Here is a 268,222-nt window from a genome sequence, read left to right as displayed (position 1 = left end):
AACAGAAGGGTCGCTTCTACCCCCCAGAAATGAAAATGAATAAGACTTTCATCATATGGTTATGGCCACCATCTTGCCTTTTTTTTTTTTTTGGACTCCCCCAGCAGATGCTCCTACCTGCGCTCACCTTCATGAAAAGCCTTTAGCAGTGGTGGTCCTAAACTTATAAGGCAGTAAAAGGTATGCTTTGGTAGCAGGATCAACACTAATTTTAGCGTAAGATATCCTGCCTTGTTAATGGTTTATTGCTCAGGAACTGTCTTCTCTTGAGGAAGCACTTTAGATATATATCTTAAGTATTTTAAAATAATTCTATTCAGTTTATATCAATCAACGTAATTTCTTACTTTGAACATATTCTCATATTAGTGAATTTCAAACTGTGTCTTGAGCCATTTTTTCCCAAGTGGTATCTATCTGCAGTTGGCTTCCAATATTGGGGGATGTAACCCAGTAAGGAGACCAAGCCAGGAAAAGTATTTTTGAAATTGCCCCATATGGCTTTTTTACCTTAGTGGCAAAACATGGAGATACGGAGGAATAAAGAGCAAAAAATAAGAATAAAGCAAAGTTTCTAGGACTGATTTTCTGGCTGTGAATATTTTCCCCTCTTCAAAGTGTATTTTAAATGTAATAGAAGGACTGCTTTATAACTGCTGAATACCAGCCTTGATGGTTTCCTTCTGCCACCTGCTGGGTATGAGCTATAATTTCAATCAAAATCTCAGTTTCTATCTAGATTCTCAGTCATCCTGGTCCTGGTTGTCCCAAAGCTGCTTTTTCATAAGGCAACTGAATCAGAACCAGGACGGAGCTGGAAGGGACCTTGGAGGTCTTCTAGTCCAACCCCCCTGCTCAAGTAAACGGGACTTTCTTTTTTCTTTTTGAAGACGTTTCGCTTCTCATCCAAGAAGCTTCAGCTGAAGAAGCTTCTTGGATGAGAAACAAAATGTCTTCCGAGAGAAAAAAGGAAGTCCAGTTGCCTCATGAAAAAGCATCTTTCTATAAACTATATATTTCCATCGTACTAGAGTAATTGTTGGTGGGTTTGGAGCACTATGCCTAGTGTAAGAAGTAGAAAGCAAAAAAAAATAAATTTAAAGACAGAAGATAAAAGAAAAAGAAATCTAACTAAATCAACTTTACACCAATACCTGTTAATACTACTATCCATATCTTTCTCCCCTTGCAAACCAGCCTTGCTTTCACTGTGTGTATACTCTGATTTATAGATTGCTCTTTCACTTTTAGAAGTTCACACCTGTCATGTTTTAGGATCTTATCAATTCCATCAGGCTATGACTCTTTTGGTCTTCCTCTTCCTCTTGACTCATTCATTTTTTTCTTTGTAGTGAATATTTGTTTTATGATTTGATCCTCATTCATTTTCTCTGTATGATCAAACAACCTCAACATACTTTTCATATTGGTCATTCACTTTTATATTCAGTCCATATTCATTCAACATCCACTCACCGTTTACTCTATTGCTTCTTAGTTTATCACCCACATTTCTCCAATAATCTCTTTCCAGTACATTCCTCTTATTTTTCTGTTTCTTCTATTATACCCAAAGTGGGCACAGCCATTTTTTTTCAACGAACATTCATTCCTTACAAGAGACCACATATTATCCATTATCTATCCACCAGCATTCATACTTCTTAAAATCTCTCCATCCATTATTCTTTACTTATTCTATTAAGACATAAATCCATAAACCTGCTCTGATTTTTCTTTATGTATGTATAATTTGCAGTCATTCACTTCATTTTTACTTTCAAACACAAGTGCCCTGGCCTTTGGTGCAGTAATTTTCAGAGCTGTACTTGTAATTGCATAAAATCTATCTAACATTAATTTTGTTCCCAGCTAGCAATATAACATACAAAACTGCAAACATGTTCTTGTCCTCAACTATCACTTCAAGCATTCTTTACAAAGTTGTCTCTCTGGCTGTTTATTGTATGCATGGATATCACACATCTTTGGCTGATTCCCTGCTCCTTGTGAACAATTTAAAATTCCATTTGTTCACACGTATGCTTTACTTCCATAATAAACCACTTAGTACATTCAGCAGTCAACTTTCAACTTCCTATTCCAGCAAAAAATAAAAATAAAAAAAAATCCATAATTCAAGCCTCTTCATTTTATCCAGTATTAACTGGGTTTCCTGGAACAAACCTAAACTCCAATCCTGTTTATTGGAAAACAGAGAGTTATCTGACTACATCAAGGAATGGAATTTAATGTGCTCACCCTCAAATTATGCCTCACCTGTTCTGAGATGAAAACTAGACCTAGCATTTGGCTTCTCATGATCTGCAACAATTTCATTGTTGTCATGGTAACCATGAACTCACAAGTTGCCTCTGGATCTTCCCCCAAAGACGACAAGTTGTAGTTCCCAACAATATAAGCAGAGTAGGGAGGGGATTCAGTGGCAAGCTTGGGCTGGGATGCAACTATGCAGCTGGGCAGTGTATTCTGTAACAGCAACCGTCCCATCTTTTCCATAGCCAATCTCATGAACAGGACTTCCCATCTGGTTATTCGCAGAACAATGCCTCTGCAAATAACCAGATGGGAGCATCAGCTACCACTTTCTTCCCCTGCCATGGGAATGTGAGCAATGCCAGAATTGAAATCAGAATGGACTTATTTCCAGGAAAGAACTATGACATATTTTTATTATCTATCAACTGATGAATTTTGAAGAAGCTTTAAGTTGTATCAGAAACCATGGGCTTTTAGGAAAGATTATGAAGAAATCATCATTTTGAAGTTGAGAAGATCCAGGGTGAAGGCGTTTTTTCAATGTTTAAGAGGGAGCAGTGACCCTTCTAAGAACACCGATTTTTGACTGCACTGTTTTGCTTGCACATGTATAAACAGAGAAAATAGAATAAAAACATCATAAATCTCCAGTGCACTTTCATCTAAAGGAAGCCAATCCCATATGGTTCTACTAGTCCGGGAATTTCCTGCTGTTTGAGAAATGGGATGAGAAAAAGCATTCTGTCTATAGAATAGGAGAAATAGCTAAATGTTTTGCACCACTTATATATCTATGCCGTTATGTATCATATCTGAAATATAAATAACATGAAATTCATATGGATAGGAGGGACTTACAATAGAACATAGCAGATACTCTCTGTTCAGATGTATATGCATATATACTGTATGCACCTGCCCTTACTCCTCAAGAGGCACCCTGTTCTCTAATTTTTTTATAGTTATAGTATGTCTAACTTTCAGGAGACCATGGTCAGCCAGCTATAAGGATAATAAACCGGTCATCGGTTTAGTAAAAGGAGTAAGGCGAGAATGACTATGTTAACATAGAAATCAAGTAGAGAAATGCTTCAAAATTCATATAGGATATTTTTTCCCACCCAGTAACGTTGCTTTTTCTATGTGTATGAACTTACTGATAAATTTAGAAATGATCATAAAGGAGTATGTTGAACCAAGTTTGATTGTAACTGTCTTGATGTTAGCAATGCATTCAGGAGTTGGAATATTTCACTTACAGGCTCCAGCTTATTCCACAATTGCCAGCTCTGAGCTGAAATCCGGAGAAATGTTAACAATTCATTCGGATTGTTGTGTACTGAGGATGTATACGTTATACCCAATATTCAAAATTTATCAGTATCAAGAAGTATGGATATTTTACACATAAAAGACAGCAAGAGAATTGTCATAAACATCGGAAGGATAAATGTACACTTAATTAGCAGCTATACATTGTTGATATGCGTTGGAAGGTTGCACAAAGAATTTCCAAAGGTGCTTTTTTAATATTGATATGGATGAAATGTCTTTTGAAATATCAAGGCAGTCATACCTTCTGGAGGGCTCAGGAGATTGATTCTGAAGGCTTTCCCTAATTGTCTGCACATTGTGCACATTCAGAGATAAAACTTCAAGGCTGAACTTGACATTACAGGGGATACAAAATGTTTGCCAAATTATTGCTGATAACTGATGGAAAAATAAGAGTGACACACTTCCTTATCTTATTTGTGAATGAGGAACAGGGACATGGGCAATGTATGGTGATCGTGTCATATTTCATATCCCAGGTATTTCTGAGTACGGTAGATGCATTCGCCAACTTAGTTTGATATAATGTCTAGTGCATCTTTTTTTTTGGCTGACATTTCTTGTCTGAGGCAAGAAATATACCTGATAAAATATGCAATTTTTGAACATTTCAATTAATGGGCTCTGGTGAGCTTGTAAAATGGACAGAAGAGAATGAAGAATGTACTTTGATGGATAGGTGGTCCGCATGAATGAGCAATGTCCAGCAAAGATCACAATCAACTGGATACTACCAGACGGTTGGAGAAAAAGAGGAAGGCCAAAGAAAACCTGGTGCCAAACATTTCAGGAAGACCTGAAAAACATCAACCTGAAATGGAAGGATGTGAAGGCTGTAGCTGTGGATTGAGAACTGTGAAGTATACTTGTAGTCCAGTATGCTTAGCACAGGATATGAATAATAATAAAATGGCCATACAAGGTCTACTTGGCAAAGTTTACCTAAAAGAGGCAAGGACTTCTATGACAAATGCATAATTTATTTAAGAAAACTTATCTCACATATACAGATTTTTTAAAGGTAATAATATGAAGCTCTTTGAAATTTTTATTTTAAAAGTTGTTTGAATGTTATAGTCCATATATTTAAAAATACACATTTAAATAGCCATAAATGCTTGAAAAGCTCAGATTTCCACATTATTATTGTGTAGCTAGCTAGATTTATCTGGCAGAGAATTGTAACCAGCACCTTAGATTACACCCAAAATCCTAACTGGCGGTGCAGCTCAGAAAGCAATGGGAACATTATGGTAATCCAATGAAGCATTGGACCTTCATTGAGGCAGGAGTAACTGTCTGAAGAGCTAGCTAGCTTGCTCACACGCAAGTTAACATTCTGTCTCTGTTACCTACAAGACACACTTATTTTTCCATTTATTTTAATAAAGAATTATTTGTAAGAACAGGAAGTTAGGAAAAAAGAGAAGTCTTGCCAACAGCAACACCTACTGTTGTAAGAAAGATACAGCAGGCTTTTTATGAGTCTGTTTTGTAACAAATTCTAAACAGCATATCCCAAGCCAAAAAAAAAGTGTGGGGGGGAATATGTAGTGGGCCAGATGTTATCTATACTCAGCTCAATTGGGTTTCAGGATTGCAATAGTGGTGGTTGTCAATCAGTGTTGAGAAAAGGCAAGAGGTTGGGCCTGCAGCCATCACTTGTGGGTGCTACAGGGATCAACTCTCTGTCTCCTTTTGTTTAAAGTCTACATGAAACCATTGAGCCCACCAATAATTTGGCGTGAGGTGTCATCAGTATGCTGATACTATCCAGTTATACATCTTGGCTAACAAAGTTCTGACCTAGAGCCCGGAGATTATGAGGATCTGAATGGGGAGGAACACATTTGGGCTCAGTTCTGACATATATGAGTAACTTTGAGCTTCCTGCTTCTGGGGACATCATAGCTTTAATCTTTAATGGAATTACTTTTCCACATGCAAGACTGGTTGTGTAGTCTGGGGGTCCTTTGGACTTATAGCTCCTACTCAAACAGCTGGTGCCAGCTGTGACCAAGTGGGTCTTTGTACAGATTTATCTGGCATGTCAGTTCCGCCCATTCCCAAGCCAGGAGGGCTTTCTTTCTCTCTCTCTCTCTCTTTCTTTCTTTCTTTCTTTCTTTCTTTCTTTCTTTCTTTCTTTCTTTCTTTCTTTCTTTCTTTCCTTTCTTTCTTTCTCTCTCTCTTTCCTTCTTTTCATTCATTTTATCTCACCTTTATTATTTTACAAATAAGGTAGCAAAAATATCCAACACATTTCTTCTACTATTTTCCCCACAACTGTGTAAGGTGAGTTGGGCTGAGAGAGAGTAACTGGTCCAAAGTCACCTAGCTGGCTTTCATGGCTAAATAAAGACTTGAACTCAGCTCTTCCCACTTTCTAGACTGGTGCCTTAACTGTTAGACCAAACAGCCTCTCTGTTTCCCCTTCATTGGACCACTGCAATGCACTATCCATGTCCCCATTGCTTTGTGGGATGCACCTGCTGCCAACTGGGGTTCTGGGTGCAATCCAAGGTGCTGGTTAATTCTCTGCCAGATCAATCTTATACTAATGTATTATGAGCTGGAAGGGGGTAATTAAATCTCACTGGCAGACCTCTTCTTCCAAGGACTCATACTTTTCTGTTACACCAGTAAAGATATAAAAAAGAAAGAAGAACAATTAATCAGTGGAACAACCTGCCTCCAGAAGCGGTGAATGCTCCAACACTGGAAGTTTTTAAGAAGAGACTGGCCAGCCACTTGTCTGAAATGGTATAGGGTTTCCTGCCTGAGCAGGGGGTTGGACTAGATGACCTCCAAGGTCCCTTCCAACAACTTCTTCTTCTTCTTCTTCTTCTTCTTCTTCTTCTTCTTCTTCTTCTTCTTCTTCTTCTTCTTCTTCTTCTTCTTCTTCTTCTTCTTCTTCTTCTTATTATTATTATTATTATTATTATTATTATTATTATTATTATTATTATTATTATCTGCCATGTGAGGATTCATTGACTCATTCTTTTTGTCTTTTTTATTACGATTTGAGAAGAACAGGCATGGTTGATTATTAAATGAGATAGGGAAAACATGATTTTGTTATTATTGCCTCCTCTCAGGCAATAATGAAAGCCAGGAAATATTAGAAAAAGATGTTTTCCTTGCCTGGGCTGCTGTGGGCATGAGAGTGCACACTATTCCTTGCCTTATATCAGGGTCCCTCAAAGTGGTCAATATTGACACTCAAGGGTCAATGGGAGCACCAAGGGGTAAATAAATGATTCGAGGTCAAAAGGGGGTCAGTAAATGTCTGGGACTCAACAGATGGTTAATAAATGATGAAAGGTCATATGGGCTTAATTAACCTTTTGGGGCCCTCCATAGAGCTCTACGCATGCTAGTCTTGAAGATAAGCTGGCCAGTGGCAAGATAGTGCTACCTGTGATTGGATGGTAAGCCACAAGCAAAAGTGGCTTTGAGTTAATATTCATGGCACTGTTAGTTAAAATAGTATTTATTAAATTATTTTCATATAATAAATGGGGATTAATGAACAATCTGAAACTTCATGAAGAAGTTGAAGAGCTGAAGTGTTTGGGACTCCTGCCTTGCAGGCAGTAAATTGCTTTTGAAGTTCTTCCATCAAAGCTGCACCAGGATCTCTCTTCCAACCTGGAGTCTGTAAATTCCTCCCTGCTTTTGCAATTTACTTCTGGCTGTAGCTTCACAGGTCCTCCCCCCCCCCCAAACATAGCAATTCCTTCTGCAGGGTGAAGATCAGGTCAAATGATCAGAGGTTTCTACAGGAAACTCATTCCCTTCTAGGTGTGATTACTCCTCCTCTGAAAAGCAAACACTTAAAATACAGAGAACAATCAGGCTTTACAGTATAACAGCATTCAGCATACTTTGGCATCTATCTGGTAAAGCTTGTTAGAAAGGATTTTCATACTACCCCTTTCCCCCCAGCTTGTGATCCTGGGAAAGAGGGGTCATAGCCACTCTTTAAAAAGGCTTAGTTTTCACCTACTTGCATATTTTTGGGTGTCAGGGCATGTTCAAAGATTACTGTAAAAGGAATAAAGAGGGAAATGAAGGAGGAGATGCATGTTAATCTATGATAGCAAAAAATAAAAAAAATCGGAGGAGCCTAAATATTAAGGGGGAAAGAATGTGGAAGACAACTTGATTATGCAGACTGCATGTGAGAGAGATTACAAGTACTTACAAAATGACTGTATGTTAAAACCCCATTTTTGTTGAGACCTTCTGAAATTGCCTAAAGCTTTTATGTGAGTTTCCCCCCTTCGACTTCCTTCAGTTTAAATTCTGTATGTTTTCTAGCCAGTTTATGTATCTGTTGAAGTGATCTGCAGCTCACAAAATGCTACAACTTGACTAAGTTTTGCCCAATCAAGCAAATGTTTGTGTTAGAGCCAACAAATCAGAAACTTAGCATCATCATCTAATAGCAGAATACATCCTCCTAAAAACATTTTGCTCATATGATAAAAATGTAACTATTTTTGCCAATTATGCCATTATATAAAAAGAAGTATAAGCTACTAAAAACAGTATGGATTTTGTCTATTTGATTTTCTTAGCATGAGGTCACATTATGTTGTGCTGTAACAAGGAATAGTGCTTTGTTGCAATATTACAATATGGATATACATATATACATACATGTACATACACACACACACACACACATATCCGTTTTTGGGATGCACGACAACTCAAAGGAATATGGCTGGCCTCAACAAACAGACCAGTGTGCAGAGACACCAACAGTATAAATGTATAAATGCGATCTCCCCACCCCAGCGTTTCCATCCTGACAACATTGGCAGTTAGCCAAGGAAAACTTGATCTTTTAACAATAAAAACTCTTTTAGTTTTTCTTATTCCATCCCAGTGTTTGCTTAGTGTTTATATATTCTCTAAAAAGTTGTTAGAAACAGCTCAATGCTCAAAAGAGATCAATCACAAAAGAAAAATAAAGTAACACATATGCAGCTCGATAATTTGTGTCCCCTAGAATACTGTAAAGAAATTAAGGCAACCCAACAACCTTCCCCATAAATTGCAAATATAGCTACATATTTGTGTGAAAATATGGTTTGAGTTCTTGAGCTGCATCTAAAGAATGTAATAAGCTTGTTAGTATAGCAATTTCTTATAGCAACGTATTTCCACAAGATCATATTAAAACTTAGTTTGCATACATTTTGATTTTAGCACAAGGTTGCACTACATTCATAACAAAGAGGCACATAAACGTAGTATGATCAATATATAATATTACTCTGACATATAGGATATTGGGATTTACCCAAGGGTTTCACAGGAATTAAGAATGGTTCAAAAATATCAATGAAAACTTTGCTTTTCATTTTAGTGCAACTGTAATCTTGGAATCTGTTTATCAGTATTTATAAATTCGTGCTTAACTGTTGTCAGAAGAATAATTTGGGGTTCAAACTTGAGCCAGGGCTGCACAAGAATAAATAAAAATGAGATCCAGACAGCTCTGAGGAAGAAATATTTATTCGTAAAAACAAGAGTTTGCCTTTAGGGCAGACATGTCAAACACAAGGCCCGGGGGCCGGATGCGGCCCGCGAAGTGGTTTTATGTGGCCCGCGAAGCCATCCTGGAAACAGTGAGGGAACGGCCCCCACTGCCTTGGTCCTGGCCCAGAGACCCTCAGATCTGTCCCACTCCTTCCCAGGCCCCCATAGGTACCCTTGATGTGAATGATGTAGAGATGGCCATGTCCACCCAGTAGGCCATATGCACTTTAGCCACACCCACCCAGTAGGCCACCCCCACCCGGCCCCCTGAGGGCAACCGCAATGCTGATGCGGCCCTCAATGAAATTGAGTTTGACACCCCTGCTTTAGGGGCAGGCTGTAGAGAAATGGGATAAAGCATACTGTCTCTCTCTCTCTCTGTGTGTGTGTGTGTGTGTCTGTGTTTGTGTGTCTGTGAGTTGGTGGGAACATGCAGTTCCTCTGGGAGACCTTATTTAATTAAATCTGTTTGTGTTTGCAGTCCTTATCCTTTGATATGTGGATTACGTCTGGGTAACTTATTTGGGGATTTGAGGAAATTTGCTAATTCTAATTTGATCAACTTACTTTTAGCCAGACTATCAATTATTCTGTTAATATTTTAACGGAAGATGGAAACAGTATAAAGAATAAAATATGTTTGGATATAAAACTTCTCACAGTGTGCAACAAAGAGTGAACATGCAAATCTGGCAAGTTCTGTGCAATTAATACTTTTTGCCCGCCCAGTCCTTACATTGCATAAAGGGTTTCCTTTCTTCGGCTTAAGGTACCGGGTTTCCCTTTCTCTAATCACAATCCTTAACCTAGTCCTACTCTGCCTATAAGTAGTAGACGTACCTCATGCATCAGGTAAATTAGCAATACTGTATAATACAGAAAGGGGACTGGCTTCACCAGCTGAATTGCTACCTCACAGCTGTTTAGTTCAGCGAATGGCAAAAGCACCGCCAAAACAAACCTAACAAGCGCAGCTAGCCCTATCATCAGGCCAGTCCTTCTATAGCTGCCTTCAGCGCAAAGGCTGCTGGGTAAAAGTACGGGGCAAGCAGGGTGCGAAGCGGCTGCTAGGCCGCGTACTTCCCTTCGCTATGGATGCGGTGCTAGCCGACGCGCTGCTCTCCCAGTGCCCCGATTGGGGCGCGTTGCTGCGGGCGGTGTGCGGCGAAGAGACTGCGCTCAGCCTCGAGCGAGCCGAGGCGCTGCGTTTCCTTTTGGAACGGGCGACACGTGTCGGACCGCGCAAGCAGGGCGAAGGGACGCAACGGGCGGCCTGGGAGCTGGCGCTGCATCGCTGCCTCCCGGCGCTTCTCAGTGGGGGCGGCGTGTCGGCGGGTGGAGGCCCGGAGACGTGGCGGAGATTCAGGGCAGCAGCCGGCGGAACGCTGCGTTCCTGCGTCTTGGTCTGCGGAGCCCGCCTGGCGGAGCGGTTGGCCGACGAAGTGCTGGAAAACTGTGCGGGGATTCAGGGTGTGCAAACGGAGGGCTGCGTCGAGGTTCTCTGCGCGGCGGCGCCTTGGCTGGATGACTCCGAGCTGCTCAGGAGAACCGTGGCGGCCGCGCTGAAGCTGCTGCGAGGAGACGGGGAAGACGAGCAGGAGGAGGAAGAGAAAGCGTTGCTGGCGGGCGGCAGGCTGTTGCCGGCGTTAGGAAGAAACGGCGCCGCCCTGAGTCTCTTGTGGGAAGGCCTGGTGCTGTCGCCCCTCGGCGATGCTCCGCGGGTGAACCGGACTCTGCTGGTCCTGAGCACCCTCTCCGACGTCCTGTTTCCCCGACAGGACGGTGGCACACATGGCATGGCAGCTTCTGTGCTGGATGCCAGGCTTTCTTGCAACTTTTGGGAAGTGGTGCAAAAGGGACTGTCCGAGAGCGATGCTCTGTGCCGGAAAAGAGCCCGGTATTTGTTGAAGAAAGCCGTCGATGTATCTGATAAAGTGGCCTTGGATTGCAGGTGTAACCTGGACGATGGAAATGGTACCTGTCAGCTCTGAATGGCATATGCCAGGGGTAGGCAACCTCGGCTCTTTTATGACTCGTGGACTTCAACTCCCAGAATTCCTGGCTCAGGAATTCTGGGAGTTGAAGTCCACGAGTCATAAAAGAGCCGAGGTTGCCGACCCCTGGCATATGCTAGACCCAGAACCTGGTCTTGCAAGCATTTAGTATGTGGAGTGATTGTGAGAAAAGGCATGTTTGTGCTGGCTTTCCAGTCCAAGGCCAGCTAGTCAGGTTTTGGAATGGCATAGTAAATTGCTTTAAATCTGGAGTACTATTATTTTCAGAAGGTACTTATCATTAGATGACCATACATGAGAAATAAATGATTATCAAACCTTTCTCCTTGGTCATTCTATCCTGAAATGAATCATTCCATAAATTGTGACGGCCTTATACAAATCTGTAAATTTCTGTTCACTCCATTTGAAAAAAAAGGTTTAATTCTGGAAACATTGCAGAAGATAGCAGTCAAAATGCATTCCCTGTGTGAAAAGAATAGTACTTGAAACTCCTTACTTAGCCTGGGAAAAAGCCTTTGGTGGGATATTAGTTGAGATACATAAAATTCTGGATTAAGAGGTACAAATTGCTGGAAATATTGTTAGTCAAATATTGCCTTGGATAATAAAATCAATAGTAGGTATGTTAATAGAATAGATTCAGTCAAAGATGGAACATATCAGTCATAGTAAATATAGATGTAGTTGAGAAAACTATGGCAATACATCTCTATGGATTTTCTAAATTTGCTCAGATAAGAACAAAACAGTGGAACTAAAGATTTATAATATAGATTGTTCAAGAGAAATAATTATTCTTTCCAGACAAAGATCATGTCACAAGACAATGCGCAGAAATGGATTAATAGCTTTTTTAAAGGTTCCCATGATAGAAGATGGATGAAACTATAAAGAGAGTGAGGACTACAGTATTGCTTCATTGTTCATTCAGTTGCTAGTGAAGTTAATACTTCATTAAGAATGAACTTGGATTTGCATTAAAAACAATAAATGGAAATGCTAGCCTAAGCTTCAAATAGAACGAGGTGAGCAAAAATAGGTTGAGAAAAAAAGAAAATTATAGTAGTACATCTTTTCATTGTCATAGCCATTCCATACCCTATCAAACTTCAGTACATTGATCTAGGTCTCCAGGGGTAGGCAACCTTGGCTCTTTTATGACTCGTGTACTTCAACTCCCAGAATTCCTGAGCCAGCCATGCTGGCTCAGGAATTCGGGGAGTTGAAGTCCAAGAGTCATAAAAGCCAAGGTTGCCTACCCCAGGTCTAGGAGAACCTGCTTCATACTAGTTCCTGTAGGATGCAACCTATTTGGGAAATATGTAAGAGTAGTCTTGTGTGATGGATGCTGATAAAAAGTATCTAGTGAATAACAAATGAGGTGCAAGAAAACCTCAGTCTAGATTGTATGTAGTAGCTATTTTATTGGGTTGAGATAGTAACAGTGTTTGAGAAGTCTATAATACTGGAAAAGGGAAGGAGGATGGACTCAGTTGTGTGGGAACAGATCGTCCTGGAAAAAAATCTGATCGTAAGAGTTGACAACAAATTGATGGCATATAATCAATACAGTACCAATGTAGGGCTTTCTAGGAGAGGAAGAGAGAAAATGATTGGGGTCTTTTCCACATATAGAGAAATATAAAGAAAGGAAGAATTATACTCTTAAATGAAAATATTATTTCTGGTTGCCCACTTGGACATTTGCCCTTGTACTGAGAGAGATTTCCTGTTGATAGTGATAGGATTATTTGAAGGGATCAGAGATTGCATTATTATTTTCTATTATTAACATTAATTTAGGCATAGGCATTATTTATATATCTTTGCTTAACAGACAAAACATCTGATTTGCTTATCTTATAGGATCTTGTTTGTTTTGGTGGTGTGCTGAAAAAAAAGATCAATTTACCCAGTTTTGGGAAAATTATATTTTAATAATGGAGACTTTGGAAGGAAATCAGGTAAATATAGTTAATAAAGAGCATTGGTTTTGCTATTATAAACAAAATTTATTTACCTATTTACCAAATTTACATGTGAGGGTTTGATATAGTTATATGATACAAAAATAGATGAAGACAGGAATAGAGATGTCAGAATTATTTTATTGCTGAATTGATACATTAACATTTATAGAAGTTATTGCTTTACCTTCAGAGAGCATGGATAGAAATTGAAAATAGAGGGAATGATTCGATCTTAGTAATTACATATTTTTTAAAAATACATTGAAGGGACTTAAAAGCAGAATAACTTAAAAGGTAAAGTTCATAAAGGAAATCCTATGTGTGAATTACACTGTATATTTATGCTAAAATGTTCATGGTCCCCATCACTTACTGTTATGCAGATCTTAGAGATCAATATCTAGCTCTTATCTATGATTATACTTTTTATTAATAAAACATGTTAATACAGTAATTTCTGTGTTCCAATTTCAGATACATGTTATAAAGCCAGTTTTGCCAAAGTTGAATAGCTTGTATGAACTTGCAGTATCAGAAGAAATAGGTAAGGTTTTTTGGGGGGTAAGGTAAGTCCTGTTAATGTTGTTCAGTATCACCAAGTAAGTTTTTGAATTTATTTTCAGTTTTGCAAAAAAGTGATTGATTATTCACGTACTTTAGAAATATTTTTAGCCTTTGTAGTTGGTAACAAACATAAAATGAAGTTAGTTCATCTTGGTATTCCCCTATCACAGATTACATTGTTGGTTGAGTGAAATGTAAAATCATCATCTTAATTAATTTGATATATGTCCCATCTTTCTATCCACAAGGCAATCATTCTGTGTATAGAATATTTATTTTTATTTTTATTTTTTTAAAATTCCATTTATATCCCGCCCTTCTCCGAAGACTCAGGGCGGCTTACAAGCTTAGCAGTAGCAGTAGCTTAGCAATATATAAAACATTTGGTTCACAATTAAGTGGTCTGGCCCTCAGATCCATGCTATGTTCTGGGATGGCAAAGAAAGAACCATTCTTGTTTTTTCTTTTGCTTACCTATTCTGCAAAATAGCTTTACTGCTCATGAGCACCACCTTAAAGAAATTTAAGCATAGGATTTGGTATTGGGTTAAAGCAAACTAGTGTGGACCTAGAGGCATTAGAGTCTTGGGGCAGGAATTGTCTCAAGGGCTGCTCAGAGATTTTGCTGCTTGGATTTCTGCTTTCTAATTTAGCATTTTTGCCAGTTCACCTAGTCTGATTGCAATTGGACCTTGGACCATCTCAGTACTTTCATATTATTTAGGACTTCAGTATCATTCAGAGACATCACTTATCTGAGACAGTCTTTTTAACCCATTCTCTATTCTTACGTTGATATTGGAGGCCAATCCAGAATCAATAAGAAAAGGATCTGCTCATGATCTTGATCCTTCACTGATCATGATCTCACTCCTTCACTGTCATGGCAACAGCTGTACCCAAACAGAATATTAGTTTCAGAATGTGCCTTGCTGCACATCTGAAGCCAAAAATTCTCAACAGCTTCCAACTAAGCAATCCTTGACCATTTTGCAACTTATAGCAACTTGTGACATCTGCCAATCATCACTGAGTTGAGATAGATGGATAAATAGATAGACAGTCCTCAGTAGTCCTATACTGGTAGAATAACGATTAGATGATCAGATGATGTTATAAGTCACTTTTGCCTCTTTAGTTAAATCCTGCAGAATAAAAATGTTTAGGTTGTCCAATGCCCGCCCCAAGATTTCCTCGGCTACCCTAGGAAAGAGGACAGTTAGCTAGGGAGGTGAGTCTATACTGTCTACCCTAATGTGACTCTTGAACTCTACATTCAATTACATTGCATCCAGAAGTTTTACTTAGTGATAACTGCTACATTACATTGATAGATATTAATCTCTCAGTTGCTTTCTAGACCCAATTAAAGGCATTCATCTTTTATCTTTAAAGTTTTGATTAGTTTAAGTTTTGACTATCCAAGTAACTGCTTGTCTTGTGTAAACCAACTACATTATTACAGTTGACAGAAGAGATCCTTTTCCAGCCATCCCCATTTTTAATATCGTTTTTCTTTGTAGATTGTTTTCATTGTGATGTTTCTTATAATTGCTATAACTATATAAAATAATCAGCTCTTACAAACTAAATTATTTGTGTGGACATGCAAGCAAGGGAAATAGCTTATGCTAAGTGGAAAGATTTTTTTTTCCACAACAGGTTGTTGGACGTTCCATCCTTCGTGGCATATGTGCATTTACAAAAGAATGTTTGAGAGTGAAAACAAGACATTGGCAAAGGAAAGTGTCATTCACTTTCTTGAAATCTGGCAAAGAAAATGTCTTCCGTCATCACAAGGATTTTCAGAGGTAAGGTTTACTGCTCATCCATATAAGATATTTTTATTAATCCTCTAAAGCAGGGATACCCAGCCCTTGGGCCGTGGCCCCGTCCTGGCCTGTGTCCTGTTGGGAACCAGGGTGCCCAAGCAATGGGCGGGCAAGCGCGCGCATGCACATCCACTTCCACAAGCAGTGGGCAAACGTCTGTGCGCAAAGCTCCATTTGTGTGAGTGGGGTGCGCCCATGTGCCTGCTGCTTGCACAAATGAAGCTGTGCACGCATGCTCAGTCATCTCTCATGCAGAGCCATACTTTCTCCCTACTGCTGACGCTCCTGGTCCACAAAGCTGGAAAGGTTGGGGACCGCTGCTGTAAGGAAGGCCTAGCTAGCTGTTGCCACTATCCCCCTGGGAGGAAATGTTTTAAGTCTTTTTAATATAGCCGCTTCATAATTCCTTATTTTTCAACAGTTGAAGCTAGTGTTCCTATATAATCTTACCTGAAGGTTTCAATTGTTCCCTGATTAACTGTGTTATTATGTCTATATCTAAAAAGATATTTACTGTAGAACAAATAAAATGCCATTAATGTCTGTTTTATTTCTTTTAATGAAAATCTAATTTCTTTCGTTTAGTTCATTATTGGCCCTTTAATGGATGCTCTTTCAGAAAGTTCTCTTTATAGCAGGTAAATACATAAGTTTAATGAAAAACTCAGTAAGAGAATTTTTGCAGATGTTGAAAGATAAAGTTTTTTTTTTGTTTCAGCTTTTATTGCACTTTGGGGAAGAACTGTATATTTGTCCCTATCTTTAATAGCAGTTGAACTATAGTCAGAATAGGGAAGAATAGGGAGGAGAAAAAATAAGTTACATTAATATTTGATAGACCTACATTTAAGACAGGGAGAAAAGAAGTAAGAGAAACTCCAGAAAATAGCTCTCTTGGATGCCACTATTGCGAGTTAATTCATTATATAGTGCAGAAATAGCCACATCTATCTTTTCTAAGAAGTCAAGGGCCATACTGGATGCAAATGATGTAAAATGGTTAGGCTTATGCCATGCAGATTGAAAGGGGCTGGATTTCTGTTTTTCTCTCCCTCTCTCTTTGAGGGTCTTCTTTTTAAAACAATGCTATCCTCATTTCCTTCTCAACATATTTAATAATTGTGATCGGAAGGGGCTCCAAGGCTGTCAAAAAAAAAGTGAATCAGGAAGTGAGTTTGTTTATTCATAAAATGGTGGTCTGTTCTTTGAGTATAGCTTGCTTTTGGAATGTTATCTGATCTAAATTGTACTTTTTTGTTGTTGTTTCAGTCAAGAGGGGTATCCAGGTATCATTGGGTGCAAAGAGAACTTTATGAAAGCTACTGTTATTGCCTGTTGTTACCCCGACAGCCTCCTGCACATCCTCTCTTATGGGTGGGGGAATCTTCCTGATTTAGTTAGATGTAATTGAGAGAAACAAGGGACGCGGTGGCTCAGTGGGTTAGGACGCTGAGCTTGTCGATCAGAAGGTCGGCAGTTTGGCGGGTCGAATCCCGAGTGCCGCGTAACAGAGTGAGCGCCTGTTACTCGTCCCAGCTTCTGCCAACCTAGCAGTTCGAAAGCACGTAAAAATGCAAGTAGAAAAATAGGGACCACTACGGTGGGAAGGTAACAGCGTTCCGTGCGCCTTTGGCGTCTAGTCATGCCGGCCACATGACCACAGAGACGTCCTGGCTCTTCGGCTTTGAAACGGAGATGAGCACCAGCCCCTAGAGACGGAAACGACTCGCACGCATGTGCGGGGGAACCTTTACCTTTTACCTTTAATTGAGAGAAAGAAGAGTGTCTCTTCCATAGGCAGCTTTTATGAATGGGAACTCCACTCAGGAAAATTAAATTGTAGCCTTGGCACTGAATTTATTTAAATTATCTTTTTCATTTAACTTTACAGGGTATCAGGCCAGATTATGGGCACTTGTCCACCACTAGGAATAATTCTGCAGAATTTCATGGCAACTTACTTCATAAGCCTTCCAGAAAATGAAAAAAGTACGTGTAGTTAATGGCGTTATTTTGGAATAGCATAAATGTCAGTTCTCTGCTTCTGGATAACTTATTATTACCTGCTGCTTTTACTTTTATTTTTGACACAGGCAGATATCAATTGATGATGATGATGATGAAGACATGGGGATTGGTGTTTGTGCAGGGCTTGTCTAGTGATATCACTAGGTTTCTGAGGTTGGCACAGACTCATAATGCAGAAGATTTTATTGGCATGTACCAAAAATGGCAATAGTGGTGCAGTGGCCTTCTGAAAAAGGGAAATTAACCCCAAATCACTTGCTAAATATCATGAATGTGGTTACTGGGTTAAAGTGTTTCCTTTTTTCCATTATAATGGAGCTCAGAATCGGGGGATGATAGTGAAAGTGCACAAGTGATATTAAACATTCATAAAATTGGAACAAATAAAACAGCATACTGTGTCTAGTCTTGCCCTATCTTATTTTACAACATTCTCATTCTCAGTTATCCTGTAAATTCATCACCCAGGTCAAAAAAAAAATCTGTCTCTTGGGCTAAAATTAGAAGACATTCTATAGATCTGAAGATTATAATCTAAACTGTGATGGAGAGAATATATTTATTCCCATCTATGTTGGAAATTAGCTTTATTTTTTTATTATACGTCATTTTTACAAAGAATGAAATATAAAAAAAATGGAGAGAAAAACAAGAAGGGACATATTGCAAAGGATGAAGGGAAAAGGGAAAAATAAAAAAGCTTTCTACTTTATTTGATACAGTTACAAATATAACATATATTATTAACCTTTTGATCTGAAGTTAATTATTATATAGTACTTCTACAATCATAAACACATCCAACTGTCAAATCCCAAAATTAATACAGCATTTCTTTTCGGTCTCAGAACAAAAACTCCATAAGTGGTTTCCGTGTAGAACCAAAGCTAGACAAACCTCTATTTTCAATATGGGAATAATGCTGTTTTTTTTCTTTCTAAAGGTGGCTTTTTGTTAAAATTTATTCAGAAGATGAGCAGTAGGCACTGGTGCGCCGTTCCTGTTTTGTTTCTCTCCATGGCGTTGGCACATATACCACAGTGTGGAGCACTGGATAGCAAAGGGCTCCTTGCATTAAGGTGATGTGCTGCATTTTGTTTCTGTGAATTTTCCGTATACTCAGTTCATTGTTTGACTTTTCAAAGCACGCATTTGGTCCGTTTACAGAAACGTTCTTCAGTGTACTATGATCACACATCAGATTCTTCTACGAGGAGCTGCGCAGTGCTTTCTTCTTAAAGCAGCTATGCACTTAACAGATACAGTAAGTATTATATTTTTAAACAAATGGTTGCTTTAATATGTTGTTGTTGTTGTTGTTGTTAGCTGCGAAGTCGTGTCCGACCCATCGCGACCCTATGGACAACATTCCTCCAGGCCTTCCTGTCCTCTACCATCTTCTGGAATCCATTTAAGCTCACTCCTACTGCTTCAGTGACTCCATCCAGCCACCTCATTCTCTGTCGTCCCCTTCTTCTATTGCCCTCGATCTTTCCCAGCATGAGGCTCTTCTCCAGTGAGTCCTTCCTTCTCATTAGGTGGCCAAAGTATTTGAGTTTTAGCTTCAGGATCTGGCCTTCTAAAGAGCAGTCAGGATTGATCTCCTCTAGGACTGACCGGTTTGATCGCCTTGCAGTCCAAGGGACTCACAGGAGTCTTCTCCAGCACCATAGTTCAAAGGCCTCAATTCTTTGGTGCTCAGCCTTTCCTATGCTCCAACTTTCACTGCTTTAATATACGGAAGGAAAAAAAGCAAAAATTGTCCAGCATATTACACTGTAATATGTATAAAAATAGTTTAAAAACAGAGTATTAAATGTTGGCTGTATAGAATAATCATCATCGTTTTTTGTAGTAAGTATTCCAATCCTGATAGGGGTTGGTTTTTTGGGTTGGTTTTTTATTTTTTATTTTAGGAAAGGCAGTTTGTCACATACACTTAATTGTTTTCTAGTGCTTCCATAGATAAAGGTTTTTCCTTTCAAAATGCAACAGTCCCAGTTAGTTTGATTTCTTCTTGAAAATCCAAACTGAAATATTTCTCCGATTTAATTTTCAATTTTTTTTAGAAAAAAACAACTCAGCTTTTATGTGTGTATTTATCTTGCATTAAAATGAATAACTGCATCATTACATTATTATGTCTAAGGTATGATATTGGAAGTTACCAAGGAACTCTGCAGTTCAGTTTGCTCTCCCTGGTATAAAATATGTCAGGAATTCAGTTGGTCATTAATTCAAATTTATATACACCATAAATGCATCAGAATTAAATGGTTTTGGGCTCAAGAAAGATAATCTGATTGCTGTTTTATTAATTTTGTTGTTTTTGAAAATAATTGCTATTTGCTCTTCTATTTGATCATGTAATGAAGAATTGTGCTCCAAAATGTACTAGCAGTTTGCATGTTGAAATTTAATAGCAACAGCACTTAGACTTATATACCGCTTCACAGTGCTTTACAGCTCTCTCTAAGTGGTTTACAGAGTCAGCGTATTGCCTCTAATGATAGAAAATATGCTTGTGTGTATTTCCTCTTTGAAAGTGGCCATGGAGATTAAGTTAGTGCTTGAACAATTTTGTCTGAAACTTGTGCATCAAATATAGTTCTAATAGTCTAATATATGCCTGGGTTCCACTTCATTTCATATAAACAAAAGAAATAGCAAATGGACAAGTGAAACAAAACACTTTCTTCAGCAACAAAAGGAGAGAACATTTTAAGAGAGACACAGTGTGTTTATGTTGGTTTTTGCAACAGCAGACGTGTAAACATTTCTGTTAATTTACAAAGAATGATATGATATTATGATGATATGAACATATGATATTGGGTTTTGCAGAAAAATGTGGTACAAGAAGCCACATAAATTATTTATAAATTTAAGTTGGAATGCCTTTTTAAAAAGATAAAAACTAATTTTAATTCATTAAAAGCTCATTACTAAGTAAGGCTTTGCTAAAACATTGTGTTGTCAAACTTGGTTAAAATTTGTATTTTTTGAAGAAAAATATGGAAATGCCGGAATATAAAGAAGGCAATGCTACATAATTAAAAGAAAGGAAATGTGTAATATGGAAGTATTCTATCTTTTAAAATAATACTTGGCACAATATTTATATTCCCGTATTGTAATAAATTCTAATTACATTTGTTTCTTTAGCAAAAAGTATCACTCTCGGATATTTCAAACTTCATTACGTATCTAAAACCAGAGGAATCACTAGGAAGAGGAACTGCTTTGTGGAGAATGGTGAGAAAAATGAAATCCTCAGTTATGTAACTGAGTAATAATTGTTTGCCATGATTATTGCTAATCTCATTATGAAGGATTATATGACATCAGCACTCTGATCAGAAGTCCAGATGCATAGTACGTTTCCCCCCCCCCCATGTTTTTCTTACAACTTGTCCAGGGATGTACCCATGAGGCTAGGTTTATAATGTAAAATTTCAAATTTAAGAGTTGTTGAATTCAGGTTAAACCAGCATTTCTGCCCAAGCCAGCTGTCATGTCTGTGAATTAACATTATTCTTCCCTCTACTTGTTTATAGAAAAATAATATGAGAGATACAAAAGGTGTTTAATTTTGTTTTGCTCAGCTCTGTGATTGGCTGCACATAAATGACAAGTACTTTCAAAAGACTTTAAACTGTGAAGTCCCACAAGATAAAACAGCATTAAGTGTTTATGTGCAACTTCTTGTGGAGGACTACCTGAAAACACCTCTTGGCAGTTGTAAGTATTGTGTAATAATACTGTTAAAGTAGGGACACATTTACAAAACAGTTGATTCCTAGTGTAGAATGCATTCATGTTAGACTTATTATAAATTTTTGAAAAAGCTATTTTATATAAGAGAAAAAGAAACATACGTACATACCTGCTTAGTAAGTAATTAAGAGAACTCAAAAGAGCAACCAATTTCACAGCCAGTGTGCTAAGACATATTCAGTGTCTCATCTTGGGGGAAAAAATCATTAAATTTGAATATTAAATTTCATGTTTACAAAACTAAAATTAAAATAGAAATTTCTTGTACTTTCTCAATATCAATGTATGTAATATTTTTAAAAAAGTATTTCAAACTATATCCAACAGCCTTTATTTGAGCTGAACTGATAATCATTGTCACAAAATTGTACACTTTAAAATATGTTTGTACCTGCAGACCATACTTTTCATATTCAAAATATCATGGTTTTATTTTTCACAGCAGCAGAATATTGTCTTCCGGACTGGTTTGATGCTAAACGGGTGGCTACAATGATTCTTCTAGCTGCAGATGTGGAAGAGATAAGGCACACATATAAGTAAGTATAAGATTATTCCATTAGATACAAAAATGGCTAACAAGGACCAATCTCAAGTCAGAATGAAGGGAAGCTTTCTAACTTATTAATATATTTGTTTTCTTGGGCAGTATTTAAGGATTCTGATAATTGATTGTAACATATTCTTAAAATAATCTGATTTAAATGTTCAGTCTGTCTCTTTTTTCCATTCTTTTTACAAATGATGCCCCTGACTCAGAATTGAAATATGCCAAAACTAGTGTCTTCTATTGTTGATACCTCTCAAGATCACAAAATTTAGATTGTGGTGATTTCTCCTACCTGTTGCTGTTTGGAAGGTGTAGGTGTGATATCAGTGCTATGTGATACCTTCTGTTTTAGAAAGTGGTGCAGCATAAGTCCTTTTATTGTTTATTTTGTATAGAGACAATAGCAGCACCGAACGGATTGGCCTGAAGTCTCTCTTAAATCCTCTGCTGGACGTATTGCTGAAACTTGGCACTAATCCCTACATCTCATCACTGAAAGTTGATAAAAGCCTACAGTTATTACTGAAGATAATGCAGACTTGTTCAATCAAAACTTCTAGACCAGAAGTTGGTTAGTGGTACCTTCAGTATGTTAACTTTATTATTCTTGATCCTCTAATTAGAATAACAACATAAAGTCCATGAAGATTACTTCACCTTATTTGGGTAGATAGGCACACTGAAAATGTTGGTCACGTAACCTGGATTCCATCATGTTAGTAACAAAGATGAAGTCACGCGATCACTTTTTTAGTGATCTGACTAGCCATTTCAAAGACATTCCAGGACCATAAGACGTGTGAGCCTTAACATGCAAAAGTTTTTGAACCTACAATTTTCTGTTCGTACAGAAAGGCAAACTCTTGAGGGCCAAATTTATGACGTTCCAAAGTGCTAGATCATTTAGTCGTCTCTTTCAGGATCAGCCTCTCTCCTCTAAGTAACTCCTCATTCTCACCCATCAGGGCAAACCAATTTTCTCTTTACTTTTCCTCTTCCTTGCTGTTTTTTTTTTACAACATTCATTCATTCATTCATTCATTCATTCATTCATTCATTCTTTGTACACCTCATTCTAGGCTCAAACACTTCCCTCTCATCCTGGGGTTCTGCCATTACCATCCTATCTTCTGGTGTCTCTGGAGATTCTTAGCCATCTAGGTCCCAAAGATGCTTTTCCAAAAGAAGGATGAGAGGGAAGAATCTGAGCCCACTTCTCAGACAAGCATTTCATAAAGCTGTTTTGGCCACTCTGAATTATCACAACTGTTAAACTAAGTAAGAATAAAAAGATGTTTTAAAAATTTATTTAATGATTTAAAGTTCTAGATTCTCTTCTGATTGGGAGGAGCATTATTCTTAGATCTGCTCTGTGTAGAGGGAGGGCAGGTTAGAAGGCTCAGAGAAGGACAAAGGAATTCTCTTTTCTAGTTTTTATTTATTATAAAAATGGCAAAAGAAAAGAACGTTCATTTTAGTTTCTGCTTACCTAATTGTATAATGTGTTTTGCACGTGTTTCAGTGGTAAAATAGTCCAAATCCAATTACTATTTTTGCTTTAGAAGCAAAAATGTACTCAAAATGTTTTAATGTAATCGTTCTTTATATAGATGAAATAATAGTATTTCTGCAGAAGTCAATTATGCTCGCCACTGAAAGTATTTTGGATCTTCTCCTCAGAAAACTCACTGCAAATGAACTAAATATTGTAAGTATTTAGTGCAGAAACCAGTCTGGCAAACACCTGTAGTAATTTATATACTGAAATGAACTTATTTAGAATGCTTAAAAAGTCCCCAATCATTTATAGCAGGTAGCAGTTTTAAAATATTTCTAATCTGTAAGATATTACAGTATTACACATCCCAATACAATAATATATATTGATTTATATAATTTGCTCTGGGTGATTAGTTATTGTATGGAAATATTATTGTTATGTAATAATATGTTCAGATGATAATATAAGGAAATTGTTGGTTACATGCAGACTGTTCAAATATATTTCTTGCTTACATATCTGGACATATATCATGAAAAATGAATGCTCTGTTTGTGTCTCATTGCAACTTAGAAAATCCAATAAAATCCAATAAAATACAGACAGGCTTTTCTGTGCCAAAAAGTGCTAATTGTTATACAAAGTGGCAAAATGTTTTGGAAATAGAAAGGCATTACAATATTACAAGATTGTAGCTGCCAATCAGAGTTAGAGAAAAATCTTGTTCTGCATGCATAAATTACTTATTTGGACAATTGTATCAATATATTGTGTCTTAATGTGCACATTTTTTATTTTATTTTTTGTTATCACAAAGATGAGTAATTTATTTTTTCATTTTAGATGTCACATCTGGAACAGTGCAATTTATATTTGCAAGTTTTGTCAGAACTAGTAAGTTTTTATCCAGCCAGTGGATGGAGAAAAGGACCATTTCTCTGCACTTTTGTCTCAACTTTAATAAATACTTCTCTCTACAATCTACAGGAGATACGTGATGACAAGGTATTGTTGAGCTTACTATGGCCTATAGATTAGAATGAACCAAAGCTTGCATCTGTTGGATTTTTCCCTGTTGATGCTGGAGGAAATGCTACCACATCTGCATTATTTATTGGTTTAGCCCCAATGTCAGAGAATAAACCCTAAACAGTATTTGCCAACTGGGGAAAAGTTTGCCACATATAAAAGGGGGCAGGGATTCAACTTAGTAGGCCCATCTCCCTGCCCTTTGATGCCTCTCACCCTTGCAAACATCACTGGTGGAGTCGCATGCAGCCAGTATATTAACTCTCAGAAAGCCCCAGCAACAGCTATTCTTGAATAACACCGTCAGTCAGAATCAGCTAGTTCTTGTACTTAGTATACGTGGTGAATATATTGTCCAAGTAAGCACAGATATTTTCTCAGAATGAAGCTTTATAAAAACGTTATTTGATTTATATATATACTTTATTCTGTTTACAGCATTAAAATGATGTTGAACATAGTTTGCAAGCTAGAATTTTCTAGACTGTTATCACTTTAATGAGAATAAAATGGCAATAAGTTCCAATTTTTAAATACTCTTGTTAAACAGTTGCAGATCAGTAGATGGTTTGGAAGCTTTAAAATAGTGAAAATAATACTGTACTGTAAAACAAGTGATTCTCCTGTGTTTTCACTTGTTGCTTTTGAATTGGCAGGGGAGCAAATCAATTTTTAACATGGCAGTGTTGTGATCATACAAAAAATAAAAAAAAAACATGTTAGTACTGTGAAATAGATAATATTGGCATGCCTAATAAAGTTGAATGGTTATCATGATTTTCTGGTATTTTAAAACTGTGTACAAATGAGTCCAAGCTTGCTTTCCCCCCCCTTGATTGTACGTAACTTGAATTGTTGGAAGAATTGGGATGGATCAAGAAGTGTATTTAGAACAGACCTTTTCAAATCAACATGACTTAAATTAGTCATAATAATTGTTAAAACTGTATATGTTTGGGAAAGACAGATTAGGTTCTCTTCTCTATTCCACTTGCCAGATTAAGAAAGCTGAGTTTAACTTTTTGTTTATTAGAGAGGGAAATGCCCATAATATGTACAAGGTTACCTATCTTCAAATTAGTACATATTTTACAGGTGTTTTTTTTTTAAAAAAAAAAACCAACCACCACCAGACTATTTTGTTTACACCTTCTAGGACATAAAACTTGAAGAACAGATTCAGAAGGTAGTAAGTATGGCAGCATTAAGGGTTGTTTGTGAAATTATGGATCAGAAGCCAGATCTTCAGCTTGGGTTTCTATCAGCTGTTGACTCCCTTAAAACAGCTGTTTTCAGCACCCAACTTAACCGTGTATTAAAGAAGCCTAACAACATGGAACAAAATAGGTACAACCGTTTTTTTCTACTGAAATATTTTACCATTACATTATTGTAAATACAATTTTTAATTTTTACCTTAACCATCAAAATATTCTATAGATGTCTTTATGACTTTCTAATTATTGGTGTACAGCTATCATTCCTTTTAGGGCTTAATTAAAACTTGAGAAAACTTAACGTAAATGTACATTCTTCTGAATATAGGTTTGGCAGGTCGCTCTAATACAGAAATGGCCATTTCTTTTACTTTTAATATATCTTGTTATATATAATAATATATAATAATTTATATATTACTAAAATTGACTCAGCATTGTAATCTGATATTTTTTTTACAGTTCAGTTGAAGAAGCCGCATCTCATGAAGGATGGGGGAAAATTGCAGCACGTTACATACATGATCAGTGGGTTTGTCTTCATTTTGTTCTCAACAATTATCAAAATCTTTCCAAGGACAAACATTTAGAACAATATTTTCACGATGTTCAGAACTACAAAAGAATGTTAGAGTCTGCACTAGAAGCAGTAACGATTCTTCCTTCTGACCATGTTTTGCCAGTTTTTCACTGCATGAAGATATTTGTTTCCAAGGTAATTCCTACAAAACAATGCAGGGCTTTATTGTGTATTTTAAATTTGGTCTTGTCTCGAACTAAGTATGATTTCTGCTTGCCTTCAGCTTATGGAATCTTCTGAGTCTCTATGCATACAAGCTTTTGAAATGTCATGGAAAATAATATTTGCTCTTAGCAACACACAACTGATTTTTTGGCCCAATTTAAAAGCTTTTATTCAACTTGTGTTTGATCCTGAAATTCTTGTTACCACAGCCAAGTTCAAGAGTGAAGCATACTCAAAGATAAAAGAGGTAAAATATTTAAAATTGCTGCTGTTTTGATATTTTTAATTGCTGTGTTCAGATGATGACACTATGTAGACTAAAACTGAAACACGGAAGCATCTTTTTTACTTGTCTTTTCCTGGACTGTGACTCAGGAAGCCTCTGATTCACCAAGAAATGATAAATACCGGTTTCAGATCAAGCCAAGATACTGAACAACAGATGGAAGCTTCCTCATCCCCATTTTCCCAAACATTGAGTGTAATAATTACATTTATTTAATCATAGAATGTAAAACAAGCTATTTTAATGCAAGCAAGCATTGAAACAATAAAATCCAAACTAAAAATATCCGGATATTCCAACAGTAGGAAACAGCTAAAACTGGTTAACTCCAAACTGTAAGAATTTATGGACAACTCACCTTCACTTGGAATAGAAAAAGTGTCTATGAACTGATTATTTATTAATTTTTAATGCTGCTCATCTTACTCTGAAAAGTGACTTTGGGCAGCCGAATTAAGCTTCTTGATTAAAAATTAGCTACATTCATTCCAGTTATGCTGTCTCGATACAGGTAGTCTTTAACTTATAGACACAATTGAAACTGGATTCTTGGTTGCTGGTTGTTAAGCGAGATGCCCATATGACTGCTTCACTCAGTGGCTGCAATCATAGCATTCCTGGTTGCAGTTGATATGAAATCTCCTGTGTTATTAAGTAGAAAGAGCCAAAAGGCTGCTTGCTGAAGATTTCAGTTCCACAGGAGAGGGGCTGCAAGACTGAGCTGAAATCTTCAAAATGAAAATTTCCCCCTCCCCTACCATCCTGTCTGCTTGCAGCCTTCCTTGCTGGCTTTCCAACTGATTTTCTGGGGAAGCCAACAGAGAAGATTGCAGTTTGTATCACATGGTTGTGAGGTGCTTGGCCAACTAGAGTGCCCTGGCCCAGAGACCCTCCTTCTGCCAGAGACCCTCAGATCTGTCCCACTCCTGCCCAGGCCCCCATAGGCACCCTTGACGCGAACGATGTAGAGCTGGCCATGCCCACCCAGTAGGCCATACGCACTCTAGCCATGCCCACCCAGTAGGCCACGCCCACCCTGGCCACACCCACCCGGCCCCCTGAGGGCAACCGCAATGCTGATGCGGCCCTCAATGAAATGTGAGTTTGACACCCCTGTTCTACAACCAGTATAATACTGCCCTGAAATCTCCATTTGAAGTTGCATCACGTTTACATAAAAATATATACTTTAGGAAATGCGTTTAAATATTGAAACAACTTATCTACTATAGATCTCTAATCATTTACTTTGAAATAATTCCTAGTATATTGCTTCCTCAGTTTATGTTTTATATTCTTTAGTGAAAAGGTACTAATCCAAGTTTGACTGAAGTTTACAGTTAATGATTTATGCTGAGAATCTTTATATTTTCCCTCTTGAAAGAGAGAATTCTTCCATGACATCTAGAGAAATTACTTAACATTCTCAAAAAAATTAAGTGTCAGAAGAAAATATACTTCAAATGGCATCAAGTAAAATTCAATTTCTTAAACTGCTATAATAGAACCCAGTTATTACATAACCATTAAAAGAAAGCTTAACAATTTTAAGAAGATAGTAAAATTGTGCTTTTGTGGAAATCATTCAATGTCAGCCAAGCAGATTTCCATTCAAATAATTGGACTTCTCTTCCTTTTTAATTCGTTTCCAGATGTGCACTAGTGGTCACCCAACATCAGGGAGCTAGTTTAGAGGAGGTTTGGATAACTACAAGAAGGAAGGGAAATCCTTCTGTTTGACTATTTCATATCTACATGAAATACAACTTGCATTTTATTTTATTTTACAGTCAATTACATTTTCCTCTCCTCTCAGATTATGTTTCAAATGATTGAACTTTCATCTACAAAGACTGGAATTTTTAATGTTCTGGTAAGCCATTGCTGTCAGTCTTGGCTATTTCCTCCTTCTGGTGAAATAACTACTGTGGAAAATGCCTTTTCAAATGCTGGCAACTACATTGAACTCCTTATTGAGGCTTGCTTGTTTGGAACTATTTTCAGGCGTGATCAAAGGTAAAAACCAGAACAAAATGGAAACCAGACTATGCATGCCTGTTTCTCAATGCCTATTTTTATGCTGTTACACACTCAGCAGACTCCTGCTGTTCTTGGAAATAAAATAGCCTAAGACGTTATATTTGTTTTACTGTGAATTTATGGTGATTGATAGCGTAATCAATAATAAATTATTAAGTTATAATATTTTAATTTCCTTTTTGTGTTCACCTTTTAAATATAAATTAATTTCAAGACTCGTTCAGGAGGTGTACGCTTTTGTTGAAAATCTTGGAGATCAATGTGCAGCAAATGTTGTTACAGAAAGGTCAGTATCACCTTGTTTTATAATAGTTAACATTAATTATATCTACAATATTTTCATAGAGTGCAATTGATGTCCTCCCTTTCCAAGTATTGTTTTGCTCACTTTTAATTTTAATGTGGGGTTCTAATTTATTAAACTTAAGCCCATATTATGTATTGGTGAAAACTGATGTAGCGCTTTCTGTTACTAAGTCCATTTACTGAAAATTCTAAATTCAGATAACTATGGTATGAAAGTGAAATATACTAGGCTGCTAGGAGCTCACCATGAAAAGTGTGAGGCAGTTGTAATGGCTCTCTAGGTTTTTTGAACACTAACTTCAGTATCAAAAAAGCTGCTCAGTCATTTCTATGAATTCAAAGGATTCCTTACAGAACTAAGACTTCACAGGGAAAAAGTAGTAAAAAATCAAAATAGATATGCTGCATTTCTTTGAATTTAGCTAACATAGATTTGATAGGATCAAGATTTTAGATCTTGATTTTATGATTTGGTTAATCATGGATGGAATGCTGAACTAAGCAGATTTTGTTAGTCTTGACCTGCCTGGAAAATATATGGAGATTTATTCATTGGCATCTTTTGTTTCAATCTTAGTATGGAGACAGTCTGTCTTTTTTGTTTTCATAACAATATATAATTAACTGGTATTGAAAATTGTCAGGGTTTAAAAGACTCATAAATACCAGTTATTAACATAAAATGCTTCAAGCTTTTGATTGTAGTACTATGACTATTATAGAGAAAACTACTCTTGCTACTAAACATTTGAATGGGCAACAGTTAGCATTATTTATTTGTATCCTGCCTTTATTATTTTTACAAATCGCTCAGGATGGCGAATATATCCAACACCATCTTCTTCCTATTTTTCCAACATCAACCTTTTGAGGTGGGATGGGCTGAGAGAGTGAAAGAGAGAGCCACCCAACTGGTTTTCATGGCTAAGGCAGAACTTGAACTCACTCCCTCTTTGTAGCCTGGAGCCTCAACCACTAGACCAAACCAGCTCTCCATAATTACATGAGAATGAAGGGAATGCGTTTTCATGATATCTTAGTAAACCATATGTAAGCGTGTATGTGGTTACTGAATAAATTTAAATGTATAAGACTATTTCAGAAAATATAAAAGTTAATTCCGATATATAATTACCATAATATATTACAGTAAGAACAGAGATGACCATTATGTGCGAGTTTGTGCTATCAAATTTATCTGCTTGCTGGATGAATCAAACGGGCAGCACAAGAAATTTATAGGAGATTTTGTCATGAAACTACTTGATAAAGTAAGAATATGCTTATAGTGCTCTCTATGTAAAAACAGTCATACGAACAGGAATGTTATTGAATTGCCATTTCCCTAAGCATCACCTTTCCTTCTGTTTCTTAAAATAGGGGTGAAGAGTGGGCTTTAGGTGGACTGGGGGGGGGGCACATCTCGCCTTTGGTTGTGATCTTTTATTGATTCCTAGCCATTTTGGACAGTTCCTTCTCTTCAGAAAAAAGAATTTGGCTCTGCATGACTGCAGAACTGGGAGAAGGCAAAACCTCTGTAAGATGAGTAGCACCTTGGTTTGGCAGAGAGACAGTAAGGAAAGGCTGCTTGGTGGGGGAGTTGCTTCTCAAATACTACTAGGAGAAGGTCTATCAAGAAAGATGGCTATGGAAACCAGTACTAGAAAGTCTCCCTGTGATTTTTAGCAGCAGGGGAAATTCAGTCCCAGTCTTCTGTGTTCTCCCACTGCTTTCTTAGCCACCCGATGCTCATCGCCATGTCCTGTCATGGGATCTCCTCCTTTGACTCCAACTTGCCAGCCTCAGACTGCCTTTGTTTCATAGTAGGCCAGTTATTCCTCTTTGTAGCTTTTGGTTTTGTAGTATTTAGAGAAGACTCTCACTGTCCCGCTGGATTGCCTCATCTCAGTGTTTCTGGGAGGGATGAGCAAGGATGAGCAAGATTACCAGCAAGATCACTCAATGCATGAAGGTCACCCCAGTCACCTAGTTAGAGCAGGCAGGTACCTTTACCGAGCAGCGGTGATACAGGAAGATGCCATAGGCAGATGATCACATTAGCCAAGTTCATGATGATCAGTTCATATTGGATGGGAGAAGGCAATAGTAAACCATTCCCTGTTTTTTACCAAGAAAACTATATGGCTAGAAAATATAAAATGATTGACAATATAGCGCTGGATGTTAAGTCTTCAGGTCAGATGGCATTGAAGTCCATACAACAAGTTGCCAGGGTTGGGAAACACTGATCTAGAGAACTGCTTTTTTTATGCAGCTAAAGCAGTAAATTATGTTTAGTTTTGCCAGGAAAATAGGTGAAGATAGGAAGCAGGGTAGTGGATCATTTGCTGTCTCTAAAAGCCTGCTATTTATTTTTTTATTTATTATTTATTTATTATTTGGATGTATATACCGCCCATTTTCCGAAGGACTCAGGGCGGTTTACAGGGCAATGAAAACAATATAATATACAAAGTTAAAATAGAATTAAATTAGATAGCCCCGAAAATTAAAATTAAAACTAAAAACCCAAACCCTCAGTCCACAGTGGGAATCTTTTCCTGTAATTCCCGCTTGTTGATCTCATTGGAAAAGAGAATGGGATTATGAGCCCCTAATCTTGCCTTGCTCTGCCTTTAGAGCCTTCCTTGTTGGCTCTTATGAAGGTGGAAAGAACAACACTGGGGTAGCTCTGAGTTTGCGTGCGTGTACTCATGTGTGTGCATGCACACACACAGCCAGTCAGTTTGTGGGTTATTGCATGGTAATTAGTGGTTTATCTGATATGGTTTTTTTTATCCCAAATAATATTTGGTAAAGCAAAGCTTCAGAAAAAGAAGTCACCTCCCATTACATTCCATAGCACGTTTTATATAGTTTGCATGCTGTTTTAATAACATCATAAAACCAAGGACGATTGAATGTTTGTTATTAGCTACTTCAGTCAATTCTTTTTATACAAGAGTACGTGAGATGTTTTATAGCATTTGTTGTTCGACTGAAATTAGAAGTATTCATATTTATATTCTCTGCAGGGTGAATTAATGTCCAAATCAAAAGTCCGCTATTATGTGAACTCCTTACAACATAGAATTGAAAATCGACTATGGCAGACATTGCTAGTTCTGTTTCCAAAACTTGATGAGGTATGGCTCACTTATAACTTGCAGTTATTAAAACAATCTTACCATTTATTCCATGGATATGTACAAGTATTGTATAAGTACTGTTGTGTGATTTCTTCTGAGGATAAATGCACGTTGTGCCTATTGTTTTGTAAATAATTATGTTGCCATCTGAAATTGAGGTCATGGGGTCTTCTAATCAATTTTCTAATCCTACTTGTGGAATTCCTCCTTTCCTCATATTGTACACCGAGGGTGTTCATAATCTGTAACTGTTTTATTGATTTGCATTTATTTGTTAGATTTATATCCCACCTTTCATCTTAAAGCAGTATATATAGCATTCCCTTCTCCAATTTTTCCCTGCAACAACCCTGCAAGATAAATTGGACTGAGAGAGAATGACTAGCACAAAGTCACCCAGTGAGTTTCCATGGCTGAGGGCAGATTATATTCTCTGCTTTCCTCAGCCCTACTCCAACATATAACTATCCCACTGTTTTGGCTCACCCATTTTATTATAAAATTTACTACAGAGGTCTCCAGCCTTTTGAGCACCAGGGACCGGTTCTGCGGAGAAAGGTTTTTCTGTGGACCGGAGGGGGCGTGGTTTCATGTACTGCCTGCATCCTGCGGATGGGGCTTCGCTTGTTTGTGCAGCCCAGTTTCTGGCATGTAGCAGACTGGTGCCAGTCCACAGACCCGGGGTTGAGGACCCCTGATTTACTAGGCCTTTCTATATTTCATTGTGATTTGTCTTCTGATTATTGGCTGGATTATAATATACAATATAGACCTACCTGTTCTATTCAATTCGAAGTTGGCTTCTCATGTATAACAATTTTGCTTAAATAGAGGGAAGGCCAAATACACCTTGCCCAAACTTCAGAGCCTCTGCAAAAATAGCTGCTGGTTTGTAATTTTCGGTAAGATAGAGCCAGAATGATTAAAGGCATGAAAATTAATTATGGTTGACTTTTTGACTTAGCAGTTTGGAATACTGTCTTTTCAATAGAAACAACAAAAAATGTGTGATCCTCTGCTTAGAATGAGAGTGATCTTCTATGGAAAAGAAACTTACATTTAGATTGTATAATTATAGTGGATATAGTGCAAGGTACTGCTAGAAAAATGTCACTTTTTAAATATTTGTGTCATCTAGGGAGAGAAGAAATATATAGAAAAGCAGCTGTGTATGGGGAAATCCGTATTATATGGTAGTTAAGATACTGAGTAGACATAAAGAGTTCCTGGTTGTAGGCGAGCCAACATAGTTCAACATACTTCACATGGCGGTTGTTATGGGAAAATTAGTAGAGGGCAATGCTTGGGACATAATTTTATCTATTTATTTATTTATTTATTTATCACATTTACACAGCTACCCATCTCACATAGTGACTCTAACACCTGAAAGAAAAGCAGGATATCAATTAAATATGATGAAGTCATCTATAAATTATAACTGATTTGATTCCTGATATTTTATTTAGGATCTTTTATCAAGAATCATTGACAGGATTCTTCAAGCTGGACATAATAATAATCAAGCATCAGTAAAGTATTTAATAGAGTGGAATATCATTCTGATTTTACACAAGTTTCCCCATTATCTTGAAAAATTCTGGAATTGCTTTAATTATGTGAGTAACTATAGTCAAATATGAATGAAGTACAAATAAAGAATGGATTATTTTTATAAAAATTGCACCCAAGATTATTAGAAAATATACTCCACTGAGTTAGTATTATTGAAAATATATGCTGTATTAGAATAACGGTAGTTAAGATTCAGTATTAGGAAGAGAAGAATTATTCTTACTGGGCTCAATATATTTTTCCAAATTGAGAAGTAATTGAGAATAATACAGGACTTATTTTTCAGGATGAAGATCAATTTAAAACTAGCATTTGCACATTTTTAGCAGTCCTGTCACATTTTGACATAATCCTCCAGAATAAATCTGAAAAAGTAAGTGTTTTTGCTTGAAATTTAAAAAAAATATTATAGAAAATAAATCCTGTTATCTGCTCTTGGTACAATCCAGATGAGAGTATTACAGTATGTTTATATGAAGTTTTCCTTGAACATCTCTAAACCCATCAAAGATCTGTTTGGTCTCAATATCTAGACTAGTATCCTGTTTCCTTCAGGGCCAAATAACATGGGAAATCTCCCTGTGTGAGTCAGTATGTTTGATAAACAACAATAAGGAGACAGTATAAGGCCATCATAGATAGCACCGGGACAGCCAAATCCTTTATTAATTTGCTTAATTCCATTTAAACCTCTAATTCATTGCCTCTTAAGACATCTGTTATATCTGTGCTGACGTGAACAAATTATTTCCTTTGGCTAATAGAAAATATGATATATATTCAATATGAACCATTTAACCATTTAACCTATGGAACCGCTTGCCGGTTGAGCTCCGGACGGCCCCCGACCTTCGCTCCTTCCGGCGCGATCTAAAAACGTATCTATTTGAGCAGTCTGACCTGGTCTGATGGGTTAGGGTTGGGGTTTTAATATATCTTAACTATTGTTTTAACCTTGGGCATTTATTTAATTCGCTTTTAACTTTTGTATCCTGTTTTTGTATTTATTGCCCTGTACACCACCCTGAGTCCTTCGGGAGAAGGGCGGTATAAAAATGTAATAAATAAATAAATAAATAAATAAACTTTGTTGTGTGAATTGAACATTTAATGGGTTTTTTCTCGCTCCCCCCAGACATCATCATATATCCCAGTACCATAAATACTTAGGATTTTTAAAGAGAGTATTAATGTATTTAATTTTTATGGGACCAATTCATTTAGAATCATGGCAGTTTATGTGAATTTTATTTTTTATATCTTCCTACTTTGCTGGGTAGAGTCAAAGATTAAAGTATGTTTCTCTTTCTCTAGATATCAGCCTTGAAGAAAGCACTAATTGTTGTCCTACAGTGGTGTTTCCATCACAATTTTAGTATTCGGCTTTATGCTTTAATTGCACTTAAAAAAATTTGGGGAATGTGCAAAGAATCACATGTGAATGATTTTGATACTTTAACTTCAGTTATTGAATGTAGTCTAAATCAAGTGGAACTCATGCATGGCACAGGGTTAGTAGTGCACGTTTTATTTAAAGTATGGTTCTTTTTGTTGTCCTGAAATGGTTGAAAGACTATTTAGTTGATTCCTAGATAAGTTCAAGGACCAAATTGGTATTACTTTAATGGTGATCTCTTGTCTCAAACACATCCAAAGAAATTACAGTGCAATCATAAACATGGTTTAGAATTAAGTCCAATAGAGGTCACTGTATCTCAACTCTGAGGAATTATATTTACCTTATATTTATATCTGCCTTTGGATTTGAATTTTTTAGGATGTTTGCAGCCCTTAAATATGTTATTTTTCAACCAGCCTTGTCATGTGATCACCTTTTGCGAGCTTCTGACAAGCAAAATCAATGGAGAAGCCAGATTCACTTAACAACCATGTTACTAACTGAACAATTGCAACTGTGGCGATAAAGATCATAACTCTGGCAATAAAGGTCATAAAATGGGGCAAAACTCACTTAATAACTGTCTTGCTTAAGCAGTGGAAATTTTGGACACAGTTATCACAAATTGAGGACTACCTGTATCCATAATGGAACGGATATCACAACAGAGAATTGAGCCATAGGGACCCCAATGTGATGATTGATTGTCGTGCATTTGTACCAGAAGTATTTTTACAGCCCTATTCTTTGCTGTATGTACTGGGGACAAACTACATACTGTTCTCTAAATTTTTAAATACTGTAAACCTTTACATACTGTCAATTACATTTTATATCATTGTGGGATTGTAAATAACAACCACAAGTTATTCCACATAATTGATAGTATAAGAAATTTTGCAGAGCTAAACTGCAATCCCACACTCACTTATTTTTGAATAAGTCCATTGAATTCAGTAGTCAGTGACAGGAATGGTCTACGTAGAATGCTTCCTGTTACATCACATCTTAATGCTTTTTTTAAAAAAAATAATCTGCAGGAATGCTAAGAAGAATTGGCAGCGCATCCAGAAACACTTTTTCTTTGAACATTTTCATCCACTTAAGGATTACTGTCTTGAGGTAAGGACAAAATTCAGAATTTTAAAATATTTTTTTTCTGCCTGTCTTTGCATCTGCTTTATCAAGAGGTGGTGTTGTAAAAGTTTTGAATTTATTTCAGGCAGATACAGCTTTAAATAACCCTCATAAAGCACAGGAGATTTGGTAGGATTCCTTGATGCTGTAATGTATTCATTATTTATTGAACACATTTTAATCTAATTCATTAAAATAATATTTTAATTTAATCTAATTTACGGTTTTTCAATTTTGGCAACTTTAAAATGTGTGGATTTCAAATCCAATCACACTGGTTGGGGTATTCTTGAACTCCATATGTTAAACTTGCCAAGTTAGAAAAACACTAAATTGATCTCACAATGTTGCTGTGAGCAAAAATTCTGTTTAAGCCTTTTAAAACTTTCTAGAAGAAAGGATAGGACACAGATAGGATTTAAAAAAATCTAAAAGTAAACAAGTACATTATATGGTATAAAAAAATCTGCAGCAATTATTAATAGAAAAGTAAATATTTACATTATCATATATGCCACATTTTTACTGAATAAGCCACTCTGTGCTGCTTCAAATCAAGCTGATTTGTTATTTTTATAAAAACATCAAAAATTTGTTCCATCTGTGTGCTTATTTTTCAGAATAAGCAAAAGCCACCTAAGCTATCACTATTTAGATATAAGAAATGAGTTCATTTGTATCCATTCTCAAACTAAATGAATATTGTATTAGAAATGTTATAGCTGAAGTCTTGCTTTCCAGATCATGGAAATCCTGAAAGATTCTATCTTGACTTTAGAGCATTAATCAGATATTTTATGTTTTCCAAGTCAACTTCTGCAGCCATAAGAGCTAGAAATTCAATTTAAACAAGGAAAGTTCAATACTGTACTCGTGTGAAATTTATATTATACTGTGTTTGCAATAATGTGAGCTGTGGGAAGTGAAAAGTAATTATTTATTTTAAAATGTTCACCTTAAGGTTAAATATGCCTACCTGCCCTAAAACCAATTGGAAATTGAGCATATTTAATCATCAGTTTAACAGAAGCTGATCTTTCCATAGATATAGAATATACAGCTATTTGGAAGTAAGGCAAGCATCATTGGTTGGCTTTTGCTGAAAATACATTACATTGAAATGGAAGTTGATTCTTCAAAATAATATTTTTTAGACAATATTTTACACGCTACCACGCCTTTCAGAAACTCCTGAAGAGGAATGGATCTCCCTCTCTAAATTTACAGCATTCAGAGATATTCCACTGAGTTCAACATTTCCATCTTGCCATTCTCAAACTACACTTCTTGACCTTAAACCAAATGACTGGACTCAGCAAGATATCGGTAATGATAATAGTGATCATCAGAAGCTAAACAGCATTAGGAAATAATTTGTGCTGGTCGAATAGTTATACATATTTTATAAAGACTCTAAAATAATTTGTCTGTGATATTTAAGAGCATAATTACTGCGCGCACAGACTATATTTGTCCTAAGTACTTAAGTTCTAGAACGCTGAGATTCTTACAAGGCATAATTTCATAGCTAATTACGTAATTTCTCTCAGGACTGAATTTAGCTGAGCCCAATAATGAAAGGCGATGGATGAACGTTCAAAAAAAAATTATCCCTTGCAAAGTCAGTGCTCCTGGTTTGGATCCGGAGCTTATATTCCAAGATCGTGCCACTAAACTTGGAAAATCAAACAGGAAATTGATTGTAGTTGCTTCACTCATTGATAAACCCACCAATTTAGGAGGTAAGCTCTTACTCATTTTAAACCATTTACAAATTTTACTTTTATTTTATGTTGTATGTCTTATATTTACAAATTAACAAACCTACTTTAGCCTAGAAAATAATTTGAGGGTTTAAAAAGAGCAAATAAGATCTTATATTTCAATTCTCAAATTGTTACAGAAAAGAGAAATGTCTTTTGTTTTCTTAATTGCGTTAATACCTATGTTACAGTATTTCAAAGAATAGTTGTTCCATGCAATGTGCATCTTTTGATTTTAAAGTTAGATTTAAAGGTTATTATCTTTATTTTATTTTATTTATTTATTGTGACTTCAAATCAGTTGACTCCTGGGAACTGCCTGGACAAATTTTGCAAATCTTTTGGCAAGATTTGATATTGCCACCTTCTTCGTAGGACTGAGAAAAAGTGACTGGCCCAGGCTCACCCAGACTAAGCAGGACTTGAACTCGTGGCCTCCCAGTTTCTAGCCTGGTGTTTTAAGCACCACACCACACTGATTCTCACCACATACTTATAGCATCAGTTTGAATCTCCATCCATGCTACCTATATGTACCATTCAATTGAGAAAATCAATTTCATATTGAAAGAGCTCTACTTTTGTTTGTAGGCTTGTGTCGTACGTGTGAAATTTTCGGTGTTTCTGCTTTAACTGTTAGCAACCTCCATTATATAAATGACAAGCAGTTCCAGCATCTCAGCGTGTCTGCTGAACAATGGCTTTCTGTTATTGAAGTGAGTAAAAGAAACCTTCCTGGTCTGTCACAGACATGCAAGTCTCCTGGTTTTCAGGTAGTTGCATTCAAGTTGGACACTATAAAATGATCTGCATTAATTTTATGGCATTACATATTAGCTGCAAAATTTAAAGGGATAGTCCAACTTCAGTATTATTATCTCTCTTGATTTCAGTGGGAGAATTACAATCGTGGATTTTTCATATATAGTCAATTCTAGCAGACGAGAGGAGGAAAGAGTGATCTTACTTTGGGGCTTGTGTGGGCAGCTCTTCTGAATCAGATACCAAATTAACATCTTTAGCTTACTGGTGAAATGCTGTGAACGGCACCAAGCTAAGGACTTCTTTGCCATTCTTGAACTAGGGCAGCATTTTGATCAGTCCAATCAAAATGAAAAGGTTTCTGTCTACATAGTATTAGCCAGGATAGATCTATTCGGTCAGAACGTGCTATATTTTGCTCAGTGTACTAATGAAAATTACACACTTCCATACTCTTAATACTAATCTCATTTTTCAAAAATTTACAGGTAAAGCCATTTCAGCTGATTGAATATTTGGAACAGAAGAAAACTGAAGGCTATTCCATAATAGGGGTGGAGCAAACAGCTAAAAGTTGCAATTTAATGAAATATTGCTTTCCAGAGAAATCCCTGTTGTTGTTGGGGTAATGAAAAATCTAATTGTAATAAATTTTTCAAATGTATTTTTGGTAGACAATACTGAAAACCATTCAGAAAAAAAACATTTTTCCCTATGTACTGAAGAGCTTTCCCTTAGACAGCTACGTTACATGTTATCTGTTAGGCAGCCACATACTGGCAGTAGATACCATGTTTTCCCGAAAATAAAACCAACCCCCCAAATAAGGCCCAACTTGATTTTTGGGGATGGGCCTAATATAAGCTGTACCCCCAAAATGAGCCCTAGTTTTGGGGCAAGGCGCACACTTAAAAATCAAGCTAGGGCAGGGGTGGAGCTTATCATTGCAGCCATGATTGACACTTGCCTCGCCCAGCCGGCGATTCAATCCGTAGCTTGGTTCTCGGCTGCAGAGGCCTTCCAGAAAGGCCTCTGATGGTGAAATGCAGGCCTGAGTTCCATTCTCAGCTGCAGAATGAAGCTGCTCCTTTGGCCACAGAAGAAGTGGGTTGGCTGGGCGGGGCTATCAGTGCTGCTACTGCGAGGTGAGTGGAAAAAAACCCCTCCTGAAAATAAGACCTGGTGCCTCTTTTGGAGGCAAAAAAAAAAAGACCAGGTCTTATTTTCAGGAAAACAAGGTAGGTTGAAAAACTGAACAACAACAACAAAAAATCCTATCCCTTCAGTATGAATAAAATGCCTACAAATAAAACTAGGCCACTTTTTCACCACTTTTCAGTGGTGAAAAAAGTAAGGTTCTACATTTAGGCAAGAAAAACCAAACATACAGGTATAGTATAGGTGGCTTCTTGCTCAACAGTAGTAACTGTGAGACAGATCTTGGAGTCCTAGTGGACAATCACTTAAATATGAGCCAGCAGTGTGCTGCAGCTGCCAAAAAAGCCAACACGGTGCTAGGCTTCATTAACAGAGGGATAGAATCAAGATCACGTGAAGTACTAATACCACTTTACAATGCCTTGGTAAGGCCACACTTGGAATACTGCATCCAGTTTTGGTCACCACGATGTAAAAAAGATGTTGAGACTCTAGAAAGAGTACAGAAAAACCCCCCAGCAAAGATGATTAGGGGACTGGAGGCTAAAACATATAAGGAACGGTTGCTGGAATTGGGTATGTCTAGTTTAATGAAGAGAAGGACGAGAGGTGACATGATAGCAGTGTTCCAGTATCTCAGGGGTTGCCACAGAGAAGAGGGAGTCAAGCTATTCTCCAAAGCACCTGAAGGCAGGACAAGAAGCAACGGATGGAAACTAAGCAAAGAGAGAAGTAACCTGGAACTAAGGAGGAATTTCCTCACAGAGAGAACAATTAACCAGTGGAGCAACCTGCCTCCAAAAGCAGTAATGCTCCAAGACTGGACAGCCATTTGTCTGTAATGGTATAGGATTTCCTGCCTGAACAGGGGTTAGACTAGATGACCTGCAAGGTCCCTTCAAACTACTACTACTTTTTCTTATTCTTATTCTTATTCTTATATTATTAAAAAGGTAAAAAAAGGTAAACGTTCCCCCGCACATGCGTGCTAGTCGTTTCCGACTCTAGGGGCCGGTGCTCATCTCTGTTTCAAAGCCGAAGAGCCAGCGCTTGTCCGAGGGTGTGTCTGTGTTCATGTGGCCGGCATGACTAGATGCCAAAGGCGCACGGAACGGTGTTACCTTCCCACCGTAGTGTTCCCTATTTTTCTACTTGCATCTTTACGTGCTTTTGAACTGCTAGGTTGGCAGAAGCTGGGACTGTTGTTATTATTTTGTTGTTTATTAATTTTTTATTATTATTATATTTGGTGAATGCTTGATTGTAACTAGCACAAATTCTTAAAAAGAAGTTTTGAGAGTCCAAATCACATTATTCTCAGTGACAGTTCACAAATCGCTACAATATTTGCAATCCATATTAAAGTGCATAAGACTGCCTGCTTTATTGTTAGTATTTACTGATTTTTATCTCTTTAACATAAAAACATCTATAGTAGAAACTGCAGATTTCAGATTTTGACCGCGGTCTGGACCTCTAGTAAAAAGTCCACTAGTATTTTGGAGTAGGAGGGGGAAAATGGAAATATATAAATCTGGTTATTGATCTTTCTAGCTCAATATTATCAGCAATTCTTTGGTATTCAAGGCAGATATTTTAGAAATACTGGCATTTGAACTTGATTTTTTTCTGCATGTGAAACCTGTGTTCTGCCATTGAGCAGTCTTCCATTTCTGCTAATGTAATCCATTTTTTTCTTTTTTTAAATCAGAAATGAACATGAGGGAATCCCAGCAAATGTAATTCAGCACTTGGACACTTGCGTAGAAATTCCACAGCAAGGAGTTATTCGTTCACTTAATGTCCACGTAAGTGGTGCTCTGCTTATTTGGGAATATACAAGACAGCAGATGATCAAGGAAAAAGAATAAAGATAAAATGTTTAATCTTCATTGAAGCCAATAATTTGATGGTGCTATAAATTCCCTGAAATGATTATAGTTGCCATTTAATTGTTAGATTTTATATGCCTTCATTTTTATAAAAAAGCTGTTAATTTTTTTAATCATGACAGTATTAAAATTGTTTTTAATGCAGTTTTTGGTGCTAGTGATTCTGATTACATTGCTGTAAACACTACCTCTTGATAGTTCTGAAAGTGGTGGCACATAATTATGCATTTGCAGCACAATGGCTGCTTTTGCTTTGTGTAATTTCTGCAACTACAGAGCTGTCAAAAAATTAATAGAGCAAGCTCTGTGTTGTTGCTGGTCCATATAACTAAATTTATTCCATTAACATTTTTCATTATGGAAAAAATCTATGTGGCAACTAACGAATCAAAAATGGACATCATCAAGAATACATTGCACACAGCAATATAGCAACTTGCCATTTGACAATTCTAGTGTCTTTGCAGTTGGTGATGACCAGTTTTCTGGCACAGGTTTTGGGGATATTTTTTTAAACATATACTCAAGTATTTATTGATGTTTTCCTAATAAAGTTGATCAGTTTCACTTTCTAAAAATTGAATATATGTCTACAAATTAAATTTTAATTCAACATATCAAACAAAGTGATGTCCCATATACTTGAATCTACCAAAATGAAATATTTAAGGGTATTACTGATAATTATATTCTTCAAGATGTAATAAAGGACCACTGAAGTATAGTAGACATTCTGTTACATTGGGGGAAACATCTGGAAGAGGGTATTTGCAATGAAAACATGATACAAGTATTTGAATTTATACAGTTCATTTATTTTGATTTTATTGATGGTGTAGTCTTTTAGTGGTGAAAGGTAAGCATATTTTCCTAAGTGCCTCTTCTGTCCAATAAGCACTTCAAATAATGGGAGCTGGAGCTTTCAGGCCAGTATGAGATTTATAAACAAAAACAGGTCTTAAAATTTATGGGACATCGTTGGTGCCAGCATTTATGTTCTGCAATTATGCTGTTTTTCTGCAACTTCCCTTGTGTCCAGTATTGTAAAAGTTCTCTAGTTGCTATGACTTCTCTGTTTTCTCTGAAGGCAGAAATTGTCCTGATTCCATTTGTGCTTTATATTGTAAATAATCTCTTCTTTTGTTAAAGTATTTGACCTGTTTTAAATAAGATCACTTGGTTAGCAATTCAACCAGTTCAGTAAACGTCTAAAGTAATGAAAGTAGAAAAAACACTACACCCATCATGATATTTTAGATTTAATTTAATGCCACTATTATTGATCTGTCTTCAAAACCTAATGTTCAGTAAATTGTATCCACATCAGATTTTTTAAAAAATAATAATACTTCTTTCCCTTGTTACATATAAAGGACTGGGGGGGGGAAACAAAGCCACCTGACTGTGTATGTACATACATACTGAAGTAGCTAGAACACAGGTCAGCAACCCGCGGCTCCAGAGCTGCATGCGGCTCTTTCAGCCGTCTCCTGCGGCTCCCAGTCCTCTGCCACGTGCAGTCCAAAAAAAAAAAAAGTGGGACTAAAAAAGTTCAACCAATTCAAATATGCAGGGTAAGTGCATATCTCACCTTGGCTCCACTCTTCAGTCAAACCCTGTTCTGCGCATGCACGCATGTACACGCACGCACACACATTTTTTGCGGCTCCGTTTTTCCTTTTGTGAGGGATCTGGTTCCGAGTGGCTCTTTCACTGTTTCAGGTTGCTGACCCCTGAGCTAGAAGAAGCTTATGAAGTGAACAGCTCTGTAACCCAGGAAAAGACATTGCTGCTTCAATGTTTCTTTGAATGTTTCAAAGAAAGGTACTTCCTATGGTGCTCCTAGTGTTGTAAAGCAAGGTTTACACAATTCTTGTAACTATAGAAAGTAGTTAGCTTAAGCAATGATTTATTCATTGGCTACAAATTACAGGTGGTTGTATTCCAGATTTCAGGTAGATGGTTTTGAAATAAGATTTTGAATTAATTATAAGCCTTCCCATGGGAAAATGCTTTTAATTCTTTTTTTTAAAAAAGCATGATAGGATGGGAAATTGAAGTCTGCACACTAGGTAAAACTAAAAGGAACTAAAGATTACACACAAAGGAGAAGAACACTTAAATTTGATTTACAAATGCAGGATGAAGCAAAATATTTTAATATTGGCCATACTGAAGGACATTTTTGAATAAAACCCCAAAAGTTACTTTTAGGAGCGTCTGTATCTAAACACAATGTTCAAAAGATGTTAAGGAAGAAGAAAAAATTTCACCTGTCAAGACACAGGCTAATCTGAAAGTGGAGTTAAAAATAATGGTATTGAAAAAGATGCCACACTGAACATACAAAAGAAATTAGCTGATGTCTTAATAATGAAAGGCTGTACAAATAACAAACCAAGAGACTGTTCTGGATAATTTTCATGTATTGGTACAAAAAAGGCTTGTTAATAACCTTGGAACAATTTTGTGAGAAGCAGCCAGTGAAGTGCTAGGTTATTAATTTAAGGGACTAAAGATCAAGCTTGTTAAAAGAAAAAGGAAGGAATAAAAACATGGCTTATTTGACTTAGGTTAAAGAAAGATAGGTTATTTCTGATATTCCTTAATGGATTTTTTTTTGGTGACGTGAAATGACAAAGGCTTTTAAGGATTTGTTTATACATAAGAGATGGGATATGGGAAGAAATCTTTACTATATTATTATTTCATTTTCTATTTTTATTTTCTGCATTACTCTATTTTTAATTTTCACTGCAATTGTAATTTTGAATAATTATTGAAAAACTATATACTTTACTAATGCATAAAAAGCCATCCACCAGGAGCAAAATAAAGAATGTTCCCAAAATCCTATTTAAACATATGCCAACAAACATGATTAAGAGAACCCTTCACTGTATCCGGACTGTGAATATGTGAAACCTCAACTTCAGGATGTCTACACTGCAAATTCTCTTTTTGAGACACTAGGAAAATCTTTTGTTTATGTCCATTACAGAGATGGAAATAGGAGGCAACACTAGTCATATTTTCTGGGCAACACTCAAGCCCAGGAAAAGGATGCAACATCTATAAGAAGCTGCTGATAGGTATAGGGCCATTTCAGATGCAAATTGTGCACATCTCTACTCTTCTAGCATTGTGTTGGTAATGTGATTTTCACTGTGTGCATTACGACAACTACGACTTATATCAGGGGTCTTCAAACTTGGCCCTTTTATGACTTGTGGACTTCAACTCCCAGAATTCCTCAGCCAGGCACGCTGGCTGAGGAATTCTGGACGTTGAAGTCCACAAGTCATAAAAGGGCCAAGTTTGAAGACCCCTGACTTATATAGACAAGAAGAATACATTCTGCCCGCACTTCATCCAATTCAATGTTTATATTCATGTGATAGATTAATCTCCCAATAGATTGAATGGAAAGTAAACGTGAGAAAAGATGTTATATAAGCTTATTACTGATAGAAAAGAAAGCATGGAAAAGGATGTTTAGTGGAATGAAGAACTGAAATATACATATAAAAATGCTGCAAAAGTGAGGACAGAACAAGATATATATACTGAGAAAAAGATAGTTGCAAATAATGTAACCAAAAAGGCTTTGTTTTGAATGATCAAGAATAAACAATGCAAAGAGAAATTGGAGCTATTTGGGGAGTGGATGAAAAGGGCTAAGAAAAAGGAACTTCTAAAAGAGTAAATGGAAAGAATAAAAGTAATGAAGTGATTTCAAATTAAACTAAAGTGAGTGAATGTTAAAATGGGTACTTTTGGAGATTTGTATGTAAATAGCATGTTTAAGAGCAAAACGAATGTATATAAGAATTCAAGAAAAATGGGTGAAAAGATTAATGCTATGAGAATGCTGAAAAAATGGTAAGGCTGGGGAGGGGGAAGTATTGTAGCTGGGGAAATGTTAAAATACATGTTTCCTTATGGAGTTGCTGCACAACACCTGCCTAACAATCAGCACTGCCATTCTATTTCTCTTGCACAAAGGCCAAGAGGTCAAGAATGATTGCAAATGCTCATTTATTAATGTGCCTGGAAAGGTTTCTAACAGAATTCTGGAAAGAATTCAGATAGAGGTGTACAGATGTGGGAGTAAGGATGATTTGCAAGGACAGAAAAGAATGGAGACAGTGAATAGTGGTGGTGTAATTTCAGTTTACTTTGACTTTTTCTGTATCTCTTGATTTCTTTTGTTCCCTATTTCTTATTTCTTTCTTATCTTTTGGATATCCCAAAAGGAATATTGTATTAGGTATGTATGTATAAAAATGAATAAAAATAATTACTTACCCACTGCTGTGGGCATAAATTTTCAAAAGAGCACCTCAAGTTGTCACATTTTGATGTATCTTTCATATTTTCATCTAAGCATTTCCAATAAATATCTCGGGCATCCCAGCAGGCTTTTCTTTCTTTCATGGATGGGGCCGACATTTCTGAAACTCCTAAAAAAGGAATAAAGATGAAATAATTCTTGAAGTTTTTTTTATAATTCTCTGACTTAACATCCTACAAAAACCTTGGAAGACAGTCTTCTTCAGTTCTTCTAGGTGTGGTTATTTCAAATATACACCTGAATTTTGTAAAGGTCTACTGGAAGTCAAGGTGTTCTTGTAGTTTACTTACATCTGAATACCCAAAGGTTTTCAGCCAAAGGTGGAAAAAAGTTTATTATAAAGCTAACCTGATATTAATCACATTTTTATCCCATCTTTTCTTCAAGGAGCAAAAGAGCCTAGCCTTGGTCCATTGTATTTTCTTAACTGTTAAGCACCAGGGAAATCAGGAGATCCAGGCACTTCAAATGGGTATTAAAATTTATTGCAAGCTTAAGCACTCTACAGGAATCTGAACTACTAACTGTCAAAGTAATTTGGCAGTAGGTATGGAATTCAAGGTGGGCTGGACATAGATCTCTTGTGGGCACAAAAGGACTGATGACATGTTTGACCCCTCCTGGTTCAGCCTGGTCATCTACAACACTGCAGTAGTAATTGGTCAGTTTTGAACCTGAGCCTCCTGAGTTTTAATCCCATAATTTTAACCATCATACCACTTTGGTTCTGATTAATTACTAAACATCAAAATCTATAGGTTAATATAAGACTAAAAACAACAGTGACCTTAAAGAAATGATGCATGAATAAGCATATGACATTAGGTCATTTCATACATGGGTAAAAAAAGGACAATACGGCAAATGTACACATTACACCTCATCTTTCCTAATCTGTCTTTTGTAATTCACTGGATCGCTATCACTACACTCCAAATATACATGAAAATAATGAGAATCTTTCATAAGTTTCAATCCTTAAGGCCACCATGTAATTATGACAGTCGTATTGACAGGAACAAAGATGTGTTTCTCCATTTAGAGATTAAACTATGAAAAAGTAAATACATAACAAAAAAGTTGAGGGTGTCACTCATATACTTGTTTAGGAACTGAATTCATTTGGACTTCTGAAGAGATCAATGGGGCAGCATTTAAATTTTATTTGATAAAGAAGGTACGTGTTCACAGATGAATAGGAAAAGTTAATCTAATACCATTATAAGCCTTTCGTTTAAATGGGGCTATTAACAGAATTTTAAAAAAATGATTCAAGTCCATTTGAAAACAGTATGTCTTTTGCACATGCATTTCAACAGAAAAGGGCCCAAAACATCTATGGAGTGCATCTGGGCACTGTGGTCTAAAGTACCTAGATTACCATCTTGTACACCTCTAGCACAGCAATAAAGGAATATTGCCACTTCAAATTCCATCAATCCATCCGAGATATGGGTCACGTGAGGCCTTAAATCATTTTTGATATTTCACACTGTCTCTAGGCGAGTTTCACATTTAACCACAGAGGTTGGGTTCGAGTCTCAAAACTATTCCATTGCCTTATCCCAGGGGTCGGCAACCTCGGCTCTTTTATGACTCGTGGACTTCAACTCCCAGAATTCCTGAGCCAGCATAGCTGGCTCAGGAATTCTGGGAGTTGAAGTCCACGAGTCATAAAAGAGCCGAGGTTGCCGACCCCTGCCTTATCCAGTTCGAGTTAGATCATTGCGACTAGTTTAAAAGACGCTTTGTAGTTATTATTTCTGGAGCCAAACTTGCGTGCAGTGCTTCAATGAACCGATAATAACAGCAGTTAATCACTACGCACACGCACATGCACACACACACACACAAACCCCTCGATTTCGGCAGTCTTCTGTACTCGAAGAGCTGCTTTTCTTGGCTCTCTGCTTCTGTTTTCCTGGGAACGCGATCTATCTGCAACGAAGAGAGGAAGGGGGAAGGACGTCCAGTGAAAGATCTCGAAGCGCCAGCTACTTACCACCTGTGGCTGCACCGGGACGTGGAGCCGGTTACAAACAGCTCCTATCAGCGAAAGCAGCCAAATAGTGGGAATATGCTTTTTTTCCTCCTCTCCTCCACGAAGCCAAAGCTGGCCGTGGGGTGGGAAAAAAAAGGTGCACAGGACTCGAGAGAGAACGACCCGGAGGTTGCCCCAAAAGTAAAGCCTCCTCGAAGTCTTCTCGACTTCGCACTCAAAAAAGAACAAGCGCCAATGCCATTTACGTGCACGTACAAAAGGGTGCTGCAGTCCGCTCGCCTTTTCAACGATCTCCTTCGTAGATCTTCTAGATCACGGGTTTTCAAACTTGGCCCTTTTATGACTTGTAGACTTCAACTCCCAGAGTTCCTCAGCCAGCGTGCCTAGCTGAGGAATTCTGGGAGTTGAAGTCCACAAGTCATAAAACGGCCAAGTTTGAAGACCCCTGTGAATCTAGATACTTACCTGGCGCACTTTCGGAGCAGCTGCATTCCCCCGGATGTTCGTCGCTGACAACCGGAAGTAGATATGTTAGTCGTTCAACCGACATACAAGGAGCCCAAGGAGGAAGAGGAAGGAGCGTGCGGGGTTACATGGTACGCATGCGCATTTTGCCACACCAACCCTCTTTTGTGCAGCGGGGAGGGCAGAAAGTAATATCAAGAGAAGGAAGATGCTGGGAAGTTAGAAATGTTATTTGGTTTGTCAGGGACATTGGAGAACCTGGGAGTGCTTTTTAAATTTTGCTTCTTAAAATTTTGTTGTTGTTAGTTGCGAAGTCGTGTCCGACCCATCGCGACCCTATGGACAGTGTTCCTCCATGCCTTCCTGTCCTCTACCATCTTCTGGAGTCCATTTAAGCTCACGCCTACTGCTTCAGTGACTCCATCCAGCCACCTCATTCTCTGTCGCCCCATTCTTCTATTGCCCTCGATCTTTCCCAGCATTAGGCTCTTCTCCAGTGAGTCCTTCCTTCTCATTAGGTGGCCAAAGTATTTGAGTTTTAGCTTCAGGATCTGGCCTTCTAAAGAGCAGTCAGGGTTGATCTCCTCTAGGACTGACCAGTTTGATCGCCTTGCAGTTCAAGGGACTTGCAGGAGTCTTCTCCAGCACCATATTTCAAAGGCCTCAATTCTTTGGTGCTCAGCCTTTCTTATGGTCCAGCTTTCACTGCCATACATTGCAACTGGGAAGACCATAGCCTTGACTATACGCACTTTTGTTGACAGGGTGATGTCTCTGCTTTTTAGTGTGCTGTCTAGATTTGCCATGGCTTTCCTCCCGAGGAGCAAGCGTCTTTTAATTTCTTGGCTACAGTCCCCATCTGCAGTGATCTTGGAGCCCAGGAAAATAAAAATCTGTCACTACCTCCATTTCTTCCCCATCTATTTGCCAGGAATTGAGATGGCCGGATGCCATGATCTTGGTTTTCTTAATGTTTAGTTTCAACTTAATGTTTAGTTTCATCTTAAAATATGAAGCCTTATTTTTTTTACAAGCTTATTAAAATTTATGTCGTCGCCCAACGTGATTTTGGGCAACGTGATATAAACCAAAAAACAAACATACAGAAGCGAAATAAACAATACCAGCTAAAGATGTAAACAAGAAAAATGTACCTGAGTAGAGATGAATCTATCTGCCTGAAGATATGTTGTCGGTTATTTTGATGACATTATTATTACTACTTTCATTGTGTTGATTGTACTATTGTTGATCTGCCTAATCGTTTTGATACAATTTTCCTTTATTGTATGAGACATGTAGTTATACTGCAAACAGCTTAGTCTTCAAAGCCCTGATTTTTATGCTGAGTTATATGAATTACGATGAGGTGTCATGTGTTGAGCTAAAACATTGAGACCTTTTTTATTCAGCTGACCATATTATTACATTTATACCTTTCCTCTAAACCTTAAGAATCCAGTGTTCAGCATAACAAATCAAATTCCCCATTTTATCTTCATTTAGAACCCAGACATATCTCTGGGTATAGACTGTATGAAAGCAGTATATCACTGGTCCCAAGTCATCCAGTAAACCTCATTGGTAGGTGAGAATTTGAATCGCAGATTCATTGCTTCCACTCTTAGCATTTTGGTCTTTTTTTAAGTACTTCATCTCCCCAGCTTCTAAATCACCTGGACTGAAAAAGTGATTACTGGGTGTAGTGTGAGAAGAAACTGTCCTTCATGTGGGTTTTTTTTGTAAATATTGTTGAATATTTCTGATAATATGGCTCATTTGTGCACATAATAATCCAAAGACATTACTGAATGTTATAGTTCTTCAGCACTCTGGAAACTCTATTGCAGTCTTTTGCAAGTTTCAGCTTTTGTGATCTCAAAGATACTTAGTATTGTATTTTCTCTTTTTGCAAATGGATTGTAGCTAAACAATTGGGTGTAAGCTTTGCATTTAGAGGACCTGTGTTCATTCTGGCATTATCAGCTAAAAGGATTGTGTAGTAATGGATGATGGGAAAGATGTTTGTTTGAGACCATGTATATGGAAAGGAGGGAGATCTGAGGAACATCTGCTCCAGTCAGTAATGTAGCGACTAGCTCTTTTTTATTCAAGATAAAGAAAGTTGGCTGATCTAGAACTAGTATATGAAAATTAGAACTAATATATGAAAATTACAAAAGCTTATTTTGGCTAAAACAGGAGAAATGCCTTTACAAAGAGATCTGTTCTACTGGAAGAAACTGCATTGGACAAGAGCCAATTGTAGATTTTGTTTTATTGAAAATATTTAAGGTACTACCATTTATTAAGCATGCTATTTGTACTCTGCATTGAGAATCCTGTAATAATGGCTTGGACTAGGTCATGGCTTTTCAACCAGTGGTACGGGTACCACCTGTGTTACATTGGCACCTGGCAGGTGGTACGCGACCATCCTAGAAAAGTGGTAGCTGGGGAGGGGAATGAGCTGAACTGGTGGCAGCACCGGCCAAGCCTGAGCAAGAGATGGCTGGAGCTGCAGGGCTGTCAGGGCTCAGTGGAAGCGCCAGAATCAGTGCCAGGCTCCAGCTGGAGCTCGGCGCTGATCCTGGTGCTTCTGCTGAGCCCAGAAGAAGCGTCGATCAGCTGGAATGTTGCAGCATCTCCAGGGTCTTGTGATTTACATTCAGATGCTTGGCAACTGATTCATATTTATGATGGCCACAGTGTCCCAGGACCATGTAAAGTGACCAAAACCTGCTGCAACCACCCATCAGATGGGAATAAAAAACAACCCCCCACCCCACCCCCGCTGCCAATCCTTGACAGAAATGCTCACAACAATGAAAACCTCGGACAGGAGGAAGAGTGCCGCCAGGCGGGCAGGCAGGTGTCTTGCTTGGCTGTGGGTTGGGAGGCACTTTTTCAGTGGCATTGTAACTTCGAACAGTCACTAAGTGTACTGTTGTAAGTCGAGGACTACCTGTACTTCATCACTTTTTTCCTTTTTTTTGTCATCAAGTTTTTGACATCTTGCTAGGCGACTGGTGGTACTCAGATGTTGCCATATCCTAAAAGTGGTACAATGCGTGAAAAGGTTAAAAAGCCCTGGACTAGATGATCTAAGAAATACTTACAGTACCATTATTTGCTATCATTTTACCATAGATGAAGTCAGATCTGTAGATAGGTCATAAAAATATGACCTCATATCTTTAATCATTCTTGTTCCTGGAATATTTGGTTGTACAAAACCTTTTAATGATACTACCACCATTCTGTTCTATTACAATGAGGAAAACCTTTTAAAATATTTATAAATTTAACAAATAGATAAATGTCTAATTTTCTCCCAATAGAATCAATGGGATGTTAAATATTTAATTTTGGCTCAATTGTGCTTGGTATATAAAATCCTTAATATATCCCTGATTCTAAAACCCTAAAATTAAGGACTAAAAATGAAAAAAAAGTTGTAGTGATTTATATGTTGTTATATAAACTACTTGTGAGATTGGTAAAGAATGAATTTCATCAATTCTCCAGAGCAAGTAAAATCTGTACTTGAATTATCCAAATTATATTTCTCTAAAAGTTGATCTTTTAATAGTTATTAATGACTTTCATATACAATAATTATATTTTTACTTTAAAATCACATATCACTTTATTTACTCTCACATTTCTCAATCAGGAACCTTGAATGAAACGTACTCTACATTTTTTTTCTCCTCATCAAATGTGATATTCAAGATTCAGTATGTAAATTGATCTGCATATAGTTACATTCTCCAGGATTTTTCATTTAAAGGAAAAGTTTAATTCCCAATAATTTGCATTTATTTTTTGTCCTTACAGGTGCTGATAAAGGAAACAAATTTTAAGCGTACAGGGATTCCTCATATTCTGATCCAAGCAGGAATAATAAAGTATTTGATGCCTATTAATGGGAAAGTAACAATAAGAAAATTTCAAGCATAGAAACGTTTGAGGTAGATGACACTAAGCTGCAATAGCATCAAATTGCTTTGAGATTTTTGTCAAAATCACTAGACATAGACGTGCTAATCTCCAGTTCTAACACAACTTTTTTTAAAAAAAACCCAAAACTATATTTAAAACGTTGCTTTAAGCAGGATAAGAAGAAAATCACTATAACCCAGAGAAAACCTTTGACAGTCTTGGTACTTGTTTTTCCACTTTTTATTACGCATTTTTATGCAATTTTTTTTTAGCAAAACTAATGTAACTCACTATAAAACAGAAATGCAAGCATAGGCCATTGACTTTATATGAAGTTGTAGTAGTTTTTATTCATTTTGTCAAGCGGATAATTGAATTTGAAACTGATTCAGTAAAAAGTTTAGAAGTGAGTGCCACCTCCATTTGACCCCAAAATGTCAAGGAGACAACAAGCACTATTGGGTTATGGCAACATTTAAAAAATAATGTTTTCCATTTTGAATGCAGCAATGTAAACTTCAAAAAGAGTAAACTATCACCATTGCCTATTTCTTTGCACATACCACATCATCTATCACAGATAGAAATCCAATGGCAAACCAAATTGTACAAGTAAACAGCTTGGTGCTTACAAGTTTTGTAAAAAGTGTTAGGATTGATGTATGTATCTTGATATCCTTAAAAAAATATCAATGAATAAAAGCAAATGCAATTCACTTATATTTTCAAATGTTGTACACGTTATTTTTCCAAACAGCTGCAAGCTTTGTCGTTAGTTTTTAAGCATGGTTCTTAGATATACGGCTTGATTCTCTCCTCACAGAAATGCAGGTCAGGAGCATGTCCAGATCTGTGCAAGTGGGAAGTAAATCTGGCCGCAACAGAAGATATAGTAGTCCTCAAATAGTCTGCAGTCCTAGTAATCAGCAGCTTGAAGTAGGCACTCCTTGATTTCTTTGTGAATTTCAAAAGCACTGTATCTATGGAACACATTCTTCATGTTGAAAAATCAATACAAGCAACTTACAGAGTTTCCTATTTCTATACAGACAATGGACTAGAATTCTGTAGAAGGCACTGTATTTTCCTTTGCATGATATTAAGCACAAACTGCAATCATGCACACTTAAATTTGTTCCCCCTGAGAACTTTCTTTGCACAAGCTCCCCTGAGGCAGACAGTGTATGTGTGCAAAAATAACACACCTGTATCCTGTACTCTTGCACTGTTCCCATTCACGTTAGAGGGTTTTCAAGAGTAATGCCTGGGCGATGGTACTTAAGTACTCTTGATAGTTTCTCCCGTATGCTTTAGTGCAAACCTTAAACATTTTTACTTTCTTTTAATCTGGCACCAAGTGCACTTATCTTCACAAAACATTCTCCCACCCTCCCACCCCTTCTTCCTCCCAAAATAGCTTATTTTGGTTCATTTGCAAATGTTTCATGTGCAGCTCTCATAAAAAATAAGCTTATGACATAAGCATAATACTTGTTTCTCATTATATATGTGTTTGTATTTATATATATTTATATATATGTATGTATATATGTTTGTGTGTGTGCATGCACACACGCATAAATCACAGTGTGCAATGTATTATTCAGTACATAATGTTCAAAATGTATGCCCTCCATCTCGCGGTTTATCAATAAAATCATATATGCAAAGATCATTAGACATTACATTCATTTAAAAAGAGTTTCATGTTTTAGAGAGTTCTCCCAAGTGAAAGGTTGAATGTAAAACAGTGCAAGCAATTTAGTGATGCTGAAACATGGACTCTTATTAGTATCAAAACTGTACATCTGTGTATATTTACTGTATTGAACGTATGTGCTTTGCAAGGAAAAAGCTATGGTTTAAAGTATACAATATTAAGGACTGTTCATAAAATAATATTAATGTGTGAAAGATGACATGGAGGGGCGCGTTCTTCTACTTTTATTCTGCAATCCTGAAACAATGTCTCCATTTCCCTCTGGAATTTCTTCCTTCTTTCGCACTTTGAGGCGGGTAAGGAGTTTTATTAACCACTCATCCCACTCCTCTGGTAGAAGCAGCAGGAGGAAGCCCAAGCCAATTATGACAATGGCAATTACACGGACACTGTTGAAGACAATATCACTCGAGTAGTGATCAACAACTGCATAAAATATTGAACAGATAACATTATAGATAGAATAAAACACATCTAGGTAATACATGTACAATAGCAAAATATTTGGATTTCATTCTCACAAACCAAGAGCCCATAAATGTAGCCAAGTCATATAAAACTGAACACTACTAGTGGAATTGGGCATTTTATCAACTCACTGAGGTTTTTGACTTCACTTCTTTGAATGGTCTATGATAGTTGCCAGGTGAAGTTCTGCATTCCATTTGGGTTAGTTCTGGGCTAGCTTTACCTTGCATCAAAGAGTCTTTATTTTGCAGATAATGGCAAATAATGTTTTGAAGATTGTCAAAAAGATTTTTTTTATTTTTTTATGCTGCCCATTTCCCCTATAAGATGGGCCTGGGCAGCTTACAGATAAGATTTATCATTGCTCTAAGATGGTTGTCCACCAACTCTTCTTCTACATAAAAGAGGGACATTGGTGGGGACTGTTTTTTGTTGTAAGATCTCTGAGTAGGAGCTTGCCATAACTCCCAATCTAATTCATTATCTGGCAGCTTCTGGAAATTGCTAGTGGATGTGACTGGTAATCATGCCATTATTGCAACGGTTACCAACAACGTTTAAGATGGAAAATTGAGTAATCGAGTGATTAGTAGTCTATAGACTGAGCAAATTTTAAAAAACTAACAAGTATGGCTCTTCCTTTATAGTAGCAGCAGGAAATCCATGCTTCAGAAACATGACCTTTCCAAACAAATTGATTTCTATGCAGAGTGCTAATTATTTTTTAGAGTAATGTTCTTTAAAATGCTCTTAAGATTATCAAACACACATTTTGGATGAGATCAAGCACTGTGCAAGATCACACAAAACCATATGGACTTGAATAAAATCTAATTTGTGCTTCCGAAAATTGCCACAATGGAAGTGGTTGTCATGATGTAGGCAGCTTCCTAGGGAGCTAGATGTAACACAACTGTCCAGCAGCACACCTAGATGTCACCAGGGGAAGGATTTTGCAACTAGAATCACCCAATGGGAACTGGCCAGACACACACTAAAGGAAAAGAAGATAAATTCTTTTACTAACATTTGATTCATAAACAAAACATGAATATTTTGACATTATGAAGTAGGAAATTACTACTTCAAATCACCACTCTCCAAACTCCGCATGAGAACAACCCATTAAGGGATTTTCCTGTTGTTTGTCCTCTGAAACAAATGGGTGATGCTCTAAGATTTGATACCGTATCGAGAGAGAAACTGTAAATCTCGAAATAAATATGTTTGACAAATTAAATGTTTAGTGTAATGGTTAGTGCCATGAAAGGCTAATGCTATGAAATTAAAAGGAGTAAGCGTTTGCTAAAATAAACTCTGGTTATTTAAATACAGTGTATTCTACTTTACATATAAAACATGTACATCCTGATTTATATGTCATTTGTTAATGGAAAAGTATACTTACTAGCATTTACAGGTACACTTAGTACAATCCCAAGAGATATCAAGGTAGGATATGTAATAGCAATCCCAAAATTTAATATAATATTGAATGCTGAAATAAGAAATAATATTTTTCATTTTAGAATTATTTTGCTACTAAGTGCTTTTTTTACAAATTTAACCAGTTTATTTTTAGCAGCCACATTTAGATTGATATGAACCTTTGTACATAAAGATGAAAATACAGGAGTTCTGAAACTACTGTGTATCACATGCTGAGGGACATATCTGGACCCAGTGCCAGATATGTACTGCAGGATTGGTCTTATTTTATTCAGACCTGCACATTCTCCCTTCCCAAATTAAATTTACTTCAGAAAGCATTCAAACTGCATGTATTTATAGTGAAAATGGTCTTTAATTGGCTAATTTGTCTATTTTATGATGTACCCATAATGCATACTTACCTTGTTGCTGCACTTATTCTTTTATACAAATAGAAGAATATTGAGGAATTACACAATAGTTTTACATAAGCAGTACTCATAAAGATTAAATAATGGGAGTTTAAATTTTAAAGGCCACTAACATAGATAATTTTAGAAGAGAATTACTTTCATCTTGGTTACCGATACATTATGAGGACCATTCTGTTGTCATTGAAAGTTTCTGTGTAAGTCATTGCACCAGAGCACATGGCTGATGGGAATCAAAATTATCTAATAAGTGATGTTAGAATTAAATATTCCTAGAGTTGAAAGAGGTCTTCCGTGATAACACTAACCCCCTGCTCAATGTAAGAATTCACATTAAAAAATTCTGACAAATATCAGTTTCAGCCTGTCCAGCGGAAGGTAGCCAACAAGGTGTTGTGATTATTTCTTCCACTGTCGAACCATTGTTACTATTAGGATTTTTCCCCCCTAGCATTCAGTAAGAATCTTCTTTCCAGCAATTTGTCCATTCCATCTCCTACTACTACATTCATGTCCAAAGCACATACCAAGGCGCTTTCAGGTTGTATTAGTCAGTGACACCACCATTGCCCAGGGGAAGTCCAAGGGTGCTTCTTTCATGTCTATGTTATTTTCCCACCAAAGTAGTACCTATTTATTTTCTTGCATTCAAATCCTTTCAAACTACTAGGTGAGCAGGAGCTTGTGCAAATTGATGGGAGTTCATTCTATCAAGTGGCTCGCCCTTGGGTTTCAAACTGCTGAGCTGTCGACCTTTTAATGGTCTTTTGACTCAGCATCCACCGTGACCCAGTCCTACATTCTGGGGACAAATGAGGAGAAGTCCTGACTTTCTTCCATGTGACAACCTGTCAGGTGCCTGAAGAGTGCTAATATATTTTCCTTCAATTATATTTTCTCAAGGCTAATTCTATCCAACAATCTATTAAGTGTCAAATAATCTATTAAATGTCAAATAATCTATTAAATGCACACTTAAAAGGATATAATAGTTATTAATACAAGTTATCGTACTCATTATTATATATTTTACTCACCAAATTGCTATCAGTATGAGAGGTTAACCTCTTACTTTTCTTTTAGATAAAACACTTGGCAATAGTTTTTTAAATGTCAGTTCTGAACCATCATGTTAGTCAAATTATGGAGGATAAAATTACAATGATAATGAGATATGATGGCTATATATTACACTAAGGTTTGGAAGCAATATACTTCTCAATAGCTGTTGGGTAAAATGAGAAACCATTGTGAATATCTCAGGAATAGTGGCATCATTTTAAACAAAAAAATAGGTTGCATAGGATTACATTAAATTAGATTGATTAAATAGGCTTTAAGCATGATGTGCAGTCTTTCTTTTTCTTAAACTATCCAACATACTGTAATTGTTTACATGGATGCCGTTATTATAACTAAGCAACATTTACTTACTCAATAATAGGACTGAAAATCCACAAATGCTTCCCCAAGGAATGGCATCAAAAGAACTCCAGTATTCAACTTTGGTAAAGTAAAGGATGACAGGAATACAGGTAACAAAAAGGACATTGAAAATAGCTAACACTGACAAAAATAAGGCAGCTTCTCCATATTTAGCACTGCCCAGGAGAAGCTTAAATAAAACCTGTAACATAGAGAGAAAAACAATCTGAAAAGCAAAATCTAAAGAACTTCTTACCATGTATAAACACTTACGTTAATGTGCATTTCTAATTTAAAACATACTTATGTAATGCAGGTATATTAGGGGGGAAAAGAATGTCTTATTTACACTGTTATTCAGAAACAGCTAGACGTTTCCAGGTAAACAACTTCTATTAAAATCCATTCTGGATCTATTCTGTCATTTCCAACAAAGATGGAAAGCAACTCAAGAGAAGCTATGCAGTACATTGAATGTACTGTCTCCAGAACTTCCTGCAGACTTTTGTAAATTTGGCAAAGCAATTTCATGCTAAACTGTTTGCAAGCACTGAACTTGAAGATTGGCTAGAAATGTTCACCAGAAAAAAAACCTGCAGTTTATATTTTAATTTCATAGTAGTAGACATAAAAAGTGGCTAAAATTGCTAGGTAAATTCCTATAAATGAGTGCAATATTGAACAGAAGTGCATTCCAGCCTTGTAATATTGATTTTTGTACAGTTACTTAGTCAGTAGTAAATATAAAGGTTACTTATTCTATCCCTCAGAAACTAACAACCATTTCATAGCCTTTTTTGTAATACAGCATTTTTAAATAATGTGAACTGATAAACAAGTTAGTTTTAGTTTTGTTCTCAAGCTTTGCTATTTAATACAAGCAGTAAAACCATAACTTTCTCAACAAATTTTATGGTAAGGGTGGGACACATCTATCAGCTACTGTTACAAATATATGTTCTGCAAATTTAATTTTAATTACATGTGAAATCTTAAAAGGTACAAATTTAATAATGTTTTAATGAAGAAATTTATATATCAGCAAGAGTCTCATGAGTTAATGAATTAGGAGCAAATTTACCTCACTGAAAGCAGTGAGAAGAATAAATATATTTCTTCACTTTGATTTCCATGTAACCTCAATGATATAATGTAATTTGGATTTTATTCATGTTTAATAATGAATACTAATTGTGCATTTACTTCTAAAGTAGATGTTTTCCCATATAGCTTTGTAATTATATCTAAAAATCACTTTTTAGATTTATGGAATAACAAACTGCCTTTTAGTTAGAAGATTAATTCCACTTTACTTCCAAAGCAGCTCATTTGACTGAAATAAATCCCACCTCACCTTTTGGACAGATCACCTAATAAATGTCATTGAACAACTTTTACCAATATTTAGCTGTACACCCCATTGCTAGGTGGCAAATATTATTTGGATTTACTGTATGCTACTTCAGTCCATTCATACTCCCATTCAGACGTGCACATATAATATAAAACTTAATGCTTGCACAGTTCTTCCTGAAATGATTCCTATTCTGATGGCATCCTTTGATCACTCCGTTATTTCTGTTTTCTTTCCAGCTCTTATGAATAGTAAGCAAAATGGCTACAAATTGTTATAATGAACAGTAGAGGTTCATTTTTTTTTACTTTGGGTTAGACTGATGTGCTAAAAAAATGCTGTTGCATGGAACTATTTACTGCTTCCATGTACTTCCCAGATGATGTATTTCAGAATATAAAAAAGCTATAACAAGTTTCATTTATAAAATATTAATGTAAAAGCTGATTTCTGTTTTTACATATACACACTTACAAGAACCAGCTTTGTATGGCCAAATAATTTCATACTTTAACCTTACTTTTTAAATCTTTGCTTTATTTTGGTTATCTCACAAGCAAATACCATAAAACAACAGATTTATATGCTGTTCTACATAACATACATATGTTCAAATATATAGCAAATCTGAATGCTGTATTTATATGTTATGCTTCTCATATTGGCCAGCCATGTGCTTGAAGTCTTTATTTTTGAGTCATCTCACCAATACTGTTTCATTTCACCAAACGAAGACAGGCAATGGCAAAGAACAATGAAAAGAAACCATGCCTTTCAATTGAAGAAAAGGATTTCAGAGAACATATTTAGATCACCAGTTGGTGGCAGACATTTCCATTGCAATGTCTGGTAAGAAATTAAATTCTCATTAAACAGTTCTTGGAAGCACAGAAACCTCTATGTTAAATTCTTAAGTCATTTTTTTTTTCATGTAATCTCCTTCAAGCCCATTATGGAAGGAGCTGTGATGCTATTATTTAAATCAGTCTTCTGTAACTTAATCTCTTCAAATATTGTTGGTTTACAAATACTACAATTCTTGTCCAAGTTTCTGGGAAACATGGGAAAGGTTGTTTAAAGATATTTATTTCATTTTTTATTTTTTATTTTTTTTAGATTTATATACCACCCCTCTCCGAAGGGACTCGGGGCGGTGTACAGGGCAATTAAAACTATAAACTATAAGAGCCTTGGTGAAGCAGTGGGCTAATGCCTCCTTAAGTAACACCAGCTGCCTGCAATTAGTGCAGGTTCGAGTCCCACCAGGCTCAAGGTTGACTCAGCCTTCCATCCTTCCGAGGTAGGTAAAATGAGGACCCAGATTGTTGGGGGCAATTAAGCTGACTTTTTAATAATGCCGCTTGGGGTGTGTGTGAAAGCCCTAATAAGCAGGCATATACATAGAATGAAGGCTACTGCTAAGTTTGTAAAGCCGCCCTGCAGTGGCGTAGCGTGGGGGGTGCAGGGGGGGCCGGCCGCACCGGGCGCAACATCTGGGGGGGCGCGCTCGCACTGAGCTGCTCAGGGAGCCCCAAGGGCTGCACAGAGTTGGCTTGGCTCCGCTCTTGAGCTGCTCTTTCTTGCAAAGCGAAATGAGTCCGGCAGGTGAGATGGGCGGCCACATAAACTGAATAAAATAAATAGAAGCAGCCAACTCTCCGCCCAGGCTCAGGCCAACCGCAAGCGCCCCGCAGGCACCCCGGCAGGCTTGGCCGAGCGAAGACGGGCCGGCCGGCCGGCCTAGCTTCGTGCGCATGCGTGGCTTTATTTAGCAGGGCTCACGAACGAGCTTGAATGCAGCGGCTCTTGCAGGTCGGAGCCCCGCCCAGCCGCCCTCAAGAGGGACCCGGAAGCATCCCGCATGCGCGTGACTCTTCTTGGAAAGTCTACGCCGCTGCGGGGCGCGTCTTTTCGGCGGTGCCGTGATGTCACCACCCGCCCGCCCCTCTATTTTTGCTTCCGGTTGCCTTGCCCCGGGTGCTGACAACCCACGCTACGCCACTGCCGCCCTGAGTCTTCGGAGAAGGGCGGGATATAAATGGAATTAAAATAAATAAAAATAAAAATAAAATAAATAACACATAATGTATAAAAATTAAAATAGAATTAAATCGAATAGCCCTAAACAAAAACACATTCTAAAATTTAATTTTTTTTAAAATTTAAAATCTAAAATCCCAGTCCCTCAGTCCAGGCCGGCAAGTTCAAATAGCCAAGTCTTCAGGTCACGGCGAAACGAGCGAAGGTCGGGAGCCATCCAGAGCTCAACTGGAAGCTGATTCCAAAGGGCAGGCGCACCCACAGAGAATGCTCTCCCCCTGGGGGCCGCCAGTCGACATTCCCTGACCGATGGCACCCTGAGGAGGCCCTCTCTGTGGGAGCGCACAGGGCGATGGGAAGTTAATGCCAGCAAAAGGTGCTCCCGTAAATAACCCGGACCCATGGCACCCTGAGGAGGCCCTCTCTGTGGGAGCGCACAGGGCGATGGGAAGTTAACGCCAGCAAAAGGTGCTCCCGTAAATAACCCGGACCCATGGAAGCTTTCACACACACACACACACAAACACACAAACAGAAATGTTGCAGGTTGGCAGTGCACAATTTTTGTTCCTTATGGTAAAGAAACTCATGAAAGCATGACTGCAAAATGTGTCCAAATGACATAGACAATAATCTGCAAAATTTCCAGCTAAGCATTTCTTATGAACATCAATGTCCATGAGTTAATGGTAGAGTTATATACTGAGACTGAAGCCCAAGAAGAGGTGCTGGAATACTCTTGGTATGTTTCTTCTTGTATAAAAGCATAGTTGTGCTACTCACACATGCTTACAAATAATACCAACACTCCATAATTTTGGATTAATTTTGAACTTTTAGCTATAGTGGATGAATGGGGAACAGAAAGTAAATGCCTTTTCCTTATCCATTCCTTATTATCTATTGTCCTTTTCCTACTCCCAAAGTGAAGCATTTCCATTTTGTTGTAAAAATCAGTAAGTAAGACAATCTTCTTTTATATATTCACTTTCCTTTTCCTTCATATTAGCAACAGAAATAGATTTTTCTAATCCTATTATTATGTATTGTGTTATAAACCAGCAGCTTGTAAGCAGATTTCCCTAACCAACTTCTAAGTTCTTTTCTGAGTTTGGAACTGGAAGTGATGAAGAATCTGGTCCCTCAGCAGCTCCAGGATCTCTTCCTTTACACAGTTGCTGCTTTTTTTTTTTTTACATACAGTGTGAACAATTTTTCTTTAAACCGTTTTCATAGATTGAGTAGTGTTGAGCCTGAAGGTTTAGTGACCATGGTATTAAACAACAGATTTCCTGAAGTTTTGCCAACAACTATGGCTGTCATCTTCAAAGGCAAGGTAATCTATATAGCCAGCCAGTCTACATTGCTGGTGAAATATCAAGAAGTCTGTTGTTTAGGACACAGTCAGTACATCCTGAAGCCCAACACTGTCCAACAGATACCGGCTGTGAAAGCCTACACTAGTTTCCATAGGGATAACAACTTGATTCAACTACCTCTGTGTGAAATTTTAATTCTGTAGCAGCTCTGTGAAAACATGACTCTTTAGAGGATGAACTGAACTGAAAACAGAACTTGGACACATTTGGTCACGCAATATTTGGCTGTATACCCAAAATTCAGACCTGTAGACTAATTAAACTTAAGCCTATTACTATACTTACCTTGTAAAGAGCTGATGTTGACGCAGATCCCACAACAAGTGCTATTCCAATAACTGAATGACTGTGGAATCCATCTGCGTAAGTCATCATAACTATCCCTGCAATAGCAAGTATAGCAGCGACAATCTGTTTTGGATACACAGAAGCAAAATGTTAATGGGCTCTAATGTCCCCCTAGCTCCTGGTAACACAGAAGGCACCATTAAACTGTGTTTTTTCCTAAGACTTTAGGCAGCGCCAAGACAATTTTTCCATAAGCTTAACTTAAATTAGTACATCTTATGCACTTTGTAGATTAAACAAAAGGCTACTAAAATGAAAACCAAACTTAGCCAGGGGTTCCATTTTACAGTTATATGCCAACATACCATATTGAGAGATTAGTTTGTGAACAGTTGTGTATATTATCAGATCTATATGTCTGAAGCACTGAACCCTTATATAAGGCACCTGTAGTAGGATTATAGAAAAAGTAATACAGAACAGAACAATACATTGAACATGATGTAACTCTTCATTTCTTCTAAGGTTACAAATGTTTATCTCTTCATCTCATATCTTATCCCTTATCTATAGACAAATTGATAAAGCATCATCTTTTCAATCTGATTGTCAACAGAAAGTCCATAAAGAACTGCCAGAAGTAACAATATATCTTGTTTTAACTTTGATCAAATAAGCCAACTTTATATTCCTTCTTTTTACTTCTGATAGATATAGTCTTCAGTTCATTCAAGTAGTAGTGTAGGATTTGATTTCTTGTCATTTCTTCTTTGTCCAATTATAGAGAATTCTTCAAGGGCTTAAGAAGCCCCTTTTGTAAATCCAATAGGAAAATATTATCCAGGTAACTCGTTTTGTCATTTGTATTTCTGTTTTAAATTTTAAAAATTCAGCTAGTTTCTTTTATAGATTGAGCAAAACATAATCTCTCTTAACCTATCTAATACTATCTCTATCTTTTCAGATAAAATTTATTCTATATTTGTCATTTTGTCTATAAGAGTTTCTGGATATCTATGGAAGCACACATTACTGATTTTGATATTGTTACGAGTTTCTGACTCCATTTTTCAAAAGCCTCCTTCAGTATTTTCATGGTTATAAAGTTTTGCAACATCTTACCATTCTCAAAGTTTTTCTTCTGCCTAAAAACTTTAGATTCCACTAGTGTTCAGTTTTTAAAATCATGAAATTGCTAACAATTGCTTTGTTGTGTCTTGTAAAAATGAAAACAGAATCTATTTCCCATGAGAAGTTGTTTGTTCTTTATAATTAATTCCAAAATCTTACTGTAAAAGTTTCAATATTCCAATTTTGTCCTTTAAAATTTTCTAGGATCAAATTCTTATTTAACTTTTAGCTGTTTATTTCAGATTCTTTAAATTATTTAGCTTATGATTAAAGTTTCTTTTATTCAGGATTAAAGGCATATTTACTCAGCATTTTCAAGCTTGTAATTCTGAAGGCGTTTGATAGCTTAGAAATAGTTAATGAGCAATTTTCAAAAGCCATTAGAAAGTGAGGCTTTGTGAACTTGTATCCTTGAAACGTCTTTGCTGTGTTTGCAAGCAATTGTCTCTCAACTCCCAAACCCGGAGAAAAACCTCTATCTTGCAGTCTCCTTGTGCAGTAGTACCACAAAAAGCTGCAACTTTTTGTAACAATTTGAACCCCCTGACATAAGTAGTACCTAGCAAGAAAATTCCTTATATTTCCTGATCTTACAAATTAAGTAACATTAAGTCAAAAAGATCAAAGTAAATGTGAACTCACTTTGTTCTTTATTACAAAAATATTTGTACAGATTTATTTGTACAGACGTTGGTAAATATTTTAAATAGTTAGTGAGACATTAAGGTCTGAATGTTCTCCTTATCACTTTGCTTGCCTCGTTTGAAGGAGGTTCCTTTCGCTATTGCTGTAACTTAGCAGATAAAGAATTGTAGCTCTCAGAACGGCAATGTACTCTTCAATTGAAAGATTTTTTTTTTACATTCATGTACCCTAGCATAGAAGTCTGTGAGACGACAAAGGAGGTAAATGTGAAAATGTGCAATGCAATACCATAATGTGACTCTGCTGTTATGTACTTGAATGCAACATAGCAAGACAAATATAAAAGGTCATAGCTTAAGTTGTGATGTCACAATGCTTCTGTAATTTTGGCATCATCATAACTAAGAATGAATGTCAATCCAGATTTTTTAAAAATGGAGAAAAAATTGGAAACCAGCCATGAAAATGTATAAAAATTAAAGGAAAAGACAGTTGATGACATTTGGTTAATTAGCTGGAGGCCTCATGATCACAGTCAATGACATTATTATTTTATTATTTTCAACACTGATTGGCTTTTTAATAATAGTAACTTCTTAGGCCAACTCACAGTTTAAGCTTAAACAAGGTGTTAGGAGAAAAAATATGATGTTAACAAATTTCTTGAAAAGAAAACTAATGTACAGTCAAACCGATTTCACAGGCTAACTTAAGACACATGATACAAAAATAGACAGGGTAGAAGGCTAAAAAGTGCCTCTTGGGGGGAGGCCCTCTGATTAGGATCTTGGGATTTTGATATATATTTCTACTTATATTTCTATTTATAAAGAGAAAGGGTCTTTTTGTTACTGTTATTTAAAACTCTGAAGAATTTTAAAGTTCAAAAGCTGTTTGCGTTCATCCAGAAGATAAGAAATCAGCTGAATCAAGGGAACAATAATATTTCAAATTTATATTATTCAGTTTCATTGGGACATTACACATCCTCTTCACGACCTGTTTTCCTTGTTACCTTCTGGGAGGTACATCCAGAACATCCAGATTCAGTCACAGCTTTGTTCCATACAGTATTAACTTTGTGAACTCTATAAAGCTTCCTCTTTCAATTATATATTCCAGATGGACAGTGATTAACATTTATTACTTTTTTTTTTTGAGTGCCAGTGCCGTGGCGGGACGACATTGTTTGGAAGCTCCCGATTGTCGCTTTTCAGCTGCTTGGGGGATCTGTCTGAGTTTCAGACAGATCAGAGCTGTCCTGTAGGGACGGTGAGGAAGGGAGGCATAGTTTTGGCAGCACAGGAGAGCCGACAGAAGCTTCCCGGACCAGCAGCTGTCAGACGGTCATTGTGAGCCATCACAAGCCAGGGTGGCCAATTAAAAAAAAAAATCTTCGTTTTTTGTATATTGTAAATGTTTTTTTTTTATCTTTGTCGGTGTATGGTGTGTTTTTAACACGAAATGTAAATAAAGATTTATTTTAAAAAAAAAACAAACAAGCCAGGGTGGTCACTTGGAAGATCTTGAAAGTAAGTTTGGAGGATTGCCTGGGTGAGAAGATTGAGAATCCTTAAATGCTGGAAACTGGGGGTGGGGGGGAAATAAGAAGAATTTGAAGCCGTGGAGAAGTGGGGGAGGGGTGCGGATTTTTTAAACTGCTCCTCTCCTGGAACTGCAGCAGCGGACAACAATGGAAGGCTGCTGCTGAATTAAGTAGGACAACAATGGAAGGCTGCTGCTGAATTAAGTATCTCGGCTGAGAATACCCTTGAAGTTTAAGAAAAAAAGGGAGAGTAAGTGACCTTGAATGACAGCTGCTGAACTCACTGATAAGACAGAGTCTGGTTTTTTTTCTTTCTTTCTTAGTTTGCGGAATGGTGGATTGTTTCTTGTCTTTATCTCTATTCCTCTCCATCTCCATCTCCATTTCCATCTCTCTCTCTCATCTATCTATCTATCTATCTATCTATCTATCTATCTATCTATCTATCTATCATCTACTTTTATTGACTGCCAATAAAAGTTAAGTTTTAGAAATCTCCTTAATAGAAGAAATATGGAATTGAAATCAATAAATTCAACAACAAAGTCAAGAAAACAGAAACCTTAAATTTTGGTTCTAAGAGATGTCACTCTATGAAAACTGAGAGATTAAAATTATTTAAGAAAAAGATACATGTTTCAAGTCATGAAAAATTAACTAACTTTTAAAGGACGCCAAGGCTAATACAATGGTAATATAGCAATAATTTTAAGAACAACTTTATAACACGAAATCAGCTTTTAATGCATAAAATTAAATGCTTTATACTGCTATAAATGTTTAAACAAAAGATCTGTACTGGTACCAATGCTGGTGAGAGTAGAAAAAAAGAGTTTATTAACCACTTACCCTCACTCCCATGAATCTGTCCCTGAGAACAATCCACGAAAGCAAGAAGACAAAAGCTTTGTTGCAGCAGAACAGCACGGAAACATCCGTAGTATTTATTTTTTTTATTGCATGTAAATACAGGTAGTTTGTGAGTGTCCAAAGAACACCAAAAGGTGCTGCCTTGGTAAAAAATGCCTTCAGTGTCAAGCCGTTGTCTCCAAAAAACCGACAACACTCCCTAAAAGAAAAAAAAGAACAGTAGATCCTGAGGAAGTGCATCAAGAATCTGTAGCATCTTAAAGATTGACCTGTTCTGTATCAGCTGCATTGTCAACCAGCAAATGGATCAGATTTAAAGACTGTGTGAAACCTCTAGCGTGCCCTCAGTCAGGGAAACTTTTCTGGGTGTTTTTACTGTTTTAATTGTTTTGGAATTTTAGAATTGTAAACCACCCAGACTCAACTGGTTGAGTTGGATTGCTATAGAAATTGAATGAATTAATAATAAATAAAAAACGGATTGGCTAACTTTGGAACAATTGCTCTCTCTCAGACCAACCTATTAAACAGGGTGTCTTTGTAGAGTAAAATAGGAGGAGAGAACGCTGCATACATACTCCCTTGAGCTCCTGAATCAGATTATAAATCTAACCCTAATGCAGCTCTATAACTAAAATCTAAGGCCTAAATCGAAACCTAAAAGCAAGTAATAAATCTAATAAATCAGTCAAGTACATAATCAAGTACAAACAACGCCATGCATTTCAAACCTTGTTGTTTTTATTGAGCTATGCAGGGCATTTATTAACTCAAAAGTAAAGGCCAACATTTTTGAGCTTAGAGAAGATTTAAGAAGATCATGAAATTGTCTTATTTTTTAAAAAAAATCTACAAATATAATCAATTTTTTTTAAAAAAAGTATTCATCTGAGTGCTTCATCTGTTTTAGGGTAAAAACACCAAAAGCAATTAAGAAAACTCTAGGGAAGATCATCTTGTCCCATTCAGTAACAAATATATGCCCACAGACACACAATTTGACACAGCAAATTTCATTAAGAAATAATTGAAATAAGATACATAATAGTTTGTGGCAATTATTGCTAAGCACATTTGATTTGTGCTTAGAGTGTAAGCTGCCCTGAGTCTTCGGAGAAGGGCGGGATATAAATGGGATTAAAATAAATAAATAAAAAAAATAAAAAAATAAACAAGCCTTACATTGGCAGATACAAAGTTAGTTCTTATAGTTCTTTAATTCTTTCTATACCCAAAGAGGAGAAAGAATCATACAGTAGGTGTATACTAAAGTGGAAGAGAAAGACAAGGAAAGTACATGAACCTTAAAGCATTTTTCTATCTGTCCATTTTGAGAGTTTGTACTAATAAAAACAAGGAAAGGAAGAAACTGGTCCTAGTTGTAAAGGAATGCTTGTGGATGGATATACAAGATCTGATCTGATTGATTCCCATGACCAGGAAGGCTTTCAAAACCCTCCTCGGTCCACAACCTTTTACACCCTCCTTGCAACTCTTGGGAAGAGCCATTATGCATGCAGAAGCCACCCATTTTATTCCAGAGAATTCCTCTCTTTGCTGTCCCTTGTCAGGAAGGTGTGAGGGAAGTCCTGTTTCCTGCAGTTGCTAAGGCCTGATGGGGGAATCATTTTCTAAAGCAGCCCCCCCAACCTTTGGGGCACCAGACACCGGTTCCATGGACCGGTTCCATGGAGAGAGGTTTTTCCATGGAGCAGAGGGGTTGTAGTTTTGTGTTCTGCCTGGATACTGCAGATGGGGTTTGCTTATTTGCATAGCCCAGTTGCTGGCATGTTGCTGGCATGTTGCTGGTCCATGGATCAGGTGCTGGGGACCCCTGTGCTAAAGTATAGATCGCTTTTCCAGAATAACTAAGGATCTTATATTTCAATTACATACAAGCAATCCTCATGTAGAGACTACCCTCATTTAGTGATTGTTCGCAGTTACAATGGTAATGAAAAATAAAGTTTACAACCAATCCTCACATTTATGACCTTCGCAGCTCTATAAAGCAAAGGAAAGCTGAGTTTCAGTTTCACTTAATGACCACTTCACTTAATGTCCAAGTTGCTGATTCCAACTGTGGTCACTAAAGGAGCGCTTACCTATATAGCAAAATCAGATTCCTACAGAAAAACTGAAGAGAAAAAAGTCAAAAAGAAGAAAGAATGAACAACTGCTTTCTGGAGAAATTATTTCAGTGAGGATCTCACTGAATCTCTTGATCACTGGATCTCACAAGATCTCACTTGCACAAATCTAAGTCCTTAAGATAATGAAGTAACAAAATCTGTACTGCAAGTACCTTCGCTGATCTCAGTTTGCTATCCAGATTCACTAGATTTGGGCTGGGCTTCAACTGTATAACACTTTAACCTTTGTTATGGCTTGATTTGCACCCAGCCTCCTAAAAGGGAGGCCAAAGTCCAAAAGATACAGAGTAGAAAAAAGCTGTCCACTCTTGTAAAGCCCCACCTTTCTTGCTTCAGTTCTTGACATTTCTCTGCCAACTACTGGGATGGTCAGCAAGCACCTTCTCTGTAAGTCAGCTACATCTTTCTAAATATTTCAGTGTGTAAATCTTTTGAAAGGGAACTTCACCACATTTATTACAACAGTAAATTTTCCTTACGGAAGGTGAGAATGCAATTTACAACATGAGTGCCTTCAAATAAAAAGGCCAATTGGCTGGTATTTGTTGCTCTCTTTTTCCATTTTATGATATTAATTATTGAATCAGTCCGGGAAAAATAGAACCACAAATCCCATGTTAGAACACATTAGTAGCGTAATACCCCCCAAAATTAACAAAACATCCAATTAGTTTAACTGCATATTATGCTGCCTTTTTAAAAATATCATCTTAAGTGAATGCAAATGAATAAAGCAAATATTAAAGGCCTGCCAGATGACCATGCTTACAAATAAGAAATTATACCTATATGTAATATTCATTAATATATATAAATGAATCCGTGGTATTCTGGTATTCTTCTGAGAAAGGTATCTTATCCTTTAGCACAAACTCATGTAAGGCTGCCATTTTTTTAAAATAGTAAATGACAGTACACAATTTCTGAAAATATTTAAGTGTATATCAAAGCAGATAAAATATTGAAAGCTACACTATATTCTGGTGGACCTAGGATTTGCAAGCAAGGAAATCCTTTTCCTGATGTTGACAAAATATGCTAACATTTTTAATCATTGCCCATGTTGGACAAGGCAGCTGGAAGCTGAAGATCAGTAACAGTTGAATGACCATAAATTGCTTGGTGCTGTATGTTCAGGCAAAAGTTGAGCTGTATTATATGTACATTTTTGGATTTGAATGCTGTAGGGTATTTTTCCTTGGTGCCATGTAAAAACCCATCCTTTCAGACACATTAATTCAAATTCACATATCTTTTAAACATTTTACTTCATTTTCTTGGGAGCTGTCTCTTCTGTAGTGGCTTGAATCATTAGACAAAAAGCAATTGAATAAGGACAAAAACAGAGATTATGATTTCAAAACTTTCAAAATGTTGATATTTTGAGAGCACTCCTACTTTGCCTGCATAAGTCTGATCAGGTTTAGAAGAAACCTTTGACATCCATCTAAGTTGTTGATAACTTCTGGTTAGCCATGACCCACAATCTGAGAACCCCTACATTAACCCCTAAGTTTGGAATGAAGATTCAGCAAGAAAAGATACAGCAGAACCACTGTTTTTTAGCTTCAATCTCCTGTTTTCTAAAATTTACCCACCTTAATAGGACTCCAATACAAATCCTATAAGAACCAATTCCACAATTCTTTGAATAAAACATTGTCCAGAGCAATATTTCTCAATGGATGTGATGAGAATAAAATATATAAGCAACTTTAAGGGGAGGAATGTTCCTAAATACAAGTGTCCAATGTTTAGATAGAGCCCAGAAACAGGTACTCATCTACTGCTTTTTTCTGATCAACCCAAGATGCTGCGAGCGTTTTAGTGTAGTCATGTTTCATGTGTCTTTAGGATAAGCCTTACCATAGAGGGTTCATATTAATTTGAAAATTGAATCTCGTCATATTGTGGAAGGGATTTCCCCCCCCCATTGTTACCTGTATATTATATGCCATTTAATGGTTAATTCCACCACCACTGCCTTTTTCTTCAAGTTCTGGATTTGACCTTGCTTATTCAATATAAAACATCTGCCAATGGAGGTGAACAGCCTTCCAAGCACCTTGTAAATTATCTAGACAAGTCCCTCATTTGTGGATAGAAATATGTAGTAGGACCAATAAAAACACATTCTTGTCGCCACATTTTCATTTTATAGAGTGTATCAACTTTATAGATGTACTATAAAGGTAAAGGTTCCCCCGCACATGCGTGCTAGTCGTTTCTGACTCTAGGGGCCGGTGCTCATCTCCATTTCAAAGCCGAAGAGCCAGCACTTGTCTGAGGACGTCTCCGTGGTCATGTGGCCGGCATGACTAGATGCCAAAGGCGCACGGAACGCTGTTACCTTCTCACTGTAGTGGTCCCTATTTTTCTACTTGCATTTTTACGTGCTTTCAAACTTCTAGGTTGGCAGAAGCTGGGACGAGTAACAGGTGCTCACTCTGTTACGTGGCACTCAGGATTTGACCCGCCAAACTGCTGACCATTTGATCGACAAGCTCAGCGTCCTAACCCACTGAGCCACCGCGTCCCTTAAAGAGTATCTAAACTGCATATAATCCAGGTTTAGCTTAAACACAAAGGTACGTAAAAAGGGAAAGGTCTTAAAACAGGTCTTCAAGAGGAAAATTATAACAGGACACCCACCATTGTGAATTAAATAACATATTTCTACTAAAATTAAATGACTATCTCTAAATGGGCATTTGGTAAAGTAACTACATGTGACTATTCTGATGTTTATGACAATTAGAGGAAAGATATTTTATCTTATATCTTATCTTTTGCCATAAAGAAAAAGACAGTTAAATTATTTATTATTATTTTAATTAGTTCAGTTATAAATGAACAACAGCAACAAAAAGCATAAGAGAGGATGTAGATGTTCATTTAGAAAGATTTCATTTATTTTTAATAGAAATGTGTAAGATAAATTCTGCCTTCTCTACAATGTCCTTATCTTCCTTCTATTCCCTTCAATATTTGGGCCAATAATTTACAGTCTTTTTTTTTAACCAAATAGCTTAATGAAACATCTAAGAAGAGAATAAATGACAACACAGCAAAATATGACAACTCTCTCTTACCCGTATCTTTGTTGGGGAGATTGTTTTTCAGCTGATTTACAAACATGTCCAATGTAATACAAAGGAAAGAATAAAAAGTTCCAGTTTGTTGCAAACCACGTCAAAGTGAAGGGTGCATCAAATTTCTTAAAGGTCAGTTTTGCTAACTGGGTTGAACCTGACCAGGAAGAGCAGACACCAAGTACCACCACTACGCCCCAGAAGATTTTCTTAAGATGGATCACGGAGCATGTTTGGCAACATGGGCTCCCTCTTCCACCAGCTTCCATCCCAGCTTGTGTCTGAGCTTCTGCTGGTGTTGTGCAATCATGGGAACGCTCATCCCCTGAGAAAAAACAAATGAAAGAGGTTAGAATCAATGATGTATATTCTGCACCCTTTTATTTCCAAAGCAGCAAGCCTGAAACTGCATCACATGTGAATCTCAGCTTTAAATTTATAATTTAAAGGAAAATATTTGAGAATGCTTATGCAATAGAAAAATACCAAGGGACTTTACTGAACTTTATTAACTCAGATTTTGTTTTCTTATGTACAACCAAATATTTATGGGCTCAGGTCTCAAGCCCAATGCCATGCTTCTTAAAAATCTGTTATATTCCAGTCACAAGAATGAGTACACTGCATACAAACACTTTTTAAAAACATTTTACTCTATGTCTACCCTTATGCCAAATGTTAAATTAAGCAATAAAGGTGCTTACAGTGCAGAAATCATGTGACACACAATACCACATGTATCACTATACTATGCAAATGATCTTGCACAGGAGGTATTGAATGTTTTTTTGCTCTTGCATTGGAAAGAATAATAGACAATGCCAGGCAAAGCACACTATGCAGTTTGGGCAAGAAATAGGACTTCAGAATGTGCTTTTTCATTTGCACTTATTTGCATCGAATTATGCACTACAAAACATAGCATAAACATACACTTGTATTACAATTATGGTATGGTGTGGTGTGGTGTGGCCTGGTGTATAGCATTCATATATCACATTTATAAACTACTCATCTCCCTTGTAAAGTGACTCTGGATGGCATACAAGTAGACATAAAAATATAAAAGCTATATATAAATATAATAGAAGTCAGTTAAAACAATAATAAAACAATTAAAATTAAAAAGTTGGGAAAGGGGCTTCAGGGTGCTAACCAGTCCCATGGCTGTGTGCTCCTCTGTGGGCCACAAGAAGTTGGCAGAGCCAGGTCTTTAGGTATTTCTGAAAGGCAGGAAAGAGGGGCAGGCAGAGAAGAAAAAAAATGACATCTTGGAGTAACTCCAAACAATTCAGCTAGGTCATTCAGATTAATTCAGGTTGTCCCAAAAGTGTTTTTTTCAAGAGACAACTGGACTTTCTTGCTTTTCTTTGAAGATGTTTTGCTTCTCATCCATGAAGCTTCTTCAGCTCTGACTGGATGGTGGGGAATGGAAGAATTTATATTTCTTGCAAACAGCTGGTCATTTGCATTCTTTTAGAGAGTTGTTGAGGCCACGTGGAGGTTTATCTGTGTCCACAGAGTCACCTGAGTAGTGCAAATGGGTGCAGAGCCTTCTTGGAATTGCTTAAATGACTGTGTTGTAGACTGGAGATGGATGATGCCAGATCCCTTCCCCTCTTTTGAGAGAGGGCTGTATAATTTTGACATAGATTGCCACTTTGACCTCCTTCAACCCAGTGGTGCTCTCTGTCCAAAATGTGGACTTTGCTGTCTTCAAAAGAGTGGCCTTTGTCTTTTAAATGCAGATGGACTGCTGAATCTTGTCCTGATGCGTTTGTTCTCCCATGTGCCATGTGTTTATGAAGTGGTTGTTTTGTTTCCCCCAGTGAGACATGTGCAGATCTGTACACTGGAGAAACAAAACAACCACTTCATAAAGATGAATAATGTAAGCTTTGTTTACTTACATTGACTCAGAATCGTATGCCCAGGATCTATTGGGCAGTGTATGGTCTAAGCAACAGATTTCATGATGTTTTACCAGTAACTATGAACCTTGGTTGCCTCTCTATCATTGTCTTACCCTATTTCCTTGAACCTGTGCTATGCTGGACTCTGGACCGAACACTGTAGCTTCTGTACTGTGCCTGCCCATCAAGTAAAACCTTGTTCTCCATCTTTCCCAAAACAGATGCGCATCTGCATTGCTGGCTCTCTGCCTGCTTATTTAATTGGCTGAAATACTCCTCCTCAGTTAACAGTTTATAACTAATCCTAATGTGTTTGCTCAGCTTCGAATAGGACATTTTTAACATTAGGTAGTCAAATTCCTCAAATAATTATAAGCAGATGCAATATGATATGTAGTACTGATAATATCACAAACAGTGGCTTAAATATCCCAAATAAAATGCTGCGGGGGACACTAATCTAAAATGAACAGATTTAAGACTAAGAGACTAAGATGGAACACAGTTACAAAAAATGGGTTTGCACAAAATGCATTAGACATCATACACCAAAGTTATTAGATACAATTACTAGAAATAAGCAGGTGCAACCCTAGAAAATAAAGCACAAACTCCAGATAGTGCATCCTAACTTATTGATCCATCTTACTCTTGGATGTTTATTGTGTTTATTGAATACTTCTCATTGATTTCCAATTTTTAATCAGAAGCTTAGAAGCAATTCATCCTAATTCCTTTATCTACATCACTAGCACTAATACTTAGACTTATATACCACCCCATATTGCTTTACATCACTTTCTGGGCGGTTTACAATGTTTTGTATATTGCGGCCAATCTGGACCCTCATTTTACCGACCTCAGAAGGATGGAAGGCTGAGTAAACCTTGAGCTGGTCAGGATCGAATTCCAGGCTGTGGGCAGAGATAGCTTGCAATACTGCACTGTAACCACAGCACCACTGGGGCCTCTTGGTCTTAATTATGAGCTCCCTCTATCTGCTATATTCTTTAGATCAGGGGTGTCAAACTCAATTTCATTGAGGGCCGCATCAGCATTGCGGTTGCCCTCAGGGAGCCCGGTGGGTATGGCCAGGGTGGGTGTGGCCTACTGGGTGGGCGTGGCTAGAGTGCGTGTGGCCTACTGGGTGGGCATGGCCAGCTCTACATCATTCGCATCAAGGGTGCCTATGGGGGCCTGGGCAGGAGTGGGACAGATCTGAGGGTCTCTGGCAGAAGGAGGGTCTCTGGGCCAGGGCCAAGGCAGTGGGGGCCGTTCCCTCACTGTTTCCAGGATGGCTTCGCGGGCCACATGAAACCACTTTGTGGGCCGGATCCGGCCCCCGGGCCTTGTGTTTGACATGTCTGCTTTAGATGAACTAACTTAGCTCTATTTATCATGAATCAAGGTGGTTTATTTTTCCAAAGATCTGGAGAATCCCCTTGTGCTTTTCAGTGTTGGGCTTATCTCTGTTCACTTCTGGAGGTCTCTGGGACCTCAATTCAAGACTTCTCTCCCTTCCATTCTTCCTTTTCCAGCAATCTTGGATCTCCCTCAATCTCTTTCAGAAATAGTAAAGCTGGGAAAACTTTTGATTCTGTTCAAGAAGAGCCTCTATTTCCCCTTTCCTTTCTTGAGACTAGGTTTCCAAAGTGACGTAAGTTTTGTTCTCGCTTGCCAAGAGGGATGTGCTGAGAACCATCCTACAGTATATGTGTTATCAGGCATAATCTACTAAGAAAGCAAAGGCGTTGCTTTCTGAAAGTGTGAGGACAGCTACTTTCGGTTGCCTGTGTGCAAAGGATTGTGGAGTGTAACCATAATGTACTTTTATTTAAATCTCTATTTTTAAAAGTAATTATTTCTTATAGTATTAGAATCTTTAAATTGCTCTAACAAAGAATTTTTTACTTCTGTTCAATCATATCTGATTCTTGGAGACTGCCTGAACAAGTTCCTACAGTTTTCTTGGCAAGGTTTTTAGAAGTGGTTTGTCATTGCCTCCTTCTTACGGCTGAGACAAAGTAAGTCACACCAGCAGGTAACGGTATAACAGAATGGGAAGGGACCTTGAAGGCCCTTCTAATCCAACCCCCTGCTCAAGCAGGAAACCCTATACCCTTTCAGACAAATGGTTGTCCAATCTCTTCTTAAAAACCTCCAGTGTTGGCGCACCCACAACTTCTGGAGGCAAGTCATTCCATTGATTATTCTAACTGTCAGGAAATTTCTCTTTAGTTCTAGGTTGCTTCTTTCCTTGATTAGTTTCCATCCATTACTTCTTGTTTTGTCTTCAGGGTGCTTTGGAGAATAAGTTGACTCCCTCTTCTTTGTGGCAACCCCTTAGATATTGGAACACTGCTATCATGTCCCCTCTTGTCCTTTTCTTCATTAAACTGGATTCCTGTAACCATTCTTCATGTTTTATAGCTTCCAGGGCTCTTCTCCGCACTCTTTCTAAGTGATTGGCCCAGGGTCACCCAGCCGGCTTTGTTCCTAAGGCAGAACTAGAACTCACAGTCACAGGTTTCTAGCTTGATGCCTTAATCACTACACCCAATTGGCTCTCAGCAAAGTATATATCTCAACAAAAATATCCCAATAAAGATATTGCCCTATTATAAATCACAGAGCTTTTCTGAGGGCAAACTCTATAGCATTTTATATATGCAAGCTCGATAAAAACTTCAGAGACACAAATTTTGTTGTTAAGTGGACAGTGAAGCTGATTATTCAAATTACCCATTAATTTGCAAGTGAAAAATGCTTTTCAAAGACCCTAAAGAATAGATAGCCCAAAGAAGAAGTTTGGTAATCAGCTGAATCTACAGGATTAAAAGAAATTATGCTTGACACAGACAATATTTACTTTATACAACACATATTTTCATTTTACTATCATTACAGCAAATGATTAAGTGTACAAGATATTGAAGAACAGGAGTATCGACTCATGTGCCTGAAAAAATTTTTTTTCATTTTCATGTTGTATTAAAAGAACCTGGAATTGTCTGTCTTAAAGCAGGGAGATAAATATATCTATAATTAAATTGCAGCCCTTTCTGTGGAGGGAAGTTATGGTGCTCATCATTCATGCTCTTGTTACTTTGAGGCTGGGTTACTGCAATATGTTAGGGCTCTCTTTGATGTCTATCTGGAAACTTCAGATGGTGCAGAATGTGATAGTCTGCATACTGACAAGTATGGGCTGTTTCAGCAGCTTTGCTCCTGTATATTGCTGGTACTGGACAGGATGCCCCATGAATTTCTGAACTCAATCAAAGTGTTGACTTATAAAGCCCTACGTGGTTTGGGACCATGTTTCCTATGGGCCATATTCTCCAAATCCAGTCAGCCCATCATCCTGTGAGATGAACCTGGAAATGATATTTTAGGCTCTCTCTATTTGGGAATTTAAAGAGGTAAGGTTGGAAGGCCCATCATCCCTATGATATATTCTACTTGTGAGGTCTACTTCTGGAAATTAAAGTGATGAAGACCGTTATTCATGGCTTTACTTGCTTTTTTCCTGTTAAATTTTAACATTTTTAATCTTTTCATAATACCTGTTTTTTGAGTCGAATGTTTTAGGATAGTTATCATTTTTAGGTGAGCTACTTGGAGTCTAAAGAGTCAAGTGCAACTCCGGGGTTGTCACAGTTGGCCAACTTAAAAATTTAAAACATAAACATAAAAGTATAAATATTATGTGTAAAATAAATGAATTATAATGTAAACAAAACAAAGAAAAAAGTATTTCAAATCTTATTAGAAGATAATTGCCAAAATAGAAGATAGATTCATTTTTAATGATTATGGGATCTGGCAATGGATGTTAATAACAAGGCAGAAAAGAATTAAAACAGGCACAGATAATTTTTTGGCTTTCCAGATGTTGTTGGATTTGAAATCTGTGCACGTCTTATGAATTATATGAATTATAGTCCAATTTGGGGGTGGGGGAATGCAGTCAAACCACACCTGATTTACATTTTAGAGAATTATATTACTCGTCTTTAGTCAGTATCTCTATAGCTTTATCCCTCACTACACACTTTTAATTCAGAGTAAAGTCCATTTAATTTAATAGAAAGGCTTATTTCATAAACCTTTTTCAGATTTTTCAATTTCCTTCTGAGGCAGCATAGGGATCCTTAGGAACATCAAGTATTTCTTGAAGAATAGTATGTTGATGCTATTAGTTTTGTTTTATTCTATAACATATAGTCACCTTTAAGTGGGGTGATGTATAACTTTAATAAATAATAATAGTAATATAGCTTTTATAATAACAAAACACACAGAAAATACTGAGAAAAACAACTGTGTTCTATAGAACATATTCATTTATATGCAGTGCAGCAATGTCCTATTTAACTGTATCATAGACAATGCGTACCTGGATGTTCCATTACAGACAAGAGAATTTTAAAAGTGTTTCCAAAAGATAGTGTAAAATGTATTTTGAAGAATCCAAGACAGAGTACATTGGAAACATTATTTATCCTGGATCTGAAGTGAATATTTCATCCTTGGCTAGTTTCATTCTGGCAACAAACACAGGACAAAATAAAAAGAGTTCTAAAAAGCTATATTATGTGGGCCTAATCCTTGCAGGAGCCACAAAAACCATCCAAATATTAACAAAGTCTGCTTTGCCAGGTTTTCCCCAAATAGTCAGGGTACCTAATGGAGATAGAAATTAGATTTGCATAATAATATTTATATACATGAGATGCAGTTATACATTCTAATTCCCAGTGATTATGGAAAACCCCATCTCTAAAAGCAGCAGTTGCATACCAGACTGCAGGAAATTCTTATCTTTTATGAACAAGATTAAAGCATATGAAAAGGTGTCGTAAGGCTCGGATGCATAATGCAAATCAGTGGAAAACATTTGACAGTCCCCATATCGCTAGTGCAAATAAAAATGACTTCATGAAGACAAAGGGAAGAACAACCAGTTGAAGTTGTTAACTTTTTGTCACATCTTCCTGCAAAAGCCATTCCACAATTTATGTTTGGCTTGGGCCAATTAATAAATAAGAAAGCAAGTGACAAGAATGCCTTGTAGTGCTAATCATTCCATACATATATTCAAATTCACCTTCTCACGCGTGGTTCTTCTGTATCCCACCCCCCACCGCAATAAAACACATATACGATCTGAAATGACACAAGACGTGGGGGATGAAGTGGTGGCTATTATACATTCGATAGTATATATTTGCTTGATGAACCTAAATGGTCACCCCTGGAAACAAGTGGAATCCTTCCAGAATAGCATAATTCTGTACAGTTCCATGTAGCAACAGAGATGGTTCAAAGCAGTAGATTCCTTCCCCAACCTAGCGCCCTCCAAATTACTCATGCTGGCTGACATTTGAGAGTTGTCCTGTAAATCTAGAAGGCAGCAGCACAACATATCTCTGAGTAAAATCAGCCCAGGGCGAAGCATCGCTTTTTCTACTTTCAATCCAAAGTCTTTCCTCTTCTGTTTGCCCTCATTTCTAGATGTCCAGCAAACACCACTGCTATTGATTTCCAAACGCATTTATTTTCCCTCCCATTATGCCTTCTTTGTTCAACAACTGGGGTTTTTTTCCCCCTCACCTTGCCTTTTTCATAGCCATCCTATTTCCCCCCCCCCCGCAAGTTGTTTCTACCAACCACAAGTTGCAAAGTTCTTATTCTTTGTAATCCAGCACCACAGCCTTCCTCGTCCCCATCCAACTCTCTCTCTCTCTCTCTCTCTCTCCGGCCTTTTCCTACCGGCTCCTCTTTCTTGCCTCTCCCGCGCCCGCCGGGCTGCCGGCTGCCTTTGGGGCATTCGGGTTCAATCCAGTCGTTCCTCGAGTTCTCCCCCAAAGGCTGCTGCAGCCCAGCTTGATTTCCCGCCACCCTCCTCTAGGGCAGCGTTTCCCAACCTTAGGAACTTGAAGATGCGTGGACTTCAACTCCCAGAATTCCCCAGCCAGCTATGCTGGCTGGGGAATTCTGGGAGTTGAAGTCCACGCATCTTCAAGTTCCTAAGGTTGGGAAACGCTGCTCTAGGGCAAGGGCCGGCGGCGGTTGACCGTCCGAAGCGCCGCGAGTCTGGGCGGCCTCGGGTGGGCGGCCCGCCTCGGGTCCCGTCGACCGGGCAACGACCTCAGCGGGTCTTCCCAGAGCGCGTCGGTCCACCTCCCCTCTTGAAGACGGCAGCCAGAGTTGGCGGGCCCCGAAGTTTTTTTCCAGAAGTCTTCCTCCTCCCCTCCCAAGAGCGAGAGACAGGGCCCACGGGGTGGGGGGTGGGGGGCCCGAGAGAGAAGAGGCATCTCCCTGAGGAATGCAGACTTCTTCCCCGAGAGGCGCTTCCAAGTGGACACCCGCCAAATTACCTCATCCCTCTTCCCCCCCACAGCCCAATGCGGAGACTCTCCCCGTCTTCCAAGCGAGCTGCCCTCCTCCAATGCGCCAGGTTCGCGCCACCCGTCTCCAGCTTGTTTATCCCAGAGAAGCCCGGCCCGCGCTTGAAGAGAAGAACTTACGGCGGCGGGCCGGAGAAGGGCGAAGGGCGGCCGGCTCGCTCACCTCCCTCCAGAGAGAGCGGGGCGAGCCAGACCAACCCCCGGAAAGGTGACTTTCACCTCGCCGGGACAGCCGAAGCCGCATTGGCGAAAGCTTCCCTTAAAGGGAAGCAAGTCAAGCATGCCCTCATTGCCCCCCCCTCCCCACACCTCCTCCTCCTCCTCCTTCGCCAAGAGGAGAAGTGGGGATGGCGGGGGGGGGGGGGAACTGCAGCAGGCAGCCCAGCAGCTCATCCGTCTTCCCCGGGACAGCCTCTCTTTTCTTATACCACGCCCGCCCGGGGAACCAGAGCAGGTGCAGCCGGGTCTTCTCTCTCTCTCTCCCAAAGCGCTCCGAGCTTGCTTTCGCCGCCGCCGCCGCCGCCGCGGCGGGCCGCTCCCTCGCCGCTTGGCGACGGCAGCGGCTTTGCCGCCTCCCCAGAGGCGAAGGCAGAGCTTTCCGTCCCGAAAAACCCTGCCCGCTGGCGCGTTACCTTCCACTTTGGTGAGAGTAAGAACCGGGCTGTTGCAGGCGCTAAGAGGGGCTACCCTGGCCGAGTGTTTCTTCATGGTGAGCCCTTCTGCCAGTAAGAGCCCTTCCGCTGATCGCCTACATCCTGAAGCCGGTGGCGGCTGAGCGCTGGGCTCCCCTTCCCCGTTAAGAGACACCGGCCCGCCTTGCCGGCTGCCAGCCTCCTTCTCTCGCTCGCACGCCCGCCCGCCCGCCTTCCGCTGCCCCTGCAGCTGTTCGCCGCCTCCTCGCCCGCACGCGCTCCCTCTGCTGCAAACAAAACGTCACGAGCCAATCCACGCCCCTTCGCCGGCGGCTGGCATCCTGGGGTCTTCCGTGGGAGCGAGGAAGCCCTCAAAACCCACCCATCCCCACACACACACGCTTTGACGGAGACGCCCGCCAGGGCTGGCAACCCACTTCCCCGCCGGACCAGAAAGAGAAGGCTGGGCTCTAAAAAGCCGTGGGGGGAGAGGGGTGGGGGGAGAGGGGTGCCCCCCCCCCGCGAAGCTGAGATTTCGCCTCATCTGTCAACTCATGAAGCTTTACGTTTCACAAGATCTCTGCAGTATATGAGTCATATTCGCTAAAGGTTATCCCGAAGGCAGGGATTGGCAAACTGCATTTTGAGGGCATATATATATATCTATATCTATATCTATCTATCTATCTATCTATCTATCTATCTATCTATCTATCTATCTATCTATCTATCTATCTATCTATCCATCCATCCATCCATCCATCCATCCATCCATCCATCCATCCATCCATCCATCCATCCATCCATCCATACATACATACATACATACATACATACATACATACATACATACATATATATATATATATATATATATATATATATATATATATATATATCTTCGCTTTGTTCTACTTCTAAAAATCATATAGCTATAGTACTGGAAAGAGCCAAGTGCTGACTCATACTCAATTCATAATCAACTCCTGTTCCCCCTTTTTTTTCTTTGCAATATTGTTATCAAGGCAGGTAACCCCCCCCCCCCCACACACACACACACACAATTTCTGTGGCTCTGGTTCATTTTCCAAGCGAAGACCTTTGTGTTTGTCCCTCTTAAATTTAAGGGTGGTGTTTTCATAGCATTTGTTTAATGTAGGAAGATGTTTCTGGATTTCACAGCTGCCTTCCAGGATATTTGTTCTCTCACTTGTATCTGCAGAAAACCCTGTCTCAAATTCTGTTGAAAACTCAAATCATTAATAAAATGCTGATACATGTAAGACCCAGGACTCAACCATCCAGAACTTACAGAATTCCTTCCTCCAATCTGATGAGGAATCATAGATGAACCCTTGTGTTTTTTTATTCTACCTTTGATTCTACTTAAGTCTCAGCCAATCCAACCCACATTTAACCACTAGCTAATAAGAAGGCCATGGGGAATTGTCAAATGCTTTGCCGAAATTAAAACATATTAGATCCAAAAATGAGACAAGTTTGGCAATCAAGAGGCACTCTGGTGAGAGGGAAGACTAACCATGGACTCCTCCTCAAATCCTCCTACATTAGGCATGAACATGTTCCTGGTAACTGTTTTTGTGTGACGTGGCCTCATAAGTCTACAAATAAGGTGGCTTAAAATCATCCATAGCTGTTCCAGACTTTAAGCAGAGTTTTTGCACTCTTTCCAACTTGCCTCTACGCAATCTGACATGCTTCGCTGACGATAATGGTTAACAATGCGGCCAGGGGCTTGGATCTGCTTGGCTCCAATTGGCCACTTGAGGCTGCTGTAGGGTTGCCTCCCACTCATTCAATCATTGTGCATACCTCCCATAGCTATTTTGCTTTGGGGTGCAGGAGGAATCATGCTTCTGCAAGGTGGCAGCACTCCTTTGAGGTAGCCTTGAGGAAGCTTTGAGAGAGCTCTGATTCTGCTTAAATCAGGAAAGAGAGCTGGATTCTACTAGCTGCGTCTTGCTGTAGGTTCTGTACTAGCAAGCATATTTCAGATTTTCCATTGGTTGCCAACAAACCATTTTTGGGTTACTTACTTTTTATTACGATGGAGAGGACACCCTTTTGCCTCTTCTTGCACAACTTGAGTTGCTGCTGATCACAGCCACTTGCTGCCAATCCCTAGTTTAGCATGAAACTCATTGTCACTCCCTCCTACTTCACCCTATGCTCTGCTTCCATGCCTACAACCCAACAGGTAGGGATATAAAGTAATGTGAAAGAGAACACCTCCAGTGCTCCCCAGAATCCACGCTATAATCTATTAGCTAGTTGGGCTATTTATGAACACCAAACTAGCTCTTTTTTGAAAGGACATTAAATTCACGTAAAAAAAAGTCTAGCTGACAGGGTGATATCTATTACAGGTGAGAGTAGGAGGGAGTTTTATTGATGTACTGAAGGCGCACTACATGGCTTCACCCCATGCAGCCTCCTCTGAGCTATTTCTGAATACGGGAAATAGTTTTCAGAATTAACCCAGCAGACAGTTCACAGGCATGGTGCCCCTCTACACCCGCAAGTTGCTATTTTAGACTACTTGACAAGTGGCCAAACCCATCATTTAAAATACTCTATCACCTATGTTTTTCAAACTATCCCACTACACCTTAAAGAGAACAATTGATGATTGGCTTTCCTGGCAGCAGGCAGGACCAAAAATGAAGCCAGGAGAATGCACTTTCCTTGTCTTGCATTAAAACTGAATACTTGACGGTCTCATTATGGATGCAGAATAGGGACTGGCAATTGGACTAGCAGATTTGCCATGCTTTTCTGTGGCTCCAGAACGGATGGGCTGCATATTTATGCTGATGTCTGGCTACACCCTGTGAATTTTTGCTTCTTATTCTGAAGTTGTCAGGGAAAAAAACCCCTTTCTGCTGTTCTTGGAATTCTTTTTACTAAGTTTTAGAAGTCTCTTAGCTCATTCTGAACTTTATCTTTCCTAAAACCAGCCCTGCAGGTCCATGCTATCTATATCTTCTCACCTCCCATATACAGCTTCTTTTGCTTCTAGATCTTTATCATGCTTCTTAAGCTGTCATGTTGGCTTCTGCTAAAAGCTACATTCCAGCACTGCAGAATTCCTTATATATCTCCTGCTTCTGATCATCATTCTTTTCCAATGGGCTTCCCATTTGTTGGAAAGACATCCTTATTAAAGTTTGTTTACTTCTTCTGCCAGATCCTTTTGTGGCACCTCTTTTATTGCATCTGATAAATCTTCATCTTCCATCCTTAGTTACTCCCTGCATCCTTTGATTTCCCCCCCTTCAAGTTCCATTATAAACTGTAAGTGCTGCAGATATATACTCTATACTGGGTTATTTTTCAAGCAGAAATACAAATATACTACACACATCGAGGGTCGCAACTGAAGAGTCCCACCCACGTATCTTCAGTTCTGTTTCTTAAGACACTATTAATACTACAGAAAGCTACCTGACCTTATATAAACTAGCCCTTAAAACCTGGCTGCTCCCCAGATCTTGGCTAGAGTGGGGGACAGACCACCTACTGGAAGATTAGCCTGTTAGAGTCTGTGTTATTTTTTACAGGCATTTTTTTATTTTGCTTGATATTACTTTGTTTTAAATTGCCTTGCATTCGGAGTTGTGATAGAATTGGATAACCCAAGATCAGTCAATCAACCAATCTGTCAAATATTTTTGTTACCTCTGTTCATGGATTTTCCTAAAAAAAAAAAACCTTAAGAAGAAGCCAACATTTTTTCCCTTCCCAGTACAAGATCTTGATTAATCTCCAATGCTATGGGACTCTCTGAATTTACTCCTTTTTCCTGGGCAGTCCTAGGGGAATTGGCAAAGTTTGAGGGCTTTTAATTGCCCCCCAAACTCCAGGAAATAAACCATAAGGAAACCCTGACTCAACCTATTTTATTTACTAAACAGTAAAAGGCTATCACAGTGATTACTGGAAGGAAGTTAATGAAAAATAATAATTAGGGAAATTAGATTTACAGTTAGATTTACAGTTACTTTGGCTGTAGGGCTTTCACACACACCCCAAGCGGCATTATTACAAAGTCAGCTTAATTGCCCCCAACAATCTGGGTCCTCATTTTACCTACCTCGGAAGGATAGAAGGCTGAGTCAACCTTGAGCCTGGTGGGATGCGAACCTGCACTAATGAAGATAAGCATTCAAAAGCTCACTACAGGCCATAGCTTCATTAAAATCAAATAGTCATCAGGGCTTTCCTAAATGTGATGACAGTTAGGCCAACTTTCTGGGCATTATGTTCCAAAATACAGGGGCTTGGTGTTATTCCCAAAAATGACTGGTCTCAACCAAACCCTTTGGATCTCCAGTGGGGGAGGCCTTCCAAATAGGTTTTCTCTCTGTGACTGATCCTTACTTGACAAGGTGGTCCATGATATATCCCAGTGCTTTACAGGTACTAACCAGCACTTTTATATATTAGCTATACACACTTCAAAATTATCGTCTTTTTCAATTTTATTAAGATCAGGTTTTGAACAGTGAATTTCATAATCTACCATACAGAATCTTATTGACTTGCCTCTCCATCAATATGAAGCCAGTTCAACAGCTGAGAGTTGAGAAATGTCACTAAAATCACCTTTTGGCTCTGGCACACACGCATTCTTCCCCAAAGTGTGTAACCCTAACCTTATTGGCAGTCAGTGTAGCAATTGGACTAGAAGACCTGAAGATTAGACTAGAAGACATCCAAGGTATCTTCCAACCCTAATATTCTATGTTCTTCTGTGCCTTCAAGGCAACGACACGTAGCATGTGATGCAGCAGACCAACCATTTGATAATCATGATGTGAATTACTATTGTGGAAGGCTACTGGTGATGGTTTTCATAATGCCTACACAGCATAGCAAGCTGGCACCAGCTTGGGGAAGACTGACTTAATGTATATCTCCAAAAATAGTATATCTTTTAACCCTTCTTAGATATTTTAGAAAAAAAATACTTTTATCATAATTAATTGTGATTTTCTTGTTCTATTTCCTGATCTATGATTGAATAAAATTGATTGATTGATTGAAGTATACCTCCTCACGAGAAACTTCAAATTAGTATTTTTATTTTTTAGGAAGTACAAATTGTATACAAATTGTCTAGCAGTGTGGCTATGTCAGGTTTTTTGTTTTTGTTTTTGCAAAACACAAAGTTTTTCATTTGCAGGTATCAGGCAAAGTTCAGTAGAAATCTGAACTGCCTCATTATCACACTGTCTTAGAGTAGACTTATTTTAGTGCTATCAAAGTGAGAATGAGCTGTTCAGAGTCTAGTGATTTCCATCCTCCAGGAATGTTAAGAGGACAAATATCTTCTTCCGAAAATTCTTCTGATAATTATTTATTATCATCAGCTTTTGAACAGTGAATTTCATGATCTAGAATATATCTTTTTTTCCCCTGGGAACTATTTTATTGTTAAACTAATCCCAAGATCTATCTGTCTTGAGAATGAACTATTCCCTAAACATTTTATTTTCTTTATTCTGAAGAACATATCAATATTGTCATTCATTTGGTTCTATTTCATTTTGGTTTATGGCATCCTTTTCCCATTTTTCTCTTGTAGTCTCTATTTTACCAAGCTTCACCCAGCCATTTGTTGGCCAACCTAAACATTTTCCTAGCTCCACCTTTCATGTTCATAATATTTGGAAAAAATACAGTATGCCTTTCTTCAATAACTTCTGCAAGTTATCCTTTAGTCATGACATTAGTCAGCAAAATCTCATTTTCAAATGTGCTATCCCCTGGCCATCTCTGGCTAATACTTTCCATTTGTTCTTATATCTAGATAATAAAGGAGTATCTTCTTCCATATAAATATACCTTAATTTACACATTTTACAGAATCTCTGTTGTTTAAATAAAATTAGGTTTGCCACTGTTATAGAAAAGTTATATTTTACGGAATATATTTTATAGTTACAGAAATGAATTTGATTATATAATATTTTCAAGCAGCAAATCTTCTGAAGATCTGTAACTTACAGTCATTCTTCCATGCACAAAGCCATTGCTGAACTCCTTTTTTATATTTTACTTCCAAGTGGCAGTTAAAGGTTCAAGAACTAATTAGTTAGGTCTAGAACAAGGGCCAAAAAGAACCATCAGGAGATAATCTTTGGTCTTTTTTTTGTAAGAGACATGCCAATACTTTCTGGAGCTTAAATGAAGCAATAAAATATTTTATATCTTCCTTTAAAACATTTCTTAAGCTTCTAAAAACAGTAACTCAGTATGGCTTATAGTATAAGCAAACAGCCAAAGTTGTGAAAACTGAAGGAAATTCTAAAGCATATATAGAGCCCACCTTTGCTTAAACAATCATAGCAGAGATATACAGACATTATATTGTGTTATGCCCTCGTATGTGGGGTTTTATGTTGATTTTACCATCAGCACCAACCTTGCAAGGTAGAGAAATTTCCATATTTTTATACTGTGGATATCATGTGTATACAAGTTTACTCCTAACTTAATTTACCCCCAGACTAACTACTTAAAATGTAAACAACCAGGAGGAGTCCAGTAGCACCTTTTTCAACTAACATAAACATCTGTGGTGCATCTGATGAAATGAGCTGCAACTCATGAAAGAATATGTCTCGTAATAAAATCTATTAGAAAATGTGCTGCCAGGTTCCTCCTGATTTTGTTTCTACCACAGACTAACATGGCTTTCCGCCTATTATGTTTACAGAAAATGTATTAATCAATTTTAAAAAGATATCTCATATAAGAGACAGTGATTTATTTGTGTTCCCCAAGTACACAGATTGAGACACGAAATAGTCTACTCCACTGAAGGAGAAAATAAACTACATAAAAATATTTTACAAAAAAGACCCCCTCCCCCAAAAAAAATAATTGGTTCACCATCTTGGAGTTATTTTTATGTTTAAATTATTTGCAAAGTTTACAGGTATTCCCCACAATTGAAGCCCAAATTTCTATTGCTAAGCAAAACTACTGTTAAATGAGTTTTATGCACCATTTTATGACCTTTCTTGCCACAATTGTTAAGTGAATCACTGCAGAAGTTAAGCAAAACTGGTTTTCTTATTGAGTTTGCTTGTGAAAAGGTCACAAAAGGTACTAACATGATCCCGGGACTCGGCAGCTGTCATAAATACATACATGTCTGTGGCCAAGAATTTTGATTACATGACCATGGGTATGCCTCAGTATTTGTAAGTGTGAAAAGTGGTCATAAGTCACTTTTTTCACTGTTGTTGTACTTAGAATGGTCACTAAATGAATGATCTTAAGTCGAAGACTATCTGTATTTGTTTATTGGATTCCAGATATTTTTATTCACATTTTAACTGGTATCCTATAGAGGAAAGACCAATCAGGGTGAGAACAATTCTGAGCCCACGTAACCTGGATGGACTACACTGTCTCACTCTCTGATGTTTCTTAACTTACTAATCCAGCCTTTCAAAGCATTATTTTTCACATAATATGCATGAATTCTATGTAGCTTGTTGCCAAAAAATGGTTCTTATAGCCAGAGCACCACTGGAATCAGTCAGAACAAAGATAAAGTGTATAGTTGGCTGCCTTCCAGTTTAGATACAGTCATATTTTAGCAGATATAATTGCTGAGATAATTGTGATTCCATTAAGTGTTTGGCTTTTCTCTGAGGAAAAATGGTTTGTTATGTTTGAACAACAAAATAGGAAAGTAGCAGGCTACTGTTTTTTTCCTGTGTAAGTAAATGAGGTCTAGAGGCAGTTTTGCATTAAACAAGCTTAATAGTTTCATTTAACTGGCTCTCTCCTTGTTCCCCTGATAGCTAGAGATTTTTTTAACAACAGCTAAAAAAGTTAAAAACAGCAAAAGAATGAAGTGGAGCTTCAGCCAACACATCAGAGAGGTTGGAGTTGGTCAGAAAATAAATTTCCAGGACTTCTCTTTTATGCCTGCAGTAACTGAATGTGTTGCCATTACCAAATCAGTATATGTTCACAATGATGGAAGAAAAACACCATTGTGAATGTATACTGATCATCCCATAAATGTAGATGAAATACACAAATGTCTGGAGGAAAGGATTTAAATCTCCCTTTCCATAAACCCTTCAGGAGAAACTCTGAGATAAACTCTGCAGAGAAATGATATTCCTTGACATGAATTTGGATGACTGCTTTTTTTCCCCAGCTGTGGCACTGAGGTAATAGCAGCAAAATAAATGCTCGTGAGAAAGAAGAGCAGGCTGCAAAGTTGGCTACTCTTTGTGTAGAATAGGTTTACACACACACACACACACACACACACACACACACACACACAAAAGACCTAGGAAACTAAAGATCCGAAGAGGAAACTGCATAAGCTCAAGCATAATACAAACAATAACTTTCCAATAGTCACCAATATATGTCAGCAATTGGGTCCAGAAGCAATGCAGTCCTAAAGCACATGTACATTGCTAAGAGACACCAGTCCCTGCAGTCCTAGTGGCTAGAACTCTGAGGACTGATTTCAATGCCATCATAACTTCAAAGGATTGCTGAACCCATAGTCTTAAGTTGAGGACTGCCTGATTGTTGTTCCTTGTAGGGATTGCTTAGAGCAGAGGTCTTCAAACCTGGCCCTTTTATGACTTGTGGACTTCAACTCCCAGAATTCCTCAGCCAGCATGCCTAGCTGAGGAATTCTGGGAGTTGAAGTCCACAAGCCATAAAAGGGCCAAGTTTGAAGACCCCTGGCTTAAACACATAGACCTGCTTTTCACTGTCTTCCATAAGCAATGTGGCCATTCTTCTGGGTATACACATATACAACGTGGATTTTGTCACCATAACAGTGACTCTTAGAATTCTAGTTTACAGTCTCATCTTTGAAGAACAAACTTAATTTATATAAGCTGAAGTAATCCATGAACCATTGACAGTAGCTCTTACTTCAGACTGTTAACCAATATGGACATACTGCATCACTTGGACATAAAGGACTTGTAAAAACAAAATATTATTTATTTTATGCTAAATAAGACAATGTAACACAGTATTCTAGGTAGCATTTGCCATATGCTTAGTTAAAGGTAAAGGTAAAGGTTCCCCCGCACATGCGTGCTAGTCGTTTCCAACTCTAGGGGCCGGTGCTCATCTCTGTTTCAAAGCCGAAGAGCCAGCGCTTGTCCAAGGACGTCTCCATGGTCATGTGGCCGGCATGACTAGATGCCAAAGGCGCACGGAACGCTGTTACCTTCCCACCGTAGTGGTCCCTATTTTTTCTACTTGCATTTTTATGTGCTTTCGAACTGCTAGGTTGGCAGAAGCTGGGACGAGTAATAGGCGCTCAATCTGTTATGCGGCACTCGGGATTCGACCCGCCAAACTGCTGACCTTCTGATCGACAAGCTCAGCATCCTAACCCACTGAGCCACCGCGTCCCTATGCTTAGTTAGGTTAATACTTTTACTAAGGACAATCTTTCTTTCTGAAAATAAGTATATATTTTATTCCCATTCTCTTGGTTATGAAAAAGAAGTTTTATGCTTTCAAATAGTATTCCTTCAAGTCAACTTAAGTTGCTTCTCAATACAGAGTATTAATTTAGGGGAGAAGGTCCATGGGTGAGCGATAGGACACATGTTTTATCTGCAGATGATGCTCTGGCAGAAGGCAGCGAATGAAAGATTTTGTTAATTCACTCTGAATGAACTATTATTTAATAAAACACTATGCTATAATCTTTGTGTTTTTAATTATATGTATTATGCACACATCTTATATATATAGCAAATTTGCACTGCAAAATCTACTTCACAAAATGTAGGTGTAGATGTAAACAGATGTTCAGAAACAAAAATTTTCTGTTTCTTAACTCAGGTAATATCAGCCACATGTCAGGTAATAGAAGTCAGATGTCCTTTTGAGTTTCGCATAATCAAATCCCATGGTACAATTTGATGTAAATTTCTCATATTTTAGGGAAATATGGTATCGAAATATGAAGTTTTCAGTGGCAGGAAGCTTTTCATAACTTTCAACTGGAATCTGCCTTCCTGTCATATAAATTCATTGTTTTGTACCCTGCAGTCTTGAACAGGCAACTCTTGCAATTCTTTTATGTGACATCTTTTCAGCCAAGATAATTTCTACTCTTCTTCTTTTTTTCAAGCCTAAACATTCCCACATCTTTCAGTGTCACTTCTTAAGATTTAAGGATCACTTTATGACAAGAAAAGTTATAAAACATAATGAATTTTTTGTGTTCTTATTGTATATGCAAATAGCTGGCCACTGGCCCTTTTTAAAGTGACCCATTTTCTCTTGGGATTGGAAGGGCTGCCTCTGAGGAATACCCTAGGCCTGGGCTTTTCAACCTTTTCAGAGATTGTACCACTTTTAGGATATGGCAATATTCAAGTACCACCAGTCGCTTAGCACGTGGGCATGGCCTGCTCGATGCCACTCACTGGACACAGCTGACTAGAGGCAGCTGGGTCAGAACGGAACAAGTCACTAACTCGATGGGGGGACAATTCAGTGCCCCACAAACTCCTTGCCTCCCCAACCTGCTAGCAGTCAAGCGCATGCACACATCCACACATCCACACACACACACACACACACACCGCATTCCAGGTTTGGGGACTTTTATCCACAGAGGAAGGAGAGGGCCTTCTCTGCAAGCCCAGGCATGATTGGCAATTTGCTAGCTCAGATGTGGATACAAGTCTCCAAGCTTGGAATGTTTGTTTGTGTGTGTGTGTGGATTGCACGCTAAAGAGGTGTTCTTTACCCAATCCCAGACATCGTTGGTGTTTCCCTGTCCAACGCCCCCTCCCGGCAAAGCAGAAGGTGGACGACGTTTGCAGGACATTTCCTCCAAGTCCAACTTCTGTCTTGACAGATCTCTGGAGAGCAAGAGGCGGCGGCAGGGGAACAGCGCTCCTGGGACCTGCACAAGGAAGGCTGACCCTTTCCAATCATGCGTGGTAAGGATGCTGGCTTGTTGGGGCAACCTTCCCTCCCACAGCTCCCCTGCCACCCCCTCCTCCTCTCCAGAGATCTGCAGGGGAGACAGAGATCTGGAGGGCAAGGTGCAGCCTACATATTGGCCACTTCTACTTCTCCAACCCCCCCTCAATTAAACATACATTATATATAAATTAAAACACAGCCAAAAAGAAAACATAGTTAAACCACTAATCACAGCTCTTCACATATTTTCTGGAAAAACCACCTTTATTGATGTTAGGAAGGAAGAGCAAACCTTATTGAGGAACTCTTAACAGGAAGGGAGTTGAAGACCCCAAAAGGTCTTGTTCTTTCTAATCTGCCTTCCCTTTGAGCCTTTGGTTCTCAATATCTTATTATTATGTATTTAAGAAGAAAATCAAAGGCCTCCAGAGCTCAGGATACTCACTTTAAAATCAGAACCCAGAAAAATTTAGTTAATCCACAATACCACCCTATGAATAATGAAGATAATCTTTGGGCCCTGAGACCATGCAGGTGTCCAGTCAAAATATTAGTGGCACACCTGTCAGCAACTGGAAGTGCATGAGTCCGTGTACTTCCCTTCCCTGTCTCACAACTCAATCCGTACATCCTTTAATTTTCAGACACACATTTTTCTCATAAGCTCCTTAAAACCCCCCACAATGTATACTAACAAATAGCAAGAAAAATAAATCTAGCATTCCTGAATTCTTTCCCCAAGTGGGAAAGGAAAGTTCACAGCCTGCAGGTTGCTAGAAAAGTTGTCAAAGAACATTATTATTGCTGCTAAAGGCAAGAATAAATAACAAATCGATTTTGCAGCTCTCTCCTGTTACTACATCCTCTTACCTCCAGGATTGCACAAGGGACTAGGCTAAAATCCGGTAGAGTAGCTTGCAGGCAGGTGTTCAGTACAGACCTTGTCAATGTGATTTTAGTAGCCCAGGAAGGGATAGGAAAACCTGAGGAAAACTTTGCAATCAATAAACCATGGTGGACTCCGCTTGTTTTGCCCTATTTTGATTCTCTTCCCCAGTAGCAGCCCATGGATTTTAGAACTGCATGACCACAAAGATAAGAGGCCTTCAGCCTCCCAATCGCTGCTTAAAGAGGGATTTGCATTTCGGCAGGGTCAGGCCATATACCCCCAATCAAAGGAAAAACCTGAATCCAGTGGGCCAGAAGGCAGCCCAGCCACCGTGCCCCTCTGTTTCCTTCTCCTCACCCCTTGGGCATAGACACAGTCGCTGCTCTTTGCCATAGCTGGGGTGGGACTTGCAAGTACCTCCATCCTGCACTGCAGCACGCCCCTGGCTCCAGCTAGCTCTCCCACAGGCCTGTGCTGCATTGCCACCGCTTCAGCTTATCCCCCACGCTACACTTTTACACTTTTTTTACACATTTTTTACAGGTGCTTTTCAACCCATCATAAGTGTACAAACTGCCAAGTGCCGAAGTACCACCAGTGGTACGTGTACCACTGCTTGAAAAGCCCTGCTCTAGGCCTCTGATGGAGAAAAATTGCTCAGATTTTCTCGACTTGAACTCTGATTGAACAGATTTGCTTGATTTGCCTGAGACACAGACTTACTTAGTTATATGTAAAAAGTTGGATCCCAAAGAAGTGAACAAGGTTTTTGAGACCGTTAGCATGGCCATCATGTCCTTCCTGATTGGTGAAGTTCTCCTGAGATATGTCAACCTGGACATAATTGATCAATAAGATTTTGAAAATAAAACACTGTTTTGGATAAGTAAGGCTCTAAGTTGAATCCTTAACCATATTTTTTATGAAAATACTACTTTGGAAAAGCAGAGACTTGAACACTGATATATTCTGAGTGCTGAGCCTTTCACTTTCCTTTCTCCAATATGTTATTCAAATAAAATTATTTTTAAATTTGAAAATAAAATCTCCTTTATCCTGGATCAAAATGAAATCATTCCAAGCAAGTAATCCCACTGCCACCAGAAATTATCAAGATCTTCCTTAGGTTTTGTTCAATAACCCCCCAAAATCCAGATTGCGCAAAACCTTCTGATATCTAACGCCTAGCAATTCTTATGATATATTCTGCTCATTCATAGCTATTGTCCCTCTGATGATTTCATCTGCAGAGTCACCTGATAGAATCTACTAGAGATACCATGTGTTGGTGGGGAGCAAAGTACAATCAGCACCTTTTCTTGGACACTCCAGAGGCTGGTAGACATCTGTCAAGTCTGGGCACCAGCTTCATCTACAGTATGCTACTCAGGTAAGAACTATATTGTCTTCTGAAGACATTTTCTCCACTTGTTCAAGTCAGGCTTTTTCAGTCATTTGACCTCCCTGTGATCACCTTGGCATAAATAAAACTGTGAAAGTTGATGAAGATGTAGGTTTGGTCAGTTAGGCACCTGGTGAGAAGGGATGTTCTGTTTTCATTCTATTGTTTTTAATTGGTTGCTGTGAGACACCTAGCAACACTATGTGAGATAGTAGTCATAAGTATTGTTCAAATAAACAAAGCACGAGTCCCCTGCCCAAGATAAATAGATTGGAAAGCATAGAAATAATGTTAGAAAAACAACAATTGACTATTTTGATTATGATGATCAGTGCAAAAATGAGGTCAATCTCTCTGTTGCTTTACATTATTTATCTTGAAAATTTGAAGACCTTCAGAGAAGTTCATTAGCATCATAGTACATCATCAATCTGTTTAATTTAATCATTGTGTAGTTAATGAGTCCATTATTTATCTAACAATCAAAATTAAAAATGTTATTAACTAAAACTACTGTATAGCACACATTTATAAAACAAAAAACAAAAAACCCAGAACCAAAATTAGTGACATTTGCAAAACATGAGTAATTTTATAATTGTAATTCTATTAATTAATAGAAAGTTCTCTGGATGCAGATAAGAAATTAGCAATTGCCTTTTAAGGAGAACATAAAGCACAATCTTGTTCATTTCAACAGGCCTCCAAAATAAGGTGATCTGATTACAATATGGTTAGTAGAATCGATATCATTATTTTTAGAGTTGCTCATTTCAGGTTTATAAGTTAAATTAGAAAAATCTAGTGTAATCCACATCAAAGCCTCCTCTTCTTTGTTTATGCAGAATCTGTACACTCCTGGCATAATGGATCATTTTGTCTAGTACATGCATGACTCACATGAATACTAAATAATTTACAGTTGATTTGATTAGAATATTATTTTGCTGCTCTATATAAGGGGAGAGAACATCCCAGATTTTTCAGGCTACTTGACTTTCCCTAAAACTTGATGAAGATTTAAATGTGGCTTATTGAGATTTTAGGGAATCCGCATAAAACCCAGCCTTTAAAAATGCCATTAGTTATCTGGATCACTCTTAAGTACAAACTTTCTCATGATAAAAATAGACATCAGCCTTGAGCTGTCTATTTTTCCAGGCCTTTGCTTCATAATTCTTTGCTGATGTTGCAACAGTACACTTATGAACCACCTATCACACAGGTGAAGGGTCCTTGAACTCTTCAGCTTATTGGCTTCATTAAATTTTAGATTGTTCATTAACCCCCTAACATTTATTATATGAAAATAATTTAATAAATACTTTGATAGTATAATGCATCATCATCATCATCATCATCATCATCATTTTCTTATCCCAGTTACTTGTGAAGGACCCAATAGGTGGATAAAAGTGCCAGGTCCAGTCTAAATTATGGCAATCCTTAATAATATTCCCTTTTAGAAGTCCCATCAACCCTTGAGAGTCAATGTTGACCACTTTAGAGAACCCTGATATAGGTGGTAAATTTCTAACAGTGATTAAACCCAGGAATGTTACCAATTCTTCACAAATAACCCTCTCTGACCCACAAATGAGGAAAAGAAGCATCTGTGAATGAGAAATAAAAATGCAAAATAATTATGGTTTCACAAACCTAAAAAATGAACAGCGCTCCAAGGGTTAAAACTTGAATGACATGTTGCAGCTATTTTATTTTTTATATCTGTGTTAGACATTTAAAATACAGTTTCCAGGCAAAAGGTTGTTAGGGCTGTACAGCAGTTTGTAAGAGGGAGCTCATGAAGCATCTCTATTTCCTAATTCTTTCTTAGGGAATCATCCTGAATTTTCATGGAAATTAAATGAAGATAATGCACCTGAGGTAAAATAGAGGTAGGCTGAGTCAGCTGAGGTAACCAAGGTTCTGAGCCCAAATTAAGAACAAAGGAAACCAAGCTATCCAGTCAAAAGAAAAAAAAACAAACACACAACTCATCTACATAATCAGTCAAACTGGTAGTCAGGGCTATATAAAAGAAACAACAGCTCTGTGGCAAACAACATTCTAATTCCTTATCTTTGCTTGTATGAAGCTGTTACGGCATTACCTGGAACCTTCATATTCTCTGGACTCTTGCAAAAAGAACATCTTGTGCTTGTTCACTTTGCAGAAAGTTCTGAGAATGTTCTTGTGGTGCCATCTTGTGTTCAAAATGTAATAGCAACCCTATCCAGCTTTTCAAATGGAGAAACACAGATATACATCATATTAATGATCATGTACATCATCATACTGCTTGGTAATGAATTGCTTAGACTATCTTGGCCATCATTATTTACTAGAAATGCAGAAGATAAATGCAAGAAATTAAATAAGTCGACAAGGCTGCTCCTGCAATTTCTTTTTATCTATTGAAAGAAGCCTGGTTACAGAAAGCATGATCTTATGCATATATTAAATAATAAAAATTCATTTAAAAGTTTTTTCTTGGTTGTTTTTTTTCTTGTTCTTTTGTCAGAATGCAGAGATTGATTACTTAAATACATTTTACCAAATGCTAAGTATACAATTGAAGTTAATTTGAAGGACATTAAGTTTTAAGGACATTAACTGATGTTCAGTCTCAGCACTGCCCCAAACCTGACTGGGCCCAGAAGCTAAGCAGGATCAGAGCTGGTTAATACTCTGAAGGGAGACCATCAGAATATGAGGACCATTGTTAAAATGGGAAGTCAAAAAAATATTCTGGAAGAAGGTAATAACAATCCACTTCTGCAGTGTTGCCAAGAAAACATATACCAGTTACTTTAGATCTACCATTTAATTATGTGTTAGTGATACAGTTTATATCTAAGTCTAGATAATAGTCCTAATTCAATCACTCTCTAGATTTAGCCATTTCACTGCAATTCATTCCCTGCTTTATTTATAAATTCCAGCCAGAATCAGGTACTTCATATGTTCAGATATATTGCTGAATCACAACATTTACTCAGTTATTGCATAACAGGTGCCATCCCAAGTCAAATCCAGCAATAGTTCAGTATTCTGTGCGAAGTAGAATATTTGATTTATTTATATTTCAGCTTTCTACCCTTGTAAAACCTAAGGCAGTTTACAGCATTCAAGTGCAGATTTATAATGTATAAATACAATTAAATCCAATATTTGAAAATGAATTCAATTCAAAATTTAAAGCTTAATGAGTTTTTACCATCTTCCTAAATATTAAAAGAACAGGGGCCAAAGATACCTCTTTGAGTGAGCATTCCTTAATCTGAGAGCCTTTTCCTATTAAAGACAATATAAGACAGTTTTTGGCAGTAGGATTTCATAGGATCCTTTCACTAGGAGCCTTCCCAGGCAGAGAAGCCATCCAGACAATCATGCTTAAAGGTATTTAGGGGTTTAAACATCAACCCCAGCACTTTAACGTGGGACTGCTACACAACTGGTAGCCAGGGCAGATCTTGCACCGTAGCATGACTATCAAATGTTATCTGTATTTTGCACTCAGAGTGGGACTACTTGCCACGGCCAGCTCGCTGCAGGATAACTCACCATGGGACAATTTAACAATTCAATTTAATTATTTAAAATAAATAAAAAAATACTTTAATTTTTGTCATCCACATTTCATTCTGTCCCTCCTTTTGCATCCTTTCTTTAATGATTCTGCTCCACCATTTCTTTGATATTGGTGTAATTCTTGTCCCGCAGCGAGTTGTCCCATGGCGAGTTGGCTGTGGTGAATTGGCCACGGTGAGTTGGCTGTGGCGAATTGTCATAGACCCACTGCCAAATTTTGCACCAACTACAATGTCTGGAGTTGCCAGGATGCAACTCTGGTGTCTACTCAGATGAGTGTTCGAACTGAAGCATTTCCCACATTCCAGACATTTGTAGGGTTTCTCACCCGTATGAATTCGGTGATGGGTGACAAGGGAGCTCTTGACGCTGAAGCTCTTTCCGCACTCCAAACATGTGTAAGGCCTCTCCCCTGTATGAATCCGTTGATGGGTTCTCAGGTGCGCATTCCAATTGAAACATTTCCCACACTCTGAGCATTTATAGGATCTATCCCCTGTGTGACTCTTCTCATGTGTGCCGAGGCTAGCCTTCGTAATGAAGTTCTTCCCACATTCCAGGCATTTGTAAGGTTTCCCCCTTGTGTGATTTTTCACATGGATAATAAGATGGGAACTGCGAAGGAAGCATTTACCACATTCTGGACATTTATACGGTCTCTCCCCCATATGAATCCTTTGATGAGAGACTTACATGGCTAATTCTTGTTAGCTCAGCATTTGCTGCACTAATCATAGTTGACCTCACTGCAAACATCACCTGAAAATCCAGTAAACAATTGAGAATCAAGAAGAACTCTCAAATTATGAACTTGCTATATCTGGAGGAGTGCAACCCCATTCAGAAGTCTTATAATTAAATGATACTTAAAAGAAAGACATCCAGAGGCTCTGAAAAGGATCTGGATTTTTAAAATATATATGAGCATGTGTCCATGATGAAGGGCTATACTTTTCATTAAACTCTAACTCAACCTTTTCCAACTTGGGTACCATCCAGATGCATGGACTTCAACCCCTAGAATTCTCATCAATGGCAATGAGAGTTGGGAAACCTGGGAATCAATGGCCTACATGTCTGGAGAGCAAGCCAGGCTGATATCCAGCTCTTACTAAATTACATTGTATTTTGAATGACTTTGTTGCTTTTCATCATTGCTCTATGTTTTCCATGAATGGATAAGAACACGATTACTTTAAAAATGGAATCTTTTTGTATGTGAAGTTCTCTGCAGCAAAAAGATACTTAATTCACTGTTTTTAAAGAACTGTCCTGATGATGTCACCATCACATCTCCAGCCCACTGCAGAGCCAGTATATATTTGCATTCAGCTCTTCCTGCTTTTGACATAGCACTTTCCTTTCTCTCCTGACAAGGTCTTCTTGCCATATGAATGATCTATGACACCTCAATATTGGTGATGGCATTGGGAATTGTCCAGCTCCTGTTAGACAATTCAGGCTACTCTGAGATTTCTCCAGTTGCTGGGATGCTCTGTCCATGGCCATTCCTCCTTGAAATGGATATCTGGGTTTCACATTTGCTTATATAATACCTGACTGGTGTTTCCTGAAGCATCTGTTGCAAAATGTAGCATATACTGGCATTTAAACAACAGTACTCAAAATTTTTTGATAGAACTCTAGCCCCTGGATGTTTGCATATATGCTCATGCATGGGTGCCTTTGGTACAAGCAGGGCTTTTTTTCTCATTGAACGCTCAGAACGGAGTTCCGGCACCTTTTTTGAATGGAACCTTGTAGGGTAGGCAAGGCGGTTTGTGTAACGTGTGAGTTCCGGCACCTTTTTCTTTTACAAAAAAAGCACTGGTACAAGTATACATTGAGTAAATATCTATAGTTATCCCAAGGGTGCTTTTTCATGAGGCAACTGGACTTTCTTCATAGCTGAAGAAGATTCTTGGATGAGAAGTGAAACGTCTTCAAAGAAAAACAAGTAACATGAAAAATCACCTTTGGGATATATATTGAGTAGAAATGCAGGTAGGAATAAATGAGAAACTACAAGCTGTTGTTTTGTTTCCTTTGCTCCCCAAATTTTGAGGAACTAAGAATAGGAGAGGTATTTCCAAAGGTCGCTTCTATGCATGCTTGCTCAGAATCAAGAAAATAGGGACAGACTTCTTTCCACAAAAGTGCACTTCACTTTCTGAAAATTCACATTCATGCCCACTGCATCATTTGGCTGCTATTGTAGCCATTGTTTGAATCTAGTGGGGGTACATATACGTATAGAAATATTATTAAATAAAATAAAATAAATTTTGCTAGAAAATTAATAAACTCTTCTCCCCACTGCTTTGCACTTTTAGAGCTGCAGATGGGAAAGGTATGAGGGGAATTCATTTAAACTGACATATCCTTCATTCATATTAAAAGAACAACACATTTTCTATACACTTCACACTGAGCTTCTCATCTATCTCTTTCACATTTTTGTATGTTTAATTTAGGTTTTCAAATGAAAATGGAAGGAAGGAAGCTATTGCTACAGAAAAAAAACCCTAACACAAAATAGATCTCATTCAAGAAACTGTGACTACTTCAGGAACTTCTTATGCAATAAACAGTGCAACTTTCTTGAGAATAAACTCCTAGTACAATAATATCACAAATGCAGGAGACTTGTAAAAAAAACCCTGCAGGGCTAGCTCACTAAGGTTAAGGAAACCACTGCTGTGACCTCATTTCCTTTCTAAAATCTAATGAATTACCTTACACACTCTTTGTTCTTATTGTTGCAAGAAATGTGGAACACGCTTTCAGGAAAACTTTTGTATTTTATCATTAGTTCTTATTCTTTCCAATGGAACACTGGACTGAAATTGGGTAGAAAGTATGGGACTTTATCAGCAAAAAAACTATCTAAAGACAGATCACAGTGCGACATAAATTGTTTGTTACTTCCCAATTCTTGAGGGGAAAATCTTTAGTACCAAATTTGTGGAAATTTATAATGTGTAAATAATAAAAACATTTTTGAAAAAATTGGTGGGAGGGGACAGGATGTCTAAAGAAAGGTTCTGTTTGAATATAATCAGATCCAGCTTAGATTTGTGGGGGAAAAACATACCAAAACATGTTTTTGTCAAAGATGCAGATTTGAAAGATGCAGCTGTGCAATGTCTCAAACTCCTGTGTACTCTTCATTCTAAGCTTCATTCATTCATTCATTCATTCATTCATTCATTCATTCATTCATTCAATACTCCTCCTTTCCACTCACCTCAGCCATGTCACATTCCATATACGCATGCATTCATATACACAGATAAACAGAGTTGCAACATGTTACAGGTAGTCCTCAACGTACGACCACAATTGAGCCCAAAATTTCTATTATGTACTGGGCTCTTAAAGAATACCACGTGGGCTGCTGGAGCAGCTAACGGCTCTCCAGCAACCCAGACTACAAGTCTCCTGTGCTGCAATTGGCTATCTCCAATGGTTGATTCAAACCTATTGGCTGCTGCCTAGGGGCTAGACTATATATTGCGGCTAGCTACAGCCTTTTCCCCAGTACAGTTTCTGCATGAAATAAACTATGAGTTACCTTGTACTCAGCTTCGTGTCTTCATTCCTGCACCAAATAACCCGCTGTTTAACAATTTCCATTAAGACAAGTGAGTTTTGCCCCATTTTACAACCTTTCGTGCCACAGTTGTTAAGTGAATTACTGCAGTGATAAGTTAGTAACCCGATTGTTGAGTGAATCTGACTTCCCCATTGACTTTCCATGTCAGAAGGTCACAACAGGCAATGGTCATAAATAAGAACCAGTTGCCAAGCATTCAATGTTTGATCCCGTGACCACGGGGATGCTGCAAAGGTTGTAACTGTGAAAAATGGTCATAAGTCACATTTTTCAGTGAAGTTGTATCTTTGAACGGTCACTAATCAAACAGTTGTAAGTCAAGGACTCCCTGTATTTGTTATAAAGGAAAAATACAGATGTCTTATTCTGCATGCTTTCCCTACCATGTTAATAGTAGTAGTCATCCCTCCCACCCCTGCCTTCTGAAACAGCGTTTACCGTCTGTTTGAAATAAGTTGGGAAAAACTGATAGATCATAAAATTACAAGCAGATTCAGAGATAAAAAAACAACAGCACCTGGCAGTCATAATTTAAATTCTTTGTTTCAATCTGTTTCATTAAGCAGTCTTGCATTCACCCCAAGTCCCCTTTTTTATAGTAAGAGCCTTGGTGGAGCAGTGGGCTAATGCCTCCTTAAGTAACACCAGCTGCCTGCAATTAGTGCAGGTTCGCATCCCACCAGGCTCAAGGTTGACTCAGCCTTCCATCCTTCCGAGGTAGGTAAAATGAGGACCCAGATTGTTGGGGGCAATAAGCTGACTTTGTAATAATGCCGCTTGGGGGGGGGGGGGCAAAAGCCCTAATAAGCAGGCATATACATAGAATGAAGGCTATTGCTAAGCACATTGATTTGTGCTTCTTAGATTGTAAGCCGCCCTGAGTCTTCGGAGAAGGGCGGGATATAAATGGGATTAAAAAAAAAATTGGTCATGGAAGCTGAAAACTAAGGTTTTCTGCCAGTTTGAAGTAGAAAACATGGGCAAACTGTAATGTAAGCCCTTAAAATATTGTTGGTACATCACAGTAGAAAAACACAACCTTCCAAACCTTCACTCCTCCATCCCCAAGATCTTTCAGTTGATTTACCCATTGTGTGGAGCTCAGTTCTTGATGGCCATTTAATGATTGTGCATTGCTGTAATAAGGGAAATGCTGATTTGATGCTTAGGAAGAGAAATAAGCACTAGCTTAAGTCAAATGTCATGTATTTACACTTAAAGCAATCTGGTGAAGCAGGGATGAATGAAATCTCAGTCTAGGACTATACAAAGCTTCTGCCAGCCAGAACAGACATTGTAAGTGCCCGGAGACAGTTTAATTAACTACTACAATGTGAGATATTAAATTCTGCTTTATGCTAATGGACTTATAAGACAGAATTTAATATCTCACAATTCAGTAGTCACACTGTCTCCTCTGGACTCCAGTGGATGAAGATGATAATAATTCTTGACACACATCAAAAGCTTTTACCAGTTCTGTTGATAATAGTCAGAAACGTGTTCAGCAACAGGTTTCCATTTATCATTGGCTAGAGAGCATATTAGAGAGAGAGAGAGAGAGAGCTATATTGGTCTCAAGGTAAAGGCACCAGGCTAGAAACAGGGTGACCTTGAGTTCAATTTCTACCTTAGGCGCAAAGCCAGCTGGATAATCTTGGGCCAGACACTCTCCCTCAGCCTTAAGAAGCAGGCAATGGCAAGCTACTTCTGACATCTTGCCAAGAAAAATGCAGAGACTTGTCCAGACAGTTGTCACAATTCAACAATGATTTGAAGACCACAGGAAGGAAGGAAGGAAGGAAGGAAGGAAGGAAGGAAGGAAGGAAGGAAGGAAGGAAGGAAGGAAGGAAGGAAAGAAGGAATATTAAATTTACAAGTTTGAGTCCCATTTTATAAATTAGGTCTTTCTACTGTTTCACTGTTATATATTAATGGAAACTTAATGAGGCAGACATTTTGGAAAGGTATTCAACTATTTTGTAATCATTTCATAAACCTGAGGAATAGGAAAGTTAATCAGTCGGATATCATGTGAATAGAAAGAAATATTGTTCCTGTCTTGTAGTGTTACAGTTCAAACTGTTTCATTTAAACTAAATACAGGGAGATTTGGGATCAAAGAAAGAAATACTTTTTCTCACAACACCTACTGTAGGTAGATTATTGAATTCCTAATAACAGTTGGGCCAATACTGTGGCAGCTAATTTGGTTGGATTTTAAAGGTGTCGAAATTGGTTCATGGAGGAGCAGATTCTTAATGAGTACTAATAACAAAGATACTTTATTACCTTTCGAATTAAGGCAGAATGTCTTAAATGCTAGTCACTTTAAGGATCAGTTAAAAAAAAAGCCATTGCCCTCCACTCCAGACTCATGGGCTTCCCAAATTCATCTGATTGTCAATATGGAACACAAAATGCTGAGTTAGATGGGTTTACTCTAGAAGAAATAATGAAAAAGAAGTCTTTTGTTGTTATGGCCTCAGTATAATTTGTCTCCTGGTTATGATGAATGCTATTCAAATTAAATAAGCCTGATTGGAGGGTTTGGAGGAGGGGCATCAAGAAGATTTCTGAAATCTGGATTACTTTCCATGTTGTGGACTCAATGACTGATACTGATACAAACAAAAAAAATATCATTTTATATAATGGCATAAAATAAACTGTGATGCCTCAAAAGCAATTAAGTTCAGGCAATTCCCTGCTGTATTTCCCCACCATTTTAGTAGTTACTTTGACTATCCAGATATGTTTTTGTAAGAAAGCTGTTACGCAGAAAACATCATGATTGTGTCAGAAATTCTAGTTCTATTGAAACAATGAATGAATGTTAAATAATAGCAGAGGAAATATTCTTCTTTTTTTTTGGTAAATGAAAGAATGCCCTGAGGAGACCTATCTGTTTAATTGTATTCAAGCTGTTGAGGATTTGAATTGTGGATAATGAGCTTTTCTTTGGGGATGTTTTAATCAATTAGTAATCATCTCCTGTTAACTGTGGAAGAGTAATGGATGATCAGTATTTTTATTTCACAGAGATATATGGTGTGATTGGGCTTTTTGCTGTGATTTCTTTTATTGTATTTTTTTATTGAAAAGTTTTACAATACATTTTTGAATACAAAAAACCCCCTCCTCCCCCTCCCCTCTCCCCAACCCCCCCTAGCCTCCCCTCCCCCCTCCCCGACTTCCCAGAGCTGAATACAGGGTATAATAATACAAACAAGCATAATCTAAAATATGCTAACAACAATAATAAAACATTAAATTCTATCACACTTTAACTCTCCATAGTCAAAATATTAATAAAATAACTACTAACTAATTATACGTCATAAAAATCCACTACTTATTCAAATGCTAAATGATACTTTTTAGTCCCATATTTATTCTGAATATATTCAATCCATCTTCTCCATTCCACAATGTATCTCTGTTGCGATTGATCTTTCAAATATGCTGAAATCTTTTCCATTTCCGCCAAATTAGAAACTTTCAAAGTCCAGTCTTCTATAGTTGGCAGTTCTTCCTTCTTCCAATATTGTGCTACTAAAAGTCTCGCTGCCGTAATTAAATTCAACATCAACTTTATATCTATAACAGTAGTATCTGTAATAATACCCAATAAGAACAATTGCGGAGAAAACGTTATCCTTTTCTTAAATACTGTATCTTTTGCATATTCCACCAAATTTTAATCCAAAAAGCTTTAACCTTTTTACAAGTCCACCATATATGAAAATACGTTGCATCCTCACAGCCACACCTCCAACATTTGGGCTGGCAGTTCAGATACATACTTGCTAATTTTTTAGGGTCTAAGTGCCACCTATAAAACATTTTATAAAAAGTCTCTCTTAAATTTTGGGCCTGTGTAAATTTTACATTTCTAACCCAAATCTTTTCCCAAGTGTCCATTGTTATAACTTCTTGAAAATTCTGGGCCCACTTTATCATACAATCTTTAACAAGTTCCATTTCTGAATCAATTTCTGTCAATGCATTATATATCCTTTTTATATGTGCTTGACCTTGATCTCTAATTTGTTTTACCAAATTTTCATCAATTATCGAGAAACCAACTTTCTGGTCCTCTTTCCATCTTGCCTGTAATTGCCCATACTGGAACCAAGTTTGTACAATCTTTTCTTCTTTTAAAATATTATATGGCTTTAATTGCCATGCATTCCTTTCTAAACTTAAAATTTCCTCATATGTAGTCTCATCATGTTTAAATCCCACATTTATATTTTCTATTGCATGTTTAGGTATTACCCAAATTGGTATCTTATAATTTAACTTATGTCTATACTTTTTCCAAACTCGCAACAGAGCATATCTTAAAATATGTATCTTAAACACATTATCCACCTTCTTATCATACAATAAATATGCATGCCAACCAAATAACAAATCATGACCCTCAAGATTTAATAATCTCCCTTGTGTTAAATTAAACCAGTCACTTATCGATGACAAAGCAGCAGCCTCATAATATAATTTAAAATTAGGCATTTTAAGACCACCTCTTTCACGCGTATCTTGCATTATCTTAAATTTGACTCATGGCTTTTTCCCTGCCCAAACAAATTTATTAATTCCTTTCTGCCATTCCTCCAAATTTAAATCCTTTTTAAGTATAGGTATCATTTGAAATAAAAATAAAATTTTTGGCAAAACATTCATTTTCACTGCTGCAATTCTTCCCAATAAAGATAATTGTAATTTTTCCCAACTATCTAATTCTTTTTGTATTTTTCCCCATAACATTTCATAATTATTTTTATATAACTTCACATTTGAAGCTGACAGATATATCCCCAAATATTTAATCTTTTTAACTATTTCAAATCCCATTAGCTCTTCTAAAACAGCCTTTTATGATACAGTCATATTCTTAGACAATATTTTAGTTTTTTGTATGTTTATCTTAAATCCAGAAACTTTCCCATATAACATTATTATCTCCATCAATTCTACAACTGAATGATTTCTTTTATTGTATTGACTTATACTGATTCAGTTGGCACCAAGATACATTCAAAAATAAGTATTCACACTGAAAGTGTGTTTTCAATTTATATACAAATATCATACGTGAATGTTTACAATTTATACTGTACCATCAAGTTATTATGACCACATCAATCATATTCTCCTGCATAATTTATCCCTAATCTGACCCTTTAGTTCTTGCAACAATGTATCTGTCACCAGGATAATCAACTTCATCCACTTTGCCACTGCTTCTCTTCATTCCACTTTTCCAACATTATAGACTTCTCAAAACAGCTAGCCTTCACATAATGAGTCCAAAATACAGTCATTTGATTTCAGTCATTTGCGTCAGGATTGATTTGTTCTACAATATACAGTATTTGTTTCACTGGCTAGCCATAGTGTTCTCAGAAGTCTTCTCCATGACCAAAGTTCAAAAATGTTAATGTTCTTTCTATCCTATTTGTTCAAAGTCCAACTTTTGCTTCCATAAAGTATCACAGATAAATCTTAGCCTTTACATTTCTGATCTTTGTAGGGATAAACACACTGCAGTTGCTACTCATACCTACGAAGCAAACACTATTCACCACTTCAATATCTTTATTGTCAAATTAGATGGTGTTATAGATGCTATTTGTATAAAATTTTAGAACACCCTTTTTTTCCTCAAAGAAACCTAAAATGGAGACAAGAAGGGGGACTTTTTCGACTACTAATATTTAGAATTTAAATATTACTAATAAAAAGATTTCTCTGAGCAATTTTGTAATGTAGTGGGTCCGACGCAAGGAAGAGACGCCAGCCGGAGTACGTGTTCAGCTCTTTATTGGGGGTGGGTGGGTAGCGTACTGAGGAACGAGGGTTACCTGGCCTCCTTAAATACCTAGCCAGGTAGGTGACCAGCCAATGGGGTTGGCCCTAGGTTTCCCGCCGAAACTAAGGTTCCCGCCAAAACCGTCCAGGTCAATGCCCCCTAGTGGCTGTTGCTATGCAGATGCCTGCACTGGATACATAACAAATTTCATTTTCTTTCTAGGAATGTAGATATTCTAAAGCATAAACAAACACGTAAACAAACCTGTTCCTTTCATTGACACAAAGGAAAGTTTTTCTTGTACATAGACTGATTATATTATGCCATAAATAGCTACATATTTTGTTCATAATAAAGTATTGAAAATTAAATCTGATAGAGGAGAATATTTATAGCTCAGGGTTTAAATGAGACATCCTTAGTGCTCTCTGAATTTGGCTGTTTTCTTGCAGACGCTTCATTGCCCAGACTAGATAACATCATTAGTGCACTAATGATGTCACCTAATTTGGTTAATGAAACTTCTGCAAGAAAACAGCCAAGTTCAGAGAAAATCAAGGACCCCTCAATTAAACCTGAGCAATCAGTGACACAATCAGGATCTATTAAAGTAAAGTGATATAGAAAAAAAGATTAATTTATACTGTAAGTTTTTCATAATGGTGCCAAGTCTGGAGCTAGCGAGGGGCCTTGGGAGTTTGCTGGTGAAGTAAGTTGAAGGTGATGTCTGTATATTATGAAGACTTGAGGAGGAGGATCTTCAGTATCGTCTGAGCTGTAAACTAGTGCTGTGGAGGTTCACCAGGACTGCAGTAGATAGCTCCAGAATGGCCCCCAGATGATTTGGTAGCCTGCAACAGATGGAGAACCGAACAGGACTATGCAGTTGAATGGTTCATTTGGAGAGCTAGTGGCGGGACAATGCCAGTGCTGCCAATCGGTTTGACATCGGGTTTTAGAGGCACAGCCAATCAGCTTTTGAAGATCAATCAGTGAGTGGTGGCAGCAGAGTAGCAACGATTCCTAACCGAGTGGCTTTGGCAGTGAGCCCAGTGGAGACTGATCTCCCTATGAGAGGTTATGAGGACAATCTAGGGAAGTCTGAGGGTGCAGGAACCTGGGTGACAGTGCAGAGTACTGTAGCTGTTGGAGCAGGATGGATCCAGTCAATGTTTATACTAAAAAGTTAGCTTGAGTCCTGTGGCTGCTGCAAGGCTTGTCAAATCACCTTGTCTTTTGTATGTGATGGTTGGACTCAGAGAGAAAGCAGAGCATGCCAGGTATCATGCCAGTATGTCTCTGTACTTTTTTCATCTATAATAGCCCAAAATTTGGATGTAAAAAGGAACAGACTTTTGAGCAGCAGAGTAGATGTCAGCAGATAATGTGAAGGACCAGGTCCTGCTCTCCCTCCAGATGGGGAGAGGAAGGAAGGGCAGTGGTGGTCTTTGGTTTGTTTTAGTTTTCGAGAGGATTGAGAGCATTGTTTATCCCTCTAGCTGCACAATAACAGTGGATGTGAACCTGGGAAGTAGTGTGGCATGGTATATTTTGAGTGGGTGAAGGGTGGGTGGGGTGGGGGGCTAAACTGATAGTTTGGGACCAGGGATTGCTGCGTCCCAAGTAGAAGTAAACTGTCAAATCAAATTAGCTAGCTATTTTGTTTAATGCTGTATGAGATCACGGGTATTTAAGCTTTCTTGTGTGTAGAACCTGTTCATTAAGAAACTTAATCCTGGAACCCTTGCTCAAGGAAGGATAGGGCCCTTTCCACTATACCATAGTGATTGGGGGGGGGACTTCTCCTCCAGCCCGTCTCCTGTTAGATGGGTCCTCTGATCTTGGGACAGGGCAAGGCCTGGGAGAGTTGGCATACCTGGGGCAAGGTATAGGTAATAACATCATGGTAGTGATGGGTAGAGGTAGATATGATGGAAGGGAGGGGGCAAGCTGTTCTTGGGAAATGCACCCTTTGTGTTCCATATCAGTTCTGCATTCTGCCCCTAAGCTGTGCTTCAATGCCCATTCATTGTACCCTCAATGGCCCTGCTTTCCAATTCTTGCTATTGATTGCCAGGTGGGCCAGTAATAAGGCCCCTCTCACCCAGGACCTAATAATAGATAAGCAGAGACTTGCGATGGCTTCTCCCTGATTCAGGCTGGGTTTTTTTTTCCTCTACAGGAGGAAAAAAAGTGATCAAACTTTCAAGATTCTGTTACTCTTATCTGTTTTCCAACACTGATAAGGGCATGAGAACCCAAAAGAGCCAATGTCATTCATTCACACAAATGTTAACCATATGAATGGCTTCAGAAGATACTTTATGGGTACTTTATGGCTTTGGGTTAAGGTATCACCAATATGCTGATGATACCCAGTTGTTTATCTCCAACCCCAAGCCAACCCAGTGATGACCTTGACGTGATGTCCCGGTGCCTGGAGGTGGTGTGGGTCTGGATGGAAAGGAACAGGCTCAGGCTGAACCCCTCCAAGACCAAGTGGTTGTGGATACCAGCATCTCATATTGTCCAACATGTTCCATCTCTTTTGATGGGGGGGAGCTATTGCCCTCCTCAGAAAGGGCCCACAACTTGGGTGTCCTCCTGGATTCATGGCTTAATTTGGAGGATCATCTAACTGCTGTGACCAGGGGGGCCTTTGCACAGGTTCGCCTGGTGTGCCAGTTGCACCCCATTTTGGACCGAGATGCCCTATGCACGGTCACCCATGTCCTTGTCACTTCTCGCCTGGATTACTGCAATGCTCTCTACATGGGGCTGCCCTTGAGGTGCACCCGGAGGCTTCAACTTGTGCAAAATGCGGCCGCGCAGGTGCTTATGGGAGTATCTCGATATTCCTATGTTACACCACTCCTGCGCAAGCTGCATTGGCTTCCGGTTGCCCTCCAGGTGCAATTCAAGGTGCTGGTAATTACCTTTAAAGCCCTACATGGCTTAGGCCCGGGGTACTTGCGAGACCACCTGCTGCCAATGTCAACCTCCCATCGTCCAGTTCGCTCCCACAGAGTGGGCCTCCACAGGGTTCCGTCGGCCAGGCAATGCCGGCCAGCGACCCCCAGGGGGAGAGCCTTCTCTGCGGGCGTGCCGACCCTCTGGAATGAACTGCCTCCGGAGCTGCGGACAGCCCCTGACCTTCGATCGTTCTGCCGTGACCTGAAGACATGGTTGTTCCAACAAGCAGGCCTGGACTGATCATGGTTTTTAAATTTGGTTTTATCGGCTTAAATTGTCCTTTATTTCTTTATTTATTGTTTAATTCTTTTTTAATCTTTGTATTCTATGTTTTTTAATTTTTTATTGTTGTGAGCCGCCCTGAGTCCTTAGGGAGAAGGGCGGCATATAAATTTAATTTAATAATAATAATAATAATAATAATAATAATAATAATAATAATAATAATAATAATAATAAAAATAAAAATACTAGGACCTAAACATAGGTAATCAATACTGTACTTCCTAGTATTTTTTATGTAGTGGCATCTAATTGCAACATAAAAAATTATGTACAGTCTGACCCACTGCCCTCTCAGGTAAATCTGAGGTTCAAGTCTGTGAACAAAACTGTTTCCTCTGCTCCCTTCATGAGAACTGAAATCAATGGGGGTAGAAAGTGGGACACTGTATACTATAGATCAGGGGTAGGCAACCTTGGCTCTTTTATGACTCGTGGACTTCAACTCCCAGAATTCCTGAGCCAGCATGACTCAGTATGGAAACCTCTCCATTTCTCCTCAGCATGGGTGGCTCAGGATTTCTGGGAGTTGAAGTCCACGAGTCATAAAAGAGCCAAGGTTGCCTACCCCTGCTATAGACCAACCTTCCCCAAGAGATCAGATCAGCAGCTCTCTTGGCCCTAATTCAATAGTCAAGATAGACTTATTCCAAAGGAAGCTGAGCTTATGCTATATTGATTGGCAATGTCTGATGACTGTAATAATGTAGATATTGTTTTGATTTTTCATATGTCTTCATACCGTCTGTATCGTTTTATACCTTTGTCACTGTCAGTAGTCTATAGAACTTCAAAGTATATAAAAACAAATGCATAAGAAAGATGAAATAATAATTTCTGCCTCACTGGATTCAGCCTGCATATCTTGATATTAAATTCAATCTTTTCCTAATCACTTATAATAATGTATAAATTGGGTACAAAGGCTCTAAGAAAATACTCTGTAAAATCTCCCGACCACTCAAGGAATATAATCCAAATCTAGTTAAAGCTTCAATAAATTTCTGATAAGGAATAAGAATGAGAAAATCTTTAAAAATTCTTTCAGATTTATAAATTGTTGCCTTGTCAGAGACTATTGAAAAGAGTATTCAAATGTTGGCACTCTTACATTATGTCATATAAAGCAGCCTGCTATATGCAACTCTTTTCGTAGCCTACTACGATATTCATATTCAATGCAGATAATCACCCAGGAACAGATTTTAAAAAGGCAGACCTATAATTTTCTGTTAGCCTAAACAATGAAATACTATTCTTTATCCAACTTTTTTTGTTATTGTTGCTTTCCTGCTTAATAGCCTTTTCCACCAGCTGTTACTTGCTCTGTGTAAAAAAAAAACACGTCAGTAGGTGGCAGCATCTAACTGACTTTGGCTGATCATAGAAGCTAAGGAAGGTTGATTATTTCCATTCTATATCTGGGTGTGAATTTATACTGGTAGGCATATACAATAAATACCGTACCGGTAATCCATCTCTTCCAGAATCCTCTGCATTTGATTCCTCATTCGCTTCTTAGTAAACCTGCTCAGAATGGAAATGTTGAGAATTGGACAGATTGTCTAATAGTATCAGGATTTTGAGACGGCCTCTTCAAGAGTAATCTCATAACCATCTCTTTCCAAACAGGAAAAATTGATCAGAAAGGCACTGGCACATTAAGTATTTGATGAAGACAATTGTACTCCTTCTCAAAAAAAGCACAAATCCTTTCTGAAGCAGATACATGAAGCAATAATCCAAGACTCTTTGTTGAATGTCATATCATAGTATTGCCTTAAAGCTCCCTCAAAAAATCCTCTAGCAATAAACTTACACAGAGCCCCCAAAAGCTCCCTATGCACCTCTATCCTAGCACCGTTCTGTTCTTTCTCAATGTGTGTGGCTCCTTTTCTGCCTCTAACCAAGGGAGCTTGATCTCAAAGTCCATGTCCCAATTCCCAGGCTTGCCAGTACAATCTTCCACTGATGGTCTTCGGGTATGACTATTAGCTCAACCACCAGAAACCTCCACCAGAGGAGCTTTCAGTTGGTGGCATCTCACTTCTCTGGGCTCAGACCCATGCTGCCCACATCACTCACTCTTCAATCTTTGCCCTGGTTTTCATCTCTCTCCCTAGTTTCCAGCAAGCCACTGTCCACATGTGGACTCCATTTTCATATATAGGTCAGCCTGACTGTCTTTCTCATAGAACACTCAGAACGGAGTTCCGGCACCTTTTTTGGATGGAACCTTGTAGGGTAGGCAAGGCGGGTTGTATGACATGTGTGAGTTCCAGCACCTTTTTCTTCTACAAAAAAAGCACTGCTCATAGCAATAGGAGCCCCAAGCTAACAGCAACCACCCTAGAGGCAAGCTCTGTATCCAACTCTTTGCTGCCTCCACTGTTGTCCAAGAGATAAACTGGGACCACCTCAGATTCCAGCCCTGGTCTAATCAAGTATATCAATCAGAATAGAGCTGGAAGGGACCTTGGAAGTCTTGTAGTCCAACCCCTGCTCAAGCAGGAGACCCTATACCATTTCAGACAAGTGGATGCCTGGTCTCTTCTTAAAAACCTCCAGTGATGAAGCACCCACAACTTCTGAAGGCAAGCTGTTCCACTGGTTAATTGTTCTCTCTGTTAGGAAGTTTCTCCTTAATCCCAGGATGTTCCTGTTCATTCCGATTTCCCACTACCCATCAGCCAACCCTTTCCCATTTAGTAACATCCAACTCCCTCTTAATCTTCCTTTCTTCTAAAACACATTCCACTCAATTCCCATTGCCTAGACTGTGGAATTGTCCTAAAAAGATAATTTCCCCCATGTAAAACCAAGGTAACTTAGCTTCACCTTCTTCCATTATCAATTACATTCACTTATCAAATCCAATAAAAATCAAATTCTAATAATTGCAACTGAAATAATAAGATATTTTAGGATAGGCCAGGGCTTTTCAACCAGTGGTACGGGTACCACCTGTGGTACATTGGCACCTGGCAGGTGGTATGCAACCATCCTAGAAAAGTGGTAGCGGGGGAGGGGAATGAGCTGAACCGGTGGCAGCACCGCACAAGCCTGAGCGAGAGATGGCTAGAGCTGCAGGGCTGTCAGGGCTCAGCAGAACCACCAGGTTCAGTGCTTCTTTGGGGCTGTCAGGGCTCAGCAGAAGCATTAGGATCTGTGCCAGGCTCCAACTGGAGCTCGGCGCTGATCCTGGCGCTTCTGCTGAGCCCAGAAGAAGCGCCGATCAGCTGGAATGTTGCAGCATCTCCAGGGTCTTGTGATTTACATTCAGATGCTTGGCAACTGATTCATATTTATGACAGTCACAGTGTCCCTGGGTCATGTGACGTGACCAAAACCTGCTGCAACCACCCAGCAGACGGGGGGAATAAAAACCAAACACCTCCCACCCACCCCCCACTGCCAATCCTCAACAGAAATGCTTACAACAATGAAAACCTCAGACAGGAGGAAAAGCGCTGCCAGGCGGGCAGGCAGGTGTTTTGCTTGGCTGTGGCTTGGGGGCACTTTTTCCAGTGCTATTGTAACTTCAAACAGTCACTAAGTGAACTGTTGTAAGTCGAGGCCTACCTTTACTTCATCACTTTTTTCCTTTTTTTTGGTCATCAAGTTTTTGACACCTTGCTAGGTGACTGGTGGTACTCGGATGTTGCCATATCCTAAAAGTGGTACAATGAATGAAAAGGTTGAAAAGCCCTGGGGTAGGCTACATAGTTAATCTCATGGTAGAAATGGAGATCTGTTTATTTGTTTGTTTAGGAATAAGTGTACCATGCTTTTATCTGTTAGAGCAGCAGCCCCCAATCTTTTGGGCACCAGGGACCAGTTCGGTGGAGAGGGGTTTTTCCATGGACCTGGAGGCGGCATGGTTTTGTGTGCTGCCTGCATCCTGCAGATGGGATTTTTGCTTCTGACATGCTGTGGCCCGGTACCAGGGACCCCTGTGTTACAGTTTAGTGGCATGGCTCATGGTTTTATGGAGAAGCTTATTTTGAATGCAAAATAAGAAAACAAAAACAAAAACAGACTGCCTGCCAGAGAATAAATCAGTGGAATAATTAATATTTTTTGGACCAAAAAGTAGTCTAACTCTGTAAAACATTTAAAATTTATCTAGGATACAGTACACAGAGAATGCAGAATTATTCATGAATTGTTTCTGGTCATCTTAAAACCCAGTATTTGTACCTAAGGGGATCTTAGTATTTCAGCTACTGGAGAAAACTGACATTAGCTTGAATAAATTTACATCATGTATGTTGCTTCTCAGCAGAAAGTGGACTAGCCTATTTAAGGTCAGATAATAATAATATATTAAATAAGAACTTTTTTTTCAAATGGGAGTGTAGAAAGTTCCTTTTCAGAATATACCATAAATGTACTAGAAATCATGCACATATTAACTAATATGGTCAATAATCTATCATCTTCCATTTAGACTTTGTAACATAAAATAGATATTTACATGAATAGATTTATATACTGTAAAATGTTACTTGTAGTTTTATAATCCATCAACACTCTATTCCCAGTGATAGCTCTATACACAATCTGAGAGTTTTAGGTTTAGGTTTTAGGTTTTATTAAATTTTTATACCGCCCTTCTTCCGAGGGACTCAGGGCGGTTCACAGGGCATATCATAAAACTACAAAAGTACAAAAGTTAAAAAAGAATTAAATTATTGCCCAAAGTAAAAACAATAAAAATATATACAAATATTAAAACCCTAAGTAACTCCCCATCAGGCCAGGCCAGCCTGTTCAAACAAATGGGTCTTTAACCCGCGCCAGAAGGAGCGGAGATCCGGTGCCATCCGGAGCTCAACCGGCAGTTGATTCCACAGAGCCGGGGCGCCCACAGAGAAGGCCCTCCCCCTGGGGGCCACCCGCTGACATTCTCTGACTGGAGGCACCCTGAGGAGGCCCTCTCTGTGGGAACGCACAGGGCGGAGGGGAGTCGACGCCGGCAGCAGGTGGTCCCCGAGGTATTCCGGACCCATGCCATGTAAGGACTTAAAAACCATCACTAAGACCTAGAACCTCACCCGGAAGACAACTGGTAACTAATGCAGCTCGCGGAGCAAAGGTGTAACATGGGAGTACCGGGAAACTCCCAAGACAACTCTCGCGGCCGCATTCTGTACCAGTTGGAGCCTCTGAGTGGTCTTCAAGGGAAGCCCCATGTAGAAAGCATTGCAATAGTCAAGACGAGAGGTCACGAGCGCATGAGTGACCGTACACAGGGCATCCCAGTCTAGATAGGGCCGCAACTGACGCACCAGGCGAACCTGGTTCACATCCATGTTAAATTAGTTTGGGATCTGAACAAACATAGAAATGATAAAGACTGTTACAAATCTCCAACTTTCAAAGAGGAACTTTATATTATTCTGAGCACAGTTTTGCACAATGGAAGGAATATATAAAGAATCAAACTTTAAAATTAGCACTGTAGTATATTTGAGACTAACACTTACTGTGTGTGAAATAAAATAAACTTCATTTAGGAAATAACAGGGTAAAAGGAAAACTGGGTTACGTCAGTCTATCTACTAAGGGCATGTAGTACAAGTTCCTCCATTATGAAGAGTGAGCAAATTCAAGGGATGTAGGTAGTACAAATTAAAATTTCACTACTAGTTTTGATTAATTTCACATGTGAGGAGCATTTTAAATAATTTTATGCTGCCAAGAAAACCACCACATGGATAGCTAGGAGTATAAAAATGACTTGATGGAATGTAATCAATCAACCCATCCATCAATCAATATCATTTATATATTTCAAATTCTATTGATAATTACAGGCCTTGCCCATCTGCGCAGATTCTGTTTGTTGTTTTTCTTAATTACTTCCCTAAAATCCTTCATTCTGTCCAGAAGGATTCCCAAGGCAAAATCATTACACAGTTAAGCCATCTGTTTCCACTGCCACTTTCATATTAGATAAATGCCATGTGTTGCTGAATGAAATGAGAAAGCTCACCTCTGTTCTCCTTAATAAGAAATTATTAAATAAAATCTGCAATATTTTTGATGATATAACTGGGCTTAGGCATGATGAGAAAGGCCTATAGTTATATTCCTGCAAATGAATCCTGCAGTAACATTTTGTGCTGAATGTGTCCTCTTCAATGTACAGCTGGCCAATCACTGTTTCACAATTTTTAACTCTAAATGTTTACTCTATTATTTTAACTTGAAATGTTCCTTGGCATCGCATGACCACTGAACATAGGATTTTGAGGTATTTTAGGATTCCCCCCCCCTCTAAAGATGTATTTTAGTACTCCTGTAAGCTCTCTTTTCCTAACCCTTTACCTCCTGATTCTTTCTTGTAGATTGACGGGACCATTTTAGCGGCAGAGGAAAACAGCTTTTTATTAATACAGGTAGTCCTCAACTTACAACAGTTCATTTAGTGAGTGTTCAAAATTACAACATCAATGGAAAAAGTGACTTATGACATATTTATGATGGTTGCAGTGTCCCTGGGTCATGTGATCACCATTGTGATCTTCTGACAAACAAAGTCAATGGGGAAGCCAGATTCTCTTAACTAACCCAACCTGACAACTGCAGTGATTCATTTAACAACTGTGGCAAGACAGGTTATAAAATGAGGCAAAATTCATTTAACAACTGTCTCAGTTAGCAACAGAAATTTGGGGCTCAATTGTAGTCGAGGACTATCGGTACAAAAAATTTATACATGTCCCTTTCTCCATATAAAATATTTCAATTAGTTTAAAATATTTGGACCACCCTGTGTAGTGTTCAATAAATACATTTGCCAGTGGGCTGCCTTGAAGATGCACTGGATAAAGGTGACTTAGGAGACAACTGTTATTTCACAAAATGCATGCATCATGCATTGAAGGCTGTGTGGCAAAGTATACACAACATTATGTTTTCTGACAATCACCTTCTTTGGGGTTTACTACAGAGTTTCCTTGCTAGCACAATCCTCTGCAGAGGATTTCTACTCTAATTTATAATTCACTTGGGAGTCAGTACTTACAGTAGTGCCTTTTTCCTGTTGAAGGAAGATTAGCAATATTACTTAACTCAGTTATTAGACATTTTTGGGCTATTTTTGAACATTCTAAGCTATATCAGCTTCAGTGGTGAGCCAGCTCATACCGGCTCATGATAGCCAATTGTTAAATATTCAGGAATTTTGCAAGCTGGTTGAGAAGGGAGATGATCTGGGATTCCTAGTAAACTAGTCAGATCTTTGGGGGCTCACAACACAGTTGTAGCAATGGAGCCAGGGGTAAATACATTTCTTAGCACACCACAGATCCGCTTGCAGACAAAGCAGAGCCAAAGAGCCCCTCCCGCTTGGAAAATAAACATAATAGCATATATAGTTAACATTTGAAACATATCTCCCCTTGCAGAAAGCTAACAAAGCGAGAGAGATCCTGTGGCTCAAGAAGTAAATCACACTGCCTAATGTGCAGATCAGCCCAGGTTCGAATCTCAGAAGGGTATGACTGACTGATGAAGACTAAAGAGTCAGAAATGCATCTCAGCCTCCCTAAATTCTTTGTTAGTAATTTACACAAAATATATGAACTGTCCGGTGTGACTACAGCCTGTTCGATGGCCTTCAAGATAGGCTGAAAACAGGAAATAAAGATTTGCCCCATGTTTGGGGCCTAGCAAGGTAATCTAAATAGTTAACATTTGAAACATATATATATATCTCCTATAGTTAACACAATAGTCATAAAACAATACAAAGTGCTCTTGTACTGTAGAAGCTTTTCTGCATGTACTGCAGCTGCTTGATTTCTTGGAATAAACCAATTGGAAATGAAGTTCTCCTAAAAAAAATCCATTCCCACATTTCATTACCTTCCTCCACACTGGTCATGGAAATGACCTGATCCTCTGTCCACATCACTTTTACCACATCGACTGGTGATTCCCCCACCCATCTTTTTTTTTTTTACTATTACTCCTTGTGCCTGGAAAGCAAGCACCACTGTGGGCAGGACATGTGGTTCCCATTCACAGACATTTTGTGTGTGTTCCCCTCTGCTGTCTCCCCTAGTATTGGACACCTTCCTTCTGGTGCACCCTTTGATGGACTGGTAAAAAAAAAAGGAAAACACCACCTTTTCTCCATTCTTTCTCCCTTGGCTGAGGAGAGGAAAAATCTGAAACCTCATCTGTGAACACTGTTCTGTCAGTGTGTTACTTAAGAAGAAACCAACCATTAGTGTTTTTTTTACTTGTCTAAAAAGAAGAAAAAAGGCCAAAAATCACTGATTGGAGGAGAGGGGGACATCCCATCACCACATGCATTGCACCCCAGAGTTGGGGTCGAAATGTTTGTCCGTGATAAAACTGAAATGAAACAGGCAAACCATGCTACTTGTGCTGACACAGGTCAGAAAATACATTGCTTTTGGCACATCACTGGGAAATGCAGATGGAGACTGCCTTCCTGGGTGAAGCAGGAAAAAGGTGCTGTTTGGCATTTATGCCCTTTAAAGGTGATCAGGGGGCAGCGGTTTCCACTTGTGCTAAGGTAAATGATGCCAGCCTATTTTGTATAGCACCACAATCAACACAAACTCCCAGTGATTACTATGAATGGAATATATTATAGAAATATATGGAAGTATTTATGGCAATCTCCTGAGTAGATTTTAGGGTCACAATTAAAAAGGACACAAATTCTGACAAAAGACGCTAGACCTCAGAGTTAGCTACTTAACTAGAAGTTAAAATTTTCTTTCAGGACTGTTGATTTCTGAATCTTCTCTCTACTCAGACACAGGAAAAGCTTCCCTTTTCCAAGAAGCACCTGTAGAGTTGTTTTAATATTCTTTTAAAATAAGATATGGAATTTGGGACCACCTAAAGGGGGAAACCATATTTTAAGGTTGGTAGAAATAATAACAAGAAACAGTTATCAAGAAAAATATCAATTTTAATTAATGAATGGATACACAGAGAGAAAAGCACACACAAATACCTGCTTGCTCTGAGAGAAATCTCAGCATCATTTGTTGAAATTTATGAATAGCCACTTCTTCAAATCGAAAAGAGTTTTCTCTACCATAATGTCACAGCCTTGATATTTTTGCCTCTGTACAAGCATCAGGAAATAGATTAATAATATTTAGGACGCAAATTTCACCTTAGGGCCTTCAGTTGATAATTCCCTAAACTAGGATACTAATTTTATCATAAGAGAGGAAGTTAGATAGATATGTAAACTATTTCAGCACTGTTATCTGCTTTTCAGAAGGATCCATATACTTATATGCTATCTTTTATCAGGCATATCAAAATAATTTGGTAAATAACTCACTGAATTGTTTCCCTTCCAGCTTGTTGACAAATCAGTACGAACATACATCACTTTTTAGACTGGAAAGAGAAAACAGTTTAATAGAGTGGCTGTGTCAAAGACATATTAGCTGAAGTATATGATAATTCCTGTTTCCTTCATTGTCATGTTTGGTTAGACAATCCTCTGAAGCACAAAAAAACCCTGTTAATCTGTTCACTAGAGAATGAAGCAGACAACAATACAAATTTCATATCTTTATTTTGGAAAAAAAAAGCTTGCATTCAGCCTCCATCCTATATTGTCGCATTGTCAGCCCAAATCTCCAATAATTCTGGACTCCAAAGCCACTTCTCTCAACCCACATATGGTACTTTCTAAAGTGAAAAAAAAATCATCCTCAGAGATATGATTATATGCAATCAACTCATATGTGAGCCTCCACTGTTTCCAATAGTGCTTACTCTCATGCAGCTATGAATGCGCTCAGTCTCCATGCTATCTTTCAGCACAATCCTATATATGTCCACACAGAAATAAATCCCAGGAAAATACATACAAGCCTCCTATAGGATATGTTTTTGTTCAATAATACATAATGCAGTACTATAGCAACAGAGTTTATCATGGGCAGTCAAGGAGGAGGCATTGTTTTCCATGTCACAGAACACTGTAAAACAAATTTGGCCTCTAATTCATTGATGTAAAACAAATTGGGTCTCTCATTTATTGAAGAAATTCAAGAGACCCTCCAAAAAAAGAAAACAAGTTATGGTGGTGGGAGAACTGAGGAAACTCTAGGCAGACATGGTACAATGTTGCAGAAAGTCTAAAGTCTCTAAGCTGGTTCAAACCCACCAACAATGATTATTTCCTCTTCTCCATGAGGGGATAAATTTCACAGTTAGGAGAGGCCTTTAAAGGAATTTTGGAAACCAAAAGCCTTGGGCAGGCAGCTGAAGTAACTGGGAGCACAGATGTTATATTTTTTTAATCAATTCTTTCAGCAGAAGATCATGGTACAAGAACAGAAAACAGGATCCTGACATTCAACAACTGATACACAAATGGTATAAGAATGGAGAATGGATTGAATTCTATGGCAATGGTTTAAAGTTCTCACTTCACTTTTAGGAAGTGATGAAACTATCTGTTTCAGTGGCGATGCTTCTTATGAAAACTGGGAAACACTTTACCTGTCTGAACAGGAGAACATTAAACTAGAACTGTGGTCTTCAAACTTGGCAACTTTAAGACTTGTGGACTTCAACTCCCAGAATTCCTCAGCCAGCTGGCTGAGGAATTCTGGAAGTTGAAGTCCACAAGTCTTAAAGTTGCCAAGTTTGAAGACCCCTGAACTAGAATGAAAGGGGATGGTGAAAAAAGTATAGAATGCACTCAAAAACTGGTGCCAAGGAAGCAGGATATATATGGTGGAAAGAAATGGGGGAAATATAATATATATATTTCTCCCATTTCTTTCTACCAGCAACTGGTAAATCTTGAGGACAGTTCCATGATAAAATGAGTTTTACTAAGTGAAGACCATGACCTGTTCTGAAGTGAATGAAGTAATCAATAATAGCATTATTGATATAACAGTGGGGAACATGATTTAAAGCAGGCTGCAGTTTTCAGTCCTCAATGGCAAGGCATGCTTTTCACCAAACATGCTGTGACTGGCACCTTGATGTGGGTTGTTAATAAGCAGATTTAAAATGTACTTTTTCAGTCAATGGGGAAGGGAGCAAAAGGATATAACATGTTGATAAAATGATTAATTACATCTCTAAATTATTCTGAGGTAATCACAGAGTGAGTTATAGCATGTAATCGGGAACACTGACTCTATGGCAGGGGTGTCAAACTCAATTTCACTGAGGGCCGCATCAGCATTGTGGTTGCCCTCAGGGGGCCGGGTGGGTGTGGCCTGGGTGGGTGTGGCCTACTTGGTGGGCGTGGCTAGAGTGTGTATGGCCTACTGGGTGGGTGTGGCCAGCTCTACATTGTTCGCATCAAGGGTGCCTATGGGGGCCTGGACAGGAGTGGGACAGATCTGAGGGTCTCTGGCAGAAGGAGGGTCTCTGGGCCAGGGCCAAGGCAGTGGGGGCCGTTCCCTCACTGTTTCCAGGATGGCTTCACGGGCCACATGAAACCACTTCGCGGGCCGCATCTGGCCCCCGGGCCTTGTGTTTGACATGTCTGCTCTATGGCATATAAAATTAAATCATTATTTTGGAATTTAAATATTTTAATATATCAAGAAAGAAATAATTTTGGAGGGCATTTGATTGGTTGGACCTCAAATTTGTAAAGAATTTGTTACTAAGTTTTACTTCTCCATTTCTAATGTTTACTCTAACTCAGCTTTTTTAGATTTTCCAAGAGATTTAAGAGATTAACCAGAAGTGCTTTCATTTCTTGTAACAGCAAGGATATATTTCATGGTGGACAATGTGGTAAAACATCATGTTGGTTCTCTCCATCTCTCCCTTTTCTAGTAATCTGATTAGATAAGTAAAGCAGGTCAAATAGTATTTCATGAGTTTGTTCATTGTTAAAGGGTCCCTAGTTGCTGTACATGCCTTCAGAAGCTAGCACAATGATGTGTGTACCAGAGACATTTCACCATTCTGGCATTCCGTATTACATGTACAGAAACCAAACAGATGGGTAATTATGTCATATTTCAACACTGGTGATGGGACAGCCTCCTCCAGCTAATTGGGAGCAGTAAGCTAACTTAGGGGATGCAGTGCAGATTGTCTAGATGACTAAGTTCTGTCCTCTAATGAAAAGGATCAATTAAGGGCTGGTATCTTCTTCACACCACCCAACATCTGTCACCTGGAATGACAATTTACTTCTGCCTAATGTAGGGCTGAAATTAGAACCAGATATCATTCAGATGCTATACTTTATACTTTTAACAGCACCTTAAAAGTATTTCCATGCATTCATACATACTGTATGTACACTATCTATTTACCCATTTGGCCTTTCAGGGCAAACAATATTATACAAAGTGTAGAAAAAAGACGATGTAGCAAGCAAAGGAACCTAGTGACAAAAGGATAAAAGCTATGTAAATATAACCAAACTATTTTAGAACAGTATTCACTATATCTTCCCATACTTAGTATTGTAAATTGTAAATCATTTTTATTTAATATTCTACAGTGTCCATCCACTGATTAACAGAATGCATTTTATTCTTTAAATTTTTATTAGCTTTTTTTTTTAGAATGTCATCAACTCTATCAGGTGTACAACTTCCTTCCTTCCTTCCTTCCTTCCTTCCTTCCTTCCTTCCTTCCTTCCTTCCTTCCTTCCCTCCCTCCCTCCCTCCCTCCACTTTGTACTTCAAACTTAATTCATTCTCTCTACAAGACCAAATGAGTCACTTCCATTTTGGCATATTGTCCACATTCATCCAGTATCCATTCATTCTTGATTCTGTATCTTTTTGTTTTGCCATAATGCCTCTTTACCTCATTATCTCTGCATTCAACTTTCATGTTTTTTTCCACATATCAAATTCTCACCTTTGTACAGTAAAGTACAGCATGCTGCTAGATTTAAACATTTAAAATACTTTGGGGAAACATTTACTTCTCGAAATAAACCATAACTCATTATCTTTCCACTCACATCTGTACATATTGGAACTGTCCACTAATTTATTTTCACTTCCATTTTTCTGCCAATTGCATACAACTTGCAATCTTTCACTCCATTTCTCCTGTCAGACATATTTACCATGATATTCAATAAATTTATTTTCAACTGCACATTTCTCATTGCATCATACAATCTAAGATCCCTTACAGATTATCCTGGTTCTCAGCCAATAAACAAAGCAAACAGAAGTACCTTCTGCTTACAAATATACATGCATAGTCATATTTTTAAATCAGCAATCCTCTAACACCACCAGATGTACTCCATATGTATATTTGTCCCTAAATATATTAAAAGACATCATATATCCTTATCTTAACTTCTGCTTAATGTAGAGCCATTCCTTAAGCATTCATTCATGTTTTACTTCACTCATATATCACTTAACGTACATCTACTACATTCAATATATTTATGCAAAATTTCCATAATTCATATCTACTCAGTGTATTGTATACCTGGTCTGAAACAACATATGTGCAATGCACTTTTTTCCACACTCACATTTTCTAATTGCTTGATTTAGACTAAAAAATTCACTAGCACACCCCCTGCCCATTCTAGAGTTACACTGCACTTTCCAAACTTTAATCCTTGTCATCGTCAGATTATCTTTTGTCAAGAGGAAAAAGCTACTCCACTAAAATACTGCAAGAAACTGAATAATAGAGATATGAGTTTGATAGGCCGTGATCCCTGAGCCTCAGACGAAGCCAACTGAGAGCCTCAAGGTCAGGGAAGGTTATATAGAAACAGAGGAAAAAAGTACTAATCCATATGGTTTAATTAATTACATAATATTGCCTCCAATGTTACTTGACTGAATGAGGCATTTACTCTGGACCTGGAGGCTGACCCTTAGCTCTGTGTTTCCCTGTTCCACCCTACATAGAAAGGAAGCCGGGCATTCTGCTTCTACCTGACTGAATACTCCATTTATTGTGATAAGGTGGCCCTGCTTCACATTTCCCCTTGCTTGGCAGATTTAGTCTCCCATTTTACATTTGTTACTTGCCTCAGGGTCAACTGCACTTAGATGCAGCTTCAGAAAGCATTCTTCATTCTTGCTTGTTACTTGGGTTACATGGGTGACTATATTGTATTAATATTAAAAAAGAAAGAATCAATTTGCTTTCTGGGCTGTGCTAGTTGAGAATAAAATTCAAACATCATTCTACAGTAAATCCCACCCTTTAAATCAGATTCCTGTCAAGCACCTTCTGGACAAGCTAATTCCTCAGACATAAATTGTAGTGGCCAAGGAATGGATTTGAGAGACCGAAGGAAGAGCCTTCATCAAGACAATGGTGAGATAAAAGAGACTTGAACCGGGGCAGAACAACAACCTGAGAAAATGCATTTGGTCCTCGACTTACAATCACAATTGAGCCCAAAATTTTTCTTGCTAACTGAGACAATTGTTAAATGAGTTTTGCCCCATTTTACAACCTTTTTGCCATAGTTGTTAAGTAAATAACCGCAATTGTTAAGATAGTACACAGTTGTTAAATGAATATGGTTTACCCATTGATTTTGCTTGTCAGAACAGGGGCGCCCAACCCCCGGTCTGTGGACTGGTACCGGGCTGCGGCATGCCAGCAACTGGTCCGCACAGACAAGCAAAGCCCCATCTGCGGGATGCAAGCAGCACAGAAAATCATGCACCCTCCGATCCATGGAAAAACCTCTCCCCACGGAACTGGTCCCTGGTGCCCAAAAGGTTGGGGACCTCTGCGTCACAAGGTCACAAAAGGTGCACGACCCTGAACACTGAAAATGTCATAAATATGAGTCAGTTGCCAAACTTCTGAATTTTGATCATGTAACCGTAGGGGATGCTGCAATGGTGCTAAGTATGAAAAATGGTCATGTCACTTTTTTCAGGGCCATTGTAATTTTGAACAGTTACTAAATGAACTGTTGTAAGTCGAGGACCACCTTCATTTCAGACAAGACCTTCTCTAGTTCTCATGAAGACAAAGGGAGGGAGAAGGAATCACATTCAGAGTTGCATGATTCTGTTACTATATTTGTATAATAAAAGTAATATTGACCTGTATAATTTTGGTTTCCTAGTGTTATCTCTCTTAAAGAACCAACATTAATTTGCATTTACTTTTGTGACCTTCCCGATACAATCTTTACAGCAAACTTAAACAAACCACTCTACATATATACCATATCTATATTTTAATATCAAAATCACACTGCATTTTAATTTTCACTGCTCCATATTCTCCATGACTACTTTCTTTGCAACTACCTAGTTCTTTCTACACACATTATTGTAGAGGGTAAGGAAGACAAACTTGACAGAAATATGCAAGAATTGTTACCTAGGCAAAAGAGGAATGAAACATTTTTTTTAAATCCAGAGAAAGAAATTAATATTTGGAAGCAGTTCAGGAAGATGCCTCCCTGATTTACTGGAGTCTAAGAAGACGGAGGAATTACAGCACAATCAGATTTGCAAGATTCTGTGATGGCAGTCTATCTCAATAAAAGTAGTTTTAGCTTTCTTGCAGAATTGATTTCCTGGTCTGCTCTACTCAAGTGAAGCTGACAATTATGCAATATCCAGCTCTTGTCCTCCTTATTGCAGTAATTACTTTTTCTCTTTCACAGCTTGATAATTCGACCATGCATCTTCCCATTAGGATACTCCGCATGCTTCTATCACATTGACATCATTCTTTTCACTCTGTTTCAAGTGTCTTTTCCACATTCTTAATCCACCACACACAATAAGATAATTCGTGTTTTTTGATTATTTTCTTTGTTGGATCTGGACCTGAACTGACTTATACTTTTAAAAATATATTTGAAATAGAGATTTTTAAAAGCAATCATTGATACTCTTTTTAAAAAAAATTTCTAAATGGATTAATAATTTTTTTCTCTAAAGCTCCTCTATCTTATTCTGTCCCACTATCTAATACAGAGGTGGGGGATGATGGCCCTTTTATGACCTGTGGACTTCAACTAAAAGTAAGGCTCTACATTTAGACAAGAAAAACCAAATGTACAGGTATAGTAAAGGTGGTACCTTGCTCAATAGTAGCAACTGTGAGAGGGTTCTTGGAGTCCTAGTGATCCACTTAGATATGAGCCAGCAGTGTGCTGCAGCTGCCAAAAAAGCCAACACAGTGCTAGGCTGCATTAACAGAGGGATAGAATCAACATCACGTGAAGTGTTTTTTTTTTTTAAATTTTTTATTAAATTTATTATTTAAAAACATTGGACACAGTACCAGCGAGCTGACAAACCTTTTTGTCTACAATGTTTAAATATATATATATACATGTATATATGTACATCAAAAATACACTTAAATACACTTAGATTACAAATCGGTGAAATACCACAATATTTAAAACAGTGAGCTAGTCTGTAAAACCTAATAGAGACCTTTCTTTTTATCCATCCAAAGATACAATTTGTTCCAAATTCTATAATAGTCTGATTGATCTTTATTCTTTAATTCCAAAGTTAATTTGTCCATTTCAGCGCAATCCCAAATTTTCCTAATAACCTCTTTTTGTCCTGGGATCTCATTCTTTTTCCATTTTTGCGCAAATGATATTCTAGCTGCTGTGATAATATGGATCGTTAAGTATAGCACATCTTTAGGATATTTCTCTTTCGTGATTCCCAACAAGAAAAGTTCTGGACTAAACTCCAGATCTTGTTTCAAAATTTCTTTCAGCCAAATCCAAATCATTCTCCAAAATTTTTGTGTTTTACTGCAAGACCACCACGTGTGGAAGTATGTGCCTATCTCTTCAGAACACTTCCAACATTTGGGAGATGCTGTTGTGTACATTTTTGCTAAGCGGGCTGGGGGAAGATGCCATCGGTAAAACATTTTAAATAAATTTTCTTTATACGATGAGGCCAGTGTTATCCTTTTATTCCTATCCCAAATTGTTTGCCAAGTATCTAGGTCGATGTTATGTCCTAAATTGTTAGCCCAGGTCAACATAGGGTCTTTCACTTGCTCTTCAAACAGCTTATATCCCAAAAGTAATTTATAAAAATTCCTTATTTGTTTAGAGTCCGGTCCCAATAATATTTTGTCCAATGCTGTTTCAGAGGTATATATCCCCCATTCATTTTTATCCTTCCTAAATCTCGATTGGATTTGTAAGTAGGCCCACCAATCGAGTTTTATACCTTGTAATTCTAGTTCATTCCTAAGTTTCAATTCCCCCTCCTCATTCAGAATATCCTTGTATGAGATTATGTTACCCAAATCAAACAGATTTGGGTAAACTATCGCTTCAAGGGTGGATAGCCAGACCGGTATTTTAGTGTAATTGTGAGATCTAATTTTTTTCCAAGTATTGAGTAGCGCTTGCCTGATCCGGTGTCTTTGAAAATGCGAGAAAAGACCTTGTTTCTCCGTCCATAGGAAAGCATGCCAGCCATATTGCAAATCGTGACCCTCTAAAGTTAATAGTCTTCTATTTCTCAAGATTACCCATTCTCTAATCCAGCTCAGGGCCGCGGCGTGGTAATATAATTCCCAGTCTGGCAATCCAAAACCCCCATTTTCCTTCGTGTCTTGTAAATATTTCAATTTAATTCTTGGTTTTTTCCCCTGCCAAATAAAATTTAGTGATAATTTATCCAAATTTCGAAAAAATTTAGAGTCGAGTTGAATTGGGATATTCTGAAACAGAAACAGGATTTTAGGCAGAATATTCATCTTAATGACAGCGATTCTTCCCAATAATGAGAGTTTTAGGTTTCCCCATCTTTCCAGGTCACCTTTTATTTGGTTCACTACATTATCATAATTATCCTTTTTGAGTGAAGTGCATCTAGCCGTAATGTTAATCCCTAGATATTTTATTTTCTTGACTATTTCTATATCCGTGATTTCGGCCAGATTACCTTTTTGTTTATTGGTCATATTTTTAACAATCATCTTGGTCTTATTTCTATTTATTCGCAGTCCGGCAACCTCACCATATTTAGATAATTCTTCCAATAGCTTTGGTCCCGTCTGACATGGATCCTCCATAATAAAAACTAGATCGTCCGCGAAAGCTTGCAATTTAAAGGTTTCCTTTTTAATGGTTAATCCTTTTATCTTTGGGTCGTTTCTTATAGTTCTCGTTAATACTTCAAGAGTCAATATAAACAGCAACGGTGATAAGGGGCAGCCTTGCCGTGTTCCTTTTTGAATTTGAAACTTGCTAGATGCTTCCCCATTAAAAATTATTTTTGCTTCCTGATTGTCATAAATTGCCCTAATTATATTTATAAATTTTTCTCCCATATTCATAAAGCTAAGCTGTTGGCACAAAAAAGACCATTTAACATTGTCAAATGCCTTTTGGGCGTCTAAGAAAAGTAATGCCATCTGTTGTTCGCTATGTAATTCATAGTACTCCAATGTATCTAATATTATTCTAATGTTGTGCTTAGTGTGTCTCTTAGCGAGAAAACCATTTTGATCTGCGTGTATGAAATCATTCAGAAATCGTTTCAATCGTTCCGCTATAATTGATGTAAATATCTTGTAGTCCGAGTTAAGAAGTGATATGGGTCTGTAATTTTGGATTAATGTATGGTCTGTGTTATCTTTCGGAATAAGGGTTATGTTTGCCTCTAGCCAAGATTTAGGCGTCCTTGCGCCTTCTAATACTGCGTTAAATACCTCCACTAGGGGTTGAGCTAGGATATTTTGTAATTCTTTATAAATCTCTGATGGAAGACCGTCGGGTCCCGATGCTTTATTATTCTTTTGTGCATTAATAGCTTTTATCACCTCAGATAGTCGAATTTCCTCGTTTAACATATTTCTGGTATCTTCTGTGACCTTAGGTAGTTTGGCTCTTTGAAAATATTCCTCCATTTTCTCCACACTTGCCTGGCTATCTTCTTTATATAAACGTTCATAAAATTCCTGGGCTATAATTTTTTTTTTTTCCTCCTGGTGGAATATTCTCCCTTCCTCATCTCGTAGTTCGTGAATCCAGTTTTTCCCCTTTTGTTTTCCCAATTTGTATGCGAGCCACCGGCCCGGTTTATTTGCATTTTCAAAAAAATTTTGTTTCGTGTTTCTCAATTGTTGTGCCAATTTCTCTTTGTCTAGGATGTTAAGTTTGTGTTTAATCAGATCCATAGATTGCTTGATATTCTCTTTTTGTGGATCTTGTTGGAGTGTAACTTCTAAGCTCTTATATTCCTCTTCTAATCTTTCCCGTTGTTGTCTTTTCCCCTTATTTTTATATACCATATATGCCCTCGCTACCCCTCTCATCATTGCCTTAGCTGTATCCCAATTGTTTTGTACTGAGGTGTCTATAGCTTTATTTTCCTTAAAGAAAAAACTTAGTTCTCTCTCCATCTTAGATTTGAATTCGTCTTCTTTTAAAATTGCTCTTTGAAGCGTCCATCTGGATATTTTTTTGGAACCTTTCCAGATAAGTTTAATAGGATTGTGATCTGCCCAAGTACCTGTCGCTATATGTACCTCGTCTATTTCTGAACTAATTTCTTTCGTCATCCATACCATGTCTATTCTAGACCATGAGTTATGTCGGTTGGAGTAATATGTATATTGTCTAGCCTTACGATTTCTTTCCCTCCAGACATCTTGGATATTTAGTTCCTCAGCCAAGTTAAGAAAAGATCTCGGTAGAGTTCTTCTCTTCTTTTTCCTAAGCGTCTTTCCCATATAATCCAAATTTATATCTAGGATAGCATTAAAATCTCCTATTAAACAAATCTCCTCATAATCAATGCTACATATCTTATTGTGAAGTGTTTTGAAAAATTGTTCTTGGTTATGGTTTGGGGCATATATCTCTACCATCATGACCTTCCTGTGATTTATTATAACCTCGACTATCAGTATTCTACCCTCTTTATCGTTATAAATTTGTTTTGCAGTCAATTTTGGGTTTACATATAGTGCCACTCCTCTCTTTTTCTTGTGTCGGTCTAAGGAAACGAATAGGTTCCCTATTCTTGGTTGTACTAACAAATATTTTTGTTGTTCCTTTATATGGACTTCTTGTATTGCCACGATATCCAATTGTTGGTGAATAAGCCTATTAAAAAATTTCCGCCTTTTCACTGGCGAATTCAATCCATTAATATTCACAGACATAATACTACACTCACCTCCCTTCATCTTACTTATTTCTGGTTTTTGTGGATCTCGTGATTCGGGGCTCTCTCTCTTCCTTGTCTCTAGTTCCATGTTTCTCTGTTAACTCACCGGATTTGTTCCTTCTATCCTCTGTAGCTAAGATCTTCCCATCCATTGCCACACGTATTGTATCTCTTTCTTTTACCTCCCTTCCATCTTGATCTTCTAAATCTACTTCCTCTTGGCTATGGAAGTGGCGTTTGTAAAAATCTTCTGCCTTCTCTATCGTGTCCAGTCTATGCCTTCTATCCTGCCACGTAACTAGAATACCCTCTGGAGTTAGCCATCTAAAGTTTACATTTTCTCTTATTAGTTTGGATGTTAAGAATTGATAGCCGCGTCTCAGATCCCTCATCCTTTTAGGTATCTGTTTAAGGATGGTGATTGGTTGGCCCCGAAATTCTAATGGTTCCTCTCTAGATCTATGCAGAAGCTCATCCCGAATTGATTTTTTAACTAACCTTACATGTACTTCTTTTGGGAGGTTGTGCCTTCTCGCATAATTAGTTTGGACCCTGTATGTTTCATCAATTTCCGCCAGCATTTCCTCCTTCCCTACACCGAGTGCCTTTGCCATCAGTTCTGCCATCATGACCAACAGATCTTCCCCTCTTTTTTCTTGAACGTTCTGGAAGCGTAGATAATGAGCAGCCTTTTCTGCTTCCAAAAAAATGACTGTTGTTTCTAATTCCTTATTAGCCTGAAGGAGTGTTTCATTTAAATCATCTACTCTCTTTTCCTCTTTTTCCATTCTAGCTTCCATATCTTGAAGTCTTTGTTCATTTTTGACTAATTGCTGTTGAATCCCTTCAAATTTATCATCTATCGCTTGGATTTTCCCCTTTAATTCACCAGTGTCGTTTCTTATTTGGCCTATTTCTCTCTTCATCTCCTCGTGGTTTTTGGCCATTGCCTCGTGTAGGTTTTGCAAAAGGGCATGTAAATCTTTAAAGGAATTCGAGTTAGATCTTTCCCTTTGCAGCATATCCTCTATAGATTTCTGATTGGAGGGACTTGAGGCCATCCCCTGTCCCTGTGCTGCTGCCTTTTTGCCAGCGCTAGGCTTAGTTGCTCCCGAGATACTTGTCATGTTTCCCCAATTATAACAGCGTTTTATCAATGTATAATACCCTGAGTCTTATATAAACCTTTTAACTCTATGACAAAAGATATATAAAACAGTTACCACCAGATACTTATTACCAACTAAGCAATTTATATAATAGAATTCTATAGTATGAATATATTCAAAGTCACGTTCTTCTTCTTTTTTTTTTTCCCCCCGTTTCCGGCGCAGAAATTGGCACCTTTTCCGTCTTCCTCTGCTGTCAAAGACCAGTAGGTGTCCCACTAAACAAACCTCCAGTTACTAAATTGCTATATCAAATGGCCGCCCTTGACAAGTAGAGTAGAATTTCAAAAGTTTCAAAAGTTCACAAATTCAAAATTTACCAGGATAGACCAGACTAGACCAAGCTGGTCGCTTTCCACGCCCGACAATCCAGAGTTCCAAAGCTCAGACTTTGACCTGTTGTAGCTTTTCTCCAGCTAGAATACAGTCATATAGTCTTCGGCTTTCTGTCCCTTGCTGTTTTTGCCAAACGCCTCCCTCAAGACTTCTATCGCCGCTTATTCCCTCTCCGTGAGGCTCCCACTTCGAACCAGTACCTCTTTCACAAGCGCTTCCTATTTAGTATTCGGATACACTCTCCGTCAGCTCCGCTCTACCGTTGTCCCGCTGCTTACGTGCTAGCTCCGTCCCTCTGTCAGATCTTCATGTCGGCCATTACTGGCCTCCTTCTCCCCGGTTCGCTCGCATCAGACTTTCTCCGGATCTTCAACACGAACTGCCGCTCATGAAGGTTCTCCGGGCTGCCTGCAACTTCGGATGTCCCTACAGGACCTCCTGAAGCTCCGAAAAGCCCCCGCGAACACTGGGTGAGAGGTTGTGCGAGGAGAGAGCTCCGTTCACACAGCCGCCCGCTCTGACAGTTGGCTCCGCCCCAACATCACGTGAAGTGTTAATACCACTTTACAATGTCAAACTTGGAATACTGCATCCAGCTTTGGTCACCACGATATAAAAAAGATGTTGAGACTCTAGAAAGAGTACAGAGAAGAGAAACAAAGATGATTAGGGGACTGAAAGCTGAAACATATAAGGAACGATTGCTGGAATTGGGTATATCTAGTTTAATGAAGAGAAGGACAAGGGGAGACATGATAGCAGTGTTCCAATATCTCAGGGGCTGCCACAAAGAAGAGGAAGTTAAACTATTCTCCAAAGTACCTAAATGCAGGACAAGAAGCAACAGATGGAAACTAATCAAGGAGAGAAGCAACCTAGAACTAAGGAGAAACTTCCTGACAGTTAGAACAACTAACCAGTGGAACAATCTGCCTCCAGAAGCGGTGAATGCTCCAACACTGGAAGTTTTTAAGAAGAGACTGGACAGCCATTTTTCTGAAATGGTATAGGGTTTCCTGCCTGAGCAGGGGGTTGGACTAGATGACCTCCAAGACCCCTTCCAGCTTTTTATTTTTATTATTATTATTATTATTATTATTATTATTATTATTATTATTATTATTATTATTATTATTATTATTTGCATGGTCAGTCAGATGTTCAGACTGGATTCGGCATTTTTGTCTACCTATTGAATCCTTACCAAGGATCTGGGATAGGCAGATGTGGATGTTTGATGGTATTACGGATATCATTGCAGGTTGGAAGCAGTTCCTAGTAAAGCCACCTTTTGCAATTGACTAATGGTGAATTTGTCAATGCCAATGGTGTTCATGCTCCAGTTGTTTTGGGATTGCACCCAAGGCGTCTATTACTATTGGTACCCTTGCTTGCCTTTGCCACAGTCTTTCTATTTCTATTTGTAGGTCTTTGTATTTTGTTATCTTCTCCAGTTCTTTCTCGTCCATTATGCTGTCTCCAGGCACTGCCATGTCCACTATCCAGGTTTTTTTGTCTTTCTTATTGACAATTGTTAAGTCCAGGTGTTATTCAGGTGCTTGTCTGTTTGAATTCTGAAGTCCCAGAACAGTTTAATTTTATCATTTTCTATGACTATTTTATGATCCCACCTGTTCTTGCTTACAGGCAAATGATATTTCTTGCAGAACTTCCAATGCACCATTGTTGCTACTTTGTCAGGCCACTGCTTGTAGTCAGTCTGTGTGATCTTCTTGCAGCAGCTTACCAGGTGGTCCACTGTTTCTTCAGCTTCTTTGCATAGGCAGCACTTACCGTCTATTGCTGTCTTCTCAATTTTGACTTTGTATGCATTTGTCCTTAAGGCTTGGTCTTGTGAGGCCAGAATTAGTCCCTTGGTCTCTTTCTTCAATTTTCCTGCTCTTAGCCATTGCCAGGTCTTGTTATTATCTGCTTTCCCAGCTATTTTTTTAATATACTGGCCATGAAATGCTTTGTCTTCCAATGCCTCTATTCTGTTCTTCATTTGGTCTTTCTTGTAGGCCAGTATGGTCTCTCCAGTAGTCAGTAAGCCTTACTGATATATTAATTTCAGTGCATCTTCATCATTATCCTTCAGATATTCTTCCAAAGCCATTTTTTCTTCTTCAACCATCTGATGTACTTGCAGCATTCCCCACCCACCTATTTGCCTTGGTAGATAAAGTCTGTCAATTTTCACTGCATGGATGAAGGGCATGATTCATTGTCATTATTTTTCTGGTCTTCCTATCCATTACTTTTAGTTATGCTTGAGTCCAGTCCACTATTTCAGCTGTGTATCTAATGACTGAAATTGCCTAGGTGTTGATTGCCTTCATGGTATTTCCTCCATTGAGTTTGGACTTTAAGATCTTCTTCACTCTCTTGATGTATTCACCTCTAATCTTTTTCTTGACTTCAGTGTGCTTGATGTTGTCAGCTTGAAGGATACCCAAGTATTTGTAGTAATCTTCCTCACCCAGACTCTTAATGCTATTTTCGTGGGGCATCTTGATTCCTTCAGTTTTTCACTATTTTTCCTTGTCCGATAGTAAGTGTGACACATTTGTCCAAGCCAAACTCCATTGCAATATCTTGGCTATATATACAGACAGAGTTGAGCAGCTATTCTATTTCAGATGATTTTTTTCCATACAGCTTCAGATCATCCATGTAAAGGAGGTGGGATAGTCTGGCAGATGTTTTTGATGTTTGATAGCCACGTCCTGAGTTATTCAGTATTGTTGACAGAGGAAACAGTGCAATAACAAATAGTAGTGGTGATAATGAATCTCCTTAAAATATTCCTCTCTTGATATTAACCTCTCCCAGTCTCTCACCATTGACCTGCAACTGTGTCTTCCTTTGTGCCATTGATCTTTGCACAAATTTTCTGATGTTTCTACTGTTATTTCTAGACACTTGATTATCCAGTCATGTGGCAGAGAGTCAAATGCCTTGTTGTAGTCAATCCATGCCACATTCAGGTTGGTCTTCCTTTTCTTGCAGTTTTCCAAGATCATTTTGTCTATTAGAAGTTGATCCTTTGTTCCTCTGCTATTGGGGCGGTTTCCTTTCTGCTCAGATGGAAAGAGATTGTTTTCAACTAGATGCTGTTGTACTGCATCAGTTACCACACCAGTTAGCAATTTGAAAGTTGTTGGTAAGCAGGTAATTGGCCTGTAGTTGCCTGGTGTTGCCCCTTTTGCTGGATTTTTCATTATTAGGTAGGTTTTCCCAGTTGTTAGCCACTTTTCAATTTCTCCTCCTTGTAGTATATTGTTGAACTGCTTGGCAATGAGTGGGTATATAACAGTTAGATGTTTCAACCAAAACCCATGCAGTTCATCTTCACCTGGTGCTGACCAATTTTTTGATCTTCCTTGCTCTTTTTTCTACCATTTTTGTTGTTATTACTAGTTCTTTCATTTCAACTTCTGTTTTATTTGCATCCACCTCTTTTAACCAAGCCGCATCCTTGTTGTGTTTCTTTGGGTTATCCCATATCTGCTTCCAGAACTGCACTGTTTCTTCCTTGTCAGGTACTGACTGATTCATTGCAGTTTCTCCATTGATGGATTGGTAGAAACATTTCTGATTGGATTGAAATTGGAGGTTCTGCCTATAATTTGCAATTTGAGCTTCGTATCTACTGATTTTCCTGGCTATAGCTGTTATTTGCTGCTTTATTATTTCCAGTGCTTCCTTAATCTTCCTTGTTTCTAAGTGGTATTTCTTGATTAGGTATTCTTTGGTCTTCTTGTTCTTCAGCTTCTTTTCTTTCATCTGTTCTAGCTTGCTTGCATGTGATCTTATTTTAACTTGCTGATCTTATTTTCTAGTCTAACCTTCCATTTTTGTGGTGCGCTGTTTGTTTGTTTTTCTTCTTTGTTGATTTTGCATCCCAGGTATTCAGTAATAATTGCAGCTGTGCTGTACATTAGTTGGTTTGTTTCTTGCAGTGAATTGGTGCTTATACTTGATATTGCAGTATTTGCATCTCTTAATGCTTGTGCTAGCTATTTCTTTGGAACAAGCTTCAATGCAGGGAGGCTTATTCTGTTGTTTTTGTGCTGTTCTAGATGCTCAGTTATTCTTTGTTTCAATTCTTTTATTTCTTTAGTCAGAGGGTTTTGTTCTTCCTGAGGAAGAGGTGCCTGGTTTCCAAATGGGTACAGTTGTATATCTCTGCTGGATTCCTTCACTGCCAACTCCCCCTGGTTTGCCTCTACATTCTGAATTACTTCTGCCAAGGCTTTGATTTCTTTGCCCTGGGTAAACCTTTGCAGTTTGTCCAATTGTGTTTCTGTGAATACTTTATTTTGTATTATAAATTGACATTGATCTGCTAGTCTCTGTTCTGTTATTTCTGATTTTGGATGTTGTTCTTTCCAGAACTGGCACATTCATTTTAGATATCTTCTTCTTGTTGGACTTGATCTGTAACAACAGATCATTATTTCTTTGTTTTCAATCACTGTGTATTTACAACAGGTAAACACCTTTTCTTCCAGTAGTTCTGCAGCTGCTGGTCCTGGTTGCTCAGCCAACAGTCCTGAGTCCTGTAACCCATTTTTCACCAGATATCCAGGAACTCCAACATCTAGCACGGACCTTGTTAACCCGGGTGACATCCGAGGCAGTATGGTTTTCTGAAATTTATGTCTCACCATATTTTTATGGGAGAGACACTCTTTGTCTGACTCCTCTGATGAGACCTGTCCAGTATGGTTGAACCTCTGACATAGCTCTCATCTTCCTCATGTCATTGTTTGTATCCCAACAACAAGGAGGTACATGCAATGTACAGAGAAATACTTAGAAGAAATGTGGAAGGAGAATGTTTGTTTCATTTTTTTCACAATTTTTTTAAAAATGTGACAAAAGATATGGCAACACGGATTATGTATTCTTCCAATTAGGTTCACTACAGATTAAGAATAATGAGGGCATTAATCTTAAAGTCAGAATCTGTAACCTAATTTAGCAAAGCAAGATGGCAAATAAAGAAAATGCTATCTATACTCAAAGTGAATGCTGTATTTGAAAAAAGTAAACTTGAAAACAGCCATTGATAAGCAGACACTCAACTAGGAGGAGATGTCCATTATTTAAAGCAGGGGTGGAGAACTATGGCCCTTTTATGACTTGTGGACTTCAACTCCCAGAATTCCTGACCCAGCCATAGTTCCCTACCTCTGATTTAAAGAATCAAGGAAGAGATGTAGTCTAAGAATGAGGAAAAAAAGCTGAAGTTCTGGAACTGTTAGGCATATGGTAATAGCCTACATAGTTGGGTTTGAAATATATAAACCATGATGTTGTGACTATAAGATGTTAATTGGCCAATGGGTGTGTAAGTGTTCTCATGGCCATATGAGGGAGCTAGGAACGTAGCTTCTCTCTCTCTGAATTCTCTGCTTTCTCTACTATTGCTGTTTTGCTGTACTGTTGGTTTACTACTGTGATAAACCTGAACAACTGTGTTTTTGACCTCTGGACCGGTAAGAAGACTTTGTATTTGGAATACTCCTTGGACTGTTGCTATTGTGTATGACCTGGATTGTTTATTTTTGACCGTGCATTTTTGTTTTTACACCACCTCAAAGTAAAATACTTTCTGTTTTCACAACTCAGTGTACTCTTGTGGTTACTGTGTGACTCTTACTGCTCTCAGTACCCTTCCTTGTCTGTGCAACTCCTTGGTAGCACAAGGAGACCTCTGCACAACAATTCCTAACAGGAACAAATCCAGAATACCAACCAAGGAATCCAAAAGACAGAAAAGATTCACAGGCAGCAACTTGTAAGCAATGCTCTATTGAATTATAGAAAGACAAATAAATGAAAAAGAAATGCTTAAGTAACATGGAGCTGCTAGGTTTGAATTAACTTTAAACTGCCTATTTCCTTACTTCAAAAAAAGACAAGTACCATTTATGGCTCATTAAAAGACATGATGGTCAGTAAGTAGATTGATTTTGTTTCACTCTAATTGTCTGCAGGAATAATTTCTACATGTTTTTTCACAGGTGGAAATTACACTGACAAATTGGGGCAAGTTTGAAAGAACATCTGGTAACCGCAGAGATTGTATACTTTTATTTTGCAGTCCTTTTATTCTATTGTTATGATGATGGCAATAAGCACTAATCCATAAGCAAGAGCCAAATAATAAAAATAACAAATAAAAATATACTAGTCAATGTTTAATTAAACCCCAAATAAAAATGTCTTTACTGAGTGGCAGAAAAGGAGAAAAGGGTCGAGCGGGGGAGGTGGGGAACTGTATGCTCTAGTCGAGGCGTAGAAATAAAGCTTTCTTCCACCTCTCGGCCAGCCATCTTTCTACCCCAGTTTGAACACAATGCAACTATTTTGCAATGGAGTTTGATTCTTATATAAGACTAGGTCCTTTGATATCACCATCTCCTGTGATTTAGGAATCTAAAAGGTAGCAACCAGCTTCCTCTGCAAGGAAGAGATCAAAGACTATTCCTGAATAAGTCTAACTAGAAATTCTCAAAAACTGCTAAGAAAAATTAAAATTAAAATTAAAATTAAAATTAAAATTAAAATTAAAATTAAAATTAAAATTAAAATTAAAATTAAAATTAAAATTAAAATTAAAATTAAAATTAAAATTAATATTATTATTATTATTATTATTATTATTAATAATAATAATAATAATAATAATAATAATAATAATAATAATAATAAGTTGGAAGGGACCTTGGAGGTTATCTAGTCCAACCCCCTAGTCTTTGTTATGTGTGATACTAGGCAGTTTCTGCAAGGAACTAGCAAAGGAAGTGCAAATGTGTCCTTTAAAGGACCCTGATTGATAAATCCCCAAGTGGTCTCAAGAACTCTTCCAGAGAACGCTAACAGACCAGATGACTGCAAAGAAATACAATCATCATCATCATCATCATCATCATCATCATCCTAAGTTGAAAGGGACCTTGGAGGTCATCTAGTCCAACCCCCTGCTCAGGCAGGAAACCCTATACCATTTCAGAAAAATGGTTGGCCAGTCTCTTCTTAAAAACTTCCAGTGTTGGAGCATTCACCGCTTCTGGAGGCAGGTTGTTCCACTGGTTAATTGTTCTAACTGTCAGGAAGTTTCTCCTTAGTTCTAGGTTGCTTCTCTCCTTGACTAGTTTCCATCCGTTGCTTCTTGTCCTGCTTTCAGGTGCTTTGGAGAATAGCTTGGCTCCCTCTTCTTTGTGGTAGATATTGGAACACTGCTATCATGTCACCCCTCACCCTTCTCTTCATTAAACTACACATACCCAATTCCAGCAACCGTTCCCTATATGTTTTAGTCTCCAGTCCCCCAAAGTGACAAATGCTTGTCACTTGTCAACTGCTGCCAATAATTGGATTTATATCCTGCCTTTACCAATGAAAAATGAAGCTAAAATTGACTAATGATAGAGAATAAAATACTGAATGGATCTCTTAAATACTTATTTGCTCATTTATTCATTCATTTTAGTTGGTGTATAGCTGATTTTACAAGACCTTTACAAGGTCTTACCTCGCGGCGATGAGGACAGCGAGGTCAAACTACTTTGCTGCCCTCATCGCGTCCGCAGATAATCGCCCAGCCTCCCTGTTTAGGGTGACTCGCTCCCTCCTGAATCAGGAGGTGAGGGAGGAGCCCTTGCAGGGTCGTGCCGAGGAGTTTAGCCAGCATCTGTCGGACAAAATTGCTCGGATCTGGACCGGTCTGGCCTCCGACTGGGCAGAGTCTGATGGTAAGAACATGGGTGATCTTGTCGATGTCATCTGGGAGGAGTTCGACCCTGTGACTCCGGAAGAGGTGGACAGGATTATGAGGAGGCTGAGCTCCACCACCTGTTTATTGGACCCGTGCCCCTCCTGGCTGGTTTATTCAGCTCGGGAGGGGACACGAGGCTGGCTCCAGGCAGTGATAACTGCTTCTCTGAATGAGGGTAGTTTTCCCGCTGCCTTGAAGGAGGCGGTGGTGAGACCCCTCCTCAAGAAGCCTGCCCTGGACCCAGCTGTTTTAAACAACTTTCGACCAGTCTCCAACCTTCGCTTTCTTGCGAAGGTTGTTGAGAGTGTGGTGGCACAGGAGCTCCCTCTGTTCCTGGAGGAAGCTGATTATCTAGACCCGTACCAATTGGGCTTCAGGCCCGGGTACAGCACGGAGACGGCATTGGTCGTGCTGGTGAATGATCTCTGGTGGGCTCGGGACAGGGGTTGTTCTTCTGTCCTAGTCCTATTAGACCTCTCAGCAGCTTTTGATACCATCGACCATGGTATCTTACTGCGGCATCTTCGGGGGTTGGGAGTGGGAGGCACCGTTTTACGGTGGTTTTCCTCCTACCTCCTGGGATGTTCGCAGTTGGTGTTGGCAGGAGGCCAGAGGTCGGCCTCGAGGCCTCTTGTTTGTGGAGTGCCTCAGGGGTCGGTCCTCTCGCCTCTCCTGTTCAACATCTATATGAAGCCGCTGGGTGAGATCATTCGTGGTTTTGGGGTTGGGTATCATCAATATGCTGATGATACCCAGCTTTTTATCTCCACCCCAAACCACCCCAGTGACGCCCTCTCCGTGATGTCCCATTGCCTGGAGGCGGTCCGGGTCTGGATGGGGAGGAACAGGCTTCGGCTCAACCCTGACAAGACTAAGTGGCTGTGTGTGCCGGCGTCTTGGGAAATTCAGAATATTCCATCATTAATTATGGGGGGTGAGATATTACCCCCCGTAGATAGGGCTCGTAACTTAGATTCACAGCTCTCCTGGGATGATCATATAGGAGCTGTGACTAGGGGGGCCTTCGCTCAGGTTCACCTGGTGCGTCAGTTGCGGTCCTATCTAGACCGGGATGCCTTGCGCACAGTCACTCATGCACTCGTGACCTCCCGTTTGGACTACTGCAATGCTCTCTACATGGGGCTGCCCTTGAGGACTACTCGGAAGCTCCAGCTGGTGCAGAATGCAGCTGCGTGAGTGGTGGTGGGGGCTTCCCGATACTCCCATGTAACACCTCTACTCCGTGAGCTGCATTGGCTTCCGGTTGTCCTCCGGGTAAGATTCAAGGTGCTGGTTACGACCTATAAAGCCCTAAATGGCATGGTTCCGGGTTACTTATGGGAGCATCTGCTGCCGGCATCAACTTCCCTTCGTCCAGTGCGCTCCCACAGAGAGGGCCTCCTTAGGGTGCCGTCGGTCAAAGAGTGTCGACTGGCGGCCCCCAGGGGGAGGGCGTTCTCTGTGGGCGCACCAGACCTTTGGAACCGTTTACCGGTGGAGCTCCGGACATCTCCCAACTTTCGCTCCTTCCGACGTGACCTAAAAACATATTTATTTGAACAAGCCAGCCTGGTCTGATGTGTTTAGGGATATTTTAACATTTTGTATTAATCTATTGAATTGGGCTATTGTATTTAATATTTCTTTTAATTTTTATATATTGTATTTTATTGTATTGCCCTGTACACCGCCCTGAGTCCTTCGGGAGAAGGGCGGTATAAAAATTAAATTATTATTATTATTATTTTTATTTATATATTAGCTATGGCTTTAACTGAAAGGTGAAATTGCCTTCATTCCTTCTTCTACTATAAACATTCCAAGCCAGCATTCCACTACATTGCATACAATTGTTTTGAAAACACAGTTTAGAGAGAGAGAAAGAAAGAGAAAGAAAGAGAGAAAGAGAGGGAGAAAGAGAGAGGCACAGACAGATTTGGGAGTGTGCAAATAATGTACTGTATGCCCCCAGTCCCCCCGTCTTCAGAAAGCATAATGTCTAGACGTACTGAAATGTTCTTGGGTCCCTAAGTGTCCAGTATTTGCTGTGATCATAATCTAAGTATCCTCTAAAATAAAAAAGAAGAAGTAAACTCTTCTTAATATTTAGCTCATCTTCTGGTGACCTGATGGATATTATACTGTACTGGATAAAAGTAACAGTAGAGAAGTGGGTTACCCCTGCTGTTTTCCAAGATTTCTTTTCATTTCCTGACTGGTCCCCTGCTTTGATATTTCCTGGAAGTCTCCTACCCAAGTAATAACATGGACTGACCTATTTAGCTTCTGCCAAGATGCTGCCACTGTGAGCTCACTGCGTGAGTGCATAGAAGGCCCAAACTTGACTTTGTTGGGAGAGTTCAACTGAAGAAAGGGAAAAAGAAGAAGAAGGAGGAGGAGGAGGAGGAGGAGGAGGAGGAGGAGGAGGAGGAGGAGGAGGAGGAGGAGGAGGAGGAGGAGGAGGAAGAGGTAAGAACCAGGAAAGGGAAAGATTGCTGATTATTGTCAGAGTGCTGCTGGTTGCTTATGGATTGATTGGAATATTGCTGCTTGCTGGCCTACCTGAGACAGTTTTGGGGAACATATAGTAGCATGAAATTGGCACCCCAGAGACTAAGCTCACCTAACTAGCAAACTGGAAGAGTAAGGAACTAATTGGCAAGGAAGGTACTTTTTGCTCTTTGATGTTCATCAAAAGAAAAAGGAGACAGAGGGAATCACTCTTATGATTTGCAGGGTGTGTGTCATATTTGCTTTCCTCCCAGAACAACATTAACTATACATGGTACAACTGCAGGCTGATTGCCTTCCTAGGCCTAGAGATAAACTCAAGATTACCAGGAGAAACAGATATTTCTTAAATCGGACATGCAGAGAGGGACAACAGCTCTAGGAAACCACCCAGAACAGATTTAGAGTTAGAAAAATTTTACAGAGAAGTCCAAGCGTGTCAATAAAGCAATACTATAAAGTTTCAGAAAATATTTGATTCTAGGGCCTCTCTGCTGAAGACTTTTTTGGACCCTGGATGAAAAGGAGTTTCCACAAGTTGCAGGGACTGAATCAGGGACTCTATATATTATCTCAAGGGAAGGAATGATACTTCTGCCCTCAAGAGAAGGCAGTATCTTGTGGTGGTGATCAAAGATTTTTTTACTGAGAAGGACTTAAGAAACAATCTGTCATTCAGATGTTCTGTCAAGAGCTCTGTCTTCCTGAGGTAGGAAAGGCAGACTTCCAAGAGTAAAGGCTCCATTCTACTAATTCATATGGAAACAAGTAAGAGCTAGACATGAGAATGAGATCTTGGGATACATGTTGTGTTTTCTCCAGTCCTGTTGACACATGTGACCACACAAAAAAGAATGTGAATACTGGTTATGCACATGGTTTGGAGGTTTGGAGACACATTTTCAAGATGAATGGCTCTTGGAAACATCTCACTAATCTGAATCCAGTGGAGAAAGACAAAGACAGCACAAAAAGTAAAGCAGTGTCATAGGCTGGAATTAGGACTGGGAGCAGTTTGCAGAATGTAGAGATAGAGATAATGTAAATAGCTCAAATTGTATGACTCAAGGATTCCAGGATTTTTACAAATATGGGGAACAAACAGGAAAAACTAAAAGTAATAATGTCAGAAGGCAAATAAGATTTACCAGGTATTACAGCAACCTGTAGGGATGAAACTCTTGAGTAGAAGATATAAACAATATATTCACATGGCAAACCCCATCAAACCTTACTATTTGGGGAACTCTCAACTCTTGATTTGAATTAAAATAATTAGAACAGCAATGCAATATTCATATAAATTAGATCTGACTCTGTTCATATTTTATTTATTTGAATCCTTTTATTTATTTTTATAAGCAACTCAAGGCAGTGAACCTATCCAATACACTTCCTCCTCTTTTTCCCCCACAACAACCCTATGAGGAGAGAAAGAGTGACTGGCATTTTTCATCAGAACAATAGAGTCAAACATTGTATCCAACTGTTATCAAGAAAGGGAATTTGCAATTATGACAGGGTGAGAATAAAAGTGCCTAGTGTATTTCTGGATCCAATGCAATTTGTCACCATATTCACCCAAAGAAGTCTGTGTATTTTCAGTATGGTCTAAAGTACTTGTGTAACTCCTATTAGAATTCCCACAATAGATAGATAGATAGATAGATAGATAGATAGATAGATAGATAGATAGATAGATAGATAGATGGGTGGGTGGGTGGGTGGGTGGGTGGGTGGATGGATGGATGGATGGACAGACAGAACCATGTTTCTGTCTGTAGACGTAACCTCTGTTGGTGAAGGAATATTAGGACTACTTCACAGGTTCATCAGGGAGGCCCACTCTTAATCACACACTTAGGGTAAAAGATTTAGGAGTTGGAACATTTACAGTACATCCCAACAACTCTCTGCCCATTCATTTAATAAGCCTATCCAGGTTAGATGAGAAATGAAATGTCTCTGTAGAACACATGTAAGAGTTACCTTATAGGGGAGATGGGTAACATCAAAAATAGATAGATGGATGGATGGATGGATGATAGATAGATAGACAGATAGATAGATAACTTGCTTAGCTAGAGGAAGCTCCGGATGGCGCCCGACCTCCGCTCCTTCTGACGCGATCTGAAAACGCATTTGTTTGAACAAGCTGGCTTGGCCTGATGTGGGGGGGTGGGTTGGTTTTTTTATTGTTCTTAATATTTGTATTTATTGTTTTTTACTTCGGGCATTATGTTTAATTCCTTTTAACTTTTGTATTTTTTGTATTTTATACATCTGCCCTGTTCACCGCCCTGAGTCCTTCGGGAGAAGGGCGGTATATAAATAAAATTATTATTAATAATAATAATAAATACTTGGATAAACAGCAAAATGTTTCGAGCCAACTAGAAAAGAAGTCCAGGTGCCATGACTCAACTTCCAGGATTCCAAGAATATGTTGTATATGAATTGTTGGGAGCAGTTCTAATACAACAATAACCTAGCAATGTTTTAAATAAATGCTGATAAATCCTCAAGGGCCTTCAGAAGCTCAGGGATTAGATTTACATTGCAGATAAAATTCAGAGATTACAAAGATCATTTTGTAAAGGAATCAGAGGTACAAATGATTGCTATATGCTACTTTGACTTGTTCATCTCTAAAAGCATATTGCAAAGCCTAAATCCCTCCTATAAACCAGTGCCTTTTTAACCTAAAATCCCTAAAAGCAATGTCCTGCATTTTCTGCCAATTGTTAAGTCTGGTTTAATTCCTTCTGCATTTGTAATATTGTCATTTGAGGTGCAATATTTTTACTTTTGAATTAGAATACTGAACACATTGATTGCCTCTTAAAATTATACGATTAATGGTCTATCTTGGAAAACAAATTTGTATTTAACATTTATTTTGTTGCCGTATAACACTTAAAATACTCATATTAAAACTCTTGTTTTTAATATGAAATAAATAAGACTTGAAACAAAAGACATTTTGGTTTAGTTAATATTTTTAAATCCAAGTCCATTTCTTTCACTCTTCCCATATTAGGTTCACATATAAAGTAGGGTTGGTTTGATGGAAATAAATTCCTTACTCCAGTTCTCTGTCTAAAAGGCAGTAATTCCAGAGCCACATCTGTAGGCTGGGAAGTAAATAAAAATCCTAGAAGGAGGCAGTGACAAATTTCTTTCCTATTACAGCAAGGAATTACACAACGTCTTCAAGAGTTGAGCTATACCTAAGGAATAAACAGTGATAAAAATACCGTTCCTCATTTTTTTATTCAGTTAAAGTAATCAATGAAAGAAAAACAAAAATACATAGACTAGTATTAAAAGATAAACATCTTCAAAATGGATATGCTTTATCATTAAAAAAAAGACGTGGAAATTAAACTTTGACAATATTGCTCAAAGTCTTCATCTTCCTCTTCTGTTAGAAGAACAAGGTAAAGAAGACTAATATAAATATTGATAAGCCACAGTTTTTGATATTTTCATGATTCTGAAAGCTAGTGATATGGCCAAAAGAATATATGCTTCTTTAATGTACAACAATTGATCCAGAGTCCTATTAGATCTAAATAAAACTGTAATATGGTTTAATGTCCCAACTCTTGACTTAGTTCTCCAACAACTGCACGATTATAATAAACTTCTACTGAATATTCCAGGAGGTATCTAATATACACAAAACAATTGCTTTTGTTGTAATTAAACTTATGACAATAGAAAATAAATTTCACATTGTTTAAAATCACCCTCTTATGTGTTTACCAACACTGTAACATTCCACACCATTATTCCATGAGTCACACAAGTTACCAATTTGAATTTCATCAAATTCCTTCTACTTTTTATGGAGTATACTTACTGGCCATAAATAATTCCTCAGAAACCTCTAAATACTGTGGTTCAAATCAACTAAAGAAAAATGTTTAAATTGAAAATACTACCAAAAAATAAATCAAAGTCATAGCAAAACAGCAACAACTGTTGTTTTAAAAATAGTTTCCTCTGAGTTGTAATAATATTGCAAGAAGCCCAGTTATGAGAAGGAAAAAAAGCTCCAAATTGGTGATTGTGCCATATGTCTTGTGGTTAAATGACTTCCAAATTACATGTGCAACTAAATATTTTCCATAGTTCTTGAAGCACTTAAACGCATTGAAACCACACAAGCATTTTCTCAATACATGCTAGGATTTCAGTGGAGTCAGACAATACTGTTTGTGGTGGTTATAAAGAACACAAATTCCATGCTGGGGTGGTCATTAGAAATAGGATACACAATGGGATGCTGTAATTCCCCTATACAAATTTATGATGTGGCCACATCTAGAATATGTGCACAGCCTTGATTATCATTTTTAACAGGGTTATTGTGGACCTGGAGAGGAATAAAAAGATGGTGGCAACCAAGCAACCCCACCTTCAGTTTAGGAGAAAGGATGCAACAATGAAGCTGCTTATGTTAGAAAAAAAATGCATGCAGGGAGATATACATACAAGAAGGATGATATTTGTAAAGAAAGGCTGATGGTGAAAATTCTATGACTTGGTTGCAGCAGCCTAACTTTATAAAATATAACAAATAAATAATATGAATACATCACATAGCATTGGGATGGTATGATGGAATCGTATAATGGTTATGTCAAGCAAGAAGTAACACATTTGGTAATAGTGTCATTGTTGTACTGCTTGAGACGCTTCCAAGAACCGAGAGACCAGGTGATACGAAAGAAGAATGGGAGCAGGACAGACCATTTATGTGATGTCCTAAATGCATTTGGACCTCTATGGTTTCACAGGAGATAGAAGCCCTTGTGTCTGGACTTGGAAGTCAAGTAAGGTCAAAAGCTGTAAACTGGAATAGGAGATTAGAAAAAACATCCTGGAAAATATGTCTATGGAGATTCTCAGTCATCCAGGTCATAGATGTCCAGAAGATGCTTTTTCATGAGGCAACTGGACTTTCTTATTTTTCTTTTCTTTTCTTTTCTTTTCTTTTCTTTTTTTTCTTTTCTTTTCTTTTTTCTTTTCTTTTCTTTTCTTTTCTTTTTTTCTTTTTTCTACTTCTTTCTATTTGAAAAGTAAAAGAAAAAGAAGAAAGTCCAGTTTCCACATGAAAAAAGCATCTTTGGAATCCTGGAAGAATGCCAAACTACTTCTATATTGTTGGAAAGAAAATGCATGAATATGTGCAGGAAGCCATCACAAATCAAGCTTCACAAGACTTTTTTCTGATAAAAAGCAATGTATGTTGGTGACTTTATATAAAACCTGTGTGGAATGAGGGATTTAAATTTTGATACAATAATAACTTATCAAAACAGAGGGGAATCATCTGCTAGAAGTAGATATCTTTACACCAGTATGATCCATTTTCTGATATCTCTGCTAAAAGTACTTAGGGAAATATGAATTTATCATCCTTACCTAATGTATTCTGGGTTTGGGGAATTGTCTATGAATAAATGTGTACATCAAGGGATTGTAAGGGAAATAAATCTGGATGAAAGAGCATTTGAAAGACAACACACACACACACAATGAACAATCATTTTGTACTTTAGATAAAAAGCAGAATGAAGTTTGTATTTTCTGCTGTAGTTGCCAAGCAACTGTAGGTCTTTCTGATGTACAAAATAATTTAGTTGGAATCATTCCAATCTTCAACATGTTGAAGGTGTATATTCATGAGTGTTTTTCTTGAGATAGGAATAATTAAACATTACATTATTTGAATACAATTCCTGAATTGTTGAAAAGGGTGTTAGACTGAAAACATCACTGATGACATTACAGCTAAACCGGCTTTGTTTGGTTAATCAGATCTTGGCTTAATAGGCTGACATGTGAACTTTGTGCTCATGCATGGCTTTTTATAAGCCACATTAGATAATTCCATAAGTGCTTGATTAATCATAGTTTCTTGTCATCTCTGAACTGGGAAATACTATATACTGTACTAGAATGTAAAACTGCCAACTTTAAAGTGTGCTTTAAGGTTCTGGCTTGTACCAAAAATCTATAATTTGCCAGTTCACTAATAATTGAAAATGGTTAATTAAAGCCCTCTCACCTTGTTGCATTTGGTGAAGAAACAAACAAACAAAATTAGTATGAGGATAAAACATAGTACATAGTACTTATAAACCATAGAGTTAGCAATTTGGAATGTACCATAAAGTCATTCATGGGGGGAAGGGGGGGTAGCAAAATATACATTGCAACATTGCACTTGATTGTGATATTGTGATACAAGGAGGAAAAGCTGAGATTTGACATCATGACTCACACCATTTTCACATTATCACAGTTTGTGCCAGGCTTCTATGGAGCATAAAGCCTCTCTTGGGGGATTATCTTCAAAAAATGAAAGTGATCCTTTTCCATTTTCACAAACAATAAGCTGTAGTGGGCAACGAATTCATTTCAAGCATTCAGTTTTATAGAAATATTGATACACGAATAAAATGATTTATTAATTATCTACATGTGACATAAGCATAATTAATACATTTCAGAAAGAGCATTCACTGTTACTTTAATTTACTTATAAAATAGTAGTAGAAACCCTCATCCAGGTAATTTAATACATCCCCCCAAATTCCTTAAGGGAAGGTGGAATACCAAGCTAATAGCTCCAGTAAAACTTCTAAAGATTTATTACTAATGGTATCTACTTCTTACAGATGAAATCAGGTTTATAAATTGAGAGAAAATATGATGTACTTGCTCAGATACATAGAAAAGAATATGATAATAGGGAGGATTTTCATAGTTTTCACAGACATTAAAACCAAAAATAACTATCTAGATTCAAAGAAAAATTCTTGTAAGATCTGTACAAGAGTAGACAGTAGTTCTCTTCTCTGGAAGTTTTTAAGAAGAGTCTGGATAGCCAGCTCTTAAAACATGTTGTCAGTGGTTTCTGTGCACAGCAGAAAGAATTAGATCAGATCATCCTAGCAGTACCTTCCAATTGTACAGTTCGATGATTCTGTGATTTGCTTTGCCTCTGGACGAGAGACATCCATTTCTTTTATCCTGTATCTATACTGTACTTTCTTATTTCATGAAATGAGAAGGCAAGGGTATCAACACACCTTTTCAGTGGCAACAGCCATCACTTTCCTTTCTTGTAATGCAAAGGAGAGAGAGGAAAAATATAGCAAAAAGCTTCAATCAGTGGAAGATTGAATAGCCAGCATTCCAAAAAGAAGTCAGTAAAAGAATACAGTATGTGTGTAATCCTATTTTAAAGGTAAAGTGTACTCTAAGTCTTGCTGATTTCATGGATGCTTTCCTGAAACTTCCTTGTCAACAATAAGGAATACTTTGCCATTGTCACCACTGCCACTGTCTCCTTTCCAGTTTTATGGTTATGAGTTGAGTGTAGCAGTTCCTGATGGACTGACTAGCAGCCTATCAGGAACTTTTGTAAACATACCTCCTATCTTTTTTACCTATTTGCACACATGCTGAGATTTTAATTTCATTCAGTCTTTGTTAGGTTGCCACATTTTCCAAAGAGATGGGCAGTGAAGACAAGGGGTCTTCAAGTCTGATTTTGATTAAATATTATAGCCTGCTCTGGCAAGACAAGCATACAATAATCTGTTCTGAACAGTGCTTTTTTTTGTAAAAGAAAAAGATACCGGAACTCACACATGTCATATAACCCACCTTGCCCTCCCTACAAGGTTCCATCCAAAAAAGGTGCCGGAACTCTGTTCTGAGCGTTCTATGAGAAAAAAGCCCTGGTTCTGAATAATCATGAATATAAACTGAGAAGCAATAATCTAATAATTTCTTTCTAAAATAGATTTCGGCCAAGATTATGAAGTTCCAAAAAGAAATGTTTTTCTCCTATTCAAAGATACAAGGCTTCCTTCTGGAAAACACTCCACACATTATTTTTCTACAGGAAATGTTACATTTAGCAGTCAAATTTATAAATATATTTTTAAATATCTTTATGCACAGAACTGAATTTTCAAATATGACTAAAACTGCATGAAATCAACATCAGAAAGTAAGTGTACAATATTAACAGCAGAAAACAGCCAACAAAAATAATGATATGGTCCATGAGAAATATATTCAAAACCTATTTGGTGAAACTAAACAAAACAGGATGGTTGATTTGGACAGGATCTATGCAAAGGATTTTGGAACTTAAACAGCAGTGTTTCTTGCATCAATTTGAATACATAAAATCAGTGACCAAAATGAGAGGAAAGGAGGAAGCTTTGAAGGAAGTAAATACTTTTGAATTGCAGTTGGAGTGTGTGCTTTCAAAACAAAACAAACCTTAGAGTATATTCCCAACAGCGAATCCAGTTTTGCAATAAAAGAAAGAGAGCAAACAATGTTGTTTGCCCAAACATGGGTTTGTTTGAATAACTCTTGCAAGATCTTTAAATTTTTATTATCCTCTTCCCAAAAGATAGAGAAATAAATAATTGTTAATAAACCTACAATGAATTTAATTATAAATTAATTAAGGCTAAGAAAAGAATAAACAAAGGACTGATTGTTTATGTGCCATCAAGTGTCATCACTGTCCATGGTAATCTCATGCCTTCTCTAACACTAACATTCAAAAGCATTAACAGCACTTGGACTAGGGGTATCAAACTTGCAGTGTCACGTGACGTGTTGCGATGTATCAAGAATTTTTTTCCATTGCTAGCAATGGGATTGGTGCAGTTTCGCCATGACACATCGAGCCTGTGGGCCGGCAGTTTGACACCCATGACTTAGACATTTATACCATTTCATAGTGCTTTACAGCCCTCTCTAGGCAGTTTACACTGTCAGCATATGGCCCTCCAACATTCTGGATCCTCATTTTACTAACTTCGGAAGATGGAAGACAGAGTCAGCCTTGAGCCAAGATTAATACTCTTTCTATCTTGTTTCTTCAAAATCTAACTTGAAATTACATAGAGTGTTACAAGGAAAAACTTGTCTCCACAATTCTGATCTCTGTATAGACACATCATGGCATCTGAATATCTTTTCCAAGCTTTTTATTGCAAGTATACCAAGATCTAATCTATGATGTAGTTCTTTATGATGATAGTTAATCTAAAAAGCAGAAGTTATCCACCATTTCACTATTTCCTTGTCAATTTGATGGGAGATTGCTGCACCTGTTGCCACTGCTTTCATTGTGCTTTCACCTTCATTATGAGAGCTTGTATATCATTGCATTTTAGCTATCAGAATAGTATTAGCAGCATTTTTTCTTTCTCCAGTTTTAAAACCACACTCATTTTATCCCAAGTAATAAAAGACACAGCTTCTTCAAAACCTTATACCAAAGAACTATTGGGATGGTATGACTATCGTTACATCCCAGAAAAAAAGCATTGACAGTCCACACTGCTACAGAAAAATATTAAAAACTAAGGTTCTACACATAAGCATACATTGTTACTATCTTTAATACAGTTCACACTCCAGGCAATGCCCTTGTAGAGCTGTCTTACCAAGCATGCTTAGCTTCAAAACATCATTAGAGTTTCAGTTCCATTCCATCTTTGAACATTACTCATTCTGCCTACACTATTCATTTCTCTTTTATTTAACCCTTTTTGCTCAAGAACTGCAGTTAATTTAATTCTAATACTTCTGCATTAGGAGGGCATATTAGGATAATATAACCAGTTCCTGGTTTATTATATACTGCTCAAAAAATAAAGGGAACACCTAAACAACACAATGTACTGTATTTAATAGTAGGATGTCTTATTTTCTGTTCCCTTTTTTTTTGAGCAGTATAGTTTACTATCCCAAATCCTTACACAATTCACAGTAATTTGTGAAACACCTCCCTTAACTTTTTCGTGTTCTTCTTACTAGTTGATTATGGTAGTCACATTTGATATACAATTTAGATATAAGTCAAGCAAATAAAGAAGAAAGTCAGCAGGGTCAGATGTTCTATATTTCATTATATCTGTGTTATAATTAGTTTTGTGCAAGGTGACATCAATTCACCTCAAAAGGCTTCACAAGGCAGTCAATGTGATTTTCTTGATTGAGGACAGCTGATTTGCTTCAGTGAAGCATTGGGCATGACCTCTGTCTCCTGTCCATCAGTTTCTGCATGTTCTATTTTTGATGAATATTGCTGGAGTATCAGTGGAAAAGAGTGATTGCAAAAGCAGAGCATATCCAGGCAACAGAATTGCTTCTAAAGGTAAAGGTAAAGGTTCCCCCGCACATGCGTGCTAATCGTTTCCAATGCTAGGGACTGGTGCTCATCTCTGTTTCAAAGCTGAAGAGCCAGCGCTTGTCCGAGGACGGCTCCGTGGTCATGTGGCCGGCATGACTAGACGCCAAAGGCACACGGAACGCTGTTAACTTTCCACCGTAGTGGTCCCTATTTTTCTACTTGCATTTTTACGTGTTTCGAACTGCTAGGTTGGCAGAAGCTGGGACGAGTAACAGGCGCTCACTCTGTTACATGGCGCTCGAGATTCGACCCACCAAACTGCCGACCTTCTGATCGACAAGCTCAGCATCCTAACCCACTGAGCCACTGCGTCCCTTATACAGAATTACTTCTATTCACTCTTAAATAAGCAGCCTTGAAATTTCTGTACAGTCTTAGTTATCCTAGACTCTCTATTTGTGTACTTAGATCCAGCCCGCAAGTTTCATCCTGCTGTACTCCAGTCTTCTTTCTATACAGATACCAGTCTGCATTTTAAGCAAGGAGTCATATTTGGATGGAGAGAATGACTGCTAAAGAAAACAAACATATATGCTAATGTGTTTGGTCTTTGGATCAAAATATTAATCAATGATGTGACTTAAGCAAGTGCTCCTTTATGTTTGGAAAATTCAAGACATTTAGAACATTTGCACTGTGTGCATTTGTGTCGATCCCTTTGAGTCAGTGTTGACATGATGACTTCCTGGACTAGTCCCTGCACTTTTCTTGGCAAAATTTTTTGGAAGTCATTGTCTTTTTTTTCTAGGAATGAGAGAAAATGACTAGCCCAAAGTCACTTGGCTGGGTATACAATGTAAGGCCAGACTAGAACTCACAGTTTCCTGGTTTCTATGTTTTAACCTGTTTACACATCCCATGGATTACAAAAATAACAAACAAAGAAGTCCCAGACCAAACATCATCAAAAATATCACTGGAAGCCAAGATCACCAAAGGCTAACATACTCTGGTTACGACATATGAGCTGAAGCACGCAAAAAGTAAATCGTGCTGGGAGTGATCAGCTGAAAAAGGAGAAGGGTCCACCCTAGTGCCCTTGGCTGGACACTATAAAGTATGACACTGTGATGACCACAGTGGTTCTGAAGGAGGTGGTGCAAGACCATGGGGCATGGAGAACACGGATCCATAGAGTGACCCAGGGTCATACACATCTGCATGGCTGATGACTTTAACCTCTACATCAGATTGGTTCTTACATAAATACTAGCGCAAATCTTCAGGAGATACTTCACATTAATTAATTCCTCAAAACTGCTTCATGAAGCAACATGCTGTCTCAATGCAAAGTAGCAGCCATACGTTACAACTTCCTCTGGCACTTAACAAAAACAAGTTTTCTACTTTTGTGTTATATTAGTATTTTGTCAGTAGCTCATCAATCAGCCTGACTGCACAGAAAAGTTATAGAAATCTGAGCATAATTTAAATGGCAAAGGATTAGCTTTTCTCTGTTACACCTGGTCAGATACAGTCAGATACACTGTCATGAGGGCTTTGTGGCAACAGAAGGCATACAATATGTGTTTTGATGGCAAAATTAGGCAAGCTACTGATTTCATTTTCAGGCATATAAAGCAATCAAATAGCATTTTATTAGTAGCCAGCTAACAACTAAGCAAGTCAGATTCTTTTCCTCTCTACGTGCTCTCCCTCCCACCCACCCTCCCTCCCTCTCTCTCTCTCTCTCACACACACACACATGCATACATACAACCCAGTCTTTTTGATAACCAGTATCAAAGCAGCAATAAAACAAAGCTTGATTTTTGTGTCTCTGTCCAAGTGTTCTAAAGTTAACCATCTCTTTATTGAATATGAATGCCGCCTATAATGTTGACTAAATTTGTGCATTCCTATTTTTAGATTCCCTTCCTGCTTAGAGTTAAGTAAGGGGGTAATTGTACTGCTGGCAAGGGCACTGTTCTCTTTAGTCTCTTCTTTCCGCTTCTTACCATTTGTATTGGGGGAAAAATTATCTCTTCCTTTGGAATCCTCCTGGGTTCAAAAAGAACATTGATAGATTGGAGCAAGTCCAGAGAAGGGCTATCAAGATAATGAAAGGACTGGAAATCAAATCCTATGAGAAAAGGTTAAAAGACCTAGGTATATTTAGCTTGAAAGCTGTGCCCTGTGAGAAAATGAGTTATCTCTACTTCGTCTAGAATGTTGCTATCAACCCCAAAGACCAGCATGTATGTTTTGGTGAACACATGACAGGGGAGCAGAGAGTTCTGCTCTATGCTGTCACGTCTCCCTCCAGCTATGGATATTATAATGTTCAATTGCCTGGGATCTTAAGAATACTTCTAATTTTAAAAATTGGAAGAAAATTATGGTGACCGAAAAACATTTTGCTATTATATTTTAAAGAGGCTGGATATATACTGTTTTCTGCTTTCTTATCACTAAACATTGTAGGGGGTCTCCTTTATGAACTGATTATAAAGATTATGCATTGAATAAATAAGAAGCACTCTGCATTAAACAGTACTAAGGCACTAACTTACAGTATTTGTCTGTAATTTGATTGCATCCATATATATTGTTTGGGGTTGTTTTTTTAAACTATTCTCTTTCCCTTCACTGTTTGCGGTTTTTAAAATGAGGATTTGATTGGAATGCTTTTCACATTAACAGTTGCACCGAGAAATCAGAATAGCCTTTTTTCTCTCCATGGTGCCAGATCAGCACTGCAGGAGCCCCCCCCCCCCCAATATTCATAGCAATGAATCTAGTCAGAGGTTCATGCTGGCAGCGCCTCATTCTATGACCTTTTCCCCAAGTTAAGTCATTTGAAAGCTAAGAGACAGGAGGCATGGCAGGTTGTCCCTCCACTGGGAAAAATATGTATTTGTTTCTTTCCTGGGAAAACAATAAAACATTTTGACAACTACAAACAAATGAGATGCATGGAATAAAGTTTAGAAAGGATTTAAATTTAAAAAATTGACCTTACTGATGATACCGGTATGTATTTCTGAGTCCAAACAAAGATGAAGAATTTTGCTTGAGCTTAAACCATGGTTTGCCTAACTATTGTTTAGTCAATAAAACACAACTTGCTGAGTTCATACATTCCCCATGTTGACAAACCATAATAGTTGGGTTTACATAGCAAATGAAGCCAAAACTAAATAAACCACATTACACCTTATTGTAGTGTATGAGTACTTTATGTGTGAGAATCTATACTACTTATATCTAAACTACCTCATTTCCTATCCACTTCTGACTACCTATGCTCAATCTCTGTTGATTTTAATAAGGTTTAAACCAGGGGTCTTCAAACATGGGGCTTTTATGACTTGTGGACTTCAACTCCCAGAATTCCTCAGCCAGCATGCCTGGCTGAGGAATTCTGGGAGTTGAAGTCCACAACTGATTAAACACATCAAATGTTTCTTGAGAGTTCAAGGATGGCCAACAACAAATATCTTGTAGAATATTTTTCCAAAACCTGGAGAAAAATTGGATTTGCTTCAATGGTAGGTGTACAGTAGTGGCCACAATTGTGAAAACCTTTTGGGAAAAGTATATTTTTGAGGTTTGATGGCTAATAACACCACTTTTTTTGAGTAGTACCATAAAATTATATATCAGTGGAAAGATAATTTAATCAAGAATGTAATACAACAATGTTTGTTCAATTATCTATATTCTATGAAAAGTTATAGACAAATATCCAGAAAAAGGAAGCACAACTTCCTTAGGTTGATATCAGGTAGCTTTCCTTCATCTGATTGTAGCCAATGAGCATGAGTGTTTAGAAAGCCAATAAGGTGTCATCTTGTTTTTGGCAATGAGCCAATCAGATTACAGTAGGATTCAGTTATTGATGTCATGTATTGAAGCTGAGAGGAAAACATTTGTCAGTGTGTTATGTGATTGCTATCAAATTGGTTGGGGTTCTTTGTGTTCTTTCATTTAGTGAGCTTGTAAACGTAATAAAATTAAAGTAATGGTGCAAAGAGTTGACTGGTTGCCCAGAAAGCAATTCTAAAATAGTATTATTAAGTGAACAAGGCTGCAGTTATTAAAAATTAGAAGAAAAATTGGTGGAAACTTAACCAAAGGTGGCATTTCTACTGTACACTTTTCCCAAAAGGTTTCCACAATTTTGGCTGCTACTGTACGTATATGTGATATAAATCATTTTTATAATAGCAGTGTATACAATAGTACTATATTTAAAATATCTGCTGGAGACTATTAAGACAAATGAAACTACATTAATTTTGTGCTAAAGGTACAGACAAGTACTCCTTAATTACTTAAAAGCTTTCTCAATTGTTCAACAATAGGCAACATGAACATCCATTTTAGAATATATTATTCAGGGGAAAAAATAATATTCCATAAGTTCTGGGGCACGTTGCATCAAGCACTAGAGCTGGGATAGACATGAACATATTCACGTATCCTGTCATGGCCCTAAGAACTTACAATCCAAAAAGAAAAAGTCAAGATGGGCCTCATTAGTTAGTTATTGTTAAGAAAAGAGATTAATATACAGAAACTGGAATAAGATCTGGAAGAGTTGACCACTCCTTTGAAGAATTCTAGGAGAAGTGCTTGCTTCATAGCTGCACCTGCCCTGTAGAACATCATGTTCCATGAGGTTTGTATGCCTCAATCCCATTAGGCATCAGAAAGGTTATATAAACCTAACTCTTTTCTCAGGCCCTGGAGTTGGATGGAGTCAAATGGAGAAGTCTGCGCCTTGATAGTAGTGAGAATATTTTTGTATTGTTTTTGTTCACAATGTAGAGCATGTGTTTCTTTTGTTTTTTCCTTTTGGTATTGCTTGACTCTAGCTGTTATTTACTGTTTTCAACTCTAAGGTGTAAGCCATATGAATCATTCCATGATTGAGGTGGCATACAAGCTGACCCAAAAAAAAAATCCATCTCAGAAACTAAGGTAAAGGTAAAAGTTTCCCCGCACATGCGTGCTAGTCATTTCCAACTCTAGGGGCCGGTGTTCATCTCCGTTTCAAAGCCGAAGAGCCAACGCTTGTCCGAGGACGTCTCCGTGGTCATGTGGCCGGCATGACTAGATGCCAAAGGCGCACGAAACTCTGTCACCTTCCCACCGTAGTGGTCCCTATTTTAATACTTGCATTTTTACGTGCTTTCGAACTGCTAGGTTGGCAGAAGCTGGGATGAGTAACAGGTGCTCACTCTGTTACATGGCACTCGGGATTCGACCCACCAAACTGCCAACCTTCTGATCGACAAGCTCAGCGTCTGAACCCACTGAGCCACCGCGTCCCTTTTTCTCAGAAACTAGATAAGCCCAAATTTTATCACTCATTTTGTTAATGAATTCATTAATGTGGGGACTCTGAAAGCCATTTGCATCTCTTTTCCCAAAATGCAAGGCCAAAGGCTAAACTACCCTTTTTCATGGTGGGGCTGGCCTTGTAGTAGCCATTTGCTCATTATTAATTGTATTTTGAGATACTCCATTTCTTTCCCAGATCCAGATTCAGCCCTGAGATCTCTGTCAATCCACAAAGTCTGCCTGAAAATGGGTGTAGTTAATAATCCTTTTATAGCTTGGCAAACTGAATTATGCAGATTGTGCAAACATGGGAGTCTGAATTATCTCCTTTAATTAAACTAATGAACAGAGGTTTTAACAAATTAAAAGCAAACTACAGCTCTGTTTTCTGTGGGGGGGGTTTCTGGGTAAAGTCACCCATATTATACTTGACTGAGATACAGGTGACTCATTAGTGGCCTTTACAAATGAAAGAACTAGCAGATCAGTACAAGAGCTTTCCCTGATAAGTATGTTTTCTGGAAGGATCCAGGAGATGACTACAAGGAAGCTTATTCTTAGCAATACATGATACATAAACGATAAGGCAGCATAGTAATTGTTGCAGATAGAAATGGTCATATATTAAAAATGGTAACCATCTAAAAGTACCAAAGAAATATCCACCAAGAGCTGTTCACCAGATATACTGGACTGTGTAATTCCCTCACAGCCTTCTTCAAAACAGGTATCGCAAAACCTCAAAATCCAGAATATCCTTTGAGTCTGAAGTGCGATTGTCCTACAAATTACTATATTTTGAATTCAATAAATTTATCACCATTCATTATGAGTTCTTCCTTTAAGTTTGTTTTTCTTGCAGATTCTTTCAAAGTTTCAGAGATTCCTCCTGAACAGCATGGTTGTGTTATGGAAGATAATTTGTGCACTTAGCACAAATAGCATAGTGAAAGAAGTGAGATATATATATTTAAGCCTCCCACGATATTGGAAATGTAAATGAACAATAACATAATTTCAGAATTCCAAATCTTTCCATTAGGCCCCAAAGACTTGAGTAATCCATTTATTCTTGTTCTGTACATGCACATATCCCCCTTTTCGTTTACATGAAAAGCTAAGTGCAGAAATGTTTACTTTGAAAGATAATTTCTTCAAACACAATAAAATTTAAGTGATTAAAAATACTTTTAAAATAGCTAATGCAAAATCTGTTAAAATACATAATCAACAACCAAGAACATTCAGAATAGAAATATTAAATTTAAGACATGAGAAAAATAAAGGGAACAAGTTGTTCCCCACAATTTTTGTTACAAAGACTGTAATTAAGAGGATAATCTTGTCATTATCTGCCACAAATACTGAGAAGCCACTTTGTATAAAACCTGCAGAATTTATGGGAGGAAAAAAAATATTCATGCTGCTTTCTTACATACAGATGATCAAGAAGATCTATGGTGGAAAACATAATCGCTTGGTGAAGTAAACATCTATCCTGGGCCTTAGATGATTAATAAGGGAAAGCCTATCAATATTTTTCAGCCATGCTAGCTAAATGGTACTTCATCAACAGTCAACAACACTGCTGTTGCTTGTTCCCAACACTAGTGGAATAGCACTCCAGGGGAACAAGCAACAGAGGAGGTTAATTACAACTCTAGCCTGCATGTAGAATGTAGATCAATCAGAATAGAGCTGGAAGCGACCGTGGAGGTCTTCTAATCCAACTTCCTGCTCAAGCAGGAGACTCTATACCATTTCAGACAGCTGTCTGTCCAGTCTTTTCTTAAAAACCTCCAGTGATGAAGCACCTACAACTTCTGAAGGTCAGATGTTCCACTGGTTAATTGTCCTTACTGTTTCTTCTTAATTCCAGGTTGTTTCTCTCCTTGTTTCCATCCATTGTTTCTTGTCTTGCCTTCTGGTGCTTTGGAAAATATGTTCACTGCCTCTTCTTTGTGGCAGCCCTTCAAATACTGGAATCCTACTATCATGCCACCCCTAGTCCTTCTTTTCTCTAGACTGGCCATACCCAATTCTTCCAACCGTTGTTCAAGTTTTTGTCTCCAGGCCCTTAATCATCTTAGCTGCTCTTTGTTGCACTTTTTCCAAAGTCTCAACATCTTTTTTGTAATGTGATGACCAAAACTGGATGCAGTATTCCAGGTGTGGTCTTACTAAGTCTTTATAAAGCAGTACTAATGCTTCATGTGTTTTTGATTCTATGCTTCTGTTTATGCAACCAATGATTTTATTAGCTTTTTTGGCTGCTGCAGCACACTGCTGGCTCATGTTTAAGTGATCTTTCACTAGGACTCCCTCTCACAGTTTCTATTTTTGAGCCAGGTTTTGCCTAATCTGTACTTGTGCCTTTGTTTTTTTCCTGCTGAGGTGTAAAACCTTACTTTTCTCGACATTAAATTTCTGTTGTTGAATAGGGCCCATTGTTCAAATTTGTCAAGATCTTTTTGGATCCTGAGCTTGTCTTCTGGGGTGTTGGTTATTCTTGCCAGCTTAGTGCCATCTGCAAATTTGATGAGTGCCCCTTCTATTCCCTCATTTAAGTCATTTATGAAGATATTGAAGAGTACTGGGCTTAAGATGGAACCTTGTGGTACCCCATTGCTTACTTCCCTCCATGTGTATGTAGTATCATTAAGGACTACTTGTTGAGTATGATTTGTCAGCCAGTTGCAAATCCATTTGGGTGGTGATGCTGTTTATCCCACATTTTTCTAGTTTACCAAGAACTAGAAGTATTAAGTATACTATGTCCACAACATTCCACTGGTCTGCTAATTTAGTCACTTTTCCAGAATGATCTCAGTGATAAGTGTGGGAAACAGGATGCTGGACCTGACAGACTATCAAGATGGGGACCTTCCACATTTTTCTCCAAGTATTGTTAGATTCAAACTTTCATCAATGGTTTTGGATAACTTCCATCCTGTCTCCAATGTTTCCTTTTTAGGGAAGATTGTTGAGAGGGTGGCTAGCTCTCAGCTACAGAAGGATGAAGTGGATTATCTGGATTCTTTTCAGTCAGGATTCAAGCTGGGCAGCAGCATTGGTCATACTTGTGGATCATCTTTGGATGACTCAGGATGGGTATAAGATCTCATTCTAGAACTTCTGGATTTCTCAGTGGCTTTTGATACCATCAAGCATGGTATGTTGCTGGACTATCTCTAAGGATTGGGAGTGGAGGGCACTGTTTTGCCCTTGACCTTTGTGGTAAGTACTAATCAGTGCTGGTGGGGAGGAGAGATCCAGTTCTAGGCCCTTATTATATGGAGTGCCTCAGGGTTCAACTCTCTCTCCTCCTACTTAACATCTATATGAAGTTGCTGAGAGAGCCATTGACCAGGATGGGGTTTGGTACAATGGTGGGATTTGGCCAGTTTTCACCAGTTTGGCAGAACTGGTAGCTAATTTTTTGTTGCCCAGGCCCAGAATAGACGTCCAGAAGTGGCATCCACACAGAGAACCGGTTGTTCACATATTTGAATCCCACCACTGGTTTGGTATAATTTTGCTGATGATACCCAATTATATACCTCTACCCTATATCCGGCAAGTTCAGGTGCTGGCTCAGTACCTAAAAGAACCAGTTGTGATTCAACCCTAGCAGAATGGAGAGGTTGCAGAATTTTGCTCCCTCTTCCCAGGGCAGTACAGTTGATATCTCTGACTATTGATAGGGTAAAACTCCCCTGTATAGATCTGGTACACAATTTGGGGGTTTTCTTGTATGCATAGATCCTGCTGGAAAAGTAGGTGGCATCTATGTCCAAGGGAGCCTTTGCACAAATTTGTCCTATGCACTAATTGCACCAATTATTGGATCGGGAGGCCTTGCTCACTTCCCATTTGAAATACTGCAGTAGGGCTGCTCTTGAAGACCATCCAAAAGCTGCAACTATTCAGCATGCAATGGCATACAAAGGTTTGGGTGCACCGTGTTTCACCCAAGTAAACCACTGTTGCATTAGCTACATGGGCTTCCCAGTTGTTTTCCAGGTTCTAGTCAAGGAGATGATTATCATCTTTAAAGCCCTTCATAGTACAGGGCCAGAGAGATGATTGCAGGATCATCTCTCCCTGATGGTGTCTGTGTGCCCTAGGTCAGGCAGTGAGAGCGTACTTCAAGTCCTTTAAATGTTGCCATCTGGTGGGATCTGTTTCTTGGGGGCTGCTCCAGCCCTTTGGAACAGGCTCCCACCTGAGATCAGAGGAATCCTTATCCTTTTAGCCTTCTAGTTGCCTGTGAAGCATTGGGGCTGACTGTGAAGATGTTTGGCTTAGCCTAGGAATAAGCAACCTTGGCTCTTTTATGACTCGTGGGCTTCATCTCCCAGAATTCCTGAACCAGTTGAAGTCCACGAGTCATAAAAGAGCCAAGGTTGTCTACCCCTGGCTTAGCCCATGAGCATACAGCTACATTTGTCTTTAATTATATTTTATGGATTGTTATGAGCCACCTACAGTCTCTGTGTGATATAGACAGTCATGTAAGTCCTGTAAATAAATAAACTACAACCAATTGCATTTCTATATTTTTCAAGACAAACAATCAGAGATAACTAATTTAGGTAAAGCAAATGACAGGTCTATTTTTTCTCCACCAGTTAAGGATCATAGTGGAAAGCTAGGAGGTCTTGGAATTTACTATATTGCTCGCTCAATTTCTGATGCTAGAAAAATTATCCTCAGAAGCTGAACGTAGAAGCAAAAGAGATTTGCAAAATTTCCTTAGATTGGAGCTTTTCTGTATGGTCCTTGGAATCCCTAATATGGATCATACATAGTTTTAATGCAACAATATATCATTATTTTTTTATTCTATGCATTTTTGAAATAATTTATGTACATAGAGAGAATGATAAATCAGGAAAAAAATATTTCTTGCATATGTCATACCTTCAGTAAGCTGTTATATTAACTATTACTACACTGTTTCTTATTCTAGATAAATTTGTGATTATACATTTGGTAAGATGACTGATGCAGCGATAGGAACCTGCATTTTTATTAGGTTATTTCTTGAATTTTAGTTAAGTTAAAGGGGGAAAAAACTCTACCACAGTCAACTGAATTAAGGACCTTGCAACTTTATACAGGACCTGTGATTTAAAATAGTTTTTCCAATTAAGTTTTTCTTACATAAGCTGGACATAGTACATTAAGTTTTGTTTCCTCATCTACTTGCTTTAATTTAGCCTTTATGTATAGCAGCAGTGAAGAATTTCATTTAATATGCAGCTGTCATGAAATATATATGGCTTCCATTTTTTGTGGAAAAATAAAATGAAAACCAAGTAAGAGATACAATGAAAAAGCCTATTCCTCTACATAAGCTTCTTCTACTTTAACTACTTTTTCTCTGATCCCAAGAAGAAGATTCAGTTTTGTGTCCCATATTCTTTATGAAATATGTCCAGGTTCAATCCCTGGAATATTCTACAAGATCAACCAAAAAATGATGACAGAAATTTCTGCCTAAATCTTGGACAACTCATAAAAGTTGGAGTAAGTACCATTGATTCAAAGGAATAGAGGAAACCCAATCTGGTGCCTTCAAAATATCTTCTACTTACAACTTATAAAAATCCAAAATCTTGTTGCCTGAGAATTGTATAAATTATAAACCATATAGTACAAGGAGATAGCAGCAACTTGGTGAAGTCCAATCTAAGACACCATGGAAGATATAAAGTACCCCCGCTATAATTATAAACACTATAATTCCTGTGTTCATCAGTTCCACAATATGGATACAATTTTTTATAATGCAGTCTCCTGGCAATCTGTACAAGGACTGAAAGGGTCAGGGGCTAGCTGGACAATGTGAGGCAACCCAGATTATTTATTTATTTATTTATTTATTTATTATTAATTAATTGATTTTATATACCGCCCTATTACCGAAGGACTCAGGGCGGTTCACAGGGCAAGTTAAAACAATACAAAAAGGAAGGATAAAATAGAATTAAATTAATACTAGCCCACAGGATTAAGACAAAGTTAAAATTTAAATTTAAAATTAATTTAATTTAAAACCCCTCAGTCCAGGCCAGACAGTTCAAACAACCAGGTTTTTAGGTCCCGGCGAAACGAGTGAAGGTCGGGGGCAGTCCGAAGTTCCATCGGCAGTTCGTTCCAAAGGGCGGGCGCGCTCACAGAGAACGCCCTACCCCTGGGAATCACCTGCTGGCAATCCCTAACTGGCAGAACCCTAAGGAGGCCCTCCCTGTGGGAGTGCACAGGACGATGGGAAGCTGATGCTGGCAGCAGGTGCTCCCTAAGGTAATCCGGACCCATGTCATTTAGGGCTTTATAGGTCATCACCAGCACCTTGAATCTAACCCGGAGGGCAACTGGAAGCCAATGCAGCTCGTGGAGAATAGGTGTTACATGAGAGTATTGGGAAACTCCCATTACTACTTGCGTGGCTGCATTCTGCATTCTGCACCAGCTGAAGCCTCCGAGTGGTCCTCAAGGGCAGCCCCATGTAGAGATTAGAGCAGAAAGACACCACATTGGATTGGTGTCAATGAACCACTGAACCTAAGTGGTCAAAACCAGAATTACCACGTGTATCTTTAAGCTAAATATTAATAAGAACCCATCATTTGCCCAATAACAATAGCTGGAAGATGATAGGAAAGAGATAACAAACTCTTCTCTATGCCTCAGCAAGAGGCTGTGGCCTGAAAAAAGTATGGATTTAAAGACTGAGTTATTTCATGTGGGAGTAAATGGTGTTACAATACAGCAGGGGTTCCCAACCCCTGGTCCGTGGACTGGTACTGGGCCGCAGCATGCCAGCAACTGGTCCGCACAAACAAAGCCCCATCCATGGGATGCAGGCAGCACACAAAACTACGCACTCTCTGGTCCATGGAAAAACCTTTCTCCACAGAACCGGTCCCCGGTGCCCAAAAGGTTGGGGACCTCTGCAATACAGTACTGGTTTTCTGGAACCTGTCCATGGTATTGAAAAATCTGTCCCTTATTGATGCTATAGTTTCCAAGTCTTAAGTGCATCATGTTTTACAGTGGAAGAATGCATTTGATGTTTGCTTAATACCTGCTAATCCAGAAAAAGAATGAAATACAGTATAACTGGATCAGTACATCAACATCACTGCAAACAGAGAGCAATACCTGGTTTTTACCTGGTATTTTCTTATGAGGCACATATTGCCTTCCAGTTCCACTTTAATGTTGCTGCACTAAAACGACCCAGTGAAAATCCAACACAGAAACAGCATTTAGCTTGAGGGGACAAAAAGAAGACAGCTAACACTAGTGCGCTCTAATATCTCTGGTAAATGATTCCACCGAACAATGAAAACAGATTAAAGTTTTCACATTTCAAATAGCTTCTTAAAAGTATTATTTTCATCAGTGAAAATTCTTATTTTTCATTTTCCACTCTCATTTCCTTTGGAAAATTCAGAGGTGAGAAATCTAACAGAATGCAAGGATATTATCTTTACTATTGTTGCTATTCCTGCTTTGGCTCTATTAATACGTATATCCAAAGCCAAATTGATTGTCATATGATGATCAGTGAAACAAGAACTCTCTTAGCATTGAATAAGAACAGGGAATATTACCCATCTTGTGTAAGATAACCATGTAGAAATTGAACACAGTGCCCAATTGCTAGATTTTTTTCCCACCTTGGAAAAAATAGAAGCAATTACATTGGAACAAGAAATCTGTCACTCCTTTAATATTGGGCACTCTTGACAAAAGAAAAAAAATTGCTCTCTCAGGATGGGACCGTAAGTAATATGAATAATCCATGACTTGGCTATCAACAATTTTATTTTATTTTTCCTATTAACCATGTATTGATATATTATTGAGTGTATTAATACATTAAAATAATTATTCAGTTGTTGCCTTGAATATACTACGTTCCAGTGGGGCAAATTACATCCTGTGTTTCCAATAGGTGAACTTGGAGTGGCACACCTATTCCTTCAGTTATAATTTTATCCCTCTCCTTCCCTGCCTCCCACCCACCCACCCACCCACCCCCACCATGTTGTGTTGGGTTGGGCTGAAATAGAAAAACAGGCTATCACCCACTGAGCTTCCATGACTGAGAATGGAATTCACCTTAACTTGTATTTCATTTTGGCCCTGCAATCTTCACTTGGGTCGGGTAATAAGTAATGGTAGAAATCGTGTCAAATAGAAATCCCAATAATACAATGCAGGCCCTATTTCTTTGACTGCTCTAAAATGAAGCCAAATCTAAATTTCAGAGATTAAAACATTACAGATAGTCTTTGACTTACAACAGTTTATTTAGTGACCATTCAAACAGCACTGAAAAAGTGACTTATGACCGTTTTTCACAGTTATGACCTTTGCAGCATCCCCGTGATCATGTGATCAGAATTCACTTCTTTGGCAACTGGTCCATACTTCTGACTGTTGCTGTGTCCCAAGGTCATGTGATCACCTTTCATGACCTTCTGATAAGCAAAGTCAATGGGGAAGCCAGATTCACTTAACAACCGGCTTATTAACTTATCAACTGCCGTGATTCACTTAACTATTGAGGCAAGAAAGGTCGTAACATGGGGTAAAACTCACTTAACAAATTACTCTCTTAACAACAGAAATCCTGGGCTCAATTGTGGTCATAAGTCAAGGACTACTTGTATCTATTTGAACGTATTTGTTAGAATTATATCCCACATTTCCTTAAAGAAAGGCCAAGGTAACCCATATAATACTATATGGCTTCCTCTACAGTAATTTTTCCCACAACATTCCTGTGATATACATTGGGCTGAAGAATAGTGACTGGTCCAAAACTGCGCAGCGAGTTACCTACCTGGAGGTGCAGTAAGGCTTAGAAAGAGGAAATTAGCACTGAACATTTGCAGTCAGACAGAAAGATAGGAAGCTTATTTCCACCTGTCATCTTTAATCTTTGGTTTATACTGAATGTTAAGTCAGAAATCAAATAGTGGCTGATGTTGTGGGTTAAATGGATGACCACTGCTTGCTAAACAATCCAAGGTTATATAAATCTGCCTTACTGCCGGTATTATGTCTGAACCTCAGCCTTTGTCTGTGCTGTAAGTGCTTTCCCAGGGGGACCTGATTATGTGGATTTTGCCCTTTACACTGATGGTTCTTTGGCTAATAAAACTCATAAAATGAATTGCGCCGAGATCCTTAATTTGCAATGCCTTAACAACTGTGTATGAGGAGGAAAACAAAAAGACTTACCATCGTAAAACTATATCCTATCAATATAAATGTCCTCTATTAATCCTAATACTATTATCTTTAACCAAAGGGAGATGAGGCTTTTCCCATAAATAATTATCTTTGAAGTGTCTTATATTTCCTGAATAGTAACTCCCTGAGATGGAAGACATCATAAAAACAGGGGGTATCCAGGGAAGTAGAGCCGCCTCTATTGGGGGCTTCCGGTGCCTTTCTTGAGTTCCACATCCAAGAAGGCAGACCTGGAAACAGCTGCTGGTATTTCTTCTCTCCTTTCTCATTGTTGCCTCATTCCACTTTCTGCACTCTGGGGAAAAGTGACCAAACCTATATCAAACCTTATCATTGCAGAGGGAATCAGGACCTGGTAGAGTAATTTTTCTCCCTGATACTATTTGAGAGGATTTGCAGCCATGTTTAGTGATGCAGTATGTTTTTCCCTCTATGTACTTCCTCTGCAATTTTCTTTCCCTATAGAAACACAGGCTCTGCCAAAATGCCTCAAGGCTGCATTTCTCATACCTCAATACTGTTTCTCTTTATGACATGGTGGCATCTGAAAAGCCAGTCATTGTGTGCCATGGAAACTGCCTTTCCAGTTATTGGTTGTGTTTTGTTTCTGTTGTAAACAGTTCTATTTGACGGCCAATTAATGATCTTGGCACCAGAAAATGAACTCTAGGTAGCTATGTTACTCTGTGCTGCATTACTACAGAAAAAAAAATGCTCATTAACCAGAGTATATAATGAACTGCTTCACCACTATCAGAGGCAGCTCACCACTGTAAGTAACCATTGCTTTCTTGACCGTGTAACTTGCAGTTGGGTTTTGCAAGACTAAGGGGTTTTTTGCAGGCATACTAAGCTGCAAAACCCCTTAAAATCCAATTTTATATTTCAGGTGCCTATTTCACCATCTACAATAGTGGATTTCATCAAAATAATAGACTAGAGTATTTGGAGTACAGTCTACACAGAGAGAGATGTAATTAAATAAGAGGTTTGCCATCAAAACCAGTAAATATACTTTCTGCCCAGCATAATAGCCATGTAACATACCCATTTTGAAGATAAAATTTGGCAGCAGCAGGGTAAATATATTATTGTTGTCACCTCAATATGGTACAACTATAATCCAATAGGGATCCGAGAAATGGAATCCAAAGCAGGTGGAAGGTGATTGGATAGCTTTAAATAATAAGATCGGCCTAAACTTTCTCATTGGCACATCATATAAGAACAAAATGGGGCAATCCCAATGCTTCTCTGACAAGCTAAAAGATTATAAATAAATAAAAACAATACAGAATCCTAGAAAATCACGGAATCCATTTTTTAAAAAAGCACTAAACTCTTATCCTGCCTAAAGTACTGTAAAATGATAATAATTAGATGATTTGCCATCTCTTCTGAAGCCATGGCCCTATATTAGTACACAAATATTCAATAAGGAAAGCACTGATATATCATAAAAAACCTAGTACTTTATTTTTGTACGATATAATGCCAATGATTTTTACCTCAGTCAATGGAAGCTTATGATTAATAAAAGATAATTCATACATCATGATCTCTTTTTAATTTAAAGCTTAGATTTAATCTTATCAAACAAAAATCTTACTGAACCTACCAGGTATGGTCTGTGTGTGTTTTTAATTTACCTGGCACAAATATTTAGCCTGCAAAAGTATTCTTCCTGTTGCTGCTCTTTTTATTTCGTCTTGAACTCAATCATAATTACACTTGCTCCTAAATTTCCTGAATAAATGGAGAATTTTAATTTGAAATGGCAGGACAACAATTGCTCTTATTAAAATTGGTGATTAGGAAACATGAACCAAAAGCTCTTGGTCTGATATTTATGACCTCTGCAGAATGGAAACAGCTGCAGCATTCCTAACACAGTGCTGAAAAATACTGGTCCTGGATTACATTATTTTACGGGGCCATGATGCAATTCTTCCCTTGTTTCCCAGCTCTGGAATGTTTAGAAAGATCTTAAGAAGATAGATGTGAAGATCTAGTGCTGCAACAGATCTTATACCACCAACATAAAATAAATATTATTGTAGCACAAGTCATTATCTTATTTGCTTCTATAATTCCTCAGTGCCAGTTCTAACTCAGTACTGACATTAAAATCAGGATCTAACATACAGTATCATTAATTTATCCCGACTGCCAGGCAAACAGTTTTTTCAAGACCTATACAGCACCTTGCATTTTACACGACAGACAAAAGACTTGTATACAAAGTCTTCCCCTTTCCTTATCACATCTTGATTCCCTTTTGTATTTAACCACATATCATGACTTCTTCGTTAGCCACCTCCACCTTCCCCATTCTTTGCTCTTTTGCCTCGTTATTTCCCAGAAGACACATACAGCTTTTTCACTGACTGGCATGGACTTACTTGATATTCAGTGCTTTTACTAATTTATTTATTAACAGCACAATTCTGTGCAGGCTTCTTCAAGAGCACCTTTCATTGTAGGCAGTGGATATTTTCTGCGGCTAAATATCACTTGCTTCCTCTATTTCCTCTATACCAAAAACAATAAAAAGAATTCATTGTTTGGTCACTGAAGACAGACTGCCACTTTCAACATACAAATCAATCAATTTTAACAAAAGTCTCAGCTGTTAGCATTACACTTATTTTTATAAATGCTTTCTAACGTATGTATCAGTATATAGAGCTTGCTTGCTGTGCCCTGATACACAGAATTTTAAATCTCTTCTCTTTTACTGATGTAATGAAAATAGTGCCATTGTAGCAAATCTTTTTATGAATATTTCTCTTTGTTTTTGCAGAAGATACTGCTCTCTCCCCTTAAGGCTATGTAGAAATGTGACAAGATAAATGGAATCCTCCTTCCTAGCACACTCATTAAACGATATAGATACTTTCACATGCAAAATGCCAATCCATTCCAATAAAATTTACAGTATTTCAAAGATATTTAGAATAGGATTAGCCAGGATTCAATGATTATGACAGACAGAAAATATAACTGGATTTGCTCTGTGATATAGATGCTAATTTTGATGAGCCTTAATTTATTCAATATTATTTTCTCTTGGATGCAGCTGAATAAAAAAATGTTCTAAGAGCACAATGTTTACTATTTATTTATATGCAATCCTTCCTCTTAAAAGAACCAGGAGTGCACAAAATCACAAAAGTACATCACTGTGCAGTAATTGAAACATTCAGATAGAATCTAAGTGAAAATACCCAAACCCACATACAAATCTGTAAAAACACTAACAGCAAATAGTAATTTAAGAAACATTTTAGTTCAAGGACAACTTATTATTTCATGCAACATATTATCTCACAGGTATCCAGATGAATAGATGTGTTTTAATTTTTACCTACATCTTGGATGGTATTATATAAGTGGGGTGTCATCACTGAGAAAGCTCAAGGAAAAAAATCAAAGGAAAAAACCCAGTGTTTTTCAAACTTGGCAGTTTTAAAACCTGCAAATGGGGGTATTCTAGGAGATGAAATCCACATGTGTAAAGTTGCCAGTTTAAGTTTAAAGGTGAGAAGAACTGGCATACAGCCATACACACCAGAGGGACCATAAACATAGCCAGTACTAACACTAACCAACAGACAGTATTGGGGATGGTCTGAAGTTCCTCTCAAGGGAAATACCACTGACTAACATTTTCTCTGGGATAGATTTATTGTAGAATAAATCAGCTTAGCTTTCCAAGATGGCTGGAAAAATCTCGTCACATTGCGCACAAGGGAGGCATTGACTCAAAATCGTCATACTCTTTGTATGGGGACAAGACCTTCATTGCTGATGGTATTGTTCTTTGTAGGATTCCTGGGATATAAATAGGATGACAGCCCTCATAACAAGAGCACCAGGAATGAAAATATATTTATCCCATGTTTTGCTTTCTCAGCCCTTTTGTCAAAATGCTCACTGCCATTGTTGTTGTTTTCCATTTGGATAATTTAATGGGAAAATGGTGGAAGGAAATAGGTTGGTTCGGTCCTAAAATGGATTGCTTTCATCTGGTATGCTCTGCCCTTTATTTAAATATCACATTCGTATGTAAAAACTGTAAGAGTTAATGGGAGCTTACTGGAAGAAAAGTTAGATCTTCTGCTCAACTGACATTTTTTTTTACTTTTAGCAGAAGTATGGATATTACCTGAATGAATGACAGTAAGAATTCTTGAGCTCTAATATAATTGCATTCACTTTCATCATGAATTTCTGCTGTCTTCCTTCTGGCATGCACAATATCTAAAGCCAAACACTCTCTTTTTTTAATATATTGATTAATTATATGCATCAAGTCATTGATGACCCTTAGTGACCACACTGATAGATTTTTCTCCATGAGTTTTTGAACATAATCCCTCCACAAAAAAGCCATTATCATCTTTTCACACCCTAGCCTCCTGGTATTAATAATACATAATAAAATGATACATTAAATACCGAACAGCTTGCTGATCTTTCATAACTACCAAAATCTGATGCTTGAGGCAGCCACCCTCCTCCCTCTAATTATACTGCTAGTCCTCTTGCTAAATGAATGTACAGAGTGTTAACATTATATTTCTTGACCTTAAAAGTTCAATCTGATCTATGCCTATTTTGAAGCAAATCCTAATTAGTTCAATGAGGCTTATCTCAAATCTTGCAACAGAAAACTGCAAACCTCTCATTTGGCTCTCTGTCCTACAGCTAGCACTGCAGGACTCTGGATCATCCCGTAATTACAGCTTTTTCCCGTGCATATTTTATATTTGGAAAAATGTAAAGAAATAAGTTAATCATTGAATTAAAAAAGCTTAATGGTGAATATAACCAAGTGTGAATTGTAGTAAACTCAGGTATTAAATACAAAGATGCAATGACATTTGTTTTCCTATAGACATTTTAATAATAAATGCTTTTGTGGCTCATTAAAGTGAAGAAATATCTAAAAATGCATATTGTATATGTTATACAGAAAAAGTGACTTTAATTTAACCATAGATAATTGCAGCAATTTCAATAAATCACCCAAGGATCAGAATAACAGAATAACAGAATACTTAGAAACCAAAGGTGTTGCTTTCTGGAAGTGTGAGAGCAGCAACTTTCAGTTGCCTATGTGCAGAGGATTGTGGAGTGTAACCATAATGTTACACTTATGGTTACTTTATGGAGCCATCAATGAGGCAATAAGCTTGGAAAAGAATTGCAGGTTCACCTATAACTTAGAAATAGATAGCAATAAAAGCTTGCCTGGTGACCCAACGTCTTCCATTCATTCTGTACTTTTATGTACTGTAAATCTATATTTTTAAAAGTAATTCTTATAATATTAGAATCTTTAAATTGCTCTAACAAAGAAGTTTTACTTCTGTTCAATCATGTCTGATTGTTGGAGACTGCCTGAACAAGTCCCTGCAGTTTTCTTGGCAAGCTTTTTTTAGAAGTGGATTGCCATTGCCTCCTTCTTACGGTTGAGACAAAGTAACAGCAAGTCACAGTAACAGCATAACAGAGTTGAAAGGGACCTCAGAGGTCTTCTAGTCCAGAGGTTCCCAACCTTTTGGGCACCAGGGACTGGTTCCATGGAGAAAGGTTTTTCCACAGACTGGAGAGTGCATGGTTTTGTGTGCTGCCTGCATCCCACGAATGAAGCTTTGGTTGTTTTTGCTGGCATGCTGCGGCCTGGTACCTGTCCATGGACTGGGGGTCAGGGACCCCTGTTCTAGTCCAACCCCCTGCTCATGCAAGAAATCCTATACCATTTCAGACAAATGGTTGTCCAATCTCTTAAAAACTTCCAGTGTTGGAGTGTTCACAACTTCTGGAGGCAACTTTTTCACTGATTAATTGTTCTAACTCTCAGGAAATTTCTCCTTCATTCTAGGTTGGTTCTCTTCTTGATTGGCTTCTTGTCCTGCCTTCATGTGGTTTGGAGAATAGTTCTACAACTATCAATCAATCTCTACAACTATAATTATTCTAAGTCCATTCCAAGTACTTGTCAGTTGAATCCATTTCCAAGGCCCAGTTTTTCCTTAAATATTATGAAACATCTCATGGGTTATTAGACTTCTATTGTTCTGCAAAATTTTCATTGATGACTAAAAGAATTTCCCAAGGCCACATGTGTCATAAAGTTTTGAGCAGCTAAACAAAATAATTAAAGTACCCTATGACAGCTTTAAAGGGATGCGGTGACTCAGTGGATTAAGACGCTGAGCTTGTTGATCAGAAGGTCGGCAGTTTGGCAGGTTGAATCCCGAGTGCCGCATAACAGAGTGAGTGCCTGTTACTCGTCCTAGCTTCTACCAACCTAGCAGTTCGAAAGCACGTAAAAATGCAAGTAGAAAAATAGGGACCACTACGGTGGGAAGGTAACAGCGTTCCGTGCGCCTTTGGCATCTAGTCATGCTGGCCACATGACCACGGAGACGTCCTTGGACAAGCACTGGCTCTTTGGCTTTGAAATGGAGATGAGCACCGGCCCCTAGAGTCGGAAACGACTAGCAGGCATGTGCGGGGGAACCTTTACCTTTACCTTTATAACAGCTTTTAGCACTTTTTCTGTAATGTGCTTGGCATTTGAAGGAAAATAGTATGCACATGTATTAATGAATAATTATAACATGTTTCCCAGTGGTGGGATTCAGCCAGTTTGCACCACTTTGGCAGAACGGATAGCTAATTTTTTGTTGCTCAGGCCCAGAATGGACTTCCAGAAGCAGCATCCACACAAAGAACCAGTTGTTCACATATTTGAATCCCACCACTGATGTTTCCTATCTTTAATATGACACTTATAACATTCTTCACTGAACCAATTAACTCAGTGAGGTGAGAATGAATTTCAATAGAACAGAGAAAAAAAATGATTTGTTTTCAAAGGGCCTCAAAAGAAGCACTTTTACCCAAGTCTCTTGCCATTTTCCGCAACCAGGGATTATTTTAGCAAATGAGAGCAAAAAGAAAAAAAATGTATATCATTTAAAGCCAAGAATGAAATGCAGTGGTAGGAATAGCACAGCTACTATCTCCTTTAGAAGACACTAAATAACACACATCCCGCTGAACCAGCATTTGACACTTTTTCCTATACAAAAGTCTTGCTGCAAGTAATAATAATAATAATTTTATTTATATACCACCCTTCTCCCGAAGGACTCAGGGCGGTGAACAGGGCAGATATATAAAAAATACAAAAATACAAAAGTTAAAAAAATTAAACATATGCCCAACTAAAAACAGTAAATACATATATTAAAAATGACAATAAAAACCCAACCCATCCCCCATCAGGCCAGGCTGGCTTGTTCAAATAAGAGTGTCTTCAGATCGCGACGGAAGGAGCGAAGGTTGGGCGCCATCCGAAGCTCAACCGGCAACTGATTCCATAGCTCCGGGGCGCCCACAGAGAAGGATCTCCCCCTGGGGGCCACCAATCGACATTCTCTGATTGGTGGCACCCTGAGGAGGCCCTCTCTGTGGGAGCGCACAGGGCGGAGGGAAGTTGATGCCGGCAGCAGGTGCTCCCTAAGGTACTCCGGACACATGCCATGTAGGGCCTTAAACACCATTACCAGTAGGAAAGTGATAAGTTTTTTAAAATAAAAAATAAAAATAAAAAAATGCCTCAGGGGAAATTTGAAAAACTCGCACAAGGACACAGACAATATATACTGTAATAGGAATGATAAGAGCTATGGGGAGAAAGGATTCATTGGATTATGCCTAAGCAAAAATTATTGTCACATCCTCGACATCTTTGTGTCATTACTACAAAGTTTGCACATCCTTGTTCATTTCCATTTCTTCCGATATTTTTCTCTCTTTTGCTCTGCTCTTTGTACAGCCAGATAGCTATAATGAAATGCAATGGTGATATTGAGAGCAAATTTTCAGTATAGAAAAAAATGAATAAAACACATTAGTGTATCAAGCTGATACTTTGATTGAAAGGAAAACAGAGTGACAAAACGAACCATTCAGGTGATTTATTACTGAAACTGAATTTTGTTGTTATTGTTGTTGTTACTACTGCTGCAATTCCTAGTTTTGAAAAAATTAATTGGATGTGAGCACAGCTTCGCTGCTGACAAGCTAAGCACTGCCTGTGACAAATAACAATTTTATGAATATAACAAATTTATTATTCATGGATTTCACACGTTCTCTTTTAACCAAAAAGCTTTTTTCATACTAAGAAAACACTAGTGCATTCAAAGTCTGTTGTAACGGCCGTGCATATGGCCAGGCCATATTCTGTAATATATATCTAAAGGCAGCCACTGTACAGCCAATACGTGCAAACCTCAAAGAGGGAAGAGGCCGAGTCAGTAATTCAAAACTACTTCCATGCTCTATTCTCTAAGCTCACTTGATAATTCCCCAGATTCTGCATCTTTATTTTATTGAGACTATAATGTCTGTCATATATTGGATTGATTAAAATCATACTTCACCCTAAATATTTCATCTGTACAGTAAGCTTCAGCACTATCCTGTAACTACAGTTCAGAAAAATCTTTTTGGCCTTTTCCAAGAAAATGCATTTAAGACTTTCCATATATACTAGCACAGTTCCTTGCTATCTAAGAGGTCTTCCATATCATTAAGGTGCTTTTGAATTTCTACATAATCTGAAACACTCATGTTCCCAGATAGATAAGGGGCAGCTGCCTACAGGCTACTTTCCAACAGGTGGCAGATGGAAAAGCTGATTGCTTCCTAAGCTATTTGTTTCTTTTCTATGCAGTCCAAAATTTTAGTACAAAATACTTCAGAACTGTTGATCTGCATAAACAGTATAGCCTGCATTTCAATAAATATTGTTAAAGTGTTTCCAGAAATGAGTGTAGCTGCTTGCCAGATATTGATATGCAGCCATGATGTTACAGTGTTTTAGATTTACTTGTTGAACAATTTATCAAATTAATGTTTTGCAAATATGCAAGTTAGTACTAGAAATGTATAAATAATAACTGGTTGGAAAGGAACGGGACACATTTTAATTTATTTATTGGATTTCTCTATCTGCCTGTCTCAAGTGACTCTAGACAGTATACATCATAAAAACAATTAAAACAGTACAAAATAAATATATATAGTTGCTAAGTAAAACTATTGCCATGTGTGTTAATACAGCCAAGAAACAAGACCCTTAGCAGACTCAGGGCCCCAGGCCCAGGCACACAACCAGGTCTTCACAGCCTTAGGAAATGCCAAAAGGGTTGGGGTCACCTTAAGGCAGAAAGTTTCAGGGGGCAGGAGCTATGACAGAGAAGGCACGTCTCCTTGTATTCCTTTATGGAATATAAATGGAATTATAGTTATGGAATATAAATGTAAATAATTACCAGAACAATATTTTTATTAGGATTTAATTACATAAAGTTGGGAAACTGCTGAAAAATCTATGTGAAACTTTATTTTTTTGTAATTATCTACCCATTAATACATTTTAAATATTTTTACTTCTAAAACTTACTGATAAGTTCTACTTCCTAGTAAAAAGACCCTAACCTAACATATTGGGTGATACTCTTTACTGAATTTTCACTTATCTTTTAGCTAATTTGTAATGCCGAGAGACTTATTCTGGGAGCATCATTTCTTTTGGTTGATAAAATGTATTTTAAAATTCTGTCAAAGCCTGACCAATGCTGGAGGCAGATGGCTTACACCTACAAAAAGATTCATATGTTGTCAGATCAAAAATTAAATTCTCATGTCCTACTTACAATGATCTAATTGGTCACTGTGGAGACAGAATGCTAATATTTGATAAGTCTTCCAATCTGAGACAAAATGGCTCTACTTTCAGTATTTATTTTTATTAAAGCTTAAGTAAGTGTTAAAAAAATTGCACTAGAACATGATGCATTAGTATAATTCTAATCTACAGATAATACTACGCTTAGAAGCAAAAGGTTGCAAGCAGTTATTTCACAAGATCAGCTGCCACTATATTTTTTGTATTTTCTTTTTGTGTTAAAGAGAATACTCCACTGATAATGTTGCTTCTTATTTCAGCCAGATAACAATCAATATGATCTTTTTTTTCTGAATGAACTTTGCCTAATTTCACATTTTTGTATTTGACTCTGATTTACTCTGATTTTATTTCGTGTTGATAATTTATGTTAATATTTAGGGAGTTAACTTGGAATTACCTGTATAAAAATCCAATTAATAAATACTGTAGTCTAAATAAATGGATTTTACCAAGAATTACTGCACTAAGAAAATGAAAATTGGTAAATTAATTACCAATTATGTATGATGTAGCTCAATGTTATGACTCATTCTTTATAACAGTGGTGTTCAATATGACTCTTCCTCAAATCCCACAAATGCAAGAAAACTGAAAAACTGTTGTGAAAAATTCCCATTGCAATTAAGCTGTGGTTACCTTCATTTTCAAGGCCAAATTAAACACCCTGGAAATCTGGAATCATGCTGTAAACGTGCCACTGACATGAACTTTCTTATTACATCAAGACAATCCACAGATACTCAACATGAAGGCAATAGAATTAGTCATTATGTCCAAACAGCAGATTAACACTCTGCTTCTGAAGTTGCCCTTCCCATAATGATCAATTTAGCAGAAGTCAATTAAAATATTTATCTCAATGGGAGTAACAGGGCTATTCATAATACAAGGTACCACTCATTTTAAAGATGAAAGAACAAAGCATGCAAAATAGTAATTACTACAGATGTATGCAGCAATCTAGTTATTTTTGCTAACAAAGCAAAAAGTGCCAACACATTACCAAAGAAATATATTCTCTCTGGTGTCTTTCAGTAACATTTCTAATGAACTGCAGATGCTTTATGAATAATTCTAAAAATCTGCTCAGCATGTACCCAACTTCTTTCTTTTGTGTTATTATAAAATGCTTTCCTATCATATAACAGAGTGAACACAATTATCCAAAAATTTATTAATGAAGATATATTCTCACTCTAAAATGAATACCGGTACTCCAGGAAATTTTATTATTAATATTATTAGGGCTATATTGATATAAATAAATTTTAGTATATAAAGAATTGTATACTGACCATATAGTATGATTTCATTATAAGAATCCTGGAATTTATAGATTCATATTTTATGAATAAAAAGGTTGCTGCTGAATGTAATCAGGAATATATATTCTATTATTATGAGGATACTTCCTGGATTTCTGAATATTTTTGACAATAGAAAATAGATGTTTAAAATATATAATGTTGCTTATTATGACAGTTTACTTTCTCTTTAAAAAAATTGACACAACAAACAAATCTTGCAATATGTAATATAAAATAAAATCTGAATATTTAGGGAGATAAAATATATCATAATTATAACATTATTTAAAATATTAGTGAGATGCATAGGATATAAATGTAATAAATAAATAAACAAATAAATAAATAACATTATTTAATATTTTTTCATGTTTTCTCAAAGCACAAAATCTTCTAGACAGAGTTCTATGCTCTAAGAAGGTTAAGATTTGTGCAGAAATTCATAACAGAAATATGTGATCCCTAAACTAGCCATTTCCAAAGTTTCACTAAACTGACAAGTTTATTCTGGAATTAGCCTGGCACCTTTCATTATTTTATTTATCCTATTTTTTATCACTAAAACTTTGCCAAAGTGGGATTATTTCAACCTGAGAGTTAAGATCAACCAGTGCGGTTGCAATTGTTAGCACTTTTCAAAATTAGCAGTGGTTAGTCAGAAAACAGAAACCATGTGAGAGAAAAGAATAGAAAGTGGGACTTTAGGAAGTTGAGTTTAGTGATCAGTAAGCAGTAACAGCCATAGACTAAAACCTCTAAGACAGAGTCCACCAAAGAACTTGCATTCTTGCTACTGAAGGCCTTCTCTGCACTACCAATATGGTGTAAATTAGGCATGAAGCAATGGAGAAAGACAGGCAGGCTTCAGCAATCCAACAGGACCAGTCAAAGCAAGGAATTAAGAATTTAGTCAGCAACTAGCCATCCTCAAAATGGTATTTTTCCTGGGACCTGTCCATGGTCCTGAAAGATCCTTTTTTAAAAAAAAAAATTCTCCTTTCTGATCTGTGCTTTTTTCCTGGTTTGGCACTCCACTCTGATAAGCCATCTATTCTCCTTCTTTCAGCATCCACCTTGGGCTCAACAATATTTAAACTGTGGAATGAATGAATACGAATATTTATATGTATATCTATCTCCATCTACGTATATATGTGTTTTGGACAAAACTTATATTTTCATTGTTCCACAACAGACAATATTGAGGCAGCTGCCTGTCTACGCAAGTATTGAGCACCTTTGCACAGAACAAAGTACAGTAGCTGATCAATTTTATAAAAGCATAGACAATTGTTTCTATCTCTTTACGTTAGAAAATGATACAATAGCTGTTTTTCCAATGAATATAGTAGTTGACCGCAATAATTAAGATTACATCCCAATACTCTAAGCTATTTCAAGACTCAAAAGACTCTCTAGGATGCAGTTTTAATAAATTACCAGTAGGCATTCTTCTAATAATCCCAACAGTCATAACCTATAACTTGCACACCTTTTGTAGATTATTACACCTGACAGATACTTGTTTAGGAGAGAACATCTGCTGGTGAATCAAGATAGGAACATGGTGCTTAGACAGACAGAACTGTATTTTGCTCACTGACCAATAAAAATGCAATCAATAAAATGAACAAAACACAGCCGTTCCCTAACAGCAAGAACTATTAGCAATCATTAGCAAAGCTTACACATAATGTAGAAAAAAATGCTACTTTTAGAGAAATAAATTTACTTTGATTATTTAATAGATAATGCAGATAAAAGCTATCAGATTGCCCCAGAAATTTAAATAAAAGAGGGGTAATCAACTGGTGATGAATGTCCCTATAGATTTGACAATACAGAAGAACATGGTTTGTGGTTTCTGTGGCATAGAGCTCAGTGTCTACATGATATTAATAATAGCAAAGATTTTAGATAACCTCAACCAATATAGATATTATACTGCAAATTTCTTCCAATCCACAAGTCATTTTCCAAAGATCTAAATAGTTCAAATATTTAAATTGAATAAAATCCCCATGAATATTTCTTCATTTGACAGAATAGGACATTGCATAAAAAAAGATTGGAAATTATGGAATGCAAAATAGGTACACTAGTCTCCTGGGGAACTCTGTGCTTGAACCCATAGGTGTGAAAATGAAAATAAAAACATGGGCAATAATTGCTGATATTATGCACCATCTGTAAAGCAGAGGCATACAACCACAAAGTTGGATTTGGGTAACTTTTTTAGTCAAGTCTCAGAACTGGAAAAATGCATTTAGAGTACATATGCTAGAGGAGACACACAAACATGCACACACTGCATGCAACATCAGCACTCTGTGATAACAGAGAAATGTTTCTATGAAACTTTGGAAATATGAAGCAAAATGATTTTTTATGCATAGTATCATATTTAAAATACAAAGTATCTAATTCAGCCTCACAAATTTGTGCTTAATTAACTTGAATTCACAATGCATTTTAAAAATTCAGTTATATTATTTCAATTTGGGTACTAAAACAGACAAAAGTTCTATGTTGATCTCAAATTAATATAATTAACATAAAGTTACTAAGAGCTTACTTTCTGTAGATTAATACAACATGTGTTGCATCCAAAGAGGAAAACAGTTAATTACATTAACCAGCTGTAAGAACATTTTCCTGAATGATAAAATATCAGTTCCTTGAATTAATGATGCAAAGGTTAGTCACCATTTCACGTAATATTTTCCACTCCTTCGCCCCCCCTCTCCTTCTCTCTCCTTCTTAACCTAAGCTGAAATCTCTTCTTCAGTCTGAATATTTTGTATATAATAGTTGTTGTATTTCCTTAGCCATCAGAAAGTTTAGCTGGCCATTCCTGTACTCGTAATATTCTCACAATGGTGCATGCCCATTGAAAGAGAACAAGGTTTCTCCCATCAGCTCCCAGGGTGGAAACATGTGTACAAAAGTATGGCACACACAGAGGAATTAGCCGGGCAGAAAGGAATTTGTGAGGAAAAGATGAGCAGCAAATCAGCTCAAGGAGAGTGAATTGCCAGCGTTATGTCCTAGGTAAGGTTTCACAGGGTTAATTCCAACTATCCACTTAAGTCTTTCTCTCCGCCTGTCAGGAGAGAGAGCTGACTGAAAGTTGAAGAGGGAGGCTGAGGGGGATGGCGGATGTCGCTGTGAAGGGGAAAGGCAGAAAGAAGGCACTTACTTTTATAGCTGGTAGCCCAAGGCTGGTAGCCGTAGTAGCCTGTAATCCGCATGATCCTTTCCTCGATGGATGTGAGTCCTATGGAAGCACTGGTGAGGTCTTCCACGGACCTCCATTTCATATCCTCCTTGATCGCCTCATCCACCACCAGATATTTGAGCTGCCGGAGTTGAGGGCTGATGTCTGACAGCCTCCTGGGGCTGACATCAGGCGACCTCCTCATGCCACTGGAAAGGAAGGAGCAGCAGCAGCAGCCGGGATGAAGAAAGGAAGGGGAACAGCCAAAGCAAAGCAGGAGTCAATCAGGGCAAGCTTTCTTGGGAATATTCATTCATATCAGGAGAAAACTACAACAACAACAAGGATCCGCCAAAGATAGGCAGCTGGATCGGGGAAACTGAGGAAGGCACTTAACACCCCAAAGCGATGCCCTCTTAGCACAGCTTTCCCCATCGGGTGCCCTCCAGGCAGGCTGGGCAACAACACCATCCCCCCCCCCACCCGGCAGGAGCTGTAATCCGACCCTCCTGTCTCAGCAGATCTTTTAACAGACCCGGCAGCAGCCCCTCCTGGACACACCACGTCCTTCAGCGGCGAGTCCGCTAGAAGAGCCCCGAGATACCTCAGCGCATCCCGGAGTCGCGGCGCGGGAGAGGAAGGAAGAGCCGGGCGCGCTCCACCTCCCCTCCGCCGCCGCGCTAACCCGGAAAGCTCCAGGCGAACTTGCAAGCCCTCCCGGCACATCATCCCTCCCTCCCTCCCTCCCTCCCTCCCTCCCTCCCTCCCTCCTCCTCCCCGTTGTTCTCGGCACCCAGAAAGGGAAGACCGGGGAGAAGAAGAGCAATATTTTATATAAATAAAATTATTATTATTATTATTTATTTAAACTTTGCTCCCACCGGCCCCGCCTCGCGCTCCGGCCGAGGCTGCGGCGGCCCGACCCCGCCGCGGCTCCCTGGCGGAGGCAGCGGAGAAGGGGAGTTGAGCGCCCGAAGCGGAGCGGGGACCTTGCCCGCTCCTCCGCGCCGCCACCCCGTCCTCCTCCTCCTCCCGCCGCCGCCGCCACTCACATCGCCATGCTCTTGCCCCTGGCCGTGCCGCTGGGAAACTCGCGGATCCCCATGGGGAACAGCAACGGGGGAGCCGGAGCTCCCAGACTTCTGGGAAGGGGCAGCCGATCCGGGCTGGCCGACTCGACGCGGACCGAGAAAGAAAAGCTGCGAGAGAGGCGCGGCGTGAAGTGACCGGGAAGAGGGACGTCGCTTGTGCTGGCCACGGCGGCGGCAAGGAGTTGCAAGCGGACGGCCGGAAAAAAAGAAGAAGAAGAAGAAGAAGAAGGGCGCAGCGGCAGGGCGACTGCTTGCCTCCACGCCGGGCTCTCCCCGGTGCACCAGGCGGAGGAGGCGAGGCGTTGGTGCCTGGCTGCAACCTGCTGCTGCTGCTGCTGCGCGTAGGTAGGGGAAACGAAGCGAAGGTAGAGGAAAACGCCCGCCGACCTGCTCGCAGCCAACTCCACTCGCTCGCCTGCCCGCCTCCTCGCTGGCTCGCTCGCTCTTGCGCTCGGTCGTTTTTCTCTCTCGCCAGAGGGGGAGCCCGCTTCTCTCCTCCTCCTGCCTTCCTCTTCTTCGTGAAATGAGTGCGGCCGCCGATAGGGGGAGCCCGGGAACGTTTGTGCAGAAAGGCAGTGGGGACAAAAAAAAAAGAAGAAGAAGAAGAAGGAGAAGAAGAAGGCAAAAGAGGGCTTGGAGAGAACCGTTCAGGAGTTTGGAGGGTTTGATCGCGCGTCTTCTTCCCTCCACCCCCAACCTCCCTCCCACCCCCGTAAGGTAGAAAATAGTTTATTAGTTACTGATTCCTAGAAGTCTCTTTGGCTGTAGTTGCCCGAAGCAGCAAAAACTTGTCCCGTTGACTGGTCTGGATAAGTAATGAGGTGAACGACTGTATCGCTGGATACAGTAAGCCCCCCTCCTCCCCTTCCCCCCCCCCACCCCGCCTTCGAGGCTATAGATCGGTCATCCTCGGTGGGAAAAGGACTGCAAGGTTTGGCGCAGGAGTGGGCAGCGTGGAGCACAGGGGCCATCTTGCAGCCTCTAACCCCTTTCTTACATCGCCCGGAGCGCCGTCTTGATTGTAGCGCCGTATTGCAACTCTCTCCCGATTTAGGTGTAAGGTTAAGAAACGCTCCACGTTGTTTTTGAAAGGAAAAAAAATAGGGGGGTGGGGAAACAAACCTGAGCGAAAGCAACAATAACCGAAAAAGGATATATATACACTGGCTCTGTCCGTAGGTATGACACAGCTCATCTTTCCATCCGATGCAGTCCGGTCCTCCCAGAGCCTTTCACCGAGGTGCTTTGCAACTCAAAAGCCTATCTGCTTTGCCAGATAGGAAGCCCAGGGTTATGGTCTTAACTATGAAGCACAAAGGCAATGGAGCAGCCCAGCCAGTTTTGTAAAAATCCAAATGGAAGGGAAAAAAAGTCCTTCCCTGACCTTGGGATCTTTCTGTTTTCGATTCCACCTACCTGACACACAAAGGAGGCAAAGCCAGAGACAGCTGAGCCAAACCAAAGGCAAGGTGGCAATTGCAGATATGCCATAAGGGCAGCAGTTTGTCATATAGGATATAACCTTGTTAGATGTTATGCCATGCAAGCTGGCAAGATGAACTGAATAGAATAGTTATTTATTTCAGGTCTTAGTCATTGCAATGGGACTTGGGCAGGAGAACATCCCAAGACAGACCATTCATGATTGTGATGATGATGATGATGATGATGATGATGATGATGCATTTCAAATTTGGCACCCAAATCCAGTCAAATGTACAGCATTGTGACTTATTTTTGCACGTTCAAGTTAAAACCAAGCAAATCCAATACACCTGTTTTGAACCCTTGGGAACCTTGTCCATATATCTTGCCTGCAGAGGAACATTTTTATATGTCATCTCTAAAGGAAACCCATTTTGCCATTCAGTAGGGAGGATCCCAGACTAGCATATGCCTAACGTGGTAGACAATTGCTGCACTCCTGTTTCTAAACATTTTAGGGTTTGGCTTGAGAATAATGCAAATAAAGCAGCTGCTCTGCAAGAGGAGGAGCCAAAGTAATCCAACCACCATCATTTTGCCATGGCTAGTCTCATATGCATTCTGCTTGCATATAAATATGGAGTCTTTGGAGTCCACGTAATGATTTACATCCCTTGCTGCTTGGGGATCGGTAAAAGCGGAAAGACACCACTCTGGTTGAGGCAATAAAGTTCATGTAACAACATATTGAGAAGCTATTTATGGAAGGGCGTCTTAAAAGTGAGAATGACCCTAGAGAATGTCATTGTGCACTGTCTTTCTCTCTGATAACCAGCTATGCATTAAGTACAGCATCTTCTGCAGTTCTCTTTCAGCAGAGGCTTCTGACTGGACACAGTCCTGAGCTTAAGAGAAGTTTGATCCCTCCTCCTGATTCTTGGGATGTCAGAATAAATGACAGCATTGTGACGAGCACAAAAGCAGCATGAAATGAGGACTTAAAAGATTACTGAAGGCCCAGAAAACGGCTGCCTTTTGATGTTCTCTCTCTTGTATCCTGTTTAGAAAACGAGAACGTGTAAAATTTGAGATTTTATTAAGCTGCATTTATTTGCATTCGGGCATCCCATTTATAAAACTCCTTTATTTAATTTTATTAAAGGTCAGAATGCATCCAGCCCTAACCTGGATGTTGGGGTATCAGAAAAGGCAAAGACAAGATTCATATATGTATCGTATCTCAGGCCCAAACTGCCTTGGGTGTGAAATTAAAGCTAGCATAATGGATCCTGAATTGTTCTCTTGGGATGAATACATTATCTCTCTTTAAATCTCACAAGCAGCTTAAGAGATAGCATTGCAATGTTGTCTCAGAGTCCAAAATCAGTTTATTGTTTTATAGAGAGGGTAAGCTAAAGGGCCTGAGTACGACACAATAAAAATACAAATGAACAAGAAGAGTAAAGGGGCTGTAACTCTCAGCTGCTTTAACAGCCCTGATGCAGGATTCCAGTTAGGGGTAAGGAGTCTCTAATGTAGAATTCCAGACTGGTTTACATGGCTTCAGAATCAACCTGCCTCCTACTAACTAGCAAAAACTTTTATATTCGGTGACAAAGGAGCATAATCCCCTCTGTTTAGTGACCTCTCATGTCAAATCCAAGGCTCTCTGGGCAAACAACTTATTTTACAAGTCTACATTACATATCTATAGTGCTCATTTCACCATTATATTAATCCAACTACAATTCAGAGTGAAATATCGGCTGAATTACTAATTTCATGGACAGTGGTTTTAAAGCAATAAATGTAACGAATTACCAATATACTTTACGGGCAACAATACTTTTGTGTCACCTAACTTATAATACCCGAGAAGATGAGGCTAATGGAATATGCTAGTAATTTATAATTCAACTGCCCATGGATATTGTTTAAAGTGCTGGTTTTCAAGCAAGAAGGGAAGAAAACCAGCAGCCCCAATGCATAGACCTTCTCAATAACGCAGCGGAAGAAACTCTGCTTATCTTCACCTAGGACAGCCTTCTCTACATTGTGCCCTGCAGGTTTGTTAGACATCAGCTCCCATCAACTCCAGCCATCATGATGAATGACGAGGTTTATGAGACTTGAAATCCAAGGCAAGATCAGAATGGGGAAGATTATGCTAGCACCTGGGCAATACTGATTTATTTTTTTGTACTTCCCCCCCCCAGCCTTATTCCATAGGGTCCTCTTTAGGGCCCCCATTTTCATTGATAGAGCACACATTTTCAGCTGATTGGAGTAAGATGGAAATAAATGTCCTAAGATCTCAAAAGTAGAACTTCAATATCTGTGAAGCTTTAAAATAGCCCTCTTCAGCCTGCAGCCATACTACCTGAATACTGTTGGAAGCTGCAGTTTCACAAATCAAGAAGCTTCCAGGTGAGAGAAATTTGCTTTGGGAGTTAGACACCCGAAAAAGTTACTTTGCTATCCATCCACTGTTTTCCCCATTATTTCTTTCATGAGTTATTGGGAGAGAATGAACCCTAGTGAAGTAAATATTACCTTTTTGGTCAAGTTCTAACGAGAACCCCGGAGATTTTTATATTCTATAACCATATGGAACTATGGGAAATCTGCCTTATGTTGGGTTGACCTATTCAGAAAAACAGACCTTGGAGGTCTTCTAGTCCAACCCCCTGCTCAGGCAGGAAACCCTACCATTTCAGACAAATGGCTGTCCAATCTCTTCTTAAAAACTTCCAGTGTTGGAACATTCACAGCTTCTGGAGACAGGTTATTCCACTGGTTAATTGTTCTGACTGTCAGGAAGTTTCTCCTTAATTCTAGGTTGCTTCTCTCCTTGATTAGTTTCCATCCATTGCTTCTTGTCCTGCCTTCAGGTGCTTTGGAGAATAGCTTGACTCCCTCTTCTTTATGGAAATCCCTGAGATACTGGAATCTTGCTATCAGCTCACCCCTATTCATATAGTCTAGAACTATGTGACTGGCAATGGCTCTCTTAAGTTTAAAGTAGAGGTTTCTCGCACCATCTGAAACTTCAATCTACATCTTATTGCCTATTGTTATCCTGACTCATAAAAGTCATTATTATTAAAAATTCACCAGTTGTTAGAACTTTGTTTTGGTTGGAAAAGCTTCTCTTTTTGAGCAGACTGTTTATTATCAAGTATGATATAAGTTCAGTTTGCTGTGTGTGTGTCTATGTGTGTGTGTGTGTATGTATGTATGTATGTATGTATATGTATATGTATTCAGTGGGAAATATTTGAATGGATTAAAATATTCAGCTATGTAAATGCATATAAAAGACACCTCTGCTGTTTCTGCTCATCAGTCCTTCCCAAGAAATTTGTAGCTAACCCGTTCTCTTTATTTCTGCCTTAAAAGGCTGAAAACAACAAGATGGGAGCTGAACTTCTGAAAGATGGGGGGGAAAAAAAGCTGAGAAACTCCCTAAGACAAGAACAGGCTACTCACTAGTTCTGTGAAATTACCACATTTCAAAAACTAAACCCTTCTTTGTTGGGTTTTCAAATACACCCCAGTAAATCATGATTAAATTAATACAGCTCCCTGAAAACTGACATCATAAGAATGAACAGGTCCAAAGCTGATAAAGAACTCTTAGAAACTTGGAGTTGAAAAATATAATTTGGATCCCTGAGCTCAACCCTTTACTCACTACTGGGAATCCAGATTAAATCATCCCAAACAGATTGCTGCCTAGTCTCTTCCCCCAAAATATCCAACAGAAGGGAGTCACCAACTCCCTGGGATGTTAAAATTTCAAATTCCATGCTAGCACATTTGACTACATTACCTCAGAACATTTTGCACACTTATTATATCATCATGGATACCTGCTTGGAGGGGGACATATAAAGAGGACCAATTATGTTTAAATTAGCCACCATTCTGATATTCCTATATTTCACTAAAAAAAACCAAAACACCTTTCTACCTTCCATGAAGTGAGTCTATATAGTCAGATATTTTCTAGCCATTGTGAACAAAAAAAATCTAGCTTCCTCCTGGTTTTCAGAGTTAGTGGCCAATAAACAAAGTCGTAAAAATAATTTATACTTCTTATGTGTGTTCACTATGGATTGATGGTCCAAAAAGCAATGAATGTAATCAAGAATTATAATAGAGCTGTAATTGGACAGAGTATCTATTCATTCTTATCATTTTTCACTGGCCTTTTATGAAATTAGAGGTGGGAAATACACTGTGTTTTGCTTTTGGAGGTTGACTACAAATGTAATAAATAAGCAAGTAAAGACACTAATGTATTTTCAATGTCTTAACCTCAGTGCTGCTACATGCCTTCCCCAAATACCCCAAATGCACACCTACAATTGTAACATCGGGCATCATCATTTACAAACACAAGACACCATTTTGAGATGACATGCCTCAGTCCAAGCTATAAACAGGTGGGCAGCTTTCTTCCCAGGTGGGCATCAGTCCACTGTGAAACTAGTATTTACAGCATTTGTTTCTTCTGGTAATTTTGGTATATTGTTTTCTTGATTAAACATTCCCGTGCTGAGTGTATCCTGTTGGTCTGACAAATGACTACCAAAATGGTTCATTAACATGCTTGGCACTGAGCTGGATTGGCAACAGTATTGGCTGTGCAAATGCAGAATGCTTCAAGTCACATTTTTAAAGATCAGATTGGGAGCAGATGACCTTCTGAGTGAACTTTAATTCTAAATTATCCTGTAGTATTTTCCTCCTATTTATTCTGATGATGTTGAACAGGCGGAACAAAAGAATCTGGGCAGTTTATAATTTCGATTATTACTTGGAGCATTTACATTTTGTTGCATTTTTAGCTCATTAAAAAAATCAAACTACAAATTAAAGAAAAGCCAAGTTATCATCTCATGCTTCATAATACATTTCGTGTGCATCACAAACTATCTTAAAGTTGCAAGCTGTGTATGCTAATACTAATTACTCTATTAAATAATTAAAAATGAGTGGTTTTCTTTGATGTGTGCCCCTACGACTAAGAAATATTTCCTGCTGGAAAGGTCTCAAAAAATATTGACACCTCACTTGATTTATTAAAGCTGACAATATCAAGGCACCCACGATAATCATTTAGAAATATTTTCATAGGATTGAATTTGGTTCAGAATCAGACATTACAGGTAGAGTCTAACATTGGACCAACATTGCTTTGCACATAGAACTTTCTCTCTGTACTTGCGGCCCTTTCTCACCCTCAGAATCTGCCCCAATGGTTCAGAGAAAACTTTGGGAGGAGGGCAATCATCAGTCCACCCCTACCAACCTTGTCCTGCCACCCCCTTTTTTCTGCTGACAGAGGACTGCCATTGGATTCCATTGTTTATAACGCATTATACAGACACTTCTTACTTAATCCATGATATACAGAAAGGAATGCATGATACAGTGAGAATCTGTAATGCAGTTGTTAAAAGATGAGTGACCGGAAGCAAGTACTGTCTGTTTCGTTTCCCTTATCTGACTTTACTTTTTGAAAAAACTATGCTGATTCTCAGAATCAACGTGACATAGTCTTCCTTCCCTATTGTGTTGCCCTGAGGAAATGTTGCCTTACTGATTCCATCAGCTGCAGCCAGCGTGAGCAGTGAAGGTGTTGTAGGAGATGGTAGGAGCTGTAACTAAAAGATCTGAAGGGCATTCAGTTGAAGAAGGCTGACAGAGCAATGGAAGAACTAATGTTCGATTACTTGAACATGAATAGGCCATTTGGTTTGAGGGTCAAACATTGTTTGAGAAAACCTCTCACCTGTTTTGTCATTCATACATGTACATTATGTCTTCATGCTGCAATTATGCAGTCATAATTGGAGTAACCTGCTCTTTGCATATATGCTGGTGAATGATCCAGCTTTACTATCAAGGATTCCTCATTTGGATGTATTTTTTTCTGGACATATTCCAATCACTCTTCTTTCTCAATGCAGGTAGTCCATTGGCTTACAACCATTCATTTAATGACCCAAGTTACAACAGCATTGGGAAAAAAAGTGACCCATGACCCGTTTTCACACCATTGCAGCATCCCCATGATCAAAATCCAAGTGCTTGGCAAATGGGCTCATGGGCTCATCATTTGTAACCTTCCCAGCTGGCTTCTGACAAGCAGAGTGGAAGGAAGCCAGGTTTGCTTAAAGACCATATGATTCACTTAAATGCTGTGATTCACTTAACAACGGTGACAAAAAAGGATTGTAAAATGAGACAAAAACCCATTGCTTAGCAATGAAAATTTTGAGCTCCATTGTGCCGCTAAATCGATAACATTTCCAATAAGGAAATGTAACAGAGACTAGACTTGCACATTATACCAAGTCATGATTTCCCCCCCCAACAATATAATTATGGGATGAGTTAACATAATAAACCACATTTTATAAATCAGAGTGGTCAGGTTCACACAACACTGTAAGCCACAAACAGATAAATCTGGGAGAGAGAGATTGAGTGGGATGTCTTTAGTAACAGTTTGAGTTGACAGTGAAACACACTTACTACCCCTGTCATTTGCAAATATAGAACTCTTAGGAGTTGCAGAAACTGTAAACCAATCAGTGCTCGTGTACCTTTTCCTCTTGATTTCCAATAAGCAGGTACTGAGCCCCCCCCCAAGTCTCTGGATCTCTAACTGGTGAAACTTTAGTCACATCCCTAAACAAAAATCATGTCCTTTATTGCATTCCAAGATCCTAGCATTTGTGAAGGTAAATGTCACTTGAAACCATAGCCGTACAATTCTACATCAGATAAAATGGAGTCCAGGGGATTGATGCCATGCTTTCCTTTTTGGGTGAAAGCACAAGCCGCTGAATCTCTGGGGATGGGAGAGAAGCATAGCTAAGGCCCCTTTGCAATGGTTGATGTGAACTCAATAATTTGTTGGGAAGCAGAACAATAATTCCTTCCAATGGGAATATATTTCCCCCCACAAAGCTTCAATTAATGAGCAGAACCTTCTTGAGAAAAACTGTGCACATGAGGGTTCAAATGTCTAGGGAGATTCTCAATCATTCAGGTCATAGGTTGTCTTCCAAAAAGCACTTTTAGTTTTTTTTGGATTTCCTTGAAAATATTTCGCTTCTCGTCCAAGAAAAGAAGTTTCTTGGATGAGAAGCTAAAGGTTTTCAAGGGGAAAAAAAAACAAACAAGAAAATTAAATTGCCTTTCAGAAAAGCACCTTTTGGGTGATCAGGATTCAAAGGAAAAGTGAGTTTCTTCAGTTTCCAATATCCCAGAACTGATCAGAAATAAATCAATTTAGTGGCCCAATTTAGGTGTTATTCAAAGAACAATGGGGATCAGTGCTGATCCTCCAAAGGTACAAAACACCAGTCTGAAAATGTTCTAGATTTATACTAAAAAGTTATGAAGTTTTAGCAAAGCATTTAATATTTTTAAAGTACAGTATAGTATACTCTCATTTCAGCAGTGCTGCAGAAACTAAAAAGGAGATCCTGTAGCTCAGCCTCTTGATAATTTGTGTAGTTGGATCTTTTGATTGGAGACTTCAAACACCACTGCTCTCATGACAAGCCATACATAACTGGTGCCCAGACTTTCCTTACTATTAATGCTGAATTCTTAAATTATGGAGGAAAAATGGAAGGAGAAGGCCCTGGATTCAGTAGGCAATAATAGAACAGTCTATATGACTAGTATAAGAATGTCTTCTCTGATTCTTTTGCTGATCTTTAAACACAGCTGGGTCTACAGTCCAATACCGTCTTTTTTATCAGAGAAGGTACAAAGCCCATCTACATTTTATGAGATGACTATATTTCCTACCTTTATAATATACATACCTAACAGAATGCTAAGAACATAAATCTATAAAAAAATGCTGGAACCAATGGCTAACTGGACAGTTCTGACATCTGATCTCATGTATTTAAAAAAGGCAAATGCCTTTCATACTTTATACTATTTAAAACTAAACAGATATCCATGCAGTGTATCTGCTTGCTGTTTAATATATTAATGATGGAAAGCTAAGCTCAGATCCCTGTTTAGTGGTGAAGCTCAGTGGGTGGGCACATCTGTCTCTCATAGCTTATGGTTCATAATAAATGTATAAGGTCAGGTAAAGGTCAAATTTGGCATGCCATTAAATGAAGCATTGTATTTAATATACATATTTTAAAATGCAAATAATATCAGTGTATTTTAAAAACAGCCATAATTATGGTATCAGGAGTGGAGCAGATGGAAAGGGCTGATGAACTCCTTTGAAGTCCTTTTTTGCATTTAATTAGAGGAAATTTAATTAATACCAATTGGCTTGGGATTATAGGATGATGTCCAAGCCATTCAGAGGGCACTGAGTCGAGTAAAACTATTTTAAGTTGTTCGATTACTTCTTTAATCTGCAGGTTCTTTTTCCATAAATGCTGTACTTCTTCAACCCCAAGGTTTTCTGTGGAAAATAAATACCCATGACTTTTAAATGAGGCCATTACCCAGTTAAAGAAATCTTTGTTAATTAAGCATTCATCAGTCTAAATATAAATTAATATTTTTAAATAGGTATTTAATTTTTCTAAAGTCACCATATACTATGTTATTGTTGTGCTATTATAGTCTTTACATTAGCACAGGTTTGCTTACATTAGTTCCAGCCGTGCAATCATGGTACACAAATGTTTCTTTCATTTGATTCCATTTATCAGGTTTAAATCGTGCCAGTTTGCAGGTTTCGTTTTTCTAACTGACCCATCCGAAGCCTCCATCTCCCCACCTTATTCTAATGACAAGATGAAAACAATAAGGCATGTAGCTGCCAGGTTTTCACTCCTGACAATGGTTTAGTCCACTTACTTCATCTCTCTTATCTTAGTCTATCCTTTTTTTCACTTTTCTGATCAGCTAATAATAAAGGTAAAGGTTCCCCCACACATGCGTGCTAGTCGTTTCCGACTCTAGGGGCCGGTGCTCATCTCCGTTTCAAAGCCGAAGAGCCAGCGCTTGTCTGAGGATGTCTCCATGGTCATGTGGCTGGCATGACTAGACGCCAAAGGCGCACAGAATGCTGTTACCTTCCCACCGTAGTGGTCCCTATTTTTCTACTTGCATTTTTACGTGCTTTCAAACTGCTAGGTTGGCAGAAGCTGGGACGAGTAACAGGCGCTCACTCTGTTACGCGGCACTCGGGATTCAACCTGCCAAACCGCCGACCTTCTGATCGACAAGCTCAGCATCCTAACCCACTGAGCCACAGCGTCCCATCAGCTAATAATAGAAGGGTACAAATAGACCATAGTTGGACTCTGAATGTAATAGGAAGCTGAGTATAAATATTGATTGAATATGTATGATGAAACTATACAGAGAATGCAATTATACATGTCATATCACTTTCCACATTTAACATTTATGTCACTTGGGCATTATCCCCACACTGCTGGAATCTCATAAGCAAAACGTCTGAGCTGATTTTCTTCTGGCTCTGCTACAGCACAATTCAAATCAAATAAGTTTTGTGCTACTGAAGCATCTCAAGGCTTAATGACAGATCATTTTCTTATCAGCAAGGATTCCCATGTAGCTTCACTCAGCGTAAACTTGAAAGCCTTGAACAGTTCTACCAGTTCTACTCACTCTTCATGTTCCTGGTCAATTTCTAGACAATTTCATGATCCCTGTAAAAAAATAAAGCAAAAGCACTTAGTTTGATTTTCCCTGCTTAGGTAAACTTTGAATCCATATTCTTGTTTTAACCACCTTCTCCATCCCTGTTACTAGGGTTACTAGATTCTCTGCCTTGTCACAGAACAAAATAATTTGTAAAATCCTAATTGATTTTGCTTTCTCCACAGTTCATTTATACAATGTGAGACTTCAGCACAGATAAAATGTTTGTTTTTTGCAATTATCTGGAAGCTGAATGAAGTCAGCAATCATAAATACCTTTACTAGTAACATAGGTTACTAAGTAAGTAACGTCTTTGAACACAATGAGGTTTATTTCCAAGCAAATATACATTGGATGGTACTGTTACAGTTGCTTGCTACACGGAAGCTAAGAAAGCCCCATATGATAAACAGGGCCTATCAGTGTGGATATAATACAGGTGAAACTCAAAAAATTAGAATATTGTGCAAAAGATCATTTATTTCAGTAATGCAACTTAAAAGGGGAAACTAATATATGAGATAGACTCATTACATGCAAAGCAAGATAGTTCAAGCCATGATTTGTCATAATTGTGATGATTATGGCTTACAGCTCATGAAAACCCCAAATCCACAATCTCAGAAAATTAGAATATTGTGAAAAGGTGCAATATTCTAGGCTCAAATTGTCCCACTCTAATCAGCTAATTAAGCCATAACACCTGCAAAGGGTTCCTGAGCCTTTAAATGGTCTCTCAGTCTGGTTCAGTAGGAATCACAATCATGGGGAAGACTGCTGACCTGACAGTTGTGCAGAAAACCATCATTGACACCCTCCATAAGGAGGGAAAGCCTCAAAAGGTAATTGCAAAAGAAGTTGGATGTTCCCAAATTGCTGTATCAAAGCACATTAATAGAAAGTTATGTGGAAGGGAAAAGGGTGGAAGAAAAGGGTGCAGAAGCAGCAGGGATGACCGCAGCTTGGAGAGGATTGTCAGGAAAAGGCCATTCAAAAGTGTTGGGGACTTTCACAAGGAGTGGACTGAGGCTGGAGTCAGTGCATCAAGAGCCACCACACACAGACGGATCCTGGACATGGGCTTCAAATGTCGTATTCCTCTTGTCAAGCCTCTCCTGAACAACAAACGTCAGAAGCATCTTACCTGGGCTAAAGAAAAACAGACCTGGTCTGTTGCTCAGTGGTCCAAAGTCCTCTTTTCTGATGAGAGCAACTTTTGCATCTCATTTGGAAACCAAGGACCCAGAGTCTGAAGGAAGAATGGAGAGGCACACACTGCAAGATGCTTGAAGTCCAGTGTGAAGTTTCCACAGTCTGTGTTGATTTGGGGAGCCATGTCATGTGCTGGTGTTGGTCCACTGTGCTTCATTAAGTCCAGGGTCAACGCAGCCATCTACCAGGAGATTTTGGAGCACTTCATGCTTCCTTCCGCAGACGAGCTTTATGGGGATGCTGACTTCATTTTCCAGCAGGACTTGGCACCTGCCCACACTGCCAAAAGCACCAAAACCTGGTTCAATGCCCGTGGGATTACTGTGCTTGATTGGCCAGCAAACTCACCTGACCTGAACCCCATAGAGAATCTATGGGGCATTGCCAAGAGAAAGATGAGAGACATGAGACCGAACAATGCAGAAGAGCTGAAGGCCACTATTGAAGCATCCTGGTCTTCCATAACACCTCAGCAGTGCCACAGACTGATAGCTTCCATGCCATGCCACATTGAGAAAGTAATTGCTGCAAAAGGGGCCCAAACCAAGTACTGAGTACATATGCATGCTTATACTTTTCAGAGGTCCGATATTGTTCTATGTACACTCCTTGTTTTATTGATTGCATGTAATATTCTAATTTTCTGAGACTGTGGATTTGGGGTTTTCATGAGCTGTAAGCCATAATCATCACAATTATGACAAATCACGGCTTGAACTATCTTGCTTTGCATGTAATGAGTCTATCTCATATATTAGTTTCCCCTTTTAAGTTGCATTACTGAAATAAATGAACTTTTGCACGATATTCTAATTTTTCGAGTTTCACCTGTAAGCTCCTTTTATAATGTTTACTCAGAAGCCTTGTTTAGAAATATTTTCTGTAATATTAATTAGAAGTTTTCCCTTTGTTGCCTCTGTTCAGAATTGTTTTCCATCTATCATGGTCATATACTTAATAGCTGTTTCATGATAAATCAGACTTTGTTTATTTTCTTTTTAAAGCAGTTCTGGATAGAGCTAGCTTCTATTAATGGTATTTAATATCTCTATTTATTATGAATTGTTTGATTGAAATTTTATGAAAGTTTTCTTTTAGTTTTATGCATGTAAGCTATCTAGAACAGTATGAATAGGTGGTGCTCTCTCTATCATCTCTCTCTCTCTCTCTCTCTCTCTCCCTCCCTCCCTCCCTCCCTCCCTCTCTCTCTCTCTCACACACACACAGACACAGACATACACACACACACACACACACACACACACACACACACACACACCTATGGAAATAAATATATTTAGTGCTATCAGATCCAGGCTGCTAAAATCAGGCAAAGACAAGATGGGCATTGGATCTATTTGAGGGACTGCATGTTCCCATGAACATCTGCCCACCCCACATACTCTCTTGGTGTTTTGTTTGAAATTTCATTTCTCATCCAAGAAGCTTCTTTAGTTCTGTAGAAGACATGGATGATTGGGACTCTCCATAGATATACCTCCAGCTTCCTCATTTTAAATCTTGTCCTCTTGTTGGACCTAGGAAGATGCCTTTTTGGTGGCTGCCCCTTTTCCCGGGAATGATCTTCCCCCTCCTCATTCCTCAGTCTATGACAAACCCTCAACTCTGCTTGCCTTTAGAAAAGTCCTTAATACCGAATTCTTTTCCCAGGTATTAGAAGCCAGTTGAATGGCTGCTCCCCCCTGTGGTGGTTTTATTTACCTTTTATATTTATATATTGTCTATTGTTATGTGGTTTTCTTTGTTTTTTTCTTGCCTTTTTATTTATTTTGTGTTTTCGCTGAAAGCTCCTAAGAATTATACTGTTTAAGTTTTATGGTATTATTTCTTTCTTTCTTTGTTTATTTAATACACCGCCCATCTCACTATCCAAAGAAACTCTGGTGCCATAAAAATCATAAACATGAAAGTATTAAAATTAATAACAAATACAGACCAGAAACCAAGACACACAAACAAGACAGACTACTAGCTCAGAGCCCTAAGTCAACCAGCACAGCTAAGTTTTCAGCCCCTTCCAGAAGGCCAAAAAGACAGCGGCAGATCTCACCTCCGACAAGGAAGATTTATAAATAAAGGAATAAGATTTATAAATCTTAAAAATAGATTTTGGGAGAACAAAACCCAAAACACTGAAATATAATGGGTTGCCAATTATGCCTTTTGGGTTACCATCAAGCAGTGAATGGATGGAGACTAGTAATTCCATTCTAAAAATGTAAACAGTAGAAAAATCATTGAAGTGTTACAAATTAACTTTTTCCTTTTTTTAAAAAAGGTTTTAACAAATCACTTTTAAAAAACAGTTGGACCTGATGGTTTGTCCCAAAAGATTACCACTGTAACACCTCAGCCACCATTAGGGAGTACATTTGGTTGAAAGATAAATTGGAAATTGAAGGTATAGATAGAAACAATATTTGAAACCCAGCACTGCAGCCACTGTGCCCACAATAGGTTAGGAAAGCTCTGAGGGAATTACAAGAAGTTATTTGATGTTCTTTGGCTTTTCTATGAAAATAATGGATGTTATGCAAGCTTACATTGAATGGAAAGTGAAGATACTCGATTGAAATCCATCTTCTTCCCTGTGTTAATATTTTTCAGCAGGCAGTGGTGTAAGCATATGCAGACTGCTTTGATGATCATCAAACAACAACAACAACAACAACAACAACAACAACAACAACAATAATAATAATAATAATAATAATAATAATAATAATAATCTGTAACTGTGAATCAGATATGGGAAACATTCCTATCTACAAATCTGTCCTAGAAAGTCATAGAACTTCTAACACCACAGGCCAGTGAAGATACTCATTGGTCTTACAGTGAACAGCAGAAATGTACTTTTCTGAGAATCTGTATTATCATAAAAGACAGTACACTAAACTATTATTATATATTTAAAGGGCATATCTTATGAGTGTCTTTTTTCAGAAGTAAGAGTCAGCGTGCTCAATAGAATTACTTCAGAAAAGTGGACATAGGATTGTAGTCTTAGACTAGCTTTCCCCAAGGCACATTCCTTTCAGATGTGTAGAATGTCAAGAATTCTCAGCAATAAATGTTTATATAAGATCTTTTGGATTAAAAATTCGCACATCTGGAGCATGACTAAATTAGGGAAGGTTGCCTTAGAACACACATGTCAAACTCGCTGCAGCACATGACGTATCGTCGTGACGTATCGTGACTTTTTTTGCATTGCTGGGTGGGCGCGGCCTCCACATGATGCAACTGGCCCACAGGCTGGCAGTTCGACACCCCTGCCTTAGAATGCAGCTAGACTGTTGTTGTTTTTAAATTCCCATTTATATCCCGCCCTTCTCCGAAGACTCAGGGCGGCTTACAATCTAAGGAGCACAAATCAATGTGATTAGCAATAGCCTTCATTCTATGTATATGCCTGCTTATTAGGGCTTTCGCCCCCCCCCCCAAGCGGCATTATAACAAAGTCAGCTTATTGCCCCCAACAATCTGGGTCCTCATTTTACCTACCTCGGAAGGATGGAAGGCTGAGTCAACCTTGAGCCTGGTGGGACTCAAACCTGCACTAATTGCAGGCAGTTGGTGTTACTTAAGGAGGCATTAGCCCACTGCTCCACCAAGGCTCTGTTTTTGAATCCTGCCCTCATGAAACACTTAGTACTTCTGGAGAAAAGACAAGGATATCTGATTTTACTAGAGCAATCAAAACCATCTGGCAGCCGGAGGATATCTCAGGATCAACTAAAAAACAAAACAAAAATGCAAGTGGTGTAAGAGAGAGCCATGAAATACTTTGCTCCTAGCTCTAGGCCATGTACAGGATTTATGCTGCACCCTTTAATTTCTCAATTAGGCAACATAAAATTAGTTCTCAGGTTGAGTATTAGCTCTCAAGCCCTCCTGGGGGCATTTCTAGTCCATGCCCTTTTCCTGTGGGAATTTCATTTCTCTTACCTTTTTACTACTTGGGATAACACCACGAAGAGAAATGTAATATTTCTCTCACAGAGAGAACTGGATGGGGAATTTTCAGCTGGGAAATGGTTGGACCATGGGCATCTTTCTTTTTCAGCTGCAGACGGCATACACTGAAAGGCTGAAGAAAGCGGAGAAGACAAAAGATGTTCTCCTGCAATTGTTGTTTTGTATAGAACCGTTTTCTATGCAGAGGCAAAGTGGGTATCTCCCTCCTTCTTGCTTTGGAAACAGGGGTTACAATTGTTTCAACTCTGCTTCTTCTGATGGGCCGATAGAGAGGTCAAAGAGAGAAAGAAAGAAGTCAAAGTAAAAGAGAGATAAGTGTTAGTTGCTCCAAATTTTCGCAAAGCTCAATGGGGCTTTACTCTCTTTTTGGTTAATATATGGATAAGCTATATGTTCTGTCTCTGCTGTAGAAAAAATGCTTTATGTGCATCCAATATTTTATTTTCTTATACTACAATGTATAAAAGGGACGCGGTGGCTCAGTGGGTTAGGACGCTGAGCTTGTCGATCAGATGGTCGGCAGTTTGGCTGGTTGAATCCCGAGTGCCGCGTAACAGAGTGAGCGCCTGTTACTCGTCCCAGCTTCTGCCAACCTAGCAGTTCGAAACACGTAAAAATGCAAGTAGAAAAAAAGGGACCACTATGGTGGGAAGGTAACAGCATTCTGTGTGCCTTTGGCATCTAGTCATGCGGCCACATGACCACAGAGACGTCCTTGGACAAGCACTGGTTCTTCGGCTTTGAAACGGAGATGAGCACCGGCCGCTAGAGTCGGAAACGACTAGCATGCATGTGCGGGGGAACCTTTACCTTTACTTTACAATGTATACTGAGGCATAGAAGAGTTGCTCCTAAAGTGTAATCTTATACCCAAGAGGGTCCTAATTCTTTCTAGAAATATTTTCTGCATACCCTCCTGATAAAAAAAATATGACTAAGGTAAAAGGTTGCAGGGTTTAATAAAAGAGGATACAGAAGGATATAACTGTTGTCTGGTGGACTGGGTCACAGTGCAGAGGCAGGCTTATTTTGTACCTCTTAGACTAGGAATCTCACCCACGATACTGAGTCTGCACAGGTAATTATCACCTGCAGACCAGAGATAGTCATGAGATCCAATTGGTTCAAAGAATGAATACAACTTACTGCTGGGTGATCTCCTTTCTCTCCTTTGGCAAGCTGAGACTTTGTTATCTAGAATTGTTGAAGGATGCAACCTTCAATGCTGGTTGAAGGATGTTCTTCTTTTTCTGGATTAAGAAGCTCGGTTAAGAAGGTGTACATATTCCCTAGGAATGAACATGCACCACAACGGTCCTTATAAAAGATTGCCGGTAAAAGATTGCTGGTGGACAATACCTAGGGGGAGGGCCTTCTCTGTGGGTGCGCCTGCCCTTTGGAATCAGCTGCCTGTAGAGCTTAGTACTGGACCTTTGTTCATTCCGCCGGGACCTGAAGACCTGGCTCTTTGAGCTCTCTGGCCTGGTCTGAGCATATTAATTGGGATTTTAACTGTTTTTTAATTGGGGTTTTATTGCAAGGTCTATATAATCTTTTTAATTGATTTTAAGTTTTGTAATTGTTGTATTGTTTTTTTAAAAAAAACCTTAACCTTGTGAACCGCCCTGAGTCCTACGGGAGAAGGGCGGTATATAAATTGAATAAATAAATAAATAAATAAATAAATAAATAAATAAATAAATATCACCTTGGTGGATTTTTTTGGGGTGAGACTATGAATCACTCCATCAGCAAGGCAGATGGAGTGATTCATAGTGTGCATTCTAAATACAGGAACCTCCTGTGTGATGGCTGGATAAGGATAAGTGGTCCTTCTGTAAGTAAGGGCATCCTTTTATGGCAGACATGTCAAACACAAGGCCCGGGGGCCAGATCCGGCCAGCGAAGTGGTTTCATGTGGCCCATGAAGCCATCTTGGAAAGAGTGAGGGAACCGCCCCCACTGCCTTGGCCCTGGCCCAGAGACCCTCCTTCTGCCAGAGACCCTCAGATCTGTCCCACTCCTGCCCAGGCCCCCATAGGCACCCTTGATGTGAACGATGTAGAGCTGGCCACGCCCACCCAGTAGGCCATATGCACTCTAGCCATGCCCACCCAGTAGGCCACGCCCACCCAGTAGGCCACGCCCACCCTGGCCATACCCACCCGGCCCCCTGAGGGCAACCACAATGCTGATGCGGCCCTCAATGAAATTGAGTGTGACACCCCTGTTTTATGGTGATACTTTCTGAAGGATCTGATCATGAAGTAGCAGTTGAAGTTCAGATAGCATACAGTTCCTTGTTCCTCATGGCCCTAATGGCAAAGAATGTAGACTATTGTGGGGTCTTGGAGATAGGATAAAGTAATTTTGAAAGACAGATAAAATATAGTGTAACTCTCATGATCACTCACATATTAAGTATCTACCAGTTGGATTGTAATATAATGTATTTTACATAAGGCTGCCTTTGAAGACCACCTGGAAACTACCACTGGTTCAAAATGCAGTAGTGTGAATACTTCCTGGTGCATATCAATACTTCCTGAAATCACCACTACAGTTACAAGCTGCATTGGTTGCTAGTAGGCACAGAATGTTGGTGATAATCTTTAAAGCACTTCATGGCACAAGATTGGGTAATTCAATTGTTTCTGCCCTTTCTATCATATCAGAGTGGGTGGGCATGCTTTGGGGCCCAACAATTAAACAATGCCATATTATGGGACCCAGGAGGGATGCTTTCTGTGTTGTTGTGCCTGCACTTTGGAATAGGAACCCAGCCACCCTCTGCCCATTTGTACTGCCCTGACTGTACTGGCTTTTAGGAAGACACCTAAGGTCAGGTTCTCCCCACAGTCTTTGGATTGGGGTAGCATGGGATGCCACTAATCACCATGTAGGCTAATTGTGAAGGGCCTAAACTATCCAAATTGGGTGGGTGGGGACTGAGTGTCCCTCTTTCATTTAGTGGCATGGCTCTATCCCTGTCCCTTCTTTGTGATAAGATTCTGGAAGAGAAGCTGCTGACAAGTAGAGAAGAGGAATGCCAACAGTTTCCCCATCTACCTCCTTGCCCTCATTATGAGTTGTCCCAGCTGGAAGGGTCACGTTTGATTTTCTACCTATAAGAGTAGATGATATTGCTAAGCTTGTAAGCCGCTCTGAGTCTTCGGAGAAGGGCGGGATATAAATGGAATTAAAATTAAATTAAAAAAAATATTTACTATAAAATGTCCGTTCTATAGCACTATAAAATGACTGTAAGACAAAATAAACCTTTTACCAATATGCATTTGCTTTTGTGGGTAGACTATGGCGGCTGAGTAGTCTGCCTAAGAAATACCAAGTGTCTAAAATGTAATGGTGCTAAGAAAAGAAGGAATGTTTGTTAAATTTCATTTGTCATTTATAGTTGGACACAAAGGAAAGATTTGATTAGAGTCTCGGGGGAACCTGCCTGTGAGACACAAGCTTGTCTTAACATGGTGCTAGGAACATGTGAGCCACATCACCCCACAAATGATCTATTTACACAAGTTGTAGAACAAAGGAGTACAGACTCATAAAAATGAAGCAGCTTCCATGTTTATAAAAGGAGGGAGTGTGTGTGTGTGTGTGGAATACTTCAGCTTGCACACTTCCTTCATAATTCATTAGTCTGCAGGATTCTTTGTGTTGTTATTCCCTGGTGAAATGGAGGACAGAACGAACTAAAACCTGAGACTGATTTCACCCTCACAGCATGTTTCCTTGAAACTTTAAAGAACTATAATATGGGGAGAAGCTGCAAATCAGAATACCAGTAGCCCCAAATTTAATTAGGAATATAAAAACTCTTCCACAGATTGAAATTACACAATTTTTTTCAAATATCTCTAAACATAAGGTTGAAAATGACACAAATATATTATGACCAGCTGTATAGATTGCACGAGCACTAAATATAATTTTCTTGTGCCCCGAAAACACCCTCCTAGTCTGGGACTTAATCATGTTTATGCTATTGGTGGAAAGTGGCACCATCTTTGGCTAACTTGACTGCTCCCATCTTGAGGCAGGAGATACACAAAAAGTGTAGTGTAGAATAAGCAGTGGTTATAACATTTTTTAAAAAAAAGGTAAGCCTTCCCCTCTCAAAACAGGTATAATCTTTGTTTTAACAACCGCTCATTTGGTGACCATTTGAAGTTAAGACATGAGATTGCACAAGTCTGGAGGCCACACGAGAACACATCCCCTTCTCATCCAGTCTCCGCAGCCTCCGAAAATTGTGCAAAAGCATGTCCCATTCTCACACATTTTTTGGAGGCTACATGAGAATGTGGCTATCTTGTGAGACTTCCAGGAGGACCGGAGGTTGCACAAGAGTATACCCCGTTCTTGCACAGTTTCCGCAGCCTCAAAAAATCATGCAAGAATGGGACATACTTTCAAGAATAGTTGTTGGGTGTGGATGTATGCTAACACGTCACTCAAAACATTGTGGCATGTCATCTTTGACATGCATTTCACAGGTTCACCATCATGGGATTAGAAAACAGACAGGACAGAAATGGAATGATTCACAGTGCACGTCATTTGCAATTAAGTTAATATGTTACTGTGATTATTCTCTTGATATGACCAGTTTCTCTTGCTCTATTAAAATTTCCAGTTTTGGAAGAACATTTTTTTCCACAAAACTTCAATTAATAAGCAGAACCTTCCTGAGAAAAGCTGGAGACACGAGGATTCAAATGCCTATGGAGATTCTCAGTCGTTCAGGTCATAGTTGTCTCAAAGTTGCTTTTCTGAAAAACACTTTTGGTTTTTTGGATTTCCTTGAAAATGTTTCGCTTCTCATCCAAGAACTGAAAAAAACGAGTGATGCTTACAACCAATCCTAGAATTTCTGGACACTTGGCAACTGACTTGCACTTAGGATGGTTCCAGAGTCCCATAGTCAGATAATTGCCTTTTCTCACAGGTTAAGTCAATAGGGAAGCCAGAAGTCACAAGTTGCTCTGGAAAGTCACTTGCACTTTTCCCTACCTGGCAGCAGCCACCCCCAGTCCCAGTGTGCTCTTGCTGTGCCTCATGGGCCACCTGAACATCCTCCCCTTGCCCAGAAACAGCCATTTTTCTGCCTGCCTGTCTGCTTGCAAGCCTCTTAGGACTCAGTTAATGACCTGAAATCCTTGCTTAACAATGGCAAGGAATGCTGGGAGTGCCATTGCTAATTAATGTAATCATGTGACATTGTGCTTTATCATTGCATGACTTAGCAACAGAAATTCCAGTGTCAAATACCATTGTTAACTGGAGACTACCTGTGCACATTACAAATTAAACAGCAATGACCAGATACAAATTTTCAGTTTAACTCTGCACATCTAGTTTTCAGTAAGCTACTAAATTCACTGTCAGAATCTTTGTATCTGGCACCAAGGAATTTTTTGACTAGAACATTTTATTCTATCATCTTTAACCACTGAGAGTTATCAGTATTTTTTTCACAATATCTATATTTGATTAGAACCATCTGAATTAAATCTTAAAATGTCAGGACTGCTGTGAAATATTTTTATAGTTATTGAAAATATCAGGCGTTGTTTTAAAAACACTAAACATTAACTAGTTCTGGAAAGGGGATTTGTTTGAAATGTTATTATACTTCAGTAGGTTTTGCATGTCAGCCCGACATTTCAGAATTTGAACAGCATCACATCAATGGTTCCTGCAAGGATTTCAGTGATTGGCAACATGGTGTTTATAAAAGGGTTGCAAATGTCATGAGGTAGTTGCACCACAGTCGAATCTCCCAGCAGATATTCCTAATCTTTTGGGGCCAGTTGAGAACATTGAAGTTTTGAAGCTTATCATGTTAGCAATTTTAGCTGCTACAGAACTTAATTTAAAATCCTCCACCATGTGAATAGATAGTATAGTAATTTCCTGTGTATCCCTAATGATTACAAATTGTCACTTCAGCAGCTGCTCATAAACCATGGAAAATCCATAAAGATTACTTTGCCTTTTTTACAATTCATGATCTTACAAAGTTGATGGGAAATAATGTGAATGTATTAGCTGGTGATATGTGTTTCTATAAATGGGCTAAGAAGAACCCAAAAATGGGGCATGGCAAAGGGGGGGGGCTTAATGAATTTAATTGTGGTATCCTCGATGAGACAATAGGAGAAATTAAGCTTGGAAAGGGTGATACTGATGAAATTCGCATAGTGCAGTTGACATCTAAAGGGAGAATGTTAATATGCATTAATATCTATGTGTCAGCCAGACAACAAGTAAATTGGGATAACCTAGAACAGGTATTAGCTGATACGTTATATTATTTGCCAAGTGTAGATTTAATTATTTACAGGGATTTTAATGCTTATTGAACTTAAAGCATAAACGCCTTTTTGAAATGGAGGTCCTTTTTCCTCTAGGTCACATGCCACATGGCAACATTCAGAATAGATGCAGATTAGAGTTACCTTATTCAATATACAAATTATGAATGGTCAATTTACATGGATCACAATGGGATCCATCTGGAGGTTCCTATGCATCACTTGGCCACAGACTGGTAACTGTTGTTGATTACATATTTATAACCCCTCATTGATCCTGGTGATACAGAGGTTTGACGTTATAGATTGACCAGAGAGTCATCACTTACTGTTGGCTTAGACTTACTGTGCAGAGGAAATAATGTAGCACAAAAGAGTCACAATATAGAAGGCACCACTAGGACAAATCAGAAATGATTAAAGTGGACATTCCCCCTTGGCTGAAAGTGTAAGATCAGTGCTATACAGTTTGACAGTACGACAGTAGAAAGTCAGGCTTATTCCAGAAAACATATACAGCATATACATGGAAGTGATCAGCAATCTTCTAACCTTGTGTGTAAACCTTGTCGAGGAGAAAGGACTGCAACAAGAGTGTTGTGGTTTAGCCACAAACATTGACATGAAGAAAAGGCAATCGCTGGATTAGTCAGACAAATTAAGAAGGATAAAATCATCTGATAAGGTAAAGGCAGCAAAGGATAAATACCAGAAGTATCAAACCGTGATATGGAGGACAAAACAAAAGTATTATAAAACCCAGTGGGAGGAATTTAAGAATGTCATGCTTACAAAATAATGGTACAAAATTCTAGGAATTATTTTCCCAAGGCCAAAGAGAAATAGAAATGAAAATTGAAGCACAGATTTCACCTCAATCTTAGAAAGCTTTTTTTCAAAAACAAATCTGAGGATATTAGAATATCAAGTTAACAGTTAATGTGTATGGACATATTTAAAACATCACTAAAATGGACCCTAAATTAATGATACTGAAATTAAAAGAATAATCTCACAATAGACAGTTAGCAAACCCCAGGAGTCAGAGAGGACAAATTTGTAAGGCATTTCTTGATTGGTGGGCATCTACGCTCACCTCCATGATTACATATATTAATGCCATTGAGTGAATTCCTCTAGACTGGAAAAATAATGTGGTGAACCTAATATTTTTTAAAAAAATATTTTAAAAGGCAATCCCACAAACCCTGCTATCTTTTGCCCCATAAGTTTGATTGTCACATGATATAAGTTATATATACAGAATCTTTTAAATAGATTGAATGATCAGGCAGAAACTAGGCAGAATAATAGTAACAGAGGAGCAGACATTTTTTAAAAGGGGACACAGCAGTATACACCAGCATTTTACTTTGCAGCATCTGATCCACAAATCAAAGAATGCATGCCTCTCAAAATGCTTATACTGTATGCAGCATTCATAAATTTATCATCTAGCTATAATACAATGAATAGAGAAGCATTATGGGAGTTTTTAGACATTGATATAGATAGATTACCTAATATACGTGTATAAATTATACAAAGACACCCACATGCAAATATAAATAAATCAGGGTGGCACCTATCAAGGCAAATTAAACAATGAAAGATATCTGCCAGGGTGCATATTGGCTCCTTTCCTTTTTAACTTTTATACCAACAACATTGTAAAACAGTTTAATAATTCTTCCTTTTATGCTCCATCCATTGGAAGTAAAAAAGTCTCTGTATTGCTGTATGCTGATATTGTGATACTTATGTTGACAACATCATAAGTATGGTTGGGCCCAGAGGGTGGTATCCCCCTGGTGGATCTCTGCCCACCAGGCTTCCGGGTGCTACACCGGCCTCGGACTCAGGGTAGGGGTGGGGGAGTGGCTGTAGTTATGAGGGAGACCTTATGTCCGCAGGAGGCCACCGTTCCTCAGATAGTCGGGTGTGAATCTCTCTTATTGAGGTTTGGTCCTAGGGCGCAGTTGGGCTTGCTGCTCGCGTACCTTTCGCCTAGTCGCGTAGCAGCAGCCCTGCCTGAGCTTCTCGATATCCTCTCAGGGCTGGTGATTGAGTTTCCTAAACTAATGGTTTTGGGAGACTTCAATCTACCATCCCTGGGAGGAGTATCTGAGTTAGCTCGGGAGTTCATGGCTTCCATGACGGCCATGGACCTGACGCAGGTAATTCATGGACCAACCCATGAGGGAGGCCACACCCTTGACTTGGTTTTCTTATCTGGTCGGTGGTTAGATGATCTTGGTGGGGGCTCCCCAATTGTTATGCCCCTGTCATGGACCGACCATCATCTCCTGCGGCTGGTCTTCCGTTTTGCCACCCCCCACCGTGGGGTTGTTGAGCCAACTAGATGGTTCCGCCCCAGGCGCTTAATGGACCCTGAGAGGTTTCAGGCAGCGCTGGGGGCCCCACCTGCCTCCCCAGCTCACAGCTCGGCGGATGCCTTAGTGGAGGCCTGGGAAAGGACGGCCACGGAGGCACTTGACCGAGTTGTACCCTTGCGGCCCCTGACCCGGCGCAGATCCCAATGGGCTCCATGGTTTTCCGCGGAGCTCCGGGAGATGAAGCGTCGGAGACGGGGCCTAGAGAGCGTTTGGAGGTCCACCCAATCTGAATCCGACCGATTGCGACTAAGAACCCATATTAGGTCTTATCTCGCTGCGATGAGGGTAGCGAGATCTAATTATTTCGCTGCCCTCATCGCGTCCGCAGATAATCGCCCGGCCGCCCTGTTTAGGGTGACCCGCTCCCTCCTCAACCAGGAGGTCAGTGAGGATCCCTTGCAGGGGCGTGCCGAGGAATTTAGTCAACATCTGTCAGACAAAATCGCTCGGATTCGGACCGGTTTGGACTCCGACTGGGCAGTATCGGATGATCAGGACACGAGTGATCTTGTCGATGTCATCTGGGAGGAGTTCGATCCTGTGACTCCGGAGGAAGTGGACAGGATCATGGGGAGGCTGAGCTCCACCACATGTTTATTGGACCCGTGCCCTTCCTGGCTGGTTTATGCAGCCCGGGAGGGGACACGAAGCTGGTTCCAGGCGGTTATAGCTGCTTCTTTGAGTGAGGGCAGTTTTCCCGCCGCCTTGAAGGAGGCGGTGGTGAGACCTCTCCTCAAGAAGCCTACCTTGGATCCGGCTGTTTTGAATAACTTTCGTCCGGTCTCCAACCTTCGCTTCCTTGCGAAGGTTGTTGAGAGTGTGGTGGCACATCAGCTCCCTCTGGTCCTGGATGAAGCGGATTATCTAGACCCGTACCAATCGGGCTTCAGGCCTGGGTACAGCACGGAGACGGCATTGGTCGCGCTGGTGAATAATCTCTGGAGGGCTCGGGACAGAGGATACTCCTCTGTTCTAGTCCTATTAGACCTCTCAGCGGCTTTCGATACCATCGACCATGGTATCTTGCTGCGGCGTCTCAGGGGATTGGGAGTGGGAGGCACGGTTCTTCAGTGGTTCTCCTCCTATCTCCTGGGACGTTCGCAGTCGGTGTTGACGGGGGGGCAGAGGTCGACCGCGAGGCCTCTCGCTTGTGGAGTCCCTCAGGGGTCGGTCCTCTCGCCCCTTCTGTTCAACATCTACATGAAGCCGCTGGGTGAGATCATTCGTGGTTTTGGAGTTGGGTATCATCAGTATGCTGATGATACCCAACTTTTCATTTCGACCCCAAACCACCCCAGTGATGCCCTCGACGTGATGTCCCGGTGCCTGGAGGCGGTCCGGGTCTGGATGGGGAGGAACAGGCTTCGTCTCAACCCCGACAAGACGGAGTGGCTGTGCGTACCGGCATCCCGGGATATTCAGGATATCCCACCCCTCATTATGGGGGGTGAGTCATTACCTCCTGTAGATAGGGCTCGCAACTTGGGAGTCCTCCTAGATTCACAGCTCTCTTTAGAAGACCATATTGTAGCTGTAACTAGGGGGGCGTTCGCCCAGGTTTGCCTGGTGCGCCAGTTGCGGCCCTATCTGGACCGGGATGCCTTGCGCACGGTCACTCAGGCGCTCGTGACCTCTCGTCTTGATTACTGCAACGCTCTCTACATGGGGCTACCCTTGAAGACCACTCGGAGGCTCCAGCTGGCACAGAATGCAGCCGCGAGAGTTGTGTCGGGGGTCTCCCGATACTCCCGTGTTACACCTTTGCTCCGCGAGCTGCATTGGTTGCCAGTTGTCTTCCGGGTGAGGTTCAAGGTGTTGGTAATGACCTACAAAGCCCTCCATGGCATGGGTCCAGAATACCTTGGGGAGCACCTGCAGCCGGCGTCAACTTCCCTCCGCCCAGTACGCTCCCACAGAGAGGGCCTCCTCAGGGTGCCGCCGGTCAAAGAATGCCGACTGGTGGCCCCCAGGGGGAGAGCGTTCTCTGTGGGTGCACCGGACTTATGGAACCATCTTCCGGTAGAGCTCCGGATGGCGCCCGACCTCCGCTCCTTCCGGCGCGACCTTAAAACCCATCTCTTTAAGGAAGCGGGCCTGGCCTGATGGGATGGGGTGGGTTTGTTATTATGACTTTAATTTTAAATTTGTACTATTTGTACTATGGGCATTGTTTAATCATGTTTTAATAATTTTAACTTTTGTATTTGTCTTTTACGTATTGCCCTGTTAACCGCCCTGAGTCTCTTGAGAGAAGGGCGGTATATAAATTAAATAAATAAATAAATAAATAAATAAATAAATAAATAAATAAATAAATCATTTGGAATCTAAGGCACTTGGTGGAACTTGGCATTCATTCTGGGATCTGGGATCTTTACAATTATTCTAAAACCTAGATAGTAATTTTAGCCAAAAAGCTGAAGAGACATAGATGGACCCTGGATGGTAAGGGATAGAATGATGTCATTCAAGTATTTGGACATCCATTTTATTGAAATACCTGTTATCATGGAAAATACAAATAATATGGCAAGGACAATGGCTATGATTGATCTCATAGCTATTGTCCTTGCTGTACTATTGTATCACAGCTATTTGCTCTTTTTTTTAAATTCAAAAGGTGGCTGATTAGTATAGCCTGCTTTCAAGATCTTCCAGTGGACAACAATCTCAAAATTGACATATGAGGCCCCAATTAGAGGTGGTCCAGAACAATTCATGAGATCAATTCTACCTTTAACCCCATTACACAAGCACTAATGTTGGAATTAATAGTGGGCCTTTCATCGACTTATATAGGATAAAGAAAGCAATAACTTTATAGGGGACTAGTTCTCATACTTGACATTTATTTGGCAAAATAATAATTTAACAATTTAACAGTAGTAGAATTCTCAAAATTCTCACTAAATCAGGAACTGATAAATGACTTAAATTACCATACACAATTAAGGGACAATTTGTTTTTTTAAATGATTTTACACAAGATAAAGAGCTAGTGGTGGTGAACCTTTTGGGTTCAACATATCAAAATTTCAAAAAATTCCTAACATGACTCTACTGGTATGTCATTCCCCCACACCCACCCACAAGTAAAAGAGAAATAATTCCTATCTCACTGTTACCTAGGCCACCCTGAATAGCATGACTCAGCAGCACCTCACTGCAGGAGCCTTAGGGAACAATGCAATTGTCTCCAGGGCCCAGTTCTCCCCAGGATCTGCTGCATATCTGGTTCAGAGAATGCTGTTCTTCAGCCTCTGCAGCTTCTGAAATCCATGTGAAAGGATGTTTCAATCTGGCACAATCTTCTGAGCAGGGATGGGCAACTATGGCCTCACATGGCTGGCCCAGGAATTCTGGGAGTTGGTCCACAGGTTGTAAAAGGAGCCATAGTTTCCCTGCTCTGCTCCAGAGACTGCACAATGTCTGGAGGCCACACGAGAACACATCCCATTCTCATGCAGTCTCCGCAGCCTCCAAAAATTGTGCAAAAGCATGTCCCATTCTCACACATTTTTTGGAGCCTACATGAGAACGTGGCTATCTCATGAGACTTCCAGGAGGACCAGAGGTTGCACAAGAGTATACCCCATTCTTGCACAGCCTCCGCAGCCTCAAAAAAATCATGCAACAATGGGACATTCTTTCAAGAATAGTTGTTGGGTGTGGATGAATGCTAGCATGTCATCCAAAACATTGTGGCGTGTCAAATTTGACATGTATTTCACAGGTTCACCATCATGGGATTAGAAAACGGACAGGACAGAAATGGAACAATTCACAGTGCACATCGTTTGCAATTAAGTTAATATGTTACTGTGATTATTCTCTTGGTATAACCAGTTTATCTTGCTCTATTAAAATTTCCCATTTGGGAAGAACATTTGGGAGGAACTTTTCATGATTATATACCGAGACACACGGAACACTGTTACCTTCCCATTGAAGTGGTATCTAATTATCTACTCATATTTTCATGCTTTTGAACTGTTAGGTGGGCAGGAGCTGGGGCAAGTAATGGAAGCTCACCCCGTCACATGGAGCTCAGATCTCAAACCTGGATTGTCATCTTTTCAGCTAACAAGCTCAGCGTCTTTAACTGGTGAGCCATTGCGCCCCCTCCTTTGGTACATAGGAGGTGGCTATCTAAATTTGTTAAACAAACAAATGTAGCATTTTCTCCCTTTAGCCTTTGGCCCATAAGCTATCTTACTATTATTTTTAATCTACAGTGTTTTATTATTTGTCCTTTGTTGTTTTTATGACTTATTACATTTTATTGCTCCTTTTTCTATTTAATTGATTTCATTTTATTGGTATACTCCTATGGCCTGAAGTACATTTACTAGTATTTATTAGTTCAACTGTATCCTGCTTTTCCACCAAATAATTTTCATGGGGGGGTAGATGTATCTCAGGCCATAGATATGTGCATTGTTTCAGAAAGGTGCATCTGTGATTAAACCACAGCCACCAATCTGTGGCACCATCTTCAGGGTACCTACTGTTTACCCCTCTTCATAGCAAATATTGTCAAGAAAATTATTTTAATATAACTACGTGTTCAAGCCAAAAATAGCCAATAGATTTTTTTTTAACAGCAGCCTTTTCCAATTCATAGCAGGAGCAGCTGTTAACATCTACCTTAAAAGCAATCTTTATTAAATAAATAACCACTTCCTCTTGAAAGAAACAGCCATCACTCACAGAAGCAAGGCAAAAGGCTCTAGATCAGGGATTTCAAACTGCCGGCCCCTGGGCTGGATGCATCATGCGGAAGCCACGCCCCCCCCTTTGCTGGCAATGGCAAAACCATCCTGATACGTTGCGTGATGTCATGTGACGTCACAAGTTTGACATGTCTGCTCTAGATGATCCATTGCCTACACTATGATGAGAGCCAATGAATAAAACATAGAGTGCCAAACATTTCCTCCAGAATATAGAGAACCCTTATATCTCTACCAAATGTCAGAATGATATAGAAAATATTTGTGGATCTAGTTTATTCTCTGTAGCCAAATCTCTATTCCAGTCTCCTTTTACTGACTTCCCTAGTAATCAGAGTTCCCTTTTATATCTGAACTAGGGATCTCAGATTTAAATTTTCTCACAAAGTAAAAAGAAAAACAACAACAACAGGATGTGGACCTAGATTGGGTTTTTCACCCCACCATTATTATGCTGGAAACATTCGGATGTAAAAGTAGAAGCAGGTTTTTATATAAACAAGAATCTTCACATCTTCTCACATGCACAGCTCTGAAGAAAAGTCCATGTCTCAAATTTTATCCATATAAGTGGCTTGTGAAGGTTTACCATGTCTGAGCTCCAAAATTCCAGTTGACCAGCAAGGTGTTTCTTTGAAGCAATCTAGAGGTCCAGTCATTATTGCAGACTAATTATAAAAATCCTAGCTTAAAAAGCCCAGTGCACTAATCCAGAAAGCTACCAGGTCACTAAGCAACTTGAGCAAATGAAGAAAAGCAGATTTGTATCTTTGAATGTTTAAGCCATTGGCCAACCCAGTAGTTGTTATATGCACAGCAGTTCCAATATGACCATTTGTATGTTGCACCTAGACTTGGCCTTCGCACTGAATGAGAAAATCTGTATAAGTCAGTTGGTAATTCATTCTGAAGGAGGTCAACAATATTGCCCTACTACTGAATTCTCATTAGAGTACCGTGATGCTACATATAAGTGAACATCAGAGGTATCATCCTGTCACAAAATGAATGCTACATCTTAATTTGTTATCTTTGTTGCTTCATTTTATTACCAACATTTTTGGACTGCATCATTTCGGTCTTTTGGTTTATTTTTATGTTTCTGAGAGTACCAGCATTTCCATGAAATCATCCGTTTACATTATTGACATTTAATATAAAACTCAATTTTTCATTTCCCCTTTATATTTTATAAGTTCTCCCAAATTTTCCTTATTTGGGCTAACAAAGTTATCTCCAAATCTTCAAATATTAGTCTTTCAGCATCTGTTTTGGATTCCAGCTACCATTCTGAACCAAACTGACCAGTCTTAAAAGACATTGTTGTATACATTAGTATAGAGAAAACACACATTCTTGTCTCCCTCCATTCCCTATTCATCTAATTGCTGTTTCCCCAAATTCAGTTCTTGCAGCAGCATCTTATTCATTGTAAAGACTTCTCATTTCTGGAATCAACAATCAGTTTTATATTGATTAGAGTACTATACTGTGAATCAGAACAAAATAATTACAGTAGTTGGCTCCCAAACTTTCACTTGTATTGGCTGACATCCAAGTTGTAGTTGGCTCTCTTCAGAGATAAGAAATTATCTGATTAAACTGATAAGAACAGATACTACCCATCCAAATACAAACTCTCTTTAGCTTGCTAATCCAGCCAATATTATCTAGGTATAGTCTAGGTTAGAAATTAGGATCGCCTCCAAATAGCCAAAAGTTTTCTTAGTTCTACAGCTTTTAGTTACAAATGTGTGGTCACATCCAAGTACAGGAGAAGCAGATTTAAATATCTTCTGGCATCATCCTGTCAGGATGATGATGATGTTGTCTATTCAATCATGTCTCTCCACATCTTCCAATTTTTACACTATTTCTTTAAGTTGTTCTATGCTCTGGCTGGTGTCAGTTTTGATGGTGTCCAGCCACCAGGTTCTTTGATGGGCTGGTTTCTTTCTACTGCTAACTCTTCGAAACATAATTGCTTTCCACAGTGAATTCCCCCACATGATATGGCCAAAATAAGCGAGACACAGTTTTGTGATCTTGCCTTCTAGTGACATCTTGGTGGAGCAGTGGGCTAATGCCTCCTTAAGTAACACCAGCTGCCTGCAATTAGTGCAGGTTCGCATCCCACCAGGCTCAAGGTTGACTCAGCCTTCCATCCTTCCGAGGTAGGTAAAATGAGGACCCAGATTGTTGGGGGCAATAAGCTGACTTTGTAATAATGCCGCTTGGGGTGTGTGTGAAAGCCCTAATAAGCAGGCATATACATAGAATCAGTGGCGTAGCGTGGGTTGTCAGCACCCGGGGCAAGGCAAGTAATTTGCGCCCCCTAACCGCACCGCATGCCTGGCACACACACCCCCTCCACAGTGGGCAGCGACCCGGCGGCTCGGATCAGATTCGCACAGCCAGCACTGCAGTGAGAGAGAGTGAGTGAGCCAGGCAGGGGCAGAGAGCTGCGAGTGCGAGCGCGTGCCCCCAGATGTTGCGCCCGGTGCGGCCAGCCCCCCCTGCACCCCCCACGCTACACCACTGCATAGAATGAAGGCTACTGCTAAGCTTGTAAGCCGCCTTGAGTCTTCGGAGAAGGGCGGGATATAAATGGAATTAAAATAAAATTAAAATAAAATAAATAAAATATTAGGTGCTCCAGCATCCTGTCATGCTAGAGTGGATTCTTCTCCTCTCTACCCTGTTTCCTGAGATGTTTATGATTCCTGTTCTATTATGGATATGGGACAGAATTATCTAGAGGTACATTTAATTTCCAAATCTACAGGTGGTTGACAATTTCACCTAATATGAAATATGGGGTCTACCAAGAAAGACATGATGATCTCATTTCTGTTTCATACCAACCCATGCATTCCATTTCTAATTAATGATTGAAGATAACAAAAATATAAATATGCATCATTTTAGCAATTGTAGGAACAGTTTTTACTGAGATAATGTTAGCTTTCACTGATAATAATTGTGCAAGTTAAGAAACAAAAGACATGGTAGAATAAAGCGAAAGGCTGATTCTAGTCTATCACATACATGTGCAAATGAAAGAGAGCAATAAGCATCTGGGAACTCTGTTGAAGCAGAATTTAATTACCATTTGAATTAGGTAGGTATAAACTAAATATGAACATGACACTAATTATATGCAGATAAGGAACAAAAGAGATTTCATTGCTTCAATGTTTTGTTAAAAAAATCAATGGAATCTGCAAAAGCGTCAGATTGGTGTTTGTGTCTGGGGGAAGCACACTGATTTTGGAATTCCTGTTCCACAGTTTCATAAAATATTGCACATGGTTTCTGAGGCTAACTCACATAAAGAGCAGATGAGGTTGTAAAATTGTCATTGGACTACCATTTCAATCATGTGTGGGGTGAATCTGTATCAAATCTAATTCTGTCACAAATCAGCCTCTCCTCTCAAGATGTTTTGGATGTCAGCCCCCATGAACCACAGACAGCACTGACACTTCATTGTCCTGCTTTCATAAAATCTACCCTTTAACTTCTCTAATTTATCTACAGATAGTCCTGAATTAACAGTGATAATGGGGATCAACAACTCCATTGCTAAGCAGTGAATTCATAAAGGTGACATCACATGACTGCACCAATTTACAATAGCAGTTTCAGTTGTTCCAGTTGTTAAACAGATTCCATGCTGTTGTTAAGTATGGTATCACATGATACCATTTGTGACCTACTGATGGCTTCCTTCTTTGACTTTGCTTATCAGAAGCAACAGTGAAAATTGCAAAGGTTGATCATGTGACTATGGAATCCTGTGATTGTTGTAATTGCAAGCCAATTGCTAAGCACCCTAGTGACAATCACGGGACTGCAAGGATGTTTCAACAGCTGCAACTTTGAGGAAACTATCTAGCAGCTTTGATAGATAAACTATCAGTTTCCTTGTTCAGCACTGCCATAATTTCAGTTGCTGAATAAATGTTCATTAACTGAGGACTGTTATGCTCTAAGCCAGACATGTCAAACTCGCAACATCACATGACATCGCGCAACGTATCTGGAATGTTTTGCCATTGCCGGTGGGTGCGGCTTCTGAATGATGCATCTGGCCCGTGGGCTGGCAGTTTGACACCCCTGCTCTAAGCCTAGTAAAGGCCACTAGTGGTTGGATGAAAATAAGGGCTGAATATAGTTAATGCAACCTCAAACTTAAATATTACTAATTTGGAAAAACAAGGATTTTGTATTGATGAGGTTCACCTTTTGTGTGTGAGGAGGGTGGGGGAAGCAGGTTTTAATGTTTTTACTCCTAGCCCTAGTATCAGTTTAGCTAAGATGGAGAACAAGTAAATTTCAAGCTGTCTCCTACACTTGCCCAGTTCTAGCAGCAAAGCTAGAAATTCACATTCAGAGATGGAAAATTGATCCAACCTAGAATCAAATCTTTCCTCAGTTGTCCAGCTAGTGTCAAAAGAAGCCACAGAGGCAGGATCAAAGTCCTTCCTCTCTCATATTATCATCCTGAAGGAACCACTTTATAGTATTAAGTGGGCTTTTAAAAATTTGTTCCTTGAAGGAAATGATCGCAATTGCTCCAGCATACTCTATTTGATGTCTATCCATTAGAATCTTGATTTAACATATAGGTAGGACAATAGATAGCTGTCCTGTTTCAGGCTTCAGATTCACACACACTGAGCGATGCAAGGTGAAAATAGCAATTTATTCAAGGCTGCGCAGAGAACAGCAGACAAGGGAAGGATTGTAAATCAACCAATCTGTTGGAAAGAAAGCTTGCCTGGGTGGTTTTGCTTTTGAACAGGAGCAGGCAGAAACGGAGTCAAAATCCAATCAAAATTCAGAGAGCCAGGTCAGGTTTGTCAGCCAATTCAAGATCAGAGTTTCATGTGCACAATTCACAGGAGTGACATACCTGAGCAGGAAATCAGGCAGTTGTTTCCAATGAAGAAATAAGGATCAGGGCTGCAGCCAGGTATTATCAATTAAAATAGTTTCTTTGTTACATGGCAAGAAGCCACATTGACCATCTTTGTTCTGTTCACCACTCTACTCATGGGGAGTAAGTGAATAAACCAGGAATCACCTAAGGCTGCTTAAACACAGCCACCATCAAACAGCTAGAACAGTCAGATGATAAGGCATGGTGATTCCTGCTTTAGTGTCTCCTGAGGCTAATACTCCAGAGGTTTAGCTGAAGCAGCTTTGTCAAAGTCTGAGTCCTAAGCCATGAGAATACCAAGATTGCAAACTTTGGAGTGAGAAAATCAACAGTTAATTATTTTCCATGACGCTTCTAGATATTTAAAAGACAAAGAATGATCTCATTCCTATGAGAAGGCAGCTACATGCTAAACATATAATAGTTTCTCTACCAAGCTGAAATCCAATTTAGGAATACTCATGGAGTATTATTAGAATATTAATATTGCATGCAATCCTATGTATAAATAATACATGGAATATTATAGATATAAACCCACAGCTAGTTACCCAATTTTTGGATTTTATTAAGATACAGCTTGACATTTAATGTTTCTATAATCTTTAGGATTTTTATTCATTCAACAGCATTGCTTAGAAACTTGAGAGTACATTTTAATTCAGGTCAATAAAAACATTTATCCACATAATGAATAATCTATATTTTGAGGTGCATAGTACTATCTTTAGAATAATTTAGAACCAGGTCTTCTAATCCTGCTCTGCAAATGTATTCTGACAAAAACTGATATGGGACAAGTTTATAATAAATTCCTCTGTTTACCTGCATGCCACAAACTTTCCTATTAAATATTAATTACAGCTGTTGAAGAGTGGTGAGAAATGCATTCTACACAAACTCTTTTAATCTAGTATTCTGAATACTCAATATGCTTAGATTTATGGCTAAACGTATTTCCAAACTCGAACCGATTTTGAAGTGGATTTTGAAATATTTTGAACTAAATGGATTTTGAAATATTTATAACTAATATTTCTTTTGTGACATTCAAAGAATTTACATAAGGTATCCTGTGTAGCACAAAACCCAGAGAATCACTAATTGATGGCCAGTACTGGTCATGCTTTAAAAATCCATGCAAAATCCACACATGGATTTTGTTTTATGCAAAATGTTTTCACACATTCTTCTAGGCTTCTGTTTTTGCAGAATATGCGTACTTAGAAGAGAAACACATACATACAATATGTATATGCATTCTGATACACCCATCATGTTTTTCCCATTTGGGGGAATCAGTGTTATGGAAGGTGCAGATAAGGAATAAGAAACAGTGATAAATCAGTTAAAGATATAAGAAAAACATAAAGCAACTCCAGATGGAGTCATATTGATCTCAGCTACTTACAATGGCTCTGGCCCTTCAAAGCTTTGACATGACTGTTTTTAGTAAAACAGATATAGTCTAGCTTACTGGTCAAGCCTCTGTCCTTCTAACAGTGAGGACAATTAACCAGGGGAACAGTTTGTCTTCAGAAATTGTGGGCTCTCCATCACTGGAGGTTTTTAAGAAGAGACTGGACAGTCACTTGTCTGATATGGTAGGTTCTTCTGCTTGAGCGGTGGGCTGGACTAGAAGACCTCCAAGGTTACTCCACTCCACTCCACTCCACTCCACTCCACTCCACTCCACTCCACTCCATTCTATTCTTCTATTCTTTCTTTGCTAACAGAAAACATAGTACCAGTTAGCTATGGTGTTTTTGGTATGCCATGCACAACCAAAGAGCAGCTTAGTCCCAAGCATGCTCAGGCTATTCTATAGAAGATAGGATCTCTTGCAAGATGGCATAGTGTTAAAAAACATTCCACCTGCTAAAAACTGTAAGCAGTGAGTAACCTATATATGGTATGCAGAAGAGAAATAAAGGGTGTGTAACAGAAAATAAATAGCTATGAATATAGAACAGATAAGTTGCAGATTTAATCATATACTCATCTGGTATTACCCGCTTTTGATGGCATTGACAGCTAAATGGGACTAGCTTTTTCCAGAAAGTGGAATTTAACACATGTCATCTGGCAATGATGTGGGAAGATCAATACTCTGAGATAAAGGATATAGTTGCCATTAAGGGATTTAATTGCTTCACTGGGGAATGAAAGGTTCAAAAAAAGAGCAAAACATAAAGAAAGGAAAATTAATCTTGACGGATTATCTTTATGGAAAGGCAGCAATAGAATATTTGGTTTCAAGCCTTAGAAATTTCTTGCATAGTATCTTGTGAGAGACAGCTGTCAGTAGAAGCAACCTACAAGTGCCAAATCAATCTGAATATGTGAAGTGCAATGAATTGACTGTAATCATCTGTTAATTTGGCATCTGTCTTACTTTTTGCCTTCAGGAATTTTAGTGTATGTTTCTAACATAATCAAAGAAGCCAGCTGGATTTCTGGCAGGACTATCCAGAGGTGGGATGTGTATCAAAATAACCAAGGTGGTAGCCACAACTACGTGATTGAGGCCACAGTGCCTTTTACATGTGCAATGATATATGTCAAAAATGGCATGGCTTTGACTGCATGATTATGGCTGCCATCTTGGCCTTTGTGCACCCTCCCTTTCTGTGGAAACCTCAGATAATTCTGGGGAAGGGAAGGACACACAGATGTGTGGACATCTACACACACACACACACACACACACACACACACACACACTTTATAACTATAGGACAGTCAAGAGGACTTTGTGGGGGATACATAATATTTTGATCCTTATGAAGATGATTGCTGTGAGAGATTTTGAAATGCACATCAAAAGAAGCAGATAAACTGAAGTTGTCTGATGATTCTGGAGGGTAAGGAAACAACAAAAAAACCAAAACAGGTTGTTGTCTTTTCCTTGGTGAGAAAAGACTGATGAGTATAATACAAAATTGTGTTTATGTTAGAAAGTGCTAGTCTCAGTAGAAAAAAAAAGTAGAACTTAGAAGCATTGAGTCAGCTCATAGTGTTCTGTCCCAGCCTATGTGAGTCCTTGTTAACTCACAAGGACAAACTCCTCTTTTAACAAGTAGGCTGGAAATGCAGGAAAAACAAACCCCTTTTATTATTATTTACAGACCTGCAAAATGTCCCAAAAGCAAAGGCAAACAAAACACGATTCAAATGGAGAATTATCCAAAGGCAAACAGAACATGATTCAAACAGAGAATTGTTCACAGGCAAGGCAAATAGAACATAATTCCATGAAACTCGAGTCCTTTGCAAACTGTTGCCTTCAGCAACCAACACTGCCCACACCTTCCTTTTTTATTATTCAGCCCCAAGGCATGGCTTCTCAATGCCTCCTCCTCCGCCCTTGTAGCCGCCCCATTGCCTCCCTCTGTCCTACTCTTGTTGCCTGTCGGCATTTACGAGCATCTATGATGTCTTCTAGCTGTGAATCCTCAGAGTCTGACTCAGCCTCCCAGCACAGCTGGGTCTCAGCCTGAGCATGAGTGAAGGGTCCAGGCTCTTCCTCAGATTGTAAGTCCTGGAGCTCATCAGAGCCTTCCTCCAACTCTAATGGCTCTCCTTGCCCCTCCTCCTCCTTCTCTGATTTCCCAGACTCAGCTGCCAGGTCCACTGGCTGGCCCAGAATCACAACACATAGCAAGATCACTGCATATTCTGATTCTACATTCTGGTTGTAAATGTGATACTATCATTTACACTGCTTTTTGTAATTCCTGTGTAACATTTAGGAGCATGTATAATCTGTAACCTTGTGGGCTACAGGGCTCTTGTGCATTCTTTTGGCAAGACGTCCAGTGAGCACTCTAGTTATACATGGCAATAAAAGTTGCTTTGTTACATCTATCTTCATACATTTTAATTCCTTATTTAAGTAAGCATTTATCCTGCTATAGGCTTGGGGTAGGTCATCAGGATCAAAAAGCCAAGAGCCAGAATAGTATAGCTCCCTATCATTTGCAGTCTTTGCTTTGCCCTCTTTTTTCTCACCCATTTGGGGATATTTGATTGGGATTTAATTTAAGGGACTCGGCAGGAGTGAGTCCAAGACTTAGTGGATGAAAGTTCAGGTGAGCTGTGAGACCCTGAACAGCAATTGCTAGTTCCTGCCATCTGACTCTGAAAGAGCAAATAATGGAAAGTGAACTTAAGTTGCTTAACTTACTTAAGAAAGGGGATGTTGGAGTGATAATTGTTGTCCTCTATTTGTTTCAACCTGTTCCTTACTGAATTGTGATGTTTCTCTTAATAAATTCCTGCCTGTACACCAAAATTGGGCATCTCTTCTGCTTAGTCACCCTTACTTGCAGAGTTAGGAGCAATACCCCCTCAACTTCCACACCGTGAAAAGCAAGGGGGAAGAATAGCTGAATCCAAGTTTCTTATAGAACTGGAGAGGTTGTAAGTGGGCATAAGCAAGAAGCCATTTCCATGTATTGTCTCTGTATAAACTTCCCACTGCTAAGCAAAGCTGCCTGTAAGTTTTCCTAGCTGCAGCTGATAAGGGGTGAACAATTATTTCTGGACAATCTCTCCATTTAGAAAGCAATGGGGATTGATGACTGTGTATGCTCCAGTGGGCCATGTCTGTTGTTGAGTGAGCATATGATGTGCAGATGTTTGGTAGACATAGTGACTAATACAGAGGGTGAATCATAAGGGTTAGGGTTGCAAGGAGAAAGAAGGCAGAGAGGGAAATAGGACAGGCAGGTTGCAAAAGAACAGAGGAGCTGTATTTGAAGGGTTGTCTAGAACATGAAATGTGAATGCTTCATAGGCAATCCATTCTGCCAAGTAGATTGAAGTTTACAACCGTGGGACCCTTCAGTTAAAAAAATATAGGACACCTAAAGGGGAAGAAATCAGGGAGGCAAATGCTGATTACCTTTGAAAAATAGGAACATATTGTGATTATAAAGAAACAGAAGTTCCAAATTAGTGATCTTCATAGGAGTTTGGATAAAGAAAAGCATTTTAGGAAAGAGGTTCAGCTACTCCCCCATTTTGTGGGAATGGTGTTCGTTTTCACTAAAGTGGTCAAATATTTCACATTTGAGTCCATATTTAATTAAGAAAACATGGTACACAGAACTGGTTTGGTATACATTATGCTTTGGTGTATCTTATCAGATGACTGTACTCATTTGCACACTTCAGATTCAAATACAACAATTCACTCTGCAACAAGAGATCATGGTGTACAGATAGTATAGCAACAAGAGACTTAAATGATTGTAGTGCAGCATGAGTTGTGGCCAATTCTTTATATTGACCAATATATTGAAAGCAAAACATCTTTCTGAGAAGTCAGAGATTTTAATGATCAAGCCTCACAATCCACTATTTATAAATCTACAGTGAGTTTGATCCTAAATTGAGTAGTGGAAGATGCTTTATCTTCCTGAGTTGGAAGCACTGACTTCCCCAAAGTTTATGTTTTCAGATTATAAACCAGAGAAAAGTCCTTGATTATACAGTTTTCAATTTCTCAAAGCCAGTGTCAATTACTGCAGATCAGTGCCAGATGACCCATCTCTATCAGCAGGTGCAGGAGTTCTGAATTATCTGAATAATTAGAAATAGATTTTAAGAGATTCAGTCAGGAGCTAGCAAAGAAAATGACAAATCCAATTTCTCAGCAATTAAGGCTTGCAGAATAGCTTCAACCTTCTTTGGATCATGTTTATTCCTTGGCTGGATGTGCCCTAATATAACAATCACTTCGAAACCAAAGTAACGTTTGCTTTTGTTCTGTCCTGTACATGGAATCTTTGAAAAATTGCCATCTGTCTGTCTCAAGCTATTCCACAGCTTCTGTATGGTGAACAATATCCATATATCAGACAACATCAGGAAGCCATTGTTTTTTTTAAAAAAAAATCCAATGCATTTTGATAAGCCTCAGGGACACTCAACAGTCTAAATAAAATTTTACGGAATGTCTAACAACACACTATATAATAGAAGTTGTCAAATTGTGAGATATTGGTGCCGAATCTTCCCAAAAACCTTTTAGTGACATCTGATTTTGCGATAATGCATGTATCTTGTAAGGCATGGAAAATATTGCTCCCACATTGTTTCCCATACTCAGATTAAAATAAAAATGGATTTCATTAAGATCTTTAAGAGAGCCCAAACACACTGCAGCAACCCAGAACAGTACAGAAAGGAAATCGAGCATCTATCCAACACATTCCAACAGAATGGATACCCACACAATTTCATCAAAAAGTCCCTGACCGCTCAACCCAATACAGCACAACCAACACAAATCCTAATAAGAATTACACTGCCATACCTCAAGAATATCTCAGAAACCGCAAATAGATTACTACAACCACATGGAATCAGTGTAGCACACAAGCCAACTAAAGCCCTTCAAAACATCCTAAGCAAACCAAAAGACCCAGCAACCTCAGAAGAAAAAACAGGAGTCTTCTACAACATACAACAACCACTATGTAGGACAAAAAGGTAGAAGACTGGCAGAACACATCCATGAACACTACCTGGCAGTCAAAAGGCATGATGAAAATTCTTTAATTTCACAACATATAGACAGATTTAACCTTGGTTTCAATTGAGAAAATGTGACAATCCTAGACCAGGCCAAATCCAAAAATGCCAGGGAATTTTTAGAAGCCTGGCACTCTGACAAATCAACCATCAATAGACACATAGACATTAACAACATCTATAGACTATGGAAAAGAGGCAATCAACCAGCCCAACAGAGAAAAAGACTCCAGCACCTTCCACCAATAATCAGCACTCAGATCAGCATATATCAGGGGTGTCAAACTGCCGGCCCGCAGCAGGCAAGACACCAGAATATAAACTGACAGCAAGCAACACTCCTTACTAGCACTGATGATATTACCTAGTTAGGGTAATGAAATGTCTGCAAGAAAGCAAGCAAGCTCAGAAAGCATCAAGGACCCCTCATTAAGAACATTCTTTGGTACACTCACTGTGATGGTTACCCACTTAATTCCTGTCTGTATTTCTATAACTCCATTCTTCAGCATTTTGTCTAACTCCAAATTCATGGTTTACCTATGGCATAAGGCAGAGGTCCCCAACCTTTTGGGCACCAGGGATCGGTGCTTTGGAGAAAGGTTTTTCCATGGACCAGAGGGGATGTGGTTTTGTGTACTGCCTGCATCCTGTGGATGGGGCTTTGCTTGTTTGTGTGGCCCAGTTGCTGGCATGCTGCAGACCGGTGCTGGTCCATGGACTGGGAGGTTGGGGACCCTTCGCATAAGGTGTACATCTCAGATATCTATAGAGATGTTACTCACTGATGACATTTGGGTTTTTTTTTTAATTGAGCACTTTCATTATCTGGCTGTGGCAGTTACTTCAAATCCCAACTTTGTTGCTGTTTCTTTCTTTTTTTTAGAAATGTTTTATTGATTTTTTACAATAACAATCCTTAGTGCTTAGTGTACAACATGTTGTCTTGGTTCATATATTTTTTTTGGGGGGGAAATCAATAGTAGTTAATTAACAGGATAATTATTTTTTGTAGTTCCATAATTAGTATATTAATTAATAGTATATTTCTTTGATCTTCTCTTCTCCCAATAATATTCTTCTTCAACCTTAATCAAATATAATTCTTAATATTTTAAATGCATAAATGGTTAAATATAAACATTTTTTCATGTTTGTACAAATAATAATGTCCATGTATGACATTTTTTCTTATCAACTTGTGTTGTTTTTATAAAAATCATCTTATTAGTTCACCATATATCCTATTTTCATAATTCTTATTTAAGTTTAATGTCACCTTAATGTTCAAACAATTCTTATTAGTCATAATTGTCTCAATATTAATCATCTAAATATCCAGATTTTCCATTTAAATACACCATCCCAATGTTTTCATATTTTATGCATTATAAAAATACTATACTGCTTATCTATCTTATGACATCTGCCTATAACATCTTTTCTGATCAGCTTATATTTCACTTATATTTGTAAAAGTTAATTTGTTAAATCACTATATATCCTATTTTCAAAGTTCTTATTTAAGCTTAATTTCCCCTCAGTATTTCAGTCATTCCTTAGTCCTAATTCTCTTCAACTTAATTTACCTTTAAATTTCAAACTTTTCATTCACATACATCATCCCAATATTTTTACATTTTATATAAAGTATTATGAAAAATACTATATTACTTGTATCTCTTATCCCTCTTATTGTAAGGCCCCTTTATATCCAAAGTTATCTGTTCTTTTAACCATATTCAAACAAGTGTTTGCTCAAGTAACACTCCATCTGGCAGGGCGAGTCAAATCTCTTGAATCTGTCTCTGGTCTTCTTCTTTTGCCAAGTAGCTTTCCAAGTTGATATATTCCACTTGCCAGGAAGTTCTTGTATTTTTGTAAATATTGTTGGGAGTGGAGAAGAGAGGATGCATAGAATATATGCTTTTTGTCTCCTGAACTCTAATTGTTCTCCTGGCAGTTCTATAGTCCATTTTGTTAAATCTTCTTTCTTATCCTGAGGTTTATTTTGATGTTCTGATGAATAAAGTATCTTTTCCATTTTTATTGTTATGTCAAAGTCTTGTAGGTTTTTTTCCTGCTTGTGTTAAATTCTCTTCATTTGTAGCTTTGCTGATTAAGTCATTTTATTCTAGTTTATGTTCTGTTTGTTCATTTTTACCATGATTTTCTGAGTGTTTTTTGATTGTGGGTTTAGATTAGAGATGTGCTCATTTACGTTGTCAAAGTTGTTTTTTATCTCCTCATGGTTTGAATCTATTGTCATTTGAATCTGTTGTAGCATTACATACATTTCCTCCTGGAAAGTATTTGTCTTGTCTTGAAATGATGCTTCTGGAGGTCTTTGATATTCCAGACTAGGTCCTTCAGGGGTATGTATTAAATGTGGTTTTCTGTCATTTTTTGATAAGTATGCAATATCCATGTTGTCTCCCTCTTTCAAATAGTCCTTCATCAGTGCCGTAGTCTGTATAATTAGCCTTATTAAACCAGCCAAACTCAGAATCCAAACAGCCCAATTTTGTATAGTTCTTATCTTTATATATAGTTTTTATAATCCACTGTATTTCTAATTGTCAAGGCATCAGTAAAATCAGTATAACAGTTCTTTTATTCAGGGGTCAGTTGTCAACCAGTCAAAATGGCAATTCAGTATATTTAGTTCTTCCTGTGAATTCCCCCCTAAAAGATTAGCTCAGAGTCAAAGTTTTTCTTTTTCTGTAAACAATTCTTGAGTTTAGGCAACAGTCAGAGTATTTCTTTTCCTTTAGAGACTTTTTAATCTTATGGCTGGCCCAGTATGTATTCTTTCTTTGTTCCCACCCAGCTGTCTTTGGAGGATTATTAAAGTTCAAGGGAACAGATTATTCTTTGTTTCTGGGCATCTTGCCAATTTCTTTGTCAGTGTTGTTAATGTTCTATGTTCTAGTTCTCCACTAGGTGTCAGTAGTTGTTTGTTTTCCAGCTTTTTCAGACAAAAAAGTTATTATTTATTGTTATTTTTATAGTTTCATCAAAACCCTTTAAAGTATAATCTTAGCAATTTTTTAATTTCAAGATTTATCCAGATTGTAGTATTTTATCTTTGATTTCAACATATTCTTTCCCCCTTAAAGGTTAATTTGCCTCCTCTGTCTATGAGGGAGTGGGGGTGTAGTCCCCTCCCTTCACTTACTTGGGGATCTTTCCCAAGGACTTAGTTACTGAGTAAAGGAGAGAAGATCGATACTCTCACCAGTTCCAAGCACGCTGTTCACCATTGTTTTGGTTTGTGCTCTTGGACTTCGGATGCAGGTAGTTTGGGCTAGATGCTGGTGTGCAGCTAATCTTTCTCCTGTCGGGTTAGAGGGCTTCCCCCAGATTGAATGGAATGACTGCTGTTGTTCCGTGATCGTCGGGGCACCCCTCTTTCTTCATCACCTCTCCGGGGTGACTTCAGACCCATTTAGGGTCCCCTGGCAGGGCAAAATCAGCCATGGGGTACAGAGCTCTACAATCCCACGGCCATGCGCTACAGTGCAAAACCAGAAGTCTCATTTTTTTAACAGAATTCTTAATGTGAATTCCAGAGAAACTCATAACTTAAAACTCATCATGACATAACAGTTTTAACAGGTTATATGCTATTCTTCAGGTTGTCTCTCTTGCCTACACCTCTCTTAAGTCCTCCCTTTTCCTTTCTGGCTACAGTAAACCCTGGTTGCAGTTCTGAAGCTATGTGGCTAACAAGCAACTGGTTATTCACTCCAGCCTAGATGGCACTCCCTGTGTTTTCTTATGTCAAGGGACAAACAAGTAGAATGCCTTCCCTAATCTGATGACTTCCAGATGCATTGAAGACAGCAACTCATTTTGGTCTTGCTGGTTATAGTTATAGTTCAGATAAATCTGAATAGCACAGATGAAGGAATATTGTAGTATGCTAACTAACATTACAGTTGCTTTTTAGAAATGTCTCTCTTCTTCTCTGAACTAGGCTAGCATAGTGATGTAAGTTGCTCTGTGAAGGTGGGTGGTCTCTAAATTTCATAAATTGTGATAATGAGTGTCAAGAAGAAACTCCCCAATATTTCACCCATTATCTGCAGGTGTATACCTCTGGGAATAAATTTCACTACTCAGTTGGTGACTTCCCTTTCAATGCACATACATAGGATTCTTCTGTAAGTAGGACCAAGCAATTATTACAGCAAGCAAATCTGGGTTGTAAAAATCTGGATGACTTTGCTGCCACCTAGGGCACATCTAGATGGCTGTGTTTAACTCTACTGCAAAGTGTTTGAGTGGCAGAAAAGTATGCTGGCTTGAAATCTGCTGATCCAACAGCCCAACTCTATTCTGTAATGCGATACCACCTTACAGTTTTAGTGTAGGACCCTTAAGACAAGTGATTGGTGGTTTCTTAAGGCTCCATTTCTCCTCCCATTGACCATCATCTACCTAGAGGAAAAACAACCATCAACAGATCTTCTTAATAAGTGATAAGATGGGGCTGGTCAAATACAGGCAGTTGTTTTGAACTGCAGGTTTAACCATTTGTCAAGTTTCCTGATTGGCAGGACAAAGGCACAAAGGACCTTCTGGTACATCAGAAGAGTTCCTTTTTCACTCCACACATCCTTGAAACCCGTTAGCTGGGTTAATTTTTATACAGGTCGAGTTCTGTTTACAATGAGCAGTAGATATGTGTTCAAATATATCCTTAACAGATTACTCTTAGGCAGCTGAAGGTTCAGGAGGCTGTCTTGTAAGTAAGTCGGTCAGCTGCAAGTTTTCCTGTTGTTAATGAAGAGACCTGCCTCCTTTTATAGGAAAGTGATTACAAAGAAAGTCAGAAAGCCTCTGGCTAAATGTATATGGCTAGTACTAAATTGAAAACAGTTCTGTGACTACTATGCTTTTAACCCTATGCCTTTCATCTCAATAAATGTTACAAAAGAGACTGTTAGAATGTGCTTGGAAAAGAATCACTTTTAGTCTGAGACCAGCTGCCAAAACAACCTGACATAGCACAAGTGTGATGAGGGGGTTGTGAGGAGGGTTTTTCCAGTAACTCCTGCTTCGGCTACCTTGTCCATTGATTACTGCCATGTATTCGATATCAGGGCTTTTCAACCTTTTCACCCATTGTACCACTTTTAGGATATGGCAACATCCGAGTACCATCAGTTGCCTAGCAAGGTGTCAAAAACGTGATGACCAAAAAAAAAGGGAAAAAAGTGATGAAGTACAGATAGTCCTCGACTTACAACAGTTCACTTAGTGACTGAAGTTACAATGGTACTGAAAAAAGTGCCCCCCAAGCAACAGCCGAGCAAGACACCTGCCTGCCTGCCCGGCGGTGCTCTTCCTCCTGTCCGAGGTTTCCGTTGTTGTGAGCATTTCTGTTGAGGCTTGGCAGCGGGGTGGGGTGGGGGTGTTTGGTTTTTATTCCCCCTGTCTGCTGGGTGGTTGCAGCAGGTTTTGGTCACTTCACATGACCTTGGGACACTGTGACCGTCATAAATATGAATCAGTTGCCAAGCATCTGAATGTAAATCACAAGACCCTGGAGATGCTGCAACATTCCAGCTGATTGGCGCTTCTTCTGGGCTCAGCAAAAGCACCGGGATCAGCGCTGAGCTCCAGCTGGAGCCTGCCACTGATCCTGGAGTTTCCACTGAGCCCTGACAGCCCTGAAGAAGCGCTGATCCTGGTGCTTCCGCTGAGCCCTGACAGCCCTGCAGCTCCAGCCATCTCTCGCTCAGGCTTGTGCGGTGCTGCCACTGGTTCAGCTCATTCCCCTCCCCTGCTACCACTTTTCTAGGATGGCCATGACCACCTGCCAGGTGCCAATGTACCACAGGTGGTACCCGTACCACTGGTTGAAAAGCCCTGTTCTATATGTCTTATCTTTTAAAAAATGGCCTTAAAAACTACTTAGAAGCTGCAGGTAATCCAGAATGTAGTGGCACGGGCAATGATGGGTATGACAAAATATAATACCAATAGGTTACCAGTAGGCTTCTGAATGCAATGGTTATCACCTATCAATCTTTTCATGGCATAGAGCCTTGTTATCCAATGTCAGCCGGTCTTCTCTGGTTTCTGTCTGGCCTATACAATTGGGCAGATTCCATCATTCATATTCGTAGATTAACTTGATTTTAAGCATGATCCGTAGTGCCACGAGGCATTTAAACACACTGAAAGAGATGCATTGAATAAGCGCTTGCAGAAAGCATCCAGGTAGGCTTCGTCTTGCTTATATCTAGAAGAACAACTGTTTTGCATTGAAGGCATATCCAGCTAAAGAGCTAACTGTGTCATATTTGCAGAAAAGGAAAGCTTTCATAGCCTTCCAAAGAATACAGCTCTTTTCATACTTCAGGAAGGGAATTTTTTTGCTCATGCAATAAGCTTCATAAAATGTCTTTTTCAGATGCTTTGCATATACATTTCAGTACACTATTTGCTAGTCATTCAGTGCAAAAAGGTGTCAAATTTAAGGTTGTTTCCTATATTTCACCTCTCATTTGATTGTTTTTCCTCTCTGGTTTTCTCTTATTCCAAACTATACCGTTGCCACAAACAGTATATAAACCTTGTTAGGACTATAAATCCAACATGATAAAGGAACTGCTGGTCTTTGAGGGGATCACAAAGTGCCTTGTTGATTTTGCTGCCTACAGTTCCTAAAGAAACATGCCTCTTCCTTCTTCGTTGTAACTCTGAATATTTTGCCTTCTACAACTCCCAGCTGCTAAAGCAGAACCTCACTATTCCCAGTCACTCCCTTTCCCTTCCCTTTCTTCCAGTTCCTTGTAAAACATAACATGTGTTGAATTAATTAAGGAGCCACAGGACTCTCTTCTATGATTTAGAACAATATTATCCCATCTTCAGTGAAATATTATAAACAATAAAAAAAATACTAGCTGTTGCAGACTAGGTAGCACCTATTTCACCAGTGACATTGTGACATTGTTCCGTTATCGTATATTAGTGTTAGCTGCAACATAATCAAATTTTACTTTGAGGTGTGTATGCAAAATACTGATGGGAGCAGCGCAATGTCCTTTTCTTGTCAGGAAGGAAAAAAAGAAGGAAGGAGAAACATTGACTATATCACTCTATCTAAAATAGAAAACAAATTTAATCAGTGACTATTTTTCCCCAACTGATTACCAGAGAATGTTTTCGTCATAATCCAAACAGGCTAACCAACTCCAGAAGGGATAAGGAAGATGAATTACTATGGTGTAAATATAGAATTCCCTTGGGCTTACCAATCATGCATGTATGTCTTAAGATGAATTTGCAATTATCCCAATAGATCCAAACATTTTTCAAATACATAAATTGGATAATAACCTTGTGTCATTTGATTACTTGAGGGAAAAAAATACTTGACAAAACTTATAAGAAATAAAAGGTGATAAATACACGCAAGATGGGGTGTTTCTGTTTTAAAAAATGAACACAACATATTGCCACTAGCAAAGCTGAGATCAGAAAAGCAATACTTTTCTGAAGTAGAAGGAGAACAGAGATGCCAGTATAATACTGAAAATGAAAATACGTCTGTATATGTGACTTATTTTTTAAAAATAAAAATATCCTGTTCAGTCAGTCTAAAGGCTGGTTGTGTCCAGCATCCTGTTTATCAGACTTACCTGTTCAATACAACTCTAGGTTATGAAGCCTATGTAACTGTCCTCCCTCTTATTTGTATCATTTCCCAGCTGTTCTGTTGTTACCCACAATTGTGTCCTGACATGCTAACAAGCAGATTCTGAGGGCAAGGTAAAGGAAAACCCTTCCTTAACAGTAAGAGCAGCCTAACACAGAACCAATTACCCAGAGAAATGAGGGTCTGTCATTCCCTATATATGTTCATGTTAGGTACACACCTGTCCGGGCACCTGATTGGCTAATCCGTCTGGCGGGAATTCCTGGACACCGGGTTGGGTGACCAGGGCAAGCACGGGAGATTAGAGCTAGCGGGTTGGCTAGCGGCGGGAGCTCCGGGCATATATATATGGGCCACTGGGCAGGTAAGGCCAGTTTGGCCACGTGTACCAGAAATAAACGGAATAAACCCGATCCTGTCTCCGCGTGATCTCTCACCGCACCGGACACAACAGTTCAAGTGAGGGCTAGACAGACATCTATCTGGGATGCTTTCATTGAGGAAGAGGTTAACCAAATACCCCTCCCAATTCTGTCAATTGATGTAATTGGAACTCTAATTATATTCAGAATAACTGTGTTTTGAGCAAGTCTGTTATGTACTGTCATCCTCATGTCTGTAATGGAGATCTTCAGAATGATGTCCTACTATGTACTTGAAAAGCAGTATGGTTACCACTTGTCAAAACTGATCACAATTTTTTGAATGGTTTTGTGTCACAAAACACCAGCTGTATAACATTATTTATTCCTATGTCATAGTATAGTCGATTACCATGAACTTCATCTTTCATTGATCTACTGCAAGCTATGGAGACAAATCACCTCCAGAAGATTGCAAGAACAGCCACTGCATTTGCAAAAGCTCAGTGTCAGGGTGAACATATCATGTGAGTTGTGTCCTGTGATGAGCTGAGTGAGAAATGCCATTGTTCAGGAAATTCTGCATTGATCATCACTATGGCAAGATCACAAAGGTATCACAGGCGAGCATTGATAAGACAGGAAGGTCAATCAGAAACAAAGATGAGTGTATAAAGGGGAATGAAACCAGGAATAGTTATACATAGTTAGCTCTTGTAGTACTGATGTGGACACAATGCAATCAGTCAATAGAGCAAGAACAGATGGGCTTCCAATATCAAATGTGCACCTCACCCACACACAGAGCTTTTCTCACTATTGAGTCCCACATTCTGGTAGTTACAGCACTCATCTATAAAACAGGACATATAAGCTGGCAAGTCTACTTCCATGTTTCAGAATTTAGCTCTGATTGTTTCTGTGTGTAATCAAAAATGGTTGGTTTCTAAGCTACTTTATGAAGACTTGAGTGCTCCCTGAACTTTATATATGAAGTAGGTCATCCCTTATCAGAAACCCTCTTCAGACTTTTGGCCTGAAAAAGCATGCAAATAAAGTTCCATCCACTTGATGGTCCCAAATGTCCCGTGCTCCTAAGCCAGGGGTAGGCAACCTCGGCTCTTTTATGACTCATGGACTTCAACTCCCAGAATTCCTGAGTCAACATAGCATAGCTGACTCAGGAATTCTGGGAGTTGAAGTCCATGAGTCATAAAAGAGCCAAGGTTGCCTACCCCCGTCCTAAGCAGATATACAATTGGCCTGAGGCCAAAGTAGGGTGGGTTACCACAAACAAGAATTAAAGGCTATAAAGTTTAGATTAAAACTATATGAGACAGCATATAGGGCGGAGGTACAAAAATTATTCATATGGTGTAGTAACAACAACTTGCACCTAAACATTGGCAAGATGAAAGAGATGGTGTTAGACCTCCGGAGAAAAAAGGAGGAACCTGCCCCACTTTACATCGGGGAGGACTGTGTAGAGACAGTTTCCTCCTTTAAATTTTTGGGAGTCTACCTCTGTGAAGATCTGACCTGGAAAGTTAGTTTAGTTTAGTTTATTGGATTTTTATACCGCCCTTCTCCCGAAGGACTCAGTTAACACAACCCAGGTGGCTAGAAAGGCCCAACAGAGGCTTCACTTTCTTAGGGTCTTGCGGAAGAACAGGGTAGAACAACGGCTAATGACCCTCTTTTACCGGTCTACTATAGAGAGCGTCCTCTCGTATGGTATTGTGGTTTGGTATGCTGGTCTGACAGCCGTGGACAGGAAAGTATTACAGAGGGTAGTGAGCACAGCACAAGACATTGTGGGCTGTTCCCTGACACCACTGGATGACATCGCCAGGGCTCGTTGCCTTGGAAGAGTGAGGAAGATTCTCAGGGATGACTCACACCCTGGACGGTATCTCTTTACTCTTTACTCTCCTACCATCCGGTAGGAATATATATAGGAATATAGCCAGCCGTACCAAAAGGCTGAAAAATAGCTTTTATCCGTGGGCTGTTAGGCTTTTAAATGGGACATAATCTTATGCAGAATTGACTTGGGAGGCCGATATGTGGTGTAGTTGGTTCACATGGTGTGGTGGGATGGAGGGTTTGTTGTCACTGAGTGTTGGGGGGAGACAGCATGGGGGGAGGCTCAGCTAATCTCAATGTACACATGTTGTACTTTGACAATAAAGGTTTATTATTATTATTTATTTAGCAACCAATGTTCTTAATTTTTAATTTTTTTGTGTAAGCTCTCAGAAACTTAGTCCCACATCACAAAAGTTTATTTATTTATTTATTTATTTGATTTATATACCGCCCTTCTCCCGAAGGACTCAGGGCGGTGTACAGGGCAATAAAAATAAGAATACAGGATACAAGATTTAAAGTTAAATGATTGTGCCCAATGTAGTAAGTTAGTTAAAAATAATTTTAAAACCCCAAACCCATCAGACCAGGCCGGCTTGTTCGAATAGATAAGTTTTTAGATCACGATGGAAGAAGCGAAGGTCAGGGGCCATCCATAGTTCAGCCGGTAAGCGGTTCCAAAGGATTGGTGCTCCCACCGAGAATGCTCTCCCCCTGGGGGTCACCAGCCGACATTTTCTGACCAGTGGTACCCTGAGGAGGCCCTCTCTGTGGGAGCGTACAGGACGGAGGGAAGTTGACGCCGGCAGTAGGTGCTCCCATAGGTAATCCGGACCCATGCCATGTAGGGCTTTGTATGTCATCACCAGCACCTTGAATTTTTCCCGGAAGGCAACTGGAAGCCAATGCAGCTCACGGAGCAGAGGTGTAACATGGGAGTATCGGGAGACCCCCAAAAGAACTCGCACGGCTACATTCTGTACCAGCTGAAGCTTCTGAGTGGTCCTCAAGGGCAGCCCCATGTAGAGAGCATTGCAGTAGTCTAAACGAGAGGTCACAAGTGCATGGGTGACTGTACGCAAGACATCCAGGTCCAGATAGAGTCGTAACTGGCGCACCAGACGAACCTGGGCGAAGGCCCCTCTAGTCACAGCTCCTATATGATCTTCTAAGGAGAGCTGTGAATCTAAGAGGACACCCAAATTGCGAGCCTTATCTACGGGGGGGTAGTAACTCACCCCCAATAGTAAGAGATGGAATAATCTGAATTTCCTGAGATGCCGGTATGTACAGCCATTCAGTCTTGTCCGGGTTGAGTTGAAGCCTGTTCCTCCCCATCCAGACCCGGACCACTTGTATATATTGTATATATTGTATATATCATGATTAAAACTATATGAAATGCAGTTTCACAACTATTTTAAGGAGAATAGATGTCCTTGTTGTGTGTCTCTCCATTTGGGACTGAATAGGGCAAGGCTCTCATGACAAGGCTAAGGGCCTCAGGTGTATTTTAACACATAGACAGGATCATAATGATGAGGATAGTTCTTCACATGTTACCTATCCAGTCAGTCTAATACCTAAGAATAAAAATAGGCTTTTCAATAAGATGAAGTGAAGTAATATAACCGGGCTATATACTTTAGGCAAGGACTAGTACATCAACATCACATGAAGTATTAGGACCGCTTTATAAAGCCTTAAGTAAGGCCACACCTCCAATACTGCATCCAGTTTTGGTCACCATATTCCAAAAAAGATGGGAAAAGTGCAAAGAAAAGCAACAAAGATGATTAAAGGCCTGGAGACTAAAACATATGAAGAATGGTTGCAGGATTTGGGAATGGCCTGTCTAGAGAAAAGAAGAACTAGAGAGGACATGATAGCAGTGTTCCTGGATTTGAGAGGCTACCAGAAAGAGGAAGGGGGTCAATTTATTTTCCAAAGTACCAGAAGGCAAAAAAAAGAAAAAAAGAAACAATGGATGGAAACTAATCAAGGAGAGAAGCAACCTGGAATTAAGGAGAAACCTCCTAACAGTGAGGACAATGAACCATTGTAATAGCTTGCCTTCAGATGTTGTGGGTGCTTCATCAGTGGAAGTTTTTAAAAAGAGACTGGACAGCCACCAGTCTGAAATGATATAGGTTCTCCTGCTTGAATAGAGGGGTGGACTAGAAGACCTCCAAGGTCCCTTCCAGCTCTATTCTGATTCTGATACTGTTACTTCTAGGTCAAGTTACAAGCAATTCAATTCAGTAGTTTAGATAAGGTGCAACTACTGAATTAATGACTGATAAAATATAACCAAGGAATGGACCATTCATGATGGGGGAAAAACCTCAGTGGTGCTATTGATGGATGAGCAGGGAGCTCAGTTTGTTCCTGAACAGATTTGACATTATATCTGGTAATGCCTATAGTGCTCCCAATGCTGCCCTTTCTAGACAGGGTTATAATTGAATTTCTAACTGATATTAGGGGGGGGAAAGTGTTTCCTGCTTGCTATTTCCACAGACATTATGAAATGAAGCTGTGAATTTGATACACTTCAGAGGAAGTGCAAGCTTTTTCAAAACACTAAGTCTAGAACAGCAGATTTCATGATCCATTTTCTTGTCTGGACAAACTATGTTTGGCTAGAGTGCAGACCAAATGTATTTCATAGTGCAGCAGATCTATTGTGGATGTGCCAGCATAGGCTGCATTTTTATGAAATGAAATCCTTATCTGAAGAGAGAGTTGGAATAGGACATTAAAACAACAATGGCTTTTGTGCTGGGTGATGTGTTTGGATCAGGGGTGTCAAACTCGCTGCACCCACCCCATTGCTGGCAATGCAAAAAGAGTCGTGATACATCATGACATGCCATGTGACGTGGCGAGTTTGACACCCGTGGTTTAGATCATCATAAAACCATTACAGAGATTGTACTGAAAATAATGGTATTTCCTCTAGTAAGAAAGATATAAAATATTTTTATCCAACTTCTAATTCCCATGAATTGGTGAGGAAATGAAAAATTAACCAGGTGCTATCATCATCATCACCTCTGAAGATTAATAGTTTTTACAGATAGAAGTACCATCTTGGAAAAATGGACAACATAAAATTAATCCTGAGGGTAGCATACATTTCTGACCAATTCATTGTTTTACACACTAAACAACTATTGCTATAAAACAATTAAAGGGCTTTATGAAGTAGGCTTGCATGCTAGAAACACAAATCGTTTTTCCTGTGAAAAAACATGCCTATCCACTATTTAGCTTTTGTCTATTTGATGAAGACAAAAGATAACTGTGGGATCTAACAAGATCTAACAATCTTATTTAATCCAGCATGCTATTTCACAATGGCCAATTTCATTCCTAGGGGTAGCTCACAAATAACCCAAGACATCACCATATTCCTTGACTTTTATTGCTAGGTAGTGAAACAGGAATACAAACACAGTGGGAGCTTTGAAAGAACAATGAAGCAATATTGCATGAATACAGTTTCTTTTTAGAGTTGCTGTTATAAAGTAGGATTTATCAAACTAACCCTGGTTCCCAGAATCTGTGTTCTCCTGCTATCTTTTCCAACATTTGTTGGCTCTCTAAATATTCTAAATGTTTTATAGCCCAGTTCACAATTTCGTTTTCTGAGAAGAGTATTTGGGGAAGGGAAGGTGCCTAATTTGATGCTACATAGTTGAGCTGGCATTTTGTTTTCCCTGGGAAGATGCATTTGGATTAGGGGCATGTAGCTTAAACCCAAAATTCTGCTTCAGAAGGGAAAGCAAACAAGGAGAAGTTCAAAGAGAAGAAAGCTCTCTCTCCTTAGCAAAGCCAGGGAAGGAAAAAAAAAGGATTTGGATAGCTCTTAGTAGGATGTTTTCCTAGATTACATTACTCTAGATATGATCTTGAAGCATTACTTCTCAGCTTGGTAATTCTGTAAAACCAAATATCACTTTTGATTAATGAAAAATGCTGCCAGTTGAGTGGCTAAAATGAAATGGCTTTTTTACAAGAGTCTCTATTTCACTGTAAAGGGCTTTAGGTATCATGTAAATGGATGTTTAATGGTTCAGCGTGATCCCTTCATTTTAAACTCACTGCAGACTTTTGTATCCATGTATCAAAAGGCTTCAGTGTTGCAATCCTCATGCTAACAAACTAGGCCTCGTGTGGCACTCGTGACAATTTGAATTTGAGACGACTGACTTGGATATTAAGGGAATGGTTTGCGGTTTCAAAAGGTTTTTCTCTGAAATAATGTACAGTAACATCATTGCAATGTTATAGTCATTTCATTCTTTCTCTGCTTCTGTAATGTGTAGATACAACTGCTATCTTTGTTCTAGGTTCTCCCGTTTTCTCCTAGCTTTCCTGCAAAATTTAACATAAAGCGATAACATAAATGCTCCTCCAACTTTTCTTACTATAGAACTTATGGCCACAATCGTGCCCAAAATTTCTGTTGCTAAGCAAGACTGTTGTTAAGTGAGTTTTGCCCCATTTTACTAACCTTTCTTGCCAGCATTGTTAAATGAATCACTACAGTTGTTAAGTTAGTAAAACAGTTGTTAAGTGAATCTGGCTTTCCCCACTGACTTTGCTTGTCAGAAGGTTGCAAAAGGTGATCACATGATCCTCGGACACCGCAACTGTCATAAATATGAGTCAATCGCCAAGCATCTGAATTTTGATCACATGACTGTGGGGATGCTGGAATGGTCATAAGCGTGAAAAATGATCATAAGTCAATGCTATTGTAACTTAGAATGGCTACTAAATGAGTACTGGTAGTTGTACGTCATGGATTACCTGTGCAACAGTTTTGTGCTTTAGAAGACTCTTTTCCAGATGGCCTTCCTTAAAAAAACCAGGCCTCTTGCTTCTAACACAATGCAGTGTTGCTATTTCCTGATCAATGCAGGACATAGCTTACTTCTACTTTGCGTGTGGCCTGCTTCTAAGCCTATGCAATATTCCCTTTTAACAATAGAAATGACTGTGGCATGTTTTTGCAAGTGTGTTATGACTGTCACAAAAGTTTAGGTTTTATCCCACAAAGGCTTTCAATGCCTTTGAAATGAAGAAAGTAGGAGAATCCCTTGTCAGCTACCAGCTAGCCACATCCTCTTGACAAAGAAGTTTCTTCTTCCAGAAGAAAAACAGCCAGTTTTCAAAACAGAATAAAGTAATCAATGAAGTTACAGCACAGAAACGGCATTAGTTGCACTGGTAGATGATCTCTGGCGGGCCCGGGACAGGGGTTGCTCCTCTGTCCTGGTCCTACTTGACCTCTCAGTGGCTTTTGATACCATCAACCATGGTATCCTGCTGCGACGGCTCGAGGGGTTGGGAGTGGGAGGCACTGTTTTACGGTGGTTCTCCTCCTACCTCTCGGGCCGTTCGCAGTTTGTAGTGGCAGGGGGGCAGAGATCTACCCCGAGGCCCCTTTCCTGTGAGGTACCTCAGGGGTTGGTTCTCTCCCCCCTCCTGTTTAACATCTATATGAAGCTGCTGGGTGAGATCATCTGTGGCTTTGGGGTGAGGTATCTCCAATATGCAGATGATACCCAGTTGTTTATCTCCACCCCGAGCCAACCCAGTGATGCCCTTGATGTGATGTCCCGGTGCCTGGAGGCGGTGCAGGTCTGGATGGGAAGGAACAGGCTCAGGCTGAACCCCTCCAAGACTGAGTGGCTGTGGATACTGGCATCTCGCATTGTCCAACATGTTCCATCTCTTTTGATGGGGGGGAGCTATTGCCCTCCTCAGAAAGGGCTCGCAACTTGGGTGTCCTCCTGGATTCACGGCTTAATTTGGAGGATCATCTAACTGCTGTGACCAGGGGGGCCTTTGCACAGGTTTGCCTGGTGCGCCAGTTGCACCCTTTTTGGACCGAGATGCCCTATGCACGGTCACCCATGTCCTTGTCACTTCTCGCCTGGATTACTGCAATGCTCTCTACATGGGGCTGCCCTTGAGGTGCACCCGGAGGCTTCAGCTGGTGCAAAATGCAGCTGCACGGGTGCTTATGGGAGTATCTCGATACTCCCATGTTACACCTCTCCTGTGCGAACTGCATTGGCTTCCGGTTGCCCTCTGGGTGCGATTCAAGGTGCTGGTAATTACCTTTAAAGCCCTACATGGCTTAAGCCCGGGGTACTTGTGAGACCACCTGCTGCCAATGTCAACCTCCCATCGCCCGGTTCGCTCCCAGAGTCGGCTTCCTCAGGGTTCCGTCGGCCAGGCAATGCCAGCTGGCGACCCCCAAGGGGAGAGCCTTCTCTGTGGGCGCACCGACCCTCTGGAATGAACTGCCTCCAGAGCTGCGGACGGCCCCTGACCTTCAATCCTTCTGCAGTGACCTGAAGACATGGTTGTTTCAACAAGCGGGCCTGGACTGACCATGGTTTTTTAATTTGGTTTTTATTGTGTAAATTGTCCCGTATTTCTTATATTCATTGTTTAATTCTTTTTTAATTTTTGTATTTTATGTCTCTTAATTTTTATTGTTGTGAGCCACCCTGAGTCCTTAGGGAGAAGGGCGGCATATAAATTTAATAAATCCTAAATCCTAATCCTAAATCTTCGGAGGATCTGTATAGGGATTGGTGCTGTTCAACTTGTTCATGAATCGTTTGAAAACATGGAAAAGCAGTGAGGTCAGGCTGGTTTACCGTGCTGCATTATTTGGAGCAATGGAAAAAAGAAATTACAAGGGGGTGCAAAAAGATGTCTCTAAAATTATTTAAATTGAAAAGAGCAAATTGGGAAAAGAGACAGACAAAGGGCTCTGGAATTTTTTTCCAATCCCTTTACATCAGAAAGCACAAGAGTCGTTTGCATTTTTTCCCCCTAAAGAAAATGCTTCCCCCAATTCCCACTATGCTGCTTCCTCAAGGGAGGTATCCCTGGAAGAGGTGGGCAAATAAAATTAGAATATGCCAAGAGTACATATGACAGCTGGGTTCTCTAAGGTACAAAGGTCACCCTAGCTGGGCAGCTAAAGCAAGCAGACACCTACTTTATATTGGGCAGCAGGCATGACCACATCCTCTTCATGCAAATTATTTACCTCCATACCATTAATTTTCCAACCAGTCACTCTCTTGGTGCATACTTATCTCTTCAACAAGAGCACCCTGCTTGTTGGGTGCTTCAGTGTTTCTCCTCACCGCTGAAGTCATGACAAAAACACTTGCTTCAATTGCATTCTTGCACACAAATGCTGGGCAGCCTGGTTGAAAAATGGAGGTGCTTCACCTGAAGAACCAGGTGCTTCATGATAAACTAGTGCAATGCCATGGCTAATACTCAGGGAAGAACTTAGTGCTTTAGTAACCCATAGCTATGCCTGGGGCATATGATGCAACTGCGAATGAAAGCAAATATTCGTGTCCCAAGAAAATGTTGCAGGATTCGATCTGAGTTGGTCACCAGGACCAAAGGTTTATTCTTCCAAGTTTTGGGGCTTATGCAGGAGCCTATCATCATGGAAATCCTCTAGTCTCTAAAATGTGTGCACTGAGCTGTTAGTGCTGCTCCACTCACTCATATACAAATGTAATTGTGGTTTAGTGAGCTTATTAATATCCCCCAGCAATTCCCTTCATCAAAACTCAGAACTGTTCCAATTAAGTCCAGGCACAAGGAGGCCAAGATTAGTCCTCAGACCAATGGCCTAATAGTCCACAAAGCAATTGAAAGTTGCTCAAAGAAAATAACTATACCAGACAAACTTAAATCTGCACACAAGAGAGCTAATGAGGCAAGAAAATTCCAGAGTTTACAAGGCACAAATCAATTCCAAACACTGTGTCAATCCAGAGTGAAGCAGGAAACACGATGGCCAAACCCACAAAACTAGAAAACAAACATGTTGTTCCCAACAACTCCGTTATCTGTCTACTGTGATAAATAGCTAGCTTCCAGTGCAGCCCATCAAGACAGGCAGGGCTTTCTCCTCTCAAGTAGTTTGTCTGACCTCTGCTGTTTCTGCCTTTTCTCTGCCCTACGTGTTCTTGGATCAAGTGCAGAAAGCAATTCCCCCTTCTTTTCACTGGGCGTCTGCCTCTATGAGCTTTCCCCAGCAGAAGCTTCCTCCAAATTGCTTCCGGACAGCCATTCAGAGCCATCAATTAACTCAATTCCTGATGTGCCAGCGATGGGCTCATCCTCCCCTGAGCTGACCTCTGAGGAGGTATCTGGGGAGTCATCCATGGGAGACTCACACTGTTCTTTGCATTGTATTTATATGATGTCTGGTTGTATGTAGCTTTAATTGTTGCATTTTTTGACCTGTTTGCTGCCTTCTTAAACAACTTACATACAGTATTGTATGAAATCTGAGCAATGATACTTTAGAATCCTCTGTCCCACTATGACGATACGTATGCATTATAAAAACATGCATATCTGCTTGTGTTATTGGGTTTGTATTCTTTAATTCATCTCTAACAGGGGTGGATTATGCCTGAAGCAATGAGATTGCCAACTGGGAGCATGTGATGACATGAAAGCTTAATGAATGTTTGTTACTTTAGGCTTCAATAGGCCTAAATTAAAATCTTTATTCTTTGCACAAATGTGGAAATGAAGATTGCTGACGACTATAAGGGTAGAAATAAAGATTATGTGAGAAGGAAAAAATGGTTCAACTATAGCATGAAGAGCCATTCATTTTGCCAGTGTCATCTATTTCATTGGTGGAAAGATACTTTGGATCTACCCTAAGTCATCCATTATATTTGACATAGAAAAAACAGCATTTGTTGAGTCACCCAATAGTCATCCATTTTTAGTTATGAGGGAAAACTAGAATTGGTAGAGAGTAAATATTTTGCAACCCAAGACCCATTTTGTTTTCCTCTAATGGAGTCTGTTGATTGTGATTAAAGTTTTAAAGACTTTAAAAAGAGTGAGCGCCTGTTAAAGACCCCGTCCAGTCGTGACTCAAGAAGCCAGTGCTCATCTAGGATTCTTAGCCTAAGGAGCTGGTGTTGTCTGAGAGACATTTTCATCATCATGTGGCCAGCATGAAAATGTGGAATGCAGTAACCTTTCCTGCTGAAGCGGTACCTATTTATCTACTTGCATTTGCGTGCTTTTGAACTGCTAGGTTGGCAGGAGCTGGAGCGAGTAACAGGAGCTCACTCTGTTGCGTGGTGCTCGAGTCTCAAACCTGGGCTGTCAGTTTTCTAGCTGACAAGCCCAGTGTCTTAACCACTCAGTCATTGTGCTCAGTGGTGCCATATTATTAGCTATGTCTCTTTTGTCTTTCTTAGAATGAAGCCATCCATCCACTCTCTGATCATAAATCAATTTGATGTTATGACAGTGTGCAAGCATTGGATTTGTAGCTGAATCAGGAAGGAAAAGAAAGCCAATCTGAGAGTAAGAGCAGTCTCTCCTTCAATCAGCCACATGGATAATTCCAGCTGGTCAGATCTCAAACTGCTCTCATGTGGTTGTGTAATTTCATTTCCCCAAATCTAATCTTTCCCCCAAAATCACTATCAGGGGATGCTTTGGTACTGCTGAAAATGTTGAAATAATTAGCTTTCATTCCTTTCAACTCAGTTCTGTTTTATGATGGGGATGGCATGTAACGAGGGGAGCAAACAACTGAATGGAGCAACATTGAATTCCAAATGAAGGGAAAGAAAATGAGAGCATGAGCTGATAACAACAGAATAAAATGTAAACGGATAGTAGAGCCAAAGCAAATCAGCAAATCATTGGCTAATTATATAACAGTTAACATAAGTTTTTTTTTATTCTAAGCTAAACAACAAGCTGGCAACAGAGAAGCAGCAAGCAGAAAGCTTTGGGAAGAGCCTACTGCAAAAGAAAAAAAAAGAGAAAAAAACTATTGAAATGCAGGAGAAATTAATGTATCCCGCCAGAAATCAAACCAGAAAATGTAGAACACATTTTGAGTATCAAAATGGAAGAAATTGCAGAAGATTTCTCCATTAACCAGCATCTAGTTGACCTTTCAAAGAGAAATAGCGGAGGATGTCATTCATGTACTTAAAGTCATTGGGTCTGAGCAGAGAACATTAGTTTTCTCCAGTATCTGTTGAGTGATGATCAGATAACAACACCAGTAGCTCCTATATTAGGTTCAACAGAGATAGTGCCCAGGGCTATGTTGTTCTTTTATATTTTAGAAAACAAGGTAGAAAAATCCCCATATAATTCTTCAGTAAAAAAAAAAACTGTGAAGAGCTAATCAAAATGTATTGCAGAAATGCTGCTTATATCTCCTATGCTTCTCTAGGTGTAGATGAGATTAAAAAAGTATTTGAGCACAGCCACAATACATTTGGTTGCGAACATTAGAGCCCACGTGCTTCGTTTGGAGATATTTTTTTCAGATAGGGTTATTATTCAGGCTGCTTCAATCATAGTTGCTACTCTAAGCCGCTTACAGAGTATAGATAATTAAAATTAAAGCAACAACACAAGAACAACAGATCAGACAAATAATATTGCTGAGATCTACATTATAACCAATTACACACCACATAAAACATAGGTCAAAAAGCAGGATCACAAATTACTCTTTCCTGGGGCCTGCTGAGCAAGCCAGGTTACCATGCATTTTTGAAAATGGAACAGGGTTGAGGCCATGTAGACTTCAGGGCGAAGGCTATTTTATCTTTAATTAGACAGTTCCAAAGCTAATTTAGTTAGAGAATTGGGAGACTTGTATTAGTGAGCCCAAATGTTCTTCAGTTTCTAGAAACAGGTAGTGACAGCTGCTGCAAACAATATGCTTTCCTTGAGGATTCTCCAAGAACCTCCACATTCTTTTCTATACTGCTGCATATCACAAAAATTGCAAACCCTTAGTCCAAAAAGACTAAGGGCATTTGCAAAGTCTACAGCAAGTGTAAAGTCACGTGCTTCACATAGAGACGGACACAGAGCTGGGGTAAAGATGAGTTTATTCTGAACAGAACGAACTGGGGAAACAGGGAAAGCCTGGCGTCTATTTGTACCTGCCCAGGTGGATGGCATCCAATCAGTTCAAACCTGGGCTTCCTGCCAGTGCAGGTGACAATGGGTGTAGATCCTGGCTTCCCACCAGGCTGACCATGCCTGGGGCTGTCAACATCTTAACTCATTAGGCTTATCCTGAGTGAGCAGTTATCGCCCGGAGCTGTCCAACCCCTCTGCTGATCTGCACCATCAGCCTCCTGCTGTGCTGTCCTTTGTGTATGCTGGGAGGCATACACTGCAGCAAGTCACACTGGTGCTTTGTAGTGTGGTGGTGGGCAAATGGGACCTTTCAAACAATGAAGGATTGACTATAATATAATTATCCTCCTCCCACTCCTTCCCCTCCTCCTCTTCCATTGACATCACTTTTTTTCCAAGGAGCTTAAGACGATGTAGGTAAAATTAAAGGAGAGATTAAAAAAATGGTGGTGATGGTTTCACACTGGCAAAGTGAAGTCAGCCTCTGTTTCAATAAACACCTTCATGTGAAGATGACAGAAAAGGGAAGGTCCTTGTTATGTGTGATGCTAGGCAGTTTCTGCAAGGAGCTAGCAAAGGAAGTGCAAATGTGTCCTTTAAAGGACCCTGATTGATAAATCCCCAAGTGGTCTGAAGAACTCTTCCAGAGAACGCTAACAGACCAGATGACTGCAAAGAAATACAATCATCATCATCATCATCATCATCATCATCCTAAGTTGGAAGGGACCTTGGAGGTCATCTAGTCCAACCCCCTGCTCAGGCAGGAAACCCTATACCATTTCAGACAAATGGTTGGCCAGTCTCTTCTTAAAAACTTCCAGTGCTGGAGCATTCACCGCTTCTGGAGGCAGGTTGTTCCACTGGTTAATTGTTCTAACTGTCAGGAAGTTTCTCCTTAGTTCTAGGCTGCTTCTCTCCTTGATTAGTTTCCATCCGTTGCTTCTTGTCCTGCCTTCAGGTGCTTTGGAGAATAGCTTGACTCCTTTTATCCTCTCCAGCCTCACCACCATCTGGTCAAAATCTGTTCTTCCATCCCCTCCCCACCTAGTCTCAAGTCTCAGCACCTATCCTCCATCCCTCCTTCCCTCTCCCCCCCCCCAACTGATTATGTTTCTTGGATGAAACGTTTTGTTCTTCTTCCTCAAGGAAAAGATAGCATAGTTGCCTTTTTGGGGGGAAGAGGGGAAGCACTTTTGAGACAATTATGACCTGGATGATGGAGAATCTCCACAGTTCTTTAAAGGCTCCGGTTGGGGCTGCAGCAAGAATGTCATCCAGTTCACCTGTCCTCTGGAGACCACTGCCTTGCAATCTCCTCATGAAGAGCAACCACATGGAGCACAACACGGGCGATCTCTCATCTTCTCTTTCTCCAGAGAGGGCCCAAGGAACCGATCTACTTGCTGACTCCTATTTCTTAGCCATAGGTAGTCATCAGCTTCGCTTTTCACAGAGCCATCTTCAATCCACCGCATTGCTGAGGAAGTCGTAACAAAATGAATTTTCATGAAGTAGCGGCAAAGGCTCCTGGTGTATATCACACACACATACACACTGTACACAGACATGTCAAAGTCAAGACTGGTGACAAATTAAAAGAGGCTGCCGCCACTAGAGACCTTCTTTTAGCAATCCCTCTTTTAGCAATCAGTTTCCCTGGAAGTGAAACTCTGCTGTTGCAAAAGGACACTTCTATCTGTTAAAGCCCCAGGAGTTACTACATCTTGTTTCACTGTAATGTTTATGAGCATTAGACACCTTCATGTGTGCAGCCTGGGTCAGCCGTAATGTTTGCTTGAGCTGAGAGCTTCCCATGCGATAAGTAAACAAGGAAAAGGAAGGGAGGAAAATGGAGCCAGTTTTATTTCTAGTTTGCTTAGTTAAGGAGGGTTTTTTATGGTGGCCTTTTTTTACTGTTTTTCCTGTTTTCCTATAGTCTTTATATGTGATTTTATGTATGTTTGACACCCAGCTGATCGCAAGAGGGATGACCATCTGTAATTACATAATAATAAAGTAAATGACCCCCTTAAAATCTAATAGCAGAGTGAGATTTTGGAAGGGGGTGGGAATGAGACAGGCAGCATATTAAACAAACAAACAAATAAATGTCAATAAATTTACCAGGAGGCAGCATAGCCTGAATGATTAGCTTTACCAAGTCTGTTATTTGTGACTCTTAATGTGCACATCTATTGCATTCAACTGGAGCAAGCTCCAGAGATCATTCCTATAATGAAGTATCTGCGGTGGTGATCAGTTGTTTAATGGGGACATTGACAGCTTTAAACTATGGAATTTTTTTTTGTTGAAAATGCTTCCAGTATCAGAAAGGGGAGGACTTTCTCCTATGAGGCTTCTATGGCTCTCTCAACCGACTCTGTCTCTCTTTCCCCTTTGGAAGTTTGTAGAGATGCACTTCTTTCACAGACTTTTAAGTTGTTTTTTTAATTTTAGTATATGTTTTTAAACTTTTGAATTCTGTTTGGTGAAATTTATTGGCTGCCTCGAATACCCCAATGATGCACTGAGGCAGCACCGAACGAATCAGTAATGAAAATGGATTCACATCTAAACAGTTTTCCTTTTATCCATCCTGCTGGGAGAGATCTCTGCTAGGTGAAGAATCTCCCAGAGGTTTTGTATTTTACGCAGAAGTGAAAAGGGTGCAGAATGAATCTGGCAAGTCAGGAACAAGACCATCAAAGGCTAAAGAGAATTACTATACCAGCATGGATTAGATACATTTTAAGCACCTCAAGACAACAAATATCTGCATGAAAGGCAGAAGGAAAACTGGTAAACAAAACTATATAAAACCTGTGATTTTGAGGACAGGTAATCCTCAACTTACAACCACAATTCAGCCAGTGGTGGGATTCAGCCAGTTTGCAACACTTTGGCAGAACCGGTAGCTAATTTTTTGTTGCCCAGGGCCAGAACGGACTTCTGGAAGCAGCATCCACACAGAGAACCGGTTGTTCAAATATTTGAATCCCACCACTGAATTCAGCCCAAACTCTTATCTACTGCCAATTTGCTTTGACTGTTGGTAGTTCAGATTCTTTTAGAGAGCTTTAGCAAATACTAAACCTATATATTCATTTGAACAGCCTAATCTCCTGATTTCCAGAGCTTGACACATCTCAGACAAGAACTTTTCCATTTCTCAAAAAGATAAAGGGAAGTGGGGGAGGGAAGGACATTCAGACATTCAAAATTTTGTTACTATAACCTTATGTCACATGTAGAATTAGCATGCATAACTTTGATTTTCTAATTTGGCATACAGTGGAGATCTGACTCATGCCTGGAGGCTTTGAAGATCTGAAAGGGGAAAACAAGTTTCAGTTTAACCGTGGCAACGTTGGCTATGAGTTTTAAGGATTCTTTGTTGTGGAGATTTTAATGTGTAACTCTGTCTGGGGGTTCACTTCCTCCATTAGAAATGGTAGGCGTTTTGGCCAGGAGATTAGGCAAGATTTGTTGTGGATATAATTTTATGACTGGAATGTATTATTTACCTTAGCCGTCATAAACTGTTATTTCTAACTGTTGGGTTTTTAATCTTTCTATGATGCCCAGAGTCACTGCTGTGAGTTGGGTGGCCATATAAATTATTCAAATAAAACAAAACATAAATAATGCTTGTTTAAAAAGGTGTATTAATTTAAATTATAAATAGTATCAGTTTCAATATTTCTTCTGAATAAGAAATTACACAAAGTGTACAGCTATTTTTACTCTCTTGAATTGCCAGCTGGCAAGACAAATGGCAACAGCCTACTCTCTTCTTTTAATTCAACAGCTTTTCACACCCTACAAACAAACAATTCCTGCTTATTCCTGTAGTCATAAGACTACATAACCCACCTCCCCAAAACTTAGATGTGGCTTCCAAAGTCCCTTCAAAGATTAATGTTGAATTGTTGTTTTAATTTGATAGAACAGAGAAGGTATTGTCAGAGTATCTGTATTTTCCCTTCCATTCAGTCATGCCCAATTAGATGTATTTAAATAAATTTAAAGACCAGGTCACTCTAAACCAAAGTATGCTTGTTATCAAAGAAAAATGGCATTCTTTTATTGCAGATCAAAAAGAGTTGGAAAAGCAATAACAGATCTCAGCCAAGAATTGGCTTTTAAGTGCATTTAAAACTTGCCAATGCCAGGGCAAATTTATTTTTCCACAGGAAGATTGAGGTTGCAAAGTATACTTATCCTCAGGTTGAAAAACTCCACCCAAGAATGACCTCCAGCCAGAAAGATGCAGAGTATCAACTATTCAATATGTTTGCAAGAGGGATTCTCCTCTTGGAAATGTGCTAATCTGAGGTTTTGGATTCTGTAGCAGGAAGGGCTCAGGTGAGGGGAGGGATATTGTCATCTGTGAAGCTCCTCTCTGCAGATAATTGGATGTGAGGGGCTCTGACTGATATTGGGCATAAGGGAATCATTGGGATTGCTATTGGTGTACTTCCCTGCCTGAATTGTTGGATTCTGTTGTTGGGTTGCTGATAGAGTCTCCACTGCTGTTGATCCTTTGGGGTTTTCAATCTGCCATTCAGTAATGTTGTGGGCAGGTATGACTGTATTCTCCCTAGCAACCATGGATCTAATTGATGACCCAACACATATGTTTTTTGTCTCGGGCAGCTGATATGTGATCTGACACTGGAGGGCATTAACACCAATCTATTGCCCTCAACAGATCACTTGCTAATTACCTTCCACCTCATTGGAGTCACTCCTCTCTGCAGGGAGATGGGGTAGTTCAATGGGTCTGCCTCAAGGAATTGAGGGACCGAGTTGGGTTCCAGAGAGAGCCTGGGGTTTTTGCCTACATGTGCGATGGGTGGTTCAGCTGTGGTCCTGGTTGCTGCCATGGTGCTGAGGTCTTGGACTGAATTGCTCCTATGCAGCTTTGCACCAAACCCAGGCTGCACCTCAGTTTACTGAGCAGCTCCAGAAGATGAAGCGGAGTCCTGTTGGAGGAAAACATGAAGCAAATCTGACTAGACATAGGTAAGAGCCCATATTTGGGATTGATGATAAGGGCAGTTTCTCTGCTCTTATTATGCCCACTGATAGCCATCCAGCAACTCTGTTTGACCTGATCCCTGTTGGTAAGGGAGAGCCCCTTACTGGATCCAGGTTCATTCTGGGTTATGAAAATGGCTGGGGAAGACCCATGGTTTGGCCCATGCTTGGTATTTGATGACCAGCCTTGGAAGAAGTGGTGGTGCACACCTTCCTCAAGAGGCCATCCCTGAATCCAACAGGCTTTGATAACTTTTGACCAATCTCCAAACATCTCTTTCATGGAAAGGTTGCTGAGCTGTTCAATCTTCAGGTGATCATAAAAGTATTATCTGGACCCTTTTTCAGTAGGGGGTTCAGGCTGGGATTTCATACTTAGATAGCTTCAGTCATGCCTGTTGATGACCATGGAAGAGCTGGGATGGCAGTGATATATTATCCTTGTGCTCCTTGAACTTTCAGCAGTTTTCAGTACTGTTGATCATGGTATCCTTCTGAGCCTGGGTCCGTGGGTGGGGAATGGGACATCATTTTATAATGGTTCTCTTCTGTTCTCTCGGACTTGCAGAGATTGTTCCTTAGATCCCTCTGTGGAGTGCTACAGAATTCTACGCTCTTTTCATTCCTTTTCAACATGTACATAAACCTGCTGGGTGAGATCGTCCACCAGTTTGAGGTTTCACACCATCTATATGCTAATAATACCCAATTATATCACTTGAGGGTAGTCAAGTAAGGTTCTGTCCTGGTGCCTGAAGGCTGTGTGCGTTTGGAAGGGGGAGGAACTGTCTCCAACTCAACCCTACCAAGACTGAGGGGCTGTGGGTGTTTGGACCACCCAAATCTAGAGATATTCCAACTTTAATCTTGGACAAGATGGCGCTTCCCCATTAAAGGGTGATGCACAATTTAGGGGTCTTCCTAGACTCACAGTTCCTACTAGATGAGCAAAATAGATATTCAGTCTATTGGCTAATAATCCTGTTATTTTGTACCAATGGCAGCTGGAGCACATCAGTCTGTTAGAATGATATCTATGGTATGTGCTGAATAGCAAAAGCAGCACCACTGCATGTATGTAATATGCAACTTTATGTCACAATGTAGTGTGCACAGGCAAGGCTTTTTTTTTCTCTCATACATTTGTCATCACAATCTTTAGCGAGGGCATTTTCTCCAGGAAGTCCTTCCTATCTGCTATTACAGTACAGCAATTAAAAGTCTGTGATGAACTATAATAGGATTATAGTTTGCTACTGTACTATGTCTCTAATTTGTCAACTAACTATCTCTAGAGTCCAATATTTGTATAAAAATTGCAACCTATTTTAAAGTCTTGGAACTTCAAAAGTGATATTTAGAAACCTCTTCTCCATGCTTAAATACCCAAGCTTATTATTATTAGTTTTTGTGCTGGCTTGTTCCAGTTACAACTCCTCCAAAACACTTCCTTATAGTCCCTTTGGTAGAGGTTTTATGGGTCCATGTATTTTGCACTAAGGAATGAGTATGGATAAAGCCAAGTTTATATTTACACTGAATACACATGGGGCTGGAAAACTTGGCTCACGTATGAGTAGGCTTTATTACTAATCAGATCTAAGCAAGGATGAAAGGAATTTAAATTAATGATCTTGTTTCAAAATACACTTCTCATTTGTTCACTTTATGTAATTTGTCCCTCAAAAGTTCCTTAATTCCTTTGGAGACTGCAAAGAATTAATCCACTTCTTATCTGACCAAATCCATCCTTCCTCGCTTTCGTCTTGCTCAAAAGGGCTGTTAAAATATTCAGGCAGCAATCTTACACATTCTAGATGTGCTGAGTTTCAAGAGCTCAGCCACGGCATCCAGGAAACTGCAAAAGTTGAAAAGGCCTTTTGTGTTATAATGAGTACAAAAAAAATAGCATAAAAAATAAGATTATAAGGCAATTGCAAAAAGAAACAAAAATTGAGATTACAAGTTGTTGGATTTTTTTTTAAAGCATAGAAAATAAAATAACTCTGGCCTTCTCCAAGATATTGAATACCAAGTTAGACTCCTGAACAAAGGTCAGACCCCTGGACTTAATTATTTATATAACAAAGATCAGCACATTGAGGGATGCTTCATCCATTCCTGTCTTACTTGTTCTCCTGGAGTGGGACCTGGATTAACAAGCTGACCCCCCTCTGACCTTTATAAAAGCTGCTGTGGAAAACAATTCTACTAGCAATGCACCAGCATATCTGTTGGACATGGTGCAAATATCTTGCTCCTGCATTAGGTCGTTGCTAGGTCTAGACTGTCTAAAAGAGATAAAAATACATTTATTACCATCAAAAATGCCTGGTTTGAAATGCATCCTATTCTTTTTCTAGGAGGTCTTTCTGCTTAGAGAAGGAAGCGGTGGCTATAGCTAGGAAGACCTTTGCTCAGCTTTACCTCATGCAACAAAAGCAGCCTTGCCTGGAACAGGATGTCCTGAGGGTAATCACTGATGCTTTTGTCATCTCTCACTTAGATTACTGCAGTTTGTCATAGGGGGCCATGAAGATCACTCAGAAACTGCCCATACTGCAGCAATCCATTTGCTTTCCAGTCAGTCTTAACACTATCATATTATACTGTTGTAGAAGATCAATTGGTTGCCAGAACTGATAATGTCTGATCAGGGTCTCCAACTCCAGGAGATAAGGCAAGAAGGAGTCCAAAGGTGGCTATTACTTATAGGGACTTCCCTCCTGTGAACTCTTACTCTCTGAGATAACAATGGTTCCACCTTCAGGGCCTTCTGGAAAGTTGTAAAGACCTGGTTTCTTTTCTGGAAGTCCTTGGATTTTTACAACTGGTATATTGATGATTCCTTGCCCCCAAATAATGGATAACTTCTTCCAATGGCTTTATATAAATGTTGAGCAGAATAGAAAGATGATATTGAACAGAAAAATAAGAGAAGTGAGACCTTAAGTACCATATATGAAAGTAACTTAAGGTACCTTCTCTCTCTATCCCCCACCATCTCCAACTGGACCTATCCACTTAGATAGAAGCAGAACCATTGTAAAATGATGTCCACCAATATCAAGTTTCAAAATCTTTCTCTCCAACTTCTTCAGAATCTGGCTTTTAGTTTCATAGAGACTCACCATTCTGATCTTTCTAAGTGTAGACATATTATGGCATCTGAATATATTTTCCAAGCTTATTTATTGCTATTGTGCCAAGTGCTAGTCTATGGTTTATTTCTTGACTATTGCGTCCTTTATGGTTAATAAAGGTAAAGGTTCCCCCGCACATGCGTGCTAGTCAATTCCAACTCTAGGGGCCAATGCTCATCTCCGTTTCAAAGCCGAAGAGCCAGTGCTTGTCTGAGGACGTCTCCGTGGTCATGTAGCCGGCATGATTAGACGCCAAAGGTGCACGGAATACCTGTTACCTTCCCACCGTAGTGGTCCCTATTTTTCTACTTGCATTTTTACGTGCTTTTGAACTGCTAGGTTGGCAGAAGCTGGGACGACTAACAGGCGCTCACTCTGTTATGCAGCACTTGGGATTCGACCCACCAAACTGCCGACCTTCTGATCGACAAGCTCAGCATCTTAACCCACTGAGCCACCGCGTCCCTTTATGGTTAATAGTTGATCCTAAAAAGCAAAAGCTATCCACTACTTCAGTAACTTCATTGTAATTACTAAAACTGGTTGCTATACCTGTCATGAATTTAATCATTTTTTTATATTTAATCTTAGTTCTATTTTTTTCGCTGTGATCCTTCCAAGAACTTTGCATTTCCATCTACCGGAGTATTTTCATCAGCACAGCACAGGTTATTGATGTTTCTTCCTCTAAGTTTAAATCCATGCTCATCTTCTTCCCATCCAGCTTCACTCAATACCTACAGGTTGAATAAACAAGGGGAAAGTATGCAGCCACGGCTCATCCTTTTGCCAACCTGGAGCCATTCTTTTTTTTTTGCCATGTTTTATCCAGACAGCAGCTTCCTGATTTGCAAATAGGTTTCACATAAGGGTAGTGAGATCTACTGGGTTTCCCATTTCATTTCCATTGATACAAATACTGTGTACAATTCTAGGGTTATTGGGCAGTCAATATGTAAGCAATTGGATAAGAATGGCACAGTTCAGCCTATGTTTATGAAAAATAAATCACACCAAACCAATCTGATTTTTTTTGTGATAGAGTGACCAATTTATGTGACCATGGGATCACGATGGTCAAAGAATATTCCAGTTCATAAACCATTTGACAAGGGCTCCCGTGACAGTCTACTAGAGAATGATAGAATGTGAGCTAGACAATGCTACCATTAGACAGATACAGTTCAGAGTTGATTAGGGCCAACAATTGTCAACAATTCCAAATCTGAAACAGGCCTGTGCTGTTTAACATACTTATAAGTGACTTGGACCAAGGTTTAGAAAATAATATTATTAAAGGTACAGATAACATAAGCTAGGGGAAATAGCAAATAGTTTAGGGAACATTATCAAAGTTCAGAAAAATCATCTGCCAAGATAGATTTGAACAGGAACAAATGCAAACATTTGATACCAATAGAATACAAGGCTACTTCCACAACTGGGTTATATCAAAGAATACTAAGAATGAATGCAAACATTTGATACCAATATTCAGAGCTTAAGTATACTGGGCAGTATATGAAATATAAATCTAGGTGTCTTGATGGATCACAAACTCGACATGAGTCAACAGCACGAGGCAGTTGTAAAGAAATGTAGCCTACATAGCATTAGCAATAGCACTTAGACTTATATACCACTTCACAGTGCTTTACAGCCTTATCTAAGCAGTTTATAGAGTCAGCATATTGCCCCCAACAATTGGGTCCTCATTTTACTGACCTCAGAAGGATAGAAGGCTGGGTTAACCCTGAGTTGGTGAGAATTGAACTGCCGAACAGCTGGCAGGCAGCAGGCAGCAGAATTAGCCTGCAATACTGCATTCTAACACTGTACCACTATGGCATAGACAAAAATATATCAAGCTCAAGTTCAAGAGTTGTTGTTTCCCTCTGTTCTGCATTATTTTTATTTTATTTTATTTTAATTCCATTTATATCCCGCCCTTCTCCAAAGACTCAGGGCGGCTTACAAGCTTAGCAGTAGCCTTCATTCTATGTATATGCCTGCTTATTAGGGCTTTCACACACACCCCCAAGAGGCATTATTACAAAGTCAGCTTATTGCCCCCAACAATCTGGGTCCTCATTTTACCTACCTCGGAAGGATGGAAGGCTGAGTCAACCTTGAGCCTGGTGGGATGCGAACCTGCACTAATTGTAGGCAGCTGGTGTTACTTAAGGAGGCATTAGCCCACTGCTCCACCAAGGCTCATTATTCAGACTACATCTAGAATATTGGACAAAATTCTGGGCATGACATTTCAAAATAGCTCTAGAACAGAGCCTGGGAAAATTCTTAAAGGGAAAGGCTTATGAGGAACAGTTGGAGGCACTAGGTAAGATTTACCTAATGAAGATAAAGTGGTGGAGAAACAGGATCATGGTTATCAAGTATCTGAAGAGATCTGTCATGTAGAAAATTGGGAGCATTGTTTCCAGGACAAGAATTAATGGGGTAAAATTACAAGGAAATAAATTTTGGTTGACTATCAGGAAAAAATGTCTAAGAACAAATGCCTCAAGAAGTAGTAGAATCTCCTTCACTGCAGGAGATTAAACAAAGGTTGGGTGGCCAGCTGTTGAGGCCATATGGCTTTCTGTTGGGGATACTCTCAACAAAGAATTGGACTAGATGATCTCCAAGGATTTCCAACCCTTATAGAATGTTACTATGCATAGTTATATTCTATTCTATTACTATGCAGAACTGGCATCTGAGGAGCTTTTTATTTCATGAACTTATTTTCCTTTGTTTTTTCATAGAAAAGCCTTAGAGCCTGCAATATTTAAATTGTCAGCAAGACTTCCAAGAGACACATTCATTCTTTCATTATTAACTCAACTTACAACCTCTTCACATGGACCCTTTCCATAATGGCACATGGCCAGATGGACTGTCAACAGCAGTTAAGATAGTTCCATCCTGTCATTAGAGCAATTACTGAAATCTTTGTCAATCAGATACCTCCAGGTGTGCCAGCTTTCAGCTTTGTAATTCTCAGCCATCATTCTTGCTCTTTGGGAACCATGGGAACTGCAGTTTAATATATCTGAAGGGAAATTGGATTGGAGAATACTGCTGTAATGTAATGCTAGTTCTTGATCCATGATCATTTGGTCATGATTGTTCAAAATTAGGATGGTGTTGAATGAATAGTGGTTATGGCCAGTCCTTGAAATTCTGGCCATTCCAGCATCACTTGATCCTAATCTAGGTAGTTTTAAACCAGTTCACACCTATGACCATTTGTAGTGCCCTGCAATCACATGGTCACCATTTGCAACCTTCCCTGCTGGTTTCCCCAGAAAGTCAGTGGGGAAGCTGGCCGGGAACTTTGTGAGTCACTGGAGTAAGTCTCCTCCTTTGTATCTTCTCCCAACTCCTCTGCACTTGCACCATTCCAGCCACTCATACACCCTTATATTCCCTCTCTGACCTGTACCATTGCATAACTTTCCTGACCCTCACTGTATCCCATACATCCTCTCACCCTCCCCAATCCTCCTCTCATCCTTGCCACGCCTCTGTCACACACACCCCATTGCTTCCCCACTCTTGCCTCACAACCCTCCATTCAACCCCTTGCTCCCTTCGTCACCCAGCAGCAGTCACTTACCTGCCTGCTGACCTGGGACTTGCAACTTCCTACCAGCTTCCTCACTGACTTTGGTTGTGGGAAGCCAGCAGAAAGTTGCCTTGCCTAACAACTGTGAGATTTAATTAATGATGGCAACAAGGATTGCTGTTGCTAAGCGAAGAGATTGTGTTTTACAACTGCATAGTTTAGTAATGAAAATCCTGGTCTCGGTTGCCATCTTAAGTTGAGGCTTTCCTATACTGTGTAGATAACCAGAGAAAGGACCTTGGAGAAGATATCCAGAGGCCATTAGGAAACACCAGGTGTGGTGAAAACATAGAACTTTACAAATAAAAAGCAATAAAAAAGAATTTGCTTACTGAATTATTTTTATTTTTAACTATTTTAAGTTTAATTTTTAGTTTAACTTCATTCTTTGTTAGTCTCCCCAGAAAAGAGCTCCCAGCCACTAAGAGCTGGGCAAATCCCTGTGTAATTGCATCATTAACTGTATTGTCAATGAAGCATCTCAAATGATGTCCTTGGCAAAAACTCTGCTCCTTATGGGACAGAATATCTGAATGAATTATTGTAAAAAGTAGTTTAGGATCTAATCTGGGTGGGTCACTGGCACCAAAGGTTTAGTCTTCTAGAAAACAAAACTCTGGTCCAATGACCAACCCAGATTGGTATCCTGGGACATGTATATATTCACCTTCATTTTTAAAAGAAGTTTAAGGTTTTTAAATTTAAAAACAATTTAAGAAACTCATTTGTTTTGTTCAGTCTTTGTTTATAAAATAGAATTCTTATTAAGTAAAATTGGTAGCTCAATACGTTTGGGGAGATTATTTGTCTATTAGCATCAAACACAATAATGAATTAAGGTCTCTTTTCTATGACTGGAAACTTTTTATTAAATGATGCTTCTACAATTTAAAATATTTTAAAAATAGCCAGTTAATCATTTGATGAAATAATGTTTCCTTCTTATTTTAAGAATAAATGATACGCATGTATATAATACATTATAAATAAAGCAAAGATTGTTTGATTGTTCAATGTATTTGTAGTAATGTGTACTCATTATAATTGTTGCACAAAAGAAACCAAATGTTTTTGAGGCACGTAAGGTATGTTAAACTCTAAAAAAAGGTTTACTATGGTTTATAAAATGTTGACAATCCTAGTCCCACTGGTTAAAAAAAATAGAAAAATGGAATTTCTCATTGGCTTCATTCATCATCATGCCACTCATCTTTGACCTTTTCTCCTCTAGTTAATTATGGCTTCCAGCTATTAAAAAATTGATCTTCTTCAAGCTGTTCAAATGCTTATGTTTGCATCACCCTGATGGAATTCTTTTTAAAATGTTCTAAGAAATTCTTATCTGCAAATGGAGGTGAAAAGAAAGAACATACTGTAGCCAAAATCTACAAGGAATTTAATGCATTTAAACTCACTGGTATGTTGTCTTCATGAATATTAACTCTTTTTGATCAATCCAGAACATGTTTTTCGATTTCAAGAGCATATTGCTTATTTTTAGCAGAATACCTAGCATTTTTTTCTTTAAACAACCACTAATATTTAACAATTGAGATTAATAGTCAAGATAAAATGCCTATCATACTAAAATATGTAGCCTATATAATAAATTGAGGGATGCTGTGGCTCAGTGGGTTAGGCTCAGCTGAGCTTGTCGATCAGAAGGTCGGCAGTTTGGCGGGTCGAATCCCAAGTGCCGTGTAACAGAGTGAGCGCCTGTTACTCGTCCCAGCTTCTGCCAACCTAGCAGTTCGAAAGCACGTAAAAATGCAAGTAGAAAAATAGGGACCACTATGGTGGGAAGGTAACAGCATTCTGTGCGCCTTTGGCGTCTAGTCATGCCGGCCACATGACCACGGAGATGTCCTCGGACAAACGCTGGCTCTTTGGCTTTGAAACGGAGATGAGCACCGGCCCGTAGAGTTGGAAACGACTAGCATGCATGTGCGGGGGAACCTTTACCTTTACCTTTATGTAATAAATTATTAATGACTCTTGGGGCATTGTAGGAGATGACCAGGCTGAGCCCAAGGGTCAAACATGTCATCGCTTGGAATTCTCTGTGTTCCCACAAGAGACTTAAGTCCAAACCACCATGGATTCCATTAACTTTTATCTAGTGCCTAATTCCTTTGACCATTAGTAGAACAGATTCTTGTCTATAAGTAGCATGAAATAAATTTGCAGTACTTTTGAACTCTCTCCTGGATACTGACAGGCATAGCCTTTTCTTGAAATAGTCACTGGTTAGATGAAGCAGATATTAGAAGAGCTAGCTACTCAACAACAACAACAATAACAATAATAAAGTTGGAAGGGACCTTGGAGGTCATCTAGTCCAACCCTCCACTCAGGCAGGAAACCCTATACCATTTCAGACAAATGGCTGTCCAGTTTCTTCTTAAAAACTTCCAGTGTTGGAGCATTCACAGCTTCTGGAGGCAGGTTGTTCCACTGGTTAATTGTTCTAACTGTCAGAAAATTTCTCCTTATTTCTAGGTTGCTTCTCTCTTTGGTTAGTTCCTTGTGCACCTTCCAGCTATCTGAGGAGGGGGAAAAAAGATGGCAGAGTTGGAACATAAGGTTATGTAAAGCTATCACTTGGAGTTGTCTGCAAAAAGCCTGAGTAAATGAGTTCAGTTTCCAACAGTTTCCCCCTTCTTGGTTGTGATGCCTTCGGCCACCATTTCAATTTATAGCTGTCACCTTAACTTCAGATTAGTTTCAGCCACAGATGATACCATTCCTATTTAGACACGCCAATTTGCTGCAGAGTAATCTCTCCCTTTTCCTATAAACTTGAGACTAGCATCAATATGTTGATGTCATGCATTATTGCACCTCTGACTTCAAAAACTTGGAACTTATTAGCATAAGTTAATAATGAAAATGAAAATTAAGAATTTCAGGTCTGCTTTGAAGAAATATACAAAATATTATCTGAGTGCCTAATCTCATTTATCTACAGTATGTTTGAGAACCTTAGCAAAGTCAGTAAATAAAGGATTAGACTGAGCAACGCTTATCTATTCTAGATAAATTCTCCATTCTGAATTTCTGCCATAACAAATGTACGCTTTATGAATTTCAAGTCATGCATTCACCACCCACAAAATCCAATCACTAACTATATTATACATATGTATTTTAGCTGCAAAAAAGGTCATGCATTTCCTTCATAAATATCTCTCCTCTTGTTGACTATGAAGAAAGTTCTTTCATGTTACATTATCCAGGAACCCATTAATAGTTGCGGCAACTGCAGGAGACTATAGTAGAAGAGCTGTGTTGATTGCTTAAGTTAAAACAATAAACAAATGGTGTACATGTGGTTTCCTGAAAACAAATTAGCATAGAAAATCAGGGGGTGAAGCTCCACAAGAAAAGGCTATTGATTAAAGGAAGCAGTTATGGCAGTCTTAAAAATTATTGCCTACTTATCTAGAGTAATTTCTCAGGGGTACTGTTTTAACATTTTTTTGCTGATGGTTCCAGCACAAATTGGCAACATTTCTTGGACCAGTATTTCATCACAGGTTTTAACTAATTAACTCCCTAAAATATACAACTGAGGCAGACGGCCCCTATAATTACCATTGCACCTTTGCTCTAAGGTAGCAAAATATACAACTGAGGCAGCCGGCCCGTATAATTACCATTACACCTTTGCTCTAAGGTAGCAATAATTTCTTTTCGAAGAGACAAATAAAGAACTGTTACACTACCATATGAAGGGACTAATAGCATACATTTAGAGACTGTTAGTGGTCTAAATTTCACATAAATATTGTTGTTTTGCTGAATAATAGTGGGACCAATTCACATATTTTTTAAAAGTAAATAAAATTAAAGATATTTTTTTTTCTAGCCTGAAGAGCACTACAGAAACTACTTATTTATTTATTTAAAACATTTATATAGCTGCCCTTCTTTCAATCAGCTCTGGGTGGCTCCCAATCAAAAATTAAATGACATATAAAGTCATTTTAAGACTATAAAAATTCAACCAATTAAAACAATAAAAAGGACAAAAGCCAATCAGTTCTAATATGTGATCATCTAATCTTAATGCCTGGGGGAGTGGCCGGGAAACCTGGGTCTTTAAAGCCTTATGGAAGACTAAAAGGATGGAGGCCTGCTGAATTTCATGGAGCAAGGTGTTCCATAGGCCAGGCACTGCCACGGCAAATGCATGCTGCCTAGCTCCCATCAGATGACAATATTTAGGGGAAGGGAGTTGTTGAAACACTTCCATGTTTTTTGTGCATTTAATTTTTCCTAAGAAAGAAGGTTTTTGTCCTTCTTTCATGTCTGCAATCCTGTAGGCTGATGGTCAATTACAGAATATACAATGCCATGAGGGTGAGATGTCATATATATGTACAATCAAATGTCCCATCCCTCTCTCTCTTCTAGAGATGGGAAAAATTGGCCCTATAAATAGAAAGAAGGGGTATTAAAGAAAAGAAGAATGGGAAAAATGAATGGTCAAGAAGTAGCTGGCCCAAGGCTAGAAGAGAGTAAGGCTGAACATCTTCCCTCAATTTTTGATTCAAGGTTCGTACATCTGGGCACTAGAATAGCAGTCCAGTCACCCTGATGGGACTAATCAATCCATGCGAGGTTATGAAATTGGAATTTCAAGCCATATTTTTTTATTTTAAAAAAGTGGAGCTTCAACTTTAGGAGAAAAAATAAAAGGCAGAAAATGAAGGAGAGGTTGAACAGCAGAATGAGAGATTGAATAGCAGAATGCCTTCTTATGTACCCAGTCCAACACTTCCGGCAAAGGAAAAGCAAAATTGTCCACAATACAGACAGGCAAAGATTCTGATCAGTTTCTGGCCCATTTTGAAAGGACTCCCTATGTCTATAATCAGCAGGCATGGTTATATGGGGATGGGGTACTGTGGATGTGATCTACAAAATGCCTTGTGTATGACTCTGCCTAGGTCTAGGAATAGTGTGCCTGAAAAGTTCCTGTCATCTTTTGTATTATGCTTTTGTTGGTATGGTTGTTTTTAGTTTGGGCTGCCATGTTTGTTTCATGTGTTTCCAGTTTTTAATTGATTATTTGACATCATAAGCTACTCAGAGTCTTCTGGAGCAAGTGGCCTGTTGCATAGTGAGTTCTGGAGAGCAGGAAGGACGCCGAGGCGATAAGTACAGAATGGCAGATCTTTATTAGGTGGAAGTGACTGTACTGGGGAATAGAGGTTACCTGCCCTCCTTTTATACCTGGCCAGGTGAGCAGCCGGCCAATGGGTTTGAACCTGTGTTTCCCGCCGAAACTGGGTTCCCGCCAAAACAGTTACAGTTCATCGCCCCCTGGTGGTGACTGCTATGTAAGTGTGTATGTGTATTCTTCACCTGGATACATAACACCCCTTCCCCCTTAAAAGACAAAACAATCCCCTCAAACAAACAGTCCCTATTGACGCACATAGTCCGATAGGTATGCAGGTGGCCGATGAACCCGGGATGAACGTCTTAGAGGAACTTCCCCCATGTCTTGGACTGCAGGGTCAGTGTTTGAGTCCTGATTGACCGTTTCCGGTTGACAGACCCCAGAGTCTGGCCCTGTGGCTGGGTTATCGCTGCGGTCCTGGTCATGTTGTTGTCCCAGTCGAACAGGGCTTTCTGGCAACAGTACTGGGTCCGTGAGGTCCTCCTCAGGCTCAAGTTCTATTGTTTGTCGGTGGGGTTGGTAGTGATGATTTGAGCTTGATGATGGGTAGTCTTTCGGGCGGTCACTCTGTGACCGTTCAGGAACCCGTTTCCTGACCTGGTCTATGTAGGATAAGGGCCCGGTTTTGTCAACCACCACCCCTGGAATCCACAAATATTCTTATCAGCATACAACTTTAAGCTGGTTCACAAACCAGGGAAAGAAATGGGCCATGCAGATGGGTTAAGTAGGCTACCCCTGACTAACACAGAACCTGATCCGGTGCCTGCTGCATAGATACTGGCAATCCAAGAGCTACCTGATTGCCCTCTCCATGCAAGGGACATAGCAACTGAGACTGCATCAGATAAAATCCTGAGCAGGGTCCAGTCATGGGTATTCACAGGGTGGCAAGATAAGAGTCCAGGCCCAGAATTCCAGGCTTACTTCATAAGAAGACATGAATTGTCTGCCCATAAGGGATGCCTGTTGTGGGGTAGTAGGGTCATCATACCAGACACACTGAGGGATAGAGTCTTGAAATCCTTACACGAGGGGCATCCTGGTATAGTGTGAATGAAGGCGTTAGCTAAGAGTTACCTATGGTGGCCAGGGCTAGATAAGGCAATAGAAGAGCAGGTACATGGGTGTTACAATTGCCAAAGGTCCAGACCTGAGATGCCCCAAGTGCCTGTCCACAAATGGGAGGCCACACACACACCCTGGTCCAAGCTGCTGGTACACCTGTGCGAGATCTAGCTTAGCAAAGATGGCGCCGCCTTGGAGGGAAGCGAGAATGTGGCTGACCGTTGGGACTGGGTAAGCATGCTGGTTAAGGGCCCAATTTAATGTACATTTATAGTAGGTGCAGATCCTGACCTCCCCATTAGCTTTGAGAGGGGTGACTATGGGGGTCTCCCACTCTCCCCCCTCTACTGGCTGTAGGAGTCCCTGTTCGATTAATTTGTCTAACTCCCCTTCTATCTTGTGTTTAAGCATGAAGGGGACTCTCTGGGGTTTAATCCTAATGGGAAGGACGCTGGGCTTTAGTTTAAAAGAGATGGGGGGCCTGGTGTACCTGCCTAGCTTGTTAGCGAATACGTCTGCAAATTCTTTGCAGACGGATTTGATGCTGCTTCCCTGGGTCCTATAGATGCCTGAGATCCCTATGCTTAGTGTCTCAAACCAGTCTAGCCCGACTAGACTAGTTCTCCGACCCTCAATAATATCCAAGTGCCCTTGGAACTTCTTAAACCGCACTGAAAGGGTGGCCTCCCCCTTGATTTTTACTGGGGCGTTTTGGAAATCGATGAGGATAATGTTTGAGGGCCTCAATTTGACCCACCACTTGCTTCGGCCACAAATAAGTTTGAAGGTCTCATCCAAGATGACTGAGACTGCAGAGCCGGCCGGAGTCAAGCTCCATTTTACAGGGAATGCCCTGTAAATGGACATCCAATTTAATTTTGGGTTTAAGTGGCCATCGGGCCCCGGTTCGGCAGATGGCCCTCTGGCTTTCGAAAAACCCTATGCTGGTCGGTTTCTGGGCTCCGGTACCTTTCCGCAACATGTCCTCCGGCCGTAGCTCATGGACGCCCTCTCAGAAACAGCTACGGCAGACCACTGCGATGTAGCCTGGTTTTTTGCAGGCCCGACACATGGCTGACCGGAACTTGCAGTTTGTCTGTGCGTGGTCTCCGCTGCAGCCTGCACATTTCAGGAAGGGAATTGCCTTCCACTGGTTCTCCCGGCTTCCTCGTTATCGCTCCCATTGTTTTGGCCTCCTCCGAACCTGGTCGATGCCTGTCTCCTCTGCTTCTCCACTCCTGCCGTACGCAGCGTCTTTGAGGTGGATGGATCTTCCTGGGCTGCTGGGTTGGGGGGTCTGGACCACTTGCCCCATGCTGCCGGCCGCCTCGTTGGCCAAGATCTTGTCCTGGGCATCTTGGAGGGTTACGTTTGGCCTTGCGAACAGCCTCTGTTGCAGGAGTTTGTCGCATAGGCCGAACATGAGCTGGTCGCACAGCCTCTCATCCAAATCGGAGAACTTGCAGAGGCGGGCAGCCTGGTGCAAGGCCACGATGAACTCTGATGCCGATTCACCTGGTAGTTGGACCCTCTGGACAAACTGGAACTGCCAGGCCAGCTTGGACATTCGTGGCTTGAAATGCCCGCTCAGCTTCTCGGTGAGGTCTCGGAATGAGATGGTCTCGATCGGTGTCGGCAAGCACAGGCTTGCGGCCAAATCGTAAATGGCGGGCTCGCTTATGCAAAGCAGGGTCACCACTTTCAGGCCATCTTCGGTGATCCGGTTTGCCCATAGGAAATTTTCAACCTGTCCCGGGTGAGAGTCCCACCGTTCAGGGTTACGGATATCGAATTCTCGGGGCTGGCCGATCTGTGCCTTCTTCTGTGTCCGGCTTCCGAGAATCCTGCTCCATCGATGTGGCCGCTAGCGTGGTGACTAGCCGGTCATCGAGGGGGGGGGGAAGATGCCTCTTTCCTCCAGCAAGCGATGTCATCCCCTAGTGACTTTCAGCTCTTAAGGTGAAGCAGGATCCCATCCTCATTGCCACTGTTGCGTAGTGGGTTCTGGAGAGCAGGAAGGACGCCGAAACAATGAGTACAGCATGGCAGATCTTTATTAGGTGGAAGTGACTGTACTGGGGAATATGGGTTACCTGCCCTCCTTTTATACCTGGCCAGGTGAGCAGCCAGCCAATGGGTTTGAACCTCTGTTTTCCGCCAAAACAGTTACAGTTCAATGCCCCCTGGTGGTGACTGCTATGTAAGTGTGTATGTGTACTCTTCACCTGGATACATAACACGGCCTGTGGGAAGAATCCAGAGAAAGAAATATTTTGGGAAATATTAAAAAGGCAGAATATATTTCCCCACGGAATAATGGAGAAGATCTTAAAAAAAAAAGACAGAAACCAGCCCCAGCCCCTAGGCAGAGGCCAGCTTTTAGAAATACAAATTCAACAATCCATTCAGGAAGGCTGGAGCCAGGAAGCTAGAAATTAGGAAGACAAAGACACCTAAAATCTACATAACCCTACCCAAATTCTAAGGACAGGAGACATAATAGGATTAATCCACCAATACCAAAAGGGTGCACTCAGACTCAAGTCAAAGTACATGACACAGGAAATACAAAGCCTCAAACAGGAACAGGAAACAACCTCAAGAGCTCCAGAAGGTTTAAAAGGTCACCAGTCTGCTCCATGTGGTCAGTTCTTCCAGAGCCATCTTTCTGTCTGGCTCTCCTCTTCAATAAACTACAACTGTCTTTCTAAAGCAGTCTCCATTTTCATTATTCCCAGCTTGGACTGGACCCTGATGAAGATCTTTCTTTCAACAGGCCATAATAAATTTGATTAAATAAATGAATATGGTCAGCTACTATTTAAGACCATGGTGAAGGCTTAGAACTGTTCCTGTACATGTGTGTGTACTCATGCCATTGAGTCCTAGAGCAGAGGTAGGCAACCTTGACTCTTTTATGACTTGTGGACTTCAACTGCCAGAATTCCTGGGTCAGCGTGGCTGGTTCAGGAATTTTGGGCATTGAAGTCCACAAGTCATAAAAGAGCCAAGGTTGTCTACCTCTGTCCTAGAGGTTGCTGGACAAGTCCTTGCAGTTTTCTTAGCAAGGTTTCAGAACTGGTTTTCCCTTGCCTCTGAGAGAGAGTGACTGGCCCAAGATCACCCTGCTGTCTTAATATCTAAGCTGGGACTAGAATTCATGGACTTCCGGTTTCTGGGTGCCTTAACCATTATACCAAATTGGCTTTTAAAAAGGTCATAAGAAAGTGCTGAAAGGAAATTTAGGACTTTATGATGGAAAGCAGATGATTTTGTCTTCCACAAAGTGAAAAGGGGTGTATATTCTCTGGTCCAAATGCAGGAGACCCAGTATAATCAAAAGAAATAATTGATCCAACTCTCTGACTAGCTCTACAACAATCTTTCTAAAGGAACCAAAGAGCACGTAATAGACATGATGGCCTAGATCAGGGGTAGGCAACCATGGCTCTTTTATGATTCATGGACTTCAACTCCCAGAATTCCTGAGCCAGCCTGGCTCAGGAATTCTGGGAGTTGAAGTCCATGAGTCATAAAAGAGCCACAGTTGCCTACCCCTGGCCTAGATGCTGGCAGATATATGGAGACCTCAAAGCATTCCCGAGGCGGAAAAAAATTCACCAGAGTTAACACAGAAGCTATGCTGTATTTAACTGCACCATCCAACTATCCACCAGAGGGCAAACATTGATAATCTGCTGAGTAGTGGGGATCATGAGATAGATTTTTTTTTAAAAAGTGAATGAAATTAAATATATTTTTCCAATTTAGCAAGAACTATAAAAATGCTTATGGTGCTGGAGAAGACTCCTGCGAGTCCCTTGGACTGCAAGGTAATCAAATTGGTCAGTCCTAGAGGAGATCAACCCTGAGTGCTCTTTAGAAGGCCAGATCCTAAAGTTGAAACTCAAATACTTTGGCCACCTAATGAGAAGGAAGGACTCACTGGAGAAGAGCCTAATGCTGGGAAAGGTTGAGGGCAAGAGAAGAAAGAGACGACGGAGAATGAGGTGGCAGGATGGAGTCACTGAAGCAGTAGGCGTCAGCTTAAAAAGACTCCAGAAGATGGTAGAGGACAGGAAGGCCTGGAGAAACGCTGTCCATGGGGTCGCGATGGGTCGGTCACGACTTCGCAGCTAACAACAACAACATAAAAATGCTCTTTGAAGAGCATGGTTATTTTCTGTTGGCTTCACTTTTCCTGGCAAAAATATATTACTGATATATAGGTGCTTGAAAAACACTAAGTCAATTGTCTAAGCATAATTAATTTTGCTTTGAATGATGCACTCTTCACACCTACTTCTCATAGATATTTTAACTTACCTTTTCTTCTTTTTTCTGTAATCCGATATGGATGTTTCGTTAAAATATATGAATAGATCTACAGTGAAAGGACTAATAAAAACACTCCTGTTGTTCTATTTGGGCGTGGGGAACTCAATGTGATTATATAACATTTGCTGCTAACAGGTAGCTCTGAATTATTATGAATAATATGTAGTTTTTCAGTAGCTGGAATGGGGCCGGTTCATGGCTGACTCCAATTCTTTTGGAAGGATGATTTCAAAAGATAATGCTCGAAGGAAGGCCTCTATCCAATGCCTCCATCCTATTTAATATATACACTATGGCTTTGCAAAGCTTCAAAGGTACATACAAAGCAGTACACAACGCTTCTAAAAGTGAAGAAATAAAAACAGTTTGACTTTATGTAGTT

The 268,222-nt window shown here is 39.1% G+C and overlaps 3 protein-coding genes across 5 annotated transcripts; 1 reads left to right on the top strand and 2 right to left on the bottom strand.

Moving 5' to 3' along the window:
* The first annotated feature begins 9,510 nt into the window (after positions 1-9,510).
* Positions 9,511-42,010, top strand: TARBP1 (tRNA guanosine 2 -O-methyltransferase TARBP1). The gene is made up of 30 exons (XM_083352098.1): positions 9,511-11,142; positions 13,053-13,150; positions 13,631-13,700; positions 15,383-15,531; positions 16,138-16,190; positions 17,444-17,541; positions 18,524-18,659; positions 18,748-18,844; positions 20,746-20,835; positions 21,186-21,321; positions 21,800-21,896; positions 22,303-22,478; positions 23,518-23,615; positions 24,252-24,413; positions 25,594-25,784; positions 26,117-26,369; positions 26,458-26,646; positions 28,502-28,701; positions 28,940-29,011; positions 30,182-30,302; positions 32,067-32,177; positions 33,650-33,799; positions 34,042-34,128; positions 35,070-35,266; positions 36,195-36,276; positions 37,446-37,617; positions 37,842-38,033; positions 38,646-38,770; positions 39,305-39,441; positions 41,686-42,010. Exons 1-30 carry the CDS (start codon positions 10,260-10,262, stop codon positions 41,843-41,845), a joined length of 4,782 nt encoding a protein of 1,593 aa, XP_083208224.1. The 5' UTR covers positions 9,511-10,259; the 3' UTR covers positions 41,846-42,010.
* Positions 42,011-42,659: 649 nt separating this feature from the next.
* COA6 (cytochrome c oxidase assembly factor 6) lies at positions 42,660-48,158 on the bottom strand. 2 transcript variants are annotated; one of them, XM_083352106.1, is made up of 4 exons: positions 47,923-48,054; positions 47,593-47,779; positions 46,175-46,329; positions 42,660-43,023 (listed from the first exon to the last, which is right to left on the bottom strand). In XM_083352106.1, exons 2-4 carry the CDS (start codon positions 47,654-47,656, stop codon positions 42,928-42,930), a joined length of 315 nt encoding a protein of 104 aa, XP_083208232.1. In that variant the 5' UTR covers positions 47,657-47,779; positions 47,923-48,054; the 3' UTR covers positions 42,660-42,927. The 2 variants fall into 2 exon arrangements, with proteins under 2 accessions (XP_083208232.1, XP_083208233.1); XM_083352107.1 differs by lacking the exons at positions 47,593-47,779; positions 47,923-48,054 and adding an exon at positions 48,077-48,158.
* A 6,375-nt stretch (positions 48,159-54,533) lies between these two features.
* On the bottom strand, positions 54,534-183,275 carry SLC35F3 (solute carrier family 35 member F3; the record flags this gene model as incomplete). 2 transcript variants are annotated; one of them, XM_083379496.1, is made up of 8 exons in its annotated part: positions 54,534-54,778; positions 56,229-56,318; positions 58,117-58,309; positions 63,166-63,291; positions 67,340-67,559; positions 72,606-72,930; positions 182,153-182,379; positions 183,223-183,275. In XM_083379496.1, the coding sequence occupies 8 exons, from the start codon at positions 183,273-183,275 to the stop codon at positions 54,534-54,536; spliced, it is 1,479 nt and encodes a 492-aa protein (XP_083235622.1). The 2 variants fall into 2 exon arrangements, with proteins under 2 accessions (XP_083235622.1, XP_083235623.1); XM_083379497.1 differs by lacking the exons at positions 182,153-182,379; positions 183,223-183,275 and adding an exon at positions 81,564-81,639.
* Positions 183,276-268,222: the final 84,947 nt, after the last annotated feature.

The sequence above is a fragment of the Vipera ursinii genome (assembly GCF_947247035.1).
Source record: "Vipera ursinii genome assembly, chromosome: 1".
NCBI classification, from domain to species: domain Eukaryota; kingdom Metazoa; phylum Chordata; class Lepidosauria; order Squamata; family Viperidae; genus Vipera; species Vipera ursinii.
Note: the sequence above shows the minus strand (reverse complement) of the source record. Positions and strands in the feature narration are given on the sequence as shown.

Coding starts and splice junctions, on each gene's coding strand:
- TARBP1 (XM_083352098.1), top strand. CDS start 10,260: ATGGATGCGGTGCTAGCCGACGCGCTGCTCTCCCAGTGCCCCGATTGG. Junction 26,370..26,457: donor TGAAGATATTTGTTTCCAAG/GTAATTCCTACA, acceptor GCTTGCCTTCAG/CTTATGGAATCTTCTGAGTC. Junction 34,129..35,069: donor TCCAGAATAAATCTGAAAAA/GTAAGTGTTTTT, acceptor CTCTTTCTCTAG/ATATCAGCCTTGAAGAAAGC.
- COA6 (XM_083352106.1), bottom strand. CDS start 47,656: ATGGAATTTGAAGTGGCAATATTCCTTTATTGCTGTGCTAGAGGTGTA. Junction 46,330..47,592: donor TGTACAAGATGGTAATCTAG/GTACTTTAGACC, acceptor TTCCTTTTTTAG/GAGTTTCAGAAATGTCGGCC. Junction 43,024..46,174: donor ATTTATGCCCACAGCAGTGG/GTAAGTAATTAT, acceptor TATTTAAAACAG/GTCAAATACTTTAACAAAAG.